Source organism: Schistocerca serialis, chromosome 3 (assembly GCF_023864345.2).
Source record: "Schistocerca serialis cubense isolate TAMUIC-IGC-003099 chromosome 3, iqSchSeri2.2, whole genome shotgun sequence".
NCBI classification, from domain to species: domain Eukaryota; kingdom Metazoa; phylum Arthropoda; class Insecta; order Orthoptera; family Acrididae; genus Schistocerca; species Schistocerca serialis.
In genome coordinates, this window is record NC_064640.1 from 539,336,374 (window position 1) to 539,589,131 (window position 252,758).

Here is a 252,758-nt window from a genome sequence, read left to right on the forward strand (position 1 = left end):
AGCACAAAGGTCTATAAATGGTACCAGAGATTCTTTTCTTCAGAGAAAGTGAGACTAACTAGGGACTGAGTAGGAAAGCCACTCAGGAACTCGGGTAAAAAGGAACACTGTAGAATAAGGTGCAAGTGGAAAAGGAAAGGTTTAAGAACAAAAAAGAAGACCAACCAGAAAAATTATGAACAGAAAGAAAAACACAGCAACAATAATTATCAGGAAGAGGACAAGTAGAACGAGATAGAGACAACAACAAGAACAACAAAGAAAAGCAGCAGTGCAACCACACCAGGACAAATAAAAACCACAGTGGATGAAACATCCTTAAGAAAGAAAAATAAAGTCAAATATAAACAATATAATACCTGTGTAACAAGCTTGGTTTTGATGTTCTTTCGACCAAAAGGTCCTCAGGAAACTAAAAAGCTAGCAGTGGGCATATTCACAAGCCAAAATTCACACAGTGAGTCACAAAATTTTCTCTTAAGTGTTCTGGCTATTTTTGTAAATCCTCTTTAACTGTCTCATTTCTTACAAACGGTTTGCTTTGTTTTTCCAGATGAGCACTCTTTTTCCTCTTAAAGCCTCATTTTACATTTATTTGGGTTACAGATAACATTTGAACCTGAAGTGCCACACTTACCAGTTGTTTTTGTGCACTGCACTGATTACATACGATAGTTGTCTATGTGGGACCATCGATGTCATCTGTGAAACTTGCCAGGCAATTCTGTATGTTACACCAAACACACCCTTACATAGGATAAGGCCAACTAGGAATAAAACAGTGTGGAAAAGCATCATCAGGGTAGCTTACGTGTGGTTTTTTTAAAGTTGCTCCCCCTTGACATCATGTTCAGAGTGTGTATAGCTGTTATTTTACCATCTATAATCATATGTATGATCTGAAGTTTTCCTGCAGCAATTTTATTATTAAAGCCAACTATGAACTATTGTGCAAAGATGTAAATAAAAAAGGCTACCATTGTTGTCATTCAGTGTGAGACAGCTGTGATAGATCATATAACCTCTGCAGCTATTACTATAGTGTACCCCTCTTGACATAGATATAGTATACTTGACATCTGTATAGTATAGGGAAGTGAGGAAAAAAAAACCAACCTTCACAAATGAACATGAGGGATTCATTCATAAAGCTTGTTGATGAAGAGGCAAAGAAATTGCCATTTAATAATCATTTTCTACTAAGTTTTGAGTATGAAGAACATTAAAAAAATTTAAGAAGATTTAAGTATAAAATATTGGAAAGATTAATAATGGACCTTTCAGGGAGGTAAATGGTTGGGGAATAAAACATAGTTAAATTTGTTACATCATGTGGTAGTGTATGATTTGAAAACCTCTTAGAACAAATGCTAAATACTGGTTTAGATATAAAAAAAGGAACTGTGAATGCAGAAGCCATTTTCAGACAGCTCAGCACATTCTTTGACCACCTGAACTCTCAATCAACAATAATTATCCGGTCGCCAAGGAGAGTGGTAACATTTCCATAAATTCTCTAAATCTCGACACTGGTACCAGTAAAAATGTATGTGTGCGTGTGCGCGCGCCCGCACGCACACTTTTGTGCATGTGCGCGCGCCCGCACGCACACATTTGTGCGTGTGCGCGCGCCCGCACGCACACTTTTGTGCGTGTGCGCGCGCCCGCACGCACACTTGTGTGCGTGTGCGTGCTTACTCAGCTTTCCTTGCTACAGTACAGTATTTCACATCTGTTCAAATGTGTACAGGGTACTTTCTAGTAGAATTAGATAATACAAAAGTTAAGACCTCTAGCATGTACTGGCAGAATTACATCAAATTAAGGAAAACTTAATATTAGAACCAATTCCTGTTTTCCTGCAGCAGTTGCCTCAATGATCCTCAAAGTTGTCAGCTATCCCAGACTCAGGAAAACAATTCATAGACTGTAATTAAATCACTGATATGACCAAACTATAAATTTTCACACTTGGGACAAGATTTGCTTCAACGGTTAGGATATCCTATAAGAAATTTTTGACTACTAGCTTCGTGTCACAGCAACTATGATTAACATAAAACATACCATGGGCTATCTTTGATTGGACTGTGGGCAGAAACTGGGAGGTAGACCTGTGGTTTAGGGGTAGCATCTTTGACGAATAATCAAAATGTCCTGAGTCCGAGGTTCGAACCTCACCACTACTTAAATTTTGATTAAAAATCATCAGCAATGACAGCCAAAGACTTCCAGTATAAGAAGTCACACTCGTTCAGCCAATGGCTTTGTCAAAGAGAGTGGAGGAGTGGACAGAGGTTCACAACACTCCCTAGCCCTTGAGGTGGGAAACTGGCACTGAAAGGTAGAAGAATCAGCAATGATCAATGGCATGAGGATGCAGAAGGTAATGCATCCATCGGACATGTAACAAAAGATTTTGTGCTAGACCCGTTCGGATCTCCAGGAGGGAACTGCCAATGAGGAGGTGACCATGAGAAAAACATTAAATAATCAACAAAAGGGTAATGTTCTACAAATCTAGGTATGGAATCTCAGAAATATGAATATGATACGGAAGCAAGAAAATTTGAAGAGGGAAATGCTAAGGCTCAGTCTAGATATAATTGGGGTCAGTGAAGTGAAAGGGAAAAAACACAAGGATTTCTGGGCAGACAAGTGTAGGATAATAGATACAGCAGCGAGATTCATTAGGAATAGGAAGAATGGGCAGAGAGTGAGTTACTGTGAATAGTTCAATGATTGGGTTGTTCTTATCAGAATTGACAGCAAACCAGTACTGGCAACAATAGTTCAGGTACACTTGCTAACGGCACAAGCAAAAGATGGAGAGAGAGGGGAAGTATGAGGACAGTGAATGGATAATTCAGCACATAAAGGGATATAAAAATCTAATAGTCATGTGGGATTGGAATGTGGTTGTAGGGGAGGAGTAGAAGAAAGAGTTACGGGAGAATATGGACTTGGTAGTAGGAATGAGAGAGGAGCAAGAATAATTGAGTTTTGCAATAAATTTCAGATAGTTATAGCGAATACTCTGTTCAAGAACGAATAGAGGAAGGTGTATACTTAGAAAGGCCAAAAATATGGGAAAATTCTAGTAAGATTACATCGTGGTCGGGCATAGATTCCAAAATCAGATATTTGATTGTAAGGCATACCCAAGAGCAGATACAGACTCGGATCACAATTTAGTAATGATGAAGAGTAGGCTGATGTTTAAGAGACTTGTCAGGAAGGATCAGTGTGCAAAGAAGTGTGAGACACAGAAGTTCTAAGGAATGAAGAGATACACTTGAAGTTCTCTGAGGCTACAGATACTGCAGTAATTAATAGGTCAATCAGTAGTTCATCTGAAGAGAAATGGATATTTCTAAAAAGGGCAGTTGCAGAGTTGGAGAGAAAACCATAGGCAAGGGAAAATCAGGAATACAGAAATGCAAGTCACTTAGGAATGAAATCAATGGGAAGTGCAGGGAAGCTAAGGCAAAATGGCTACATGAAAAATGTGAAGAACTTGAAAAAGAAATGATTGTCAGGAGGACTGATTCAGCTTGCAGAGAAGTCAAAACAACCTTTGGTGAAGTTAAAAGCAATGGCTGTAACATTAAGAGTACAATGGAAATTCCACTGTTAAATGCAGAGGAGAGAGATCAGGTAGATGGACAGTGTGTATTGAAGGCCTCTGGGAGGAAGAGGACTTGACTGATGGTGTGATGGGAAAGGAAATGGGACTTGACAGGGAAGAGAGATGGGATCCAGTATCGGAAGCAGAATTTATAAGTGCTTTGGACGATTTAAGATCAAATAAGGCAGAAGGTATAGATAACATTCCATTACAATTTCTAAAATCATTGGGGGAAGTGGCAACCAAATGACTATTCACATTGCTGTTTAGAATCTGTGAGACTGGTGACATACGGTCAGACTTTTGGGAAAACATCATCGTATTATATTGTATTGTATTTTTTATTGGTCCTGTTGTCTACATAGCAGCTTATGCATAAGACATTGGACAAGTCAAGATATAAATATACAGGCTGAAAGTCATTTCAAGGCATACATATTTAAGGTTACAATAATACACTTTACACGTAAGTATTTATATAACACATTTCATAAATTTAAATATTCTTCAATGGAGTAAAAGCAGTGATGCTGTAAATATGACTTTAGAGATTTTCCAAATGTATTGACCTCAGTGATAGCTTTTATGTTTTCAGGAAGTTTGTTATAAAGCTTAACTCCCATGTGAAAAGTACCTTTTTGGCACAGTGCTGTGCTGATTTGAGTCACATGTAAGTTTCTGTTTTGTCTGGTAAAGTGCTCATGTATATCACAGTTTTTTTGCAATCTCCGGTCCTTGCCTATTACATTTAATTTAAAGAACAAAAGAGTTTCCATAATGTATACACATGGTAATGGAGGAATAGCAGATTTCTTAAACAGGGGTTTACAAGAGTCTCTAGGCTTGCACCCAAACAAGATTCTAATGGCCCTTTTTTGTAGTTTAAAAGTGCATTTAGCTGTTTTAGAGTTTCCCCAGAAGGTGACACCATATCTAAAACGAGAATGAAAGTACGCATGATATGCATTCAAAACCGTTTCTCACTACAGCATGATTTTAATGAACAAAGAAGAAAACATGTTTTGCTCAGTTCTGCATTGAGATATTCAATATGCGTATTCCATCTGAAGTTTCTCTGCAGCCAAAGTCCTAAGAATTTGGTTTCAGTATTGTTACCAACTGGTTCGTCATTGATAGAGACTGATGGGATAAACATGTCCTTGTTAAGAACATTTTGGAATTTTAGAGCAATGGTTTTCTTACTGTTTATTACAAGCTGATTACTCTGTGCCCAGCTGCTAAGTTGTTTTGTGACCATGATTACTGTCTGCTGTAACTGTTCATCGCCGTCTCTGTGCATCAACATTTAAGCTTAAATCATTTATGTACAGAAGAAACAGAAGGGGTCCCAATACTGATCCTTGGGGTACACCACATTTAATTTGTTTATAGTCAGATAAGTGATTTGATACAGTTTTTAGTTCAATATTTGTGTGCTTGATGCATGCTGCCTGCATACGATTAGTCAGGAAGGAACTGATCCACTTGTTGGACAGACCTCGAATATCATATCTTTCTAGCTTTGATAGCAGAATTTTATGGTCCACCATGTCAAAAGCTTTTGACAAGTCAATAAAGACTCCTATTGTTTCCTGTTTTTTGTCCATCAGGTTTAGGATGGAATTTATGCACTCATAGACAGCAGTTGTCGTTGACCCCTTATTTCTGAATCCATGTTGTTCATTACATACGATGCTGTTTTTATTTATAAATTTCATAAGTTTCTCATACATAACTTTTTCCAGTACTGTAGAGATGCAGGAGGAAATTGTGACGGGTCTGTAGTTATTTACATTGTCTTTATCCCCTTTTTTATATACAGGAATAACTTTTGATGTTTTCAACACATCAGGGAAAGTGCCTGTCTGAGTGAGCAGTCGCATAAGTGTGTGAGTACTTGAATTACGTTTGATGCGCTCTTCTTCAACATTTTTGCAGGTACACCATCAATACTTGCCGATTTGGAATTTTTTAGTCCTTTTATTGCTTTAGCTACTTCCTCTTGTGAAACAGAACTGATGTACATTGATCCTCTACATGCACTTATTTTATATTCATTTGCCTGGGTGCTCTTTACGTTTGATTGTAACATATTATCAGCAACACCTGTGAAAAAGTTGTTAAATGTGTTGGCTACTTCTAAGGGGTTTGTTACCTTTTTATTTTTATGTGATAGTGTTATATTTTTGCAAGGTTGTCTGTATTGTCCACATTCTTTTTTTATAACACTCCACATAGCCTTTCATTTATTAGCTGAGTTGTAAATGATTTCATCATTATGCATTATTTTTGCTGCTTTTATTACTTTTCTTAATATTTTGGAGTATTTTTTATAGTATGCGCGTACTACAGGCGAGGAATTTTTTGAGTTACATATTTCATGAAGTAGTCTTTTCTTCTGGCATGAAACCCTTATTCCCTTTGTGATCCAGCTGTTTGTTCTAGAGTTCCCCTGTATGGTTAATGTTTTCAGTGGGAATGCAAGTTCAAAGAAATGGGTTAATGTATCAATGAAAGTGTTGAATTTTTCATTTATATCGTTCATTTTGTACACTCCTAGCCATTTTTCTTTCTGTAATAAGTTGTTGAAGTAGTTTACATTATGCTGATTATAACTTCGATATGCTGTTCTGAAAGACATGTTGTTAACAATACTGCCTTGTACTTTTATGCTTAATATTTGAGCAAGATGATCACTAAAACCTGCATTGAAGATTTTTAGTGAGGTGTTGTGTAAACTCTTCTTGACTAGAAACTGATCAAGAGCTGTTTGGCAAGTTTCTGATACTCGGGTAGCTGCTTTTACTTCAGCCTTTAAATTGTAGGACATTGCAAGGTTCAAAATGCTCTCCCTATTCCCACTATTAGTGAGGAAGTCAATATTGAAGTCACCACAGATTATCAATTCACAATCCATTTTATTTACTTTATTTAGCAATGACTCCATTTTGTTTAAGAAAAGTTCAAAATTACCGGATGGTGATCGGTAAACTGTAGCAATAACCAAGTTGAACTGAGTAATTTTTATAGCTGCAATTTCATGATCCTTTTTGACATTTGCCCTAGTTAAGTCAGGTAGTGTAATAAAATCTACATTATCCTTTGTGCAAATTGCTACCCCACCCTGCTTGATGTTTTTCCTGCAGTAGTAAGCAGCCAAGACAAATTTGTTTATTTTCGTATTCTGGATTAATTCTGGGTTAAGCCAGTGCTCAGAAATGCAGAACACTGAGATATCATTAAGTTCATGTGTTAATAGTACGTTAATTTCATCGATCTTATTATGCAGGGATTGCACATTATGGTGATAAATTTTTGGTTCGGGCGTATTCACGATTTGGTAATTGGGAATCATATTTACAGCATCACATACCTCTAGTTTAAATTAGGAACGTCAGCAGTGTTATATTTTCGTTTTTCTTTCTTGTTTATTTTGTTGTCCTCGCTGTTGTTGGAAGGATGTTCAGAAAGCTGATAGATTGTTATATCCCTTGCAAGTCTTTCTTTAATTATTTCACTAACACAATCGCAAACAAACCTTTTCCCTTAATAGTTCAAATGCATCCCATGCTTTGTGTGCAGATTTCGATGCAGCTTGCTTATATCTAGTACATCGCACTTAGTGTATTGAGAACACAGTTTCCTTATTTTAATGTTTGTTTTCCGAATTTCTTTGTTTACACACGAACTATAAATCAGATCATGCCTATGAGGAAGTGTGGCAACTATTGTGTTTCTGCATTTATTAGCTTGTAAAAAATTCTGCAGCGTTTTCTCGCAGACCTCTGCTTCATTTTTTGCCACATCGTTTGAACCCATTATACAGACGATAAAGTCATTTTCTTGCATTAATTTCGTCTGAGAGTTAATGTCTACAACATTTTTACATCCCGCTCCCTGTTTCACTACACTAGTCACTGCTATGTCGCGATTTTTCTCACGGAGCATGCTGGATAGATTTCTGCCATGACTGTCTGTTAGTAATAGTACATTACTCTTTTTCCCTGATGATCTTTGTTTGTTGTTGACATTATTTGAAAAAACGCTATTCATTTTCAGTTCACTGACTTTTTCAAGTTCACGATCATTTGGAGAATTGCTATCACAGTCACTTGTTTGCAAAACATGATATTTGTTTTTTTCCGAAAATGTGACAGTTTTAGCAGACTTTGTTGTTCTTTTTGTAGTTGGAACACTATTTTTGTGTGACACTTTTACCCACTCGGACGATATATTACTTTTCTCATGCATCACTTCACTTAGTGTTGGCTTCAATCGTAGATACCGATTTTCTTTCTTGAGTGAGTCAATATCGCTTTTTAAGGAACTGACTATGAATTGTAAGCTAGCAATTCGTTCTATTAGCGTTGTTATTTCAGTGTTACAATTCTTACAAACTCCCTTTTTAACAGCATAACTATAACTATTTCTCAAGTTAGAATCACACACTTCTACACTCGCGGCCATCTTGTTCTTCACTTGATCCACACAGTTTTGAAGATAGCAAGATCTGACAGTTGTGGGATTGTCGCACAATCAGCTTAACAGTTCATGCATCCAAGTTGCTGACAGGAATAATATACAGAAGAATGTAAAACAACATAGAGGATATGTTAGAAGATGATCAGTTTGGCTTTAGGAAAGGTAAAAGACACCAGAGAGGCAGTTCTGACATTGCAATTAATGGAAGAAACACAAGAAAGATCAAGACATTTCATAAAATTTGTCAATGTGGAAAAAAAATTCAACAGTTTCAAATGGTGCAACCTGTTCAAAATTCTGAGAAAAATAGGGATAAGTGAAAAGAAAAGATGGTTAATATACAATATGTACAAGAATCATGAGGGAACAATAAGACCGGAAGACCAAGAAAGAAGTACTTGGATTAAAAAGAGTATAAGACAGGGATATAGTTTCTCATTTCACCGCTACTGTTCTTCTTATACATCAAAGAAGCAATGATAGAAATAAAAAGAAAGGTTCAAGAGTGGGATTAAAATTCAAGGTGAATGGCTATCACTGACAAGATTCACTGATAACATTGCTATCCTCAGTGAAAATGAAGAAAACTTATGATCTGTGAATGGAATGAATGGTCTAATGCATGTCTGTCTCTATGGACTGAGAGTACCCTGAAGAAAGATGAACGTAATAAGAAGCAGCAAAAAATGAGAACAGTGAGAAACATAACATCAGAATTGAGGATCATGAAGCAAACAAAGTTCAGGAATTCTGCTGCCTTGGCAGTAAAATAACCCATGGTGGACACAGCAAGCAGGACACAAAAAGCAGACTAGCACTGGCAAGCAGTGCTTTCCTGGCCAGAAGTCTACTAGTATCAAAAGCAGATCTTAATTTGTGGAGGAAATTTTTGAGAATGTATGTTTTCAAGCACAGCATTGTTTGGTAGTAGAATATGGACTGTGTGAAAACCAGAACAGAAGAGAAGCAAAGCATTTGAGATATGGTGCTACAGTTGATCGTTAAAAATTAGGGATGCTTATAAGGTGAGGGATGAAGCAGTTCTCCGCAGAATTGCTAAGGAAACAATATATGGAAAACACTGACAAGAAGAAGGTACAGGATGATAGGATATCTGTTAAGACCTTAGGGAATAACTTCCATGGTACTAGAGGGTGTTGTAGAGGATAAAAACTGTAGAGGAAAACAGAGATTCAAATATATCCAGCAAATAATTGAGGATGTGGGTTGCAATTGCAACTCTTGAGATGGAAATGATGGCATAGGAGAGGAATCTGTGGCAGTCCGCATCAAACCAATCATAAGACTAAAAAAGAGAGAGAGAGAGAGAGAGAGAGAGAGAGAGAGAGAGAAGGGCCTGTTAGTTATGATCCATGGAACAAGCAACTTAACTAAACTATGGGTAACTTCTGTGTTATGTGCATAATGTAGATTTTCATTAATGATAAAAGGAAAATACAGATACAGTAAACTTAAAGGCTAATACACTTATTGTTCTCGTGTTGCAGGGTCTTAGTGCTTATTCTAAGAGTAATTTTTCCCACATTTTATTGATAGCCAGAATGGCAAAGGGAAAAGCGGATAATGGCATGAATTACCTTCAACTGCACACAGCAGTTCGTGGAGTATTTATGTTGATGGTAATCTGTATCTACTTGGAAGACTAACTGAAGTAGTCTGCTCTCTTAAAATCGTATAGGTTTAACTTGGTAGCCTACAATGAATACAACTGTTTGTAGTACAAAACTTACTTCTGAAATTGAGCTGAAAGTATCATTGCAGCCCAAGTTGTAGACTTCCACTATCACCTTAGGATGATGGATGCAGAGGTAAACATCAGAAACCAAGAAAAATGGCAGGGCCATCAGATCGTGCACTGTTCATCTGTAGAGTGTAATGACATTACTAGTTCAGAATAAAGAAGTAATGAAAATTTGCTTGCCAAATGAAATGTAGAAGTTCACATTTTTATATATGCAATTAGAACTGTAATTACTGGTACCTTAGAAACAAAGTAATGAACATAACTTGTTTCAGAATAATGTAGGAAAGTATAGGAATAGTGAATCATAAGAGAATACTTTCAGTTCAGAATCTAAAATTTGAGTCTGGTTCTTCTGTGTACACCATCTGATCAAAAATATCATAAAGCCCCTACATAATATGGTATTAACTGCTAGATGTCAAGAGATGTGGACTCACCAGTATTAGGGGAGGTGGAGAGTATTGTGTTGGCAGTAGAGAAGCAGTTAGAGCAGGCTGTGTTGCTCAGGAGAGCTCAGTGAATTTGAATGCAGAGCAGTTACTGGATGTCACCTCACTAACATATCCATCAGGGATATTTCAACCCTTCTAAAGCTGCCCAAGCTGATTGTTGGTCATGTGGCTGAGAAATGGAAATGGGAAGGAAGAAGCACAGCTAAACAAAGACAAGACCAGACGAGACCTCATGTACTGCTGGGCATTGTGTGTGTGTGTGTGTGTGTGTGTGTGTGTGTGTGTGTGTGTGTTTGGGAGGAGGAGGAGGGGGAGGGAGGGGACAAGGGGTTGTAAAGAATCACTTGATCACTTGAAATCAGCAGAAGGACTGGCCTGCATAGAGTCCTGACCTGAACCCAGTGACACACCTTCAGGATGAGTTTGAATGTTGACTTTGCTCCTGACCCCAGCATCCAAACATCATTGACTCCTTTGGTTTCAGATCTGGAAGAACAACAGGCTGCTGTTCGTCCACAGATATTCACATGCATAATTGAAAGGGCCCCTAGCAGAGTTTAGGCCATAATCAAGGTGAAGGGTGGACACATCCAATATTAATATCCATGAATGTGTATCCAAATGCTTTTGAACAGATACTGTTACTTCTTCTATATATTCCTTTCTTATGGGAACCAAATAAGGTGATGCAGTGACTCAGATTCAGGAGTACTAAGCTTAAATCCCCATCTGGCAATCCTGGGTTCATTAAATCACTTGAGACTAATGCTGAGATAAGTCTTTAAACAGGCCATAGCCATTCTTTAATCCCCCCCCCCCCCCCAATTTGTCCTAGTCTTCCATGTCTAATGATCTTGATAATATTTAACAATTCTTTAAAAAATTGTTAATGGAGCTAAGTGTGCAGTTTGTGGGTTCATCTTCCATAGTAAAAGTTAAGTGTCAAATGTTCGGATTACGTCCTGCTTCTATCAGAACAGAAATTCTCATTTCTGTGCCACTGCAAGGAGAGATGCAAGTGCTGCAGCCATTGCTTTGTTGTGTATGATGTGTGTTCAGTGGCTTAAGGGATGCTTATAAAGTACACTAGAAAGAGTTCCACAACATTAGCTTCAATATCATCTGCTCAAGTGCCCTCCACATAGGATTTAGTTTGCACTATGTCATTAATGAATCAGTTTTATTCACAGGATCCTAGGTGACACCTCATATTTTTATCATACATTGTGATACTCCTTTTAGTGATTAATAAGTAAATCACACTGCAGAATTCCATTTAATAGGCATTAGTGTAAGATAAATTAAAACAATCTGCTAAGAAAGAATTTTGCATCACCTGCCTATCTGTGACTGTGTGTTGTCTTGGACTCGAGGGAATGGGGAAAGAAATAATAAAACTTGTGGAACTAAAGAAATAACTTTCCTGTGAAATAAAAACTAAATAATAACTACAATAAGACACCCTATTTGAAACTGTATATTCATCAGCTACAATTGTTGACTATAGGTGACCACTACAAGGAATATCTTCTGTGGTCTATGACACATGAAAACACATGATTCTGGATGAAAATTTGTAGGTCATTGTTGTTTATGCCACTTAGACAGACAACTTCATTTAATAACAACTCTTCTTATATTAAAATAATAACACGCTCATGGTCTTAAACTTGATATGACCTCTTGAGGAATGTGGACAGACTGAAAAATGAATGTAAGCCCCATGTTCATGGTGGAAGAAACAGTACACACTATTGAATTGCACTGAGAATGCAGAATTACGTAGGTGGATAGATGAGTGGATATAGTAATTTCCTGTTACCAGAACAGTACTGAGAAAGAGATTTCCTGTCAAAAAAGCACACAACTCATGAGGGTGGTACAAAAACAGTTTGTAAATGCAAAAATCAAATTGGATATTTCATTGCTACTATTTGTTACAGACAAACTTGTATCAAATCATAAGTTCAGCAATTCATTCAGTTGCTGCACGCTGCACAACTGTTCACAAGCATCTTTAAACAGTCTTAATCAGGAGGAAAAAAAATATCTTTTATATGGTAACTTGGTATAAATTATGCTAACCTAATTTCTCAGGATTTATCATTCAGAGAAAGTGTTATTTTACTGTTAAAATGAATACAGTGTAAAGACTATAAAACACACACACACACACACACACAGACACACACACACACACACACACACACACACATATCTGGCCATTCAGATGTAGGTTTTACACGATTCCATGAATTACTTAAGGTTAAGGCCATGACGATCCCTTTTGAAGGGACATGACCAATATCTTTCCCCATTTTTATCCATTCAGGCGGCCGCAGTGGTCTAGCGGTTCTAGGCGCTCAGTCCGGAGCTGCGTGACTGCTACGGTCGCAGGTTCGAATCCTGCCTCAGGCTTGGATGTGTGTGATGTCCTTAGGTTAGTTAGGTTTAAGTAGTTCTAAGTTCTAGGGGACTGATGACCATAGACGTTAAGTCCCATAGTGCTCAGAGCCATTTTATCCATAACAGCTCATGTGCTTCATCTCAGATGACCTCCTCATTTACAGCAACTTAATCTTTGGTTATCCTTCTTTCTTTCTTCCCTGTGAAAACAATTCTTTCTCAACATATCTCAAAAACTTTTAGTAATAAAATGTTCATTTATGGCTATCTGAAAGCATATGGAGCCCCTAAACTGAGTTCTGGTGACATAAATGGTTTTACTAAAAATGGATAGCTTCTTGTAGGTATTGTTACAATGAAACTGTTAGAAAAACTATTATGTATTTAAAATGATGTTAATTTGATTTTTTGGTCTATTCACTGAAGGTAAAATGAACAAAATTCTTATTGTGTATTGCAGTAAGTGTTCTGAATAAGAATTAAAAAGTGCATTAACTTAATAATATTCTTATATGTGAAAATATAATCGATTAAAGTATATTTTCCCCAACAGTACACTTTGTGCTTAAAGGCTTGGCATTTTTGGGTGAAGGATAAGAATAAAGACTTGGAGATTGCTGCTGGAGCCAATTACAAACCACGATTTATCAAGCCTGATATTCTAGAACTTACAGCGGAAGAGCTGAATTATGCTCTTTGCCTCTTTGTCACAGAAGCGAAGAAGCCTAATGGAATTGATTATCCCCCAGATGTTGTGTTCTATTTCTGTTTGGGTGAGTACATGAAGTTACATTCTGTTGATGTATAACTTCTGTTATTTGTTTCAATTTTTAATGATGAACTTAGTTGTTTAAGTAATAATCTGCCTGCATTTTTCTCCACATTGGTATGTGAAACTGTAACTGTAGCACGCAATAAACAGTAACATCATTAGCATCCATTTCACGTATAACAATGACTTTCAGGCACCATGTTTCAGTCTTTTGTTGTTTAAAAAAGTAGGTTATCAGTCAGAATCATCTTCTCCTCCTCCTCCTCCTCCTCCTCCTCTCTCTCTCTCTCTCTCTCTCTCTCTCTCTCTCTCTCTCTCTCTCTCTCTCTCTCTCTCTCTGTGTAGTAGTATTTTGTCTGCATTCACTAAAAACATACAGGAATATTTAAAACTATGTACCTGCAAGTGAGAATATTTTATATAATTAATTGTAGTGTGGTATTGACAGGAGTATTGAGGGAGGGACAGGCAAACTTTGCAGTAGTAGCACCACCGCCTACTCTCCTTTCCTCTCCCACCCCCCTCATCCCCTTTTCTACCTGAACAAAATTTAAAGATTCAGGTTGTATTGATCTTGTTTCCAGGAGGTCACGCACATGCAAAATAATATTCAAAACATTGTTAAATTCCAGGTTACTTAACTGCACTTTAGTTATGCCATATAAAGTTCCTCTTTTGATTGTCTTTAATTTTTACTGTCACATTGGATTACCAGCATAACTGTTCATTCCACACTTGATGTTTTGAATCACATAGATGTTATAGAAATTAGTAAAATTGTTCAGGTGCACAACATCCTATTCAGTCCACTTCTCTCTCCTTCCTTTGCAACTTCACCAGTTTTTACTTAGGCATGCTCATTTCTTTTTATGGATGTCCATCCTATTGCATGAATGAGGGACTACAGCTGATGATATATGAGAGAGAAAAGGTACCTCCACAGCTGATCTCAGAATTTCTTTATTGTCTTACACAACTAGTTTCAGCAGCACATTATTGCCATCCTCAGGCCCCACAACTGCCAGAAGAGTATTAGAATTCCTTGGTGCATTTATTGTGGAGTCCTCATTACTACACACGTGGGCTAGCTTTCCTCAGGAGTCTCTGCTTATTTCTTTTAGTCGTGTATTCCCACTTATACTGGAGAAGACACAAAAATAACAGCAGTAAAAGCATTTTCTTTTTGTAAAAAGTACGTAGTAAATACTTCTCAACAAAGTGGAAGGTCTGTGTCAGTGTTCAGTGATGTACTACTTAGTTTTATAGATAGAAATGTACACTTGTGGAAAATCCAGGATGGAAGATAATATGTATTATGGGAATAGACCACTGCCTACCACTACACAAGGCCCTAAGCAACTAGGGGGGGGGGGGGGGGGGAGGAGAAAAAAAAATTCATAGCTTTTAATGTCATCCTTCATAGTGCTCTTGCTCTCTTGGTCTCACATGAGCATGCACTGTAATCTATAAATTCTCTTACCTTATTGGGCATATAATGTTTTTGAGTGGGTTATAGGGTAGCTGGTGGGGAAATTGAGGGGGCTAGGTGTGGGGAGAGGAAGTAGTAAAATGAAATGAGTTTGATAGTGATAGTGTCTATTCACAGGTATGGAACAGGATTGACAATTTTTTTACTAATAGAAACCAGTATGTTACACTGAGTATGGAATGTGCAGCAGAAATGTAACATTAGGTGCACCCCAAGGAACATTATTAGGACCTCTAATGTCCTCAGTACACATGTACAAGTTCAGCAGCACTGTGAGCTTGTTCAGCGACAATGCTGTTGGAGAGTATTGTTGTTGGATAGCCATGAGGAATTACAGAAAGACTTGAGCAGAATTTCTGTTTGATGTAATGAGTGTCAGCCCTCTTCAAAAATGGATACATGCAAGATAATATCCATAAAAAGATTAAAAAAACCTGATAGTACCAAATTACAAGGTTGTTAATTAACATCTACATCTACATGACTACTCTGAAGTTCATACTTAAGTGCCTGGCAGATGGTTCATCAAACCATCTCGGACTATTTCTCTATTGTTCCACTGTCAAACAGAGCATGGGAAAGACAAACACTTAAATTTTTCCATGCAAGCTCTGATTTGTCTTATTTTATTACAATGCTCATTTCTCCATATGCAGGGTGGTGTCAAGAAAACATTTTTCATTCAGGGGAAAGTTGATGATTGAAATTTCATGAATAGATCTTGCCTCAATGAAAAACACCTTTGTTTTAATGATTGTTGCCCAATGTACATATTGTATTCATGACACACTATTCTGTATTTTGCTACAATACAAAACGAGCTGCCTGTCTTTGAACTTTTTCAATGTCTTCTGTCAGTCCCATCTAGTGTGTCTTGAAAATAGTTGGTTGATATCTTGATTGTCACTACCTTTCAGCAACCAGCATTGATGCTTGATGGACTTGCATACAAACCATCTAAACAAGACTGCAGGAACATACTGAAGTCTTTTTTGGATTCCATGTCAAAATGTATGATTGCAACAAGTGGGGGCTTCACACTTACTAAATTCTCATAGTCGACATCATATGCAGTTGTGTACTCCTTACCATTTGCATATTATCATATACCAATTGTCATGCAAATGTTAATTCAGTCACATATCTTCGATGTTGAAGTTTCCAGAAATGTTCATGTACAATCGGCTACATATTGAGACACTTTTATATAGGAGATATGTTATTTATCTTAATTATTCCCTTTCTAAGAAAATGGAAGTTCATTCCTTGCAGCAAAAGAATACAACAAAACAGATAAGAGGTCCAAACTGAAGAGTAGCCACAAGTCCCATGTGACTTTCCTTTATGGCACGTTTCACTCTACAGACGTAGGCATCTTCAGAACTGTGGAAATAATATGTATTACACCACCATATAATAAAGAAAAAACACAGATCCACCGTATGTGTTAATTTCCATTAAGTAGCCAAGGGTCGCGTGTTAAATATATGTGGCTATGTATAGTGCCACTGTCATACATAAAATGCAGTAATTTGGTTGTGTGCAGTTAACATAAGCTCTCTGCTCAGTTACATTCTGAGATCAAATAGCAAGGCATATCATTTCTTGTTGAGTGTGTCGGAGCCCTATAGATTCACAGTTTGGTGGAAACTACCTGATTAAGCCTAGTGTAATAAAGAAAATAATATTATCATTAAACTGTGACAAATATTCACCTTTCTTATGGGTGTTAACAGGCACAAGTTCAATTTCTTAACTGGTTATGAATTTGACAAAGTAAAATTACAAATTGAAATTATAACTATTGCTCTTACAAGCATTAATATATGTATGCCATGTACACAAAAGGTTATCAGTGACATTAAAATTAACCTCTATTCTAAATAAGCAGTAGAGTAAATCAACCAGACAGACATGGTGACATGATTCCTCTTATGTCTATGTTTCATAAGAGTACAATATTAAATATACATATTTTCATGTACACATAGATGTAATAAATTTCAAATTCCTTGAAACCTTCATATTTAAGCAAGCCAACAAATACTAATACTGATTATGTTGGCACTATTGATACCATAAATGTGGTAAAGAATCACTGCATTTATACACACATACAAAAATTCACAATTGATTATAAAATACTGCTAAAATTACATAGTAAAAAACCAAACCAAATTAAAATTTTGATTGCTGTTGTTACAGGTGTTAACTTACATGTGTCAGACTTGAAACAGCTCATTAAGATCATTAGGAAACATGTGATGTGATGAAGTCATACCACACAGTAATAAAAATGTTAGGTGAGTGAAACATAGTAATTCAGACAATTGAGGTGAATGTAAACATTACATGATATCTACATGAAATGATAAAGGTTCTATAGTGGACCACATTGTGAGATTTGTCCCTAAGTGAAAAGTTAATATCATATTTCAGAAAAATAACACCCTTGGATGTGCTTGGAAACACAAGAAGAATGTGGCTAAGGGCAAATACAGTAGGTCAGGAGTATAAAAAATTGTCAAGTTATGTATGTTGGCCAGACTGGAATACAGTTTCAGATTTTATATATATATATATATATATATATATATATATATATATATATATATATATATATATATATATATATATATATATAAAGAAGAAAAACAGAAAAAAAAACATTGTAGTCTGCATTCCAACCATACAGCACTGGATGAGTGCTTGAAGGCAAATAACCATACTTCCCATGAGATTCAGGATAGTGTGAGAGTTATTCACACCACAGATAAAGACCAAAGGTTGAATGCATCGGAAGGATTAGATATCTTCATAGAAAAGAGGAGAAACCAATATGTTTTGTTAAATGAACAAATCTAATTTGAATGAATTCACCCAGTTGTTTGATGATGTATTGTAGAAAGGCTGTTTCTGGCCAGTGTATTATTGGGTCATACTTGAAATTGTTACACAATGTCCACAGGAATTAATGTTACCCATCAATCCACCATGAATAACTTTTAACTGCTTGCTGTTCTAACCATAAACATGTTTGATGTATATGATCTTAATCTGATATATGTCTATATCCACAAAGGTAAAGATTACGTACTGAGAGTGTCAGAATATATATCCACAACCTACTGTATATGGTGGGTGCCTTAGTACGTGCTGACTCTGTGGTACGTTTTGTTGTCATTGTGAGATTAAACAAAAATAGTTTCTAAGAAGTTTCAGTCTGAATTGTATAACTGTTCCCATACATTGATTCCTGGTACATTTAATCCATGCTTAGTTACAATATAGGTTAATTTTAATGAAACAGTGGAAAATGCAGGATGGAAGATATCAATATTATGAAAAGGACAGTTGACACACACACACACGACCACAGTCTCTGGCAGCTGAAGCCAGACTGCCATTTTAATGCTATTAATAACCATTGCATGTGTATATTAACGATCGTAAAATCAGTAGTTGTAATTTTACTATGTCATTTTAAATTTATTTTAATAACGAGTTACGACATTTAAACTTGTGTCTGTTAACACCTATGGAAGTGGTGGATATTTGCCACAGTTTAATGGTATTACTGTTTTTTGTATGACATTGACTTAATGGAGTAGGTTCCACCAAAGCTTGTATCTATAGAGCTGTGACTCACTCAACAAGAAATGATACACATGGTACAGGCATGTGTATCACTGAGGAGTGGTTTTGGAATTCCAACTTGCCCTGCAATTCCCTGCTTTTGGAGCTCCCTTTGTGTTGTTTTCGTGCTGACAGGGTTCACAGGTGCAACATCTAGTTCTGCAGTAGTTTTTGCAGCTGTCATTCACTTGTTTTTTGTCATAATCCTCTTCAGTGACCATCCGTCATGATCACACTTTGTCCAAATGGTGACTTAGTGGATGATGTATTTCCACTTTCCCTGCATGCAATATAAATCTTCCATCAGTGCCTCTTGAAACACAAAGACTTCTGTTTCCTTGCTTATGGAAGCACCTAACACATTTCCACATTCAAATTCACATAGCTCCAACATAACACACTCACAGATACACACAACACTGTTCTGACCATGACTGACACTTGCAACATATTGAGGACATTGCATATTTGCTGTTCATTCCCATATACAACAGCACAATCTGCAAGCTTGCTACCATCTGCATATATGTTCAAGCATGGATTTCTTGTGGTGTTATATTTTTGTTCAACCCCTGTATTTAACATGTGATCCTGGATATTTAATGTAAATTATCATTATGTAAGTTGAATCTGTGTTTTTGTTCCATTTTGTGGTGGTGTACCGCATTCTATGTCTATAGCTCTGAATATGCTTGTCTGTCGAGAGCAGTGTGTCATAAAGGCAAGTTACATGTGACATGTGCCTGCTCTATAATTTTAATTTATAACTGACACTGTTCTGCCAACAGATTATGCCTGCACTCATCAGATATGAGGTTGTATTTCGTTATAATAGACAAACTTGTGGGATAAATGATATATTCTAAGGACTCAAGTTTGTATATTACTGTACAGACAACAAGTTTTCATGTTGTTTGTATGTGGCAGTATAATTAGCAGTGCTTTAAAGAAAATTAAATAAATGTAAACAAAATAACTTCAATGAGTTTCTGTAAAGCTATGTTTGATTGTCAAATTTTTGCAGGATACAATGTTTCTCACAATATCACCAAAAAATAGTGCCTCAAATCAACATTTCTCTCAGTTACAAACAAAACTTGTGCCATCAGTTTTTTTTGGCATTTTCATTTTGTGGTTTTAATTGAAGAAATAATTAAAAGAAGTTATTCTCATGCTTCTTTCAGAAATCATGAGATTGCAAGTGGAGTATAAACATGTTATTTGAACTTCACTTTTGTTACTCCTGTTTGCAGGCATCCAGTATTATCTATATGAATGTGGAAGAGTGGATAACATTTTCACTGATCCATACTACATAAAATTTACAGACTGTCTGGACAAAATTGTGCAAAGTTTCATGGCTAAACAGATGGCATCAGGCAAGTATTGAGTATTTTAGTAAATACAAGTTTCAGTTCATATTTTTTGATCCATACAGCCATTTAAATCAAAAGCATAAAGATATCTTCAGTGCATGTGAATAATTAGGATTCAATTTTATCTTCTATATTTTGCATGTGTCAACAAAAATTCAGATTTATGGTGTTCCTTGTTAAGGACTTTGCATACTACAGACATTTAAGTGTTTATAATGTAGTGTCTCTTTTGTTCATGCTTCCATTACTTGAACAAAAAAGTTATTGTGACAGGGTACCATTTGTTTTCAGATGGAATGTTTGTTTGATCCAAAAGATTCTGTTCCAAGTTCAGTAAATGTTTACCAACAAGTACGATTTTGATCTTCCCCTTTATTTGTCTCTCTACCGATCTTTAGCCATCTAAAACACATAGAAATGATATGCAGTGACAATCTTAGATGGCAAATTATTTTCAGTTAGGTGGACGTTTTGCTGAACAGCCTGTTGTCTGCTACTGCACTGCACAAGACTATTTGAATATTAAGTGCCATGTTATAAGTTACTTCATTAACCGAAACACACTATATTGCTTGCGTTTATTTAGGTACAATGTGAATTGGCTGTACTCACTGACATAAGTTCAAGTAGATGGTAATTTGTTTTGTTGTGATTTCTTATGGTTTTCCATCTCGATGTATAGGCTGTTGAATTGCAAACAGCATACATATTTTAAATTTAATACGTATGGTTTTCCAGTTCAGTGTGGATGTTGTTGAATTGTGGGCAGCACACATATTGTAAATTTATTTCTGATATGTGTGGTGTTTGCAATTCAGTACCATATAACTCAACCTGGAGAACCATATGGATGTTCAGGACAGCCGGATTGGAAGGTGGTGGGTGTGAAAGAACCATTAGGAAGGTTTTAAGTAATAAGTCTTTTATTGGCCACTTTTGCCTCCTAAAGGGTCACATAGTCAGGTCTGGGGAGGCGAGAGTGAGCCAGAGCATTGTCAGGGATGAACCGTAGTTCGCATAGTTAAGGGAAAGCGGTGTCTGGAAAGACAAAGTGCACGGTGCCACAGCACCGGGATGGGCAGGAGGTGTTGACTCCTACAGGGTGCGCAATCGAGTGAGTGAGCCAGGTGGTAGGCAGCCAGGTACATCCAGCACAGCAACGCAGCTTCCTCAGCCCTGTTTGGTCAGAAACTGAGAATCCCGCGGGGCGGCATGGAAATTTCCAGAGCGTGGCCTGATCAGCATTGACGCCGGGGTGTTGTTACCTCATCAGCACACGAGGGAGGCGCATGATCGAGATGCTTGCCAACTTGCTGTTGCCAAACTATGGGATGGAAAAATTACAGGCAGCCGACTCTGCTGGCTAAGGCTTGAGAAGAAAGTGACCTTTGAAAGTGAATAAAAAGTAAAATAAAATCCCCTTCTATCGAGCTACTATCTGGCTCATCCTTACACTCCTCCCTCTTCCGTGGGAGTGGAGAACGAATGTGATTTCGCTCTGTCTGATGATCAATTTAGGCTCCCACAGAGGTTGGCAGGGGCCTTAACTTATGGGAGGGAATAGAGACTTTAAAGACCTCCTAGGGGTCACAAAGGGATTTACACATGTCAACAGTATTATGTGCATACAAGAATAAACATTACAAAACATCAGAACAAAATTACATTAGTTAACAAGCATAAGTAAAATGTGAAAATAGTTTGGATTAGGCATATACACCAAGTGTCTCCATTTTTTTAAAAAATGAATATACATATCACCATTGAAGTTGCACGCAGGACTGGGTGGTGTGAGGCGGCGTGTGGTGGTGTTCTCAGTGGGCAGTGTACAGGCTGCCGGTGGGAAGGGGGCATGGCTGTGGCCAAACCTGTGCACTGGAACTCAGCGCAGTGGGGTATGAGGGGAGGTTCACACGTTTCAAACACATTTAAAAAGGGAGTCAACACTAGGGGATCACTTCACTATACTGCACAAGTTTTCACATTTGTAGATAACACAATTGCACTCTTAAAACTAAGGGAAGGCACATGCTTGATAGGTCCTTTCTTCTAGTCATGGGCGATATTCGCCCTGAGGCTGGGGTTCTGGAACCATTGGAGGGCACAGTCTTAACCGTTTGCAAAATCCCTTTTTGCACAAGATCCATATCAGTACAATAATAAGAATAGTAGTGACGGGTTACTGTGGCGATGGGTATAATGGTTGTATGTAGTTTAGTTGCCATTCATTTAGGTGTGCTAACAGGTGACTGTAAGAAATTTGTCCTTGTTCATGTTTTAAAAGGTCATCAATTGACGTTAAGAGGTGATCATTTGATATATTAGATAAAGCAGGCAAATCAGTTGACAGAGGTACCACAAATGAACTTTCACGCAGAAAACATGTAGGTAAATGAGCGCAAATACTAAGTGAGTAAGTCATAGTGGCTATAAAGGTTATTAGTGGCATGATAACATCACAATAAGAACGGTTTGCTAGAAATCCACTGTTTGAGATTTCTATTTCATATGTCTGTGACTGGAAGTTGTGTTCATAGCAATGAAGCATTAATATCATGGTAGCACTAGTAATGTGGGCGGGAGTCAGCGTGGTGGCTACGTCAGAGTGGCGTGTGGCATGTGACAGGTGACTTCAAGGCTACACTACGTCAGAACGGCGCCCGTCAAAAGTGGGATTAAGTGTGACATCACGCTAGATGCATTGTTACAGCGGGTTCTGCTTAAAATTACATTATGCATTAGTAAATTGGTTCATAAGTGACAGATACGTCACAACAATTATGTAGTTAGGTTTTAAATGTAAAACATATTCAAGTAAATTCAATATCCTCAATAGTGCAGAAATGGTGGCTTGTTACTCGGAGCCTCCTATACAATAGGCTTTAGTCACTTAACAAAGATGACATGGTAAATGAGAAGGGTCTCAGCAAGAGAAACGTATGCATGTGGACAGAGGGAACGATAGCTTGGTACTCTGATGAGAAGTAAGAAATGAAATAGAAGATTCAGAGCGTTGGAGTCGAAGAAGGAAAAGGTGACAGACCCCAAAGACAGGAACCCCCCACCAATCCCCTACCCTGAATCCCCCACTGTTCCAGTACTTCACTGTGGCGCTGGAGGAAGAAGTGTGTTTGGCATTCCCTGCAGAACGGACTTACCACAGCTTCACCTTCCCAGTCCCCAAAAATGAACCCCAACACTCCCTATTAGCTGATCAATGAAGGATAACCAATTACCATTCTGCAAGACGAAGTAATTGAAATTTTTAACATAGTGTTAGTTACATCCAATATCAAAGTTCCTTGGGAATCCATTTTAACCCAAATATAACTGTTACATAAAAATGAAAATATAGAAATGAGGTACACAAGTATCATATTAAATTTACTACATATTCCATATCAGTAAGTAAACAAAGTTAAATGTCTCTTTGGGCTAACCATCTAAGTATGATAATGTTCACATTATGAGAAGAAGTTTCTCATGCATCATTATATTTGCTAAACACCATAAAGTCATATGTGAAAATGACAAAGAAAAATGACACCAGTTCGGTGCAGGTGGGGCATCTTGTTGCCCAGGACTATGTCGCATAGCCTCGACAGTAGAAAGTGTTATTGTGGAAGGACAGTGTCAGATATCTGGGGTTACTAGTGTGTGAATGTGTGTTTGTGTTGGTGAGTGAAAAACAACTATGCTTAACTCCGATGCCTGGGAAAAATGGGGGGGGGGGGGGGGGGAGGAACAGTTTTACAGCAGTTGTACGATTACCATTTGTAACTAGATGGTACAGTCAAGTGATACTCATTAAACCTCTGTGTACAATAGAGGAATAGCCTAAGGGTAGGCCGGATGCAGGATGAACACTGCTAGAGAGGCTCAGAAGGCTGAATATGAATGGTCCCCTGGCGACTAGGGAAGACGACAAGAGAGAAATTCTGATTATAATAACTGTGTAGAGATATAAGAGCAAGCTTCACATCAGCATTGAAATAGTATCATGAGGATGAATGCTGCGAGAGAGGTCAGAAGGCTGAACACTGTGACAATAGAGGAACTTCGACTGTAGTAGTCGTATTGGCCCCTGGAGGGAGGCAATGATGCACAGATGAAAGAGATAGGTAGGCGATCGGTTTATGAAACCGAAAACTGAAAGAATAAACTGATCAGCTGGGCACTCTGTGGACACTAACCGCTATGTGTAAGGTACACGGTCCTGGAGGAATTCAATGCTGTTGATAACTAGAGGAGAAAAACAAAACTCGACGAGAGCCTAGAGACTTCCACAGTGGGAATAGAAAGTGCAAGGAATTGAATTAGAAATGACTAAATTGAGCGTAATTTCTGAAAGACTTTTCCTTTATGAAAGTATAGTGCACAGCGCATTGTTGACGACGGTATCGCTTACTTAACCGTGTATATGACAAAGCTGCAATTCCAAGATAGGTGCTACATACTTCTTCTTAAAACTCGACATCTCTCACATAAATAAATAAATTAATTAATTAAAAAACTCCTTACTGTGTGACCTAATTCGCCATCTTCATCCTCTCACCATTTGCGACTAAACTTTCCGTCTCTATAACTCCGAGGTGCTGGCCTCATAAGGCCCAGCTAGTTACTTAAAACGCCATCTATACGTGGGTATATCACAGTGTCCTGGGACATGTCGTACAGTTAAATAAGACTTCAGCAGTCAGAGATCCTTCAGAAAATACAATGGAAGATTGATGTCAAAGAAGGCTCACATTCTGAACTGAGATTTCCGCTTACTGGCGGTTAGCTGGGGGCTATACGCAGTTTGCGTCTGATAGTGCCTGATCAGCGGTCGTCAGAGAGCACGGGACACTGTTCTCATGAACTCTTCTCCAACATGAAAGATTAGTCTAACTGTGTTAGTTCACCTGAAGTTGTTGTAGCTTACCTGCACTCCTATTTTTTTTATTCATTATTAAACCTACTCCTGCATTACCACTATTTGATTTTGTATTTATAACCCTGTCTTCACCTGACCAAAAGTCTTGTTCCTCCTGCCACCAAACTTCACTAATTCCCACTATATCTGACTTTAACCTATCCATTTCCCTTTTTAAATTTTCTAACCTACCTGCCCGATTAAGGGATCTGACATTCCACGCTCCTATCCGTAGAACACCAGTTTTCTTTCTCCTGATAATGACGTCCTCCTGAGTAGTCCCTGCCCGGAGATCCAAATGGGGGACTATTTTACCTCTGGAATATTTTACCCAAGAGGACGCCATCATCATTAACCATACAGTAGAGCTGCATGCCCTCGGGAAAAATTACGGCTGTAGTTTCCCCTTGCTTTCAGCCGTTCGCAGTACCAGCACAGCAAGGCTGTTTTGGTTAGTGTTGCAAGGCCAGATCAGTCAATCATTCAGACTGTTGCCCCTGCAACTACTGAAAAGGCTGCTGCCCCTCTTCAGGAACCACACGTTTGTCTGGCCTTTCAACAGATACCCCTCCGTTGTGGTCGCGCCTACAGTACGGCCATCTGTATCGCAGAGGCATGCAAGCCTCCCCACCAACGGCAAGGTCCATGGTTCATGGGGGGTTGAGTACATTACTACTTTGAATATTTTGGAAAAAATGCTAGTAAGGAAATCAGATGATAATTGTTTAAGTCCATATTTCCACCTTTCATATGAAATGGTTTAACTGCTGCTAATTTTAACCTGTCTGGAAAAATTCCCTGTGCCAGTGATGCACCACGTATATCACTAAGGAAATTACTTACTAAGTTATGATATATAAGCACACATTCTTCATTCAAGGCGTTATACTGCTTGCAACATTAATTTCTGTCCTTCAGTTACCTTCAGATACTCATTTTAAGATTCTCAACTGTTGGTTTAAATATGACACTTAAGATCTGAGACACTTAGTAAATGTGAAATACATCTGTATTACTGATGTGTTAAAGCTGATGTAGAAATATATTGAAATGAATAGTCATGGAATACTTTACATATGATATAACATGACCACAAAGTAGTAGTTAACAATTCTTTTTAGTGCAAAATGTAGACTTGACCTATCAGTGTAAATGACATATTGTAACACGTGGAGCTGCTAAGTAATCTATTTTTAGTTGTATCACCGTTTTCACTCAGAGATAATTTTCCAGTGCAGTTTTTGTTAGTAACAGGTGTCAGGTATATCTCATAAAACAGTTGTCAAAATGTAGCACGTATGCAAAGGTAGATGTTTGGAGTGTGTCCAACTGTGGAACACAACCAACAAAAACTATTTTAACCTATCATTGTTCATTTAACGATGAATGTCATTCTCATTTATGGGAACAATAACTTTTTATATTTGTTAATTAAATGAACAGTGAACTTATGCCATTGTAATTAATTGCAGATGAAATTGCCACTCGGGTGATGGAGGAACATCTGTGGGAAAGCAAGCAACTAGGTGCCCATTCACCTGATGTTCTACTTACCACCCTCATGTTTTTCAATACTAAATATTTCAATCTTGTGGTAAGTTGGAACAAATCTGTGTCAGAATATGATTGTTGTCCTTTACCATATGGAAAGTGGAGAGTTTCAAATAAAAATTTGGATTTCTCATCTTGAAAAAAATTATAACGAAATACTTCTGACATTATCTCTTATGTGTAGTGCCAAGCACGTTGAGCATATGAACCATAATGCCTTTTGGATTTTAACTTCCAAAGCTTCATTATTATTATCATCTGTGTTACCTGCATTCAAATGACATATATGTTGTAGTTATTTCTTATAATAAATTTATCATACAACCACTAATGTCGGGAATGTAATCCTCAGCTATGTACCACATTCAGGAGACAACAGTTCAAACCTGCATCCAGCCATCCTGATTTAGGTTTTCCTTGACTTCCCTAAACCACTTCAGGCAAATGCCAGAATGGTTCCTTTGTAAGGGCACGGCCGACTTCCTTCCCTAATCCGATGGAACCTATGACCTTGTTGTTTGGTCCCCCTCCCCAAATCAACCAACCACTCAACAATGTGTTTTGGGAGTAGAGCTTCCATCATCTGGCTGTCTGCATTAACTCTTACATAGTAGCACACACAGTCACAAAATGAAAACACACGAAGTTATTCAGACATAATAAGTCCTTGTGTTACTTTTACAAACGGTAACACTAGATTCTTTGTGCTCCTTATCCCAATTACTGCCAGTTCAGTTAATAGTAGTAACACCAGTCACATCAGCTGAAAGTCCATCAGGTGCCTTCTCATGCACTGGCTAGTTCGGTAAACACATGTACGGCTTCAACAGTTTGCATTGAGCCATCAGCTGTTCCATAGCTTTCCAGAGATGTTACAGGGGACGTGAAGAGAGAATATATCAGTGGTTATTTATACAACATACCTACATATACTGTGTTAATGCTAACCTTTAAAAAAAGGCTCCAAAGAACCATTGAAGAAAGCATTACCACTCTCACCTGTTTGTACATGAAGTACGTTATCGACTGTATCTCGGTGCATTGCTATTACAAGTCCTTCGTGTAGGTCAAGCTTCTCTCCTTTCTTTTTTACATGCATCACCTCTAAATCCTTTTCTATGCTATTTAGCAGGTGACCAGTTTCACATATATGTTCAGCAACCACTGATTTATGTTAACTGCCCAGTGCAGAAATGTCTGCATGCTCTCTATACCTTGTCGAAAATTTTCTCCCCATCTGTCCTATATATTTCATGCCACATGATGGACACTGCATTTTTAAACCACTGCCTTTGCTAATTCACTTTTCCTGGACCCAGATATTAATGACTCTGTGCACTAAGCTTCTAAATGCGACATTTGGTTAGGAATCACAACACCTGTTGGTGTTGGCTTTCTAAAGATGTTGGAGGTGTGCGATTTGCCTTGCCTCGTTACCACAAGATCTAAAAATTGGAATAAGATTGCTACTTTGGAGCTCTACAGTGAAGTCAATTTTTGTTGTTGAATGCTTTACATTTTTCCAACCACAGAGAAACCCCACTTTAACAATTTTCAAGGGACTTCAGAAAAATGCAGGAAAATGTAAAATGTAGGAAATAACGTTTTATGCTGTAAAAGCTACGTATGCATTTTTGCACTTTGTGTGATATATGTGCACAATAAGCATCAAACTACTTGTCAGGGACTTGTTTATTATCTAGTAAAATTTTATTATCTAATAAAAACCACTGATGTTACTGGAAGTGATGACTGCCTGGGAAGTAGAAACATTTGACTCAATTTCATGCATCATTATAGATGTTTTTCGAAAGCCTGCAGCTCTCATTTGTTATTTAAATAGTGAAACACTGCACCAGTTAAGTATTTTTTCATGCTGAACATGATGAATTTCGAGATTTTTTCCTCATTGTCAAGTGAAAATATTTAAATAAGTATTTTGAGTGATGTTTGCATGTGTGTGGTTCTGCATCTCTTGGACTGTTGTCATCTTTTTGAGTTTATCTGATACTGTGCCTCCTCAGTTGTGTAGAAAACCACATGTGTACAAACTATCATTCACGTAGCTTGTTTGTATAACGTCAAAAAGAATCCATACACAAATACTGCTGTTGACAACCAGAATAAATTCTTGAAACATATTTTGCTCAGCATGAAAAAATATGTAATGGGCACTGTATTTAAACCAAAAACATTTGAACAATGTAAAGTGAGTGAAGGTGTCCACTAGCACTTCAAGTGGCCAAGTGACAAAATACGCTAAATGTGCTTTGATGAAGGTGTCACGGTGATCTTAACAATCACAAAACTGCACATGTGCTATGGAGATGGTTTATTAAAGTTTGTGGTTGGTCATATCATCATTATTTGAATCCCCCTTGCAGCAGGACATAAGGCACAGATAGTTCCAACTTTTACCCATTTACTGGTTCAGATCTGCTGAGTAGAGAAAGTGTCAAGGAACTTAACCACTTAATGTTGCTAAACACTACTTGATGGCCAACGCCATGCCAGTGTCATTTTACATCAGTTTTTTCTCCACCAACATTTTTTCATAAAGTGTAAATTGTGGGAAAATTACAAATATGTTGTTGGAAAATTGGGTGCAAATTAACATTGTGGACTAGGAAATTTGACGGGAGTGATAAAAAAAGTCATAAACGGCAGGAAAACATTAATTCCAGGAATGTAAAAGTGGGGTTATACTGAGTTGTATCAGTGTCGTCCCGAGTTCCATCTACAAGCAACAACATGTTGACATAGCATTTATAATGTACTTTTTTGTCCATTAAATGTCCTTGATTTTAGAATTGTAAAGGAAGGGGAAGGCAACAGCATACCTAATGCAACAGGATCATGCCTTGTAAAGCACTGTGGTGTTCAAATCGATCTTTGGATTGATGAGAACTTTACTTTTTAAGGCATGAACAGAATGATGATGGATGTTTATTACTGATTAAAAGAAAATATGAATGCACGATCAGAGATAAACTGTGAATGTACTATTTCCTCCACCCAGAAAAGCTACATTGGAGAAATAATTTGACTAAAGAAAAGTGAAAATAGTGTATCCCTAATGTAGATGGGGTAGCTGAATAAACTGATATGTTAATAGTAAAAGATAAGGAAGGAATTATAGACAGAAAGTGGATGATGAATTAAATAAAGCAGCAATGTAGACATGAACAGAGGTATATGTTTGATAAGTATGAACAAGTCTCTTCATAGAAATGAACTGGTGTCAATCAAATGTACATCTATCTCTCTCCTACATCATTCTGCTGATTCTGTTCATCTGTCTTTCAATGTAAGTTTTCTTCTGTAACCAGCTATTGATTGCTTAAAAAATATATGGACTTTCTCTATTTCTCATTTCAGTTTCCTTCCCTTCTTGATGTATTGTTCTCTGTAAGAACCTTGAGCATTTCATAAATACCATTTGTATGTTACACTTGCAAGTAATAAGCACACTGGATAATAGAGGTCTACAAATCCTGACTCTTGAAATTTCTAATGCCTAGCACATACCTTCTTTATCCGCCATCCATAGCCCACAGTCTACATTCGGTTCCTCTGGAATGCTACCTAACTTCGTACTAATGTTACCATACACTAAGGATGCATTCATGCCGCCACCTTTCTGCTTGCTGCTGTGGCCTGGTGATGATGAAGTCCACTTTGTCATACCAGTTCACTTATTCTGCACCATCACTGTTCACTACAATCGTTGCCAAGTATTGGTATAAAGTTGGTTAGCGCTCCTCTGCAACCATCGATGCATGTCCTGAAACTTGACCCATGATTGGCTGCTTCAGGGTCACTCTAGCAGCCTCGTGGTTGGCTGTTCCTAGTTGCATAGTTTCTCACACAGTGTACATCTATTTCATCAGTATCTACATACACACTCTGAAAACTACTGTGAAGTGCATGGGAGAAGATATTTCCCAGTGTACCATTTATTAAGGTATATAACACGAGAAAAGTGGCTTCCGAAAAATCACTGTCCCACCTGTCATTAGGTTACCCTTATCTTCATGTAACTTTATTTTTGTGATCACTGCAAGACTGATCATTATGGAGCTATAATATATTCCTAGATTCGTCACTTAATACTGGTACCTGCAATGTTGTAAGTACTTTTTTGAGAGATAGTTTTGTATCCAGCTGTGAGCATCTTCCAGCTCAGGCTTTTCCTGCATTTCTGTGACAGTCTCTCATGCTCAACTAAACGTGTGGACACTGGTGCTGCCCTTCTTTCTAGGCTTTCAATGTCTGCAGATAGTCTTATTTGTCATGGATCCCACACACTTGAGCTATGTTCTAGGATGGGTCACATGAGCGTTTTGTAAGCAATCTCCTGTGTAGATTGACTTCATTTTCCCAATATCCTACCAATGATACCACCATACACAGACTGTAATGTTGTGAGGACTAGAAGTGATGATTTTTAAGCACGCACTTATTTCAGCCATTTTTGGACGCAAAGTTATCAGGGACAAGGGACAGAGAGATAATTGTGACCACCTCATGAGGGATAATACTAGGTGTAATAATTTTTGGAAATTAGTTCCTATGTTTCAGGTAATGTATTGTTTTCTTTTCTTTCATTAGAATAACTGCATAAAAATCTACATGTGGCAGTTGCAGTATATGAAGTAGATGTGGATAAAAATTGATGAAGTGTTACTTCAGAGTGAGGAGGCCCATGAATTACTCATCAGAAATTATTGTATAATTTTGGGTTGAATCTTCACATCTTACGCTATACTGGTTCAGTAATACTTAAAATTGGAAAATTTGTTACAACAGTCATAACTTTCTGAAAAAGTGCTCGGGATAATTTTTTAACTGTTTTTAGAGTTGGCACAAATATCTGCAGTACATTTACATTCAAAGTGTGCCTTCACACCTATTCTTCTTTCATATTGTCAATAACAAAATTTTTCATGTGAATGAACCACAATTATAGCTGTCAGATGATGCACGAATATTGTTTTGGCGTCACGCACTGCAAGTAGTCCTTTCAACTAGCAGTGTAAACAGCCGTGGGGTAAAAATTCCTGGCGAGAAAGGAGAAACCTGCACAACCAGCAATGTTGCAGCATAAATGTAACAAGGCTCCTGGTGAGCAGTGAGAGGCAATGCACCAACAGTGAGTCTGCAGCATAAATGTATCCTAATACAGTGGTGGTGCACCTAAAACAGGAGTGAGCACTAACTATGTTGCTTCTGCTTGGGACATTATATTAGGTGTATTCTCATTGACCATGTGCCGCTAAAGTGTCCTCATTGCTGCTCCCAGGTGTCTTCTTTATTCAAACTTAACTCCATGCTGCATGACTGATTCTGATATCCAAAAATTGTATCTGCTTGCATGTTACAAGTCCAGTAAGTTTATGTTTTGACACATCAGTAATGTAATGAAGTGAGGTGATGGGTAGGTAACCCATAAAGTTTAGAAAGTTTGTCACTTTTCATTCTTTTATTAATACTAGGAAAACTGGAACTCACATTCCTGTGGCACATTTTATACCTTCAGTATGACATTTAGCAACATTTGCCCCTTAGATAGGAAACTTCTGTGCTTTTACATAACTTTCATTTTGGCTTCACAATTTCATGTGGACTTCATGCCACATATGCAAATATCTGACTAAGAACTCAAAATAAGAGATCTAGCACAGCTGATTGTAATGTCTCTGTCGTAGCTCAGGTCCTATACGGTCCGGACACTTAGAAAATTCTTAATTGTGCCCAAGACACTTTTATGATGCACCTGCTTCAGAAGCTCCTACTAGATGAAATCACCCCCCCCCCCCCCCCCCCAAGTTGTTAGCTTTACTCCTTAAATGATTTACATTCAACCAGGACATTTCATCATTGTATTGAAGTGAAGAGAATTAAGAAAAATGTAAATACTATAGACTTGCATTGTTCATCGCGATTTCAGTGAATACAGAGTGGCATCATTGGTGTAATGTGGTGTAACGCAGCAGCAGCCTTGTTAGACAAAACCACTTCCAGGCAGACTAAAATTGTGTGCCGGACCGGGACTTGAACCCAGGACCTTTACCTTTCGTGGGCAGGTGCTCTAAGTTCATATCAGGGCACACTTCATTCCAATGTGAGAATGCATTCTGTATATTCAACCTTGTCTGCTTACCAGAAGAACTTACGTTTGCTCGTTGCTGATGGTCTATCATTTTATGGCATAGCTCAACAGTAGTGAATTTTCAGTATACGATTATCTGACAAATTTTGTTCAATAAAACATGTGCTGCCCGTCTGTTGTTGGTTATTAAAATATTTGTGCACTATTGTGCATTGTTCATTATAGTAATGTTCTCACATTTCCATGACAGAATGCTCGAAAACAAAGATTTGTGTTTTGCAGCTCATTAACAGTGAAAAAATGCAGACAGAGAACAAGCTTATATTGGAAAAGGGTGTAAAATATAATCGGTCATCGCATTTTTGAAGGAATGATCATGGAATTTACCTTAGTTGAATTAGAATAATCTGGATTATCAGACGGGGGATTTGATATAGTTCCAATCAGTGAATCACTGACCCTGTATTTGTAATGGTTCTGTGGCATTGACTACAGCAAATCCCCAGCAGCAATTGAGCTTTTAAGACAGTGAATATACAGTTGCTACACAACCTATGAATTACTTTTGTGTAGCACACTATGTGAAATTTTGCTTGTGGATTGAAAAATAGTTGTTTAAGAACATATTTTACATAGTTCCCTGTATAAGTCATTTATTTACTTGTAGTATAAATGTTTCTTTTCTTCCCCAATAGACTGTCAGTGACCATATGCAACTGTCCTTTGCTCATATAATGAAACATTGGAAAAGACCAGGCCAAGCAAGTGGAGGCACATCGTCTGCTCTTCTACGGTTTTATCCTCCACCATCAATGAGGGGTATGAATTATGATATGCCATCTTCTTTCAATCTTTCTTGCTTTTTTTTGTTACTGTTCAGCAATAATCTCACGATTTAACCAAAATTTCATCAGCTGAAGATGGAAGAACAAAGATGAAGAAAAAGAGAAAGTATGAGCAGCAAGAAAATGAAGAAAATCCACTAAGGTGTCCAGTGAAGTTATATGAATTTTACTTATCAAAATGGTATGTTGTTTATTGACTTACTTTCCAAATATCATCACTCTACTGTATAATAGGTATATTTTTTGTCTGTGGTAAAGTAGTGTATATACTTAGTATAATCCACAGGAGATAAATATGACAACATACTTACCACAGAATACAGCTCTTACTTAACACTTTTGATATTACGCTCCCAATGTGGCACTGAGTCAGTTCTAGTAATTTTTCAGTAAGAAAAAAGTTTTCTAAAAATCAGTAATTAAATGATAACAAGCTTAGTGTGAGATCAATAATAAATTGAAATACAGTAATGTTAGATACATTTACCTAAATAGAACACCATAGACAAATTTTTAATTTTATGATTTTTTTTTTTTTAATTTGAGGAAAAATTTGTACATGCTTTAGTCATACAGTTTGCCCCATTATGATAGATTTTGAAACAGTCAGGTATATATGGAGCAACACCTCAATCAGGGTGCCCCAACAAGTTATCTTTCTTGAATTTTTGCCAGTTTCTTTCTTGATGGTGTGTGCATGGGCTTTACAAACTTGACTCGGATTTGATTTTTTCTGTTCATTGTAATTTGTGTGGAAAACGCCTTTTACACTGTTTGCTTGTTTTAGTCCTAGGGAGTTATTTGTTTCTGTATGTTTGCCTCCGTGTAGAACAAAGTTGTTTGCCATCTATTAGCCTGCATTTTTTCTTTCATTTGACCTTCTTGTTTCCTGGTATAAAATGTAAGCATTTGAGACACTCAAATTAAAAGATGGAAAAATAACTTCTTCCACTAAGCATGTTGTTTTCTTTTGAATGGGTTTGTGTTGGTGACAGGACCTGCTGATAAGTGCACAGTGATGTCAGATTTACACTGTGATCAAAAGCATCCAGACACCTCCAAAAACATACGTTTTTCATGTTACATGCATTGTGCTGCCACCTACTGCCAGGTACTCCATATCAGCAACCTCAGTAGTCATTAGACATTGTGCAAGAGCAGAATGCAGCACTCCACAGAACTCATGGACTTCGAACGTGGTTAGTTGATTGGGTGTCACTTGTGTCACACATCTGTACGTGAGATTTCCACACTCCTAAACATCCCTAGATCCACTGTTTCTGATGTGATAGTGAAGTGGAAATGTGAAGGGACACGTACAGCACTAAGGTGTACAGGCCAACCTTGTCTGTTCACTGACAGAGACCGCCAACAGTTGAAGAGGTTCGTAATGTGTAATAGGCAGACATCTATCCAGACCATCACACAGGAATTCCAAACTGCATCAGGATCCACTGCAAGTACTATGACAGTTAGGTGGGAGGTGAGAAAACTTGGATTTCATGGTCGCGCAGCTGCTCACAAGCCACTCATCACACCAGTAAATGCCAAACGATGCCTTGCTTGGTGTAAGGAGTGTAAACATTGGATGATTGAACAATGGAAAAATGTTGTGTGGAGTGACGAATTGCAATACACAATGTTGCAATCTGACAGCAGGGTGTGGGTATAGTGAATGTCATAGTGTGTGTAGTGCCAACAGTAAAATTCATAGGCAGTGGTGTTATGGTGTGGTTGTGTTTTTCATGGAGGGGGCTTGCACTCCTTGTTGTTTTGCATGGCCTACATTGATGTTTTAGGCACCTTGTTGCTTCCCACTGCTGAAGAGCAATTCGAGAATGGCGATTGCATCTTTCAACACATTTGAGCACCTGTTCATAATGCACGGTCTGTGGTGGGGTGGTTAAAAGACAATAACATGCTTGTAAAGAACTGGCCTGCACGGAGTACTGACCTGGATCCTATAGAGCACCTTTGGGATGTTTCGGAATGCCAAGTTCATGCCAGGCCTCACCGACCAACATCGATACCTCTCCTCAGTGCAGCACTCTGTGAACAATGGGCTGCCATTCCCCAAAAACCTTCCAGCACCTAATTGAACATATGCCTGTGAGAGCGGAAGCTTTCATCAAGGCTAAAGGTGGGCCAACACCATATTAAGTTCCCGCATTACCGATGGAGGGCACCACGATCTTGTAAGTAATTTTCAGCCGTGTGTCTGGATACTTTTGATCACATAGTGTATATGCTGTATGGCATGTCAACAACATCAAAATGTCATTAGTCTCTCCCCACTTTATTTCTTCAGCACAGGCACAACAAATGTTCCCTCTTAGCAAAAAGTATTTCTCCTTTCTCAATTTGACATTTGAAAACAGTATTTTTTGGAAGTTCCATTCTGTTCAACATACACATGCCCAGTTATTTCATGATCTGATCCCACATTCAATCAAAAGTAAGTGAACTACAATAGTGATACACACAGTGAGTTTTTGTCAAAGGACTTCTGCTGAAGTCTCTTGAGAAGTGCAATAATGTCTGTTTCCTCTTCCCAGCATGCAGTACCATGTGTTGCACATAAGACACACTCCAAAAATAAGAAGCAACTTTATGCTGTATTTCTGAGATTTTTTCTTGAATTAGACATGACATTTTATGATTTCTCTAAATCCCCAATTATCTTAATCAGTATTACAGCATAGGAAGTAGGAACAACAGAAGTTAAGTAGTCAACAAATGTGCATATTTTGAGGAGAGGGTCAGTTTCTGATTGTTAATTATCCCTGTTGCAAAGATGAAGCTTTATTAGGAGTGCTTTGAAATGATAACTGCTCATTATGGAGGCAGCAAAAGCACTGTGAATAAATACATTTTTCAACTTGCTACTGCTTATCTATGACTGTTTTGTGATACAAATTTCAAAAACTAACAATAAAACAGGAAATGTTCCATTTTTTCATAATTTGCCATTTACCCCCAAATACTTTTCAAGTGGAACTCATTTCACCTTCTCAGTTTTATAAATGTAGAGCCAAAATACTCCTATCCCCTGCAGGTCCGGGAGCTAGAATAGGCCCAAGGTATTCCTGCCTGTCGTAAGAGGCGACTGAAAGGAGTTTCATACATTTAGGCCTTTATGTGATGGTCACCTGTAGGGTTTGACCACCATTTTTCAAAATTTACCCGAAGAGCGAGCCAATTGGGGAAGGGTGCCTTACATGGTGTATAGTGTCCATCGTGCGCCGAGACCTCTGGCATCCTTTGTCGGCATGGATCTACATTTCCCCTCATTCTCCAGCTGTTGGGCAAGGTCACACTCTTGGGTGCATTTTCCTTCATCCTCTGTGCAGTATCGCTTTTCTATGCTGTTTATGATAATGGACTTCTTAGCTCGTTTGCCCCTGATATCGAGCATAGTAGCCTGTCCGTTGTGGTGGGGCCGCCATGTACCCTGTTGGCTGTAGCCCCCTGACCCCACAGGGATTGCTCTGCTGCTGCCTGTGCTGTTAACTCCCCACACATGCTAAGGAGTAGATGCCTGTCACCCTGGGGCATCGGGACTCCTGGCAATGGCCATGCTGCCAGGTGGCCTTTGCTGCGGCTGGGTGGTGCCCACGGGGAGGGATCCTGGTCGGAATGGGTGGCATCAGGGCGGATGACACGCCACGAAACATAGTACATCGTCTCTTGCTGGCGGTCAAACACCAGCAGTCTCTAAGCGATCAAGGTCTAACTTCAATGCTAAGAAATAGGACCCCAAATCCCAAATCATTCCCCCCCCCCCCCCCCCCCACACTCATGGCCACACCATGGGAGGAATGCCAGGCTAAGGATGGCAGTGAAGCTCAGTCACCCTGGTACCTCATATGTACAAGAGTTGATGGGGAATCTTTCTTGAAACCTCAGTTTTTTGTGGAGCATTTAGAGGACAAGTTTGGGGAGGTACAGGGCTTGTCCAAAATGCGATCAGGGTCGGTCTTCATCAAAACAGCATCCTCTGCCCAGTCACAGGCACTACTCGCCTGTGTCAAGCTTGGGGATGTTTCTGTGTTCTTCACGCCCCATAAGAGCTTAAATATGTTTCGGGCTATCATATATCACAGGGACCTTCTTTTGCAGTGTGACAATGAGCTGCGCACCAATTTAGAGCAGCGAGGTGTCCATTTTGTCCAGCGTGTCCACCAGGTTACGAGGGATGATCAGGTTGCCACTGGTGCCTTCATCCTGGCCTTTGAGGGTGACACATTATCCAAGAAGGACAAGGTGATGGTCTACCACTGTGACATAAAGCCATATATCCCTCCCCCGATGCGGTGCTTTAAGTGTTGGAAGTTCGGCCATATGTCTTCCTGCCGTACTTCCAGCATCACGTGTTGAGATTGTGGACGTCCATCACATGCCAATACTCCATGTTCTCCGTCTCCCATCTGTGCAACTGCAGAGAGCACCATTCACCTTGCTCGCCACACTGCAGGATTCTCCAGAAAGAAAGAAAAATAATGGAATACAAGATCCTGGACCGATTGACCTACGCTGATATGATGTCAACCTACACTGCTACTATGACAACAGTTCCACCATCTTCTGTTCTGCTGCCTACAGTTGGCTCTCAGGGCCTTCAGACTCCACCTGCCTCTTGATGGTGGGGGGCACTTACCTCCCTGTTGCTCCTGCACAACCTACTTCAGGAGCAACCCCCCCCCCCCCCAACCATCGGGGACATTAGTCCCCGCTTCTCAGTCAGAGAAGCGTAAGTCTTCTTTGGCTCCTCTCGCCAGGAAAGGATCCCTTGGGTCACTCCCTTCCCAGGTTCCTACCAGTGGCACCTGCCAATGGCTGAAGCAACCACAGGTAACTAGTCGTAGGACTTCACGGTCTTCCTTAGTCCATGAGACTGAATCAGTGAAGACCTCCCAGCCAGACAAACCTAAGGATCAGTGAGAGAAACCTAAAAAGAAAAAGACCCCCAAGAACCAAGGCACTGCGGTGGCACCCACACCACCACTACCTGCAAGCTCTGTGTCCGAGGATACGGTGGAGATTCTGGCATCCCCTGAGGACCTAGATCGCACTGGGCCCTCAGACACAATGCATGTCAATTGCATAGGTACTCATCTGGCGGCAGCAGGTGACCCTGAGGCGTAGACTGCCTCATTGAGAATTTCATGCCTTCCCAGTCTCACGATCACGTAATCCTCCAGTGGAATTGCGGCGGTTTCTTCCACCACCTGGCTGAGCTATGGCAACCGTTAAGCTTTACACCTGCTTTCTGCATGGCCCTCCAGGAAACCTGGTTCCTGGCAATCCCCTGCCCTCCATGGCTATAAGGGATATTACAGGACCATAGAGACTATAATAGCGTGTCAGGTGGAGTTTGCGTTTATGTCCTGAACTCAGTACGTAGTGAACCTGTGCCCCTTCAAACCCCTCTTGAAGCTGTGGCTGTCAGAATGACAACGCAGGAAATAACTGTCTACAATTTATATCTTTCTCCAAATGGTGCAGTATCCCTGAACATATTGGCTGCACTGGTTGATCAGCTCCCTAAACCTTTCCTATTTCTGGGAGATTTTAACGCGCGTAACTCCTTGTGAGGTGGCGCCATGCTTACTGGCCAAGGTAGGGAGGTCAAAAATTTACTTTCACAACTCGACCTCTACCAGTTAAATACAGGTGCCCCACATACATCAATGTGACACATGGCACATATTCAGCCATTGATCTCTCGGTTTGCAGTCCTGGCCCTCTCCCACCTATCCACTGGAGAGCACACGATGACCTGTGTGATAGTGACCTCTTCCCCATCTTCCTGTCACTCCCCCGGCATCATGCCCATGGATGCCTACCCAGATGGCCTTTAAACAAAGCAGACTGGGACGCCTTCACCTCTGTTGTCACCGTTGAATCTCCCCCAAATGGTGCCATCGATGTTGTCATTGAGCAGGTCACTACAACGATTGTTTCTGTGGCAGAAAACGCGATCCCTCGTTCTTAGGGTGCCCCCAGCGAAAGACAGTCCCTTGGTGCTTGCCAGAAGTTGCTGAGGCAATTAAAGACCATCGGCAAACTCTACACCAACGTAAGCAGAACCCTCCCCTAGAGCACCTAATAGCCTTTAAGTGGCTCAGAGTCTGTGTTCACCAGCTTACAAAATGATGGAAACAGGAGTGTTGGGAGAGGTACGTGTCGACCATTGGGTGTCAGACATCACCTTCCCAAGTCTTGATGAAGAGCAGACGTCTTTTTGGGTACGAGACCCCAACGGGTGTCCCTGGCATTAACATCAATGGCGTGTTATCTTCCAACGCATACGCAATTGCCGAGCACTTTGCTGAGTACTATGCTCAAGCCTCTGTGTCGGAGAACTACCCCCCAGCCTTTCAGACCCTGAAACGGCAGATGCCCTATAATGTCCCATTTACAGAGTGGGAGCCCCTCAGCACCCCTGCACATTGCCCCGACACAGCTCGTGGGCCGTACCTGATCCACTGTCAGATGATTAAACATCTCTCGTCTGACTACAAGTGCCATCTCCTCGTCATCTTCAACCGCCGACACACTATATGTTCCAGCAGCTTATAAAGAATGTTGGTGAGGCTGATGGTCAGGCAGCTATCCACATCAACAGGGTTTTGACCGGATTTGAGCACAGGAATGATGACACAGTTTTGTTTTCATTTTGGTTAGTGGTCATTTCTACATAGCACAGATGAGAACTGATAGATTCTCTCTCTCTCTCTCTCTCTCTCTCTCTCTCTCTCTCTCTCTCTCTCTCTCTCTCTCTCTCTCTCTCTCTCTCCCTCCGCCCCCCCCTCCCCCTCTTGATAAGAGTGTTGCAGTTTTTTAAAAGAAAACTGAAAGATAAATTTGGTTTTTAGTATGTTCGCTGTTCTTCTGTTGATTAATTTGTTCTGTCTGTTTTGGAAAGTCTTTGTCTTATCTAGACAGGATTTGTCTGTTCTAGATGGGGTTCACCTTGGGTATATCTATAGTTTTTCCATTAATTCTTATGCCTTCCGTAAGGCAATTGGACACAATATCTATCTTGGTATGATTAATAAAAAAAGTTCTGTTTGGTTAGTCCATTCAGACATGGTATCAAAACTTGTTTGAAACTCCGCTAAGCTATCGGAAAAAGAAGATAATGTCATCAGAAAATTACAAATGAAACAGGTTTTGACAATTGTGACAATGCTATATTTCCCATCCCAATCTATTTCTGCAAAGATATCACAAACATGGACAACTTAGGAGAAATACACTTCTTCTAGTTCTAAATATCTACACCTGTTCCAGTTCTAAAGGTCATCACATTATCAAAATAGAGCAAGGATAAAAGGTCAGTAGGAAGTTAATTTATATAATAAGAAAAAAGAAAACAGTCCACTGCTGTGATAAGTTTCTGTATAGCCATTATAAATACACTTTACTGTCGAACACAAATCTGAAACAAACCGAGAAAAAATGTGGTTTGAAAGTAAACTGGCATCGAGATGAAGGAAGAGCACTTGATAGTAGGTCAAAATTTACACCAGCCTGAATATCTTCATAAGATTCCACTTACTAAGCAGACACACCTTTTTTTGCTGCAGATTTTGCACCCTGATTGCACTGACATGGCAAGCCATTTAGGTTTTCTGTGGTTTCACTAAATCAAATTAGGTGAAGTCCATGCTAGTTCCTTGAAATAGGCAATTTCTGGTTTTCTTCTCCATTCTCGTACATTTGTGCTCGATCTCGTAAAAGTAACTGTCAATAATTGTGTGTTAAACCGAAATATTCGACTCTGTGAAGATAAGTTTAATAAAATATTCATTTCTCTTAAGAATGTTATTTGATTTCTGTTTTTCATTACAAAATTATGTATTGTTAATGTGCATTCAGTTATTTAGAAAATCAAATTCATTAAAATTTAATATCATCATTAGTTTTATTTACTCTCATTGAAAGGTTCATTTATTCATGACAAGCAGTGTTACCAGATTAGCTTACATTAGATATACTTCATGTTCCATAGATCCAGTGGGAGGAGATCCTCAATGATGTAGAGCGTAGGGCATGTCGTGGAATAAGGTTGCATAATACATACTTAGAGAGAGAAAATCCTAATGTCTTTTCCACACATTGTAAGTAAAATTGTACTCATGGATCTGGAATAAGTCCAGAAATCTTAAACATATAAGGTCTGTTCAAAAAATTCTGAACATTCATAACTTTGCACCAGTGGTGTATTGGAGCAAAATGCAGTTGGCATCCCTGCACATGCCTGTGTTTAATTTACAACTGCCAGAAGTTTCATTGTATGTCTGTTAGTTATTGTTCAGTGGTGTACCGAGTAGGACATTGTCACATAGTTTACGAATTTTGGCCGAGTTAGAGGAGCAATGTGTTTGCATTAAATTCTGTGTGAAGCTCAAGAAGACACACCAAATGATGCAGGAAGCCTATGGTGATGAAGCCTTACTCGGTGTTATGAATGTTTCACATGGTTTAAAAATGGCCAGACAGACGTTAAAGATGACCCTCATTCTTGACGCCCCTCAACGTCTAACGACAGTGCATGTGTCAGGAACGCCAATAAAATTGTGCATGCCAGTAGAAGACTGACTGTCCAAGAGATTGTAGAAGACTGTAACATTTGAGCTGGATCATGTCATGAAATCCTGACACAGCATCTTGGAATGCATCATGTTGCCACCAAGTTCGTCCCACAGCTTAAGAGTCAAGACCAGAAAGGCCTTTGCCTCGCAATCTGTGAAGAGCTTTTGGATCTTGCAAATGAGAAAGAGATGTTCCTTAAGAGAACCATAACTTGTGATGATATGTGAGTCTACAGTTAAGGTGTTGAGACCAAGGTTTAGTCTTCACAGTGGATCAGAAAAGGTTCTCCAAGACCAGAAATGTCTCCTCATGTCAGGTCAAATGTCAAAGCCATGGTGATAGTTTTTGTCAACTTTGAAGGATTAGTTCATTGTGAATTTGTGCCACTGGGACAAACTGTTCATCAGTGGTAGTATCGGGACATGTTGCAGCACCTGCGAGAAAATGTGAGAAGGGTACAGCCTGAAATGTGACGAGACAATTCATGGCTCATGCATCATGATAATGCACCCGCACATTCATCCCTGTTGGTGTGAAACTATTGCACAAAAAATGCAATCACTGTGCTGCCTCTTTCTCTGTACTCTCCAGACCTGGCCGCTGTGGACATTTTTATCTCCAAATTTGAAAACCCTGTTGGAAGGATGAAGATTTGCAATGATAGACAAAAGACAAGAGAAAAGAAAATTCGCAGACAGTGAACGGTGTATCAATTGTGGAGGAGAGTATTTTGAAGGAGACCATGCACAATAAATAAAAGGCAAGTCTAAAAATAATTTGTGGATAAAGTTCTAGGATATTTTGCACAGACCTTGTATTTTCATTTAAGTGTCATTAAAATTATTTGCCAGAAAATATATCAGTGTGCAATGCACTGAGATGCATGTGATAATTCTCATCCAGATTTTGTATTACACTCAGATTATTTGAAATTATTAGCAATCATGCGTATCTCTACTAATAATTTTTTTAGTGGAATAAGAGTTGGCCTGCAATAAATTTTTTGGGCTCCTCTTAAACTGAACTTCATAAGCAGCTAAGCTTTTTATGGCTGCTGGCAAGTTACTGAAAATTATTTGCAGTAGTGATTCAGTGAACTGATGTAGCTATCTGAAAAAGATATGTTATTCAAGACAACTTTAATTAAGCAATAAATACACAGATCACCCAAAAAATTATGACCACTGCCCACTGCAGGGTTGGATGCCTCCTGGTAGCGTTGCAGGCACTTGATGCAGTAAGAAAAGTATGTAAGCCAAGCAAAGAAAGATGGGGAACTACTCTAGCGAAGATATGCACTGCAAATGGAGAAATCCACTGATATTAGTGACTTTGCAAAGGGCAGAGTATTACGAGGTGCATTCAAGTTCTAAGGCCTCCGATTTTTTTTCTAATTAACTACTCACCCGAAATTGATGAAACTGGCGTTACTTCTCAACGTAATCGCCCTGCAGACGTACACATTTTTCACAGTGCTGACGCCATGATTCCATGGCAGCGGCGAAGGCTTCTTTAGGAGTCTGTTTTGACCACTGGAAAATCGCTGAGGCAATCGCAGCACAGCTGGTGAATGTGCGGCCACGGAGAGTGTCTTTCATTGTTGGAAAAAGCCAAAAGTCACTAGGAGCCAGGTCAGGTGAGTAGGGAGCATGAGGAATCACTTCAAAGTTGTTATCGCGAAGAAACTGTTGCGTAATGTTAGCTCGATGTGCGGGTGCGTTGTCTTGGTGAAACAGCACACGCGCAGCTCTTCCCAGACGTTTTTGTTGCAGTGCAGGAAGGAATTTGTTCTTCAAAACATTTTCGTAGGATGCACCTGTTACTGTAGTGCCCTTTGGAATGCAATGGGTAAGGATTACACCCTCGCTGTCCCAGAACATGGACACCATCATTTTTTCAGCACTGGCGGTTACGCGAAATTTTTTTGGTGGCGGTGAATCTGTGTGCTTCCATTGAGCTGACTGGCGCTTTGTTTCTGGATTGAAAAATGGCATCCACGTCTCATCCATTGTCACAACCGATGAAAAGAAAGTCCCATTCATGCTGTCGTTGCGCGTCAACATTGCTTGGCAACATGCCACACGGGCAGCCATGTGGTTGTCCGTCAGCATTCGTGGCACCCACCTGGATGACACTTTTCGCATTTTCAGGTCGTCATACAGGATTGTGTGCACAGAACCCACAGAAATGCCAACTCTGGAGGCAATCTGTTCGACAGTCATTCGGCGATCCCCCAAAACAATTCTCTCCACTTTCTCAACCATGTCGTCAGACCGGCTTATGCGAGCCCGAGGTTGTTTGGGTTTGTTGTCACACGATGTTCTGCCTTCATTAAACTGTCGCACCCACGAACGCACTTTAGACACATCCATAACTCCATCACCACATGTCTCCTTCAACTGTCGATGAATTTCAATTGGTTTCACACCACGCAAATTGAGAAAACGAATGATTGCACGCTGTTCAAGTAAGGAAAACGTCGCCATTTTAAGTATTTAAAACAGTTCTCATTCTCGCTGCTGGCGGTAAAATTCCATCTGCTGAACGGTGCTGCCATCTCTGGGACGTATTGACAATGAACGCGGCCTCATTTTAAAACAATGCGCATGTTTCTATCTATTTCCAGTCCGGAGAAAAAAAATCGGAGGCCTTAGAACTTGAATGCACCTTGTATTGTGCAGAGCCCGTGAATGAATATCTTGAAAACGACAAAGTTGGTCAAATGTTCATGTGCTACTGTTGTGAGCAACTACGGAAAGTGGTAGAATGGCAGTGAAAGTACCACCAGGCACTAAGTGGCTGGACATCCATGACTCTTCACTGAATGTGGGGTTTGGAGGCTTGTCTGCTCTATAAAGTTCGATACATAGTGACTTAAGACATCTCTTGTGAAAGAGCACAATGTCAGTGGATGTACATGTATTTCAAACCACACAATTCAGTGCACATTGTTGAACAAGGAGCCCTGCAGCAGATGGCTCCGGTGTGTGCACATGTTGGTCCAACAACATTGTCAGTTGTGTAGTGGGCTCTGGATCATCGAGATTGGACCATGTATCGCTGGAAACGTGTCAGCTTGTCAGATGAATAATGTCTTTGCTATATCAGGTTAATGGTCATCTCCACAAACACTATTATCCAGGTGAATGGCTCCTCGTAACGTGCACTGTGCCATGGATGCAAGCTGGTGTGAGCAGTATTGTGCTATGCATTCTCCTACACTTGTAAGGAACTTGTGGGAGTAATCGAAGAGGCCATGATGATGATGATGTCATCTTTCAGCAGTATTATTGTCCATGTCTCCATGCCAGAATCGTGCTACAGTGGTTTCAGGAGCACGATATTAAAATCACGTTAATGTTTTGGCCTCCAAATTCGCATGATGTGAATCCGGTGGTTCCCATCTGTGTCGCTATCGAGCACCATCACCACGCACACAAATCAGCAGTCGGTTGTTTCTGAGAAAAAAATGACTTGTGTGTAGACACCTTTTGTAACATAGCTCCACAAATCTACCAACGAAGAGTAGAATTGATGATAAGCAGAACAGCGATATATTGCATCACAAAGATGATCCAACAAGTGGTTAAGCAGATGGTCATAATCTTTCGGCTTGTCGGTGTGTATTGGGAAGCAGTAGTTATTATCCTGAGTTCTTTTAACTGGCTCCTGCAGTACATTCTTAAGTTAACACCACAGATAATTTGTATTGCCCACTTTGGACTCTGAAAACTTTAGCTTGGCTTGATGAAATACCCAAAAAAGGTCTCATAACACATTATTGAATGAAAGTAAGTGAATTATGCTAATTTCTTTTTCTTTTTTTTTTTTTTTTATGTCACCTATGTCTGACAACATACCCATTGCAAATAAATGGCAGTTCTGTGGTATGCTCCTTAGAACTGAATTTGTTATCAAATCATAATCTATGAATTTATCACTGTCAACCTCTTCTAACTCCTTGTCATATATTTTAGACATATACCTCTTAAAAAGTTCTGAACTGCACATAGTGTCTTCTCAAAGTTCAAAAACAAAGAGTTGGCTAGGAAACATTTATTAAGGTACACGAAAATTTTCTTAACCAGTTTTTCTAAAACTATGCTTGATTTGCTATTTATGGCAATGTTTGTATCATCTACAAATAAAAGAAACTGGGCACTGAGTAATTTTACTGATGAAAGGTCATTAACATGATTACTATAAAGAAGTCTGTCAGACCTCCTTGTTCTTGTGTATATATAAAACCATTGTTTGGCGAATGTATATTTTTGTGACGTCCTGTTATTAATTATACTTCTTGAAAGCAGACGTTATGGAAATTTGAATATTTTTAACAGTGCAAGATTTAAAATACTTGGAAACTAAAACACAGCAAAATTTTCAGTATATCTTTATATTATGTGTTACTAAAATAACTGTAGGTAGTTCTCTCTGTAGGAGTCATAGATTATCATCAATTTTTCATTACACCTATGTGGAAAACACCTTTCAGTTTCGATAAATTGCATGTGAAATCAACATAGTGTAAATATTGCACTCCATAATGTTATGAACGAAGAAACTTTGCCACATTTTAATTTTACAATATGAAGTTGAAAGTAATTCTCCCTATTCTTTTGAAGCCCTAATTTATATTTCCATCACTTTCAGCCTGCATGCATTTCATGCAGATGTTCCTAGAACACCCCAAAATGTGACGTGGGTCTCTTGTTTTACTCTTGAAACAAGAATGGAAAAATACATTTGTTTTCCATTTTTACATCATTTTTTGTGTGTTTAAGGCTTATCTTGTATTTGTAGTATTGTTCTGACAGTGTCACTAAACTGCTGTGACCAACATCCAATAAAAAGTCTGGGTTTCATCTGAGGTTCCAATGAGGTCTTTTGTCACAGTCTTCATGAAGACCAGTCTCATCATTACTTCTGTCGTGAGAAAGCTTACAAGAATTCTCAGTGTAAGCAACATCCACTACTGTATAGAAAATGGCCACAGGCCATATTCGTGTTCAACAAATTTGTGTGTAAGTTGCACACATTTATTTGAGACAATTTCACACCACCTTTTTTTCATGGTATAAAAGATGATTAAAAATTGTGGGTTTTCCTTAGCCAGGATCATTGTTTACTGATTTATGCTTAGAATTTCAGCTGTGGACTTTTTGAGCACAAAGGAAACCAGTGTCATGTCTTCCATAAAACTGTAAACAGTTTTTGTCATATTTTGATTCTTATTCAGTGGAAATTGCCATGGAATCTCCTTATTGTTCCTTTTCAGTGTACTTATGTATGAGAGACCATCTTTGAAAGTTCATTGATTAGCTCTACCAATGCGTAACAATTGTTGTCTGTAATGTTTCTCCGCTTGTTTTCAGTGGGTTCCACCAACAGAAGAACAGTCTTTGTGGACAAAATATGACCTTTCTCATGCTTTAAAAGGATGTGGCCATTTATGCCTTTCTCAGGATAAATGTATGCATCATACAAGTAATTTGTACATTAGTCAATTAAGCTCTGAATTTTCAAGCCATATTTTGCCAGTTTCTTTAGTATGAACATTCTAGACTACACTTTCCACATAAAGGTACAAACATTGCATTGATACATTATATTGCACCTACCGAGTAGCTAAGCTGATTATTTTCAGTGAAATGCAGAAACATCTGTGAAATTGCTGCTGACTAGTCTACTTCTTTCTTTCTTTCCTCATGAACTCTCTTTCATGAACACCTGGGTTATCAAATAGTGTTGCAGATAGTGAAAACAAAAATGTTCATTTACTATCAGTGTATCTGAAAACATCTCTTGCTTGTTCTGTTAGTTGCAAATAGGTTGGGAACCGATTTTTTTAGCCTTATTTTAAAATGGCTGATAGCACTAATAGTGTCTTCAGTTCAATGACATCAACATCTTCAAGATAAAAAAATGATCATTAAGTGTTAATATTGTCATTGTTGTCCATAGAATGATTTTGTGTAGAATATCTTGCATAAATAGCAGATTCCATACCTTCAAAACAGAAGGATTTTCCCATAGAGTTCTCGCTCTCTCTCTCTCTGTCCAGGCAGCTGCAAAACACTGTTGTGTTAGCTTGATCTTACAGTAGTTCAGTTGTGTGCATTGATAACATCTATTCATACCAAAGAAAAAGCTTCTCCATTGTCGTCAGATGTAACATTGTTAATCACTGTGTTTCCTGTTCTGAATTAGTTTTGTTATCACTAAAAATCTCAAATTCACTTAGTCATTATTGGACACCCAAATCAATCTCATATACAACATGTTGCATAGAGGGCCCAACTTTCCATGCCACGGAGAAACACTCACATTCAACAAAAGCACAATGCACAAACACTCTGATACATCTGCGAGACCTCTCAAGATCCAAAAATAGGAAACAGAAGTGCAAAAACATGCAACAAGAGTTCTGGCATGTGTACCTAGCAACCCAAAAGGAAGGTACACTTTATGATTGTTGTGAAATATCATAGAACAAAAAACGTAGTGGTCTGAGAGACTGTCCATAGTACTTAAAGGATATAATATGTGCAAGAAAGAGTAAGGGCCCTAAGGTGGAATCTTGTGGATCATCACATGCAATATGTTCCCAGATGGATGATCGATGGCGTAACACAGGGCTTTTTCCTATTGACATCCTTAGTTCCTTGTCACAGAGATACAATGTGAACCATTTCGCAACATTGCTTGTTACACTATAACATTCTGATTTACTTAAAGGGGTATTGTGGTTTACACAGTCAAATGCCTTTGATATATTACAGAACATAACAGTAGCATGCAAGTTACTGTCTAATGAATTATGTACATTCTATATAATGAATGGAAGTAATATTAACCACAAGGCATCTGTAATTGGTGATTTTGCTGCTGCATTAAACAACATCCTGTGTCACATTAGTGCACCAAGATGCCCCTAAAGTTCATAGTCAAAAATCAAACCGATGAAGAGAGAGAAAAAAAAAAAACAGACTTTCAGGGCTAATAGTGCAGTGGCGCATCTGTAGTGGTTACAGGGGTACCCTTACAACCACCACAAGTGCACCATTGCACTATTCACCCTGAACTCCCGATTTATTTATTATGAAGTTCAACAGCTGTGTCTGCCCACATTACAAAGTTGCATGTGAGTACAGTCTCACTGCGTGTTAATAGCAAATCAATATCGAAACCCCCTAGGAATCCAAATGGAGATTTTGATGATGTATTATTTGTAGTTGATTGAGAAACCACTTGTCTGTTACCTATTCTAAAATTTTTGAGAATGCTGACAAAAGGGAAATTCGTTGGAATTAGATGGTATTTGTTTGTCTCCTTTGTTTGGGAAATGTTCCAGTGATAAACGGCTGGGTACACAAATAACTCGATATATTACTAAACTGAGGAGAACACTCTTCAACCAATTTTGTTGATAATTTATCTCGACTTTTAGCATTTTTTCTTGTATTTTAAAGATCTTACGGTAGATTTTACTACTTGCTGTCGTGAGGGTCATATTCATATTACTGAAGTTAGTTGTGTGTAATTTAACATAGCCTTTGATAACACAGGTTATTTTATTTTATAATCAGTTTCAGTCTACGTGATCTTCATCAGGTATGTTTAGAAAAGACAAAAAGAATTTGTATAATTATCATTGGGAGCAATACATTAATGCATAACAATATTGGATAGAAGTAGTACTTACGTAAGAGATGTGGTAAAACAGGTAACAGTCATCATAGAACAACATAATAATCATGCTAAAATAATATATAAAATATCATAAAGCATAACAAAACTCCATGTAAACAAACACAAATTACCAGTAGTGCATGGTCACCATCAGCAAAAGAAAATAATAAAAACAGAACTGTTACAATACAAGTACACTTGTGCTAATACAGTAGCTATAATTTTAAAATGCCTGCTCTCCTAGGCACATTTATGAAATGCATAGTGTAATGTTAAATATAATGGAAGCAGCATACCAAACGTCAAAAGAATACTTGGGAACAGTGAGCACACACACTCTGGCATCACTGATATCAGACAATGCTGCATGCTCCAGTAACTGGTGAGGATGTGGGTGGTGTGCAACTTGTAATGGTCTTGCATGAAATGTTCCATAACATCTACTGAACCTGGTAACCCCGCCTTTTCAGTAATAGTTATTAAATGCTTGCTTAAGTGTTGCAACATGAAAGCTATCTGTTTCTCCTCATCTCTGGTTCTACCAGTCTCCTCTTTCACTATATCCCATATGGTCTTTACTAGGTTATCTTGAATGTTTTGCAGTATGCTTTGTAATAATAGAATAATAATAATAATCATAAACTTATACACACATTTTAAAAATGATACAGGGAAGAGTGCAACATTATCAGTCTAGAGAAATTGACAGAAATTAATGGAAATAAGCAAGGTACCATGTTTTGTAATGTGTTTATAGCTCCTGAATATCTTCAACACTACACCTAAACTATGAACAATTATAGGACAATGGAAACACACAAAAATCACAACACACATACCAGGAAGACCTGTAAACCAGTATATAGAATAACTTTAGGTATCATAAACTGATCTGTCAGAAATTTTTGAATTCATAATGTATCATGGTTGACCGAGGCCTGCAGAATTCCAAGACCTTTTATAGACATATAACCCACTTCTGGTAGTATACACGTTGCATCACACATGTCAAGTGCAGTCTAAAATATTTTTAGAATAAATGATTAATTTGGTTTATTTCATAGCAGGTTGGTTGCTGGGTTGTTACAAAAGTAATGTTCCTTTATTTGTCTTTATTTTTAAAATATTTAACATTACATGTTTAAGCAATCCTTCGTATCTTCATATATTTACTTTCAAATTAAACTTGAGTATTCAAGTATTAGTATTCCAAAAGAAAAAGCAGAAAACACTAATTAGTAGATGAACTTGAGGTAAGGAATAGAATGTGTTCAACAGATTAGGAGATAATATAGTACAGAAATTAAACAGTTGCTCCTTAAAACTGAGATATATGTGAGATTGAATGCATGTTGTATCATGGTTTGTCACCATGGATGAGGATGTGTGTCACTTACATCATTCTCCAACATCAGTTTTTCTGACCTGAAAATTAAATTACTTTCCATTTGTGGTATGCAGTTCATTCATTTAGCATAGTTTAAAATTAAAACAGACAGGTGATGTATATTTCTTTCACATAAATGAATCCTATCATAAGTTTTACACATTTTATTTGTTTACTTGTATCTTTTTTGTGTTTACATTTTAAATAGGTTTGTGTAAATAATTGTTTCAATTCACTGAAATGGAATTGCCCTTTTAGCCCTGACAGTGTGAAGACACGCAGTGATGTGTTCTACCTACAGCCTGAGAGGTCCTGTGTACCAGACAGTCCTGTGTGGTATACAGCATCACCTTTGGGAAAAGATCTCCTTGCAAAAATGCTCAACAGGTTGAAAATAGTGAAAGAAATCAATGAAGCAATATATTGCTCTTAGGGACCAATCATAATGCACACACATTTGTACATGTGTGTGTGGGCGCATGCGCACATGTGTGTGTGTGTGTGTGTGTGTGTGTGTGTGTGTGTGTGTGTGTGTGTGAGAGAGAGAGAGAGAGAGAGAGAGAGAGAGAGAGAGAGAGAGAGAGAGAGAGAGAGAGAGAGAGCGCACATGCACATCTGTTGTCATATTCCATTACTTTGTGTCAGTGACCTGTGTACAAGCTCAGAACTTCATTGTAAAATGATATAAAACTGCTATCTTACAGACTTAATGAACTGAAATGAATGGAGTAGTAGTAATAAAGTGAAAGACCTATCTATTCAGAGGTTGATCTTAGCGCAATAAAATATAAAGCTAATGCTGCAGTGCAAGAATTCGTTTTATATTTTTTGTGGAGCGATGAATATTTAAAAATGTGATAATTGTACATTTTTGTTTTTGTAAATGAACAGTGGGTACTCAGCAAAGAACATTTGCTGAAATGAAACTGTGATCAAAACTGCCAATCCTGTTTCTGTTTCTTCCACCCCTCCCCTATTTTGACAGTAACTTACCTTTTCAGAAATTTCTTTCTTGAGCAACAAAATGATATTAAGATTTTGAAATAATTTATTTTTACTAATGTAACAGACATTTTTACATTGTGTATGAGGAGAAAGAGAGAAAATGAATATGAAAATCTGTGTGCAAATGGCACTGCTCAGTGTTTGTGTGTGCCAGCATTCCCTAGTTTAAACTGTGCTGGTTTGTGTATATTGTGTATAATAATTGTAAATTATACAGAAAAGCAGTTTAGTAATTTTTAAAACTGATTCTTGGTTTTTTATTAATTTGGTACCTCTATTTCAAACTATAAATAGTCAGAATTGCTCCACACAGAATCGTATTGTGTAAGGATTGCAATTTAGTGTAGCATTTTTCTCTGTTGTCGACTTTGTCTATCAAAAAATTTAATAAATTTCCGCAACAGTAATATTTTGTTCTAATGTTAACATTTTAGGTCTGCCTTGTACTCAGTATATTTGCAGGTAGCTGCTAGATGTGTTTGAAACTCATCATTAAAGGAAAACAATATCAGGAGTTGAACATTCACACATCTCAGCAAAACAAATTGCACAAAATTATAATGTCACTTATGTATAGGGATGGATCAGTAATCAAAAAAGGAAATGTTAAGTGCCAGATAGCCATGTAGAAGGGACAACTGCAAAAAGTATCTCAGCTCATGAACATAGTCCTTTAGAGAGAGAGAGAGAGAGAGAGAGAGAGAGAGAGAGAGAGAGAGAGAGAGAGTGTGTGTGTAATTTAAAAGTATGTTCATGTGTGTTTTACTGTTAGAACTTAGTATAGCAAATGTTGTTCTTTCATTTACTGATACAGAGTGGTGAGAAAAAGTCTGAAAAGCTTGTAATGGAGACCCACAGACCTGTGTGCACTACATCATCATAGCACAAGCAAGTGCTCGAACTTGCTTGCGCAGCAACCTGATTGGCTAACTTCATTGCTAAAAAATTGAGAAATGGCACAATGTATCAAATTTTTCTCTTAACAATTCTTTGTCAGCAAAATCTCTCCTACAATGCCCTTAAAAGTTTTTCAGACTCTTTCTGACTACCCTGTAGATCACAGCTCTAATGTCCATTTAATATACCACTTCATGTACTGGAAGAGTGAAAAGAATGGGAGTGGAGCTGCTTCTTTTACTTTTGCAAAACCTTTATTATTTGTAATGAAAAACTGAAATTGTTTACACAAGTGAATATAATATAGTAAGCAAAAAGGTGACAAAACATCAGTATTACCCCTTTCTAAATTTGTCATGTATTCTGGATTGTATAAAGTAATAACTTCACAATATTATTAGTATTCTGATATGTGTGAATACCTATAATATGATAAATATATTATCTCTTGAATGATTATGATTCCTCCACCCTGTGTAAGTAGAGAAAATGTTATTTTGTACTAGCTTCATAATCTAAGCAGCAGAATTTGATGTTTGCATGTGAAGTCACAATGATACAGCTGTTGATAAACTGTAGTATTGTATCTTGAACAGGATGTACCATGTAAGATAAATATTTAAAAAAAACATTGGAACAAAGAGGGGTGGTCTGTGATCAGGAAGTGGCATGCAATACCAAAAGGCATAACTGAGGTAAGACTCTGTCATTAGGTGGTGACGTTGGTGAATTATTCAATAGAATGACAGTTGATGAGATAGTAGCCATTGATATTGAGCACCATAAACAGTTTCACCATTTCTTGAGTTGTATGGGAGAAAATGAGAATGATATAAGGGGGAGATGAAAGGTGCTGTTCAACTGCAGTAATGTGCAGTAGTTATATGCAAACTATCCCAGGAGTCATGCTGAAGCATTTTGATAGAATTAAAATTTGAATGAAATAACTTTGTGCTTAACAGACGACAATGATTGGGGGCTGTGTTGCCAGTTCTGTGAAGTACGCCACAAGCTAATGCGACACACAGGTGCATATGGATTAAAAATTAAATAAAACTGTTTCTTCTGCCTTCGTCCTCTCCCCTCCCCCTTGGTAGTTGGTAGTGAAGAGGCTAGTAGTGGAGGTGGCAGTAGGGGTTGCAGTCAAAACAGCAGCAATGCAGACATCACTATTGTAATTACACATTTAAAAGCAAATAACTGTTATAAGAAGAGTTGCTGTCTCTCACAGCAAATGTTACAAAGCAACAAATCCCCTTATATATTTTTTGTTCACTGTGAATACAACAGAATTTTTAACACAACAGGCTATAACCCCTAACAAATGCATGCTAGTTGTGTTGTGAATCACCCTTCATTGTTGTTTTCCTGTTCAGTAGAGCTGCTGTCAGAATTTAACAACATAATATGTCACTCAGTGCTCTTTGTGCTACTTGTTTATGTTTCCGCATTTCCATTACTACTTTGTTTTTGTGTTCACAACATTGTACCTGCCTTGGAAAAGAAGCTTGGTTTAATAAGTCTCTTTCCAACTGTTCTACTTCTTCTAGAAACATTTTTTTTAAATTATTTTTATTCTTTGCTGCACAGCTCCTAATTTGAGCTCGTATAAGCTTTATTCAATTATAATGACAATGATGAAGTGTCACTCTCAAACCACTATTCTTATGTTTCTTTTAACCTGTTGATCTACAACACAGGGGAACAACCGGTGGCCCACGGGCTGGTGTGGTATATCAGAAAAGGAGTGCCATTCATATCAGTGTATTACCCCATAAACATTAACATCATAGGCACTATGGTTCTGAATTTGTGCGCTAGGAGCACTGCTGTTGTGTCATGTGATAAGCCAGCCCATGAGCTTAAAGAAGTATGTGAATCAGGCCCACTGGTCCCCAAAGGTTTCCCATGCCTGATCTACAGCATAAATATTCTGTGTAGTTTAGTCCATGCCACAAAATCCAATAATTTGCTGTTTACGCAGTTCGCTTGTAGAGGAGTGTTTTTCATTTCAACTGATCAATAATGAAGTCTATTTTGGAGGTAATTCTATATAATTCATCAACAATTATTGAATCATATGAGATCGTTGTCCTTTACAGTTATGAAAGGTTGGTTAGTTTAAGTTTTCAACTGCTTGTCTTCAGACCCCCACTTAAACATGTTTCTATTCACTTCGTCTTGGTAGTTGGTGGTTTCCTTCATATGAACTATAACTAAAATAAAATAACTTCGTGGCTGACAGATAGCAGTGGCAGAGGAAGTGTTACCTGTTGGCAGCCAGCAACACTCGATAAGAACTGCGTTTACTCACCAAATGGGCAACAATGTGCAATGTGTCAGTTGAAAGAGAACAATGATTGGCTGGCTCCTTCCAGTTGACTTGCTGAAAAGTCAATCACAAAGTCATATTATCTGATGTATTCACACAATTAGACTATAATCTAAAACACTATTGCCATTGCCCAATCTGAGACTTAATGCCATCAAGGTGGCGTTATGGGCACATGACAGGCTAAGAAAGAAAGCAGAGCAGAGATAAATGGGGAAATTCACAAGTTTGAAGAGGGGCAGATTGTAAATGAACCAGTACCTGGGAATGAGCATCTCGGAAATGGTGAAGCTGGTCAGTTGTTTGCATTCTACTGTCATATCTGTGGAAAGTGATTGAAGGATAGCAAAACCACTAGTAGGTGGTAAGGCATTGAACATTGATGCCTTGCCACAGAACGTGAAAATTCGAGACTTGTCCAGTCATTACAGCAGGACAGGCGCAACCAGTGGTAGATTTGATGACAGGGAACGATGCTAGCAGCAGACATGTTTGAGAGAAAAGCATTCAGCTCACATTGTTGAACATAAGACTCTGTAACAGATGACCCCTAATGGTTCTATATTGACTCAGCAACATCATTGGCTACAATTGCAGTGTGAATGGTATCATTCAGATTGAACTATGGATAAGTAGAAACATGTTACCTGGTCAGATGAATCACATTACTTGTTGCACCAGGCCGACTGTTGTGTCCAGATACGTCATCATACATCCAAACAACTGGAAGAAACACACACTGTGCCACAGATGCAGGAGGCGGGGGGGGGGTCATTATTACGCTGTGCAGGAAATTTACCAGGACTTCCAAGGTACTTCTGGTTGTAATCGAAGGCACCATGATAGCTGTGAAATATGTGAACATTTTGCATTCACCCGCATCCCTTCATTCTCGATGTCTTCCCCAACAACGATGATGATGGAGTCTTGTAGCTGGATAAATGTCGATGTTGTGAGGCCATAATTTTGCTACAGTGGTGTGAGGAGTAGGGTAGTGAAGTGATGTTGATGTGCTGGACACCAAATTCACCTGTGGTTTGTGTGCCAGCTTCGCGCACAAAACAAGTAGCCCATAATTTCCAGGAATTGTGCGACTTCTGCATAGACATCTGGTACCCCATGCCTCCCAGAGTCACTGATGATGTACTGCATTCCGAAATTAGACTAACATGCTATTAAGCTGGAGGCCATAATGCGTCAGCTCATCAACGTACCTATCAGTGTCACTGACATACCTGCATAAAGAACAACCTATTCCAGTAGGCAATGGTGTTTTTTTTTTTTTTTTTTTTTTTTAGGAAAAGAGTGAAAATGTATTTGGTGAACCCTCTCGTCTCAGCAAATTACAGATTGGTTCTATTTTAACTAAGAAGGAAAATTGTACACAGTCCCAGACATTACTTTCTTGTGAACAACTTCATGATTTATCTGTCACCATCACACCCTGTACAAACCTCAACATAGTATAAGGATTAATTTTTCACTGATCCCTAATGTGCATTTTCGTTGTGTATGTCAAGGTCTGCCTGACATCAAGGTAGACACTGACACATTCACTCTCATTTTAAAGGAAGATTCACTTCCAGAAAAGGTCAAAATCATGTGTTACCAGTCAGTGATATAGCATTACCTGTAGAAACATTTACTGGTGGAACAGAGTTTACAAGGGTATAACTGTCTTCAGAGGTCAGTGCTGTGCTGGTGATGGTAGCAGGGCAAGCTCGAAGACACCCCATCGTATGCTCAGGTGGAGACTGCCGACTGTGGTCCAGGATGCCAGTTGTCGTGAAGACTAGAGCCCAGTCACCCACCAGGGATCACTCGAGACTGCAGCAGTTGCTCGTGAGTCGGCCAGGGGACAGTGTGGATGTCCTCGCCTGGTTAGCTCAAAGATGGCACCTCGTACAACATCTGCAATGACCGAGTAGTTAAGGAGGGCTGGCTGCTCACCAGTCACCGCATATGTGCTGACTCAGTAGGCAGCAGTGGCAGACCGTGGCTGTGGTATGCATCAGGATGGCTTCCTCTCAGTGTTGAAGTCAGCAAGCAAGTAGTAGGCTGACCATCATCGATCAGTGTTTTGTGGTTTCGCTGAAACTCAATAAACCGTCATACTCTTTGGTTCTAGTGGCACGTACAGAATGGTAGCTCAACAGAATGTGTTTTCAGGTTCAAAAAGTCTGTGTATTTAATGGGTCGAGCCTGCATCTTATAACATAGTGGCTCTGGTTGTAGGAGCATGTTTGTCCCCATTTATCGGATCTATCAGCAGTCCTTGCATTGCTGTGGTAATTTCAGTAATGACTCTGGGTCACTGAGCCTGTTTAGTTTTGTAACGAGGCTTAGGCATTGAAATTAGATGGCGTTACCTCAGAGTGCCTTAAGTCTGCCCTGTTCTAAAGTCAGTTCCACCTACATCTACATCTACATAGATACTCTGCAAGCTACCATACAGTGCGTGATGGAGGTTACGCTACGCCACTACTAGTCATTTTCTTTCCTGTTCCACTCACAAACAGAGTGAGGAAAAAACAACTGTCTATATCCTATCTTTGTGGTCCTTACATGCAATGTATGTTGGTGGCAGTAGAATCATTCAGCACTCAGCTTCAAATGCCAGTTCTCTAAACTTTCTCAATACTATTCTTCGAAAAATGTTGCCCTCCTTCCAGGAATTCTCAGTCGAGTTATCAAAGAATCTCAATAACATGTACATGTTGTTTGAACCTACTGGTAACAAACCTAGCAGCATGCCTATGAATTTCTTCGATATCCTCCTTCAATCTGACCCCAAAACTCGAGCAGTATTTAGGACTAGGTCACATTAGTGCCCATATGCAACCTCCTATACAGATGAACCACATTTTCTCAAAATTCTCCCAATAAACTGAAGTCAACCATTCACCTTCCTATCACAGTCCTCACATGCTCATTCCATGTCATATTGCTTTGCAATGTTACATCCAGATATTTAAACGAAATGACTGTGTCAAACAGTACACTACTAATACTGTATCTGAACATTACAGGTTTGTTTTTCCTATTCATCCACATTAACTTAATTTTTCCCACATTTAGAGCTAGCTACCCTTCATCACACCAACTAGAAGTTTTGTCAAAGTCATCTTGTATCTTCCTACAGTCACTCAACCTCAACACCTTATCATACACCACAGCATCATTAGAAAACAACCACAGATTGCTGCACACCCTGTGCATGAAATCATTTATGTAAATAGAGAACAACAGCAGTCCCATCACATTTCCCTGGGGCACTCCTGACGATACCCCTGTCTCTGATGAACGCTCACCGTCAAGGACAACATTCTGTGTTCTATTGCTTAAGAAGTCTTCGAGCCATTCGTATATTTGTGAACTTATTCCATATGCTCATACATTCGGACAGCTTGCAGTGGGTCACCATGTCAAATGCTTTCCGGAAATCTAGAAATATGGAATGTGCCTGTTGTCATTGATTCATAGTTCGCAATATATCACGCGAGAAAAGGGAAAGCTGAGTTTCATAAGATTGATGCTTTCTAGAACCGTTTTGATTCATGGACATAAGCTTCTTTGTCTCAAGGAAGTTTATTGTATTCCATTTTAGAATATCTTCAAGAATTCATCAGCAGAGCAATGTTAAGGGTGTTGGTCTGCAATTTTGCGAGTCTGTTCTTTTACCCTGGTTATATAGAGGGGCCACTTGCACTTTTTTTCAGTCACTTGGACTTTGCATTAGGCAAAAGATTCATGATAAATGCAAGCTAAATAAGGGGCCAATGCCATAGAGTACTCTTTATAAAACCGAATTGGGACTCCTTCCGGACATGGTGACTAATTTTTTTTCAAATCTTTCAGTTGTTTGTCTACACCAGAGATGCGTATTACTATGTCTTCCATACAGGAGCCTGTCTCATGGTCAGATGACAGTATTTGTATGATTCTCCTGAATGAATGATCTCTTGAATGTGAAATGTTGTAAGCAGTGGGAGATGCTCCAACCCCAACTGCCCCAACGCCAGTCACCCCATGCCCACCCCGAAAGTAGTTTTAAATGTTATATTTGAGAATGAAACCACTTTCATGGAGAAAGCAGAGAACTAGTTCAACTTCCATTGAGTCTTCCACCAATATTAGAGGCATAGAATCTGGAAGACAATGCTTAGTATGTGGAGCTAGGAGGAGGGGGCATTCCATGAGGATGTGAGCTACAGTCTGTGAAGCTCCAAAACCACCATGTGGGAGTATCTTCAATGATGAATGGATGTAGTAGCCTGCACAGTAGTCCCCTTGATCGTGTGGAGTTTATTAGAGGGACAGTAGCCCACCAAATGTTCCATTTCTGAGTGACCAGAGGTCTTATATGCACCACAAATCAACACCTGGGACCATCAAAGCAATGTTAAGTGAGTGATAGTTTCTCTAGCCTAACAGATGGCCATTTCATTCCTTCGGTTACTGACATGACTTGGGACCAAGAGAAAGACAGTTGAATGGGCAGTATGACTAAGGTCAAAGGGAAAGTCATGGACAGCAGGAACCACAGAGTGGCAACAGTAATGTCTGTCAGTAGCCTGGAGACTGCTCATCAAGTCACTACAAATTAAAACTCAATCAAGGGAGACCAGAGGGCAGTGGCAGATTTGCTGACAGATCTGCCATCTATTTTAAGTGATGGTCAAATAAATGTGGTGAAAGTTTTAAGGTTTTGTGACACATCGAACTTGTTTGCTAAAATTTTAGTGGGATGTTCTTAATGTGTTAATATGGTGACTGGTTTACCAATGTTTTTTTGTAAGTGGTCAGCTAGTCACATTTCTCTCTAGATCTTTTGCAGTACGTGACATAGTGATTGTATGGGTTAACACGAATGAGGTGGAAGTGAGCGAGTGTCATTTCGTAGGTTTACTCCTCACAATGTTATAACCTTTTTAGCTATTTTATCCACATTTGTTTCTTTTCATATGTGTAAGGTTGAAGATGTAACAGCAAATCCCAACCTATCCATGGTCGTAGAGTCATCAGTGCAGATGACAATAGTACCCTTATACTACAGAACAACTAAGAGGAAATTATGCTGAAAGCTCATGGCAGTGACAAACTGTAGATCTATGAAACAGATTGGTCCTATTTTGTGGTCAGAGTCGTAACCAATGAGGATTGTGAGGGAAAACACATGGAGCACATTCTAAGGAGCCTAGGCGAGGATATCATGGCAGAGAGCCTCAAGGTGCATTCCAACTGTTAAGCCCACCCAAGGGTAGGTTTCAGAGGATCAATACCCTCATATGGAAATTGAATTCAAGAAGTTGGATGATTAGGAAATTGTCAGATGTTGACTGCATAAGTGAGCACGAGTTTGTGCCATCAGAATTGAAGAGGGAAGATCCCACTTCGACAAGGAGACTGTCTGCGTCCTGTCCTATGTCACCTGCCTCAGTCACTTCTCATTTTCTCTGTTCTAAATGCTTTTAAATGTCATTAGTCCTTTTTCTGTCACACCTTTTTTTTTTTTTTTAAGGGTAGCACTTGAAGGTAAGACGTTAAGGATACCGTACCCTCGATGCTGGCTGATGTCATATGAACAGTTGAACAGGTTTTTGGGCTTCCCCTGAGATAGTGTGTGGTGTTCGCATCTTTAAAGCTCTTGACTATAACGAATTGTGGATGGGTAGACTGTTGGAGGGCACCAGACCCCTTCCCTGTTCACATGCAGGGCCCTGGGGAACACTCACCTGGTCCTATTCACATACTGACATGATAGTTCCCCTCACCTTAATTAATTATTATTGGTCCAACTGTTGTCTGTTGTTTTTAGCCTGATCACTTTTATCATTATAAATCTCCCAACTAAAAGGCATTCTTTACTTCTTAACTGTCTTCATCATTAATTAGGGTAGTGGGATGTCAGATGCAGATGGGTCTTATCCCACCACAGATGAGCCCTGGCAACCCTTCATCTGCTCTGATCTATGTGCCAGCTGAACCTATATATTTTTACTTCTCCTTGAATCAATTCTCAGCTCTAGCATCAATATCACTTTCAGTGCCTCAATTTTACCACACTTACATACTTTAACAATTTGGTCAAATTTCTGGCACACGTCATTAACTCCAGATGAACTATCTCGTGGGCAAAGGACTGTTGATCTCACTGTTTAGTTCCTTAACTCAAACCGACCAACCAATGACCAGTCAATCCAGTAGGCAGTGAGATGATGTCAGCTACAAGCCTCTCTCCAAACCACACTCTTCTCCATCTCCCTCATCCTTCTGTCCAGTCGGGATGAAGTTTTATTTTATATATTGGTTTCTTCACATGAGTTTTGTTCTATAGAAAAGAAAGTAGTGTAGGTGTTTCTGTATCTAAGTCATAGTTAGTTAAAATTTGTACATATTAACCTATGGCATACTATTGTTTTCCAACAATCTTGTTTTGGTATCTCCAACAAATTACAAAATATTATGGGTATTATAAATTAAGTGACTTGTGCTGTACATAAATAGACCACTGGATCTGTAATAACCTGTCTCTAATTGACTCCAAAAGAAACTGAAAAAGCAATTGTTAATTCATTGTAAACATGTATTATGACTTTCATCATTGTAAACAGTTTATCAAGTCACACAACACAAAACACATACATGAATTTTGTATGGCACAGAATGGTCAGTTTCAGTGTTGCATTTCCGCCATTATATACAATATTTTTACTCCACATTAGAGTGAGGTATGTCTCTTATTTCCGCTTTAAAAACAATTTTGATATGTAAGAAACATGCAACATAAAGCTCAACAGAGTTCCCCGCAATCTTTTCCTTTCTTCCTGCAAAGTCTCCAAATTAACAGTGGTTTCTGATTTTTTTTTTTTTCAGATTCAGAAAGGAAATTTCCACAAAAAAATTAGTCAGTAATGTATATTACCAGTATTTCTTTGAATATTTCTTTTAGATGGATGCAGTATACACAAAGGCCTCAGTATGTGGCTCACCCCTATCTGTCCCTTGCAGCCAGTCAAATGTATCTACAAACCAGGCAACACAGTGAGTATATGGCAACTGAGAAAGAACTACAGTTGGCTGTGTGCTGGCCCCCTATATACTCATTGAAACATCAGCCATAATGTCACTATCAGGGTACACCTTCACTACCAACCAGGTTCCAAACGTACAGAGTTGAAGAGGAACACAAAATTCAGTTTCCCCAGGTTTTAAGCTCTCAGCTAATATATTTGTTTGTAATTTTCAACCATTCTTTTTTTCTAATTGTTAATTTTTCAAGGAGCAGAATGGTGAAATTTCTGGTCCTCGTTTTCCACCAGAGTTCTGCTACCAACTCTGGTGGCAGTTGATGGCAATTCTCTCAACATTTTTAAATGTTTCAAACTTAATTAGCTGACTGTGAATTTTTTGATGTCAGTTGTATTTGATACAGATCGACCGCCCAAAACTGACATGAAAATTTATGACAGACCAGAACTCCAACTCGGGTTTCCTGCTTATCGTGCAATATTGCGAGCATTACGTGATGGATTTAGTGGACTATGATACAAGGATGCAGACAGTGTGACATGTGGAAGTTTGAGTCAGTGTGGAGAGCATGCATGGCTAGCTGAAGTGGTTGAAGTGACCATTCAGGATAAGTGAGAAACCCAGGTTCGAGTCCCAGTCTGGCACAGATTTTCATATGTCGCTATTGGGTAGTAAATGTACAGAGTCCGTGTGAAGTGTCGGAAACTTTCTTTTCTTTTTCCTGACAGGATTGTACGACACAGTGCACTTGAACTGTGCTTACTCGATGATAGGGGATGTGACCTTAACAGGAATCAAGTGCCAGTTGCCATTGAGCATTTGTTCAGGTGAGACGTGTATGTATGGTCACAGATGCAATTGGCATTAATACTAAGATGACAGTGCACACCATTGTCACTGAAGATTTGGTGATGTGGAAGATCTGCACTAAACTCATATCGAAGGTCTTGATGGATTAGCAAAATCAGAGGTGAGTGTCTGCTTGCAAAGATCTTCTGGAACACATTGAAGAAGACACAAACTTTTTGGACAATGTAAACACATAAGACAAAGCTTGGATATTCAAATATGACCCAGAAACAAAGCAGCAAAGTTCCGAGTGGCACACTGCAGCATAACCTCATTTGGAAAAGGCTTGAATGAGCAAAACCAGGGTAAAAGCCATGCTCATTGTTTTCTTCGGCGCCAAGGGGACGGTCCACTACAAATTTGTGCTGACAGTGAATGGTGCTTTTCACGTAGAAGTGCTAAAAAGACTGAAGAGAAGGGTCAACCGAGTGAGACCAGCCATCACTGGAAATTGGAAATAGCTCCACAACAATGACCCAGCCATACCTGCTTAAGGTCACTGACTACCTGATGACAAATTCCCCAACCCCCTTACTGTACCCGCATGGCACCAGCAGACTTTTTCCTATTCCCGAAAGTGAATTCCTTCCACAAAGGACACCATCATGGAACCCTAAGTGCTGTGAAAGAAGCTTGCACGTCTACACTTAAGGTCATTCCGGACTCCACATGCCAGCCAGGCTTTGAGTAGTGGAAAAGCTGCTGGCGAAAGTGTATTGACACTCAAGGGCTGCACTTGAAAGAATTTTGAGCCATTGTAGCAATATGTCAAAGAAATCTATTTTTCCAAAAGTTTTCTGGATACATTTTGTACAAACCCTGTATACCTAATACAGCTGAGATCAACAAATTCACAGTCAGTGAATTAATTTTGAAGTATTGTGTACAGCTGTGGATTGTCAACAGTGTCTGTTCTTTCAAACATCCAGAAAAAAAATTAAATTTTTACCGACTGGTCATAAGGAACTGGGCAATTAAGTTTAGGCCATTTTTACAGACCTTGTCTTTGGCACCTTTGTTGTTGATGTGTTGTTTAGAAATTCCCTGCACACAATACATGAAATACTAAATGCAGTCCCTCAAGAGGAAATTATTCTAGTGATGCGAGTGTTTAGGACTCCTCAGTCTCTGTCTTTACACTGTTAAGCTTCCACTTACCAAGTGCCAACTTGTTATGGTGTGATAAATGTACAGTACATTTTGCATAACACACTGGTGTCCTCCCTTTCATGGAACAACATTTTCAATAAACATATGTCAGCATTGAGATTAATACAAGAAACAGTCTTTTAAAAGCAAATGTGGCGAATTTGTCACAAATATCTGTTTTCAAACTTCCAGGAAACAACTATGTGCACAACAGAAGTATTGATCAGTTAAATACTTTGTATTATTGAAACTGAGATTGCTGTTTGTATTGATTGACATGTCAAATAACTGTCTCACCACTCATTTTCAAAACAGTCTTAGTTAAAATAGCACAACAGTATTCACAACAGTGACAGCACAGCTCAGCAACAGCACAGCTCAGCAACAATGCAGTCAATACCAGTGAATAGTATGCTGTACAAGTGGCAACGAACATCTCCAAACCACTGTGGTGTGAAGCCTCCTGACTGCTACTGAGTACTGGAGTACATGCACCATGTTATAGTTATCAATTAGTTACGTGTTTGTAAAAAATGAGTGCAGCTAGACACAGCAAAACATACAATTTCCATCGTGAGTGGAAAGAACAGTTTGTTATTACAGTGCATAAAGATGTTCAATATGTAATGCTACTTTAGCCATACTGTGAACCGTGCATACTTTGACTGCTGTGGTTACTTTGGCCTATCATGTTCCAAAAGTTTTACAGCTCACTGCCAGCTCTCAGGTGGGGGTTTAGTATATACTGCTTGGTAGTAAAGTTCCGTCTATATGTGCTAAATGGCACCATGTAGTGTCAAGTTTTCTTGTGCAACAGTTGGTCAACCTGTTGTGACTTATTATTACATACAAAAAAAGTGTGTTAGAATCTGGTTGCACAAAATCCATCAATGTCATTTTACTGCAAATTGATGTGTATTTTCATCTATATCGTGTTTGTTACATGATTCTCTCAAAACAGACCACCGATTTGGGTCTGAGATGGACGAAATTGGAGGTATTATGCTCAGCTAAATTAGGAGCTGTATGTGTTGTATTTCATCCCAATACCTTTCATTATTTTCATAATTTTGTTATTGAGTCATACTGTTTGATTTATGTACCATACTAAATTTATTTGTTTATGGGTTTTAATAAAGCACTTAAGAAAACTTTAGATCATTGTATTTATTTCTGGGTGGCCAAAGTTTCATTGTGTTTTTGAAATATTCACAACAAATGGAATGGTAGCTGATAGTTGTAGTGGAAGTTTAGGCTGGTCACTGTATCACCAAATACCTGCTAATTTATTCCATAACTTCCTCTGCATTTTAGAAAGTGTATTGTGCTAACTAGTGCTTTCCGGCACCTAAAGAGTCTTTATTTTCCACATTTAAAAACATGTCAGAGATAATATCAGCCATCAGAGACATGACTCTGTGAAGACTGACTGAAAACAGAAACGTGGAATTAATGTTGGCAAATACAAAAAGTCAACAGTTTTTCAATCCTGCTTGTGTTTCTCTTTGGTGTTAGATGAATCAGTAGATTAAATCGATTCACATTAATTCATGATTTTTGCAAGATTGATATTTTTGGATTTCAGTGTAAAAGATGACTTGCTTACAATTTTGACATTGAGAGACACTACATGAATATGATCTGCCATTTCAGAAACTTGCATCCGTTTCCACAGATGGTGCACCTTGCATGCTAGGCAAACACAAACAATTTGTTGCCTTGTGTCAAATGATGACACTTCTGCGCCTTTGTTTATGATCAATTGTATCGTGCATCAGGAAGCACTTTGTGGACATATTTTGAAAATTGCACATATTATGAGTACTGTCACAAAAAATTGTGAATTCAGTTCGCTCACTATCAACAGAGAAGATAGTTAAAGAGACTGTTGAAAATAAAGGGAACTGGTATGGTAAAGAATGAGGATGTTCTCTGCAGAATCGGTGAGGGAAGGAATGTATGAGAAACACTGACAAGAAGAAGGGATAGGGTGGTAGGACATCTGGTAAGACATCAGGGAATATCTTCCGTGGTACCAGAGGGAACTGTGGAGGGTAGAGACTGTAGAGGAAGATAGAAATTGGAATACATCCAGCAAATAATTGAGGACATAGGTTGCAAGTGCTACTCAGAGATGACATGGTTGGCATTGGAGAGGAATTCATGATGGGCTGCAGTAAACCAATCAGAAAACTGATGATATTACGTAATATATAAGGTACTTAAACCTTTGACTACCTATCAAAAACATTTATATATGGTTTGTTTAATTACTATTTTAGTCAGAAGTTCCGATATTAAAAGAATGTTTTCCACCATTTTGTTTTCAAACGGGGTTGGAGGAAAAGCATGTAGGCAGCCCACTTAGCAAATATGGTAATTGAGTTGCTTATCTGCAGATCCAAACTAATTTGATGTGACTATATAGACATGAGGGTTGACAATGAAATTTGACAGCAGCACAACCTACAGATGTAATCTATAATGATAAGGCTTCTGCTAATCATTAGTAGGCCTCCATTTATCTGTGGGACATTGATACACAGCTAAAAGATGCAGCAGTTCTACGATAACATACTGTGTGACATACACGTCCCAATGGTAGTCAAAGGGTTAAGTTAAAACAATTGATGTAATACATAATAATTTACGAGTAAATATTTATACTCTACAATAAGTTTAATTAAGTTAATAAATTAAATCAATATACATAATTACATTGTCATAATTAATCTAGTTGATTATTTTTTAAATAATTATGTTAATTAAGTGACAGTATTATTCTCTATCAATGATAGGACCCTGTAATTCATTTGATAAATGTATGGATTAAAATAATCCACTAATATTAACTAAATAAAATTTATAATAATAAATTAATATTAATACATTAAAGATGTATTTATGTTAACCAAAAGAAAAGACAAAAGTGAGTAGTTTAAAGAAAATTATACTCCAACAAGTTCTGTATAAATGTCAAGTAGGAAAAAAGCCCATAATATTTGGTTTACATATGCTGCTGAGTAGACAATGGTGAATGGTGGATGCCATCAGGTGAATAAGCTCAATTTTAACATGCGAGAACAATTGAGATGTTATACTGGTTGATTTTCCATGTGGATGAGATTTGTCTTTCGTGACAAAGTCTAAATCACACATGTATTGGAGGTAATATCGTCTTCCTGGAACTGGTTTCTGTGTCTGCACAAAGCCAGACTTTTCATGACAGGCATTTTATGCAGCAAATGACAGTTTTTAAGGTGTAGTGCCAATTGTCCCTTGTGCCCTCGATCTCTTTGTGACATTATAAGTCAATCAGCCCTTTATTCTCAATGAGAGTTATCTCAAAATGTTTCCATTATGTGAATCACTTGCTACGATTTTTGCATTTTCCTGGTAGCTCATTTGTTTGTGTGCTTTAGATTGCACTATCTGGCAAGGGATACAATTTTATGAACTTAAGGCAATGTACACGAACCTGTGTCACTTCTTCATGACTACCATTGTCCATTTACCTCATGTACCAACATTTGCTCATTATTAGATTATTTGTTGGTGCAATGGTCCTTCACAATTTTGAAAGCAGCCTACTTTCATCTGTTATTCACTGCTTCATTCTTTGGTTCGTTAGAAAAAACTATTCTTCGGGTCACTTTGTTTATCCTCAAGAGTCCAAAATAATGCTGTGGAACCACATCTACATCTATTCTTCACAACCTACCTAATGGTATGTGCCAGTCTGGTACCACTATGTGATCCCCCCTTTCCTTGTTTCATTCTTGAATGATGTGAGGGAAGAATTATTATCAGTACATCTCTGTATTAGCTCTAATTTCTCGATTTTCTCATAGTGATCATTTTTCGAGATGTATGTAGGGGGAAGTAATATGTTGTCAGACTCTTCGTGAAACGTGCACCATCGGAATTTCAGTTGAAAACCTCTCGATGGTGTACAATGCCTCTCTTGTAGTGTCTGTCACTAGAGTTTGTTGAGCATATGCGTAATTCTGTTGTACCAACTAAACTATCCTATGACGAAATTTATCCTTACACTCTCATGCTGACTAAACAATCCTGTGACGAACTCACTGCTCTTTGTTGAATATTGTTTACATCTTCTACCATTTCAGCCTTGCCAGGGTCCCAAGTTGATGAGCAATAGTCAAGCATCGGTTGAATAAGAGTTCCAAAAACCATTTCTTTCGTGGATGAATTACATTTCCTTAAGTTTCTTCCTATGGATCTTAGTCTGGCATCTGCTTCCCTGTATGATGCAAACAGTAATAGTGCTGTCACACTTAGGATACCCCTGAAATTACCTTTACATCAGTCGATTTTCTTATGTTGAGAGTGACGTTTTGAATCCAGTTACAAATCTGGCCCGATACTCGGTAAGTTCGTACTTCTTCCACAAAATAACTGTGCGCAGTCGCATCAGATGGCATCCTGAAGACAGGGAACATGTCGTCAACATAAGAGCCAATTTCTATAGCACTCTGGATATCGTGGACAAATAGAGTGTACCGAGTGTCACAGGATGTCTCTTTCCGGAACCCATGTTGATTTATACAAAGAGGTTTATATTTATATGCATATTTCCTACAACCCATCTTGAAATTGGGAATAACCTTCAATTTTTTTTTCCATCCCATAGTTACCCTTTGTTGCTCCAGCGACCTACAATGAACTGCTGTTCGAAGGGCAACAAGTCTTTTTCTGTAATCTCTGTACAATCTTACAGATATAGTATCTGATCCAGATGACTTTCCACTACTAGGCGATTATAATTGCTTTTCTATTCCGCAGTCACGTGTCTCGATATCTGCAATTTCAGCATTCGTGCAATGATTGAAAGGAGGGACCATATATGATCTTCGGTGAAACAGTTTCAGAAGATCACATTTAGTATTTCGCCCTTATCTGTCGTCTTCCGTTTCTATGCCAGTATAATCACTGAGAGATTGAATAGATGATTTACAAAGGAGGCCTATATTTAATATGCATATTTCCTACGAACCATCTTGAAAACGGGAATGACCTGCATTTTTTTCAGTCCCTAGTTAACCTTTGAATTTTACTTTCCAAGTTCAAGATTCTTTCATTGCTCTCCGTACGTTCATTTTCACGTCGTTCAGCATTTGTATGTCATCTATGTTGTAACATCTCTTAAATATCTTTGCTTGTGTAGCACCTTACTAACACAGCCACAGTTCAACAGTCGCGACAGTTCGCCTCGAATTTGTTGTGGTCAGTAAGTAAATCTGTTGGGTTCGGTGCGATCGTGAAAGAGAAAGTGAATAGTAGTTATTTATTTTGGTTTGTACAATGGTTTTTGACAAATATCACCGTCTGAAACGCAAACAACAACAACACTAAGATACCACATCTGCCTTTTTGTTAGGTTACCTAAGGACCATGAGAGGTATACACCGTCATGTTACTAAAGTGTATCGTCAGGATTCGCTTGCAAATTACATGTGTATTAATGATTCCTTTTAGGAGCAGAAAATGACCAGTGAATAGCAGACAAGAAGGTCTTATGAAAAAGGATCCTGTTTACCTTTATTATAATGTTATGTTCGCTACACTTCGAACAAAACCAGTTCACTAATGCAGACAGTAATAAACTCGTGTGGAATATAGTACTCAGACAGTTTGACATCTTTAATAAGCTACCTCAACTGACGATGAAGAGGAAACTACCACAAAGGTTCGGCAATCCATCTAAAGCTAAAACACTTCTGTGGCATAGAAGCAGCCGGTTCAACTCTCCATATGTCAGTCCCAGGTTCATCTGAATCGTCAACAGAGACCTGCTTTGACGATGAAGGGGTGAGCCTCAGTGCAGTTGTCCGTCTTGCAAAAGCGTGTGTCAGAATGAGCAGATTGCTAGACTTCGTGCAAAACTATTACGGGACAAGGAAACTGCCTATTATATTAAGTACCGACAACAACAGAAACTGTATCACAAGGATCAAGTGAAGAAGAACAAACGAAATTTGAAGACTATAGGCCATTTTTTTTTAAATGCTCTTGACTTGTTGTTAAGCCAGATCAGCATGCCACTGAAGGAGAAACGTGCTGCAAGATGGAAAGACGAAAATAAGCTGTTCGCTCCTAATTTATTATATTACAGCATTCAGACATACAGGTTTTGTCAAAATGTTTTATGTTTCTGTTAGTGCGTACATTACAGAAGCATGTGGTAGGCATACAAATAATATGCGTGGTAAGTGACAACATATTGCAGAAGCAGAAGGTACAGCACTTCTCCGATACTGATAACCTAAAGAATATGTCATTGGATAAAAAAAAAACACTAATGGCACATTTAACATATGACAGCACTTCTGACGTTGTTATTGGCTTTGAGGAGATGCACAGCATATTTCTCCCATGATATCAACTTGGTAAGCTGCAGTTGGTTCCAACGTTATAAGTGTTTCTTCACGAATGTGTTGTAGCTTGCCATTGGATTCATGATTTTTATCCCTGCTTGTGCTTATTTTATAATCATTTTTAGGAACATCTGTCTTCTGATATTACACAAAGCTTGGAGGCAAAACAGTAATTCAAATATTTCATAAATTATGTAGGAAAGGGATGCGAAACAAACATTATGCGGAAGACTCATTTGACGTTCCCCTTTCTCGCCACTTGGAGCCAACTGTCAAGCGGGAACAACATTTACAGCAGTGAGTGTCGCGACTGCTATATTAGACTATGAACACAGATATTAAACAACAGTGTGTCTTTTCCATCCCTTAAAACTTTGCTTAAAACATATTTGTCTAAGGTGTACCGAATGATGCGTTTGAATTTTACCCATTTATGTTTCATTTTTCGTCCACAGCACTGCATATTTGCTGTTCAATAGTCATATACGAAGGGGCTGCCACAGGAGAGGCTTTCGTGGTGGGCTGCATCAAACCAGTCAGAAGATAGATGACAAAAAAAACTCATATACTCTGCAATTGGATTCCTGCCACTCTAGCTAAGCAAAAACATTTTCCTTCCTTTCTTAACAGCCCTTGCAATACCTGTAGTCATGTTAACTGATTCAAATAAATGACATCTGTTTGTTGCTAGGAGGTCTACGATGTTACCGTCACGAGTTGGTTCTCTTATCTACTCAAAGTAGTTTTCGGACAAGACATTCAGAGTAATGTTATACAAATTCTCTTTCTGGCACTAGGTTTGATCACATGACCCTTTCATTCTATAGCTGACAAATTGCAGTTTCCCCCTGTTACAGTAGCATGATCAGGAACTTAACGAAATTGTAATAAACTTCATCGTTTGGGTTGTGAGGTAGTCATGTCCAGTAGACCCCGATCTAATATGCATCGGGCCAGTTGTGCAATCTCTGGTTAGTAGCCGATTAAGCTCTATTCTCAGAATAGCGCGAGAAACATGTTGTGCGAACCCATAATACCGCCTAACTGGAAATTAAACTAGGGTTAACTTAACCGGCGATTTCTAGCTGGTTAGCGAGCTTAACTGGGGAATAAGTTTTCAAAATGGCAGGAACAGTGGCAGAGCGATTATGAGATTTTAGTTGACTTGTTCATGACAATGAGGGAAGAGAAGAAAGTGAAATGACGCTGATTCCGAATTTATATCCACATTTCACTTATCAAAGGAAGTTGTACTTTCTTTTCAATTTTGTACGTGAGAAAGTGGAGCATGAGACGGACAGGTGAGACTATTCTTCTGTTTTCTTAAATAATACTGTTTGTTTGTTTGTAGTAATATACATTTCATTTCAGTACTTCGTGAATTCTGTCGTGTTATTTATGTAAATCAGACACATCAAAATGATGATTCGTGCAAAAAGAGTTTCGTTTCTCTGGTGTGTGTTACAATTACTGCAGTAGTGGAAATGGCTGTTTCGTTTTATTTAGCAGGCAGTGCCATAATAGACTTAACCAGATCGAAAAACCACACCAGTTACGTGTACTGTTAGACGAAACATCGATTTTTCGTGTTGCAAAACGTTTTGGTAAAACAGTAGTTCCCAATTTCGCTCAGCCACTTTACATCAATAGCAGAAAATGTCATTCCATTGGTGAAAGTATGAGGATCATAGTCCCACTTAAGGCCAATTGACACTGGCCATCATATCACATCACCTCACGTCTCGTCCGTCGAAACATTCTGAAATGTATTTCAAATGGCGACATCCAGACTGGCTGTTCCGTCATGGCATCGTCGAGGTTTCTCTGGAATAAAGTTTTGGCATCTGACGTCATCCGTTCGTTGCTGCTCACGTGACCTACAAGCTCTGTCCTCCACATAATGGCCATGCGCTGATGTCTATATTTTATTCCATCGTGGTTTTCGTGGGTGATATCAGTTGTTTCCTTATAAGTCGTTTCATTTCGTTATTTCCTTTGTTAAAATTTGTAATAAATGATGACAGATTAATTGAAGCAATGAGACAGCAATCTGAACTGTACGACATAAGCATACTAAATTACTTGTCATCTACAACATTTATAAAGTGGGTTTTTATAGATACTGGTACCGCATTTAATATTTTACAATGAAATGGATAGCAATATGGCTGCAATCTGAAATGAAATAAAGTACTGTGGGTAGAGTCAGATTGAATCATTGGTGAATTTATTTGCATTTTGTCAGGCATTTGTATGCTACACAAAGAAACCTTTAGAAACTGCAAGTTGTTTGTGTCAGGCCTATTTATTGTTAAGTAGCTCTCTGAATTGTGTGTGAAACAGTTTTGTAAGCATCAATGGTCATATCTATGGGATTTCACTGGCTAACCCCAGTGCAAATGAGGTACTTTAACTATTGAAAGCCAAATACACCATGTAAAGAAAACGTATATATCTTGAAGGGAGGGGTATTGAGGCAGACATGACTGTTGCACAAAAATTTGGGCTGGACTAGCAACTAAAGTTAGCTTCAAAACAAAGCAAATTTTCACGGGATGTGATGGCAGCTCGTCACACTGCATTCCTTTTAGTAATTCTGTGTGTAGTTTGATGTAACAAATGAAAAAAAACTGATACTTCGACTCTCTGAAATATAAAATGCAGATTGCACTTTCTCACGATCTCTGTGTAGTGTGTGAAATTCCACTTCGGTACCACGTAATGACATTTTTTCGGACCCACGAACTTTCTTTGTGTTGCTTTGCACTCCTGCCTCCCTTCTCTAATACACAAGCTATTTCTGCAAGCTGCAAACCATTTGAGTCCAGTAAATGTCATTTTCATACAAATGTGGGCTCCAGCAACCATGTATATAAGCTACAGCGCTGTGTATGTGCACTTTGCGCATAACAACAGCTGAAAATCACCTTGTGGAGATCGCAATTCCCGCAAAAAGAACAGTTGAGGAGAGCACTGCGTGTTGGGATAGCGTGAGTTGCATTGTCGTGACTTGCCATGACGGGCAGTGTGAATACACCTTGACATGACAGTGTCATGATGGTCAGAGTGATTTGGCCTTAATGCTTCAGAGCAACAACATTGTCTCCCAGATATCATTATTCACTGAAGCCTGTGAACTATTTGTGCTTACTCAGGCTAAGTTTAACACACTAAAATCAATGGGAAAGTCTTTTTTTAATTTTTTTGGGAAAGCTATAGCAGATAGCTGTTGTATTTCTGAGTTATTAGTATTATCCACATAACCACGTCCATATTTATCAGAAAGTAATTGTTATCCTTAGATTATAAGAACATAGGTACTTATTATTCAGCTAATAGGAATCTTTAGTTGTTGAATTTACATAATAACAGTGGAAGGAGTGGCTGGCAAGTTATGTTTTTAAATTGCTTTTGAATTGTCTCATGTCATTCTTTTCTATCTTTCTTTCAGGGATAACTCTGTTCCACGAATGAACCAGCTACTACTGACAATATTTCATTGGTATTGGTAATGGAATAGCTAGCGAGATTACGAAAAGGACGTATATGACACTGGACAACATGCACAAGAGACAGTTTTTTTTAAATTATTTCAATTCTATGACATAATGAAATGAAAATCAAATAAACAGATGTATATGGATTAACGTAGTCTTATTCTGAAATCATTTGTTTAAATTTTTATTTTCTGATCCTAATTTTGAGCTTTGTATTTTTTTTTTAACCAGTACAGTTCTTCCTCCATTCTTTGGTTCTTTTGAAGCTACTTTTGAAATACCACCAGCTACAACTCTGTTAATTCCTGTACATTTGATAACAGGTAGTTTTATCCTGAAAACAAAACTGGAAGTTCTAATCTGTGATGACTGTAGAAAAGAAGGAATAAACAGTGAAGTTGTCATGCCTTTAGTTACTTCCCCTTCCCTTCCATATTACATATAATTGCTAGAGATGATTGCACAGGACAAAATTAGGTATGAAATAGTTGCAGTTCCCCAATAATTTAGGGTGAGATACGATAACAACAGCCTTCAGTTTAATATGTGCTCACTTATTGTTCATGTTGGCATTTTATTCTTCATCCATACCCTCAACATAATTAATAATTACATCATAGAAACAGGATTAATGTATGTCCAAGAATAAAAAAGTGGATGCACAAATAATGTTCAATAATTCAGCAAGGATACTTTCTGTAGAACACCCATCACTGCTGTAATGAATTATTCATTCTAAGACACACTACAAGCTAGTCAGTAACATCTCTCAGAATTTTCATTCAAATCAATCTCCATCATGTTGTCTGTGTTGTAACAGTATTTCACAAAGCAGACCGGATTTCACAGTTCCTTCTATATTATGTTTGTTTGGTTTGTGGGGCGCTCAACTGCGTGGTTATCAGCGCTCCTTCTATATTATGCTCCTACTTACAATTTACCATGTAGCTACATTTTATGGAATAGTATCGTGGGTAGCAATGTTGCATCTGAATCGAACTGACTGTGGCGTCCTTCCGCTGACAACTTCGTCAACCCGCGTATTTAATTGTATACAATTTCCAACTTACATTACATGTATGAGGCGCCACCAATATGTAGCCTCTGCTTCCTTTTCTGGGCAAAATATTTACGTGTTTGCTTCTTTAAAAAAATCGTACGTGTGTTGTAGCTGTTCTGTTGCTCCACGTGATGTCATTTGTGAGTGGAAACTGACGCCCTTTTTTTTTTTTCCTTTGTACTGTACTTGGAAGTCTAGAAAAGCCTCTTACTGATCAAATAACAAATACCTGCTCCTTTAACTAATTTTATGACTTATCATTATATTGTTATACATATAAATATCCTACCAATTTAGTTAGATGTTTTGCACTAATATTTTCATTGAATTAGACTGCAGCAGTTTTCTTGTTTTCTGCTACACTCTTTGTTCTGGCGTAACCACAAGCACTGGAACGAAGATGCAGAATGCCTGACCAGAGAAGGCGGTGAGGAAACGTCGCCCCCTGCAAGAAGTGAATATAAGCGCCGCTCCTGCCAGCCTCAAAATATAACCATGTAAATCATATCTTGTTGTTAATCCCTAATACTATATCCTTTGTTAAACCAAAATACAACCTTGTTACACTTACTACAACCTTGTTAATTATATAAAATTGTTAAACTTACTATAACCTTGTTAATCATATAAAATTGTTAATCATATATTATAAGGCTAAATGTTAATTGATTGTTAATGACCACATCAAAGTGCAAAAATTTGTAAAGCACCTTTCTGCAAGCACTTTAAATTATATCAAAAAAAGAAAATAAAATTGTAAACCTCGCCTAAGGCTAAAAAGTGCAATGCAAGCACTAGAATAGCCCACCCTCCCCCCTAAGGGAAGGGAATGAAATGTGCTAAAAAAAAAAAAAAAAAAAAAAAAAAAAAAAAAAAACAGCCTCAGCGCTCAGATCGGCTCAGTGTACTGACAGTAGAGGAATGTATTTGTGGAGCATGTTACAAGAACAACTAGTTGTGATCCGTATGAGTTACTAGTCTGGACTTTGTATATTGCGAAGACTATTACTGTTTGCATGTTACTTGCGACAAAGATGTAACTCCAAAGTTAAGTGTTGTCAACTGATTTATAGAAATAAAACTACTAATGTTATTTGTCTGAATTGTTGTATAGCATTCAGAAGAACACAGCATCCTTTAGGCACCCTATAAGCGACGAGTGGGCTAGATCCAAGGCTCTTGAACGCGTAATACGTTTGTTTGCGTGGACGTCTTCCTCAGCAACTGTTAAAATATGTTAATATTGGTTATCCGACTTGAGCTGACTACAGTTTAATTAAAAAGAATTACACCAGTCACGTTTCGCTTTTAGTTATAAAGCCTCTTCCATGCTGTTGGTGTTTCTTTGCATATTCTGCTCCACCCCTCCTTGCTAGCAGCAGTTTACGTTGAAAGACTTCGATTCACATTTGCACTTGGCAGTTTTTGCCATTCTGCAGTATTGCTCGCGCTGCATTATTTACACTTCAGTTTTGTAAACTGTTTCTCATTCCGCACAGTAACAGAAACACTAAAACCACGGAAGATGCTTTATAAATAAAAGCGAAATACGTCTGACGTAATTATTTACAGTCAGCTCAAGCTGGATAATCAATATTAAAATTCTTGACCTCATTTACAATATCTAGTAGCCTCGAAGTATCCTCAAGCAAACAGTTTTGCGGTATGGAATGCTTATCACTCATTTTTCACATGCTATTTCTGCAGACAACGACTACGTATGTACGAAATGACGTACGAGCAAATACCCAAAGTGCCTTTCAGTCATTTCCTACAAAACTGAACATGAATGCTATTCCAGGAATAACTAACCACTAACCACAGAATACAATGGCGTCGTACAACGCGCATTCCATCTTAATCTGCACTCTAAGTTAGTCTATTCTGCAAGTAGCTATCTCTGGATTTATCCCTCGATTGTGCAACCGGCTTTTTTTGGACATTATTGTGAGTAATATGCTTTAGACAGATTTTTTCGTGGCTACAGTCATCTATCTCCATGAAGTATTCAATGAGTCTCTGTTTCATTTGCAGTTCAATTGTGGTAGTGCCCGTAATGCAAACTACCAGTTTGGTTCTTAGACTGGGATATTGGTATCTGCTGCAGTTTATACTTTACCTATACTAGTTTATACTTTACCGATACTGGTTTATGCATAGGACATTTGGTCTATGTCTGTTGTCAGTTAATGTATCGTCATGCGTGAGTTTAGCATTTCTCATGACTTCACTAATTCTGTTCTGTGTCTGCTTGTATGCGATACGATTTTCAGGTGTAGGGTGTAGTTTGCATGCCCAGTGTCCGCACCTCAGTTGCAAGATCAGATAAATTAATGCATTTGAAGTCCCAGTATGTTGTCAGTTGTGGTTTCTTTTCTGGGACATTCTAGTGAATAAATCATGAAAATTACGTCATGTCCGACATGCCAGGCGTAGATGTTTTAGAGGCACGAATTACAATGTAAGGGAATTTCGCTCTGAATATATCTATGAGACTGTGACAACTGGTCATGTGATGGGTAGGCACGAGTTGAAGTAGCGTACCATTTGAAGAAGAAAGCACGCAATTAAATTTCACACTATAAGAATTACTGGGTAGAAAATTTATGTTAGGATCTCCAGCTATAAGTACATGCTTCTATGTTGATTCAAGACTTGAGAGAGCAGTTTTAAAGCAGACAAAACCGCCCACTTCAGGAGGATTGTAGAGGATGCATAGTAGTCGCTTTCTGTTAAGGGATTTGAACTCTGTGAACATATATTACACTTGATTATCTTCATTATTGTTGGATGTGTGTAGCACAGTGGGTGATAAATCAGCGCATATATGTGCCCCTACTCCATCTCCTCGTCTGTTACACCCGTCTTGTCTTAGAAATACGTAGCATCTAGATTTACCGACCTTGTGGAAATACTTGGTTTGAGCCAGGTCTCCAACTGAAGTAGGCCTATTACGTGGACGTACATGTCCTGAAATACAGGGTGTTACAAAAAGGTACAGCCAAACCTTCAGAAAACATTCCTCACACACAAATAAAGAAAAGATGTTATGTGGACATGTGTCCGGATACGCTTAATTTCCATGTTAGAGCTCATTTTAGTTTCGTCAGTATGTACTGTACTTCCTCGATTCACCGCCAGTTGGCCCAATTGAAGGAAAGTAATGTTGACTTCGGTGCTTGTGTTGACATGCGACTCATTGCTCTACAGTACTAGCATCAAGCACATCAGTAAGTAGCATCACCAGGTTAGTGTTCATCACGAACGTGGTTTTGCAGTCAGTGCAATGTTTACAAATGCGGAGTTGGCAGATGCCCATTTGATGTATGGATTAGCACGGGGCAATAGCCGTGGCGCGGCACGTTTGTATCGAGACAGATTTCCAGAACGAAGGTGTCCCGACAGGAAGACGTTCGAAGCACTTGATCGGCGTCTTAGGGAGCACGGAACATTCCAGCCTATGACTTGCGACTGGGGAAGACCTAGAACGACGAGGACACCTGCAATGGACGAGACAATTCTTCGTGCAGTTGACGATAACCCTAATGTCAGCGTCAGAGAAGTTGCTGCTGTACAAGGTAACGAGGTAACGTTGACCACGTAACTGTATGGAGAGTGCTACGGGAGAACCGGTTGTTTCCGTAGCATGTACAGCGTGTGCAGGCACTATCAGCAGCTGATTGGCCTCCACGGGTACACTTCTGCGAATGGTTCATCCAACGATGTGTCAATCCTCATTTCAGTGCAAATGTCCTCTTTACGGATAAGGCTTCATTCAACGTGATCAAATCGTAAATTTTCACAATCAACATGTGTGGGCTGACGAGAATCCGCACGCAATTGTGCAATCACGTCATCAACACAGATTTTCTGTGAACGTTTGGGCAGGCATTGTTGGTGATGTCTTGATTGGGCCCCATGTTCTTCCACATACGCTCAATGGAGCACGTTATCATGATTTCATACGGGATACTCTACCTGTGCTGCTAGAACATGTGCCTTTACAAGTGCGACACAACATGTGGTTCATGCACGATGGAGCTCCTGCACATTTCAGTCGAAGTGTTCGTACGCTTCTCAACAACAGATTCGGTGACCGATGGATTGGTAGAGACGGACCAATTCCATGGCCTCCACGCTCTCCTGACCTCAACCCTCTTGACTTTCATTTATGGGGGCATTTGAAAGCTCTTGTTTACGCAACCCCGGTACCAAATGTAGAGACTCTTTGTGCTCGTATTGTGGCCGGCTGTGATACAATACGCCATTCTCCAGGGCTGCATCAGCGCATCAGGGATTCCATGCGACGGAGGGTAGATGCATGTATCCTCGCTAACGGAGGACATTTTGAACATTTCCTGTAACAAAGTGTTTGAAGTCACGCTGGCACGTTTTGTTGCTGTATGTTTCCATTCCACGATTAATGTGATTTTAAGAGAACTAATAAAATGAGCTCTAACATGGAAAGTAGGTGTTTCCGGACACATGTCCACATAACATATTTTCTTTCTTTGTGTGTGAGGAATGTTTCCTGAAAGTTTGGCCGTACCTTTTTGTAACACCCTGTATATTACAGAACTTGTCTAGATGAGCAGACAGAGATTGGACATTTGCGTGTGCAGTGTGGAGCGTGGTGTGTTCGGGTGTAGAATTTTCAAGGATACTTCCGACTGTGGGCCAATGCTGGTGAGGGAACAATATATAAAGGCCAGTTCCACACATTGGGGCCAACGTGGGTGCCAATAATGTTCGTCAAACGTGTGGATCGATGAAATAGCATTGGAACCAGCAGTGGTGCCGATGTTGATTCGACTCAGTTGCTTGTCGGTATTTCAACCAAACATCAAAGGACATTGGGCCAGTATCGATACGCTGCCACACACCGGCACCAGCGCTGCTTGTTTTCTGTCTTTGTCGTCTGAGTTTGGGTGTTCGCTCATTCTTCGTTGGTAACTGAGTTTATTTGCTCGCTTGTTCTTTGTCATATTTCATCCATTTTTTTTCGAAATGGCTCAAATTGAACAGAGGAACAATGCTCAGGTACTTGAGTTTCTGAAACTGAATCAACAGATTCATTTGTGGAATGCAGCTTCAAGAAACCATTCAAATCGAAATACCAATACTGATGCATGGCAACACATTAAAAAAAATCAGCATGAATTGCTCCATTACGATTTGGAAAGGAAAAAAGAATGGTTAATGTTTGGTTTATCGTCGCTACCAAAACGAGACGAAACAATCACAGAGTGACATAGCACAGTGGTTAACACACTGGACTCACATTCGTGAGGACGACGGTTCGATTACACATCCAGCCATCCAGGATTAGGTATTCGATGACTTCCCTAAATTATTTCAGGTAAATGCCAGGACAGTTCCTTTGAAAAGGGCAGGTCTGATTTCCTTCCCCATTCTTCCATAATCTGAGCTTCTGCTCCATCTCTAATGACCTCACTATGGACGGGACGGTAAACTATAATCTCCCTCCCTCCCTCCCTCCACTAAACATTCTGACAGTTCAGTGACATTGACAGATGAAGTGTATAAAAGCACATTGTTTACTTACGAATTAATGAACAGTTTCCTTGGATAAGTTTGTAGCTAGAATGGAACTAACACACTAAATACAGAGGTAAGTGAATTGAAACGAAGCTACTTTATATTATTCTTTATTATCGTGTAAGCTCTTATACATACTTTCATATTTAAGATTGGACTGAATAAAAGTTACCTGCAATTCTTCAAGTATGTCCCTCGCATTTTGTGTTGCCACCTTGGTGTATTAGTAAGAGTAGCGAAGTTCGATTTTCCTGTAAGATACTTTGTATTATACTTTCCAGGCATGTACATACTATGTCAAGTTCTGCTCCCTTTTAGAAAAGTTGTGCAATACTACACATGTGAGTGTTACAAGTGGCGCCAACAATAATGGTGTTTGGAACATTCTAGAGACAGAAGTCATTGCAGTAGATGTACATTCAAGTACAATGATGGCAAGTGATAACTGCAAACTGAATTTTCTCTGTTGATTATCAGTGGATGGTACTTATGGATAGGGCTTCATAATTCTGTCCGATAATGCAAAGGCAGCACCTGCCAGAAAAACATAAAGAACTGGCAGATACCACTGTCCAGAAGTTTGCAGTGAATCAGGCTTTCATGGAAAACTCCATCACTCATCCAGCCATGGGTACCAATATCCGCAAATAGAAGGTTTTAGTCAACGAGAGCTAGAGCTAGTAGCATTATGCAGAAACTATTTTTATAATTAAAAAACTGTGATCCATTATCGATAGGAGCCTCTATTTTGACATGTTTTCCATCCAAAGCCTCCAGACAATGTTGGAATTGCCAAGTGTTTTCAAATCTTTGTGCTACAAGAAGCCATTCTACACTACTTGCAGGCAACTGAAACAGAAAAAAACAGAAACAAGTTGTTACTTTCATTAAAACAGTATAAAATGACTGTGGTACGCATTAATTATAGGGTACAGTTTCCATTAACTGACATCATATGTTTCTTTCAGACTTTTTCAATAAAAATGAGAGTGAAAACGTACATGCTAAATCTGTGGGACATGAGTTTACAGACATGCCTATCAAATACAAACTTGCAGACTGCCAGAACCAGAAAACAGAAATAGACAAATGGATCAGGCAATATCTATTTTAAAAACATTATCGGAAATGGAGGAAGCAGAGCCCAATTCTGTAGAATTGTATTGCCAACTGTTGGCAAAAAAAAATGGATGAAGGAAAATAGAGAGCAAATAATGCACACTGTAGACAGTTTTTTGTACGAAAAACGGCGAAAAACAATATGTAATACTCCATCCAAGTTCAGCAGTCAACCAGTATTTACAATACATGCAACAGCCACAAAGCAAATGACACAACAAGAAACAGGTTATGCCTGTGCTGACAGTCTTAATATAAAGGGCGTTTTTAATGTCTGAAGATAGTGACTAAGTCTTATTTTGTATTCTAAAATTTTATTTTGTAATAAAATGACCTTAAACTCTGTGATGGAATTTTATGGTATTAGAAATATTGGATTTGCAAACTTCATACACTATCAATGACATCACCTGAGTTAATATTTAAACAAGGCTTTTCAAGTGTAATGGTGCTTTTTATTACTGAATGTAATTTTGAAAGGAGACATTACCTTAACAAAGTCATTCAAAGTCTCACATATTGCTTTGCAGACTTCAGGGACTGTCAGTGACATCCCTTGAGAGGAAATTTAAAAAGGAAGTTAGTTTGTATGATGAATCCTAATGATGCGGAATGAGTCATATTACATTCACATCACAAATTAATCTTCAAACATGGCTACATGCTGAACATTTAAAAGTTTTTTTTTAAAATATACGGATGTGAGTTAGTAGCTCCTACCCACCACTTTTACTCATCATACAGAAATTCTTCTATGGAACAGAAGGAACAATCAATGAGAAACTTTTTTCGCTTTTTTTTCAAATTTTACTTAGCTGTTTGTCAGACATTTTGTATCACTTGGTAAGCAATCAAAAATTTCTGTACAGAATTGTGGACCCCTGTTTGTGCTAAAGACAACCTCGATATGGAGCAGTGAACGTCATTTTTCCTTCTGGTATTGTAATTATGTACATCATTGTTCCTTTTTAACCTCAGTGAATTATTTACAACAAACTTCATGAGGGAATAAATACACTGTGAAGTAGTAATCAGAATGCCCAGCTCCTTAAATACATTTCTACTGAATAATTATGAGTGAGCACCACATATTATTCTTACAGCACATTTTTGCAGCATAAAGACTTTCTTTCTTAAAGATGAGTTACCCTAGAACATTATACTGTATGACATTGTTAAATGAAAATACTTACTGATTTAATAAAATTTTTCTGGGTTTGAGGCCGCATTGTCAACCATAAAATTCCAACCTTTCGGCGACTGTTGCAAGGGGCCTTCCTCAGGATCAGCAATACACCCGGAGGAAGGCAACTTGCAACAGTCGCCGAAACGTCGGAATTTTATAGTTGACAGTGCGGCCTCAAACCAGAAGAATTTTATTGACTGTGACAACAGCCTACGTTTACATATACTTACTGATTTGTCTCTCTCCAACATTTGTAATGATTTGAAGTGGAAATGTAGCTCAGTAAGTTGTTTTAGGAGTTCCAAAATGTGCTTTTTCCAGTTTAAAATTTCATCAATATGGTCGGACACCTAAGAATTTTGAAGTTTCCACCCTATTTATTATTTCCTTGCCAAGTATTACACTTATTAATGGTGTAGTACCCCTAGATATGCAGAATTGAATATGTAGTGTCTTTTTAAAACTGAGGTCATTTGAAAATAAAAACACTCGATGATACTTTTAAGAATTTTGTTTACCATTTCTTCTGTTTCTGTATGTATTCTTGGATTGATTATAATACTTTCGTCATCTACAAACTAACTATTCTGTTTGTTGTATATTAAACGGAAGATCGTTTACATAAATATGAGGAGCAGTACTGGAATTAAGAATGAGCCTTGGGGAACCACATATACGAGACTGCTTCCCTGTCACTATCACACCTCTAGCCTATTTTGGTTGAACTGCTAAGTACAACTTTCTGCATTCTTTAAGTTAAAGATGACATTAGCCATTGTTTGGCTAAATCCTATAAAACTTGAATTTATCTTGAATACTGTGATTCACACAGACAAATACTTTAGCATATCTTACAGGAAATACCGACTGGTGCTATTTTGTTATTTAAAGATTGTAAAATCTGGTGAATGTAAATGGCATTCTAATTAGAACAACCCTTCTGTGATTTGCTGAGGTTATTATTGTTGCTAAGGTGAGATGATATTCTGGAATGCACCAAATCCTCGAAAGGTTTGGAAAATGATGTCAGCAGTGAAACCTTTTGGTAGTTATTAACATCTCCCATTTCACCTTTCCGAAAGAGGGGTTTGAAACTAGCATATTTTAGTCTGTCTGAAAAAATGCCTTATGTCAGTGATGCATTACATACTTGACATAGGACTGGGCTTATTATATTGGAAAAAATTTTTGGTAGTCTAATGGAAATACCATCCCAACCGCATGAGCTTTTATTTTTTTAGAGAATGCATAATTTTCTTAATTTCAGAGGAAGAAGTTGGTGATGCATTCATATGAATGAATTTTATTGATTTTGGCAGGCAATTCATCACTTATCCCAAGTGCAGCCCGAGAAAATGGGAGGGGTTGGGAGGAGAGGGGTGGGGAGGGGATAGGAGAGGAGTGCATGCCAAATGTTCTCTACCATCACAGTAGCTGCCTCCTTGTGTAGTGCACACCTGACCTACTGAGGGGAGCCCAACAATTATCCACACAGTAGTGGGGGTCGAGAAATTAGCATCCAGTATCATTGCGGAATTTTCAGTGCATTGGGTCAAACCTTCCACTCTGCTTCAAATGAGAGGACTGGAATCAGCTCTGGGAACTATCTACATGTTGTCAGTTTAACCTGCTGCCTCCATGCAATGCTAGCTGCTGTTAGATTACCCAACCGCTGCAAGGAACAAAGAATGGCCTCATAACCCATGTGGCAATTGTCATTCGTACTGTCGTGAGCCACAGTTTGCAGCTGGCTGCACCCAGTGCTTTTGATGGCCACTGACTGAGCCTCCTCTATGTCTTGGGTGAGTCCTCCGAGGAGGCATACTGAGTGCACACCACCATTCTTTCCTGATTTGCTTGCTATTTACTTGAGGGGCTCCACTACCCTTCTAATGTCGGAGCTCTCAATAACTCTACACTTGTTCAGGCTGGGCAGAAAAATCAGCCACTAGCCCAACGAGAGAGGCATCCCACGCTGGCTTAGATGTTTTAACATTTCTGGGTAGCACCTCGTACCTGCTGGTAAGATGTGAAGAGCGAGCTATGTGCCCAGTTTCCAATCTTGCCGTCCACCCAGAAATATGCAAACCCACCAATCTTCTCCACTCGCCCTTAAGTGAAGACAGATTGGTCATATGATGTGTTCTGGAAGATGCAGTGGCATCAAGGTTATCAGGGCTTTCCAAAACCACCAAAGGAATTGCGGGCTGCGTCACAGGTGCTTAGATCTTGATGCAGCTTTGAGCAATAGCCAACAGAGCTTCCTATTCTTTCCCGATTGCAGCCAATTCTCTTTCTGTCTGCACACAAAAAGCATAGTTCTATCCATAACGTACTATGTAAAAAACAGAATAAAATCTAAAACAAATACAAACGAAGCAATCAGGACTAATTGAGAAAGAACAAAGAGACCTCAGAAAAACCTAAAATTCCCCAACTGTGGCGCTACTAAAGTTGGATTGCACACAGAATATAAACAAGAAGAATAAAGAACCACTAAAATCTGCTCTGCAAAGTTTTTAGTACACACTAAGGTAGCAATATCTAAAAAATGGTTCAAATGGCTCTGAGCACTATGGGACTCAACTGCTGTGGTCATAAGTCCCCTAGAACTTAGAACTACTTAAACCTAACTAACCTAAGGACAGCACACAACTCCCAGCCATCACGAGGCAGAGAAAATCCCTGACCCCGCCGGGAATCGAACCCGGGAACCCGGGCGTGGTAGCAATATCTGGAAGCACTTACAACAAAAGTAAGTTAACAATACTTAAAGCAGATATACGAACAGTTACTTTTCAATGAAAAATCAGCTCACACAAAAGTTAATGCACGAATGAAATACCAGATTCTTAGATAATGTAAATAAGCACTAATCAGTCCAGATAAGCACACACATAATATTCCCTTTCTTGACAGATGATCGACTGTGAGAAAAGCACTGAACGAAATGCTGTGTACAAACACAAAACTGTTGCTGCTGGCTGGTGCTACCTGTTGGGTAATTGGATTCGGGAAGGGAATCGGTAGATGTGATCTGAACATACAGGCAAACAAACGATTGCAATTTCAGAAAAATTGGATGATATGTTCAAGAGAAAGAGTTTCACAAATTAAGCAAGTCAATAACACGATGATCCATCTCTGGTTCTTATGTTAGCAGTTATTCAGGTTGGCACTGATTGATACTGCTGTTGGGTGTCCTAGTGATGGATATTGTACCAAATTCTGTCCAACTGATGCTTTAGAGTGTCTAAATCCCGAGCTGGATGGAGGGCCCAGTCCATAATGCTCCAAACGTTCTCAGTTAAAAGTGAGACTCGTCACTGAAGGGAATTCTACTCCAGGCAATGAGATTTCAGGCCCCAATGAATGGTGATAACGTGTCTCAAGACATCCCAGACAGCGGTGGCATACCAACCTCATTGTCACTCGCCATAAGGCCCAACAACCAGGAGTGATTGTGTGGGGTACCATTTCTTTTCATAATTGGATCCCTGTGGTTGTCATCCACAGCACTCTTACAGCACAGCCTTACATTGGCAATATTCTCTGCCCCCTTTTATTGCCCTTCATGGCAAGCCATCCTGGGCTTACATTTCACGTGCTGTTCATTTTTGGAACAACCTACAACCAGCCTGAAGGCAGGAGAGATGACACTTTCAACAACACCTGACCATCATTTTGCAGGACAATGCTCAAGCACATACAGTGCAAGCTGTTACTGATTTGTTTGACTGGTGGGGCTACTAAGTGCTATACCACCTACTGCACTCCCCTGACTTAAGCCTTCGTAAGTTCAACTCGATTTTTAAACTGAAGTAAACACTTCACGGTATTCACTTCAGAACTGCTACTAATTCGTCGGGCAATAGACCGCGCCGCTCGAACTGTCAAAACAACTGGCACTGCTAAGAGTATCCTCCGACTTCCACATAGCTGGCAACGTGTTATATACAATACTGGTGACTACTTTGAAGGTCAGTAAAACTTTGAAACACGTATCTATTTTGTACGAGCTCTAAATAAATAGTTGTCACTATTAAAGTTCCAACCCCCATATACAGAGATAAAGGAATGAAATAGATCCCTTTTCTTCCGATCGTGAGAGGAATACCTCCACGAAATCAATGCCAACATAACTCACTGAACGTAATCTTCCAATCGTGTCTTTGCACTGACTGCAAGACAAATCTTCCAGGAGCTGCACCAGCCAGGCCACTGCACGCCTACGCGCAAGCCACCTTGTGAGCTAAAGGTACACCCATGAGTTTGAGAGAAATACATATGGAATTTAGTGCATACAAGAAACAGTTATTCAGGAAATACTGTAAAAAATGGATCAGTTCGGTTGTTGACGTATTGCAGCCTATATATCATTGATGTCATGTAAATTATATGTATAAGATAGCAAATCTGTTTTGTTTTTCTTATTTAACCACCATATCATAACATAATTTAAGGTGTAGCCATTTTAGTTTAGTCGGTAAGATGATTGCGCTATAGTGGCTCCATATATTATTATTATTACAAACATTTATTTTTCTATAAAAGCCCATTGCACACCAAAACCTGATGTAATCAGTATCATGGGCAAGTGGGTGAAGTGTCAGGACTTTGTTGTAAGTGGCTGGCCCTGTGACAGTGCAGAAGGAGACCGGAACAAGAAGAGGCAAAAGAATGGGGTACTCGTACCCGATAACATAAAAGTGATAACTGTAGGTCCATTCAACTGTGCCAAGACATATGCTCTCATTTCATTACAAACGCACTCGGGTGGATCTCTGTTTAGAGTATGTTTGTGTATTTTCAAAAACGCTGTTTCAGCCCAAATACCAGCTACTGCAAAAGATACTGCAAGGTGTTGATGATTCATTCAGTCAAAGCAGTCAAATTCTTCCACCAGAAAAAGAAAAGCCAAACATAGTCTTCATATTTGACAATGTTGCTGTGGAAAACCAAGATCAGATTCTACAGTATTTCTGTTTTGATCATCATATGGCTATTGAAATAGTTTATTCGAGTCAGGCATATTCCAGAAGCCCAAAACAGTTGGTGAGAGATAATGAAAACCTCATTACCAGCTTTCAGACAAAACAATCTGAATCTAAAACATATTTACCAGGCACATGTAGAAACCAACATGTCATTCAGTGGTTTTGTAAAGATGTGTGCCGATTGCTGGAATCACACATAGTGTGGGTTTCTTGTTTGTGAAAAGTCAAGAAAACTGAATGATAGTAGCTATACATGGAACCTCCAGAAGAAAAAAGTGATTAGTATGTTGGTATAAATCACACCATGGGCAAGTTTGCACGTATGTTAGGCAATCAGCCCGAGAGGGTAGGTGTGCTTAGACAGAGAATGAGTCTGTACATAGATGGAAAATTTCAGTCTCTCAAACGTAAAGTTAAGGAGCTAGAGATGTATGTACAGATCCTTCTGAGACTGATCAACGAAGTAGATGCTAGGGTTAAGGAATTACGGATGTACACCCGCATTATTCTGAGAAAGAAAGGAGATGACTTAGCTGTAAGAGTCGATGGAATTGAAAAGAAAGTGCATGACTTGACTGTAAAAGTTGAGCAAAATGTATATAAGGTGTAGCCTGCGAAGCAGCTCGCTTAGTATGTAGCAAGATGTCGACTAAATATAAGGTCATCGCTGCATTAAAGGCCATTCGAGAGAAATTACCGTTGCTAAGATTAGGACATTTGTATCGAGAGCAGACACTGCGAGAAACGTTTAAATGTTACTGAATCTCTCAATTAACTCCCAGAAAAATTACACGACGATGATGATGATGCTATTGCCAGTTTCATTAACTGTAACAGTGATCTAGGCCAGACAAAACATTCGGTGTCAGTGGTGAAAAACCATACATGCTGGGCATGCAGCCTATAACTTAAAATGGAAAAACAATGCAGTTAGGGGATATTGAATTTCAAAGAACGCCATGTCTACTAAATTTCATTTTCTTAAAACCCTCAAAAGTAGTAAAATTTTCACCCAAAGGTCTGGAGATGCGTGGTGAAATACTACAATTGACTGGTGTATACAGGAATACAGGAAACCAATGCAGTACGAAATACAGAGACATTATAAAATCATTATTTTTAGACGGTCGGTATAGCAGTGGTGATGGTATTGACATTCAGCATATGAAAGGGTCAGCAATCAGCCTCCTCAGTATATACAGGGTGTTACAAAAAGGTACGGCCAAACTTTCAGGAAACAGTCCTCACACACAAATAAAGAAAAGATGTTATGTGGACATGTGTCCGGAAACGCTTAATTTCCATGTTAGAGCTCATTTTAGTTTCGTCAGTATGTACTCTACTTCCTCGATTCACCGCCATGATTTCATACGGGATACCCTACCTGTGCTGCTAAAACATGTGCCTTTACAAGTACGACACAACATGTGGTTCATGCACGATGGAGCTCCTGCACATTTCAGTCGAAGTGTTCGTACGCTTCTCAACAACAGATTCGGTGACCGATGGATTGGTAGAGGCGGACCAATTCCATGGCCTCCACGCTCTCCTGACCTCAACCCTCTTGACTTTCATTTATGGGGGCATTTGAAAGCTCTTGTCTACGCAACCCCGGTACCAAATGTAGAGACTCTTCGTGTTCGTATTGTGGCCGGCTGTGATACAATACGCCATTCTCCAGGGCTGCACCAGCGCATCAGGGATTCCATGCGACGGAGGGTGGATGCATGTATCCTCGCTAACGCAGGACATTTTGAACATTTCCTTTAACGAAGTGTTTGAGGTCACGCTGGTACGTTCTGTTGCTGTGTGTTTCCATTCCATGATTAATGTGATTTGAAGAGAAGTAATAAAATGAGCTCTAACATGGAAAGTAAGCGTTTCTGGACACATGTCCACATAGCATATTTTCTTTCTTTGTGTGTGAGGAATGTTTCCTGAAAGTTTGGCCGTACCTTTTTGTAACACCCTGTATACTACAACGACCCCAATGAGATGATAGATCGACTACAACTGCTCATGGTATCAACTGCTGTGGGCAACACCGTTCATTTCAATGAAGGTGTCTCAATGATTTCAGAGCTTAGGGAGATAGGTATAATCAAATGAGTATGAAGACAGTAGTTTGAGAATTGCACAAATACGCATGCAAAACATACCCTTGTAGGCATGTTATGATTAAAGGTTTGGATGACTTATTGCAGGCTGATCTTGTAAATATGAGAGAATATTCACATGAGAATAATGGATTCAAATATATTTTAATGGTTACTGATACCAAATCTGCCTGGGCATTACCTGCTTAAACAAAAATGGAGAGAAATTCCATGGTTGTGTTTGAACGTTTATTGCAGACAGGTATGAATCAATGCCTGGATGACCTCCAAACCAATCATGGTGGAGAGTTTTACAATGGGTATTTCAAGACGTGATGTAGCGGTATGGAGTACATCACTGCTCAACATTCACCAACCTGAAGGCGAGTATTGTGGAATGTCTCAATAGAACATTAAAAGGTCAAATGTGGTTGCATTTTCATCTTCGCAGTTCATACAAATGGACACATATCCTCCCAGAAATAATTACATAGTATAATCAAACCAAACGTAGCACCACGTCCCTAGGCATGGTACAGAAATTTGCTCAATGGATGTTTAACCCTGACGTAGTATCTGGCACAATTGATGCTGAATCTTCCAGGGAGGGGGCATCCAGCCACAACCAAATATGTTGTAACTCGTCGACTGCTCTATAATGTCTATATGGAATACTCAGGCAAAAGAGTCTTAACTCGTAGACACCTAAACACTCACCAGAGGAAATCGTGGACTCATTTGCGGATAACTGCTGCTAACAGTTTAAGCGCCAGGCACCTCTCTCCCCACCACCCTTTCTTTCTGGACCAACCACAAACATGTTCCCCTTCTCCTCCCTCCAGCCGTCATGCTTTTGAAACTGACGTGGAAAACTGGAAATTTGTGGTAAGGACTATGGGACCAAACTGCTGAGGTCATCAGTCTTAGGCTTGCGCACTACTTAATCTAACTTAAACTAACTTACGCTAAGGACAACGCGCACACACCCATACCCGAGGGAGGACTCGAACCTCCGACGGGGAGGAGCCGCGCGAACCGTGCAAGACGCCTAAGACCGCACGGCTAACCCGCGCGGCAAACTGACGTGAGTGACTCCATTTTCAGCTAGGTGGTCTCCCAGGTGGAATGAAGACTCGTAACAAAATAAACCCTGCAAGTATGTGCGACATTACTAACCACGGTAATATCCGAGTATGGTATGTAATCTAGATTAGGACCACGTCGATGGTTGGCTACATCTGCCAGACATGTGACTATCGTAGTAGTACAGCGTGGCATAACTACAGGATTCACAAATAGATGCCGAAATAATCATATACGACACTGCCACACGTAAACGAGACACAGAAATGGTCAGAGTGCAGCAGAAAAAATTAACTCTTCCAACATTCGAAGTCATAGACTCACACAGGTCACGATACTATAAAATGCGGCCTTAGGGATCGGGCACCATATACCGATAAGCGTATCCTCCAAAGACCAGTTACCAAGACGATTAAAAAACGTGAACAACACAAGCACAATGATTGCTGGAAAAGAGAGTTACACGTCGGAAGTTCCATGCGGCTTTTTGCAGATGATGCTGTAGTATGCAGAGAAGTTGCATCAATAGAAAATTGCAGCGAAATGCAGGAAGATCTGCAGCGGATAGGCTCTTGGTGCAGGGAGTGGCAACTGACCCTTAACATAGACAAATGTAATGTATTGCGAATACATAGGAAGAAGGATCCTTTATTGTATGATTATATGATAGCGGAACAAACACTGGTAGCAGTTACTTCCGTAAAATATCTGGGATTATGCATACGGAACGATCTGACGTGGAATGATCATATAAAATTAGCCGGCCGCGGTGGTCTCGCGGTTCTAGGCGTGCAGTCCGGAACCGCGTGAATGGTATGGTCGCAGGTTCGAATCCTGCCTCGGGCATGGATGTGTGTGATGTCCTTAGGTTAGTTAGGTTTAAGTAGTTCTAAGTTCTAGGGGACTGATGACCACAGATGTTAAGTCCCATAGTGCTCAGAGCCATTTGAGCCATATAAAATTAATTGTTGGTAAGGCGGGTGCCAGGTTAAGATTCATCGGGAGAGTCCTTAGAAAATGTAGTCCATCAATAAAGGAGATGGCGTACAAAACACTCGTTCGACCTATACTTGAGTACTGCTCATCAGTGTGGGATCCGTACCAGGTTGGGTTGACAGAGGAGATAGAGAAGATCGAAAGAAGAGCGGCGCGTTTCGTCACAGGGTTATTTGGTAAGCGTGATAGCGTTACGGAGATGTTTAGCAAACTCAAGTGGCAGACTCTGCAAGAGAGGCGCTCTGCATCGCGGTGTAGCTTGCTGTCCAGGTTTCGAGAGGGTGCGTTTCAGGATGAGGTATCGAATATATTGCTTCCCCCTACTTATACCTCACGAGGAGATCACGAATGTAAAATTAGAGAGATTCGAGCGCGCACGGAGGCTTTCCGGCAATCGCTCTTCCCGCGAACCATAGGCGACTGGAACAGGAAAGGGAGGTAATGACAGTGGCACGTAAAGTGCCCTCCGCCACACATCGTTGGGTGGCTTGCGGAGTATAAATGTAGATGTAGATGTAGATACCTGATAAGAGTGCAATCAGATCAAGGAATTGTGAGCACCATCATTGCCAGTGCGAACCTGCAGGCAGCCCTGGGAATACGGCGGCATTCAACACCTCTCTCGCTCCTCCCGAATGCAGATATTGGTTGATGGAAAACGTGGAAGCAGTCCGCACAAAGCTGATAAATGGAGGGGAATCACCAACCTGTGCCCGACTAGGAGTAATGGACCAGAATTATTTTCCAACAGCTTCTGTCTGTAACTAGCGCCACCTTGGTCACAATGCAGCAGTTGAGCCGAGGATCACCCACGCGCTGTCGCTAATCTCCAGAGACCTGCTTGGTAAAGCTACCAGCGTATCGCTTGTCGAACGCGAAGTAGACAGCAGAGACTGTCAGAATAATAATGTTGTAAAATTAAATTATATTACACGTCTGTGCGCTGCTGTATATAACCTTATTAACAAAAAAAGCATCGTTTAATAGCAAAAACAACCCGTACTTCTACTGGTTACAATAATATCAGCAGATGTTGGACGTTGATATTCTACCACGAATATGTCTCTCACATATCATTAGAGCTCCGAAAAGACACTGTTGTCCATGATGACGCATAAAATGGGTAATATCGGAGCCTAATACTTCTGAGAGGAATGGTAGCAGAGTCTACCTGCACAGTGGTATTTTACTAAATCGAATGAGCTAGGAAAAAATCTTCTGAGACAAATATGCCATGATGGGTAACTTTGACGATGCGTTCTGACAACGTATGTATTATTAAATTACAATCGATGTATCACAAGTCAGTCTCACACACTGTTTCCTACAAAGAAGAAGAAAAGGGGTCTGATGAGCCAATGTGTTTTATAAGGTTGCTGACCAGTGTTATAGCAGTAACTCTTGTAGCTGTAAGGCACTCCTTACTAAGCGGATGACTTCTCCTATTTCTAATATTTGTTCGGAATTATACGTATGTAAGCACTGGATTGTCAGTAAAAAATAGACTTCTATGGAGGTAGCTCTCGCGATAATTGTAGCCTGTAGCCATTAGTCGAACCTGGTAAGAGTCTCAGACTATTGCTGAAATTTCGTATTTTGTTGTAACACACCACGATAATCCTAAACATGTTATCTAAGTGATAAATTATTGATTCAGAGACCAGTCGTAGCTACCACCATACTGACATTGTCACTGTGTAGTGAAACCGTGACGTGTGGAAAGACGGCGCTTCTATCAGCCAGAGCTACAAGAGCATAAGAGAGCTCGTTTCACATTCTTGATTCTGTAGGATGTTATGTGCAAGACTAAATTACTTCCAGTCATCCAGCAGAGTAGCTCCGAATCCCGCTGTTAGTTCAGCTGCCAGTATAGCCGTTTTGTGTGACTGATTTTCACATTAAAACTATAGGCATACAGCACTTTTTTTATAATCCATTATAGGTCCTGATTGTCATGTTTTAAGTAGAGTATCAAGGTGTTTCATCCTATCACTATGGAATAAGCCATTAAAAATACAGTCTTCCACAACATGTACACATCCAGCTAAAGACGCTGTCTGCAAGTACTTACTGCACACTGACATCGAACATAGGGGGTATCACATTATTGTGACTGGATCACGTGTTAACCACTCTTTGGAAATGAATGGAAGTGCGGAGGCATGTTGCCTGAGGTCTTACAACCGTGCACAGAAAGCGGCACATCATATGTGGGTCAGCGTGCCTATAGCACCAAATGGAGCTGGCTCCACAACACCAGGAAGTTGAAGGAGTGGGAAAAGACAGTGTGTGTCGAACAGTGGGCCAACAGCCTTGCCACAGAGGTAACGCCGGTCCCTGTCAGATCACAGAAATTAAGCACTATCTGGCTGGGTTAGCACTAGGCTGGGTGACCATCCAGTCTGCCGAGCTCTGTTGGCAAGTGGGGTGTACTCAGCCCATGTGGGGCAAGCTGAGGAGCTACTTGATTGAGAAGTAGCAGCTCCGGTCTCGTAAACTGACATACGCCTGTGAGCTGAGGGTGACATGGTGGCTTGTTGGTATCGTTGGGCCTTCATGGCCTGTTCAGGCAGAGTTTAGTTTATAGTTTTAGTAAAACAGTGGACACAGCTGGCTGTCCTCCAAGGGCTCCAGTCTTACGTTCCACAGTCGTAGGGCGACTATGTAGTGGGGTTGGTCTCTTTGCCTGATCATTAGTATGCTGTATTCCATTGACGATCACACATCAGAGTCATTGTTTGAAATGGTGTCGAGAGTATAGGGACAGCACCAATGGGGAGAGGGGTTGCTCCATGCTCTTCTCAAATGAGAGTGGATCCAGCATGATTAGTGATTCTGGATGTATTATCATACAGCGAGATGTTGGAACACTTAATGCACCCAGTAATATTATCGAACATGATCGTTGATCATTTTGGTGGTCCATGTGTTACGCTCTGGTGATCCTTAACATTGCATAGTTGTCCTGACAGCCAAATCTTTGAGCACGGTACATTCACCAATTAACATTGAAAAAAATTGAAATTTGTGGTAAGGTTTTATGGGACCACACTGCTGAGGTCATCGGTCCCTAAGCTTACACGCTACTTAATCTAACTTAAACTAACTTACGCTGAGGACAACTCACACACCCATGCCCAAGGGAGGACTCGAACCTCCGACGGAGGGAGCCGCACGGACCATGACAAGGCGCCTCAGACCGTGTGGCTACCCCGCGCGGCTGAACATTGTTATGACATAGTACCCCTTTGCAATGCGTGTCTTTTTCAGAGGTGCTTTCAGGCCTAACTTAAGTTTTATGGATTACAATGCGCAACTGCGCCGAACAGCAGAGGTGGAGGAGCTCTTGGAACGAGATATTTGGGGAAATGACTGGATTGCCCACTTGCCCAACTTAAATCCCATCGAGCATATATATTATGTGTTGGGATGACACACAGCAGCACTTCCATATGCACCAGCAACCATCCATCAGTTGTCAACAGTGCCGTTAGAGGAATGGAACGCCTTACCACAAACCGAGTGGGATCGCGCAATGGTTAGTATAATAGACTCGCATTCGGGAGGACAACAGTTGAAACCCATGTCTGGTCATCCTGATTTAGGTTTTCCGTGATTTTCCCAAATCACTTACGCAAATGGCACAGCCGTTTCCTTCTCCATCCTTCCATTATCCGAGCTTGTGCTCCATCTCTAATGACCTCATTGTCGGCAGGGCGTTAAACACTAATCTCCCTCCTCCTCCTCCGCTTTACCACAATAATTTCTTACCACACTTGTGGCCAGCACATTGCAGAGTATGTATCGCCCTGTCGGTCTGCAATAGTGTCCATAAAAATGTAGGACAGACACTGGATTGCGTCATAGCATGGCAACATAACCACCAACAGGAAATGCTTTTTACTGACGCTGCTTATTCTCTGTAGTAGTAAAAAACTACTGGGTAGCTATCGTTATCGACGACACTTCCATTCACATGATCTTCTAAATGTGATAGAACTAACACTATATCTTGTGCGCCATGACTTGGATACTCTAGAGTCATGAGGTCGGGGCCAGCAACTACGATCTACATGAACATTGCTACTCAGCGCACCGAAAACGCATATTTGGTGGTGTATTTTAATTAAAGTATCAGCCCAGATGTCTATAAAAATGAGGGATACAGTTCCCAAGACCGACAACAATATGTAAGAACATGATAATGCTACCCACCTATCGTTATAAAATATGGATGGCTTTGATATCATTTTAAGTGGAACTAAGACTTGTGTTTTGATAAAATCATACGCATAATCCTATGCGCCAGCTGTAGTATTAGTAAACAGCTCAGAATACGCTTTCTTTTGTAAGAGCACACACCAGCAGCACGATTCTGAGTAATCTATATCCACTTTAAATAATTGAAAATTATAGAGAGATAGACAAACACAGTTAGCAGATAAATCGTATAAAACATCTGGGTAAAGGCATAAAATCCTTTCAGTCATACCTTGTAAGTGCGGTTGTAATTACTCTTTTATACGCATACTCCAGGGCCATCGGGAATGATGGATGCGATTTTATTTTTTATATGCAAAACGGCATATTATTGGATGAAATTCACTTTGAAGACACCCAGGCACCTTATAGCAAGAGAGTAGTTGTTTATTTAAATTATAATACCATATGACGGTAAAACACATAACAGCAAATTGCTACAGAAGACTGCAGGCTGTCTTGTCGACAGTGTTAATTCAGCTGTGTGATTAATATGACCTACTGTACAGATCGTACCCGCAGGTAGGCGTGCAATCGCGACTGACAACATCTCAGGAGTCCTCTTTACTCTCCAGCGATCGTCGCTTCTTCTCCAAAACACTATATTGTATATGTGTCGAAAGCAGTAACGCCGCACAAATGATATCACCGGAGAGAATAGTTCAAAACATGTTATATGTACGAAAAATCGGATTTTTTGCAAGTACTCAAAATCCATACTCCATGACATCTACGACGAGCTTGCGGTCTCAACCTTTAGCACAGATGTCAGTCAGTTAGGTGGCATATTGCTCAATGATACTAACAGATCACTCATCCTCATAGCTTACTACGACAGCATCCAAGAGCTCTTCCCCAGACGATTTGACCTAGAGTTTATGTCATGTTCCAATTACACTCTAAGTATAAATGAAGATATCCTGTATGACTGTATCGTAATTTTTATCGAATTTTTTGACATTTCCAACATTTTCGATATTTATCGATTTTTTCCATATGTAAGCATATAAGTATAAATACGCTCTTACCGCCTAAACGACCAGATGGGGCTTGCTTTTTTTTTGTGCCATCATACATTGATACGAAGTCCCAACCCAGCCAGGGTATATATTTGTTCCTCCAAATGACAATACTAAGTTCCAAATCCAACGCTAAAACACACACATGTACATGGATTGCTTTTGGAGGTAGTGTCTCGACGTCATTTAAGGATTGGTTGAAGATATCTGTAATAGTGAATCAGTAATAAACTTCATCATTTGGGCTGTGATGCCATCATTTCCAGTAGTTGCTGATCTAATACCCATTATGGCTTATTTGACAGTAATGCAAGTAATATGCTGTAGTTAGAATTTTATGTGGTTGCAGTCAACTATCCCCATAAGGTAATCAATAAATCTCTCTTTCGTTTTCGGTTTGGTTGTGGTTGTAAGTAATGTAAAGTATCTGATCAGTTATTCGGCTGAGACATGGGATCAGCTGCAACTTTTACTTTACCTGTCTGAAGATCACACAGGTTTCTCCATGGGACATCTCGTCTATGTTTGTTGTCATTTAATATACTAGCATGTCTGAGTTTAGCATTTCTCATGGCTTCACTGACTGTTCCGCTTCTGCTTGCAAGTAATACGATTTTCAGGTTAGGTCATAGTTTGTATGCTCGATGTAGGTTGATTGTTGATTTGGGCGGAGGGGACCAAACAGTGAGGCCATCAGTCCCATTGGATTAGGGAAGGATGGAGAAGGAAGTCGGCCGTGAGCCTTCAAAGAAAGCATCCCAGCATTTGCCTGAAGCGATTTACACAAATCATGGAAAACCTAAATCAGGAGGGCTGGACATGTGTTTGAACAGTCGTCCTCCCGACTGCGAGTTCAGCAAGCTAACAACTCCGCCACCTCACTCGGTATACGCCTGATGTGCACTGTATCTGAGTTTCATGAGCTGTTTCAGTTCTTCAGTTAACCTAGGTACAGGTTTTCCTCAATTTTGCGGTCTTTAGAGGAGCATATTTGTCATAAGGTTGAGTAAATTTGTTAGTGAATCCTTCGAGATTTTTTTTATGTCCGAGAAGAGAACAGGAGCCGTCCCCCCAGTTATTTCTTGTGCCTCAGTTGTAAGGTCAGATAAATTAATGCATTTCAAGTCTTGATGTGTTGTCAGTTGTGGTTTCTTTCTGGGACATTGCAATGAGTAAATTATGAAAATCATGTCATGGGCTGGCATTCCAGGTGCATATATTTGAGAGGTACGAATTACTCTGCCTGGGGATTTCGTTCCGAATATATCTATGAGAGTGTGACTATTGGTCGTGTGATAGGTGGAGACGAGTTGAAGTAGCATCACATCTGAAGAACAAAGCATCCACTTAAATTTCATATTAGTAGGACTACTGTATAAAAAATTTATTTTAGTTTCTCCAGCTATAATTACATGCTCATACATTGATTCAAGACTTGAGAGACCAGCTCCAAAGCAGGCAAGCCCACCTGCTTTGATTGGTTTGCAGAGGACACATATTAGTCACTTTCTGTTAAAGGATTTGAACTCTGTGAACATATATTCTACTTGCTCATTGTTGGATGTGTGTTGCACAGTAGGTGATAAATCAGAGCATATGTACGCCCTCATTCCAGCCCCCTGACTGTTATAGTCCACACAGAATGCTTTGGGCAGTAGATGTGTAGACGGCAGGACATGCGTGGGGAGAGTGGTAGTGGCAGGGGTTATGGGCAGGCATTGTAGGGGAAATGCCGAGCGCTGGAGGGGAAGTGCTATTCTAAACTGAAGACTACACTCACATTTTTTGTAAATATTAAGTGGGGCCCCTCCATGCGCACATTTGCACGGTGACCATTCAAAAAGATCTACTGTCACATCTGCTTTGGTTAGTATCTAAAAAGAATTCCGCCAAAAATACAGCGATTTATTTTCGCCTGGCTTGTTAACCATTTGTAACTTTCAGAGAAGCGTCATGAGTGGTGAATTTTGAGTAAAACTTACACATTTCTCTGGCTTTCATGTTAAAATTTGCTTCTTTTGCCAAAACACAGCAGAGTTTAGACAGTTCACCTCACTAACATTTTGTGCAGACACAATTACGAGAGAATTCTGAAACAATGGTTTATTAAGTTTGTTAAGTAAGGCGCTGAGGAAAAGTAAGGTCAGCAGCTTGCGAAAAAGAAAATCCTTGGTACAAAAAAAAGAGTAATATCCTCACTTATGATGTTTGAAAACCCATAGCATTTCACCAGCTATCTATCGCCCTTATAAATTACATTCTTTCATCGAAAAAGTCTGTTTTTCGTGGAATAACATGATAGATAACGAAGTTTTACATAACAACGGTGTGGCAACATACTCTCCTCTTTCTGTGCTATCATTTACAAAAATCTCATTTCGATATCCAAAACCGTTTATGAAATATGAAGAATGTTATGGATATTTCACGTTGACTTTATCGCTGGTGTGGCGCTATCGGAAATGTGTGTGCTATGGCAGATCAGTTTTCTCTAGATTGGTGACAGATAGGTACCTCTACACAAGTGCAACGAAAAATTCAGTATGTTACCAGAATTTCATACGTAACAACATACACTGAAGGGCCAAAGAAACAGATGTAGGCAAGCGTATACAAACACAGAGCCATGCAAACAGGCACAATACGGCGCTGCGGTTGGCAACGCCTATATAAGACAAGTGTCTGCAGCAGTTGTCAGATCGGTTGCTGCTGCTACAATGACTTGTTATCAAGATGTAAGCGAGTTTGAACGTGCGAGCAATGGGACAAGCATCGCCAAGGTAGCGATGAAGTGGGGATTTTTCCGTGCGACCATTTCACGAGTGTACCGCGAATATCAGGAATCCGGTAAAACATCAAATCTCCGACATCGCTGCGGCCGGACAAAGATCCCGCAAGAATGGGACCGACGACGACTGAAAAGAATCGTTCAACTTGACAGAAGTGCAACCCTTCCGCAAATCACCGCAGATTTCAATGCTGGTCCATCAACAAGTGTCTTGTGTGAACCATTCAACGAAACATCATCCATATGGACTTTCGGAGCCGAAGATCCACTCGTGTACCCTTGATGACTGCATGGCACAAAGCTTTACGCCTCACCTGGGCCCGTCAACACTGATATTGGATTGTTGATGAGTGGAAACATGTTGCCTGGACGGACGAGTCTCGTTTCAAATTGTATTGAGTGAATGAACGTGTACGGGTACGAAAACAACCTCATGAATCCATGGACCCTGCGTATCAGCAGAGGACTCTTCAAGTTTGTGGAGGCTCTGTAATGGTGTGGGGTGTGGAGTGATATGGGACCCCTGATGAAGTGTACAAAAGTACATGGACGGTTTTCTTGGGCAAGATTATAGCAAGGATGATACACAATAAATAAAGAGATAGGTAAATTGAAACAAGGCTGTTTTATATTCTTTTTATTATCATGAAAGTTCTTGTATATGTTATATTTAACATCAGGATTTTGTGTTGGTCACCTAGGTGTATTAGTGGTAGTATTGAAGTTTGATTTTCCTATAAGGTATGTTGTATTGCACTTTAAGGCATGTATAAAGTTTGTGAAATTCTGCTTTTCTTTAAAAAGTTGTGTAATATTGCGTCAGCGAGTGTTGCAAGTGTTGCTTTTTGTTGTACAAACAACAATGGTTTTTGAATCACTCTAAAAACAGGAATCATTATACTAAATGTACATTCAATTACAACTCTGGCTGACTGAATATTCAGCCGGCCGGAGTGGCCGAGCGGTTCTAGGCGCTACAGTCTGGAACCACGCGATCGCTACAGTCGCAGGTTCGAATCCTGCCTCGGGCATGGATGTGTGTGATGTCCCTAGGTTAGTTAGGTTTAAGTAGTTCTAAGCTCTAGGGGACTGATGACCTCAGAAGTTAAGTCCCATAGTGCTCAGAGCCATTTGAACCATTTGACTGAATATTCCTTGTTCACTATCGGTGGATGGTATTCCTGGATGGGCTTCATAATTCTTCTGATAATGCAAAGGCAGCCTCTGCAAGGAAACATAAAGAACTGGCAGATACGAGTGTCCTGAAGCTTGCAATAACTTAAGCTGTCTCAGAAAACTCCTTGATCACTAATCTAGCGATAGGTACCAATATCTGCAAGTAGAAAGTTATGGTCTCCAACAGCTATACCTAGTAGTATTATACTGAAACAACTTTTATAATTAAAAAACTCTGCTCCACTATTGATAGGAGCCTCTATTTTAACATGTTTGCCATATAAACCCCCTAAACAATGTGGGAATCGACAAGCATTTTCAAATCTTTGTGCTACAAGAAGCCATTCTTCACTATTTTCAGGCAACTGAAACGGAAGGCGAGGAACTTTCATCATTGTTTTGATTGGATATGACATTATCCATTGGTCTGCTGTGCCATAAGTCCCACAAAACTTCAATTAATTAGGAGAATAGTATGATTCACAAAGATAGGTTGCAGAAAACACCAGCTGACACTCTTTTATTATTTAATGATAGTAAAATCTGGGGAGTGAACATGTAAATGGCTTTCTCAGTTGAGCAACCCTTCTGAAACCCGAACTGTCATTTTTTGAGGATATTATTGTTGCTAACGTTAGATACATCACCTTCTCAAAAATTTTGGAAAATGATGCCAGCAATGAAACAGGTTGGTAGTTATTGACATCTCACTTACCACCTTTCTTAGAGTGGTTTAACAACGGCATATTTCAGTCTCTTTGTAAAAAAGGATTGAGTTAGTGATGCATTACATATTTCAGATAAGACAGGGCTTATTACATGGGAAAAATCTTCAGTGCTCTATTGGAAACAACATTATGGGAAACGGGAATACGGATAACTGTATACGCAACAAACTGTTCCCATAAATGTCTATACATACATCTATTTCAGCACAAAGAAATATACATGTGTACACTGTACAAGGTACAAAGGCTGACTGGAACATTAACATGGTGGCTTGTCAGAGCAGTTACAGTTCAAAGCTCATGCTTTACGTGGTCGATGATGTGACCTATCGACACCACACAGCCCTGCCCCCCCCCCCCCCCCCTCCTCCCGCAGTACGGAGTACGGCCTGTGAGGCCTGAGGGGAAGTCGTGTGGGCGTCGGCGTCGGCGTCGGAGTGAGTAGTGAAGTAGTGAGAGGCGGCAGGCGCATGACTGGAAGCTCCATCTCAGTCAGGGCGGTGTGCGAAGGCACAATGACGGACTGCAGGTCCACATCGTAATCAGACAGCCAGCGGGGGCGAACGATGCGTCTGCCGGCTCCGGAGTACAGGTGTGTGGCGGGGTGCGGCATGCGAGCGTGCATGCCCCTAATGCAGATCGAGCCGGCCGAGGAGATGAATGCACTAACTATTGATGGATCGCACTCTCGGGGGAGGGACAGGCTATGCACTATCTTGACATCTAGTTCCTCGTTGAGTGTCGAGTCTGCAGTGTCTGTAAGGAGCACGGGTACACAGTCATCGAAAGCGACAATCGACACATCGTCGACGCAGTTAGGTGGTACACTGCAGCGCAAGTTAAAAGTTGGGGAGCAAGTCTCTCCAGTAGATGAAACGTCATCAGAACCTGCACATGGGGTTGATGACGACATGCTTGAGAAACCCGCGAACTGTGGTGACAAATCATCAGAAGGAGAAGATCCTACCATGGGATGAGCTAATTCATCATCGGGCTCGGCAATGGGAAATTGTCCGGGTGGTCCGACTGGGATGGCAGAGGGGCGTCGGGGTCCACAAAAGTAGGCTTGAGCCTGCGTAGCGAAATGGACTGCGGGCGATCTTTAACCAAAATGTCGAACGTCGTCTCGCCCCTTCGGAGTACTTCAAAGGGGCCGAGGTATGGGGATTGCAGGGGTAGTCTAACGGAATCGTCCCTGAGCATAACGTGAGAGCATGTGTTGAGTGTGGTTGACACAGAAGTATCTGGTGGGGAATGACTGACAGACGGGTGCAGCCGTGCGTGTCTAAAGTGGGTGTGCATTCTAATAATAAAGTCTGGGGAGGTGGGGAAATCCTCGGGTGCTTGAGGCAGGATAAGTTCCCCAGGTAGAACCGGCTTGTCGCCCTGTAAGTAAGGTTCAAGGGTCAAACGGAGACTGAGTAAAACCTAAGGAAGTGCCTCAGACCAGAGGCAGTCATGGCACCTGAGTGCTGTTTAAGGGTGCGGTGCCATCATTCGACAAAACCGTTGCTTTGTGGGTAGTAGACTGTTGTATGAATGTTTTTAATACTGCAAACGTTACATAGAATCGTGAAAAGTGCATACTCGAACTGTCGACCCTGGTCGGTGGTGATGGTGGATGGGCAAATGAACCTAGCAATTCATGATGAGATGAATCAAAATGGTTCAAATGGCTCTGAGCACTATGGGAGTTAACTTCTGAGGTCATCAGTCGCCTAGAACTTAGAACTACTTAAACCTAACTAACCTAAGGACATCACACACATCCATGCCCGAGGCAGGATTCGAACCTGCGACCGTAGCGGTCGCTCGGTTCCGGACTGAAGCGCCTAGAACCGCTCGGCCACCCCAGCTGGCTGGGATGAATCCCTTGGCCACGGTTTCTGCTGTGATGTTGAGTAAAGGAACAGCTTCCACCCAACGAGACATGCGGTCGATTGTGGAGAGGATATATCTGTGGCCCTGTGATGGTGGCAGAGGGCCGATAAGGTCGATATGTACATGAAGAAAACGTCCTTGAGCAATGTCAAACTTGCGAAGGTGGGGAGAGGTGTGGCATTCGATTTTGTTGCGTTGGCAGAGAATGCAGCTGCGTGCCCAGGTTTGACAGTCCTGCTTAACATTTTTCCAAATAAAACGCTCAGTGATGAGGCATATGGTGGCGCGGACGCCAGAGTGGGTAAGGTTATGCAAGGCGTCGAAGGCTTGTTGGCGCAACGTGGGAGGGAGCTACGACCGCAAAGTGCCGGTAGAAGAGTCGCATCACACCTAGTCCGAAACGCCGGGGAACTTGGCTTTGGTAAAAACAAGCGTTGTCAGACGATCCGTGAGGAGAGCTTGAGATTCCTCGTCAGAGGCCTGGAGGGCGGTTAGGTCGGATAAACGGACGATGCTTGAGACAGTATTGATCTGCGAAAAGAAATCAGCGGGAATGTTTTCTGTGCCTTTCCTGTAGCGTACGTCCGTAGTAAATTGAGAGACCAGGTCGAAGTGGCGGAAACGCCGAGGGGTTGGGTCCTTGGGAGGGTTGCAGAAGGCGTCCGCCAGTGGTTTGTGGTCGGTAAAGATGAAGAAAGAACGGCTCTCAATGTCAGGGCGAAAGTGTTTGAAGGCTTCATAAACCGGCAGAAGTTCTCTATCAAAAGTGGAATATTTCTTCTGTGCTGTAGACAGTTTTTTAGAAAAGAAATGAAGGGGTGAAACCATGTCGCCTTTGCGTTGCTGTAATATTGCCCTGACCGCGATGTCGCTGGCGTCTCTAGTGATGAACAATTCGGCAGACGGAGTGGGGTGGGCGACTACGATGGCGTGAGCTAACGGTGTCTTTAGAGCCCTGAAGGCCTCTAGCATAGGTTCAGTCCAACGGACTGGCTTAAGGCCCGAAGTCTGTTTGCCGGACAGCAAGTCCGTCAGAGGAGCCTGCACGGCGGTGGCAGAAGGTAGATGTCGGCGATAGTAATTTATAATGCCCAGGAAACGTCGGAGTTCTTTGTACGTAGCTGGGGGTGGTGATGACGTGATAGCCTGCATGCACGATTTGGGAGGCTGTATTCCGTCTGCGGAGATGGTGTAACCCAAAAATGTCACAGAAGTCTGGCACAATTGGAATTTATCATTGTTGACCTCGACACCACTGGAGTTCAAGGTCTGGAGGACCTGGGATAAGTGATTTTTGTGGTACTCAGTCGGCTTGCTGAAAATGAGGATGTCATCCAGGTATGCAAAGCAGAACTCGAACTGTCATAAGAGTGAGTCAATGAAATGTTGCCACATTTGTGCTGCATTCTTTAAACCGAATGGCATGAAACTGTATTGGAACAAACCGAGCAGTGTGATGATAGCAATCTTTGGAATGTCTTCTAGCGTTACAGGAATCTGGTGATAGGCACGTTTACAGTCAATCACACTGAAGAATGTGGCACACGATAACATATGGGTGAAATCGTTTATGTTCAGCACTGGGTAATTGTCCATGATGGTACGAGCGTTTAAGCGTCTGTAATCACCACACATTCGAAAAGAACCGCCATGTTAGGTGATGAGGTGAATCGGTGAAGACCAATTGCTGTCCGATGGCTGTAGAATACCTGCCTCCAGAAGTTCGTTAATTTGCTGCTGGTCCTCGCAACTTAATGGGGTTGAGGCGTCTAACCTTGTGCCTAATAGGAGGGCCGGCAGTGGTAATTATCTTGTGTGTCATTTCATCAGTGACAGAAGAGACTGAGAACTGCACACGAGGCTGAGTAATATCCTGATGTGAAGTTTTGGAACGAGAGGGCCGTGATGAGGCATAGCCGTTAGTGCGAGTGGGAAATGGCAACACGAAAGTCACATGCCTATTACGTGAGTGCGGCGTGCGCTTCTTTGGAGAGGTTGGCTGCGCACGCATCATGGAGCGAATCGGGGCGTGCACCGACTGTCTGTTGTTAGCCTTTGCCTTGAGTAACCGACCGGTGTGGGCGAGAGAGGCGTTGGCGTCGCATGGGGAACGGCGATGGCCACCGAATCAAGTGGTTGGCGCGTGAGAGAGGGGAATGTTTACCAACATGTGGGGCGGCTGCTTGCGCAGTGGGCATGTTCACATTGTGCACACAACTGTCATTAGAAGCACTGTTTGAACACATGGCACTGCACGTAGTGGGCGTGTGGCGGATGCAGAGATCACTGAACGTGAATTGTCACATGCAATGAATGTTTTTGAACTAACCCGATGAGTGTTTGTGCTGGTGTCTGCTGATGAAGGTCGATCAGGTGAAGGAACTGTGGATCACAGTTGCAACAGCAAGGTTCAAAAAAATGTTCAAATTTGTGTGAAATCTTATGGGACTTAACTGCTAAGGTCATCAGTCCCTAAGCTTACACACTATGTGCTCCCTGCCGCCGTTGGATAAGCAGCTGCAGCAGCAAGTCGTATACTCCTAGCTCACTCATTTGTTACATAGTTTAATTCTTAATTTCTTTGCGTGTTTTTGGTACTTGCATTGTTTAATTCATAAATTTCGGGCGTATTATAGTATTTGAGAGTTTTAGCATCGCGTTTTAGTACCTGAATAGTGTAAATTCGCGTAGTCGTTTGTCTACTGTTTTGTTTTGAACGGCCAGTGTCGGTTGGTCGCAGTCAGTGTGCTCCCTGCCGCCATTGGATAAGCAGCTGCAGCAGCAAGTCGTATACTCCTAGCTCACTCATTTGTTACATGGTTTAATTCTTAATTTCTTTGCGTGTTTTTGGTACTTGCATTGTTTAATTCATAAATTTCGGGCGTATTATAGTATTTGAGAGTTGTAGCATCGCGTTTTAGTACCTGAATAGTGTAAATTCGCGTAGTCTCCTTCCGCTGCCGAGCAGTGTCAGCAGTGCGCAAGTAGCAGCATTACTGCATTTACTAGGCAATCTTGTATTTTAATAACCGTTTAAATTTTGTCGATTTGTTTGCGCTCTCTGTAGATTAGTTCAGACGTTCTTTGCAAAACAGTTTTTAGCATGGATAGGGACTGCAACTGCTGTGTTCGGATGCAGGCTGAGTTGGCATCCCTTCGCTCCCAGCTTCAGGCAGTGTTGGCTTCGGTCACACAGCTTGAGGCTGTTGCCAATGGGCATCACTGTGGGGGTCCGGATGGGGGTTTGTCGGGGACAGCCAGCTCGTCCCACGCATCCCCTGATCGGACTACGACTGTGGTTGCCCGGGATACTGCCCGCATTGAGGCTGATCCCTCACCTGTGGTAGAGTGGGAGGTCGTTTCAAGGTGTGGCAGGGGGCGAAAGACATTCCGGAGGGCTGAACGGAAAGCCTCTCCGGTTTGTCTGACGAACCGGTTTCAGGCTCTGTCTCAGGCTGATACTGATCTTCGGCCTGACATGGCTGCTTGTCCTGTTCCAGAGGTTGCCCCTCAGTCTGCAAGATCCGGGCAGTCGCAGAGGGTGGGCTTACTGGTAGTTGGGAGCTCCAACGTCAGGCACGTAATGGGGCCCCTTAGGGAAATGGCAGCAAGAGAGGGGAAGAAAACCAATGTGCACTCCGTGTGCATACCGGGGGGAGTCATTCCAGATGTGGAAAGGGTCCTTCCGGATGCCATGAAGGGTACAGGGTGCACCCATCTGCAGGTGGTCGCTCATGTCGGCACCAATGATGTGTGTCGCTATGGATCGGAGGAAATCCTCTCTGGCTTCCGGCGGCTATCTGATTTGGTGAAGACTGCCAGTCTCGCTAGTGGGATGAAAGCAGAGCTCACCATCTGCAGCATCGTCGACAGGACTGACTGCGGACCTTTGGTACAGAGCCGAGTGGAGGGTCTGAATCAGAGGCTGAGACGGTTCTGCGACCGTGTGGGCTGCAGATTCCTCGACTTGCGCCATAGGGTGGTGGGGTTTCGGGTTCCGCTGGATAGGTCAGGAGTCCACTACACGCAACAAGCGGCTACACGGGTAGCAGGGGTTGTGTGGCGTGGGCTGGGCGGTTTTTTAGGTTAGATGGCCTTGGGCAAGTACAGAAAGGGCAACAGCCTCAACGGGTGTGGGGCAAAGTCAGGACATGCGGGGACCAAGCAGCAATCGGTATTGTAATTGTCAACTGTCGAAGCTGCGTTGGCAAAGTACTGGAACTTCAAGCGCTGATAGAAAGCACCGAAGCTGAAATCGTTATAGGTACAGAAAGCTGGCTTAAGCCAGAGATAAATTCTGCCGAAATTTTTACAAAGGTACAGACGGTGTTTAGAAAGGATAGATTGCATGCAACCGGTGGTGGAGTGTTCGTCGCTGTTAGTAGTAGTTTATCCTGTAGTGAAGTAGAAGTGGATAGTTCCTGTGAATTATTATGGGTGGAGGTTACACTAAACAACCGAACTAGGTTAATAATTGGCTCCTTTTACCGACCTCCCGACTCAGCAGCATTAGTGGCAGAACAACTGAGAGAAAATTTGGAATACATTTCACATAAATTTTCTCAGCATGTTATAGTCTTAGGTGGAGATTTCAATTTACCAGATATAGACTGGGACACTCAGATGTTTAGGACGGGTGGTAGGGACAGAGCATCAAGTGACATTATACTGAGTGCACTATCCGAAAATTACCTCGAGCAATTAAACAGAGAACCGACTCGTGGAGATAACATCTTGGACCTACTGATAACAAACAGACCCGAACTTTTCGACTCTGTATGTACAGAACAGGGAATCAGTGATCATAAGGCCGTTGCAGCATCCCTGAATATGGAAGTTAATAGGAATATAAAAAAAGGGAGGAAGGTTTATCTGTTTAGCAAGAGTAATAGAAGGCAGATTTCAGACTACCTAACAGATCAAAACGAAAATTTCTGTTCCGACACTGACAATGTTGAGTGTTTATGGAAAAAGTTCAAGGCAATCGTAAAATGCGTTTTAGACAGGTACGTGCCGAGTAAAACTGTGAGGGACGGGAAAAATCCACCGTGGTACAACAACAAAGTTAGGAAACTACTGCGAAAGCAAAGAGAGCTCCACTCCAAGTTTAAACGCAGCCAAAACCTCTCAGACAAACAGAAGCTAAACGATGTCAAAGTTAGCGTAAGGAGGGCTATGCGTGAAGCGTTCATTGAATTCGAAAGTAAAATTCTATGTACCGACTTGACAGAAAATCCTAGGAAGTTCTGGTCTTACGTCAAATCAGTAAGTGGCTCGAAACAGCATATCCAGACACTCCGGGATGATGATGGCATTGAAACAGAGGATGACACGCGTAAAGCTGAAATACTAAACACCTTTTTCCAAAGCTGTTTCACAGAGGAAGACCGCACTGCAGTTCCTTCTCTAAATCCTCGCACAAACGAAAAAATGGCTGACATCGAAATAAGTGTCCAAGGAATAGAAAAGCAACTGGAATCACTCAATAGAGGAAAGTCCACTGGACCTGACGGGATACCAAGTCGATTCTACACAGAGTACGCGAAAGAACTTGCCCCCCTTCTAACAGTCGTGTACCGCAAGTCTCTAGAGGAACAGAGGGTTCCAAATGATTGGAAAAGAGCACAGATAGTCCCAGTCTTCAAGAAGGGTCGTCGAGCAGATGCGCAAAACTATAGACCTATATCTCTTACGTCGATCTCTTGTAGAATTTTAGAACATGTTTTTTGCTCGCGTATCATGTCATTTCTGGAAACCCAGAATCTACTCTGTAGGAATCAACATGGATTCCGGAAACAGCGATCGTGTGAGACCCAACTCGCCTTATTTGTTCATGAGACCCAGAAAATATTAGATACAGGCTCCCAGGTAGATGCTATTTTTCTTGACTTCCGGAAGGCGTTCGATACAGTTCCGCACTGTCGCCTGATAAACAAAGTAAGAGCCTACGGAATATCAGACCAGCTGTGTGGCTGGATTGAAGAGTTTTTAGCAAACAGAACACAGCATGTTGTTATCAATGGAGAGACGTCTACAGACGTTAAAGTAACCTCTGGCGTGCCACAGGGGAGTGTTATGGGACCATTGCTTTTCACAATATATATAAATGACCTAGTAGATAGTGTCGGAAGTTCCATGCGGCTTTTTGCGGATGATGCTGTAGTATACAGAGAAGTTGCTGCATTAGAAAACTGTAGCGAAATACAGGAAGATCTGCAGCGGATAGGCACTTGGTGCAGGGAGTGGCAACTGACCCTTAACATAGACAAATGTAATGTATTGCGAATACATAGAAAGAAGGATCCTTTATTGTATGATTATATGATAGCGGGACAAACACTGGTAGCAGTTACTTCTGTAAAATATCTGGGAGTGTGCGTACGGAACGATTTGAAGTGGAATGATCATATAAAATTAATTGTTGGTAAGGCGGGTACCAGGTTGAGATTCATTGGGAGAGTGCTTAGAAAATGTAGTCCATCAACAAAGGAGGTGGCTTACAAAACACTCGTTCGACCTATACTTGAGTATTGCTCATCAGTGTGGGATCCGTACCAGGTCGGGTTGACGGAGGAGATAGAGAAGATCCAAAGAAGAGCGGCGCGTTTTGTCACCGGGTTATTTGGTAACCGTGATAGCGTTACGGAGATGTTTAATAAACTCAAGTGGCAGACTCTGCAAGAGAGGCGCTCTGCATCGCGGTGTAGCTTGCTCGCCAGGTTTCGAGAGGGTGCGTTTCTGGATGAGGTATCGAATATATTGCTTCCCCCTACTTATACCTCCCGAGGAGATCACGAATGTAAAATTAGAGAGATTAGAGCGCGCACGGAGGCTTTCAGACAGTCGTTCTTCCCACGAACCATACGCGACTGGAACAGGAAACGGAGGTAATGACAGTGGCACGTAAAGTGCCCTCCGCCACACACCGTTGGGTGGCTTGCGGAGTATCAATGTAGATGTAGATGTAGATGTATTTAGCCTAAATTATCCTAAGGACAAACACACACACTCATGGCTGAGGCAGGACTCGAACCTCGGCCGGGACCAGCCGCACACACAGACAACGAGGTATCAGCCGCGGTGAGCTCGTCGGAAGTGTGTGCGATACTTTGTTTCAACTCGTCGTTTTGCCGATGTAGTTGCGCTGCTGCATCATACTCTGACAGTAGATTAGTGATGCAGGTAACAATTTTGCCCGTGAGGGTGGAGCACTCGCGAACCAAATCACATGTCGCGACGTAAACAGAACGACGAGCATAAGTGCCTGTGCATGGTATCTGAGTGTCAGAAGGGTGGTGTAGCACTGAACCTTGGACTATATTAGGGGAGAGTTTGTAATGGGACAATAAATCCATACCGAGAAATGGTTCGTCAACGTCGGCGATGTAAAAAGTCCACAGGAAACGTAGGGAAGGAGACAGATGCACCATAACTTTAGCAGAGCCGATAGTTTGTAATGTTGATTCGTTGACAGCGCGTAGAAGCGGCTTCGATCGGTGAAAAACCGGGAGGAGCCAACGATGTAGGTATGATGGACATGTCAGCGCTTGTGTCGACTAAGAAAACAAGCCCCGATGAATTGTCGGCCACGTATAAACGACCACTCGCCTAAGAGGACGAGTGGACGGAGTGCAATGTTTGAGGATGCCTATGAAGGACTTGGCATCTTTTAGATCCTGCGTTTGGCGTTTGGGTGCTGGTAAGGTAATCTGCACTTCTTGGCCTCATACCCGAAAATCTTGTGGTACCAACAGTATGGATGAGCCGGATGTGGCGGTGGCAGTGATTGTGGCAGTGGAGGAGGTCTGTCCCCGCTGATCTGTTCCGGAATGTAAACCGGGATGTTAGGTGTGTATACGAATCTTGAGTGCTCGGAAAGAGGAGGGGATGAACGAGTACTGCCCAGTGGTGTAGGTGGCATGGAGGCGGAACTAGCCCTGCCTCTGCCCGCAGACGGCCGGTAAACAGGCGGCATAGTGCCAACCAGCGGTGAGAGGTGTGCTGGTTGTTTTTGTTGCTGTAGTGCATACAGCTGATCTGCAATGCGAAGGCGAGAGCCGATAGACTCGAAGGAGTGCAGAAGCAGGTGTATCTGCAGGTTGGTAGGTAACTTGGCAGACCATACCGCTCACAGGGTAACATCTGGCATCGTGTGTTCACTCACAAGTAGCCAAAGGCAGCACCAGATTTGTGACGGAGTGCGGTCCTCCAGGTGTTCATCGTACAGGATCTTGATTATTAATTCCTGTGGCGAGCAGGCGAGTCGGTCCAATATTGTCTTCTTGGCGAATTCGGATTTTGGTGGCGGCAGTGGTGAAAGGAGGAGGTCACAAATTAAATCTGAATGGTCACGGAGGTGCGTGATGAGACATAGAAATTTAAAGTTGTCATTGGTCACCTCATGTAACTCAAAAAGGTGCTCCACAAGTGCGAACCATGAAACGGGGTTGTCCTCTTATAAAGGAGGTGGCTTCACGGCTGGGGGGGGGGGGGGGGGGGGGCGATGGTGGCTTCAGCGTATCTTGGAAGGTGTGCTGTCCCATGGTCGGATAGGCTGTCCTGTAACCCGCCACTACTGGCGTCGGTGTGTTACTAGCAAACACATCCTGAAACAATGGCTGGTTGCAATGTCCCTGAAGAGTCACAGTAGCACAACACGGCAGGCATGGTCGGTATCGTGGGAACGATTGGATGAGCGGCGCGTGAGGTAAGCCCGTAAACTGGACCACAGGTTAAAGGCGCAGTACATAAATTGTCCATCTTGGAAATGACAGGGAATGCTGGCGCGGCAGGTGCAGACGGTACTGCAGAAGGAGGGAGCGGCTGTATGGTCGGAATTGGGTCCCCCGTGAGTGAGGTAGGGGGTAGGGGGGGTGGTTTTTGTACTTGGTGTGGCAACAGCGAGAGTTTCCTGTGCACATTGGAAACGCACCCCGTGTGGTAGGACCATAAATCACTGGTGAAACCTGCTGAAGGTCACATTGTCATGGTACAACGTTCCTGGATGGTGAAACACCGTCAGGTGTTCTCGAACCAACGTGGCTGAGAAACTGGGCGACAGATCTGGTGGTTGAGCCTGGCGAATTTGATATATAAAAATGTCCGTTACTAAGTTGTGAGGAAGGCAAAACTGGCATAACTTGAGAGCAAATGGTTCAAATGACTCTGAACACTATGCGACTTAACTTCTGAGGTCATCAGTCGCCTAGAACTTAGAACTAATTAAACCTAACTAACCTAAGGACATCACACACATCCATGCCCGAGGCAGGACTCGAACCTGCGACCGTAGCGGTCGCTCGGTTCCAGACTGTAGCGCCTAGAACCGCACGGCCACTCCGGCTGGCGCTTGATAGCAGCTGACCGCGTGTGCGTTTTGCACGAATGGCGGCGTTGCACATGGCACTACTGTAACCGACGTTGCGGCGCATAGAGGATCAAAGCACATGTGCGAATTGGATCCCTTTGAACGCAACACGAGTGATCGATCGTTACACGATTCTAGAAATCGTACACTTCACCTTTCACATGGTGGTGTGCACAGTCCGGCGACATGAAACCTGAGTCCATTGTTTGAGGTAACGGCTTAACACTCGGTCATTGTAGAGCTGCAAAGTTCGACTTTAACTTCGTTGGAGATCGCGAATCACTGTCCGTTAGCGGCGAAACAACCGTTGGCAGGGGATTGGAGTGGCCTGGTAGTAGCAGCTGAGCCTCCAAGTAAAACGTTGGGTGAGGCAGCCATGGCGTCGAACGTAAAACCTTTTAATTCCCACGCCAGCCGGAGTGGCCGTGCAGTTCTGGGCGCTGCAGTCTGGAGCCGAGCGACCGCTACGGTCGCAGGTTCGAATCCTGCCTCGGGCATGGATGTGTGTGACGTCCTTAGGTTAGTTAGGTTTAATTAGTTCTACGTTCTAGGCGACTGATGACCTCAGAAGTTAAGTCGCATAGTGCTCAGAGCCATTTTGTTAATTCCACACAGCCGGTGTGCAACAGACTGTTCCCATAAATGTCTATAGATACATATATTTCAGCACAAAGAAAGATAGACGTGTACACTGTACAAGGTATAAAGGCTGACAGGAACATTAACATGGCGGCTCGTCAGAGCAGTTAGAGTTCAAAGATCATGCTTTACGTGGTCGATGTGACCAATCGACGCCACACCATCAGAAACAAATGAGCTCTTATTTTTGAGAGAATGTATGATTTTCTTAATTTAAGAAGGAGAAGTTGTTGATACGTTTATATAATTAAATTTTATGAGAGTAACTTTTGCAAAATACTACTGTGATTTTTCTCTTGAACTGCTTGTCCCTGAGCTTTCTACTATATTTAAGAAATGACTGTTAAGTATATTTATACCTGTGACTCATCATTTACAGCCTCGCATTTAGTTCAGTAGTGATATTACCCTGCTCTGTTGTTGGTTGTCCTGTTTCTTGTTTCACTACATTCCATATACCTTAAGTCTGTTGTTGGAATTATTGATTTCTGACATTATCTGCATGTTGCCTGATGTTTTAATCACTTTCTTGGTAATCTTGAGTGGCTTTTGTGCTGTGCAACTGTTACAGGATCCCTACTCGTTCTTGCCAAATTTCCCTTTTCCTTTCACAGTATACTCTAATCCCTCTAGTGATACATGGTTTTCCTCATAGCGGTTTAGTGTCTGTTCTGATAAGCTTATGTGGAAGCTATTTTTCCTGTTAGCATATGTTTCATCATAAATTCCATTCTGGGTCACCTACTGTATACTATTCTTAAAAACATCTGTAGTGGAGTCATTAATTATTCTAACTGATTTCCACTGAGTAGTATCCATACTGTAAGACACAGAGTTATTTACCCTTCTTCTTAGGCTTTTCAAACCGAATCGTATTTCAAACCGAATCGTATTTCCTGAACGTTGTTTTAATAGTGGACACCGCCGTAGCATAGTCATTCAACGCCTCATGTACTGTTCTGCAAACTTTGTGCACTATCAGTGACATCACATGAGTGGATGTTAAAAAGGAAAGGCAGACTTCTCAGACTTAGTGGCGTTTTCGGTTATTAAATGTAGTTTTAAAAATGGACATTACATCAAAATAATAACTCAAGGCCACACTTAACTACTTTGCAAACTTCAGACACTATCATTGTTATCACTTGAGTGGATCTTTCGAAAAAGAGATGTAGGCTTTTGAACTGTCTCTCTTAGCACGAAATGGAAGCGTCACTGCCGAGCGAACGCTAGGCAGGTATAGCTTCCCTCCAAAACTTATCATTCTTTTCCTGGAGTTCACTCATTTGAAGAAGCAGCTCAAAATCAGTTGTTGACATATGAGAAAAGTTATCAAATCGTTCTGAGGGTTCATACATGAACTGGCCTAATAATAATTGGCGTCTGTCATACCTGCAAGAATAAGTAGAAATAAAATCAGGTTGGAGAAATTTTAATACAGTAACTGATGATTTATAGCATTTTTAAAACTTACTGATTTCGAAATGTATGAAGTGATGTAGCCCGCCATCTTCTTTTACGTGTTTTCCTTTCTTTTGCAATGACAAAATATAATTATTCACACTCAAAACCGCAAATGCACCGTCAACAGTCTGTGTGTTAGCCATGTTTAAGGTGGCTCTAAACAAATTCAACTGAATGTTGGCTTCAAGGTGTGATCACAGTCGCATAAATATTGGCCAGCGTTAGCGCCAACGTTGGAACCAACATGTGGACGAAAGGTAAGAAATGCACAAGGGTGGAGCAGCGCAAGTTCCAGGAAGTGAAAGCACTGGTAGCTTCAGGAAATAGGGTGGTTTTGTGGCCAAGTCCAGCGGGATCTGCAGCAGCCATCGAATAGCTGAGTGGTGAGAGGAAAAGAATCTCACTAAGCAGAGCTAGAATAATCTGTGCACAACAGAATTGGAAACAAGATATGCGAAATAAAAACAGTGTGCACTATTAATGGCACTAATGATGAGTACTGTTATAACAATAATGTGATAATAAATTGTTAAATAAAAATGGAATTAATATAAAGCAAGTAAAGTAACTGACAAAGTAAATTAGAAACAATGGAAAAGCAAGATTTAGTGATGAATCGAAACACAACAATTAATACTTTAGTTAACTTATGGCTAACTATAGTCTACAATAAAAATATAAACACACAAAATGGAAGCGGCAAGCCTTAAATGTTCTTAACTCCTAAACCACAGGCTTCCCAATTCATTTGCATTGCAAACTGATCTTTTTCCATTTTTGGTCTTGACCATTATGCTGCCATCATTTGCTCATACTATTTGTAGCCCAAATCTCGAAAGCGCGTTATTCCAAATGTTAAATCTTTCAGAGGTGAGATCCTCTCGTATTGTCAGCGTTTCTTCATAGCTCTGAAGATTTCAGACTTTTCCTGTACGACACTAACTTCATTATTATCGGTCTAGGTTTCGTAGATCCTGAAGTCCTACGTCCCGCTCTGTTAGTTCTGTCTAGCTTCTCGTGGGCAAGATCCATACTTAATTCGTCTGTGTTCTCATCTACTGTTCCCTGGAATACCAAACAGCCTGCGATAATTGCGTCTCTGATACTGATCAAGCTCGTCATATTTCTCGACCGGTTTCTGTCCGAGTAATTGCGCTCTTTCTTCAGTTTCTTTTAATGATTTTTTTCAGAGCACGGACGTATTCGTCTCATGTTGAATACAGCCCTGTATTGTTCGAATTCAGCATTGGTAATGTGTTGCTTGATATAGTCACGTCGATTAAATATCGCCGGCTGGTGTGGCCGTGCGGTTATAGTCGCTTCAGTCTGGAACCGCGTGACTGCTACGGTCGCAGGTTCGAATCCTGCCTCGGGCATGGATGTGTGTGATGTTCTTAGATTAGTTAGGTTTAAGTACTTCTAAGTTCTCGGGTACTGATGACCACAGATGTTAAGTCCCATAGTGCTCAGAGCCATTTGAACCATTTTGAATTTGATTAAATATCTAGGCGTAACGTTGCAAAGCGATTTGAAATGAAACGAGCACGTAAGAGTGTTAGGAGGGAAGGAGAATGTTTGACTTCGATTTATTGGGAGAATTTTAGGAAACTGTGGCTCATCTATGAAGGAGACTGCTTATAGAACACAAGCACAACCCACTCTTGACTACTGCTCTTTGGGAGCCCCACAAAATCAGAATAAGGAAAGACATCGAAACAATTCAGATGCGAGTCACTAGGTTTGTTACCGATATGTTCAATCAGTACTCGAGTATTACGGAGATACTTCGTGAACTCAAATGGGAATATCTGGAGGGAAGATGATGTTATTTTCGCGATACACTGTTGAGAAGATTTACGGAACCGGCATCTGAAGCTGACTACAAAAAGATTCTGCCACCGTCAACGTAGGCCTGAGTAAGGACTACTAAGATAAGAGAAATTAGGGCACGTACGGAGGCATTTAAATAGTCATATTTTCCTCCATTATTTGCGGCGTACCGGGAAAGGAGTTGACTAATAGTGCTACAAGATTCCCTCCGCCCTGCATCATACAGGGGCTTGCGGAATATGTATGTGGATGTAGATGAAATAACGTGAAAAACAACTGTTTTTGTCTCAATCAATAGACGTGACTTTTTTGCTGTTAAAACAAAATTGTAGAAGAACACGCATGGCGCATCGTACCTCTACGGTATGTTGACTGCTGATGCTGGTGTTAACAGATGTCCCCCTTCCGCCTACTGCTCCGCCCATTAGCACAAAGCAAATCAATATGTTTCCCATAAATGATCCTTTTTCATACAGTTTCTTTGACGGTTTGTGTGAATGCCGCCAATCGGTCGAAATGTTTTCGCGTTTCGTTCCATTCCGTGACGTCCAGTGTTAATCGACTTTTGCATGTTTAGTCGATGCTATATGAAATAAATTACGATTATATGTAGAGCATTAAAGAATGAACAGGAGTTTTAATTTTTAATGCAACTTACCTCTCTAATATTTCTGTTCTCCTCTAAGCCACTGAAAACATTGTCTGTTTTGATTCCATGAGCTCGTATCAACAGTCGTTCAAAGATCTTCCTTTCGGAAGCTGACGGCTGCGATATTGCATCTCTATGTTTATGTTACAGCTAGTCTGTTGTGCGTTACGGTTATGTTTAGTTGTAGATTAGTTAGTTGTGTGTAGCATTACTGTTGCAAATGGCGAATGATAGAGAAATACTGAGAGAGATTTGGAATGGGCGGATACCGACGTGTTTTCATTTAAATTCAGAAGAAGTGCATGACGTTCAGGTTCCTGATCCAGTGTACCTGATGATTCCTAGGTTAAGCTATTTCCCATTAGTGACAGATAAGGTGAGTTTCGACATACATTCTGAAAAACAAAAAACTCCTGAAACTGATTTGATTCTCGTTTTCTTATGTAAGATTTTATTTAAAGTACTGATCATGAACAGTTCAATTTTGTGGGAAGTTTTATATTCATACTGTATAGCATTCATGTTCACACCATAGTGTCAGGAGATGGTTTTCTACCCAAACTTTTGAGTGAATATTTTTAACATTATCTGGGTCGTACCAGAAGACAAAATGATTTACATTGTAGCACTGTCAGTACATCTCGTATAGTACGATAGAGCGAGAGGGAGAGAGAGTACTGACTGATATATCGTTCTCCGTACGCCTCTGGCCACAGGAAATAGTTACCATCCACCTGTGTTATGGAGATAAAAATAAAATTTAGTTTTCAGGGCAGTTCAGTCGAGCGCCCTGTCTCTATAGTCATGAACGTGGCTTGAGTACACGTCTCGAACGTTTATTTCAAGCTTACATTGTGTGCATATTGCCACTATTGCGGCAAAAAAGCTTGTCAGCTAGGAAAAGTGCATGTGGAATGGGCATACAACACAGCGATAACATTCGATCTTTCAGCTAATAAAACAAGGTACAAAACATTGAAAATATGCCCTTTCTGTGGTTATTAACACTTAATCCTGTCACCTGATGGTTACTGCTTACAGATTATTGTATGAAGCTAACTTGAGAAGAATGTAATTTGTGCAGCTGTCCAATACCTCTTATTGATATCAAGATAAATGTTGTTCATAGGTTTGTGTTGCAATATGATGATGCACAAGCATAATCAACAAAATGGAATGGCCTAAGGTATATGCTGTCATGAAATTGATTGTGTACATGCAGGGACAATTAAGCTTGCTGTGTTTAGTTTTGAAAACCCTCCTCACACCCTTGAAGATCTCAGGATGGCCGACATACCAAAGAAGACCCAAATGTTTTAAAATGCATGGGGGGGGGGGGGGGGGGGGGGGAAGGAGAGGAACACAATATTATTACCCACCAGCATATAATGAGTTCACAGGTATGAAAAACAGACAACTTTCAAATAGGATGCTTTTAGTTTGGTTAATGTTTTGATTTATTTAACAGTAAAGTTCCTTTTAATTTCTCAAGATCTATTATTTCATTCCTTACTCCAAATGTGTCTAAGTTTGCATGTTTGTAGGTGTGGAGATTGTGCAAAACAATTTTTGAGCAGTTGATTTCATCCTGTAATGTAATGATGATTGGTGTGTAACATCACACATGTCGAGAAAGGACAGAACACTGGCAATACTTCCCTTGCATCTATATTGGTTTTTTTGGGTGTAGTTTGTGTTGTCTCAGACCGACCTGTCCCATAGTCTCAGAGGTCTCATTTAAGTTGAAGGCTAACAGTTAGGATGTCAGTTGGTGAAGCCAATGAATGTGAATATGAAATCTTAGATGTGGTGACATACTGATCTGTAATATGCCTGAGGACTAAGTTAGTGGAAGGTGGCAATTTGGTTGTGAGGTGCTGAAGTCGTATCGAACGCTTCGGCTAATCTGCTCAGTTTGCCATAATAGGTGACATGAATTGGAGGGAGTGAAGCAGATGTTCATGGGCTAAAGACCAAGATGTTAGTCAAACCAGTAGTCCTGTAACACTTCCTGTTCATCATTTGCTCTGATGATCTCACAGGTTTCCTTAGTTAATGGTCCTGTGAAGCTTAAGTTATAATGTGCACAGTAGACGTTGGATGGAGCAATATTGCTTGTGTGCGCTATGTAAATACTTTATGTGCAATGACTCTAGACTCCTTTATAACAGACTTAGTGCAGACTTGTGGAAGTTAAATGTTTTTGCACAGTAATACTCTTATCATTAATTGATAAATTGAATGCTTAAAATGTGTAGTTGTGAAGGATAGATGAGTTAATACTGACTGCCAGCTTTATGAGTGATATAGTGATTTTGGCAACGTTTTTTTAAATGAAAAGAGTGACAGGCTGATATTATGTCTTGCCTGAGGCCTAGAAAAATATATTAAATTTGTGGTTTACTACTGGAAGTTTATAATTCCACAACATGGAAGTTGATTACTTTTAGTAACTGGTGAATTTGAACTTTTATTCAGTGAAGAGATATTAGTGAAAAATGTGCTATGTAAATTCATGTTTGCTGTTGTAAATCTATGAAGAACAAAGAATTTTTAGTCACCTCTGACAGCAGAGGTGAACATAACTGAGTCACATGACAACCAAAACTTTTGCAGTCTGATGCTCCTTTATTTGATTTCCCACTTCTTCAGGTTCAAGCCAAGGAAACTACACAATGTCATGCAAAAGTCTTACACTTCTTTCCATATTTTGTAATCATGCTCCAGTTGTGCCTGGCCCCAAGCATTTGTATTTTTTATTTTGCTCTGTGTATCCATCTCATCCTTTGTCTCCCCATGAGTCTTTCACAGTTTTGTGTGTCCCTAGTAATCTTTTGCTGTCATTTTTCATTCCAAGCTTTCCTTGGATTATTTTTATGGACAACTCTACACTCTTGGACTGCTTTTACAGGCCCTCTAGCTCTGAATTGTGAAGAACTCTCCAATCCTTGAAATTAGCTTTCATAGTCCATGGATTTTTCCAAGAACCATCCTCACAAAAAAGAGAAGATGCTTCAGTTTTCACACTGTTATGCTCAGTCTGAAATTTTAAAAAAAAACAAAGAACGTTAATACCTTGTGTGCTCCTTGATGCAGTCAGTGTGTTCAGTGGTGTTTTGAGAGTATAGAAGTGTCTATTACCCAGCTGCAGTATGACTTCTATATCTTTCACATGGTGTAGTTTATGTTGTTCTGAAATATTTGAATTCCTTGACCCACATATATTTGTTAACATCCACTTGTAACCTTTTGTTCTCTACTCTTGGCTTTCTGTCACAATGTGAAAGGCATTTATTTTCAACCCAGATTTCATTGCTACTGTTTGTACAGTTTCCATAATATTTTCCAGTTCTTTTGTGTGTGTGACACAAACATAATATTGTCTGCAAAAAATTAATGTGGAGGGTTTTTCCTTCAAATTGACACCAATATAGTTTTGCTTGTAATTTCTCATGTGATTTTTCTCAAGTGCTAGATGAAAACAGACTGCTGCTAGCCCTGTGTCCTGTCTCAAGCTTTTTACAACTTTTAAGTTAGTGGTAACTTTATAAATGTTTGTTTCCTCCTTAGTATTTGATCACCTCCCCCATGCTAAAAAAAAGTGCTTGAGTTTAACAGGAATGCCAAACTTAGTGTTTTGATTAATGTTGTCTTGTGGGTACTAAAGTATAATAAATCTTCTTGAAGTCCACAAAACTATATTGTTTTCTCAGTTGTTTTAGTGTATTATTTCCCCAGTGCTTTTTCAGGACAAAGGTGATGTCTGTTGTGAACTTAGATTACTGGAATCCCCCTTGCTATTCACCTAATGTCTGTTGCAGAAGGTTTTATACAAGCTGATAGGTATACACAAAAGACTTTGTCTATAACTTTTGTTTAATAGTGTTAAACCTCCACAGTTATTTACTACCATCTTGTCCTTCTTTGTAGGCAAAGCATGGGCAAAAGTGACTTTCCACTCTTCTGACAGTGTCTGCTCTTTCGACATCTGATCTAAAAGTCTGTGGGTCTTTGAGACAGGTATTTTCCCTCAATCTTAAGCAGATTGGCTAATATTCCTTCTTCCTCATCACTTATTTTTCCTTAACAGCATTATTGATTTTCTCATTTAGATAAGACTGGAAATGTGACAGTCAGGATCAACACTTGTGAGCCCATGAAAGATTGATAAGGTTTTTCATTATATTTGGACCATCTTATTGCTATCTCTGATTTGCTAGTCAGCATTGTTCTATTTATGTATAGCAGAAATTGATTTTACTTGGTCTGTCTTCAAACAATTCAGTTTCTGCTTGCAGAATGTAATTGCTGTTTCTGTGAAAGTCTTCTAGTAACTCTTTACCAAAGCTATAATGTACCTTTTTCATACTGTTATTGAGAATCCAACAGTTTCAAGTAAGGAACTTTAGACCTATGCAGATGTCTTTGAATAAAGGTGTTACTGTTTTTCAGATACTTCATTTTTATTACTGTAGTAGGGAAGTTGTGATAGAATGTAAATACTTTAGGAGTAAAGGAGACCACTCAGGGAAAGGCCCAATATGAGAGTCCTGGTACTTGCCCCCACAGTATTTCTTTTCATATAGTAAGTAATATGTGTATCAAGTTTGGTTGAAATCAGTGTAGTGCTTTAGAAGGAGCTTTTTACCCCTGGATTTGCCTGCACATGCATATGTCACACACATTTGTATCTCTGGTGAATTTTGGCTTCTGGTTTCATTTTCCCGCAGTTCAATATTGAAGACAACACATCTCCTGAATTGTGTGTCGTACAATGATATATAATTTTACATATACATCCAGTGGTATATGTGGGGACTGCCTTGAAATGTGTTACGAATTCAGTTATTACTGAAGAAGTAATAAATTAAAAAGTCGTGTGTAATGTAGCAGTTTTACCACATGAACAATGGAAATGTTGTAAATGACAAACTTTTTTCCCCCTTCATCAAATTACTGGGGACATGATTGAGTATAAGTCTTGTGAAGTTTGTTGCCAGTTACTAAGTTCTGTCATTCTCAAATAGTGAATGAATGTAGTCTGGCTGTTTGTGCTTTGTGAGCTACACTCCTTTTTCATCCCTGCTACTTTGAGAAGTAGATGGTTCTTACCCCCACAGTAATTCATTCCAGACAGTAAGTCATATTTGTACCAAGTGTGGGTGGAACTGATCCAGTGTTTTAGGAGGAGATGTGGAACACACATTAATAAATACATCTGCTTTTATTATATGTATGGATTCACATTTATTTTTCCCCCAGAATGGTTTTGTCTTATTTCTTTGTAGTGCAGATGTGGGGAATTGGCAAAATCCATCTAGTCTCCTCAGAGAATGTTATTAACAAAAGCTCTCGTGTTTCAATGATACTATGGCTGTATTGATGGAGACAAAGTTTGTCTTCTGGATGAATGTCACAGATCCCTAAGAAAATGAAGGTTACTGAAACAATGGTTGTGCTCATGTTGTTCTTTAGTCTTCATTCTGAATATTATTTTTCAGTAATATTTATTTTCTGTTCTCTAATTTCGTGCCTTATTCCTTTTAATTCATTATACTTTGTTCTAGATCTTCATTGTGATTTGTGGCTACTGTCTGTAATAGACCACCATGTCAAAGTGTACAGCCTACACATCAGTTGTACAGTGTGTTAATGGCAAGTGCTCCATTTTCTGAAGGACCTGTATGTGTTTTGTCTCTTTGCCTATCCACAGTATCTTTAAACATTTGATGATTATGCATTGTAAAAAGTGTCATTTTTTTTTTGTGTCTGTCTCCCCCCCCCCCCCCCCCCCAAGATTCAGATGTCCATGTTTAACATTTGTAAAAGAAAAAAAATCTCTTTTTCTCATGTTGATCTTATTTGAGGTGAAGAGGAATGTCTTGGTCTTAAGAGCTTTTAAGACTTGTCTGTTGTTACCATGCTTCTGAGAGGGGCAAAATCTCTACATAGGCCAGATGATGATGGTCGGAAACTATATCAACTCTTTTACCATGTCTGTTCTCTGTGTGAAACATTTTTTACATCTAGTGTGTCATGCATGGAATTGGCCCATTATTTATTATATATTTTTGGGTGTGTTTGGTCTCTCAGCAGAGCATTGCACATCATTGTGTGACCACCATCATAGTTTTTCCATTGCCTGCCCCAAATGGTGACATGTGTTTCAGACTTTAATTAATTAATTTACTTGAACATGTGTGGGGCTGTGTCGAACCCTTATTGCTGTTACTGAACTGCATTTGCATTGTTAAATTTGCAGCACTACTGCAAAATAGTTCTCTTATTCTGGAAACTTGTTTTGTCTGTGTCCAGGTGGCAGTAACAACTTTGCAGTTGTTGACATAGTTATAGACTGCACACTTAGTTTGGATTTAAAAAATGATGATGGGTGAGTGCAGTTTAATGGCACAATAGCACAGTATTCCCCATCAGATTTTTGTTTTGCAGCTTTATGTTTTTCTTTTGCTGTATTTCTTTTTATTGTAATTGTGTTTTCGACACTTTTCTATGGGAGTTAATATTACAAACAGTTCCCAAAGAACTGTGTGTCGATGTTCTAATGTATAACAACTCACTATGGCTACATTGGCAAAAGTTCAGTGCCATTTATAGTTGGTGATGATCATCACGGCTATCTATTTGGTGCATTCCATTCAAATGTGAGTTCAAACATCTCCTCAGGGATTACAGAAGCGTTCGATTCCACCCATCTGCTTTGACCCATGACGTCATCAATGTGGCAGTTATGACCATTCTCCAATATGACTCCTATGACGTCACTAGATAAACATGACAACAAACATGAAAATAAATATAAATACGACAGTAACATCTACCTCCAAAAATATAATCATAGTTACGGGACAACTTCAGGAAATTGGAGTTTTAGGGGACAAGCTAAATATAAACATAAAAAAATGCATGTCATGATCTCAAACAATGCCGAAAAAAAAGAAAAAACACAAAATTACTACATTCCGCTGCACCTACAAAAATCCACAGGAATCGGACACTTCCCTTGACCTATATAGCTCAACTGGAACTATTGATACCGGAAAACCAACACATAAAGCAATAAAAACTGGAATCGGACACTTGCCTTAACCTATATAGGTCAACCACAGCTGACAATACCAGAACACAGCTACAACAAAAATTGGAATTTAACATTTCCTTCGATCTATATAGGTCAACCACAGCTGAAGATACCAGAATACACACACATAGCTATAATGACAAAAACTGGAATTGAGCATTTCTTTTGACTTATATAGGTCAACCACAGCTGACGATACCAAAACACACACACACCTACAATGACAAAAATTTGAATTCAACATTTGCCTTGACCTATATAGGTCAACCACAGTTGATGATACCAAAAAACAAACACCTACAAACTTCAAAAACACAAAAAACATTACAACTTGTGAACAATAGACCCAAAAAAATTACTAGGTACTAGCAATAAATTCCAGTGCTACACACTAGGTTGGCCAGCCCAATCTCTCTCTCTCTCTCTCTCTCTCTCTCTCTCTCTCTCTCTCTCTCTCTCTCTCTCTCTCTCTCTCTCTCACACACACACACACACACACACACACACACACAAGAAAAAACTCCCAAACCACCCACAACCTACCAACACCAACCCCCTCCCCACTTCACCCCCACGCCAAAAGATCAAAACACCGCCAACAAATAAAAAACACACAACAAATGAAACACAGTCACCCATTACAACTCAAAAACAGCTGCAACAGAAAAGGCCCTCTCCAACATAATCATAAAACAACCACGCCGCCCCCCCCCCCCCAACCCACCCACCTAAACCCACAACGCTCCCCCTCCCTTCTTCCCCCCTGCCCCTCCCCCCCCCCCCCCCCCCCCACACACACACACATACGAAACCCACTCAACAAAGCACCCTCGGCCTGCACATCTTACTCGCCGCCCTCAGAAAAATGCAATAATGCCCAGGGACGCTCTTCCGCCAACAATGCTCATGTAAGTGAGAGTGCAGGTTAAAAGAGCGCCTCTTCCCCCTCCCTATGACTGATTTAACTGCCCCCCCCCCCCCCAAAAAAACCCCTGTATTGTATTACTACATGCCCCTGTTTCGTAATTTTTAAACTCTAAACTACGGCTTACAACAACATAGCCCATCTTCCCCAAATCCTTGTATGACGAAAAAGAATCTGCAACTACAGTAGTCCTTTCTTCAATATATTCTTCAATCAACCCCACCAATTCTCTCTTAGTATACCCCTCCAAAACACTGAAAACACAGTCAGCATACCCACCTCCGGAAGTAACAGGCCCACCACTTGCTGCTCCCATACTTCCTCTTCCAAAACTGTGGCTGGTCTATCTCAACCACCTCCCCCAACCCACCCAACTTACCGCTGTACCTCACATACTCAGAACACACCTCCTTACAAAACGAAAACCAATCTAACGCCATCCTCTCACTCACTCCAATCTTATGTGCACAAAAACTAATAGACGATCTATCAAAAAAATAGTAAGTAATCAGAACACTCTCTGTCATGGTGAACCTAGATTTCTCGAACCAGGTACTGTGTCTAATGGAACACCAAAGGTTGTCCTTCAGACACCGCCACATGTATCCGTCCCTGGTCTGAGATGTCGGAACTCTTGCCAACCTCATATTCTCTCGGCAGACGCTATACCTCACAACTTCTGCTATTAACCCAAACATCTGCAGGCACTTAATCATGGACATCATGTTCTCCCCCATCTCTGCCCGCAACATCGCGCTGTTGAACTTGATTGTCATATCCATACCTAGCAAGAGAAGCCTCAGAATAAATTATACATCTTACCACACCACAAACAGAAAACCAATAACACCTATGGAAAACACAAACACACAAACAAAAAAGTTAATTGATAACTCACTGAAAACAATTTCAATCCTTAAGTCGCATGCGCCACATAACACTCGGAAAACACACACACACACACACACACACACGGGGTCCACAACTCTTTTTTGGATACGTGCTTAGCGACTCTTTTTCCTTACCTCTTCTCTTCTTTCCTTTCCTTTCCTTTGTTCCTCCCTTTCTCTTTTTTTCCTCCCTGTGCGTGTCTGAAGGCTGACCCACTCATTCCCATGTGTAGCCGGTGATGGGGTAATGCGTAATTCCCTGCCCCGAGTAGACAGGTAGGACACGTACGTACCCCCTGGTAACAGCCAGGCCCAGGGAGGGGTGATTACCCGAGCTGATACCTTCGGAAAGTGCCGATTGGTCCCTCTGTCCATTTCTTGGGAGGTGTGACCTGAGGTATGAAAAATCACCTAAGGCGGGAGTGCCCTCAGAGAGGGCCCCCACAAGGAAGGAGCGCGCCATTAGAGATGCCAGTAATCATGGGGGATATTTCCGCAATGGTTTCCTCATCATCTACTATGTCTGCTCGCAACCGAAAGTTAAATGAGTCTCAGCCACGGACAATTCTTCCATCGTTGCCACAGTTCCTTGTTTCTCAGTCGGACGAAGGTCAAGACTTCTCCACAGTCATCGCTTTCATTATTCAGAAAGGTGTCGACGCCATTGCAGGTCCTGCAAAGTCTTATTCCCAATTACGAAATGGCACCTTGGTGTTAGAAACAGTCAGTGCCCTCCAGGCACAAAAATTGCTGCATACTTCACTGCTACACACCTTCCCTGTCTGGGTGGAAGCGCACCGCACTTTAAATTCGTTATGTGGAGTCGCTTATACACGCTCCCTCAACGGATTGTCCAACGAGGAAATTCAAACCTACCTGTCTGACCAGGGCATAACGGCTGTTCATAGAGTCATGAAAAGGGTTGACAAGACCATCATTCCAACCCGTACTGTCTTCTTGACATTTGACAGAGTTCAACTTCCTTCAAACATAAAAGCGGGCTATGAGATAATTTCCGTTCGCCCTTACGTCCCAAACCCTACACGTTGCTATCGGTGTCAGCAGTTCAATCATACCAGCCAGTCATGTTCCAATCCGGCCAAATGTGTTACGTGTGGCAAGGATGCCCATGAGGGTGCTTGTCCACCTCCATCCCCTCATTGCATCAACTGTATGGGTGACCACGCTGCTTCCGCTAGAGATTGCCCCATTTTAAAAAATGAACGGCTCATTCAGGAAATAAGAGTGAAGGAAAAGGTGTCGACCTTTGCTGCTCAAAAGTTATTCACCAGTCGAAAGCCCACTGTGCCTCATGCAGATAAATACAGCACTGTCCTTGCCTCTCCTCGGCCAACAAAGTGATCTCACCTTTAGTGCCACAGTCGTCAGATCGGCCAGCGCAAAAATCGCCCGTTCAACCTCCCCACTCTCCATACTCACTCTATGGCTCACCCTTCATCGGGTTCTGCTAAATCCCGAGCTCCAAAATGAGACACCCAGACTTCCATAAAAGAGCCTACTCGTGATGATTTTTTACATATCCTGAATTCACAACCATCGATTCCTCCTCCATCTCAACGTCCTGTTTCCAAGAAGGCTAATAAGAAACCTAGTTCCTCTCCTTCTCCGCCACGGCGTGTCTCATCTACAGCACCACCTGGCGGTAACCACCCTCAGCCGTCTTCTGTGACGCCGAGGTGCACTGCTGGTGGCCGATCAACCAGCCGATCGCTGGTGGCAGGAGCTGCTCCCGAACAACCTATGGATCAGGATCTTCTGCCTTCGGCTGAATGCCGTTCCACACTGTCGGTCGCCTGCTCTGAGCAGTCGTTGAGTTGAGGGCAACCTTGGTCGCATTCTTCCCTTTTCTGTCCACCCTATGTCCATTATCCATTGGAATAACTGCGGCATTCGAGCCAATCGGGATGAATTGTCGATCCTCTTATGGTCCTACTCACCGGTCATCTTCTATCTTCAGGAAACAAAGCTGCGTTTCCAAGATCGCTTTGGTTTCCTCCATTTTCAGTCAGTCCGATTTGATCTCCCCTCTGTTGAAGGCACTCCAGCACATGCAGGACTCAATGATTCTTCTCCATGATACTCTCCATTATCACCCAATCCCCTTAAACAGTTCCTTCCAAGCTCTCGCTGTCTGTCTTTCCTTTTCTGGATACACATTCTCTCTTTGTACTGTATACATTCCTTCGTCCACATCAATGGCAAGAGCTGATCTCCTTCATCTTCTTGGTCAGCTTCCAGCCCCCTATTTGCTTGGTGGGGACTTCAATGCCCACCACCCGCTTTGGGAATCTCTGTGTCCTTGTCAGCTCCGGCTCACTATTGATAGAAGTCTCCCACCAAGTGGATCTTGTTTGCCTCACTGGGGACCCTACATTTTTGTCTGCCTCCACGACAAATTTCTCTCATTTGGACCTTTCGGTCGGTACTGTTCCGCTAGCTCGGCGCTTCGAATGGTTCGCTCTTGCTGATACACTCTCAAGTGACCACTTTCCATGTATCCTTAGATTGCAGCCACAACTGCCATATATGCGCCCGAGACGCTGGAAGTTTACCCAAGTTGATTGGACACTTTTTTCGTCTCTAGCAACATTCGATGACCGTCACTTTCCTAGTGTCGACGATGAGGTCACTTATATTACAGAAGTTATTCTTACAGCTGCGGAACGTTCAATACCTCACACCTCCGATTTGCCCCGGCGCTCTCCATTTCCTTGGTGGAACGAGGCATGCCGTGGCGCAATACGTGAGCGGCGATGTGCTCTTCGCGTTTTCCGGCACCATCTTACTTTGGCCAACTGTATCCGCTATAAGCAGTTCAGTGCGCGATGCCGTCGCGTCATCTGCTATAGCAAGAAGGCAAGCTGGGACTTCTTTACTAGCTCATTTAACACCTTCACTCCCTCCTCGGAAGTTTGGAGTCGAATTAGACGATTATCTGGCGCACCAAGTTTCTCCCCGGTCTCTGGGCCCACTGTCGTGCATGATACATTAGTGGACCCCGTTGCAATTTCTAACTCATTGGGTCAACACTTTGCTGAGATTTCGAGCTCTTCAAATAACCCGACGTGCAGCGGAAGTGCAATCTCTTGATTTCTCCTCTCAAAATCGCAAAAGCTATAATACTGTTTTCTCCATGCGCGAAGTCCAACACGCACTTTCTTCTTCTCACTCTTCCGCCCCAGGACCGGATGGTATCCACATCCAAATGTTGCTGCATTTATCATACCATAGTCTGCGTTACCTCCTTCGCCTTCATAATCAAATTTTGACCGACAATACTTTTCCCAGAAAATGGCAGGAAGCTATCGTTGTCCCTGTTCCAAAACCTGGAAAGGACAAACATCTCCCCTCTAGCTATCGCCTCATTTCTCTCACGAGTAGTGTATGTAAGGTTTTGGAGCGTGTGGTGAATTGCCGTTTAGCCTGGTGGCTGGAGTCCCGAAGTCTTTTTAACACCTGCCCAATGCGGTTTCCGAAAGCATCGTTCTGCAATTGACCATCTTGTTGCTCTCTCCACTTATATCATGAACAATTTTCTCAGGAAATGCCAAACAGTAGCAATATTTTTTGATCTGGAGAGAGTATACGATACCTGTTGGAGGACAGGCATCCTCCGCACACTGTTCTCTTAGGGGCTTTCGAGGTCGGCTGCCCCTTTTTCTTCGTGAATTTATGGCAGAGCGCACATTTAGAGTGCGGGTGAACACCACTCTCTCCCGTACTTTTTCCCAAGAAAACGGGGTACCCCACGGCTCCGTGCTAAGTGTTGTACTGATTGCCATTGCCATAAATCCGATTATGGATTTTCTCCTTCCTGATGTCTCGGGCTCCCTCTTTGTGGACGATTTTGCGATCTACTACAGCTCTCAACGGACCAGCCTTCTTGAACGATGTCTTCAAGGATGTCTCGATCACCTCCACTCTTGCAGCATCGAAACCGGCATCCGCTTTTCTCCCAGTAAGACCGTTTGTGTTAATTTTTGGTGTCGTACAGAGTTTCTTCCACCTTCCCTACATCTAGGCCCTGTCAACCTCCCGTTCGCGGATGTCGCTAAATTCTTGGGTCTTATGTTTGACAGAAAACTGTGCTGGTCCTCCCATGTTTCCTGTCTCTTAGCTTGCTGTCTGCGATCCTTCAACACCCTCCGTGTCCTGAATGGTACCTCCTGGGGAGCGGACCGAGTGGTACGTTTAGTGTCTGGAGCTTTTTATACCAGCCCTGTGGAAAGCCTGTATGCTGAGACTGCTGAACCTCCACTGTCCAATCGGCGAGCTGTCCTTCTGAGTCGTTATGCAAGCCATCTGTCTTCCATGCCTGCTAATCCGGCCTATGACATTTTTTTTGACGGCTCCTCGGATTTAGGGTATGCAGGCCGCCCTTCCTCCCTACTACCACCGGGAGTCCACTTCCGTCCACTGCTACATTCTCTTTCCTTCCACTTTGCTAAGACTTTCTTGACAACTTGGGGTACAGCACCGCCTTGGCTCCGGTCATGGACCTGCCTGCTCCGTGATCTTTGTCAGTTTCCCAAGGATGGTACCCCTTCTCTTGTTTATGGTCAGTCATTTGCTGCTCTATGGGCACAAATGAAGGATGCTACATTTATTTACACTGATGGCTCAGAAACATTGTTTGGTGTTGGGAGTGCCTATATTGTTGGCGACACCCCAAATCGATTTCGGCTTCCTGACCAGTGTTCGGTTTTTACTGCGGAGTTTTACGCTGCTCTCCAGGCTGTCAAATACATCCGCCGCCATCAGTGGATACAGTATGTTATCTGTGCAGATTCGCTCAGCTCTCTCCTCAGTCTCCAAGCTCTCTACCCTGTCCACCCTCTGGTCCACTGGATTCAGGACCGCCTCCACTTGCTTCACTTGGGGGGCATCTCTGTGGTGTCCCTCTGGATCCCATGACATGTTGGTATCTGTGTAAATGAGGGCCGATATAGCGGCCAAGGCTGCAGTCTCTCTTCAGCCTGCTATTCCCATGATTCCCTTTGCCGATCTACAGAGTGTTCTATGTCATCGTGTTGCTCTTTTATGGCACGCACATTGGTCGACGCTTCCCAATAATAAATTGCGGGACGTGAAAGCTCTTCCCTGTGCTTGGACCTCTTCCTCCCGAACTCGTCGTCGGGAGGAGGTAATTTTAACTAGACTCCGGATAGGGCACTGTCTTTTTAACCATCGACATCTTTTATGTGGCGATCCTCCCCCACTCTGTCCCCACTGCTCTCAACTGTGGACGGTGAGACACCTTTTACTTGAGTGCCCCTATTTTACTCTCATTACGTGCCCGCCTACAGCTGTCGCCTGATATATTTTCCATTTTAGCAGATGACACGCGCTCAACCTTTCGCGTTCTCGAGTTTATTAGCGCCAGTGAGATGACGTCAGTCATTTGAAGCTCTTTTTGGGGACAAACAACCCCCCTTCTATAGTGGTTTTTAAAGCTTTCCTTCTGTTTTTAGTTTCGTCACTTTTTTGAGTTTTGCTCCCATTTCTGCTGGTTTCCAGTTTCGTTTTTTTTACCTTTTCCTAAGTCACAGACCGGGTGGTAATGACCGTAGCAGTTTTGTGCCAAAAAAAAAAAAAATAAATAAATAAAAATAAACAACCCAACCAGAGGGCACCATCAAACACAACAAGATGACATATACAAACACAACCACCTCATAAACTAAACTCCTTGCCATAATGACATCACACGCCCTTACATCATGGGTCAGATCAGACATTTCCATTGACCCGAACATATCACTAACAAGTTGGTTTGTAGAATGAAGCCTTTTTCACAGACATACTATCTTCCTGCTGTCTTCATTTATATTGAGTATCTTTCATTCCTGTCTGATATTTTGCAGCCATCCTGATCAAGAATTTCATTACAACTCTTTTGATAGCTCTTTGGTTAATTGTGTTTAGAGGAACAGAATAGGCACTGAATCTCCATTCTTGTTTTGTCATAAGTGTTGTGTTTATGGGCAATGCACAAGTCAAAATTTAAGTAATTTCTCGGTTTTTCATATTGATCGTGGGTTATCAAAAATCTCAAATAATTAAATGCGCTAACCTGTTCAGCAAAGACTGAAGATTGTAGTTTGATTGTGAGTTGTTGAAGCCAACAATAACAGTCGGTTTTTTAACACTTTGTGCATTGTGTGATAGTGTCTATGTTCCTTCTCAAAATCACTACTTTCTCAGTATGGATGGTATTTACAATTTTTTATATGATTACAGGAATTAAAAACAAGAACATTCCTGCCATAAAAACTCATAATTTTGCAGGATTCCTGAACTTTCATAATTAAAATATGTGTGATTGCATGAGATCAGTCACCATACTTATTGATAGCATTGTTAGTCAAAACTGACTGTATTGTGTTTCATTACTTCCCTCTTGAATGTGATAACAGCAGTTAAATACAAAAATTTGAAAAGGTACATGAGCTGTGTGAGGGGAATGGGAATGCATATCTATCACAAAAAAACATTGATTATTCCATTTTAGTTGCTGCTATAGTTGCTGTATCTGTCACAAGATGATTTACTGTGAGTACCAGCATTTACAATGGAAGCACAGTATTTGGTGCAGGCACACAAGATTGAAGGACATTATAAGAAAAAAGAATTTGCAATTTTTATTGAATTAATGAATTTGCCCATATTAATGAAAAATATCTGGTTTGCTTTGCCTACATACATTGCCTACATACATTTTTCTCCAGCTTTTGGAACTCAGCAGGTTAACTTACTTCCACCTGCTAGCACTATTTACCACTGGTCAATAATGGGTCTTGAGGTGGTGAGGACAAGGTGGCAGGAACTCATATTGTGGCAGCTACAAAGGACCTGTCCACACCAGACTTTTTCACTATAGTGTCCAGAATAGAAATTTTGTACAGAATCTTCCCATCAGAAATGCCAGAGAAAATTTCCTGGGCAATGTCTAAAGGTAAAGTCTTGAGTGTGTTAAAGAAGTGCTGTATAATCATTTCCATCATGTCCAGCACATCTCTCTCGCTGATGTATTATACAATGATTAACAAACTTCCAACAGTGACTACAGAAATTTTTGTTTTAAAGAATTTCCAAATGACTCTTTCGGTGGCATTTGGTTAAAGTTAACATGTTTTCTTCATCGAAGTTTGGTTTCCTATTCACCATTTTGGAAATAGCTCAAAGGCTCACAAATTATTGCTTTAATTTTATCCACCATTTGAAGGAAGAGAGGTCATAATTGAAAATTTGGCTAACTAAAATATGAATTAATCTCTCTCTCTCTCTCTCTCTCTCTCTCTCTCTCTCTCTCTCTCTCCGCTTTTGCACTATCAGTGTTGTAATATCATTAATGATTTTGTCTTAAAGGTGGACTCTGTGCTTTGGTGACAGTTTTCATTATGCTTTTGTTGCAGAAATTCTAAGATGCCGCAAAAGCGTAATGAGAACTATGTTAAATTATTTATTGCATTTGTCTTTATTTTCTCTTGCAAATGAAGCGTTTCTCTGAAAATAATGTTACTTACACTGCAGCACCCATTGTTTTAAGGTTCTTGGTACAATAAGTACTTTGTATTACTCTCGCAATTGGAACAAAAACCTCATTACTTCATTATCTAAGTGAATCAGGCAATACCAAGATGCACTTGGAAGTTGGAGCACGGACAACCCCTTGTAAAGTTTTACATGCTGTCACAACCACACTTACAATGTTAAACAAAATACATAAGGGTCATTCCATGTCAAGGGGGGGGGGGGGGGGCAGGGGTTCCCATTCGACCATCTCCAAATCTAATGAAATTTTGTTTGAAGATTCTGTATTGCCTTTGATAGTTATGTACCAAATTTCAGTTCAGTATCTTAAGTAGTTGAATTTTTAGGGAAGAGAGGCTACTCACCTTTGCATCATGTACAAAGTGCAAATGTGCCAAGTCTGCTAGGCTTTTTTAAAAGTTCTAGCAAACATTTGGTCATTTGCTTTAATATACATAGGCAACTTTTTATGCTGAGTTACACCGTGGCAAAAATTAGGAATTTAGCCACACCTAAATATAGATACAGCTCTCTAAAGTGGCTAAAAAATTCATCGTGCTATTCTGAGAACCAAAGTTTGACCAACCAGTACTAGTTTTCATATGAACCCATCACACCAAAACTTCAGGGGGTTATTCCTACCATATGATGTCTTTATATGGATCAAATTTAATTAACATTGGATGCCTAGATGAAAAGATATGCATCTGCACAGTTGGCCAAAATTTTCTATGAACAAATTTTAGGGTATTTTTGGGGAGTAATATGTCAACTGTCATGTTCAATTCTGTTTTGTAGCCATAACTGGAAAGAGCACACTGAAAGCTTTCAAAGTTGTATTGTTTAATTTCTGAATCTTGCATTTTGATGTGGAAGAATATGTTTCAAAAGTTATTACTTTAGCACTTAGAGAAGATTGAAAAATGAAATATTCTTTACATTAAGTTCCATAATTAATTTTTTTGTTCATTTGTATGATCAGTTTCAAACATTAATTTAACACATGCCATAAACACAACTGTAATACACAACACAGCAAATTTCCAAAACAAAAATGCTAAAAAGTCAGTTTCATTTTTGGTTAAACAGTTCTATGATTTTATCAAGGACATATTGTGGATAACTATTGTCTTCCTGATGATCACGTTGATGGTGCTTCTGAAGTCATGAAAATATGTTGCTCAGGAATTTAGCAGGTGTTTTTAGCAGGTGGCCAATGGAAGGAATGAGCAGAACCATGTGAGTGCATAAAACTGCTGAGGACATTTCGTTGTTCATGTGTAACTTCACACACATTTCCAACCCACCAAAAATTGTCATACACACATGCAACATTGTAAACATTCAATTGAGATTTTTGGAATTTCTTTATCTGTGTTGAAGGCATTAACTGGGAATGCTGTAACATCATTGGAAACTCTCATTTACTGTGAGCTGATTGCAACTAATTGGCTTAAATTGATGATTTTCTCTTGATCCAGAAATTGTCTCTCCCCTGGCAAACCTTGTTTCTAGATCAGGCTGAGTTTTTTCCGTTTCTTCTTTTGGCACATAAAAAACTTTATGCCTGGAATGCTAGCATCACAGAATTTAAACAAATCATATGGGGTCAATAGTTGGTTATCTAGGTGTCTCTGCAGACTAACTTGGGCAGTTAGTGTTCTTGCTGTTCCCCCAAAACCATCACAGGGCAATTTATTGTGGCTTGTTCCAAAAATTTCCATTCGGCAAGTGATGCCAAAATCCTTTTTGTGCAGACATAAATTGATGAAATTTTTAAGATTTTTAAATTGAGCAGCTGAACCACCACTAAAGCAATAAATGTTCATAATGTTTTCAGTCTTTGTCTTTAAATATGCTATTAACTTTATTTGAAAGGCATTGATAGCAATGGTATCGTGATGGAGATAGTTGCTGATAATACAAATGCTAACACTGACATTCTTTGCCACTAAAATAGACAACAAATAGATGTAATGTGGCATGATAATTCACCCAATGAAATTCTTGCACAGCACCTTGAACAACAAAGGAATAATTCTATAATTCTCAGCAGAATCCATCAGTATAACTAATTCATTTTCTGCAAGATTTCCTTTTAGCTGTTTAAGGTATGAACTTCAGTGTTGTGACACAAAGGGATGGCTCCTTACAATGGTAATTTTCAGAATCAGTGCCTCCATGACATCTTCAATAGTTCTGATGTGTCTCCAATTTGTGGCTATCAGTATGGATCAAATGCTTTTATTTCATTGTTTCTTCAGAGTCATAGTCAAGAGAAGCCTCTAGTTGCATTTTTCGTGGGCATTCCTCACAATGTTTCAGCCTACAGTCTTTTGATTCCAAACTGTATACCCCCCCAGGGGGTCCACAACTCTTTCGTGGATACGTGCGTGGCGAGCACGGGGCCCCGAGCCATTGCAGCCTTCTTTCTCTCCCGGGCTGCATTTCCTTTCCTTTCCCTTCCCCTCCTTTCCCCTCCATACCCCTTTCCCTTCGCCCTCTCCTCTCTCTCTATTGGTGTCCTTGCTTATGTTGGCCCCCGCTATCCTCCTGGTTCTGTTGGTTCTACACTCCGGCTTTTTTTGCGTAATCATCTCCTCCTTTTGGCGTTCCTTGGTCCCCCTCTGGGGTTTGACCTCCATTCCAAAATTTCTCTTCCGTAGTGTGAGCCATTTGAGGAAGAGCACCTTACCTAGTGTCTCCGACGTGTGCCCTCATAGTACATTCCACCTTTTCTTTTACGTCGTTGTCTGATGCTAGGGTGCATAGCCGGCACGGTAGCCAGCCCGTGTGGTGGGGTCGCTATGTACCCTTTTGGTTGAGCCCCCTGAACACACAGGGATCACACTTCTGATACCTGAGCTGTGACCTCCTCATGCTTGCCTTGGAGTGGTTGCTCGTCATCCTGGAGCATCGGAACTCCCGGCAATGGCCACCGTGCCAGACGGCCCTTGCTGTGGCTGGGTGGCGCCCGTGAGGAGAGCCCCTGATCGGAGTGGGTGGTATCAGGGCGGACGCTATGCAGATGAAACGCATACGGGTCCAAAACTCTGGCCGCTCTTCTGCGGCCGTCTCTCTGCGTGGTACTGATTCCTCAAGTGCTGCTTCTCTTGCCCCTTCGGCCTTCCCTTCCGTGGCTACCCCCTGGGAGGAGGGTCAGGCGCGTCGTCTAGGGGCAAAACCTTTCCCCCGTTATCTAGTTTGCACCAGGACTGATGGAGATACTTTCACCAGTGTCAAACCTTTATTCTTTGTGGAACACATTGAAGACAAGTTCGGTGAAGTGGACTCCCTGAGCAAGATGCGGTCGGGTTCGTTACTGATAAAAACTGCTTCGGCTGCCCAATCTGCGGCCCTTCGTGCCTGTACCCATCTTGGCACAATTTCCGTGTCCATTACCCCTCACCAGTCTCTAAATATGGTACAAGGTGTGATTTTTCACAGAGACCTCATCCTTCAAACTGATGAGGAACTTCGGGACAATCTCGGACGGCGGGGTGTTCACTTTGTTCGGCGTGTTCAGAAGGGTCCTAAAGATAATCGTATTGATACTGGTGCCTTTATCCTGGCCTTTGAAGGGGATACCCTTCCTGAGAAAGTTAAGATTATGGTCTATCGCTGTGATGTGAAGCCGTACATCCCACCTCCTATGCGGTGTTTTAAGTGCTTGCGTTTTGGCCACATGTCTTCTCGCTGTACCCAGGACCCTCTCTGTGGTGACTGTGGACGTCCACTCCATGAGGGGAGTCCCTGTGTTCCCCCTCCTGTATGTGTAAATTGTCGTGGTAGTCATTCTCCTCGTTCAGCAGATTGCCCCGTCTATAAGAAAGAAAAAAAGATACAGGAGTATAAGTCTCTTGATCGTTTAAGCTACACAGAGGCCCGTAAGAAATACGCACGATTGCACCCTGTGTCCATGACATCTAGTTACGCCTTGGTTACATCTTCATCCCTTCCTCCCCCTTCCTTACCCCCATCCCGGACCCCTCTCCTTCCCCCCTCCCCTGCGGCTCCCACACCTTCTCCTCTGGGCGCTGCTCCCCCTCCCCAGCCGGAGAAGTGTCCCACTCCTTCGGCGTCTGCCGGTCAAGGGCGCCTCTCCCGGGATGCCCCTTCCCGGCACCTTCCAGGTCAAAGGTCTGCTGCAGCGCGGCGACCGCGAGAGCCGCGGTCTATCGGCCCCCCGGTCGCCCGGTCTCTTTCTGTTCCTGATCTTGCTGCAGCTGGCTCCATTATGCCACACAGCCCTCCTCGATCTCAGCCTGAAAAGAAGAAGAAACATAAGTCCCGGGACAAAGAGCCTCTGGTGTCACCAGAGGTCCCTTCCCCGGCTTCACAACCGGATTCTGACCTGTCGTTTATGGATGTCGCCCCCTCCTTGTCGGTGACGGGTGGGGACCCGGCGGTATGACTGGATTTAGCGTGTTCAGCCCTCATTTAAACCATCGTTCTGTGGTTCTCCAGTGGAATTGTAATGGCTACTATCGTCACCTTCCGGAATTGAAATCCCTTCTTTCGTCCTACTCAGCAGCTTGTGTGGTTCTCCAGGAATCTCATTTTACTGATGCTCACTCACCGACCCTCCGTGGGTTCTGTGTTTTCTGTCGAAATCGGGTCGGACCCTTGCGGGCTTCTGGTGGCGTTTGTACGTTGGTCCGTACATACATTGCTAGCACGTGGATTCCCTCCACACTACATTGGAAGCGGTTGCTGTTAGGGTCCACTTAGACTCTGCAGTCACAGTATGCAATCTTTATCTCCCTCCTGACAGGACTCTTACACCTGCTGCCTTAACCACCCTTCTTCAGCAACTTCCTCCTCCCTTCCTCCTCCTTGGGGATTTTAATGCTCATCATCCTTTGTGGGGCAGTGCCTTTCCATCTAGACGAGGTCTTCTTATAGACCAATTTATTGCAGACCACGACCTATGCCTTCTTAATGATGGCTCCCCTACTCATTTCAGTGCTGGTCATGGTACCTTTTCTGCCATTGATCTTTCTCTTTCTTCTCCCTCTCTCCTCCCTTCATTACACTGGTCGCCACACGACGACCTTTGTGATAGTGACCATTTCCCGTTGATTATCACGCTCCCTTCCCGCTCCCCGATGGACAGGTTACCTCGTTGGTCTTTCCACCGCGCCGATTGGCCTCTATATACTGCACAGGTCGAGTTTTCTCCCTCTTTGTTGGGTTGTATTGATGACGTCCTACGTGACGTGTCTGCCGCGATTGTTCGCGCTGCTAACCTTGCTGTCCCGCGCTCATCTGGACAATTTCGTCGTCGGCAAGTCCCGTGGTGGAGTACGGCCATTGCCATTGCCATCCGTGATCGCCGTCGAGCTTTGCAACACTTTAAGAGGCACCCATCTGTAGCCAGCCTTTCTACCTTTAAGCGCCTTCGCGCTAAAGCCCGTTATTTAATTAAACAGAGCAAACGGATATGTTGGGAACGATTCGTTTCTTCCCTTGGTTCCACTGTCCCTCTGTCACGGGTATGGGCTACACTTCGCTCTCTCCAAGGTTGCCATCGGCAGTCCACCCTCCCAGGCCTTCACCTCCCAGATGGCATTTGTACGGACCCATTAGTTCTCGCAGAACATCTTGCGACCCATTTTGCAGTGGCATCAGCGTCGGCCTCCTATCCAGCTGCTTTCCTTCATCAAAAACAGCAGGCTGAAGCTGTCACCTTATGTTTCACCACTTGTGAGTCAGAATCTTACAACGAACCTTTCACTGAATGGGAATTTCTTTCTGCTCTATCTTCTTCTCATGATACGGCCCCTGGCCCAGATTCCATTCATAACCAGCTGCTTCAACATCTCAGTGCTCCACAACGGCACCATCTTCTTCGGGTGTTTAACCGTATCTGGCTCCAGGGTGACTTCCCTTCTCAGTGGAGGGATAGCATTGTGGTTCCTGTCCTTAAGCCTGGTCAGAACCCCCTATCTGTTGACAGCTATCGGCCAATTAGTTTGACCAATGTTGGTTGTAAGTTACTTGAACGGCTGGTAGCCCGTCGGCTCACTTGGGTCCTCGAATCTCGGGATCTATTGTCCCCTTACCAGTGTGGCTTTCGAGAGGGACGATCTCCAATCGATCATTTGCTTCGCTTGGAATCCGCAGTTCGGCAGGCTTTTTCCCAGCGCCGCCATTTGGTTGCAGTGTTTTTTGACCTTCGCAAGGCCTATGACACGGCCTGGCGCCATCACATCTTACTAACCCTTCATCAGTGGGGTCTTCGGGGCCCACTCCCGATTTTTATCCGCCAGTTCCTGATCCATCGGTCATTCAGAGTTCGAGTTGGTACTGCTTTTAGTTCTCCACGGACCCAGGAGACGGGCATCCCACAGGGTTCTGTCTTGAGTGTCCTTCTTTTCCTCATTGCTATCGATGGACTTGTGGCCTCTGTCGGTCCCTTGGTCGCCCCTGCCCTGTATGTGGATGATTTCTGCATTTGGGTTAGTTCCTCCTCGATGCCATCTGCAGAACGGCAGCTCCAGGTGGCTATACGGCGTGCCTCTGCATGGACCCTCTCACACGGGTTTCAATTCTCTCCTTTAAAATCGCGGGTGGTCCACTTCTGTCGCCGTACTACGGTCCACCCTGATCCAGAGCTCTATCTCGCTGCACAAAGATTGCCTGTGGTTCCACAGTTTCGTTTCCTAGGTCTTCTTTTCGACAACAAGCTCACTTGGCTGCCCCATATCAGACTCCTGAAGGTAGGATGTTTCCGAAAACTCAATGTCCTTCGCTTCCTTGCCCACTCCTCTTGGGGTGCGGACCGTTCCCTCCTCCTCCGTCTTTATCGTGCTCTAGTTCTGTCACGTTTGGACTATGGTTGTCAAGTTTATGGTTCAGCTGCTCCTTCCACGCTGCATGTGCTGGATCCAGTCCACCATCGTGGTATCCGTTTGGCCACCGGTGCATTCCCTACGAGCCCTGTTGATAGTCTCTTGGTTGAAGCTGGGATCCCCCCCCTTTCTGTTCGGCGGTCCCAGCTTCTGGTGTCTTATGCCCTTACTATCCGTTCTTCTCCCGCTCATCCTTCCTATTCTATCCTATTCCCAGACCATGGACGTCGCCCGCCTGACTCCCGCCCTCGGGCGGGTTTACCGGTTGGGCTGCGCCTTGCGTCTCTTACCCGTGATTTTCGGCTTCCTTCTGTGTCCTGTCTTCCTCGCTCCCTCCCCTCCACCCCTCCTTGGTTAGTTCCTCGGCCTCGAATTCAGATGGATCTCCGCCGCGGTCCGAAAGATTCCATCCCCCCGGTGGTGTTCCGTTCCTTTTTCCGCCAAATTTTATGGGAGTTTCGGGATGCTGTTGTTTTTTACACTGATGGCTCTAAATCTGCTGATCATGTTGGGTATGCCTTCACGTCCTTTGTTGGAACGGAAAATCATCTACTGCCACCCTCATGTGGGGTGTTTACTGCGGAATTGATGGCAATTTCCCGGGCCCTTACCTTTATTAAACAATCCCAACACAACCGCGTTTTGTTATGTACGGACTCGTTGAGTGGCCTTGTTGCTATTGACCGGTGTTTTTCGCGCCATCCCTTGGTCTCTGCCATCCATGACCATCTCGCTGATCTTCACCGTGCTGCTTGTTCCATTGATTTCCTATGGGTCCCGGGCCATGTGGGTATCCTGGGTAATGAGCTCGCTGATCGTTTGGCTGGGGGAGCAGTTACTTACCCCCCGTTTTCTGTAACCCCTCCTGCAGCGGATTTACGGCTTCACATCAAATCCCACTTTGCACAGTCATGGGCCAATTCTTGGGAGGCTACTCCACTGTCTAATAAACTTCGTGCCATTAAGGTGAATCCAGGCCCATGGCGTTCTTCCTTTAGCCTCTCCCGCAAGGACTCGACCACACTGTGTCGTCTCCGCATTGGCCATACCAGGCTGACCCATGGTTTCCTTTTGCATGATGAGCCACCCCCGCTATGTGGTTGTGGAGCCTTCCAGTCAGTGGCCCACATTTTGGTTGAATGCCCCCTTCTTTTGGCTCTGCGTGCTAAGTACAGACTCCCCCACACTTTACCTTTGATGTTGGCTGACGATTCCCGGATGGTCTCTCTGGTTCTAGGTTTCCTCCGGGAGAGTGGTTTTTATTCTCAGTTTTAAAGTTTTTAATCTCCCTCTGGTGTTGGGGCGGGGCGGTGAGTGTTTGGGTGTCTCCCACTGTAGGCAGTGTTCAGAGATTCCCGATTCACCTCCCTGACCGGAATCCTCTTTTCTTTCCCTTTTACTCTGTTTTTACCCCTTCTTTTTAAGGCTTGGTTAGTTTTTCTATTCCCATCCGTACTTTCTGCATTATAGCAGTTGTACCTTTTAAGACACAGGTGGTCTTGCCTATGCTGCTTCAGCATAGTGTTGGGTCCGTTCTCTTGCCATCTTCCTTCATTTGTTTTTACTAATGACAACGTGACTGCCCTTTTACGTTTCCCCTTTTTCTGTTTTATTTTTCTGACTATACTGAGATGTCCCGTTAGCAGAATGGAGTCTATTTGAAACAAGGGACTGATGACCTTGCTGTTTGGTCCCTTTAACCTCAAACAACCAACCAACCAACCAACCAAACTGTATACAGGTTTTTCATCAAATCCTTGTAATCGTCTTGGATTGATGTTGCTGAAGCCAACATTAATTTGACATTTTGATGAATTGCACAAACAGATACTGAATGTGATCCACAAGTACCAACTGTAGTACACCATTTTGGCCTAAGCTCAAACAACTTTGAGAAGCTCAATTGATTTCCATATTACTTGCAATAAGCAATGAACATTTCTTTCAGATTAAAGAGAAGCAGACATTTCTGCTTGTGAATCTTTCCCTATTTATTCTTACTGCAACACAATCCTTTTTGCCCGGGCATAAATGAGAAAAATCTTCAAAAAAATTTAGGAAATTTTGTTTTACTTCATCATTGAGCTTTTTCTCTTTTTGGTTTGCAAGATTTTGCCAAAATCCCATCTTCCATCTTTAGTTTCCTAGTCTTCTTCACCATTTTAGTTGAAACAGCAAATTCTTTAGCCATATTTTCAATAGTTTAGCTATTTAGGGCCAGGGCCAAAATTTGAACTTTACAGTAATTGCTTGAAATCTGAAACTTAATTAAGTTATTCAATTAAGAGGTCCATATCTTTACATTTTTGGCACTCTTCCATTTGTATTTGGCTCACACCAGCTGCCATGGCAATTATCTTAGTAATGCTGTTTTGGGCTTTCAGAACTTTGTGCTTTTGTATCCCATTGAATCCCTTTTGCTGATCCATTGATGCTTTAATGGTGACTCTTCAAGTTATGATAATGAAGTATTAGCACTAAAGTTAGCATCATCATCATCATCTTTGTCTTCAGTGGATGGTGATTCTTATTTATCCTGGTGGGGTGATTCCTTTTGGCTCACTTCGTATCTACATTTGGTACAAATTTTCTGACCAGGTTTAAAAACTTCATTAGTAACTTCAACCTGTCAGACATTGCAATGGGTACTGGTATTAAAGCCTTCTTGGTTATGTGTTTTCTTCTACCAAATGAGTTGCAGCTAGTCCTCTGCAGTAATTGAAATTTTGTCAGCAACAGGGCATTATGGTATGAACAAATTTGAGCATCTTCAATAAAATCAACTCAGACCTACATTGTAGATGCTCCTTGTCCATTGGTGACATTTCATTGACTGGTTGTAGTTTACTTTTTAACATAATAGAATGGTGATTACTTATGACAATCAGCTCCATCTGATCCACTAAAGTAGCAGGTTGTAAGGGTCTCTTGGTTCATTTTATACAATAGTTTATTAACCTATAACAAGCAATTTTGAAAGCTCATGATTATTGTGGTTTGAAGCACAATGTAGGATGCTGTTACACACGGTAAAATCTCGCAGTTTTTGTAAATTACTTGTGACTGATTCAGTCTTGTTTGTGTATAAAATATACAAATTAGGCTATCAAAACATATTGTTTTAGTATTTACCTTCAGCTACAACAATGATTACTGATTATTCAAACACTCAGAACTCAAACACTAAGATTGTACAATGTCAACACCAAAGATAACACTGCACAGAAGACTGCCACTGGGAAAACTGCCAATAATGAAAGCAACAGGTGATTCGGCACTGTATCACTGCTGTGAGGATAGAGCCTTGAAAAACTATTGCTGCTTTATAATGCCTGTGGAAACTGAGTCACTATGCAGATATGCGCCACCATGCATTGTAGAGTTAAAACGTTCTGACGTAACATAGCTTTCCATTACCATCTTCTAGATTTTATAGTCTTAAGAGCATTTTCTGAGGTTTTATTATATTTGTATTCTATACAATAAATAATGTAAACACTTCTTATTAGCACAGTTACATTCCCTAAACCACAGGCATATCTTATACTGTTAAGACACTACAATCATGCATATTTTGATTTACAAGTTCAAATTTTATTAACTTTTGTATCCATTGATAATCCATTTTCTTTACTTTTGATAGGCATTTTTATTCATCAAGATGCAAGATCCAGAAATTAAGCAATATACCTCTGAAAGCTTAAAGCGTGCTCTTTCCAGCTGTGGCTAGAAAAAGAGGATTGAGCATGACACAGTTAAGATATTGTCCCCCCAAAAATACCCTAAAATTTGTTCATAGAAAATTTTGGCCAGCTGTGCAGATGCATATCTTTTCATCTAGGCATCCAATGTTAATTAAATTTGATCCATTTATAGGCATCGAAGGTAGGAATAGCCCCCCCCCCCCCTTAAGTTTTGGTGTGATTGGTTCATATGAAAAATAGTACTGGTTGGTCAAACCTCGGCTCTCAGAATAGTGCGATGAATTGTTTAGCCACTTTAGAGAGCTGTATCTATATTTAGGTGTGGCTAAATCCTTAATTTTTTCCATGGTGTGTTTCAGCATAAAAAATTGTCTACGTATATTAAAGCAAATGACCAAATGTTTGCTAGAATTTTTAAAAAAGCCTAGCAGACTTGACACATTTGCACTTTGTACATGATGTGAAGGCGAGTAGCCTCTTTTTAAAAGCCCCTAAAAATTCACCCACTGAAGATACTGAACTGGAATTTGATATACAACCATCAAAGGCAATATAGAACGTTCATATAAAATTTTATTAGATTTGGAGAGGGTCAAGTGGGGACACTTTTTAATATTGGTCCCTTTGATGTGAAATGTCCCATAATTGACATTATAGGTTTGATGGAGTTGAAATTTTCTCTTGAAATGAACATTTACAATGAGTTCTTTCCTTAAAATATTTCCTTTTATGTCCTGCTGATCTGCTGTCAGTTTGTGACAGGCAGTTACCAGTGACCTTCTGCATTTATTTTTAAGAGGCATGCGGATCTAGTGGTTTTCACTTTCCATATAGTAACTGAATACTTTTTCAAAAAATTTACACTTTGTTACAGCAAGATTGTTTTTTTCGTTGACTGGTAAGATGGAAGTAAAAAATGCCATTAGGTCCTATTTCCGGTGAAGTGATATGCCATGACACTCCTCATCATGGCTAGGGGTGTGAATCCCCAAAGGCGACCAGTATAAGCATGGACTGAAAAAAGGCCAGTGTAAACTATCTCCTCCTTCATGACACTGTGAGGAAGTTATGGCAGTATCTTGTTCTGTTGTTGAGAAACTGGAAGTTGGATGAATCTCACTGACGATCAGTGGCAGGAGAATGCTGAAGGCAAATACAAACTGCCACATTAAAGGTCCTTAAGGATATCTCAAACTCTGTGGCCAGAATGGAAAGGGAGAAGGGAATAAATCACACCACTGATAATTGGAATCGGAGCCCATGACTCAGCAGGGAAGACACTACTGCAAGGCTACACAAGTTATCAGGCACTAAAATCCTCACAATACTAAATGTAATAAAAAAAATTGAAAATCACGACATTCAATGTGAAACTCTGTTCAGAAGTTGTAAAAGTGAAGAATTGGAAGAAATCATGAAACATACTGAACTAGATGTGCTTAGGTGTATTGGAAACTGGGTGGTAATATGTGGTCTCTAGTGGTGGAGCAAATGTTCTCAGGGGTAAATGGAAGAACAAATGTGATTAATACCTACCATATTGATGATTGACTACTGATGGTAAAGCCAAAGGCTTCTTCTATGGATAACAAGTTTACTTCCCAATGGCAGAACAATTTCTATGAGTAACAAAGAAAAATGATGTTATAATAATGGGAGACTTTTAATTCCTTTGTGGGCAGCCACAACAATCCAAAAAGGGTTGGCAAATTTGGTTTGGAAAACATGAATAGCAGAGGTGAAAGACTATTAGAATTCTGTTAGTACTATGAAATGGTCCAAACAAACACGTGGCTCAGAATTTGAAATAGAAAAAGCACCTAGCAAGCACTAGGATATAATGCTAGACACAAAATAAACTCTATTCTAGTCGAACAAAGATAAGAAACCAAATAAAATCCAATCATTGTCACCATGCTTTTGACTTAGATAGTGATCACGTAATAGTTACAGTAAAGTGCAGTATTATGTTTAAAAAACCATCAAAGTACAAATGAGACTAAGTCAAGTAAGTAATTGCGAAGTATTAAGACACCACTGAGAAATTTCAAGTGGAGACAGACTAGATAAATTAGGAAATTCTAAGCTGTGAGGAAATAAGGCAATAGCGTCACAGGAGTGCAGAATATACTAAGTAATGAAAAGCAGAAGACAAGGAAACCGTGGGTGATACAAGAAATACTGAATTACAGAAAAGAATGAAAAAGCTTAAAAAATTAATGAAACAGAAAAATTAAAAACTAAATAACTCTATTCATCATACAAAAAGATAAATGGGTGAGACAAATAAGTAAGAAGATAAAAGACTTAATGAAAGTTGTAGCAAAATAGTTAAGGGTGGAAAAAGGTTGCATGCTATTTGAAGTAACAGATAGGTGGAAAAATGCATCAGAATATCAGATATTAAATAATCTCAATGGATGAAGTGGAAATGAAGTCACAGGCTCACCAGTTACTGGATCATAACAATGTTTTAAACAACTTGAAAAATGTCAAAGTGCCTGCAACAGGTAATATCCATGCTGGGTTGTTAAAGAATGCTGGAGATAGGTGAAATGCCAGTGACTGTTCAAGTTACAGGACCATGGCATAAGTAAGCCATACTAAAGAATTCTACCAAGTATTGTTAAAGAGAGCTTAAAAGCTAATAGTAACCAACATTCAAGAGAAGACCAATTTGAATTTAAGAGAAGAGCCGTGGAAGCTCTAGTGGTACTACAGATGATTTTAAAAACAATAATTGAGATAAAAAGGAAAATGTGTGCTATGTTTGTTGAGTTAGATAAGCTTTTTGATAGGATGGACAGAAAACTGAATAATACTGAAATAGACCAAAGAGATGAAAGATTGATTCAATATATACAAAAAGTGGACTAGAGAAATAGGTATCAGTTGCTTTAAGAAAGTGTCGTCAATAAGAAGATTTGTGAGGCAAGGCTATCCTTCGTCTCCATCTTTATTAATTTAATTTATTTATAGAAAGTGAAATACATACAATGAAAAGGGGCATCAATGGGATAAAAATGAGATTTAAGCACATAACAATGCATTTGATTTGCTGTTGATGTACCTAGTAGTAACAGTGGTTCCTGAAAATCATGAGCTGTATATTAAATATTCTTCTGGTACCTTAAACACCCACAAATTGAAAATAAATAGAAAACTTCTAAAATGATGCTATATAAACCAAACAGGGAAGGAAATAAACGACTAATGCAAGTAAATGAATTTTGCTGTTTCGAAAGTACAGTAACAGATGACAATAGTAGTACAGTGGATTAAAAGCGATAGAATGTGGAAGTGGAGAAGAGCCACAAAAACATACTTGACTGAAAGAAAATCCAGTGAACAAATATTAAAAGAAATTAAAGGGAGAATGAGAATCATTAACATGATGAACTGCAGCAACTGCAACTGAATAGTGAGAGATGGAGGACAACTGCATCAACAAGGCATTGCTTTTAGTGTCCTTTGATACTTGAATAAGTCATCTGTTGTTATATTTAGTGCTGGTTCGCTACTCTTCTTCACCTGAACAGGGCTCCGAAGGTCCAACAGTACCGACTGATCACTGTGTCATCCTCAGCCAGTAGCTGTCATTGGGTTCAGATATGGAAGGGCATGTGGTCAGCACACTGCTCTCCTGGCTGCTGTCAGTTTTTGTGACCAGAGCTGCTATTTTACAGGCAAGCAGCTCTAGCTCCTCAATTGGCCTCACAAGGGCTGAGCCCATACTGCTTGACAACAGCGCTCAACAGATCTGGGAGGTCACCCATTGAAGTGCCAGCCATGCCCAAGAGTGCTCACCTTTGGTGATCTGACCACAACCAGTGTTACCACTGTGGCAAGGCTGTTGGCTGATTTTGAAATATTGGGCTACTTTGTGTGGTATACCAAACGCATCCTAGTTTCTGTGTCATTTAATCAGATATACAGTGTGATAAAATCAGCATAGACTGTATCCACCTAAAGAGAAATTAAAAATCTGGATACTGGACATTGGATTCTCTGTAAGTGGTCCACAATATTCTGTTACTGGGAATGGAAATGAGGGACTTGCCTTAAAATAAACCAGGATAAGCACTATCAGTGATTGTTTAAAAATTTTACCTGTTTTATTGGTGTTCTGTGAATTAATGATTTGTCTGTGACTAAGTAGCTTTGGCTCACGTGGTCTCATGGGAAGTGAGTAAAAAAGTCCATAATTTAATTAAATAATTGTGTGGAAAGGAAGTGGGAAGTGAAATTTTGTTGTGCATTATTGTACCCACAGGCCGTATGAAGAATTTCAAAGTAATTTACATTATGTCAATCTACATTTTCTATTAGTTAAAGGTCATTACTTCTGATTTCCCAATTTATAAATAAAATAAGTGCATACTTACCAATTCATAACAGCTGATGTAACTAAAGCAGGGATCCCAAAAATCAAAAGAATACATGATGCACTGTTGTTTTCTAAACTGCCATAACGAGATATATGCTGTAGAAAGAGGGATGAGACCTTACCACTTGCCGTCTTTTCATTCATTTTTACACCATATGTTTGTGTCAGCCATGCTTCACGTTCAAGTGGTGGTCATCAATAAGTTGATCTCTCTTGTGTCTTCATTTTTGACCTCTGTATATTGAAATTGACATTACATCTTGTTTACATTTACTGTTACAGATACGTAAACATTTCATTCGTCATATACACCCAGATAAACAGAATGCAGAAATGTGGCTGGACTACAGTGGTCAAGCTCTTAAATGGTATGAACTATTTGGTTGTTTTCTGCATATAGCTGTGATTAGTTTTTAAGATTTGGTATGTAGTTATTTCTTTCATGTAAGTAAAACATTGTAAATCAATCAAATTTCAATGTGGATCTATTACTTCAGACACTATTGAGTAATGGTTCCACTGCTATGCAATGCCATTTAATGAATTTGCATGCATGATCTCTTGGGTATGGTGGGGTGGATTTCTACGCAAAGCTGAATATTTATGTCCTCATTTACTTGAAAAATAAATATATTTTGAAGTTTTTACCTCTAGAAAGACAAAATTTCCCATTCGTTTTTAGTGATCAGTTCATTGACTTTCTCTTTATTTTGCGGTAAAACATAACTGAGTATAGTCAGTAGGTTAGCCAAACTTTTTCTCTAAAAACATATAGCTGAACCCCTTAGAGATTACTCAAATCTTCTGAGAGTACATGCATGGGAAGCATAGGGCTCCAGCCATTGTAATACTTTTTCCTTTCCTGTGTTGCAGTCTTACTCCTAATTGTATATTTTCTCAGGCTTGGTCTGTAGAACAGATTCCCTGTTGACAATCTGACTTGTTTTTAGGATGTAGAAAATGGTGTTTTTACTTTATTTATTTTACAACACTTCTCTTAGTTGGCTACATGTGGATTTTACCTCCAGTTTCTCAAAAATTTTGTAACAGCAGTGGGAGGAAGGTCATCTGATACACAACTTTATAGCCAGCCCAATGGGAGGGTTTTCCAGGTACCTGTGTGGTAGTAGACTCCCAACTATGCTGAGAATACACTATTGATGCCTGATCAGTTACCTCTCTGCATGTGCCAAGGAGCAGGTACCTGTCCATCTGGGGTGCTCAAAGACTGTTGCCAGTAGCTCTAAGGCCTGGTGGTCATTGCTCTGGCTCGGTAATGTCCATGGGGAGAGCCTTCAACTGAAATAGGCAGCATCGCAGATATCACACAGAGTGAAAAGAACAAAGTTATCAGCTGTTGACTGTGAGGCTCGAGAAGCCTCTTCAGATAGACCTGAGTTCTTTAGTGCAGATCATTGCAATCCTAAGAACTTTCACTCTTTGCCATGCCATGAGGGGAAAGAAAAACCGAGGAAACTGCAGTACTTGCTCCTGTCAGTTCCTGATTTGTGCTCAGATTGATGGAGAGCCTTTTCTGTCTACTATGACAATGTTCTTTGATGAGAATATTGAAAATGTATTTGGAGAACTCTATTTTCTCAGTCAATTATGAATAGGCACTGTCTTTAATTAAAGCATCAAATCTTGTCCAGTCCTGAGCATTCCTCTCTTAAAAACAATCTCCTTTTTACTGTAAATCCCATACGAACATAGACATAACACAGTGTTTCATTTTTCACTAAGACTCAATGCTACAGATGGAAACTTGGAGAAGCGAGGGGCGCACTTCATACACTGAGGCTCGCCAAACAACAAGGCCGATACCAAAGCATTAATCATCACTTTTGAAGGGTATTTGCTTCCTGAAAAAGGCAGAATCATGTGGTCTACCATTGTATGTGAAGTTGTATTGTCGGTGTGTGAAGAATGTCAGATGTATTTGCAATAATTGGCGCCACTGGAACTGCTGTCATCTTTTCTATGGGCTTCCTCCACCCTCCACAGGCACCCTGTTGGACCAAAGACCTTGCAACAGCTATTCATGACTGTCTCAAGTCGACATCCTTCGCATACTGCTCTCATAACTTTTAAGTGGCTCCCTATCTGACTAAACACAGTAAGAAGGAATGCAAGAGGTACTTAAGTCTTCTTCTGGGAAATGTTTACCTCTGTATCCCAAGTGTGTGCCAATCCCCTTACTCTGCTGGGCTGCCAAAGATTAACAACTGTTTCATCAGTAATATTTCTACTGATGTATTGGTTCGTACTGAGCACTTCCTCAGCATTGTCTTTTTACCCAGCTATCTTAAAAATGCATAAAAGTATAAAAGACAAGACATCCTTCTATTCTTTACCACCCCCGCCTCCTCTCCCAGTAACCCTGAATTTATATAATGAACTTTTCATTGAGTAGGGTTTGCTTCAGTCTCTTGACTCATCACCCAATATGGCACCAGGCCCTGATTGATTCATGATCTGATGATCCAACATCTGAATGCAACTCACAGAATCAATCTACTCAGCAGGATCTTCAACATTATTTCACAATGGAGATGTAGTTTCATCATTTCAACCGTTAAATCAGTGTCTGTCAACAACTGCTGACTGATTAGTCTCACCAACGTGCTCTACAAACCTCTTGAAAGGATGGTAGCCAAAAATTATACTGGAGTCTTTCGTCAACATACTGGGATTCTTTCTGGAAGGGGCAATCCACAACCAACCATATGTTTACTCTGACAGGCATTTTCTAATGCTAAAGTGTCATTGTAGTACTTTTTTTATGTATTTAAGACATACAACACTGACTGCTGCAACACATTTTAGTTACCCTCCGTGAGTGGGGCTTTAGATGCACTCCACTGATTTTTATTGGTCAGTTTTTATTCCTCTGATAATTTCAGGTTAGAGTTGATATTTTGCTCAGCTACCCACAGGTCCAAGTGTGTCGCATCCCTTGAGGCTCTGTGCTGAGTGTTGCACTCTTCCATGTGACCATCAATGGGCTAATTAACTCTGTCAAACTAGTGGTTACTCCTGTGCTGTATGTTGACAACTTTTACATTTGGTATAACTCCTAATTTGTAGTCTCAGCTCAACCCCAGCTCCAGGGAGGCCTCTCAAGGACTTCTACTTGGACACACTACCATGGCTTCCAATTTTCTCCCATGAAAATGCAGGCCATGCATTTCTGTTGTCATACAATAGTTCAGAACTCTGGGTACTCAGCAATAGGACAATGCAATGCAGTCCCAATTTTTAGGACTAGATGCATGCGACAACTTAATCTCATATTCTTCCTCTTCCACACATTTTGGGGTGTGGAACACAATACTTCACTTCATATTTACTACACTATGGTCTTGTCTCAGCTGAACTATAGTTGCCAGATTTATGGATCAGCGGCATCATTGTATCGTCCCTCTTCAGTTTCAACAGTACCAACTCTTTCTCACTTAGGCAATCATCATCCGACAATTTCAAAATTGTGCAACTTATCAAATTTGTGATGGGTTTCTGAGTTGGAATACACCTTGAGACCCTCTGCCGTAATCTGGTACTACCCTTAGTGTGCTCCCCATTTATTCTTGTGAACCTTTTGTTAGTTAGTACCCGGACCACAGATTAGGAGTTATCTATTATTTCAAGAACCTAAAGTTTGGCACCCCATGACGTTTTGGTGTCTTTTCCTGTCTGTTCTTCATGAGTAGGAGAGTGCTACCATCATGTACACCTATAAAACCATAGATAGTATGAGTTTGCTTTTACGTTTTCTGCTAGTTAGGATCAACATTCATTGCAAGGAACACAGTATTTTTATTTTTATTTATTTATTTTTTTTTTTTTTTTGGAGCTGATAGCCAGTAACAGAGCCCTACCCATTATTGACCAGACCTCTCGTGACCGTGTTTTAACGTGTAGTGACACAGTGAACAGTCTCTAGGCTATTCATCGATGTTATTCTTGTCACCCTGTGATGGCTGCTATTTATAACCTTTTTTCTGACCTTAGTCGTACTCCCTGCTCATTTGTCTTTCTCTTGGTCCTAACTCATAAGTACCTGTGGGAACAAACGGGCTGACTGTCTAGTGAAGCAGTTACTATCCTAAAATTTGCTTCGACGATCCTGTGCACAGATTTGCGTGTGCAGGTAAGATATTGACGCACTCGGAGATGGAACATGATGGGCTTGTGTTCCTTCTAGTAAACTCTGCACTATCAAGGAAACCACAGCATTATGGCATTCCTTCTTCCATTCTTCCCAGAAGGAATCCACTGCCCTGAATTGTCTCTGCATCGGTCATTCCATATTAACCCATAGTTTTATCTTATATAATCAGCCACCGTACGTTGTGGTTGACACATCCTGCATCTGCTGTTGGCAGATGGTGTATGGACAGTTGAATTTGTCTTTTGTTTCCTCAGAGTCACTGATTTTTCTCAGACCTAATGTTTTAAACTGCTTTTGGTATGGTTAGGTTAGGGGTGTCTCTTGTTGCATAGTAGGTCCGAGGACCTATCAGCCATATCTCCTCCATCAGCCACCTTGTTCATCCCTTTTTTTACTCTGTTTTTAGTTCTTTTAGATGTGGTTAGCCCTTTTCTCTGCTCCACCATATTTTATGTATTTCTAAGAGGGCTCCTTCATACAGCACTCAGATGAAGCATTCCTTATCTTTGATACTGGTCAATCATGACAGGACAGTTGAACAGATTTTATGCTTGCTCTGGAGAGAGTTCTATTCCCATCTTTTTACACTTTGTATCAGATGGGGTGGGATGTTTGTGGGAGGCGCACTGCCCTTAACGTCCTGAGTTGTGAGGAACATTGGACAGCACACACCTGCCAGACTAGTGGAGAAGGTGTCTCTTGCCTCAGCTGAGCTGTGGGGGTTCCTGGTCTGTTTTATGGCTTGCAAGGCGACCTGACCTATATTATTTTATCTCAGAAGCAATTATTTCCCATCTCTGGCATCTATATTGCTTTTAATGCCTTGATTTTACTACTCTTACATACTATCATAATTCAGTCAGATTTCTGGCTGATGGAGCTTACTCCAAATGGACTGTCCAGTGAATGAAGGACTGATGATGGGACTGTTTAGTCCCATAACCCTTCAACCAACCAACCATACTGCTTAACATCACATTTCATGATTCATTTTGTGTTGTATTGTTCAGTACATACAAAATTTTTATACAGTTCGTCAGCTGCAACACACTTTTTCCCAGTGTTTGTTCTGTCACACAGTATCTGGTGTTTTTCTGGATTTGGTAATTTTATTTTAATGTTGTGGCTGGATGCCCTTCATGTTGCCACTGTTATTGCTTAATTTAAGTGTTGGAAGCTGTGTTAGCCGTCTGTCTCTGAATAGTGTGAACTTTTTTCCTGTGCGTTTAGAGTAGCCAGTATTTTAAATCGGTGGTCATTAGTCGACTATGTGGATTGGTTCTGAATTTGGCTGACCTTCGTGTTGTGCAAACCAGTATGCTTCATGTTTAATTATATGAGCAGACGAGTTTATCAGCTGCAAATAATTAGAATTTTTTTTTTTTTTTTTTTTTTTTTTTTTTTTTTTTTTTTTTTTTTTTTAACTGTACTTTCTGTGGAACGAAAACATGTCAAAAATGGATCTACTAATTTTTTAGTGATTTTTGTGACAGGTTTAGACATATGTTTTCATGTCATAGTAAGTATAGTTGCAGATAAAATAACTGTTTACACTCATTATTTGACTGCTCAAGACAGACAGTAACACTAACAACAAAAGTACTGTTAAGGCTTTTGTTGAACTAATTTTATAAAGCTGCTGACTGTTATCTCAACCTTACATTTAGATACAATGTGAGTTATGTTTTACTATTAAATGAAGAGAAACTCACTGGTGATGTTGTAACAGCACTGGAACATTTAGTTTTAACATCTCATCATAATGAGGCCATTAGAGGCAAATAGTTTACAATAATAAATTTGGTTTTATTTGTGGGCACCAATATGGCACTGCTTTGATTTCATTGCCTTTATCTTTCTAATTTTCTGCAGCTGCTACATCATCTACATCTACATTTATACTCCGCAAGCCACCCAACGGTGTGTGGCGGAGGGCACTTTACGTGCCACTGTCATTACCTCCCTTTCCTGTTCCAGTCGCGTATGGTTCGCGGGAAGAACGACTGTCTGAAAGCCTCCGTGCGCACTCTAATCTCTCTAATTTTACATACCCTATGTTAAGCATAAAACATTAAGAATCTGTGGAAACATTTTGCCTGCTTTAAATCAAATTCAGGGATATATTATAATGTTTTTATAGGACTTCACTCATAGCTTTCAGTTTTCTTTAATGTGAAAGCCAATCAGTAAATGGAATCCTTTTCATGTTTATCTCATGTTTCAATTTGGACGTACTTCAGCTTCCTATTCAACTTCGTGATAATGTTGCCTAATTGCACCATACAACCATGCACAACAAGTAATGCCATCTGGATCACTTGACTTTTTTTTTTTTTTTTTTTATTTTAAAAAAAAATTTTTTATTATACAGTTTCCATGAAATATAATAAAAACTCGGTTCAAGTGCACTTAAGGTTCCCACAGCTCTTCCGTTGCATGCTACTGTTAGCGGTTCATCATCATTGGCCATAGTCAATTGGGTGATAGTATATGGTAGCCATTGAGGAGAACCACACAGTCTTATAGTCTTGGTTGTCCTGTCCCCCCCCCTCCCCCCCCCCCCCCCCCCCCGCCCCTCTGAATACGTCACTGTTTCCTAGGTTTTGGTTAGGTTGGTATCTAATAGCAAAGCTTAAATTACTACAAATGAAACAAAATACTAGCTAACTTCATTTACGAATCCTAGGAAATTACGAACATGCAGTGTGATTGGCTGTCCACTTCAGACTCTCAATTCTTCCTGTTCACTTCCTATCATTCATTGTGCAAAGTGCACTTATATCGAACATGATTAACCTCTCAGTCCCAGTGATAAAATAAAGAAAGAAAAATGTTTTCATCATTTGTCTTATTGTTGTTACAGAGTTACATTCTAAAATACATTTTTTAAATTTTCATTTTTTGTATTTTCTAAAATACTTAAGGTACACATGTGTACTTCAGGTCTCAATCAGTAGAAGAAAAAAATTTTGTAACACATTTTAAGATTTTGGTTCATTTAATTTTAAAAAGCAGTTATTTTTAAGTACACACAGATATAAATTACACTTCTTGCAAATCGTCTTGTTCATAGTGACATTTAGATGCATTCTTTGTCTCTACATATTGGGGAAGATGTGCAACCTGGTCATATCGACATAGGTTTCTTGGCTGGGGGACAATGATTCTTCTCTTGGGTGTATTGATCAGCTTCATAACTGTCAGTGCTCTTCCACCCATTCTCATATTTCTCTGGAGAACTGAGAGAAATTTTTCACATGAGAGGACTTTTATTAGCTCATTGCCCAAATTCAGTCTAAAATTTAATACAGACAAATAGTTAAATTTTGGTACTCCTTCTTTTGCACAAGACTTTTTGTACAAAATCAAATGATTAACAATAGTGAAATCATAAAAATGAATAAACAGTATAACTGGTCACATTTTTGTCCTGGTGTTTGCACTTAAAACACAGGAGGAATAAGACTTACCTTTTCATTTAAGGGCACACACCTTTTTGTCTTGCCTTACATATTTGTCCTAATCCCCTGTATTCAAATCACCATCAACTCTTTCAATTCTGAAACCACCTCAGAAATTCTGTTTTTCATGACAGTTTCTGTTTGAGACCTATTGTTATCTAACAGAAGCTCAGTTGACTTAATGCCTGTAAAAAAATCTGTCACTGTGTATTACACGCTGTCCATATTTTTTTTTTTTTTTTTTAGTTTTTTTTTTTTTTGGAACTGTCACAGTTGAAAGTGTAAATAAACCTGCTCATAAATCTATTTCTTTTAATTATATTCAGGCAATGTTCCTCTCTGAATATAAATAGTGAAGTCAAGAACTAGACCACATGTGGAACCCGAAATAAAGTTCTTTAACCGAAGTGGATTAGGCTTGTGTGGAACATGCGTTCTCATGCCACATGTCCCAGAGAAAGGGACCACCTGAGCATCATAAATTAAGAAATGTTTAGATTGTGGCTACGTGATTCACTTCTTCTTCAAAGAATTAATTATAGGCCTTACTACCCAGAGTTGTTAGTCCTGTTATGGTCATCTACATTACTTACAAAATTTAAATTGTTTCGCATGCCTATCCTGTGTCATAATATTAGTGATAAGAGGCATATCAGGTGACGTACTCTGGTACATCCTGGCTTGTGACAACATGAGTGTGCCCATAAGGATCCCAAGGCCAATAAAGGAAAGATTTTCATTAATGTTTGTGCTCAGATTTGCGGAATTATTTTGCACATGATAGATATTTGTTTGTTCTGCAACAATGTTCCAAAAATCGAAGGAAATTGATGGAGATCCGAAATGTGAGATAATTTGGGTGAAGGTCATGGTTAAAGCAGGCTCAAACATGGTAATTGGATGTCTCTGTAGGCCCCCTGGCTCAGCAGCTGTTGTGGCAGAACACCTGAAGGAAAATTTGGAAAATATTTCGAGTAGATTTCCCAACCATGTTATAGTTTTGGGTGGAGAATTTAATTTACCAGATATAGACTGGGAGACTCAAACATTTATTATGGGTGGCAGGGACAAAGAATCCAGTGAAATTTTTTTAAGTGCATTATCTGAAAACTACCTTGAGCAGTTAAACAGAGAACCGACTCGTGGCGATAACACATTAGACCTTCTGGTGACAAAAGACCCGAACTATTTGAAATAGTTTATGCAGAACAGGGAATCAGCAGTCATAAAGTGGTTACAGCATCGGTGATTTCAGCTGTAAGTAGAAATATTAAAAAAGGTAGGAAGATTTTTCTGTTCAGCAAAAGTGACAAAAAGCAGATTTCAGAGTACTTGATGGCTCAACACACAAGTTTTATCTCAAGTAAAGATAGTGTTGAGGATCAGTGGACAAAGTTCAAAACCAACGTACAATATGCATTAGATGAGTATGTGCCAAGCACGATCGTAAGAGATGGAAGAGAGTCACCGTGGTACAACAACCGAGTTAGAAAACTGCTACGGAAGCAAAAGGAACTTCACAGCAAACCTAAACATAGCCAAAGCCTTGCAGACAAACAAAAATGACATGAAGCAAAATTTAGTGTGAGGAGGGCTATGCAAGAGGCGTTCAACAAGTTTGAAAGTAAAGTTCTATGTACTGAGTTGGCAGAAAATCCTAAGAAATTTTGGTCTTACGTCAAAGCGGTTGGTGGATCAAAACAAAATGTCAAGACACTCTGTGAACAAAATGATACTGAAACAGAGGATGACAGACTAAAGGCCGAAATACTAAATGTGTTTTTCCAAAGCTGTTTCACAGAGGAAGACAGCACTGTAGTTCCTTCTCTAGATTGCCGCACAGATGACAAAATGGTAGATATCGAAATAGATGACAGAGGGATAGAAAAACAATTAAAATTGCTCAAAAGAGGAAAGGCCGCTGGACCTGATGGGATACCAGTTCGATTTTACACAGAGTACGAGAAGGAACTTGCCCCCCTTCTTGCGGATGTGTACCGTAGGTCTCTACAAAAGCATAGCGTTCCAAAAGATTGGAAAAGGTCACAGGTCATCCCCGTTTTCAAGAAGGGATGTTGAACAGATGTCCAGAACTATAGACCTATATCTCTAACGTTGATCAGTTGTAGAATTTTATAACATGTATTATGTTAGGGTATAATGACTTCTGGAGACTAGAAATCTACTCTGTTGGAATCAGCATGGGTTTCGAAAAAGTCGATCGTGTGAAACCCAGCTCGCGCTATTCGTCCACGAGACTTGGAAGGCCATAGACACGGGTTCCCAGGTAGATGCCCTGTTTCTTGACTCCTGCAAGGTGTTTGATACAGTTCCCATCAGTCGTTTAATGGACAAAGTAAGAGCATGTGGACTATCAGACCAATTGTGTGACTGGATTGAAGAGTTCCTAGACAACAGAACACAGCATGTCATTCTCAATGGAGAGAAGTCTTCCAAAGTAAGAGTGATTTCAGGTGTGCTGCAGGGGAGTGTCATAGGACTGTTGCTATTCACAATATGTGTAAATGACCTTGTGGATAACATTGGAAGTTCACTGAGGCTTTTTGTGGATGATGCTATAGTATATCGAGAGGTTGTAACAATGGAAAATTGCACTGAAATGCAGGAGGATCTGCAACGAATTGACGCATGGTGCAGGGAATGGCAATTGAATCTCAATGCAGACAAGTGTAATGTGCTGTGAATACATAGAAAGAAATATACTTTATCATTTAGCTACAAAATAGCAGGTCAGCAACTGAAAGCAGTTAATTCCGTAAATTGTCTGGGAGTAGGCATTAGGCTTGATTTAAAATGGAATGACCTTATAAAATTAATTGTTGGTAAAGCTGATGCCAGACTGAGATTCATTGGAAGAATCCTAAGAAAATGCAGTCCAAAAACAAAGGAAGTAGGTTACAATACACTGCTTGAATACTGCTCACCGGTGTGGGATCTGTAGCAGATAGGGTTGATAGAACAGATAGAGAAGATCCAACGGAGAGCAGCGCGCTTCATTACAGGATCATTTAGTAATCGCGACAGCGTTACGGAGATGATAGATAAACTCCACCATCAGGTGGCTTGCGGAGTATGAATGTAGATGTAGATCCTTATCATAATATTCAAAGAATACCCTGAACGCACTATGGGCCAGTTTTCATAACTGTCTTCTCCTGGTTGCTTGTTTGCCATTTTTGATTGAGTCCACTTTAACTTATAGCCGTGTACTTTGTTCTTCGATGTGTTAGATTGTGTGTCTTCAACTTTGATTTGTGTAGGCTTTGGTAGCCACTGCAGATTTGACAATGTCTCCTCATCTGAGTTTGTTTAAAACTCATTGTCTGAGGCTAAACTGAAATCGCTGTCCTCCAGTGTGCGAAGTATTTCTTCATCTTCGATAACTGAAAATAACAACATAAATTTATTCTTGATTTTATAATAATCTGTTTCCTAACAATCAAGTTAAATATGCCTAAACATTAGATAGTTGGAGAATTTTCCTCACGCAATGCCATAACAACTAAAACTTGAAATGAGAAACAATTTTCACTGACTAGGAAATACAGGTTGTGACCTGAAGTACTTGTATATGTACTTAGAATTTCGTCATCTGCTGTGCTCAGCATAAGAAATAATTGTAAAAACATGTGATATATGACTTATGACTTTTTCATGTGTTGATAAAGTAAATGTAAGGTGTACAATAATGGACTATTTCAAACAACCTTCAGAGCATGCACTGTGGGCAGCCACTCTGCTGAGTCATATCTTCAAAATAACATAAGTGGCACTAGGATGGAGGGTGGTGAGGTCTAGTGGCAAAAAGTAAAACTACGCAACCTACACAAATGTGTAATATAGGTCCTGAATTGGTAAAAAGAGTTCATTAATTTTGCAAAGTGAATACTTGAAGTCCACACATCTGTACCCATGGCTTGAAGAGCCTAAACAATATTGTCATTATAGTCTCTATTATTCATATAGTTCATAATGATCTCAGACTGATACCAGGATATTTTTTCCTTTATTGACAACTATGCCAGTGTGTTCACAATTATTTACTTTTTATACTCCTTTTTCCCATTCAAATTTTTGCATGCTTAATTTTTGATAATATTAAAGACGCCTCAAAAACATCTTCTCTAATTTCCTTTGAGGCATTATTTGCCTTTTGCTTCTTCGTAAGCATGTGTTGTTGATGTGCCATATTCATCTGGCTGGCAGTTATGTGTACTAGAAAAGATACTCTTCTATATCAGAAGATCAAAAATAGAAATAACTGAATCCTCATTGTTTCTGTAAACTAACATTTTTAAGCACTGTTAAACTAATTTTGGTGTGCTACTGTACAGATTTCAGTGTGTTTGCATGATATGTTGTCTCTGATAAACTGAACTGATTTCTTCTCTACAGAAGTGTCTCTCAACTTTATGATTGTGTCATACATTCAAGTGATTTATATTATTTTTCATCTATTATTTATATTATAATTTTCTAACTGCCTGTAATTTATATTGTGTTGTAACTTAGAATTTGAAACTTCCTGAAAGATGAAATCTGTGTGCCGGATTGAGACTTGAACTTGGGACCTTTGCCTTTCGCAGGCAAGTTCTCTACCAACTGAACTACCCAATCTTGAGTAGCTCAAATGGTAGCAGACTTGCCCACAAAAGGCGCTGATCATCAGAGTCTCCTTCCAGTACCCAGTTTTAATCTGACAGGCAGTTTCATATCAGCCCTTACTATGCTGCAGTGTGTAAATTTCATTCAAGTTAGAATTTGTTTTTAAAATTTATACATTGAATAGAAACACTTTGTGTTAGAAATGCTGTGTGTTTGTTAACTTAATTATGCTATGTGATCAAAAGTATCCAGACACCACCCAAGCAGTGTGGCATAGATGTGATGCATCACTTCCCATGTGGAATGTATGGACAGCGTCCAAATAAGGAACAAAACAGCAAATGAAAATACTGTGCACCTCACGGAACATTAAAGCGCTTGCATGAGGGGGTAACGAATCAAGAGAGCTGAAATCTCGCAGAATACAACCATGTCAATTATGCGGATACTATAAAAACTGTGCATAGCCAAAGAAGAATATCCTATTTTCTAATCTGGATATTGAACAATTTAAGGAACCAGATGAAGTGTGATCAGACACTCCCTGTGGGGTGATTAAAGTGCTCGATTGACAGTTGTTGCCAGCCCTGGGAAAGAGAGCAGGAAGAATCCTTATCCAGTTTTTTTGCATGTTCTGCAGATAGACCTTGTTATTCACATGCCATAAAATAGGAGTTTAGAAGGTGATTGTGGTGTCACCGCCAGACACCACACTTGCTAGGTGGTAGCTTTAAATCGGCCGCGGTCCATTAGTACATGTCGGACCCGCGTGTCGCCACTGTCAGTGATCGCAGACCGAGCGCCACCACACGGCAGGTCTCGAGAGACTTACTAGCACTCGCTCCAGTTGTACGGACGACTTAGCTAGCGATGCAACACTGACGAAGCCTCGTTTATTTGCAGAGAAGATAGTTAGAATAGCCTTCAGCTAAGTCAATGGCTACGACCTAGCAAGGCGCCATAGCAAGTGATAGTTATCGTATGAAGCATGTCTCATCAAGAACGATGTATACAAATGATGGATTAAAGTTAAGTATTCCAGAAGCTACGTACTTTTCTTTATAGCATTCATTACGTATCCTGTTTCAGACCTCACGCCATCCTGCGTGAGCTTATAGCGTGCATTTCGGCCTTCGCTAGCAATATAACAGTGATCATGGCCAAATTTTAACATAACATAGTCTGCCAACACGTGGTGCTGCTTCATGCAATTTTGTGGACTGTAAGTGAATAAGTGTTTCATAATACTTTAATCACATTGTAATTATTGTTGCAGATATCTGCAGATGCAGACGCAGGTACTCACATTAGTGCATGTTCTACATGCAAAGTAATTATGGCTACAATTATTCACAGTTGTGTATTCCTCTTTCTATATGATTCAGACAGGGACACATCTCGATAGTCCTCCTTTTCATATATTCATCTGTTGGAAATATATCCCTCAGATAAGCTCACTGGCGATTGATGATGTCATGGAGCAACTGTACATTTGGGGGGGGGGGGGGGGGGGAAACCCATGTGGTTGTGTTCCCTTGTCTTTGTAGTGTCATGCAACATGGTGTCTTCCCACACTAACGCCGATGACACCACCACCTCCACCTCCACCCAACTGGCCTCTCTGCACAGTGGTCCAATGGTTTTACCAGTTGTAACTTCCTCTTGAAGTAAGTATCGTTTTGCAAAGTGGAATGGAATTCATCTGTGAGAGCACAGGTCCAGTCTCAATTTTGACAAATTTGTAGTAAGTGAATGCATCTGTGCACTGCCATAAGCAGAAGATACACTGTTGGACATCTTGTATACATACTAACTGCTCTGCGTTCTGTGACTTGAGCCAGCTGTGTGTTACATCAACAGTTTTCAGCAAACATCAGTAGGTTTTGTCAACAATTTTTCTTCTTTAGGGCAAGCAGCACAGTATATGTTAGATAATGACATGATTATTAGAAAGATGCACCAGCATAGCTGCTCACAGTAATGAATCTTTGTTAATGGCGGACTGTTTTGGCATTTATCACCATTGTCAGTTACCTGTGAATACAGTTTTGGTGAGAATGCGTATAAATATGAATGTCATTCACATTAAAGTGACTGTATTGTATTCACATTTAGAATGATGTGACTTCCATATTATGTCATTAGTGAACTGTCTTGTAACTTCTGTGTTTTAATTATATGGTAGCTGACATAAATATATTGAAAATAATATATTGATTATGGTTTGACAGTAGTGTGACATGTCTACCGTTATGACATTATATTTTTACAAAGATTATACAGATGAACCAGCAATATTATTTTGTTAACTAAATTTTCTCACGTTTATCTTTGGTTGTTGCATTTGTTATTTCCGATTTATCAATTTAGACACAAATACTACCTCAAATACTGTACTGAACTTTCATAACACGAAAATGGCTAAAGCAGATGCAATGACAAAAGATAATGGTGACAAAATGTAGGTAATAAAGTGATGTCATTGTTCGTCTGTGTAATCTCTGTAAACATATAATGTCATAAGAGTAGAACTGCCAAACCATAATTAACATATTATTTTCGATATATTTACATCAGTTACCATCTAAGCAAAACATTGACAGCTATAAGACAGTTCACTAATGACGTAATATGGAAGTCGCATCAATCTAGTCATGAATACTGTATAGTTGCTATAATGTAAGTTATATTCACATTTATACACATTCTCACCAAAACTGTATTCACAGGTTCTTGACAATGGCGAAAAATGCCGAAAAGTCTGCTTTTAATAAAAGATTAATTTTCATAATCAGTTATTCTGGTGCATCTTTCTAATAATCACTGGGTTGCTTCATGAAGTTAAGATGTCCTCTTACATGATATGAAAAATATACGTGAACAAGGATCTGGTGATGTTGCAGCTTAGAATTCTACATTCCACTACATAATGAAGTGTGAAATAGAGTCTGTCTTGTCAGATTTTTGCCTTGTGGAGAGGAACATGGCCAATGAAATGCAGCATTGGTTTTACATCACAAGCAGAACATATGAGCTGCCATATTATATGGAGTTAAGTTCTGTATTTGGTTTTTTCCTCATTGTAGAGTAGTTAGTATGCGTGTAACCTGTTTCAAGGCATCAGCACATTGAGGATCACCTGAAAAAATGTTGTTTTAGGTAAGATGTGTTAAAATAAAATGACGGGAGACTACATGTCAGTAGTTCAGGCTTTCCATATTTGCTGTTTTTAGTGTTGTAACTTGTGTGCTGTCAAAGTATGCCAATTCAGTCCTGTGACACAATGATGATATATCAAAAGCATATCATTTTGGATATAATTTGTCATTGTTGAATATCAAATGATATCTGTAGATGCAACCATTACACTGTGTACACCATATGACTAAGGCAATGCAGCCATGCCGAAACTGTAGTGTAGTTTGTAGCATCGTGATCTTAAAGAGGTTGGTGTCTAACTGCTTCAAACGTTTTTGTCACCTTTTGCTTTCTAAAAGATTCTAGGCCTTTCTTACTAATTCAGTAGAAGTATTATCTGTAGTAGTCAATGTTCTTTATTTTAAATAATGCATTTGCTGCAATTATTGTTGCATAGCCCAGTGACTGGAATATTACCCCAGTGGCCAGAAATCTAAACGTGACTGCCAGCTTGTGTTGGAAAGTAAACACAAGTTATACGCAGGAAGTTTTTTGATACTCTGCAAGTTTGTGTAAAGTGTCTATACCTATCTTTTGGTTTTATATACAGCCTCATGCTTGTAATTAAATACCTTTTTCAGTGATGGTGAGCAGCTTCGGAAAATCTCCTCTTTCATTGGAATGAAATTACAAAATTAATACCAGTCTTGAAACGTATGTGAAGTACGTTATTTCTGAGTGATGATAGTCAGTAGAACATTGAGAATATTGATATTATACATGCACTAACTGACATTAGACACTTTAAATATATCACTGGCCAACAAAAAACAATTTTTGAATGTTTCCCGCACTTCATGAGAGTCAATTCTTAGCAATTTCTGTGATACACATTAGATGTAAGTATCTTGTATTAATGGATTAAGAGAAAAAGACACATTTTAATTACATATGCTAACAACATTGAAAATTTATTTGAATTTTTTAAATGGTAGCTACATTTTAAGAGTTCTAAATTGCTGGAAGAAATCCTCGCAGATGGCTGGGTCTGAAGAGATTCGTGGTGGCTGCATGAGATCATTGTCTTTTAGCTTTGCTCTTGTAATGAAGTTCTGGGGCATCCCTACACAAAGACCAACAATAATCCGCAAGCATTTCTTCATTCCAAGAGCCCTGATATCTTTGTTCCATAACAGAAATGTCCTGATGGAATCTTTCTCCATGCTCATCACTGTCACCAATGGAGTGTAGTTATCATCTCTTTTGTTGCCTAAAAATCCATGAACAACTCCCTTGAAAGCTTCCCAAGCGTCCTTTTTTCCCCCTTCAAAACTTGGTCAAATGCAGGATACTTTACAAGTTATGGAATTTGTGATCCGATAAAAAACCTTCCTTAACTTCTGCATCATTTAATTTCAGAAATTTCTCTCTTAGGTACTTGAAGGCCCATCCTTCTTGGTTCATACATTAGACAAAATTTTGCATCAAACCCAGCTTGATATCCAGGGGTTGAAGAACAAAGTGTTTTGGGTCCACGAGATGCTCGGCAACAACGTTTTTCTCACTAGGTTAAAATTTCTTTCAGGCCAGTCTGCTTTAATATAATGTGGTTTCCTATCCATATTGTCCCACATACATAAGAAGCAGCAATGTTTTGTCTACCGCAATTGTAGTCCTAAGAGTGTGGAAATGACTTTTAGAATACCATAGATTGTCCATTTGTGTTCATGATATGTGACTGAGTCCAAGAGGGCTGTCATTTATATATGTCATCTTTATGTGAACTGCATGACCAATAGGAATGGAAGGAAGACAGTTGCAGTTGTGAAGTAATACAGCTTTCAAATTAAGTTTGGAAGAGTGTATGAATAGCTTCCATTCAGTTGGATCATGGTTCAAATTCAAAGATTTCATTAAGCCATTAATGTCACAACAAACAACAAGATTGTTTTTCTTCTCCAAAAAGGGAAGCAGTTCCATGTGATGTTTTCTGTACTGTGAGACAGTGACATCACTTTACAGAAGATTCCATTGCTGTAGGTGAGACCCAAGAATTTCTGCCTTCTCCTTTGACAGGTCAAGATCACTAATGAGATCACTCAATTGCACTTGAGTCAGTCTGTGCAGTTTATCATCTTTTCCCTCAAAATCAGGGTCACGGGATGTGGAAGGCTTGTTTGGTTCTTCTTCTTCTTCTTCTTCTTCTTCTTCTTCTTCTTCTTATTCCACAGTGTCTTCATTTTCTACTTAAAACACACAATTTTCAGGTGGAGTAGGAACTGATAAACTATCTGAATGCAGAATGGGTCGATTAGCAAATCGAAGATTAGGGTACTACACTGTTCTTCTTTTCTTCATAGACAATCCTGCCTATATGCATGGAGTTCAGCAGAAATAGCAGTCATCTGTATGGTTTGTAGGCTCCTGCAAACCATAGGCACAGCAAAAGTCGTAGACCATTTCTTATTTTTCAGCCATTCTCGCAGTGTAACTGAACAAGTGTTGCAACATATATGTGGAGCCCAAGACTTATCCCGGTGCCCTACTTTCATATCAAAATAATACTGATAGGCAGACTTCACAAGAGGCATCAGTTTGCGTACATGAGAATTAACTATTTTTGAGCCTAAAACATTTTCATTGTTAGCCAGTGTATTCAATTTAAAACTGATAGAGATTTAATTGAGTTGATGAATAACTTCTACTAGTACATGTCTCAGATCTTTGTACAGCATTGTTTAGTATTCCTCAACCAGCAATTTGCTGTTCAAGCCATTGGTGAGCCAAGAATCTTCTTGGTAATTTTCTCCACTCCTCTTCAACAATCATTAACAGAATTAAAACAGCTGTTTTACTCACATCCATTCTTGTAAAGAAAGTTTGTTAATTTATGTGCCCAGTTGCAGACTAGAAGTGCTGCTGAGAGCACTGTTATTGCATATCACCATGAGGAGCACATTCTGTGGGATGTAGCAAGTAGTTTCAGAGCATCCGGCAACCATGATGGACACCTCACCTGGCATACTTTGCAATACGTCCCATGTCATGACAGCTTTAGGTCAGATATCAGTCCTCTTGTGGAGTGATAACTCTTGTTTGTCTGTTGTACTGGCATGTGATGAAGGGTTTTTTTTTTTTTTTTTTCAATATTGGCACCAAAGCCTCAAGATGACACTTAGTGACACATCACATTCAGTGTTGGTAAGACTGTTGTGGTTTGTGTGTGATCTGCTTGAAGCTGTGGGAGCATTCACCAGCAGACACAACTGGGACATTATGGCTCAGATGCAGTGCTTTTTGTTGTTCTTGAATTGTAAACCTGTTTGGAAAAGGTGTGCTACTTTCCTCTAGAGACAAAAAAATTCTGGTTTGTGGATTGATTTCATGTCATTTACAGTAACTGCATACCTTCCTTTCTTCATTTAATTGCCCTCCCCCTCTCCCCCCTGTCCTCTACCCACCATTTATGCTTAACTTTCGGGCACTAGTGTGTTCTTGTTATCTCAGTGAAATGATCTGAACTTCTAAAGGAACAGAGACTGCTGCATAATAGGTGTTAAGCAAAGCGTAGGACTATAGCAGAAATGCTGAATGAGACGCATTTGGCTGTCAAGATGGCACTGCATGAAGTCTTCAGTGTCTACCATACCTGAATATTGTCAATGATCTTTTGTAAATCCCAAAGAAATTTCCTATATATATATATATATATATATATATATATATATATATATATATATTCCTGTCTCTTTTGCTGGGGACTGGACACTAACGTTGGTGCCACTAACAGTATATATATATATATATATATATATATATATATATATATATATATATACTGTTAGTGGCACCAACGTTAGTGTCCAGTCCCCAGCAAAAGAGACAGGAATATATATATATATATATATATATATATATATATATATATATATAGGAAATTTCTTTGGGATTTACAAAAGATCATTGACAATATTCAGGTATGGTAGACACTGAAGACTTCATGCAGTGCCATCTTGACAGCCAAATGCGTGTATATATATATATATATATATATATATATATACTGTTAGTGGCACCAACGTTAGTGTCCAGTCCCCAGCAAAAGAGACAGGAATATATATATATATATATATATATATATATATATATATATATATATATATAGGAAATTTCTTTGGGATTTACAAAAGATCATTGACAATATTCAGGTATGGTAGACACTGAAGACTTCATGCAGTGCCATCTTGACAGCCAAATGCGTATATATATATATATATATATATATATATATATATATATATATATATATATATATATACTGTTAGTGGCACCAACGTTAGTGTCCAGTCCCCAGCAAAAGAGACAGGAACTGAAATTGAGGGTAGGAAAGCAAAAGCTGGAATTCTTAGCTCTGTTTTGAAATGTTTGTTTACGAGGAAAAATCCAGTAGTATTACCCCAAGTTAACCCACAAACCACTGAAAAGATGAGTGAGGTTGAGAGGTGTTGAGAAACAGCTCAAATCGTTAAAACTGAACAAAGCTCCAGGACCTGATGGAATCCCTATCAGATTCCATCCTGAACTTGCAGCTGATTTAGCCCATCTTCTAAGTGTAATCTATCATAGATCCTGTGAACGAAACACTGTGCCCAGTAGTTGGTAGGAAGCACAGGTAAAACCTGTCTACAAGAAGATTAGTAGAAGTGATCCACAACACTGTCATCCAATATCCTTGACATTGATTTGTTGTAGAACCTTAGACCATATTCTGATTTCAAACATAATAAGGAATTTTGAAAAGAATGACCTCCTCCATGCCAGCCAGCCAGCCAGATTCCGAAAACATTGATCATGTGAAACCCAACTCGCACTTTTCTCACAGGAAATACTGAAAACTTCAGATCAATGCAGTCAGTAGATGCAGTGTTTCTTGATGTCCAAAAAGCATTTGACTCGGTACTACACCTACAATTATTGTCAAAAGTATGCTCGTATGGGGGTTTCAAGTGAAATTTGTGACTGGACTGAGAATTTCTTGGTAGGGAGCACACAGCATGTTATCTGGGAAGGAGAGTCGTCGTCAGATGCAGAAGTAACTTCGGGTGTGCCCCAGGGAAGTCTATTGGGACCATTGCTGTTCATGGTGTATATTAATGACTTTGCAGACAATAGTAACCTCAGAGTTTTTCCAGGCAATGCAGTTATCTGTAATGAAGTATTGTCTGAAAGAAGCTTCATAAATATTCAGTTAGATCTTGATAAGGTTTCAAATGGCCCTGAGCATTATGGGACTTAACATCTGAGGTCATCAGTTACTTAGAACTACTTAAACCTAACTAGCCTAAGGACATCACACACATCCATGCCCGAGGCAGGATTCAAACCTGCAACCGCAGCAATCGTGCTGTTCCAGACTTGAAGCGCCTAGAATCGCTAGGCCACACCGGCCAGCAATAAGGTTTCAAAGTGGTACAAAGATTGCAACTTGCTTTAAATGTTCAGAAATGTAAAATTGTGTGCTTCACAAAATGAAAAAAATGTAGTAGCCTATGACTATAATATCAGTGAGTCACGGTTAGAATCAGCCAAGAAATACCTGGGCGTAACACTGAGTAGGCATATGAAATGGAATGATCAGATAGACTCAGTTGTGGGTAAAGCAGGTGGTGGACTTAAGTTAGTTGGTAGAACACTGAGGAAATGCAATCAATCTACAAAGGAGATTGCTTACAAATCGCTTGAGTGATCCATTCTAAGATATTGCTCAAGTGTGTGGGAACAATACCAAATAGGACTAAAAGGGATATTGAATGTATACAGGGAAGGGCAGCATGAATGGTCATGGGTTTGTTTGACCCATGGGAGAGTGTTACAGAGATGCTGAAGAAACTGAACTGCCAGGCTCTTGAAGATAGACATAAACTATCTCCCAGGAAAATCTACTAACAAAGTTTCAAGAACTGGCTTTAAATGTTGACTCCAGGAACATACTATGACCCCCTTCGTATCCCTTACAGAGGGATGGTGAGCATAAGATATGAATAATTACAGCATGCACAGAGACATTCAGTCATTCATTCTTCCTGCACTCTGTACGTGAATAGAATGGGAAGAAACCCTAATAACTGGTACAACGGGGCATACCCTATGCCATGCGCTTTGCGAAGTGTGGATATAGCTGTAGATGTAGAATGAAGAATGGATATGTAAATTTGTGGCTGTTATAGTGACTGACATTGATTACCACTATGGAGAAATTTGGAAGTGGAGTAATTACAGTGTGGTCTTGTTTCTTATCTGAAGGGCTTAGGAATTTTGTTGTTCTACATTGAGTATCAGTGAAGAGATTTACTTGAACGTTGTTCGTACTTAATTGCTCTCTGCCGGTGAACAAGTTGGAGCAATATGGCAGGGCACCCATTCAAATTGGGTAGATGGGAGGTGAGGGGTACACCAGTGGGATATTTTTCAATGCAGGCGCACACCATATCAGAGCCACCCACCACACGTTGATACTTTCCCGTGTTGCAGCTCTCCAAGAAGAATTGTCTGCCATTCCCCAGGAAATGTTCCATCACCTTATTAAATTAATGATGTCAAGAGTGGAAGCTATTTTAAAGGAAAGGTAGGGCCAAACACAGTACAGACACTGCCACCCGAGATGGACTCGTGGCCAGACAGCTGAACTGGTTCTCAGATGCCATTAGTCTCCTGTTCTGTGAGACCACGTTTTCTATTTTATAGGTATCACTATGTTGAATAATGGGTGCTCTTTAACACCTTGACTACACCGGAGCAGGGGTGGGAAGGCTGTGGTGGGGCAACTCCCATTGCATCCAGAGTCCCGGGGACACCCACCTGCTGCTTTACCTATTTCTCTCATCTACTTTTTATTATTGACGCTCCAGTTGATGTCCATTACATTTTTTACCTTCTCACTTCTACTGTTCTCAATCTGTCATCTTGAATGTTGTTTGCTGTGTAACTATCTTCACCCTTCATCGCGTTGGTGGGGGTCGGATGCAGGGTGGGGTTTTTCTCAGCATTTCCCCATTTCTGTTCCATTTGAAAATGGTGTGCAAGAAGAAGACTACAAGTAGGCCTCTACATAAGCTTGAAATCGGCTGATTTTTTCCATCATGATCATTTTGTAAGGAGGAAGTGATATATTTCCTGACTTCTTATAACATGCACTCTAGGAATTTTAACAGCATGTCTCTCCGTTATGCTCACCACCTCTCCTGTACCACCCACAGCTGTAGTTTGATCAACCTCTGTGGGATTCTGTCATGTTTACGAAATAAACTCATGACTAAAAATGGGTCTTTGGATCTTTTTTATCACCTGTATTATTACTACTCAGTATTGATCCCGGGCTGATGAACAATACTCGTAAATTGCTCAAATGAAGATTCTAGTTGGTTTCATTGAGGATGAATTATATTTCCTTATGATTCGTTCAGTGAATCATAGTCCAGAATCTGCTTTTCATACAACTAACTTCATGTAATCATGTCATTTTGCATCGCTCCTTACAGTTACTCGGTAACGGCCCTACGATACGCATTCAGATACCACCAGAATTACTATTATTTTTGAAGCTTTCATCCCAGCTAGAATAATGCGTAGAGTTCTGTCCATTAGAATGTCCTGAAGCCAATCACAGTGCCTGTCTGACATTCTGTAGGCTCGTAGTGACTAAGCAGAACTATGTCAAACACATCCCAGAAGATGAGGAATATGACCTCAAACTGATCACCATCCTCTGTTGTTTTTTGCAACTTGAGAAAGAAGAGGGAGCACTTTGTTTCATAAGATTAATGTTAGTGGATTCTGTGTTTATATCTGTAGAGGAAATTGTCATTGACCATAGAAGTTCATGATCATGAGCATAAAATGCATTCCATAATTCTGTAACAACAATATAGGCCTATAATTATGTGTATCTATTTGACAGCCATGGGTTTTTGCAAATGTGAATAACCTATTTATTTTTCCTATTGCTTGAAGTACAGGGTGTATCAAAAAGAATCATCTGATTTGGCACATCTATATATATCTGAAACTAATAAACATACATAATGAATTTTGTGTTTTTATGAACGGGAAACTCAAATAGTTTTTTTTTCCCATGCTTTTTCATAGGTTTTCAATATGCCTCCCTTTAGATGCATGGCATTTATCAATGTGGTATTCAGATTTTTCCCACACTGCAGCAAGCATGTCTTGAGTTACAGCTTCCACAGTGATGTCATAGTTCATTCATTGTTGTTGGTAACAGAGGCACATAAACAGTCTTTCATAAATCTCCACAAGAAATAATCACATACAGTCAGATCCAGTGACCTTGGAGACCAGTAATGTAAGGCTGAATCATTTGACCCATTGCAACCGATCCATTGTTCAGTAATCCTTTGATTTACAAATTCCTGCACTTCCAGATGCCTGGGTGATTGTTGGTAAATGAAGTCATTCAAATCAGTCTCCAACTGTGGAAAAAGAGAGTTCTCAAACATGTCGAGATTGTGCTTCCTCTAATAGTGTTATTGGCAAAAAAGGGACCATCCACATCCACCATTTCCTGTGAAACTGCATAAAACACATTAAATCTTGGAGAGTCCCTCTCGTGCTATCATCTAATGCCCTGTGCTGTAGGAGGAGCCACACCATACCTAGTACGAAAGTCACACTGAACAGTTATTAATGACACACATGGCGCAAAATGTAGAACACAAAACACTTTCGGTTGTCCTGACCTCATTTTTACTAGAACTGAAGTGGGCGCCACTCTTGCTACCCAGCGGGAACCATATAAAGCTTGAGAGTTTGCTCTTTCCAACAGTATGTTGTTACGCACGTATCTCAAATAACATAATAGTTACAATTTTTTTTAAAAATTGATGATTTTTATACACCCTGTACTTTGGTTCTCCAGCAACATGTGATAAGCTGCTCCTACAAGGGAAGAAAATTCTTTCCTATAATCTATAGTTAATTTAGTCACTTAGTTATCATACATGTACCCCTTCTGGTCCTGTTACATTTCCTCTCTTCAGCTATTGTAGTTGATTTTCTGTTCCATATCTCAGTTACTGTCATTCCAGCTTTTGCTGGATGATTGAAAGGAGGGACTGAACTTCAGAATATGAAATTCAGCACTTCAGCTTTCTTCACCGACTGTTCTGTTTTGGTGCCAATATGAACTCTCAATGACTGTACAGATGACTTTGATCTGTTTACTGACTTTATGCATGACTAAAGCTTGTAGAGATATTTTAGCAGGTTGATAACCAAGATTTTGCTTTATAGTTCATCAAATGCACTGATTTTCCTCTCCTGTGTTTGGTTTTGCCTCTTTCAGCTTATATTTATAAACATGATTTTCAACTCATTTAAATCTTTTATGAAGCACTCTTTTCTTTTGTAGCAGTTTTATAATACACTTACTTGCTAACCCTTCTGGGTACACACGTTTGTCATAGCCTGGCACTAAACTAGGCATGTCACTTCCACAAAACTATGTAGAAAGTGGAAACCAAGCACAATGCCGATAGCAGAAAAAGCAGTAGAAAGTGAATGTTACAACAACAAGTAACACGAGCCCAAATTAGTACCGGTGAATGAAAGCTGGAACTGTCATCACACAACTCCTTGGCAACACCCTCGTCTTCAACATTGTACCAAGTCTGGTGGCACAGTGGTTAGCGCATTGAACTCATATTCGGGAGAACAATGGTTCAAACCCACATCTGACAATCCGGATTTAGGTTTTTCATGATTTCTGTTAGTCCTTTCAAGCAAATGCTGGGATGGTTCCTATGTAAGGGCACGGCCGACTTCCTTCCGCATCGTTCCCTAATCTGATGTGACCGATGATCTCTGTTTGGTCCCTTCTCCCAAATCAACCAAAACCTCAACATTGTGCAGTGTGCCTCGTGTAGTAGTTTGAAGATGAGGCCTGAGTGTAGTCGCCATCATCACGTGGCACATGGATACTCGTGTGTTCATCTGGATGACACCTGATGATCTTGGAATCTGTGATACGTAGAGAAATAGTCCTATAGTTCCAGTTCTGTAGCTTTTGGCAGGTACTCAAGGCAACTGAGATGTGCATAATGTGCTACATCGCTGGGTGTCTGGTGGTGATATGAATGAGTGTTTGGTGAGCATGGAGCTCAAGCCCGTGCAGTTTTACTTCATTTCCTGTGCCACAGGCTTTTATCTTCCTATTCTTCCTAGAATAATTCTTTCTTTCTTTTCTTGTCCGCTGACTTCTTGCATTCTTCATCCACTGCGGCATTTGAAGTCTTCCTTTCAGCTCCTCTTTTTCTTCCTGTGTGTTCCCGGAGGCTGGCTGGCATATTTGACATCTAAAGTGTGACTTAGTAATGCTAATTACCAGAACATGGGTCAACAGGTAGGGCTCGCATGTACCTGCTGATAAAGGGCAGTCCCAGGTAGGGGTGACTGTGCTGGTGTCTTCTCAATGGTCAGTTGGTCCCTGTGTGTGGAGTTTTAAATGTGTGAATGATAACCCAAGACAGGTTAGTACCCTTTCATGGGGAAGCCTGAGCAGGAATGAGTATGCCATTGGAGACATGGCAATCAAATCACAATGTGCACACCAAACCAATCCTTTCAACCTCCATCTCACAAAGAGAACTGGGAAGAAACCAAAGGACTAATGAACTTTCCAGCTGCACGTCACTACTTAGTAGTTGTGACACACAGAAGAAGATTAGAGTTCTGTTAATGCAAACCCATTCATCACTCACCAAGAAGTAGACACAGCTGCAAACCCATGCTCTAACTTATATGACGGAAACCTTCTATCAAGACCATGTGAGGTGGCACAGTGGTTAGCACACTGGACTTACATTCGGGAGGACAACGGTTCAAACCCATGTCTGGCTATCCTGAGTTAGGTTTTTTATGATTTCTTTAAATCGCTTCAGGCAGATGCTGGGATGGTTCCTTTGAAAGGGTATGGCAGACTTACTTCCCTGATCTGATGGGACCGATGACCTCACTGTTTCCGCAGATCAGTCAATTGGCCAACCAGCCTGCTGATCACAACAGATAGGGCATACCAGGCACAAAAAGTGTTGAAAAGCTACACACCTCCATGGATATGTCTTTCGTGTAGACCCCCTGTGGGTCTGGGGGTTAGAATAGGCCCGAGGTATTCCTGCCTGTCGTAAGAGGCAACTAAAAGGAGTCTCACACATTTCAGCCTTTATGTGATGGTCCTCTGTAGGGTTTGACCTCTGTTTTTCAAAATTTTCCTGAAGAGCGAGCCAATTGGGGAAGGGCGCCTTACATGGTGCATCGTGTCCATCATGCGCTGAGACCTATTGCATCCTTCATCAATGTGGATCTGCACTTTTGTTCATTCTTCAACTGTTGGGCGAGGTCACCCTCCTGGTTGCGTATTTTTCCATCAGCTGTGCAGTATCATTTTCTACGCTGACTTTTTTACTTGGTTCCACTTGATATGTAGTGCAGTAGCCAGTCCATTGTAGTGCGACCGCCGTGTACCCTGTTGGTTTTAGCCCCCTGACAACACGGGGATCGATCTGGTGATGCCTGCGCTGTTAACTCCCCATGTATGCCAAGGAGTAGATTTCCGTCATCCTGGGGCATCGGGACTCCTGGCAATGGCCATACTGCAAGGTGGGTGGCATCAGGGCGGATGACACATGATGAAGCATAGTACATTATCTCTTGCTGGTGGTCAAACACCAGCAGTCTGTAAGTGTTCATAGGCTCAATTCCATGCACAGAAGTATGACCCCAAATCGTTCCCTCCCTGGCCACACCGTGGGAGGAACATTAGGCTAAGGATGTCAGTGGCTCTTATTCAACCCGTTACCTTGTATGTTCGAGGGCTGATGGGGAATCATTCATGACGATGAAGCCTCAGTTTTTTGTTGAGCATTTAGAGGAAAAGTATGCAGAGGTGGAGGGCTTCTCCAAAATGAGATCTGGATCAGTCTTGATCAAAACAACATCCTCTGCCCAGTCACGGGCGTTACTCACTTGTGACAAGCTGGGGGATGTTTCTGTAACCATCACGCCCCATAAGAGCTTAAATATGGTCCTCAGTATCATATTTCACAGGGACCTTCTTTTGCAGTCTGACTATGAGCTGTGTGCCAATTTAGAACGGTGAGGTGTAAATTTTGTTTGGCGTGTCCACCAGGGTCCGAGGGATAATCAGGTTGCCACTGGTGCCTTCATCTTGGCCTTCGAGGGTGATACATTACCTGAGAAGGCCAAGGTGATGGTCTATGGCTGTGATGTAATACCAAAAATGTTGGAAGTTCTGCCATATGTCTTCCCGCTGTACTTCCAGCATCACATGTCATGATTGCAGACATCCATCGCATACTCGATGTGCCCCGCCTCCCATCTGTGTGTCAACTGCAGAGAGCACTATTCACCTTGTTCACCTGACTACAGGATTTCCCCAGAAAGAAAGGAAAATCATGGAGTACAATACCCTGGACCGACTGATCTACACTGAGGCTAAGAGGAAATTTGAATGCCTACATCCTGTACATATGACATCATCTTACACCAATGGTACAACAGTTCTAGCCCCATCAGCTCCGCCAACCCCAGTCACCTCTCAGAGCCAGAAGACTACACCTGCCCCTTGATGGTGGGAGGTCACTTCCCTCCCTGTTGCTCCTGCACCACCTACTTCGGGAGGAACACCTCCCCATCCTCCCCCCCCCCCCCCCCCCCCAACCATCAGGGATATCAGTCCCCGCTTCTGCACTGGAGAAGCATAAGTCTTCTTCAGCTCCTCTCACTTGGAAGGGGTCCCTTGGGTCACAACCTTCCCAGGTTTCTGCTAGTAGGAAAGATGATACCCGCCACTGGCTGAAGAGCTCAAAAGCAGCTGGTCGTAGGGCTTCACGCTCATCCTCAGTCCCGGAGACTGAATCAGTGAAGTCCTCCCAGCCAGGAAAACCCAACGAGCAGCGAGAGAAATCCAAAAAGAAGATCCCCAAGACCAAGGGAATTGCGGTGGCTCCCACATCACTGCTACCTACGGGCTCTGTGTCTGCGGATGAGGTGGAGATTCTGGCGTCCGCTGAGGACCTAGAGCTCGCCGGACCTTCAGGCGCAATGGATATAGACTGCTCGGGCAATAAGTCAGTGGCAGCAGATGATGCTGTGGCATAAACTGCTTCATTGAATATTCCATGTCATCCTTGTCTCATGATCACGTCAGGGATGGGAACATCAATGTGATGGTTAAGCAGGGGACTACAGCAATCCTTTCTGCAGCAGAAAACATGATCCCTTGCTCTTTTGGCTTCCCCGGCAAATGGCAGTCCCTTGGTGGTCGCCGGAAGTCACTGAAGCAATTAAGGAGTGTCAGCAAGCTCTACAGTGGCATAAGCAGCACCCTTCCATGGAGCACCTCATAGCCTTTAAATGGCTCCGTGCTCGCATTCGTCAACTTATCAGAGGATGGAAGCGGGAGCGTTGGGAGAGATACATGTCGACCGTTGGGTGCCGTAAATCACCTTCCCAAGTCTGGGCAGAGATTGAATGAGTTTTTGGGTACCAGACCGCAACACGTGTTCCCAGTGTTAACATAAATGGCATGTTATCTATTGACTGACGCAATCGCGGATGCCACGCACTTTGCTGAGCACTATGCTTGAGTCTCTGTGTTGGAGAATTACCCCCCAGCCTTTCGCACTCTCAAACGGCAGCTGGAATGGAAAGTCTTCTGGTTCACTACACGCCACAGTGAATCCTATAACACCCCATTTACAGAGTGAGAGCTCCTCAGTGCCCTTGCACAATGCTCCGACACTGCTCCTGGGCCAGATCGGATCCACAGTCAGATGATTAAACATCTCTCATCTGACTACAAGTGACATCACCTCGTCATCTTCAACCAGATCTGATGTGATGGCGTCTTTCCGTCGCAATGGCAGTAGAGCACCATTATTCCGATGCTAAAACCCAGTAAAAATCCACTTGATGTGGATAGCTATCGGCCCACCAGCTTCACCAATGTTCTCTGTAAGCTGCTGGAACGTATGGTGTGTCAGCGGTTAGGTTGGGTCCTCGAGTCACGTGCCCTACTGGCGCCATGTCAGGGTAGATTCCACCAGGGTCGCTCTACCACTGATAATCTTTTGTCCCTCAAGTCTGCCATCCAAACAGCCTTTTCCAGAGTCCAACACCTGGTTGCCATCTTTTTTGATACACGAAAAGTGTACGACACGGCCTCGTGACATCTTATCCTTGACACATTATACGAGTGGGGTCTTCGAGGCCCGATCCCGATTTTTACCGAAAATTTCCTGTTGCTTCATACTTTCTGTGTCCATACTGGTGCCTTCCATAGTTCCCCACATATCCAGAAGAATGGGGTCCCGCAGGGCTCTGTATTGAGTGTATCTCTATTTTTAGTGGCCATTAATGGTCTAGCAGCAGCTGTAGGGCAGTCTGTCTCACCTTCTCTGTATGCAGACGACGTCTACATTTCGTACTGCTCCCCCTTTACTGGTGTTCCTGAGCGGCGCCTACAGGGAGCCATCCACAAGGCACAGTCATGGGTTGTAGCCCATGGTTTCCAGTTTTTGGCTGCAAAGCCGTGTGTTATGCACTTCTGCTGGTGTCATACCATTCATCCAGAACCAGAACTTTACCTTAATGACAATCCACTCACTATAGTGGAGACATATCAATTCTTAGGACTGGTTTTCGATGCCCAATTGACTTGGCTTCCTCACCTTCGTCAGCTTAAGTGGAAGTGCTGGCAGCACCTCAGTGCCCTCTGCTACCTGAGCAACACCAACTGGGGTGCAGATCGCTCTACGCTGCTGCAGCTCTACAGAGCCCTTGTTCAATCCCGCCTTGACTATGGGAGTCTGGTTTATGGTTCGAAGTCACCCTCAGTGTTGTGTTTAATTGACCCAGTGCACCACTGTGGTGTCGCTTAGTGACAGGAGCTTTTAGAACGAGTCCAGTGACCAGTGTCCTGGTGGAGGCCGGAGTCCCTCCATCGCAGGTTAGGCGTGCACAACTGCTGGCCAGTTACATTGCATGCGTTCGTAATTCTCCTGTGCATCCGAATTACCATCTCCTTTTCCCACCTGCGGCGGTTCATCTCTCGCATCAGCAGCCCAGGTCAGGGCTTCCAACTGCAGTTTGTGTCCGATCTCTTCTTTCCAAACTGGAGTCCTTGCCCTTACCACCTATACTTGAGGTCCATTCACATACACCTGCATGATGTACACCTAGGTCGCAGCTTCGCCTGGACCTTTCACATGGCTCTAAGGACTCACTTAACCCCGCGGCTCTCCGCTGCCACTTCCTCTCAATTCTTGATATGTACCGAGGCTGTGAAGTAGTTTATACTGATGCTTCGATGGCTGATAATCATGTCGGCTTCGCATGTGTCCTTGGAGGACATATTGAACAGCATTCCTTGCCTGATGGCTGCAGTGGTTTCACTGCCGAGCTGTTGGCTATATCTCGTGCTCTTGAGCACATCTGTTCATGCCTTGGGGAGTTGTTTCTTCTGTGTGCTGATTGCTTGAGCAGCCTACAAGCTATCGACCAGTGCTGCCCTCATCACCCTTTGGTGGCGACCATCCAGGAGTCCATCTACACCCTGTAACGGTCCAGTCGTTCAGTGGTGTTTGTCTGGACCCCAGGTCACTTCGGAATCCCAGGCAGCGAACATGCCGACAGGCTGGCCAAACACGCTATGCAGAAACCGCTTGTGGAAATCAGCTTCTCTGCAACTGACCTGCGTTCACTAGTACGCCGCAAGGTTTTGCGGCTTTGGGAGACACAATGGCATAACTTCAGTATGCACAACAAACTGCGTGACATTAAGAAAACTATGAATGTGGGGAAGATCTCCATGCCGGCTTCTCGTAGGGATTCTGTGGTTCTCTGTCGGCTCCGCATTGGCCACGTTGGGGTGGCACACAGCTACCTGGTGAGTCATGATGACCCATCTCAGTGTCAGTGCAGCATCTGGCTGACAGTGGCCCATATCTTGATGAGCTGTCCTCTTTTGGCTGCCCTGCGACGGACTCTTCAGTTACCGGACTTGTTGCGATTAATTTTAGCTGATAACACCTTGTCGGCTAATTTAGTTTTATGTTTTATATGTGATGGTGGGTTTTATCATTCTATATATGTCTTCGTGCATGTCCTTTGTCCCTTTGTGTTCTCCAGTCTAATGCTTTTAGGCTGAGTGTTTTAATGTGTCGCAGAGTGGCTGGCGTTTCCTTTTTATTCTCGTGGTTGGCAAGCCACAGTCATCTGCTCTCTCGTTTTTATCCCTTCTGCTATTTTCTTGCCTCCCTCTGTGGTTTTCTTTTCCTTTTTTGTCCATAATAGTGTTGGTTGTCCTTCTGTCGTTCTTCCATTCTCCTTTTATTGTGCTGTTTGTCTCCTTTCTTTTCTTTTCTTCTTTCCCGTGTGTAATTATTTTACTGGGAATAAGAGAGCAATGACCTCACAGTTTGGTCCCTTCGCCCCCCCCCCCCCCTCCCCCCTCGTTTAAACCAACCAACCAACCATCTTTCGTGTAGAGGCCCATTGAACTCCAAATTGCTCATGGGGAGTTGTTACTACCAGGCTGCTTGATGGTCTGGGTGAGGGAGAAATACAAGGTTACCATTTCCAATCAGGATATGGAAGCAGTCTGTTGAGTTACAAAGAAGATAGACATTGAATTAGTGTCTGCCTGTACGTATTCCTTATATTTGATTGAAGATTAAGATAGACTACAAGGCAATCAATGTAAATCCTGTATATCAAACACAATATGTTGCTACCAGTGTCAACATTTCAGTCATATTGTATGTCTTGTAAAAATTTAGCAAAATATGCAGATTGTAGCAGAGATGTACATGAGAGAGGTTGCACACACCCTTTCCCCCCATTGCATCAACTGCAGGGGAGACCATGTTGCTTCATCCTGTGAATGCTCTGTATACCTCACCGAGTAGGGTGTACAGGAGACTGAGGCGAGGGAAAATGTTTCACTTACGGTTGCTCGGAAAAAATTTGCTACCCGGCATCTGGCAGCTACAGCACTATCGTGGCTACACCGTGACCAAAACTGGATACGGCCATGCAGACCTATGACTTACAATTTGGCTCAGCTCCACAATTGTGAAATGCCCAAGCACTGAAGTAGTATCCACTACTTTACCTGCACAACATATTATCAAACATTCACCCTCAAAAGAAGTCTCTTGTGACTCCACAAAAAGTGGGAAATTTAAGAGGAAATACCCCAAGAAAATTTCCTGCTTAATTCTGGTCAGTGAAAATTCAGATCCTTGTCTGACAAATGCAAAATAACTAAGAAGATAAAGATAAACATTCTTCCCCTTCCCCAGCTCGGAGATCCTCCTCGGTGGCAAAACTGTGAAAAAACATTACTTGGCCAACCAGCACTTCATCGGCACGAATTGTCAATCGACCATCTACTTTAGAGATAACTTATCGACACAGGGAGGAAACCTGTACTGCTGAAGAAATAATGGAGCAGGATCTTCCTGGTTCTGAACATTGTAGTCCAGTGCATACAAAACCAGGCACTCCAAAGCTGCCAGGGTTATGGCTACTAATACAAGTGCCATCTCTCATTGTTAGTTGTAGCTGTCCTTCAATGAAATAGGCGCAACATTAGATTGAATAGGGCAGAACTGCAGCTGCTACTGTGTTCACTATCCCCAGCAGTTACATACCAGCAAGAAATGAAAATACAGCCTCAAGACAATTTTGATATTTCACTCTTCACCCCAATACTTAATGGCCTTCCTCCTGAGGCTGCAGCTCGAGCTCAGAGGGGCGTATTGACGCTCACCTGAAACAGTGTATCATTCCACTAAACACCCAGTTGCTGTTTGTATTTCCCTTTGTGAAATTACATTTTCTGTTTGCAACATTTACGTATCCATCTCACTTGTTCTTGCCAGGGCAGACATACTACTATTTATCATCCAGTTCCCAACACCTGTCTTGCTGCTTGGTGACTGCAGTGCTCACCATTCTATTTGAGGGCTCTCCCAGAGTCAGTGCAAGGGATGCACTCCTGGCAGATATTATGCACCAGCTGAATATTGTTGCTCTCAATGCAGGTGAACCTATATTTCTTACAGATTCAACACATTTATCATCACTCCTGGATCTCTCATTTTGTAGCACTCAGCTTGCTCACTGTCTAGAGTAGTCCATCTTCTCGGACACACTCGAGCACCCATTTCCCGTGTGTAATTCCCTTGCTGAACTGCTAACAGTCCAGGCATAAGACAACTTGACAGCTTTCTAAAGCTGAGTGCAAGCTTTATGCCTTAGGTTTGCCAAACCTTGACAAACAAAATTCGGCAGCAGTGATGACTAGGTAAACATCTACATCTACACTTATACTCTGCAAGCCACCCAACGGTGTGTGGCGGAGGGCACTTTACATGCCACTGTCATTACCTCCCTTTCCTGTTCCAGTCGCGTACGGTTTGCGGGAAGAACGACTGCCAGAAAGCCTTTGTGCATGCTCGAATCTCTCTAATTTTACACTCGTGATCTCCTCGGGAGGTATAAGTAGGGGGAAGCTTGTAACAAGCTGGGTGTCGGTCTGGTGACTGTCGTTACCAATGATAGTCTAAATATGGTTCAGGGCATCATTTTCCACCGAGACCTGCTCTTGCAATCCGATGATGAGCTATGCGCCAACAGGGAGCGATGGGCTATACACGATGGACAGAGAGTACGTAAGGGCCAAAGGACAACAGCGCCGCTAACAGTGCCTTCAGCTTAGCTTTTGAGGATGATTCATTGCCTGAAAAGGTGAAGGGGATGGTGATGTGAAACTGTATATCCCCCCTCCCGTGCAATGCTTAAAGTGTTTGAAATTTTGACATATGTCTTAGCATTGCAATGTTAGCGCAACCTGTAGAGATTGTGGGTGAGCGCTGCATGTGAATGCTCCTTGTGCACTTCTACCCATCTGTGTCAATTGTGGAAAGTGCCATTCTCTCTGCTCGCCAGATTGCACTATTTTCCAGAGAGAGATGGAAATACAAGAATATTGGGCAAACTAACTTACCAAGAGGCCAAGAAGTAGTATAAGCAGTTGCATCCAATCACATAAAACTTTCATATGATACATCTACTATGATGTCACCCACATTGGCAACTGTATTCCCACCGATTACATCTCCTACAGTGGGCCCTCAGGGCTGCTCAACCATGCCTGCCCCCCCCCCCCACCCCCCTCCCCCCTGATGGTTGGGGGCTCTGCTCTTGCTGCTTCCCCCCTCAGGGGCTCAGCATTCATTTGCTGAGTACGGGCTTGATGACCCTGGGGTTCCTGAGCTGAGGACTGGTAAGCGCCGCCATCCCTCTGTCACTGTAAACTCTGGGCATGCTGCTTCAGTGACCACCATGTTCTGCAGTGGTGGAATGTTGTGTGTTTTGGAGAACGGGGTCTTGGCTTCACTGCCTGGACCATGAGGAAGGTACACACCTCTTTAAAAAAATCCCTTAACCTCAAGGTATGCCATATGCTGATGAGGTGAATGGCTGTCGAGGTAAAACAGTCTCTAGCGGGCCCCTCGCCCAGTTGTATAAGGCTTGCTCAGGCATGCAGGGCTTTGCCTGAGTCAACAGTTGTTTTCCTAGTGTATTGTGGATCATTATGGAATGGCCTCATCAAACTACTACTCCTGATGGGACAGATTTACCATCAGTTAGTACCTACACCCACTCATCAAAGAGCTCGGTTGGTTAGCCCTCCTGAAAAGAAGTCTCAGAACCATAGTAACAGGGCATTAGTGTGCCACAACACTTTCATTGTAATCAAGTGAACAAGGAGAACCTTTGAGAAGGTCTCCCCTTTCTATATTCCCAAGGCATTGGAAGGTATTGCTGGGTCTCTAAAAAGTGTCAAACAACTTAGTAATATAACAGTTGTAGTTGAAACTGCTAATTCAAACCAAATATCTAAGCTTCTGGGCTGTAAGGCCTTAGATGACTACCCAGTTGAGGCTGAGTTGCATAACACCCTGGTTAACTGCTCCAATATAATGGAGGTGGACAGTGCGGAGTTACATGAAGAACGGAAAAATATGGGCATCATGGAAGTGCAGAACTATATGAGGAGAGTCAATGGCAAATTGGAAAAATCTGCTACATTTATTTGTACTCCAGAATTGCCTGAAAATATCCTTGTGGGCTATATCTGTCTTAAGGTTCGCCCATTTGTTCCTAACCAAATGCGATGCTAAAGATGTCAAATATTTGGCCGTACCACTATGGGATGTAATGGGAGGGCTATGTGTGGCAATTTTGGAGACTCAGCTCACGAATCGGGCAATCCTTGTACACTTTCTCTGAAATGTGTGAACTGCTCCAGAAATCACCCAGTGTGGAGCAAAAAAGTGTGAGGTTTACAACATTGAAAGGAAAATTCAGGAGTTGAATGTCAAGAGACGCATACCCTATGGGTGAAGCTAAAAAAATTTCACAGCTGTGGAACTTCTGGTTGTTGCTACTTCTTTTGCATCAGCCCTTAAGACGCCAATCGCTAAGTGTGAAGCCTCCACACAAACTTGGACCACAGATTCAAGTATAAGCTCATGCAAGGAAACACTCCACTTGAAACAGAAGTCATTTGGAAGCCGTCAGCAATGGGCTTACCACCTAAGCCACATACCACTACCCACTATCAGAAGCCAGCTAAGCTGTCTCCACAACCCAAGTAACCACCTCCTCCCATAAGTAAAGAAAAGTTAAACCTTTGGATTGGCGAGCTCTCTCACTCTCTGATGGGGACTATGCTCTTGAGGATATTGACTTCCAGTCGGAGGAACTGGAGAGCCGGGAACTGGCTAATGTTCCCCCTGACTTCCCTGGTAAATCTCCACCTTTGAGGGAGAAAGACAAGAATAACCTTCTTTAAACAATGGCTTCCACTGGGACTTCGGTATTGCAGTGGAATATAAATGGATATCACTCACATTTGGAAGAATTACAGCTCCTGGTCTAGGAGAAACCGTTCTGCATGTGGTTACAAGAAACCCATCTTAAAGTCACCGACACACCTGCAGTATGGAGTTATCACCCATACAGGAAGGATGATACTGCTGGAGACAGGGCTAAATGTAGAGTGGCTGTTTTCATTGGTGACAGATGCCACTCCTCTCCTGTTCCTCTTATCACGACCATACAAGCAATTCCCGTGAAAGTTATAGCACCTTTTAATATCACGGTGTGTTCTTTTTACCTTCCACGTAACAATGCTTTGGATGCAGATGCACTGGCAGAACTCTTCCGGGCATTCCCACTCCCATTCCTGCTTGTGACAAACTTCAATGCACACAATGTGCTGTGGGGACTCTGCTACCACTTGCTCCAGAGGTCGGATGATCAAGTGACTCATCCATTCTGAGAATATCTGCCTTCTGAACACAGGTCAGATGACACACGTTTCCACAGCTACAGGGGTTTTATCAGTCATTGACCTTTTTTTGTTCCCCAGCTATTGCAGGCTCATTTCAGTGGGAAGTGGCTACTGATTTACATTCTAGTGACCACCTGCCAACTGGGATGGTGGCTGACAGGAGACCACGCAGATGGATGATGCCAAGGGCAAATTGGTTGCAGTACAGTTGACATGCTGTTTTTGAACAAAAGGTTTGTGAACAGGAGATGGTGGCCCAGATCACTTGTGAGATCAAACAGGTTGCCGCAGAGTCCATCTCCAGGTTTAATAACTGCTTCAGACAATGGCCTGTTCCTTGCTGGAATGACGACTGTTGATTGGCAATTGGGGCCAGATGAACAGCTCTGCAGATCTTCAAACACTGTCCAACTATAGAAAACCTTCATGCCTTCAGATCTGGGAGAGCACATGCTAGGTGAGTGATAAAAGATTGGAAGAGGGCTTCCTGGAAGGAATTCACAACTTCCATTAATTGGTCCACTTCTACTGTGCAAATTTCGGACTCAATATGACAGATTTACGGCAAGGGCAGTACACACCCCATTGTGGCCTTGTCAAGTAATGGGGTCCTGGTGGACATGCCAGAAGACATGGCTCAGGTTTTAGCTGAACACTTCTTTACTGTCACAACCTCATCCAGACAAGCTCCTGCTTTTAGGGTGTTCTGTAGGACTGCGGAAATGAGGAAGCTCAATTTCTTCTCATATAATGAGGAAGTCCACAACATTCCATTCTCCATGTGGGAACTGGAATCAGTTTTGTCTGTATCCAGACATTGCTCCAGGGCCTGATGATATCCATTATGGCATTCTTTGTCATCTGTGCCCTGAAGTGAAAGGACAGCTCCTCTCTTGTATCAGTCAGATCTGGTTTGATAGACAGTACTCCACGACTTCGAAGGAAGAAATATTAATTCCATTCTGGAAGCAAGGCAAGGACCATAGTGCCCCTAACAGTTACTGGAGTGTAGCTCTTACCAGTTCTATGAGTTAGACTCTTGAATGTACGGTCAACCTCCGCCTTGTCTGGCTGCTCAAATCCCGAGGTCACCTGAGACGCTTCCAGTGCAGTTTCAGGCACTACTGTTCCATCCTTGACAACATTATTCTACTGGAGACAGTGATACAGGAGTCCTTCTTCTACCGAAACAGTTTAGTTTGTGTGTTTTCTGACCTCAAGAAAGCATGTGACTCTACTTGGAGGTACAACAATCTTCGCCAACTTCATGACTGGGGATTACGTGGACACCTTCCTCTTCTTATCCAATCCTTTCTCAAGGACCAGCATTTTTGACATCACGTTGGAGATGCCTTGTCTGACTGCTGTGTTCAAGAGAATTGGGTCCACCACGGCAGTGTCCTCATTGTCACATTGTTTGCCATTGTTATCAATGGGATTTCCTCCGCACTCAGGAGCCCTGTCAAATGCTCTTTGTTTGAGGATGACTTTGCAGTCTTCTGCTGTTCCTCTGATCTCACGACGACGATGACGAGGATGCAGCTACTGCTGACCATTAGAAGGCTGGAAACGTGGGCCAGGACAACTGGTTTTTTGTTCTCACCAGAGAAACCTACATGTGCAGTTTTAACTGTTCTCATTGAAGTTATAAGCAACCAATGCTCACAGTAAACTCTGTCCGAACAGGCCTTGGAAGGCCCAGTGGTATCAACTGGCTGTCATGTCATCCTTAGCCCACAGGCATCACTGGATGTGGAAATGGAGGGGCATGAAGTCAGCACACCGCTCTCCTGATCGTATGTCAGTTTATGAGACCAGAGCTGCTATTTCTCAATCAAGTAGCTCCTCAGTTTGCCTCACAAGGGCTGAGTGCACCCCACTTGCCAGCAGCACTCGGCACACCGGATGGTCACCTGTCCAAGTGCTAGCCCAGCCCGACAGCGCTTAACTTCAGTGATCTGACAGGAACAGTTGGTACCACTGCGGCAAGGCCATTGGCGGTGCCCACAATGGGGGACAATATTTTACGTTTTCAAGAAACTGCACTTTTTGGGTTCAATATTTGATTTGGAATTAACTTGGCTTGTACACCTGAAAGACCTACAAACAAAGGACTTCCAGTCATCGAATATTTTGAAATACCTTAGCGGAAAAACACGGGGAGCTGACAGGTCCCACCTCCTGCAGTTTTGTAGGGCACTTTTTCAATCGTGTTCGATTATAGCAGCATTGTCTACAGATCAGTCCATACTTCCTATCTCAAGATGTTAGACGCTGTCCACCGTGAGGACATTCGGATATCGACTGGAGCCTTTCAGACTAGCCCAGTTCTGAGTCTGTGTGCAGAGGCTGGTGAACCACCACTCTGGATTCGGTGATGTATCCTTTTGGCTCAACAGGCACTGAAAATCTCTGTGTCACTTCAGTCATTAGCATTTAGTGCAGTAGTCCAACCCTCCTTTGAATGGCTGCTCAGGAATCAGTCCCATGCGACCAAGCCATTTGGGATACATGCTACAGACTGTCTCAAGGATCTGGATCTATCAGATATCAAAATACACACCGAGGGGTGAAACACATTGCTGCCTTGGCGTCTTCAGAGGCCCAAAGTGATTTTTAAGCTTGACACAATGCAAGAAAACTTGTTCTCGAGATTATGTTTTTAAAACTTTGTTTTCATCCATTTTAAGTAGGTACCACAGTTTTATTGTTGTTTATACAGATGGATCACTGCAAGCGAATATCCTCAGTTGTTCTGCTGTTTTCCCTAATAGGGTTTTTAAAGTGTGTCTTCCAGAGCAATTTACGAATTATATGGCATTCTGATGGCACTGGAGAAGATTCACATATGTCACCATACAAGGTTTCTTGTCTATTCCGACTCACTTAGTGCACTGCATGCTCTTCACCGAAGTTATCCTGATTAAGCTCATCGATGATGCCTTACAGTGGCTTCAACACTGTGGCAAGGTGGTGATCTTTTGCTGGGTACCTGGGGCGACATTGGGATACAGGGAAACAACATGGCCGACAAAGCTGCCGGAAGCGTGTCGGGATGGTGCTATCCATCAATGTCCCGTCTTGTTACACGCCATCATCTCATTTTCTGACGGATGCATAATGTGTCAGTGGGAGACTGAATGGTTGCACGTGACAGGAAACAAACTGCGGTCGCTCAAATTGACCACACGGGCGTGGCGGATTTAATGTCAGCCTCACCGCTGGAAGGATGTTCTGCTTACCAAACTGCGCATTGGACATAGTCCTTTAACACGTGGCTTCCTCCTCTGGCCGGAGGATCCGCCACTCTGCGGAGGGATTGGCAGAACGCACTGTTGCCACCTCTGCACAGACCAGACTTGGTGGTTCAACCCAGCCCTAACCCTACCAGCTATTTCGCTCTTCCCTCTTGCGAGGTATGTTAGATTTGTCTATCTTTTGTCTCCCTGTGCTCCCCTTGCCCTGTCCGTGTTGCTACACTAAATCAATTTGAGTGAAGTACCTCTGCTTTCATGAGCTTCCAGATGCTCCGTAGAAGGGGCACCTTGCATGCCTTTCTTGCTGTCTCTCCCTTTCTTCTTTTTATCTGTTACCTCTCTTTCATTGACATTTCGTACACCTTGGGTTTCTCTTCCCACGGGTTTTGTGCAGTAGACTCTCTCTGATCTGCAGTCATGTAGACCTGTCTAGTAGACTGGTCCCTTTAATCAACCAACCAACCGGTCTTATGGCACAAGGAATTCTCCCACTGCCCTTACTTTTCAGTCACACTGCTCTTTCGTGTGTACGAACCATGAAATTCTTGGCAAAACCTGTACACAAAGTCAGAAAAAGCTAGTAAATCAGAAATATTTCCTCCAATCTGTAAATATCATGGGACGTTCAAAAGTAAGTGCACATTGTTATGGCAGGCCAAGTAACTTTTATTGAATGCTACATTACACTTCAAAGTTACACCGAAACTATCAGCATTGTCACTAAGTCATTGTAAACAGTGGTCGGAACATTCTACCAATCGGTCAGTTCCTCGACAACAGAAACCTGTTCCTTGCTCACGGAGCCATTTGAGAACCACTGTGTGAACATCCTCATTATTGAAAAGTCTGTGGTCAGTGTAGATTGCCTTCCTTCCTGGTCAGCATCAACTCTTGGCTGTGTGGCCTTGGTCAAATTGTTGGTATCATTTCACTTCAGCTGGATGCAACATTGCATTTTCCCCTTATACTGCTTGAATTTCATGATGAATCTGTGTACAGTTACCCACAGAAATCGTACTGTCCTCCATACCTCAACTTTGGAGTAAATTTCCAGTTGCCGCGCCATTTTGCTCCCACTCTGTGATATAACTGTTCACTTTAATGCAGCAGAAATCTCTCTGTAGTCAACCCAAACTCTCTTGGCTGACATTGCGCCACTCTTATTAGCCCAGTCGACAAAGACCAAAGAAGGGTTGTGTAGGGGAAAAGTTCCTGTAGCCACCAATTTTTGTACAGGAGTAGGAGGGGACCCATGGACAACATACTAAAATGCTGACTGGTGGTCTGTGCGCATCGGTATAGGAGGTGTATGAAGGTTACCTTCTGTGTTTTTCCTGAATAATTCAAAAACTGCAGCTTCAAGGAAAAATGTTTCCTGATACAGAATTAAACTCCATTAAATTTCTTACAAAAAAGGTTCTATTCGTTTTTCTGTGGGATAGATAGTTTCTGCTTTGCAGGGGATTGAAAAATGACATGATTAGTGTGTTACTGGTATAAAATTTATGGTCAATTGTAAATGAAGTGGGTTCATGAGTAGTGGATTGCAGTGTGAGACTTGTTCGAAATATTTTCACTGGGGGGGAATGCAGTGGGGAAGCCAGTGGGCATTCTGGTGAGATCCTCTCCTGAAACTGCAGGTTATGTAGCAAGAGTAAGTCGATAGAGGAGCAGGAGCGTAAGATCTGTGCCCTTCAGGTGTAGTTGAAAAACGCACAGGAGGAGCTAGATCGGATGAGGAGGGAAAAGGGGGTTGGGGAATGGGAGCTGGCTATTGGCAAGAGATCTGCTAGGAGAAGGAGATTTTTAGATAGTTTTACTATTGGTGTTTGTAATAGATTTGACCAACTGTCAGAGTCTAGTGGAGAGGAATCTCTAGTAGCTGTAGATGTAGGAAGTATGCAGCAGACCTCAGCAGTTACGGTGGCTAGGACAGTTGCAAAGTCTAAGAGAAAGAAGGAGGTTCTGCTGTTAGGTAGTTCTCATGGTAGAGGTGTAGGCCAGCAGTTGCAGGAAGTTTTGGGGAGTGAGTACCAGGTCACCAGTATTGTGAAGCCTAATGCATGATTGGCTCAGGTGACTTTTAACATAGGGGGGTTATGTAGGGATTTTACAAAAGAGGATCAGGTAGTGATTGTGGGTGAGGCTGGTAATAGTATTGATAGGGATGGGGAATATGACATAGATGGTGACCTGGAAAAGATAGCCACTCAGACTGGCAACACGAATGTGCATTTCGTGGAACTGTTTCAGCGTCACGATCGGCCTCATCTTAATACAGCCGTCAGGCGTAATAACATGAGACTTGGGGGTGCACTAATGACAGAAGGCATGAGTCACATTTCAGTGGTGTCGATGGAGTCTATCAGCAGGACGGGTTTCACTAGACATGGCCTGCACCTCAACAGGTATGGAAAGGGGAGATTGGCAAAGCTTATAGGTGACAGCATAGGTGGGGGTGGTGGGATCACTCATGGGAAAATTCCGGTAGTTGTGGGTGTTAGAGCTGTACCTTTTTTAGATCGAAGTCAGCTGACAGGTATTCCTGCTTAAGGGAAGTATCTCTAACAAAGAAACCACTTTCGACAAAGCTTAGGTATCCGATTAATGAGGGAATTAGTATATTTCATCAAAACATACAAGGCATTAGAGATAAAGTTAGTGAACTACTTATAGATGTTGACTCTGAAATTATTGGTATATCTGAACACTTCTTAAATAAGGAGATAATTCAGAGGCTTCCTTTACCAGGATACAGGTTGGCTGGCAGCTTTTCTAGGAGCTCTTTGCGGTGTGGGGGAGTAGCCATGTATGTGAAAAACGGTATCCCATTTGAGTCAATTGATGTTTCAAAGTACTGCACTGAAAAGGTGTTTGAATGTTGTGCAGGTGTGGTTAAATTTAGTGGAGCTAAACTTCTTACTGTTGTTATTTATAGATCCCCAGACTCCGATTTCACAACATTTTTGCTAAAGCTAGAGGAGGTCCTTGGTTCACTTTATAGGAAATACAAAAAGTTAGTTATATTTTGTGACTTCAGTATAAATTGTATAAGTGATTGTGCAAGGAAAAGGATGCTGGTAGACCTCCTTAATTCATATAATCTTATGCAAACCATATTCTTTCCAACGAGAGTGCAAGGGAACAGTAGAACAACCATAGACAATATTTTTGTTCATTCGTCATTACTAGAAGGGCATTCTGTTAGCAAAATGATGAATGGCCTTTCAGATCATGATGCACAAATTTTAAGTCTAAAAGATTTTTGTGCTGCAACACAGGTTAAATATAGTTACCAACTTTTTAGGAAAGCTGATCCAGTTGCTGTAGAGACTTTTGTATACCTTATCAAGGAACAAGAGTGGCAAGATGTTTATAGTGCTGATACAGTAGACGATAAATATAATGCTTTCCTCAAGACTTTTCTCGTGTTCTTTGAAAGTTGTTTTCCGTTACCACATTCAAAACAGGGTACTAGCACAAACAGGCAGCCTGGGTGGCTGACTAAAGGTATAAGAATATCGTGTAGAACAAAGTGGCAATTATATCAAAACATTAGAAACAATCACAATCTAATTGCAGCAGCCCATTACAAACAGTATTGTAAGGTGCTTAAAATGTTATTAGGAAGGCAAAAAGTATGTGGTATGCAGATAGAATAGCTAAGTCTCAGGATAAAATTAAAACCATATGGTCAGTCGTAAAGGAAGTGGCTGGTCTGCAGAGACAGGTCGAGGATATAGAATCAGTGCGTAGTGGGAATGTCCGTGTTACTGATAAGTCGCATATATGTACAGTATTTAATAATCTCTTTCTGAATATAGCAGGTGAAGTAAATAGAAACCTAGTCCCAACAGGGAATCATATAGCGCTCATAGAAAAAAGTGTTCCGAGACTTTTACCTGAAATGCTCCTCCATGATACAGACAAGAGGGGGACTGACTTAATTATTAAATCACTAAAGACCAAGAACTCTCATGGATATGACGGGGTATCTAGCAGAATACTGAAGTATTGTTCCATGTATGTTAGCCCAGTACTTAGCCACATCTGTAACTTTTCCTTTAGGAGTGGTCGGTTTCCTGACCGATTAAAGTACTCGGTAGTGAAGCCACTTTGTAAAAAGGGAGACAGGGATAATGTTGATAATTATAGACCTATTTCTATGCCATCGGTGTTTGCTAAAGTTATCGAGAGGGTTGTATATACAAGGTTACTGCAGCATTTAAATTCACATAATTTGCTGTCAAATGTACAGTTTGGTTTTAGAAATGGCTTAACAACTGAAAATGCTATAGTCTCTTTTCTCTGTGAGGTTTTGGATGGATTAAATAAAAGGTTGTGAATGTTAGTGATTTAACAAAGGCTTTTGACTGTTTTGACCACAAAATATTACTGCAGAAGTTGGAACATTATGGAGTAAGGGGAGTAGCTTACAATTGGTTCGCCTCTTACTTTAAGAACAGAAAGCAGAAGGTAATTCTCCGCAATATTGAGAGTGGTAATGATGTTCAGTCCCATTACAGGTGATTCAAAAATATTTCTGTTTGCTGATGACACCAGCTTGGTAGTGAAGGATCTTGTGTGTAATATTGAAACATTATCAAATTATGTAGTTCATGAAATAAGTTCGTGGCTTGTGGAAAATAATTTGATGCTAAATCACAGTAAGACTCAGTTTTTACAGTTTCTAACTCACAATTCAACAAGAACTGATATTTTAATCAGACAGAATGGGCATGTTATAAGTGAGACGGAACAGTTCAAGTTCCTAGGCGTACGGATAGATAGTAAGCTGTTGTGGAAAGCCCATGTTCAGGATTTTGTTCAGAAACTAAATGCCGCTTTATTTACCATTAGAACAGTATCTGAAATAAGTGACATTTCAACATGAAAAGTAGTCTACTTCGCATATTTTCATATGCTTATGTCATATGGTATTATTTTTTGGGGTAATTCTTCTGATTCAAAAAGGGTATTTTTGACTCAAAAACGGGCTGTTCGAGCTATGTGTGGTGTAAGTTCGAGAACCTCTTGTCGACCCCTATTCAATAGTCTGGGAATTCTGACATTGCCCTCACAGTATATATTTTCTTTAATGTCGTTTGCTGTTAGCAATATTAGCTTATTCCCAAGAGTTAGCAGCTTTCACTCAGTTAATACTAGGCAGAAATCAAATCTGCATGTGGAATGCACTTCCTTGACTCTTGTGCAGAAAGGAGTGCAGTATTCTGCTGCATCCATTTTCAATAAGCTACCACAAGAACTCAAAAATCTTAGCAGTAGCCCAAACGCTTTTAAGTCTAAACTGAAGAGTTTCCTCATGGCTCACTCCTTCTATTCTGCCGAGGAGCTCCTGGAAGAGCTAAAAAATTAAGCAAATTCCAGTGTTACATTCTTGATTTTCTTTATTTAAACTAACGACGTGTCACCTGAATATGTTTCTTATATTTCATTTTATCTGTTTCTACAATCGTGTTGTAATTTCATGTATTGACTCGTTCCATGACCATGGAGACTTTTCCTTAATGTGGTCCCATGGAACAATAAATAAATAAATAAAAATAAAAAGAACAAATATTAAATGTGTGTACCACATCTAAATGCAGTAAGGTATAAATTGTGTTATGTGGGTGGAGGGAGGTGCATGAGGGAAGGCAGGTGACCAGGCTGTGATCAAGGTTTGCAAGTTGAAGAGTGAGCAGGCGAGTCCCCAGTCGACCCCACCACATCAAAAGAAGCAACTACAGTGTGTTTTATAAACGGATACCAACTTTTCTGTTGCTTCCCTTATAAATCACTGGTGACCCAATCCACAGAAATGTCTGGGGTTTTTTATCTTCCACAAAGTGCATTAACTGGAATAGAGGTATGAGTTACTGATAATACTTATACATATGGACAGATTCTATGAAAATCTCTGCACACTGTTCTACACTGCTAGAGGGGAAATTGATTCTTAGCCATCCTGTAGAGCGGGTGTGGTATTCTTCTGGGAAAGGTGACTTCCCCCACCATAATGACAGCTTGCATTTCAGTTTACAGAGAGACAGAACCTTCCCAGCATTTCCTGTCCAGTTCTCATATGTGGGTAGAAGAAACTTCACTGAGCTGGTGTTTATATACTAGTCATTTTGAGTTCATTAACTGAATACTTAATTGCTGCTGTTAAGTGAGTTTTTGTGTAAAATAAGTTTCTGTAAACAGTGGCTGAGAAGTAATTAGTTAGTAAGTGTATTGATGTCAGTAACCTATGTAGTGCTGGTGGGGAAGGGATTGGATTGGTAAGTGTGGTGTTGTAGTCAGTTGATAGCGGATTAATTAATGATAAGAAAGTTTCTTCACTTCTCTCACCAGTAACTGTTACTGGGAGACTGCATAAATCTCTTCCATTCAGGGATTGCTGGCACTTGGAGAGTGGGCTGCACTGAGTGGAGCCAGTTACCACACATCCCCACCACATCTAGTAAGGTGAATGTGAATATGACTAATGGAATGGGACTGATGATGTTCAGTCTAGAATACTAATCTGGTGTAACGCATTACTGACCTGTGTTGAAATATCTGAAGTTCTGTAACACATAAGTGCCCTACTTGTGTTGCAGAGGGAGCCAATTCAAGCCTGTTGGCATCTTCATAAGTTGTGAGAGCTGTGGCTAGGGTGATGCATTTGGTACACCTCATACTGAGAAAAGTATTGCTGCCAGTAATAGTGGCACAGTAAAACTGACTTTGTCCAAAACATACTGACAGCGTGTTATACTTGAGGCAGGCTCGTCAACATAGTAGAGTTGACAGCTACAGCTGATGAGCCTTATTATATAATAGCTCACTTAACAACTGCAAATAACTACCAACTTAAAAACTGAATATAACTCCACTATATAGACAAGAGCTCAGTGAGGTTCTTTTGTCTACTCCCATAAGATAATTGGACAGGAAATGTTGGGAAAATATAGTATCTGTAAACTGAAAGTGATGGGTGAAGTTGCCTCTTCCAGAATGCTATAACTGCCCAATAGGGTCAGTGTAGACTAGTGTGCTGAGATTTATATAGATTCTATCGATATACATTTCTTCCATTAGTATTATTAGTTATTCACATCTGCATTCCACATCATGTTAGCACACATTGTGGAAAATAAACACCCCCTGGTCACATCTGTAAACTGTATTGCCAGTGATTTGTAAGATAAGATGCCCAAGGGTCAGTACAACTTTGTGAAATACCGTGTAGTTGCTTATTGTGATGTAGAATCATAGAGAGAATGGGGAATAACCTGCTCGCTCTTCAGTTTGCAATTTTATGAAGGAGGAAAATGCATGACCACTCTATCATGACCTGCCTTCCCTCACATGACCACCCAACACCCCCATCCCGATCCTGATACACCTCTGTAACACAATTTATGCCTTCATATGCACTTAGATGTGATACACACATTTAATATTTGTTCTTAACCCACTTCATAGAAAACTGAACATTAATTTTATACCATTGAAAGACTACTTTTAATAATTTGCAGTTTATTTTCATCACCTGCAATGTGGAAACCATTGATCCTAGAGAAAAAATGAAATAGTCTTTTTGCAGTTAATTGAATCTAGTTTTATTTTGTATTGGGTAACATTTTCACTAGAAGACACAGGTTTTGAGCTATTCAAGGAAAACTTAAAAAAAGTGACCTTTACACCCCCCCTCCCATTCCCCGCACCCCCACCACAATGCCCACTCCCCACTGGTCAGAAATTTTAGTATGTTGTACATGGCACACCCTCCTACCACTGTACAAACATTTGTGATCACACGACTCTTTGCTAATTTTCATTTGTTGACTGGACTATATTGCACAATAGTCTTAGCATAGAACTTGGGATTAACTGTTTTAAGTTCCTCCATAGAATACATCTGCCTGCCAGATAACAGAGCATATTAGAATTCAGGTGGATAAAGTGACCAAAATTCTGCGAAGAAGACATTTGCATTTTTATACTGTCACAATATTTTCTCCAAAACATTTTCATAGCTGTTGAATATGGTGGCATGCATTTAGCAGATGCTGTTGTTGTTGTTGTTGTTGTTGTTGTTGTTGTTGTGGTTGTGGTGTGGTGTGTTGTGGTGTGGTCTTCAGTCCAGAGACTGGTTTGATGCAGCTCTCCAAGCTACTCTATCTGTGCAAGCTTCTTCATCTTCAAGCACCTACTGCAACCTACATCCTTCTGAATCTGCTTAGTGTATTCATCTCTTGGTCTCCCTCTATGATATTTACCCTCCATGCTGCCCTCCAATACTAAATGGGTGATCCCTTGATGCCTCAGAACATGTCCTACCAACCAATCCCTTCTTCTAATAAAGTTGTGCAACAAATTTCCCTTCTCCCCAATTCTATTCAGTACCTCCTCATTAGTTATGTGATCTACCCATCTAATCTTCAGCATTCTTCTGTAGCACCACATTTTGAAAGCGTCTATTCTCTTCTTTTGTAAACTGTTTAGCATCCATATTTCACTTCCATACTTGGCTACACTCCATACAAATAGTTTCAGGAAAGACTTCCTGACACTTAAATCTATACTTGATGTTAACAAATTTCTCTTCTTTAGAAACACTTCCCTTGCGATTGCCAGTCTATATTTTATATCCTCCCTACTTCGAACATCATCAGTAATTTTGCTCCCCAAATAGCAAAACTCATCCACTACTTTAAGCATCTCATTTCCTAATCTAATTCTCTCAGCATCGCCTGATTTAATTAGACTACATTCCATTATCCTTGTTTTCCTTTTGTTGATGTTCATCATAAATCCTCCTTTCAAGACACTGTCCATTCTGTTCAACTGCTCTTCCAGGTCGTTTGCTGTCCATAACAGAATTACAATGTCATTGGCAAACCTCAAAGTTCTTATCCATGGATATTAATTCCTACTCCAAATTTTTCTTTTGTTTCCTTTACTGCTTGCTCAATATATAGATTTAATAACATCGGGGATAGGCTACAACCCTATCTCACTCCTTTCCCAACCACTGCTTCCCTTTTATCACCTCGACTCTTATAACTGCCATCTGGTTTCTGTACAAATTGTAAATAGCCTTTCACTCCCTGTGTTTGACCCCTTCCACCTTCAGAATTTGAAAGAGACAGTTCCAGTCAACATTATCAACGGCTACAAATGCTAGAAAAGTAAGTTTAAGTTTACCTGTCCTTAATCTACCTTCTAAGATAAGTCGTAGGGTCAGTATTGCCTCACATGTTCCAAAATTTCTACAGAATGCAAACTGATCTTCCCTGAGGTCAGCGTCTACCAGTTTTTCCACGTGTCTGTAAAGAATTCGTGTTAGTATTTTGCATCTGTGACTTATTCAACTGATAGTTCAGTAATTTTCACACCTGTCAACACCTGCTTTATTTGGGATTCTTCTTGAAGTAGGGCATTTTGTGTGTCTCATACATCTTGCTCACAGATGGTAGAGTTTTGTCAGGACTGGCTCTCCCAAGGCTGTCACTAGTGGTACTGGAATGTTGTCTACTCTGGGGGCCTTATTTCGACTTAGGTCTTTCAGTGCTCTGTCAAACTCTCCACACAGTATCATATCTCCCATTTCATCTTCAGCTATGACCTCTTCCATTTCAGTAATATTGTCCTCGAGTACATCGCCATTGTATAGACCCTCTGTATACTCCTTCCACATTTCTCCTTTCCCATCTTTGCTTAGAACTGGTTTTCCATATGACCTCTTGATATTCATACAAGTGCTTATCTTTTCTCCAAAGGTCTCTTTGATTTTCGTGTAGTCAGTATATATCTTACCCCTAGTGATATATGCCTCTACATCCTTACATTTGTCCTCTACTCATTCCTGCTTAGCCATTTTGCACTTTCTGTCGATCTCATTTTTGAGATGTTTGTATTCCTTTTTGCCTGCTTCATTTACTGCATTTTTATATTTTCTCCTTTCATCAATTAAATTCAATATCTCTTCTGTTATCCAAGAATTTCTACACGCCATCGTATTTTTACCTACTTGATCCTCTGCTGCCTTCACTATTTCATCTCTCAAAGCTACCCATTCTTCTTCTATTTTATTTCTTTCCCCTGTTCTTGTCAATCGTTCCCTAATGCTCTATCTGAAACTGTCTACAACCTCTGGTTCTTTCAGTTTATCCAGTTCTCATCTCCTTAAAAATTCCCCCTTTTTTGCTGTTTCTTCAGTTTTAATCTACAGTTCATAACAAATAGACTGTGGTCAGAGTACACATCTCCCTCTGGAAATGTCTTACAATTTAAAACCTGGTTCCTTAATCTCTGTCTTACCATTATATAATCTATCTGGAACCTTCCAGTGTCTCCAGGTCTCTTCCATGAATACAACCTTCCTTCATGATTCTTGAACCAAGTGTTAGCTATGATTAAGTTATGCTCTGTGCAAAATTCTACCAGGTGGCTTCCTCTTTCATTCCTTACCCCCATTCCATATTCACCTACTACTTTTCCTTCTCTTCCTTTTCCTACTATTGAATTCCAGTCATCCATGACTATTAAATTTTCGTCTCGCTTCACTATCTGAGTAATTTCTTTTATCTCATCATATATTTCACTAATCTCTTCGTCATCTGCAGAGCTAGTTAGCATATAAACTTGTACTACTGTGGTAGCCGTGGGCTTCGTGTCTATCTTTGCTGCAATAATGCGTTCATTATGCTGTTTGTAGTAGCGTACCTGCGCTCCTTTTTTTTTTTAATTTTTTTATTCATTATTAAACATACCCCTGCAGTGCCCCTATTTGATTTTGTATTTATAATCCTGTATTCAACTGACCAGAAGTTGTGTTCCTCCTGCCACCAAACTTCACTAATTCCCACTGTAACTAACTGTAACCTATCTATTTCCCATTTTATATTTGCTAACCTGCCTGCCCGATAAAGCGCTCTGACATTCCACGCTCTGATACGTAGAACATGAGTTTTCTTTCTCCTGATAACAACGTCGTCCTGGGTAGTCTCCGCCCGGAGATCCAAATGGGGGCTATTTTACCTCCGGAATATTTTACCCAAGAGGACACCATCATCATTTAACCATACAGTAAAGCTGCATGCCCTCAGGAAATATTACGTCTGTAGTTTCCCCTTGCTTTCAGCCGTTTGCCGTACCAACACAGCAAGGGCCCACACATTAGTCTGGCCTCTCAACAGACAGCCCTCCATTGTGGTTGCACCTACGGTATGGCTCTGTATCGCTGAGGCACGCAAGCCTCCCCACCAACGGCAAGGTCCATGGTCCATGGTTCGTCAGCATTAAAACAATCTATTCTGAAGATAAACGTTATCACTCAGACATCAAGTTCTGAAAGCTAAACACCTACTCTTGTACATGCAGCTGTAGGTTTTCATCCCAAATAAACATGAAAGTATGTCAAGAATACTGAGTAGTTCACTTATTTCCCAGTAGGCAGATAAGATAAGGCAAAGGATATTACATCAAATAACAATATGCCCCTTCATTCTCCAAAAGCAAATAATGTGATTTAGAGCAGGGACAAGAGTATTAGAAATAAGAATCTAGCAATCTGTGCAGTTCTACTGTAAAAATAAATATGAAGTGTAAACTAGATTGAATCACAAAAATCCATGTCAGTATTTTTAGGCCAGACAGATACAGAATGGCAACGACAAGTTGAGGAGCTTTATATCTCAGACTGTACAGCCTAAGATGTAAAATTTATGTTGGTTTGGAGTTTTAAAACTTATGAATAATGATTTGGAGTTTTCTCTTCTACAGTTTTTAAATACCAGTTTGCCATTGTAAGTTGAATATTGATTACATTTGTTTCTACTTTCTGTAATATCACTTGCAAGTCAAAAAGGATTTTAATATCAGCCTATTGTAAAGCAGCATGCATTTTTGCCATTTGCCCCTTCTGATAATTTTTTTCTTTCCAGGCATTATCCAATTGGTGTCCTTTATGATTTGTACGCATCTGAAAGTAACTTACCTTGGAATATAACTGTACATTTTGAAAAATTTCCTGAAACAGAATTACTTCACTGCCCTGGTAGGTAAGTCCATGTTATTGTTTTAGTTACATAAATAATTAGTGTCATATTTGTCATTAAACTAGTCAAACTATGAACAATATGTTGTCTTTTAGAGAAGCTGTGGAATCACACTTCATGGCCTGTGTGAAAGAGGCGGATGTTCTAAAACACAGAAGTCAAGTTGTATCAAACATGCAAAAGAAGGACCATATGCAGTTGTGGCTTGGCCTGCAGAATGGTGAGTGATACATATATCTCATTACAATAATGAAATTCCTCTCAATAAATTGAAATAATGATGTTTATTTGCTTTGTTGTGTATGTAATGTTGACATCAATCTACAGATGAAACACTTAAAGATAAGTAATTTAAAATTGAGCTGTTCTCGTGCTATTTCATGTGGGGTATAATCTCCTGTTTCATTAATGAAGTACTTATGTATTTATTTATTTATTTATTTAATTTTAGAGGTGCTAAGTGTGCTTTACTACAAATGTCTTCTCCAGCATTCATCATCATATTTCACTTTTGTATCAGCTTTCATTTATTTTTGTTGAGGTGCATCATTGAAACACTTTGTAGTCATGCTCTCCTAGAACAAAAAGGGTAATAAAACAGAAACAGTGTTCATGCTTGGAAAGACTTACCCCATGAGCTCGGGGTTTTTGTTGGACCTTCAGCCATCACCTGCCTCTTTGCTATCACTGTTTTAGGAGAAGTGGATAGTTACTAGTTCTGAGAGTCCCTAGATTTTGTTGTGGTTGTTGAACAAGAAAAAGGTATGAATATTCACTTTTAGCACGAGAATTGACAACTTCCATGAATATTGGGATGGGTAAGCACGAGGTGGCTGGGAGCAAAGTGGCATTGAGTTATGTGAATTGCAGGACATTGTTTGTCTGTGGTCATACTAATTTTATTTGTTCCTTGAAATCAAGGACCATTCTTTGGCATATGTGGTCACAACAACTAGCTGTACTCGAGGGATATCAGAACAGCTTTCTATCTGTAGTATCATTTCTGGTGTGTCCTGGGGATATCTGGTCTGGATCTGAGTGAAGAGCCTAAACCAGCAGCTTCATTGGTTCTGTAACATTGTTAGTTACAAATTTCTCAACTTACACTGTACTGTGGAGGCTTTTAAGGCTACCCTGGGTTTTTTAAATCCAGAATGCACTTAGTTATTTTTAATGATGGCTGAAATTCCTAAAATCACAAGTGAGAGCTAAGCTTAAGAAATTGAAACATATAGTTGATGTGGGAATTTGGAACATAAAAGCATGTCATAGATGAATTTCTGTGAAGTATATTATTAACAAATGTTGAAGATCAATCAGTTTAGTAGTGGTTAATAGTAAGTGTAGGTTTTTTGGTTGTTAAAAGAATTAATACTTTACTTCCTTTTATTAGTTCCTCTTGTAATGTCAGAATTATCTTTTAAATGAGTATCTATATATGTATTTTTGTTATTTTCAGATAAGTTTGATCCATTTTGGGCAACCAATAGAAAACTCATGGAAGTTACTGGTGATGAGACATTTAAGTACATACCATTCCGCTGTTATAATAGTGAGGAGCCATTCCTGCAGAAACTGGTGAAACCTGTGACAGAAGAGGGGCAGCGCAAAACCCTTCAGCATTTGCTACAAGAAGTCTACCCAAATTTACCCAACGGTATGGGCATTCACTCTATGTAAACTAGAATTTTAATGTGATTATTCAGTTTCTCCCGGCGTATTTGTGATCAAAGAGTCCACGGGTATACCACCAGTTCATAGTGTGAAACAGGGGCAGTACTTCATAGTGCTTCTTCCCAAGCCATCCTGAGACTGTAGCCATAGTTTCGGTTGATAAGATGGTCCCTGGTGCGAATTTCGATGGCCTCTCCAACGATGCTGTCCCAGTATTTCAAAGTCGATGTTAAAGTCCTGGTATATTTGTATTCTATCACATGACTCTCAGATATATTGTCCTCTGTGACCACCAACTTACGATACATTAGTCAAGTGTGCTGCTGGTGTTCTCAGCATTGATCTTCAATTGTGGGCCTGTTCTCCGATATATGTCTTGCCACAATGGCACACAGTCTGATATAGAGCAGCCTCCTGCAACCTAGGTCATCTTCGATACTTGCCAATATTGCCCATGTTTTATTGGGCATGCAAAAGAATGTTTTTACTCAGTGCTTTTTCAGTATGTGTGCAATTTGTCTTGATAATGTGCCAGTATGTGATATTATAGACAGTGGCTACCTCTTCCTCCATGGCTTCTCCACAGGTTGGATGAAAGTTGGGTGGGCACGCCTTGGAGCTCAATTCATAAGAGCACCTGACATTTGCGGCATGTCTAATTGCTGAAATACTGTGTCCGTGGGACCCTATGAAATAGTAGAATTTTAATATTGGTGTGTTCTGTTTTCTTGGATTTTTTATAGTTAAGTTCTTGGTGATGTCTTTATATTTAAATGTAACATGCAGTTTTGGGTCTCTTACAACGTGTTATTAAAAGTGTGACTTGGTAAATGTACATACAGTAATCAGTGTTGAGTGTTGTTGTTTCTGAATTTGTACGAAAGAAAAAAAAATGTTTGTGAAATTAATTGTGACACTAATGATGTGTGTTTCCTAAACCACCACCTCTCAACTTAGACTGCAATAATTCTGAGAGTACCTTATCAGTCCCGATGGTCTTATTTCATTATTGTGTTTAAAATCAGTTTGGTATAAAAGTTGCTTAGTACATTTTTAGCAATTGATTGACTCAGAACTTAAGCATACCTGTGGCTCTTTGACTAGATCAGCCTCTATCTGGTAAACTTTGTGGGGACTGTATGTAACTAAATTAACTGTTTCTGAAGAAGAAAATGAAATAATGTAGAAGAAAATAGGGTAAAATTCGATCTGCTGGTATATGAATTAGAAGAGTCTTGAAAATTGCTATAACTCTGTACTTAATACACTCCTGGAAATGGAAAAAAGAACACATTGACACCGGTGTGTCAGACCCACCATACTTGCTCCGGACACTGAGAGAGGGCTGTACAAGCAATGATCACACGCACGGCACAGCGGACACACCAGGAACCGCGGTGTTGGCCGTCGAATGGCGCTAGCTGCGCAGCATTTGTGCACCGCCGCTGTCAGTGTCAGCCAGTTTGCCGTGGCATACGGAGCTCCATCGCAGTCTCTAACACTGGTAGCATGCCGCGACAGCGTGGACGTGAACCGTATGTGCAGTTGACGGACTTTGAGCGAGGGCGTATAGTGGGCATGCGGGAGGCCGGGTGGACGTACCGCCGAATTGCTCAACACTTGGGGCGTGAGGTCTCCACAGTACATCGATGTTGTCGCCAGTGGTCGGCGGAAGGTGCACGTGCCCGTCGACCTGGGACCGGACCGAAGCGACGCAAGGATGCACGCCAAGACCGTAGGATCCTACGCAGTGCCGTAGGGGACCGCACCACCACTTCCCGGCAAATTAGGGACACTGTTGCTCCTGGGGTATCGGCGAGGACCATTCGCAACCGTCTCCATGAAGCTGGGCTATGGTCCCGCACACCGTTAGGCCGTCTTCCGCTCACGCCCCAACATCGTGCAGCCCGCCTCCAGTGGTGTCGCGACAGGCGTGAATGGAGGGACGAATGGAGACGTGTCGTCTTCAGCGATGAGAGTCGCTTCTGCCTTGGTGCCAATGATGGTCGTATGCGTGTTTGGCGCCGTGCAGGTGAGCGCCACAATCAGGACTGCATACGACCGAGGCACACAGGGCCAACACCCGGCATCATGGTGTGGGGAGCGATCTCCTACACTGGCCGTACACCACTGGTGATCGTCGAGGGGACACTGAATATTGCACGGTACATCCAAACCGTCATCGAACCCATCGTTCTACCATTCCTAGACCGGCAAGGGAACTTACTGTTCCAACAGGACAATGCACGTCCGCATGTATCCCGTGCCACCCAACGTGCTCTAGAAGGTGTAAGTCAACTACCCTGGCCAGCAAGATCTCCAGATCTGTCCCCCATTGAGCATGTTTGGGACTGGATGAAGCGTCGTCTCACGCGGTCTGCACGTCCAGCACGAACGCTGGTCCAACTGAGGCGCCAGGTGGAAATGGCATGGCAAGCCGTTCCACAGGACTACATCCAGCATCTCTACGATCATCTCCATGGGAGAATAGCAGCCTGCATTGCTGCGAAAGGTGGATATACACTGTACTAGTGCTGACATTGTGCATGCTCTGTTGCCTGTGTCTATGTGCCTGTGGTTCTGTCAGTGTGATCATGTGATGTATCTGACCCCAGGAATGTGTCAATAAAGTTTCCCCTTCCTGGGACAATGAATTCACGGTGTTCTTATTTCAATTTCCAGGAGTGTACTTGGATACCTGCCATGGCAACAGGCCGCTGGCATTCTACATTTTGAATATTCTGCCACTGGCTTCTGCAGAGGCCGGCCACCACAGGCCACATGTGATGGGCAAAATGACGTGTGCACACAACACGGCATCCACTGCGCTTGCTGCCAGAGCCCCCCTCTTCATAAGTGCAGTGCTGCAGATGTTTGCACTCATATTGTGTTCATACATATTGTCAGCAACTGCTTGAAACAGTACTTGCTGCTTGAAACAGTACTCAGGTTGCCTATAAGTTTGTGTCTATGTTCTCAACTATTGTTTGCTTGTGACTGGAGAAATAATAAACTGTGGTTCATTGTGGCCATGTTGTTGGTGTTCTACGGTACATTACAGTTGGCGATGAGTGTGGCTTTCACTTGGTTGTTCTGTCGGTTCTTCTGGACATGGAGGTAGTGCTCCAATCTCTCATCATCCTATCCCCCTTGAGACGATGCGGCCGAAGACTGGGAGGCTTATGAGAAGCGGCTGCAGCAACACTTCCTCACTTCTGGTGTCACTGATGAAAACATGTGTAAGGTTTTATTCCTTTCTTGGATTTCTCCTTGGGCCTATTAGTTGCTGTACCCATTAGTACTGATCCAGGAACCCAGATCACTTTTGTTCGACATGTGCACGTTGTCAGACTATCATAATAAATGCAAGCATGTCTTTGCAGGCTGTGAAGAGTTCTGTCATTGTCATAAACAGCCCCACCAGTCATATCAGGCTAGGGTGACCTAACTCCATGGCCTCAATTGCAAAAATCAGTTGGCTAGCAACACTCATCATGGTTACATACTATGATCCGTGATGCCATCATTTGATTGGCTTTTGCGAGGAGGTCTATCAGTGTGCACTGCAGTATGAAATTCCATGTCTGGCCAAAGTATTAAATATCGTTCAACATTTTAGGTGCTGCTGGTGATGAGATTGAGACTTGGTGTCACATCATTGGGTGGCTTCTGTTCCTGGCTGTTGGCGTCAGTCAGTTGTCTGGGGAGGACTATGGAAGTGTGAGTGATGGACAAAGTACTCAGTCTGCAAGTAGACACAGATGAAGCCATGCTTTATTGAACTCGTGAACTGATGTGGATTTGTTATCTCCGGCATTGTCTCTGGGTACTCGACGTTTAGTGAGTTACAACAAGCAGCATATTCCAGTATTGAGGCAATTTACAGCTCCCACTATGTATAAATCTATGCTTCATTCCTTGACTGTTTTGGTAGCGGATGGTGCTGGTACTGCAAATTTGTTCAGTCTGGATGTTTACAATGCTTTTTGTTTTCCCATTTCAGATACGGTTCACTTTGTTCCTGACCAAGTCCCTTACCAGCAGTTTGATTCTTCATGTTCCGAGTTCTTGTCTCTCTCCTCAGATAAGTTATGTTGTGCCACTAATTTTACAGCCCACATTACCCTGAAACCTATGGTGCAGCCATATTTGTTCGTGCACACGCTATTCCAGTGGCTTTGTGTGATAAAGTGAAATCGGAATTGGGTCGAGTGAGAGGCCTACACCCTCTTGTGATTTTTAAAAAACCTACTGGTCTGCTTCACCTCTGCGGCAACTTCAGAGTTTTGGTTAATGCTCAATCTATCATTGGCCCCTACCTTCTATCTCGTATGGGTGAATTATTGACTAAACTCATAGGGGGCCAGTTTTTCTCCAAAACTGATTTATGTGAAGCCTATTTACAGTTTTGTTGGATGAGGATTGTAAACAGCTCCTTAGGATTAACATGTCCTTGGGGTTGTACAAATATTAGTGCCTTCCAACAATTTTTCAGTATTTTTTGGAACAATTGACAATGTCCTTTCTAGGGTGCGTAAACTACCTCAATGACATCATTGTGACGTGCACGTCCATGGAAGAGCATTTATGTAACTTACGCAACTTATTCATAGTCTTATGTACTGCAGGGTTGAAATGCAGCCATGTGTCGTGTATGTGGGTTCTGAAGTTTCTAAGGATGGTGTTAAACCTTTATGTCATCATGTCGCCATTTTCACAGTTCCACCTCGCCCTACAAATGTCAAAGAACTCAGTGATTTTAGGTAACATTGCTTACTGTAACAAATTTATTTCAGGTCCGGCCGCATTCGCTCATCCCCTCCACGAGTTATTCCACAAGAACATTCCTTTTCAAGGGACTCCAGCCTGCAAGCCCACATTCACATTTTTTAAATCTAAATTACATTCTGCTTCGTGTTAGGCTACTTTCCACGCTGGCCACCACCTTGTTCTGTCTACGGACAGCTCTCAGTACGGACTTGGGGAAATTGATGCACATCAATATGAGGATGGTTCTGAATGCCTCTAATCCTTCTGCTTCATTACTCAACAAAAACAGCATTGCCTCAAGTGTTGGGCATCGTTTCTGTCATGCTACAAATGTGAAATACATTTTAAGCCTACATCGCAACATGCCAACATCAATGTGCTTTCCCAGCTTCTTCCCAACACTGCCAGTCCAGTTTTACATGCTTTTGATCCTCTGTACAATTGTTTTGCCCATAATCCCCACCTTCTGGTATTAGGTGGTGTTCTTAGTTATGGACGAGCTGTCATGTAGGCATGTGATCCTGGCCACCTACAGTGGAACGACTTCAGCTCCTACAACAGGGACTTTGGGGGAAAGGGGGGGGGGGGGGGTAGTATTTTACGTGCCAAGTTATTGGCCTGTCAGGACATGTTTTGGCCCAGTATCAACGGTGACAATGTACATCTCCTCACTGCCTGCTCTCATTGTGCTACCCAACAGGCGGTGCTCTCTCCGTGGACAACACCACAGCGTCAACGGGAATGCATCCATGTTAATTTCGTTGGACCCATCCTAAATTATTCTTCCAGGTTTCTGATAGTCAATGCTTTCTCCAAATTTCCATATGTTATTTGCTGTCCTTGGACATCAACCGTGGCTATGATTCAGGCCCTTTCCACCATTTTTTTTTTCTATTGAAGGATTGCGTTATAAGCATGTGATGGATAACAATCCACAGCTTGTGTCCCAGGTCTTCTACTATTTTTGCAGTCATTAAAGCATTTGCCACATGACTGCTTGTCCTTTTCATCCTGAATCTAATGTGAAGGCAGAAAAATCTTGTTCGTATGTTGAAGTTTCAGATGAAATAGTATGTCACAAACCACTCCATAGATGACACCTGAGTTCATTCAGATTTACGCTGGTGTGGGAGGATCGGAAGCTAACAAAGATGCTCCATGGTAGCACCCTTCCTGTACCTGCGCATGCCACCCCACCAACATCCATCAGCATGACCATCGTCACTGTTCACTACGGGCTCTGCGATATGAGCTCAGGGGTTTGGTTGCTGACTGAAGTGGAGTCCAGCCACAATCCACAGCTGCCGAGGCTGCCACCTCTGTATGGTACACACCATGACCAGCTGCGTCCTCACTGCCACTACCACCTCATCCCTCAGCATCTGTCCCATCCTGGTGGGGCATCATTGCTGCAGGGGCAGACCTGCGCTCCTTGTGGGTGTTGCCACCTCCTGCTTTTCCTCCAGGTCCAGTTGTCTGGCACCTGCTGCTGGGCCTTCCCATGGTGCTTTGCTGTCACCTATGATTGAGGTTTCTCTCTGTTCCTTCTTCCTCCCTTTGTGCTCCTGAAGGCTGGCCCATGTGTTTGATGCCTAACCAGTGACTACGTTATGCATAATTCCCAGCCCCGGGTCAACAGGTGTGTTTTGCACGTACCCCCTGGTACAGGCCAGGCCAAGGGAGGCATGATTGCCTTAGCTGTTACCTTCCCACTTGCCAGTTAGTCCCTCTGTTAAGAGTTCGTGAGATCTGCCTGAGGTATGAACAGTCACCTAAGGCGGATGAGACCCCCTCTAATGGGAGCCCCCAGTTGGAAGAAGCATGCCATTGGAGACCTTGGAAATCATAGGGTTTTTTTTTTTTTTTTCGCAATGAGCCAATCACCATCTCAGACTATATCCACTAAACGTCAGAGGAATGAGGCTAAAGATTTCATGACTCTCCCATCTGCACCTTGGTTCCTCATGGTGTCATTTTCTGAAGGAGGTCAGTCATTTGCTACAGTTAATGAGTTTATAATTTAGAGAGATGTTATTGTAATTGCTGGCCTTGTGAAATCCTGCTCTCATTTGTGTAATGACACATAGCTTTTGGATACCAATTGTGATTCTTAAGGTCAGCAACTGCTTGCAGCTTCACTCCTTCACAGCTATCCTGTTCGTGTTGGGGCTCATCAAACACTGAATTCTTCGCGTGGTGTTATTTACACTTGGCTGCTTGATGGTCTCACTGAGGGAGAAATCCAAACTTACCTCTCTGATCAGAGCGTCACTGTGGTCCTTGGGTAATGAAAAAGGTTGATGGAACCTTAGTGCCAACACACACTCTTTTTCCCATGTTTGATGGAATAGTGCTTCCATCGAAAATTAGAGCAGGCAGTGAAGTCATCATGGTCTGACCATACATTCCAAACTCAGTGCGTTGCTACCAGTGTCGATGTTACAACCACACTTGCATGTCCTGTCAAAACACAGCCAAATCTGTTACTTGTGGAAGGGATGCTCACAAGGGCGACTGCTCGCTTTCTTTTCCCCTCTATTTCAGTTGTAATGGTGACCGAGCCACCTCATCCCCTGTGTATTCCGCGTGTCTCAATGAGGGTGCCATCCAGGAGATCCAGGTGAAGGAAAAATCACCTTACCCTGTCACTTGCAAGTTCTTGGCTAGTTGAAAGCCCTGCATTTTACCATCTGGCTCTTACTGTACTGTTCTTGCTATGCCTTCCTCCACGAAGGATATGGCCACGTAGACTTGCGACCTCCATTTCAGTACTGCTGTTGTAAAATTGCTCAGTATCATGGTAGCAACCCATCTCCTTCTCCTACAGCTACCCAAGAGGCCACCAAATCTTTGTCCCAGTCAGCGAAATCACCTGCTACACAACCAGCAGGACAGAAAGGATAAAAAGAATACTTCTGTGAAGACTTTTTATGTCCCTCCAACCAACAATAGTGTGAATCTTCATCTGCCAACTATAAAGGCCCTAAGAAATAGAATAAAGGCTAACTGTCTTCTCTTTCCCTGACTTGGAGATCCTCTTCAACTGTTTCGCCGTGTGATACCCTCACCTGGCTGACCTCCATTTTGCCAGTGCGTATCACCTACTGTTTTTCTGCCCTGGAATCCACATGTCAATCCTGGGCCGGTGTCACTGTAGATCTCGAGGAACAGGATCCTCCAGCCTCTGTACCAAGCAGCAGAGAGTTTTTGAAGGCTGGCACTCGACAGCTGCTGAGGTGACTACCATACATTTGTTCCCCCCTCCTCATTCCCTATTATGACTCTTCTCTGCTGGAATATTTATGGCATTAGAGCCAACAAGGAAGAATTGCAACTGCTTTTGGAAGCACCGTGTGAGGTTGTTATCTGCTTCCAGGAAACAAAATTGTGTACTCATGACTGCTTTGACCTCCCACGTATCCTTCCAGACTGCCTAGACTTTCCTTCTGAAGATGGCATTCCATATTGTGGGGGAGTTTTGCTGCTCATTTGGGATGATATCTATAGCCAAATGATCTCGCTGAACACCTGGCTGTAAGCTATTGCAGTCCGCATTTTCCTTCCTCTCTCCACCTTTCCTGCCCTCAGGGGCTCAGCATTTTTTTTGCTGAGTACGGGCTTGGTGATCCCGGGGTTCCTGAACTGGGGACCGGTAAGTGCTGCCAATTTCCTGTTAACGTAAGATCTGGGCATGCTTCAATGACCACTGTGTGGTGTGGCAGTCGAGCATTGTGTGTCGCAGGAAATGGGGATCTTGACTTGACCGCCCGGATTGCGAAGATGTTAAAAACCTCTATAAGAAACTCCTGAATCTCAAGGTGTGCTGCATGCTGAGGAGATGCAGGGCTATTGATGTGGAACAGTCATTAGTGGTAACCTGTGAGGAACCTGCCGCACTTCAGTTGTATTAGGCTTACTCAGGCATGTGCAGGCTTCTGTCTGAGTCGACCCGTGTTTCTCTAGCTGCTCTTGGGACTGAGATGGAACCCTCTAAATCATCTTCTTCTCCTCCCAGTGGTAAGGGTGTACCGCCTGCGAATATTCACACCCAATCCTCCAAACAAATGAGGTAATCTGCATCAGTTGAATTATAGTAACAGGGCTCAAGGGGTCATAAATCAAAATGTGTTTTTGGTCTTTAAGAGGAAAGAGGGGACATTTAAAGTGTCCCCACCTTCTACATCCATAAAGGCTTGGAAAGATTTTCTGGAAGCCTGAACTCTATTAATTGGCTGAGCAATGGATCCCTACTGGTCAAGACTAACATGGCAAACTACTTACAAAGACCAAAAAATTGGGTGAATATGATGTATCTGTTGAACTGCATAACTGCCTTCGCTCTCGCAAGAGTGTGGTCACATGCTGTGACATTATAGATATCGACATAGCCAAACTTACACAGGAATGGGAGTTACAGGGGATAATGGACATAGAGCAAAGGATGCGTAGGAATAATGGAGAAATTGAGAAGACTGGCACTTTCATTGTGACCTTTAGTTCTCCAATGTTGCCTAATCACGTCATGGCAGGTTTCCTCCGACTTGGGGTTAGGCCTTATGCAGTCCGCATCATTTTGGTCACACAATGCTGAGTTGCGGGGGTGAAGCGACCTATGGGAAATGGGGAAAGGAAGCCCATGAAGCCATGAAGCTGGGATAGACTGTCCATCTCCAGCAGTCTGCGGTAACTGATCTGGGAGCCCCCCCGTCTGGAGCTGCGCTGCCCTGTTTTTGCAGAGGAGCAAAAAATTCAGGACTCCCCCCAAAACATACATTTTTCGTATTAGGTGCATTGTGGTGCCGCCTACTGCCAGGCACTCCATATCAGTGACCTCAGTAGTCATTGGACATCGTGAGAGAGCAGAATGGGGTGCTCCGCAGAACTTATGGACTTTAAACATTGTCAGGTGTTTGGGTGTCACTTGTGCCATACATTTGTACGTGAGATTTCCACACTCCTAAACATCCCTAGGTCTACTGTTTCTGATGTGATAGTGAAGTGGAAACATGGAGGGACACGTACAGCACAAAAGTGTACAGGCCGACCTCGTTTGTTGACTGGCAGAGACCGTCGACAGTTGAAGAGGGTCATACTGTGTGATAGGCAGACATATATCCAGACCATCACACAGGAATTCCAAACTGCATAAGGATACACTGCAAGTACTATGACAGTTAGGTGGGAGGTGAGAAAACTTCTATTTAATGGTCCAGTGGCTGCTCACAAGCCACACATCACGCCGGTAAATGCCAAACGACGTCTTGCTTGGTGTAAGGAGCATAAACGTTAGACGATTGAACAGTGGAAAAGCGTGTGTGAAATGACGCATCACAGAATAAAATGTGGCAGGTTGTGGGTATGGTGAATGCCCGTTGAACATCATCTGCTAATGTGTGTAGTGCCAACAGTAAAAAATTCGGAGGCGGTGGTGTTATGGTTTGGTCGTGTTTTTCATGGAGGGGGCTTGCACCCCTTGTTGTTTTATGTGGTGCAATTACAGCACAGTCATACATTGATGTTTGAAGTACCTCCCTGCTCCCCACTGTTGAAGAGCAATTCAGGGATGGCAATTGCATAATTCAACACGATCAAGTCTCTGTACGTAATGCACTGCCTGTGGTGGAGTGGTTACATGACTATAACATCCCTGTAATCGACTGACCTGCACAGAGTCCTGACCAGAATCCTACAGAACAGCTTTGGGATGTTTTGGAATGTCGACTTTGTGCCAGGCCTCACCGACAGACATCAATACCTCTCCTCAATGCAGCACTCCGTGAAGAATGGGCTGCCATTCCCCAACAAACCTTCCAGCACCTGATGCCTGCTTGAGTGGAAGCTGTCATCAAGGCTAAGGGTGGGCCAACACCATATTGAATTCCAGCATTACCAATAGAGTGTGCCACAAACTTGTAAGTCATTTTCAGCCAAGTGTACGGATACTTTTGATCACACAGTGTAAAAACCACCAAGCAGATCCCCTATGCTGAAACCAAAAAAGAATGTAAGGCAACAAACCCTTTTGTCTTCACCACTTCTTATGATTCCATGTCACAGAAACCTTTTCCTAAGGCAAGGCCTTGATGCAGATGTCATCCGGTTACAACCATCCATCATCAGCACCTGTACTTGCATGTGTACATGCCAAGGCAAAACAAGTAAGGATAAAGCAGTACAAGCAGTCACCACAGAAAAGACCAGCAACAGTTCTGTAGTGAGTGTCAAGAAGGCACACAACAAACAGAGTGCCCCTAAATGCCCTCTTTCTCCCTCATGTCGAAGGGACAGGATGCAGGAAAAGATGCACGGCTAAAGCTGTCTCGAGCGCCGTCAGACGTCATTCTTTCAGGTCTGACTGATGATGGGGACATCATGGAGTTAGATGCCTTGGATCCAGGCAACTCCTCCACTCTCCCTCGTTCTACAAGTGCTTCACCTCCATGGTCCAAAGATAGGGTTAAATTAAAACTAAGACGACGAAATGGCTGCCATCCTACAGTGGAACTTGCAGGGGTTCAGGACACATATGGAGGAACTCTGTCTCTTATCTCAGATTACACCACTGTGTCTGTCTCTCCAGGAGACTCATTTCCATCAGTCGTACATCCTTGAGCTACGAGGCTATGTAATTCACAAAAATGATGACCTGAGTGGAGAGAGATCATTACCGACTACCTCTCCTCACCTCTTTCTCTTACGATGTCTTTACAAGCAGTTGCTATATTTGTGCAGATGCATCATCCGTTGACAATATGTTCCCATTACTTGCCCCCACATGATGCGCTTGATAAAGAGTCCGTAACGACCTGATTAACAGCTCCCCTACCCCTTCGTCCTCTGTGGTGATTTTAATGCACACAATGTACTTTGGGGCTCTGCACCTACCCGCCCCAGGTGTAGAGCAATTGAGGCACTTCTTGTGTCATGCACATACAAGCTAAATGCGGTCTTAGTGCCTTACAATCGTTACAGAACTTGCACTTTTTTTAGTACGTAAAACTTTATTTAATTCAAAGATATATAGTAGATACAAGTTAAGTTTTAAAATTCATTACATTTTGTTTACAGTTTTCTATTTTTATAGTTATTGTTTTTATTGCATTACTGTGTTAAATTAGTTTATTTCATTTTTAAAACCTTTTCCGTTTATATTTAAATTTTTTGTCGAATTTGAGTCGTTCTGTGTCATGATAATGGACTTGACTGTTTTAATTATAAGTTTTTGGTAGCGATTAATGTGGACAATATGTTTCTAATGTATTAGAAAACACAAAAACATAGAATTGGCAATTGAATATTTGCTTATTATTGATTTGGTGTAAGAAGGGTGATTTTGCTTTTGCTTTCACTTTTATTCCCAGCGAGGGCATTGGTCTAGCACTGAACAAAAACAAACACTGCACTCGATACTGAAAGAGAACTTCACAGAAGCCCTTTGATGATTTTTCTGGGATGGCTGGTAGGTGTGTGCAGCCTGGAGCGGTGGGCTGGAGCGGCGGTGGGTGTTGCCGTGGGCCGCTGCCCTCCCTCAGCTGGGCTCCGTCCGCGGCGGTCGGCCTGGCGGTGATGGCAGGGGGGGCTGGCACGGCTCTCTTGAAGGCTGCTTCTATGACGATTCTGAGGAAGTTTGAGAATTCTGTTTTGTACCCTTTTGATCTCATGGCTTTTTGTTTTCCTCCCATAAGTACGAGAGGTATTCCATGAACATCTCCTTGTTTTTGTTCTTTTGCTGCATACACTGTTTGACCTAAAATCCAAGTGGTGGTTTGTTTCTTTGCTCTGGGGAATGGTTTTATGTCCGGGATGGTTAATAGTTCGATGTTTATCCTTTCATGTGTACTTCTGTTTATCAGTGCCAGCATAGTTTTATCTCCCATATTTGTTTCGTTTCTCGACATTGGAAACGATGTTCCAAGGTATCGTTTTCATTACAGGTCTGACATTTTCTTGATGGTCTGAGGTGAATTGCTGGTAACCTTTCATTTGTGGGTACAGTGTTGTTTATTGCTTTGTACCACGTCGCTTTGACGTTCGTATTGAGTGTGCTTTCGTGCAGGTTGAGCCACACTTGTCTCAAATTGTGCACGGGTTTCTTTGATTCAGTCTTGTTCCGTTTCACTTCTCCTCTCAGTTCCACGTAGAGCTGTTTGGTCGTCCTCGTTCTTGTGTCTTCTGCTGTGTCTAGTACGTAACCTTTTTGGATGAAGTGTTCTCTGAGGTATTTTAATTTGTATGCATTTACCCAGCTGAGGAGTTGGTCCAGCTGATATATGAGCAACTGTACTTGCTCCAACGGCAGGGTAAGCAGGTATTATTCTGCTGGGGGCCAGGTCATGTAGGGTCATTGGGAAATGAACAGGCTGATCGGGCTGCCAAGGAGGCCTGCAGAGGACAGGATGTGGCACAGTGTCCTATTCCCTTGCAGGCTGTCATTTCTACACTACACAGGAAGTTCATGCAGTTGTGGGATGAGGAATCGCTGTCAGTGACGGCCAATGAGCTGTGCTTGGTGAAATCAACAACCCAGCCGTGGTGTTGCTCCTGCCAGTTGCTCAGGCAGGATGAAGTGATCCTCACACATCTTAGAATTGGGCACTGCCCTCTCACACACAGATTCTTACTACAGCAAGAGGATCCCCCATTTTGTGATGCTTGTGGCGTGTACATCTCTATCCACCATGTTCTAACAAAGAGCATTTTATATTGTGATGTAAGGGCAGAAGCTGATATTGGTGGGGATCTGCCCTCTAGCCATGCAGAGTGGCCGCGCAGTCTAGGGCACCATGCCACGGATTGCGCGGCCCCTCCCGCCGGAGGTTAGAGTCCTCCCTCGGGTGTGGGTGTATGTGGTGTTCTTAGTATAAGTTAGTTTAAGGGGGACGTTGATGAAAAACACACACTATTTCAAAAATGCACCAAATCCACAGTTTTGGAGATATGGCAATTAAATTTTGTACCATGCTTTACATGAAAGTAACACATTTACATATAACATGCTTTGATTATATATATTCAACTTTTTTTTGAATGAATCTTGAAGTTTTATTTTCAAAAAATAATGTATGTTCCTTTTTCTCAGAAAGTATTCAAGAGACTTCTACAAAAATTTCTATTTCATCTGTTTAGATGTTGTAAGCTTCTCTCATGAGGTTTTTGGAATATGTCAAATAGGAGAATTATCTTATTTTTTAATTGTAATTCCACAAGTAAAATTTTAAATTCATGCAAAATTCCAAGCATTTTGCCGCATATCTCAGCTTGCAATCAGAATTTCAAAATTTGCCCTTGAGACAACGTTTATTAAGTTTACTGAAATATGTGTACAACATTTCATAATTCTAGCATTTATAGAATCTGAGGAAAAGGTACATAAACTTTTCAGGAGAAACAATTTAAAGTTCAACCTGACTTTTTTCCTTGTGTCACTTCTTCAGAAGGCACCACATTTGTACTCTGGGTCATCTTTCCCTTCAAGGCTTCTCTTCTGGTTTCTTGTTGTCTGTCTTCTTTCCTTTACGAGGTCTTCAACTGACTTTTCAGCTGCAGAGACGCACTGTAAATCTATTTTTCTAAGGATATCTTGAGTAAAATTTCCTATCTTGTAGCTCATTCTTTCTAATACCTTCATCCTTCCGACGTTCCCATCATTAAATAAAATAACTGCATCATAAGTTGCAATTCTGACAACTGTAGCAGATGCAAATGTGTTTTTAGGGCATCGTTTCCATATGAGTGAATTTAGAGACTCATTTGGATTTTGGGTTTTGCCATGAACACACTTTTTGAGAAGTGCAGGATCAGCCAGAAACCTGTAAGTGGGCTTGACAAGATCCAGGATACAATTTGGAAGCCTCTCCTTGTGAATGTAGGGGTTGTTATTGAAGTGGTATTGAAGTGCTGCTTCAAAACGTGGGCGTGGCCACGAGGTCACATCACACTTTCAATTAATTTTCAGGCACTTCAGATGCAATTTCAACATTGAAACTTTGGGAACTTATTGTCCCGAGTTGTACTAACAAATAAAAAATTGACATTTTTGGTCAATTTTATCAACGTCGTCCCCCCTTAAGTAGTGTGTAAGTCTAGGGACCGATAACATTAGCAGTTTGGTTCCTTAGGAATTCACACACATTTGAACATTTTTGTTCTGCCCACTATTTTAACTGATGATGAGACTAGTGTGACTAAGGTTTTAAAGTTTTGTGATGTGTCTGGACTCTGGCCTAAACTTTTAGGCTGGAGGTGTTAGTGTGTTGTGGAGTGGCTGGCTCCTCCTTTTTTTATTCTTGTGGTTAGCCAGCCATGTCCATCTGCTATATTGTTTTAGCTCCTTTTACCACTTTCTTCCTGTGTCGTTAATGTTTTACTACTATCGCAATACTTCGTTCTGTGGTTCTGTGTGGGTATGCACATAGTTTTCCAGCTTTTGTTTGCTGTGTTTTACGTGCTGTGTTGTCTTCCTGTTTAGTGTATTTTACTGACACTCATCTCAAACTGTCTTTGTGCGGGCGCTAAAGACCTTGCTGTCGTGCACCCATACAAACATGTCCATGTCCGCCTTTTTTTGTTTGTAACGTCTGTATCCCTCCGTCATTTGCTGTCACCAGGGCAGACTTCTTCCAGCTTATTGGTCAACTCCCTCACCCCTTTTTGCTGCTCAGTGACTTTAACGCGCACAATTTATTTGAGGCTCTTCAAGAATTTGTCAGAGAGGTGCCCCCTTAACTGACCTCAGTCAACTCAACTTCATCTGCCTTAATACTGGGATGCTCACATTTATTTCAGACTTCATGCACACCTATTCCCATTTGGAGCTCTTGTTCTGCACTGCCCAACTTGCCTGTCATCTTGAATGGTCCGTTCACTCCGACAAATACAAGGTCGACTGGAGGCTTGACTCTTCCCTGGCAGTGTTCGATGAACATCATTTCCCCAGTTGTGATGACCAGGTAGAGAATGTGACAAACGTTATCCTTGCTGATCCAGAACATTGCATACCTTGCACTGTATCATTAGTGTGCCGTGTCACAGTCCCCTGGTGGACTGAGGAATGCCGTGATGCGTTTCGCTTGCAGAGGCATACTCTCCCCATTTTTAACCATCATCCTACAATGGCGAACTGCCTTTGTTATAAGCAGTTGCATGTACAGGGTCATTGCATTCTTCGGGATAACAAAACAGCCAACTAGATTTCATTTACTAGCTCTTGTGACAGTTTCATTCCCTCTTCCGTCATGTGGGGCAACCAACGTCAGCTCTGTGGGACCAAGGTCCATTTCCTGATTTCTGGCCTGACCATAGCATATGTGGACCCTATTGCTATTTCCAAACTTTAGGCCACTATTTTGTGGGGATTTTGTGATCCACCCACTGTCACCCCTCCTTCCTCCCTCGGAACCAAGTTGAGGAAGCTCGTGTGCTGATCTTGTCCTCTCAGAACCATGAATGCTACAATGCTGCTTTTACTATGAAGGAGCTAGACAATGCTCTCACTTAATCATGATATTTCGCCCCAGGGCTGGACGATGCTCACATTCAGATGTTGCAGCGCATTTCTCTTGTGGGCAAGCATTTTCTCCTTCATACATATAATCGCACTTGGACAGGTAGCATGTTTCCCAGTTGCTGGTGTGAAGCCACCGTCACACCCATACCTAAGGCTGGTAAGGCCAAATGCCTTCCTTCTAGGTACTGTCCCATTTCTCTCACTGGCTGTGTTTGGTCAATTCCTGCGATCTACTAACCACGGCTCAATGTGGATTTTGAACGTGCCATTGTGCAGTTGACCGCAAATGGTTTTCTGCAAAAACACCAGACTGCAGCTGTGTTTTTTAATTTGGAAAAAGCATACAACACCTGCTAGAGGACTGGTACCCTCCATACTCTATACACATGGGACTTCCGAGGCCGCCTGCCTCATTCCCTTCAGAAGTTTTTAAAAGACAAAAGTTTTCAAGGTACATGTGGGTTCGGACTTTATCGACATTTTACTGTAGCCATTAACCCGACTATGGCCTGTCTCCTGCCAGTTATATCTGGCTCCCTTTTTGTTGAGGAATTTGTGATGTATCACAGTTTTCCACAGACTTCTCTCCGTGAACGGTGTCTTCAGAAATCGTGGAACATCGACTGTGGCTTCCACTTCTCCTCTGACAAAACCGTTCGTATGAATTTCTAGCAGTGCAATTGGTTTCTTTCACCGTCCTTACATCTTGGGCCCATTGCTCACGCATTTACTGAAACCACAATGTTCCTGGGACTCATGCTTGATAGGAAACTGTCTTGCTTGTGACGCGTGTCTCATGTGGCCGCCCGCTGTATGCAGTCCATCAGTGTCTTGTGTATCTTAAGCAGTACTTCCTAGGGAGCGGATCAGACCACTCACCTCCAATGGTGCCAATGCCCTCTTTTTCGATGACTCCCTTGACTGCCAGTATGGGACTTGCCCTTCTTTTCTGTTACCTCCTGGTACTGCTCCGGTGCTTAACTTCATGTTACCTAACATGTTATCAATGAATGTGAATCTTTCATCACCTTGTCTTCATGTGGCAGCCTGTGTTCATCTTGAACTTAATTCGTTTCCCAAGGAAACTACTCCAGATTTGATCTATTGCTAATAGTTTCTCGACCTTCGCATACAACTTAGCGATAGCAACTTCATGTACTTTGGTGGTTCTAAGACTGACCGTGGTATTGGGTGTGCCTTCGTCACTTGCACCAAGCATTTTTGGTATCGACTTCCAGAACACTGCTAAATATATACTGCAGAGCTCTTCCTCCTGTATCAGGCCACCCAGTACACCCGGCGACACAGGCTTTTTAATTGTCATTTGCTCTGGTTCTCTGTGTCCTTAGGAGCCTCTGTGTGCTGTACAAAGTTCATCCCTTTGTGAAACAAGTTCAAGAGAGCTTCCACTTGCTTGCAGCTGAGGGAGTCACTGTGATGTTCATGTAGATACCTGGTCACACCAGTCTGATGGGAAATGAGGCTGTTGATGCTACTGCCAAGGCTGCAATCCTTGTAACTCGGTCAGTTTGTTCTTCCATTCCCTCCGTATTTAAACCTCTCCCAACAACTTGGCCAACCTCCTCTCAGCCCTCTCGTCGCAAGGAGATCATTTTAACTAGGTTGTGCATTGGGCACCACCTTTTTAGCCATTGCCATTTGTTAAGTGGTGGTCCCAAACTACTTTGTGCTCATTGTTGTCAACCCTTGATGGTTCAACATTTCCTAACTGAATGCCCTTTTTTTAACTGCTTATGTTATATTGTATGTTTGCCACCTGAGTAATTGGCCATTTTAATCAATGATGTGTGGGCTGTCAACCGTGTTTAACGTTTTATCTGTTCAAGCAATATGGCAGAGAACATTTAATTAAATCTTTGGCGCAGGTTGTCTGCTTTCTCTACAGCATATTTTGTGGACCTTTCTCCAAAAGGAAGTCCTCGTCTTGAGTTCTCTTTACTTCCATCAATTGAGCTTAATGTGTAGGCATTTTGAACTTCTTTTTCTTATTAGTGTTAAAAGATTATGACATTGGCACCCTAAAAACAAAACCTCCATTCGAGTGGGTGGCACCTTCACTGCTGGCATAGTTCCACTATGCTGAGGAACAGGGAACTGGATGTTGATATGCCACCATTGCCCTTGCCACCGGGCGTCTCATATGGTACTTCATGGGGGAGTGACTGCTGAGCGTGTCCACGGCCACACCACTTCCGCCCCTACTCACCGGTTCTTGCCTCATATATCCTTCCTCCTGCTGCAGAGACTGTGCTCGTTTAAACAGTTGCCCTGACCCCGACATTGGCAGAGCTCTCATTCCGCAGGGGAAAAGGGGGAGGAGGGAGGGGGGGCGCACGCTATAACCCTGTAGTTGGCTACACACTGTGGCACAAGGCCACTGGCATGCTACATTTCAAATATTCCTGAATTGTTTCTATGTTCGTGTGTGTTTTATCAACTGTTGTTTGCTTATATGTGGAAGAAGATTAAACTTGGGTTCGGTGTAGCTGTGCTTTTGTTTGTCTCTTTTGGTTGATACAAAAGTTATCTGAGAAACGAAATTCTGCAGAAATATCTGTGCATTGTTTGCAGTGGTGTAGGAATCATAAGTATCGACTGGCAAAGTACTAGAAACAGGTCCAATTCCCGCCTCCTGCAATTGTGCCCTTTCACTGGATTAGAATTGACCTGTTGGTGAGTTTTTCCAGGTTGACTGCCTCATACACTTACTGGTCAAATTGTTACATGGCCTGTATCGACTGCTGAAGCTCCAGAAACCACCTGGTTTCTTGTGGGAGAGAGAATTTTGAAACTTGGGACACCATGTGTAATGCCTTCTGATCATGGAACTGTGCTTTGGTCAAGACTGATGTCAGAATTGAGTCATTTCAGTGTAGTTTTGTAACATTTATCATCAGTGGTGATCGGAAACGAAATCTGGTCAAAATTGTAACTTGTAGAATGATTGTATTGGCAAGGATAGGTGTTATCACCAACACAGTTTTCAAGCAAATCTCGAAACAAAACCGGCATTGCGAATTGAGCATTGCAATCTATAAAGATAGAAGGGAAGACATCTGTGCTGTATATTTTATTTGACCACCCAAAATATCTGCGTAGCCCTTGGCTGTCATTCCTTTTTCAAACTAGGTGGTCATGGTTGAAAAAAAACTGTAGTCTGCACCATGTAGACTGACCTCCTTGTTAAATTTTAAAATACAGGCAATCCAACTCCACTTGCTATAAACATATGCTGTGCATAAGTACCACTATGGATGTGAATGTGTGGGAAAGCTCAGAAAAGAATGAATGAATGTGGCCAGATTGTGTACATCATACATTAAATGTAATCACATTTGTGAATGTGGACTTCCATCAGCTATATAATGAAATGGCGAGAATGAACATTTGTGCTGGAACTGGACTTGAACCAGGCTTTCTCGTTTTTTTTTTTTTTTTTTTTTTGCCAGCGTTCACCTCACCATGAGGCTATCCGAGCACGATTCACAGCCAGACCCAGACTTACATTTGTTGTCAACCATGTGTCTACAACCTGCACTCATACAGTCAAATGTGTATTCCCACACAGGATAAACATTTTAATCGAAAGTTGCTTGCCTGCATGTCTGGAGGAACATTGTGTGGTATTTCTGAATAACACAGGCACTCCAATATCGTATTTATCTGCCGACACCTGGCAAGTGACTTTCAATTAAAATGTCTCCGTTATGCAGGTGTAGACATTAGAACATGCACGTGCAGGCTGTAGACAAATGCTTAATGAAATGTGGAAGTTTGGGTCTGGCTGTGAGCCATGGTTGGATAGCCAACAGGTAAGGCAACTATTTGCAATAAGCGGGAAATCCTGATTAGAGTCCTGGTCTGGCACAAATTTTCATTGGCATCATTCCATTATACTGCTGTGAATAACACAGCACAGGCACTGCAATATTGTACGCATTCACTATTGTCATATGGACCCAGCACTTGGTGTAATGATAGTGGGTGCCATTGGGTACATAATATGGTCTCCCATGGTTTGTGTAGATGGCAATTTTCACAGCAGCCATTACGTTTTGAACGTGTCTAGGCCTGTGGCTGTAACGTCTCTTCAAGGTCTCTGTGATGTTATCTTTTTACAAGATAGTGCGAGACCAAATGTTGCCTATTCTCTCTCGCCCTACTTAATGTACAGAGGTTATTAGGAGTGTTCCCTAACCATACATGTCACCCACAGAAAACATCTGGTCATGGACTGTGGAGACTCACACACTGACACTGACCAATCATTGGTGAACTCTGGATAGAGTTGAAGCAGCATGGAATGGCATAACTGTATCTGCCATCTACACTCGGTCTGTCTTGATGTTCACCACTAATCTTGTAATCGGATACTGTATTACTCTTCCTCTTTGTTAGAGGCATTATTTTGCATTTTTTCCACATTTAAAGAGAGCTGCCTTTCATTACACTCAGTGGAAATTTTGTCCAAGTATTTCTAGAATTCCTTACGATCGTCCAAAAATGATACTTTCTTGTACACAGCAGTATCGTTAACGTATGATCTTGTAGTGTGTCTGAATCTACATGGTAAATTGTTTATGTATACTAAAAATATTAGGGACCCTATTACATATCCTTGTAAATAACTACAGGCATGTTTGTAGATTCTATGAATCTAGATTTCTAAAAGGCATTAGGTATTTATCACATTGCCATTTGGCAACAAGAACAGGATAATACAAACATTTTCCCAATTATCTGATTGGCTCTAAAAATTGATAGAACTGCACTGGAAGCCCAATCTTCAGTTCAAACAAGAGTAACATCAGGTATACTTCTGGGACCTGTAATGGGAGCACAAATGTTCTCTGTGTACATAGAGTAGTCAGCAGTGCTGGTTTGCTCTGATCATGTCTGTAGGATAATAACACTGCTGGATGATGTAAGGAAATGCAGAGAGACTTGGACAGTATTTCTATTTGATGTTACGCTTAAATGCACACAAAAACAAGATTAACACCCTAAACATGAAATAGCTCTGTAGTATCATATTACTGCTTGCAGCTTCACTCCTCCACAGCTATCCTGTTCATGTCAAGGCCCATCAAACACGGAATTCTTCCCATTGTGTTATTTACACTAGGCTGCTCGATGGTCTGACCAAGGCAGAAATCGAAGCGTACCTCTGATCAGGGTGTCATTGCAGTCCATTGAGTGATGAAAAATGAAGATGCATCCTTAGTAGTGCCCACACACACTCTTTTTCTCACTTTTGATAAAGCAGGCTGTGAAATTATCACACTCAGATGGTACATTCCAAACCCGATGTGCTGCTACCAGTGTCATCGTTACCACCACACTTGAATGTTCTGTTGACACCCAGCCAAGTGTGTAACCTGTTGTAGGGATGCTCACGAGCGTGATTGTCTGCCTTCTTCGCCCCGATGTATCAGTAGCGATGGTGACTGTGCAACCCCCTCCCGAGATTGTCCCGTGTACCTCAATGAGCGGGCTGTCCAGGAGATCCGGGTGAAGGAAATTGTGCCTTACCCGGTCGCTCGCAAGTTATTGGTTAGTCAGAAACCATGCGTTCTACCATATGGCATTTACAGTACTGTTCTTGCTACAACTTTCCCCATTAAGGACACGATCACACAGACGTGCGACTTCAAATTTAGCAATACAGTTGTAAAATCACCCAGTGTCACAGTAGCATCCCCGTCTCCACCTCCAGCTGTGCAGTCACCAAACTTCTGCCCCGAACAAATGCTCCCATGAAGACTCTTTACGTCCTTCCAGACAACAAGTATCTGAGTCTTCCTCTGACAACCAGAAAGACTCCAAGAAGTCAAACAAAGGCAAATAGTCTTCTCCTTCGCTGACTTGGAGATCCTCTTCGACGGTGTCGCCACGTAATAATCTCACCCAGCTGACCTCATTGTCGCTGTTGTGCACCGCCACGAGTTTTTCTGCCCTATACTCCACACACTGACAAAGGGAGAATGCCGATCCCTCTGTAGACCTCATGGAGCTGGATCCTCCAGCCTCTGTGCTCTGTACCAGTGAGTCTTTGAAGGCTGGCACTTGGCAGCTGCTGAGATGGTAGCCCTTCATTTGTGCCTTACTCACCTTTCCTCCTCATGACTCTCCTCCAATTACAGCCTTAGAGCCAACAAGAGAACTTAGGCTGCTCTTGGAATCGCAATGTCCACTTGTTCTCTGCCTCCAGGAATCAAAATTGCATCCTCATGACGACTTTGAGCTCTCGCATTTCTTTCTGATTCACTTTGACCTTCCCACAGAGGATGGCATTCCATCTCACAGGCAAGTCATGCTGCTCATCCGGGATGATGTTCATAGTCAAACTGTCTCCCTGAGTACCTGCCTTCGAGATGTTGCAATCTGCATTTTCCTTCCTCACTTCCTTTGTACTGTTTACATCCTCCCATCATTCGATTTCACCAGGGCAGACTTCCTCCAGCTTATTGGGCAACTCCCTCACCCCTTTGTGCTGCATGGTGATTTTAATGCGCGCTATCCCCTTTGGTGCTCTCCCAGGACCTGTCGGAGGGGTGCCCTCATTGCTGACCTTTTCAATCAACTTGACCACATCTGCCTTAACACAGGAGCAGCGACGTTCCTTTCAGACTCCGTGCACACCTCTGCTTCTGCACTGCCCAGCTTTCCCATGGTCTCTAGTGGTCCGTTCCCCTGACATGTACTCGAGCGACTATTTCCCATGTGCTATCCGTTTGCTGACTCCTGCCCCACCTACATGCACACCCAAATGGCAGCTTTCTAAGGCTGACAGGAGGCTTTACCCTCCCTGGTGACCTTTGATGAACATTATTTCCCCAGTTGTGATGACCAGGTAGAGTACCTTACAAACGTTATCCTTACTGTCGCAGAACGTTTCATTCCTCAGACTTTCTCTTTACTGCTCCGTGTCCCGGTCCCTCGGTGGACTGAGGCATGCCACAATGCAATTTGTGCGTGGAGACGTGCTGTCCGCATTCCCCATCGTCCTATGATGGCAAGCTGCATTTGTTATAAACAGTTGCATGCACAGTGTTGTCGCGTTCTTGCAGGTAGCTGACTAGGTCTTCTGTCAGTTCCAGTCCCTCTTCCGTCGTGTGGGCCAACCTCCGATGACTCTCTGGGACCGAGGTCCATCCCCCACTTTCCAGCTTGACCATAGCAGATGATATCGTGAACCCTATTGCTATCTCCAACAACTTGGGTGACTGTTTCACAGAGATTTCAAGTTCCACCAACCATCACTCTACCTTCCTCCATCTGAAACGAGTGGAGGAGTCTCGACAATATCCTTCGCTTCTCAGAATCGTGAGTGCTACAATGCACTTCATCCTGATCCTCTGCCACAGGGCCAGACAATGTTCACATTCAGATGTTGCAGAACATTTCTCTTGCGGGCAAGCACTTTCTCCCTCGTATGTACAATTGCATCTGGGCAGGTGGCACACTTCCCAGATGCTGACATGAAACCAGTGTCATACACATACCTAAACCAGTTAAGGATAAACACCTTCCTTCTAGTTATTGCCCCATGTCTCTCACCAGCTATTATTGCACGGGGATGGAATGTATGGTTCATGCCTGGCTGGTATAGTGGCTCGAGTCTTCAATTTACTAACCACTGCACAACGTGGATTTCGAGCACACCGCACCGTTCTGCAGTTGACCATCTCGTCACTTTGTCCACCCATTTCATGAATGGTTTTCTGCGGAAGTACCAGTCTGTGGCCATGTTTTTCGATTTGGAGAAAGCCTATGATACCTGTTGGGGGACTGGTATCCTCCATACACAATACACCAGGGCTCTCATGGCTGCATGCCCCGTTATCTTCAGGGATTTTTAAAAGACCAAGTTTTCAATGTGTGTGGGTTCTGTCTTGTTGGCAGACATTTGCGCTGCCTGATACGCTTCCTGCTTTTTTTTATCAGATGACGCTGCATTGGCCAATTTAGTTTTGAGTTTTATTCGTGCAGGGGGTTTTTATCGCTTGATCTGAGTGTTTGTCCTTTTTTTGTGTTGAGTCTGGCCTTTGGCCTATGATTTTAGACTGGGGTTTTTAGTGTGTTTCTTGGTGGTATTCTCTTCCTTTGTTTTGTGTCTATGGTTGGCCAACCACTGTCACACTTGTGATTTTAATTCCTTTTGTCTGGTCTGTCTGTGTCTTTCTTGCCTTGTGTCGTCTCTTGTCATCTCCATTGTTTGTTTTTATTCCTTGTGGGTGTTTAAAGTACATGGAAAAAGGGACCAATGGCCCTAGTAATCTGGTCCCTTCAATCCCACAAACCAGCCAACCAACCGATAATGACCTGTCTCCCGCCATGCATCTCCGACTCCCTTTTCATTGATATGATTTTGCTATCCATTGCAGTTCTCCACCAACTTGTCTCCTTCAGTGTTGTCTTTAGCATTGTCCCGATCATCTTTACTCATGGGGCATTGACAATGGCTTTCTCTTTTCCACTGACAAAACCGTTTGTATGAATATCTGACGGCACAATTGGCTTCTTCCACTGTCTTTACATCTTGGGCCAGTTGTCTTCTGTTCATTGAAACTACAAAATTCCTGGGGCTCATGCTCAATAGGAAGCTTTCTTGGTCCTCCCACGTGTCTTATCTGGGCGGCTGCTGTATGTGGTCCCTCAATGCCCTGTATGTCCTCAGTGGTACTTTCTGGGGCACAGATCGGACCACCCCCTGCCATTTGTACTGGTCCCTTGTCTGTTTAGTTTATGCACATGCACATGCACGTCCGTTCCTCTTATGGCATCTCAATACTATCCACCATCATGGCATGTGTTTGGCCACTGGCACCTTTTACACTAGCCCGGTTGAGAGTCTGTATGCAGAAGGTACCGAACTACCACTGTCGTACTGCCGTGATTTTCTCCTTGGCAGATACACATGCTATTTGTCTGCCGTGCCTGGCCACCCATCCTGTGCCGCCTCCTCTGATGACTCCTTTGATAAGCAGTAAGGGGCGTGTCCCTCTTCTCTGTTGCCTTGTGGAGTTTACTTTTGGCTGTTGCTCCAGTAGCTTAACTTCACACTACCTGCCACTTTCCCAATGGGTGTGTACCCTTCACCACCTTGGCTTCGTGCAGCGGCCCATGTTCATCTTGGCTTTCATTCCGTTCCTAAGGACACTACTCCAGCCTTGCTCTATCGTCTTAAGTTTCTCGATGTACACATGGAACTTCACGATGGTACCTTTGTGTACACTGGTGGCTCTCTGACTGATTGTGGTGTTGGGTGTGCCTTCGTCGTTAGCACAGACGTTTTTCGGTGCAGGCTTCTGGAACACTGCTCAGTATTAAGCAGAGCTTTTCGCCCTGTATCAGGCTGCACAGTACATCCGGCAGCACAGGCTTTTCAATTGTGTCATCTGCTCCGACTCTTCAGTGCCCTTCAGATCACCTGTGTGCTGTAAACCATCTATCCTTTGGTGCAACAGGTCCAGGACAGCTGTCACTTACTCACTTTTGATGGAGTCAATGTGATGTTTATCTGGGTCCCTGGTCACATCAGTCTTACAGGAAACAAGGCCGCTGATGCTGTTGCCCAGGCTGCAGTCCTCGTGCCTCGGCCCATTAGTTCTTCCATTCCCTTTGATTATCTCTGTTCATGGGAACAAGCTCTAGCGAATTAAACTTCTCCCAGTGGCTTGGACATTCTCCTCCTGGCCCTCTCACTGTGGTGAGATCATTTTAGCAAGGTTGCATATTGGGCACAGTCTTCTTAGCCATCACCATTTGTTGAGTGGTGCTCCCCCACCACTTTTTGCTCAGTGCCCTCAATCTTTGATGGTTCACCATTTCCTGAGAGAATGCCCTTTTTTTAACCACTTAGATTATGAAATGAGACACACGAAGTAGTAGATGAGTTTTTCTATTTGGGGAGCAAAATAGCTGATGATGGTCGAAGTAGAGAGGATATAAAATATAGACTGGCAATTGCAAGGAAAGCATTTCTGAAGAAGAGAAATTTGTTATCATCGAGTATAGATTTAAGTGTCAGGAAGTCTTTCCTGAAAGTATTTGTATGGAGTGTAGCCATGCATGGAAGTGAAACATGGATGATAAGTAGTTCAGACAAGAAGAGAATAGAAGCTTTCGAAATGTGGTGCTACAGAAGAATGCTGAAGATTAAATGGGTAGATCATATAACTAATGAGGAGGTACTGAATAGAATTAGGTAGAAGAGAAATTTGTGGCACAAATTGACTAGAAGAAGTGATCGGTTGATAGGACATGTTCTGAGGCATCAAGGGATCATCAATTTAGTATTGGAGGAAAGTGCAGCTGGTAAAATTTGTAGAGGGAGACCAAGGCATGAATACACTAAACAGATTCAGAAGGATGTAGGTTGCAGTATTTACTGGGTTGTGAAGCAGCTGAATGGGTTGAAAATAAATAAATCACCGTGTCCTGATGGCATTCCAATTCGGTTTTACAGAGAGTACTCCACTGCATTGGCTCCTTACTTAGCTTGCATATATCGCGAATCTCTTGCCCAGTGTAAAGACCCAAGTAACTGGAAAAAAGCGCAGGTGGCGCCTGTATATAAGAAGGGTAGAAGGACAGATCCTCAACATTAGAGACCAATATCCTTAACATCAGTTTGTTGCAGGATTCTCGAACACATTCTCAGTTCGAATATAATGAATTTCCTTGATACAGAGAAGTTGCTGTCCATGCATCAGCACCACTTTAGAAAGCATCGCTCCTGCGAAACGCAACTCGCCCTTTTTTCTCATGATACCTTGCAAACCATGGATGAAGGGTATCAGACGGATGCCATATTCCTTGACTTCCGGAAAGCGTTTGACTCGGTGCCCCACTGCAGACTCCTAACTAAGGAACGAGCATATGGGATTGGTTCCCAAGTATGTGAGTGGCTCGAAGACTTCTTAAGTAATAGAACCTAGTACGTTGTCCTCGATGGTGGTGTTCATTGGAGGTGAGGGTGTCATCTGGAGTGCCCCAGGGAAGTGTGGTAGGTCCACTGTTGTTTTCTATCTACATAAATGATCTTTTGGATAGGGTGGATAACAGTGTGCGGCTGTTTGCTGATGATGCTGTGGTGTACGGGAAGGTGTCGTCGTTGAGTGTCTGTAGGAGGATACAAGATGACTTGGACAGGATTTGTGATTGGTGTAAAGAATGGCAGCTAACTCTAAATATAGATAAATGTAAATTAATGCAGATGAATAGGAAAAAGAATCCTGTAATGTTTGAATACTCCATTAGTAGTGTAGCGCTTGACACAGTCACGTCGATTAAATATTTGGGCGTAACATTGCATAGTGATATGAAGTGGGACAAGCATGTAATGGCAGTTGTGGGGACGGCGGATAGTCATCTTCGGTCCATTGGTAGAATTTTGGGAAGATGTGGTTCAGCTGTAAAGGAGACCGCTTATAAAACACTAATACGACCTATTCTTGAGTACTGCTCGAGCGTTTGGGATCCCTATCAGGTCGGATTGAGGGAGGACATACAAGCAATTCAGAGGTGGGCTGCTAGATTTGTTACTGGTAGGTTTGATCATCACGCAAGTGTTACGGAAATGCTTCAGGAACTCGGGTGGGAGTCTCTGGAGGAAAGGAGGCATTCTTTTCGTGAAATGTTACTGAGGAAATTTAGAGAACCAGCATTTGAGGCTGACTGCAGTACAATTTTACTACCGCCAACTTACATTTTGTGGAAAGACCACAAAGATAAGAGAGATTAGGGCTCGTACAGAGGCATATAGGCAGTCATTTTTCCCTCGTTCTGTTTGGGAGTGGAACAGGGAGAGAAGATGATAGTTGTGGTACGAGGTACCCTCTGCCACGCACCGTATAGTGGATTGCGGAGTATGTATGTAGATGTAGATGTACTCAGAGATGAAGAAGCTTGCACAAGATAGAGTAGCATGGAGAGCTGCATCAAACCAGTCTCTGGACTGAAGACGACAACAACAACAACAACTACTACTACTACTACTACTACTACTACTACTACTACTTTCTCATTTATATTTGCCTTTTGATTTATTGGCTGTTTCAGTGAACAACGTGCAGGCTGTTGACCACGTTTCACGTTTTGTCGGTCGTAGCAATATGGCAAAGGACACTTAAGATTAAGTTCAGGACCTCTATTTCTCATGGTGTATTTTATCGACCTTTCTCAAAGTCCCTGTTTTTAGTTGTCTTTCCTTCTGTCAGTTGGGCTTAACATGTAATCCTTTTAACACCTTTTTTGTCTTTGTGTCCTACATCTCTGACATGGTCATGTATGACCCTAGTTGTTGTTGCACCCTAAAACAAAACAAAACAAAACTGTATCATATTACTGTATTAGTTGTAAACTTCTAAACTGCCAAAGGTTAAAGGAATGTGTAATGAAACTATAACACCATAGTGGGGAAGGCAAATGGAAGACATTTGCTTAGGTGCACTATACGTTTTTATAGGAATGATGCATAAGACTCTAATGTAAGCATTTGTAAAGTATTTCTCAAGCTTTTGATGTCCATATTAAGTTGAAGTTAAGGAAGGCATTTAAAGTATTGTGAGAATTGTTACAGATCAGAATAGATAACACAGAAGTATAAACGATTCTCAGCAAAAATAAATAGGAATCCCTGAAAGAAATGTTTTCTCAAAGAAGTTTGTCGGGAAAATTTAGAGGAGTGATGTTAGAGGTTGATTGCACTACCATTTTGCTGAATTTGTGAAAATCTCGTGTAGGGACCATGAGAATGAAATAAGAGAGGTAAATCACCGAATAGCAGAAATGGTGTCATCGACAGGCACACAAAGAAAGAGAATGGATGAAAACTTCGTTAGCTTATGGAAGAAATCAGTTGATGCTCAACATTGAAAACCTAGGAAATGGCTTTCTATGTGTATAATTGTGATAAGCTTAGATATTTTAATTCTGTTTACTTTGCACAGTTGTTCTAAACAAATTTTAATAATATTTAAATGTATTTAAAAATGTGGACATATGATAATAGTGACGGTATTTAATGTTTATGGTAAGAATAGTATTTTTTTGTTTTGAAACAGATGTATGGTTTCAGATTTTCATTGGCATAAAAAAGCTTGTCTTTATTTTCCAGTACGAGTGGTAACCCACGGAATTGAACCTCCATTAGACACTCCTCTGCAGTGGATGAGTGAACATCTCAGTTACCCAGACAACTTCCTGCATTTGTGTGTTCACACATAATATTTAAGCATATAGCTTTATTTTCTTATTAATTTATGGACTTTATAAATTTCATGTTATTTTCTCTTTGAGACTAGTTGTTTTTGTTTTGCTGTTTATTTTATGTATTATTTTATATTTTTATATTTTGTCTTATTTAAGATACCTGCCTAGTCCACTATCATGTATACATTTTGTGGTCAATGGAACAGTTTTGTGTTCTTTTGTCCATTGTTGTGCAAAATTGTATTAGCTCATAATGTGTTAGGTTTGGTTATAATTATCGAGTACACAGGTGGGAATTCTTAACATGTACTTTTTGAGTGTAATTGTATTAAATGTATTGGAATGAAAGTATGCTCTTTGAAATGCTTTACTAGATTATATTGCTTTGTAACTGGGTGTGGAAATTTGTGTTATGAATCTCATTTAAAATTCTTCAATTTTATTCTCCATGATATAAGTGAGGCATGTTTTCTGGATTGTTGAGTAAACTTGTGTACATTTTTGTGCACAGTTGTACATTGTCACTTAGTCTTAACAGATAACCTTATACATCGGATCAAAATACCTGTTCAGAATTTCTTATTTTAGAAAACTAGAATTTCCAGATGTGGATGATTGTTCTGTACCCACCTTATTAGATCACACAAGTAGTTTCCAAATCTATATATGGTTGCTTGTGCATAGCTGCTTGTGCATAGCAGTATTTTCCGTAATGATAGACTGTGGAAATTTGTAATTCATCCAGAATTTGATTAACAGTTACATTCTAAAAAGTGAGTTATTTGAGATATAGTTTTCAGTCATAATGTGCTTCTCTTCACATTGCTGTTTTTCTACTGAAAACAAAGAAAAAAACTTGTCTGACATTCTCTGTAGAAGTTTATGAAGACACCTGCTCCAAATCAGGAATACCAAGTTGCTATTTGTTTTCTTAACATCAAAATCCACCCAGTAATTCATGCATTTTTGATATCCCAGTTGTACTACACTCTTATGTACCGTGTTTTATGTATACCAGTTTATTTCTGTGATAAGTATATTTTAAAGTTAGCATTATTGCAAACAGTAAACAGTGACACAGCAGTTTATAATGTGTGTGTGTGTGTGTGTGTGTGTGTGTGTGTGTGTGTGTGTGTGTGTGTTTTGTGCATGCACGCTCTTGTAAAAAGTTGCAGAAATTTGAACTTAATGCACTCCTCAGTATTGGTACAAGTGGAGTGCTGTGACACACAGTTTGGATAAATAATCTCTCAATTGAGTCCCAAGTTGCTTCAAGAAAACAGGAACAATTTGCCACCTTCATTGAAAGATATTTCAGCAGAAGATGCATAAAATACTGTTTTGTAAGGCCTGAAGGTGAACCTCGCATTATTTCCAAGATTCGGAGTTATTTGCTGGATTTTAGTCTAGACTGCTGTCAGATATGCTTAAAACATTTATCTTGCAAAAGGCTGTGTATGCTAAAACATAAGAAGCCACAATTAAATGTTGATCAGCAATATCTTTTGGTATTAGAAATGCACATTGTCATGTGGCCATCACTTATTCATTACTTGATGTGGAATTTATAAGGAAAAAGCTGTACGCTTTCATCAGGGTTGATGTTCCTTGAATGAATTTTTTACCCTGCAGTGTGTGTGTGTGTGTGTGTGTGTGTGTGTGTGTTCGTTCTTGTTTTGTTTTGAAACTTCCTGGTTGATTAAAAGTATGTGTCACCAACTGGGACTCAAACCCAAAATCTTGCCTATTTCTTACCAACTGTGGTAGCCAGTGCCCTAGCAGCTTCTATTCTGCCAGTATCTCTCTCCTAGTTTCTAAACTTCACACAAATTCTCCCGCATAACTTGCTAGACTAGCACTCCTGGTAGAAATATAAAGTTGGTGCTTGTTTTCACTATTAACAGTACAGAGACACAGCTGCTTCGTAGCACATTTATGTAAATTGTGCATAGAATTATTGAGTTATGCACTTTTCATTTTGTTCTTCCTCTCTGTGGAAGGCACTGAAATTACTCTCGTAACTACTCGATATTTCGTATGCTGTATTTTATAGCTGTCTTACCTTAGCATCTCATTGCCTTTTAGTGTTACTTTGTTGTTCCTTTTTCTGCTCATCAATTAACTCAGTATCATTAAAATCGAACATTCATGCCTGTCGACAAACGCATTTTCTTATATTTCTTGATATGCTTATATCACAAAAATACAATGCACCCGACTTTGTTCTTTCACCTTATGATACCTTATTGTGTGGCAAAGTTTAGTTGCAGCGATAGGTGGGACTAGATTCTGATTTGTCAAGTTACACCATTTTACAATTAGTTAACAGTCTACTCATTGGTGTGTTTCTTCTGTTCCATACTTCTGAGTGCAACAGGGTAGGTTACTGTAGAAATTTCTTCTCTTCAGCCAAATATCCCAATGGGCTGAGGGTGGAGCAGAGGGATTCCAAATTGGAAATATTTGGGAGGGGGCTTCCAGTTCCAGCATTTGCCTAATCACCTAGGGTAGATCACATGAAAACCAGATTGCGCATTTTATGCGCTGATACTTTATGATATTTCATATGCAGCTGTGCTTTGTAAAGTAACTGAAGAATGGAACAAATACTAATGGAGTAAATAAAATAGTTGTTTCATGTGATGGAAATTTTCAGTTTAAATATTTAGCTATTTTGCTTTATCCACATCTGTCTTCCACTCTCAGGTTGATGTACGCTATCTTTAGGAGACGAGTATATACTGCCGTACAAGATTGTTCATTGATACAAATTTTGAGCATGATTAGAGGTTTCATTTCTGTTATCTTTGCATAAACATGATAAAAGTTATGCTGACACACACATTCTTCATTCTTCTAGTAGGCAGTCAATGAGCTATCTGCAACTGGGAGACACCACTGTATGTGAATCAGAATTACATGACATTAACTGTTCCCATAGAGCCAGCAATAATGTGTTGTAATCTTTGCAAACTCATGTACAATTGATGTAGTTCACCAAATTACAAAGAATAATGAAACAATAGCCTGGCACAGTGAGTCTTGACACCAGTTATGCCGAAAAAGCCAGACATCTCCGAAGACAGCCTTTGTTACACTTTACATTCCAAACTGCTTTAGATCTTATTTTTAACAGCTTTGTGATTCATATTTCATCTGTGTTTAACAATCTGAAATTTTGGGTATGATGATAATCATACCCCAAACTGTTTTACTGAACATTTTTTGCAAGAAATACTGCGAGTAAGTTATCTTTTTTATATGCTTCAGAGGATAGGTAACTGTATTCATCCAGACAAGAACTTGATGAATTTCTCCAGTAATCAAACTCTACACTGTAGAAATTGTGTTCAGCATTTTCCTACTTAGATTTCTTTTGTGTCAGATAGTTTGAGTGCTTTAACTCTTCATTGTGCTTATTGCATTCTGTGGAAGCCTTATAACATATTGTGCTGTAATTACAGTAGTGCTCAGGACATGGCAATTCTGCCGATATGGCACACACACATAGAGAGAGAGAGAGAGAGAGAGAGAGAGAGAGAGAGAGAGAGAGAGAGAGAACTGTGAACTTTACTGGTGTATTGTCATCTTCAATGACACTTTCCTGGGTATGTGTCTGTGTAGTCATGTTTTATAGATCATATCATGATGTTACCATTGTTGGGTTTCTAAGAGACAAACTTGTTTTACAACTCTTCGTGCAAAGCTTCAGTACATTTACTGTTTGTTTCTATAGCAATGAGCATGCTCAAATAAACATGTTGTCATTATTTGGTGACAATCATAAAGCAAATTACTCTATGATGATGATATACCACAATGTTATTTTTATGAAAACACACTGGTTTCAACAGGTATCACATGTCAGATTTTTCTGAAATATGGTCCAACATTAAAATAAAACATGCTGATAATGCTGCAGTAAAAGTTGAAAACTCATTTGTTACATATATCAGTTTTTTAAGATTACTTACATTTGAATACATTGATGTTCAAGCTAGAATTTTTTTAATCGATCAAAGTATAAAAAATTTAAATTATGGCTTATATTTTTAATAGTATAAATATCAGTATTTCTATGTGTTTTTGGTATATTGTAAATTAAAAAGTAGGAGCAACTGACATTATAGTCCCCATTGTGAGTCTGTCCAGAAAGCTTGTATAATAATTTGAACATTCTGTAATTTTGATTGGAATTATTAAATGCTTTCAGTTGACTGTTGAATAAATGTTCATTTGCGGCCAATAATTTTGAGATGTTGGAGAGTATCTTACGGGGGCTGTAGAAAAATTTAAAACATATGATAACTTGCCCCTGTCCTATGTCATTCATAAAGGCACTTAAACATTCAGGAATGTAATGTTGCCACACTATATTAGTGTAGCTATTATACCTTACAGCTTTATTATACATGATTACCATTGATTTGTTAGGATTTTTTGCTTTGTCTGACAAAGTAGAGTACAATTTTCTTCCAGTTCTGTACTTAAGTGAATGGTAAAGCTCTAAAGCCTAGGAAGCAGGCTCTCATTTCTGTGACTGTAAGGAGAGATGTAGATTTTACATATTGTTCTCGAATCAGTGTTATTGCTGTGTGTACTGAATGAGCCAAACAGTCTGGAGTATCTAACATCTTGATAGATTTGGTAATGAGTGTATTAAGTTTCCAGTGCAATGTGGAAACATAATTAACTGAAATGAGCTGACAAGAAAACAAGGAGGTCAGAGTGACCTCTTCTGGCACCCTTACATTTAGTGCATCATTGGACGTTAGTCATGTGGTACATACATTTTGTTGTTGTATTAACTGCCTGAAGGGCTAAGATGTCTTCCTGAAAATGCCTTTAGTTAAATTGCATGAGTAACTCTAGGTTTTGTAATATATTACATGAGAATGCTGGTTGATTGCAGTTTCATCTCTGAGTATTTGTTGCCAGTAATTTCAGCAGTCAAGCAGTTTTAAAATTGCACATGTATGTTATGAAATAATTAGTTTTGTACATTGGTCTGCATACTTAGTTACATGACTTTACCTTTGTAAAGTGGAGGTTGCAGCCCCTTAAAGATGTTTTATTTCGAAGTAGACTAACTGCCACTGAAATAACTACATAACAAAATAGGCTAAGTGTCTCATGCATTGTTAAATGAAGAATGTGCCTTAAAACTCCATAGTCTGCTGTGTCATTTCTGCCCTTCTGTGCTAGGATGTAGATAGAGGAAGAAATATAAGGAAATGTCTTTAAATTAGTAATTGTTTCTCAGTGCAGAAATGTCAAATAGTTTAATTATGCATGTCATTTATATTAGATTAAAAATACAACAGTTTTGGCCTCGGGATAATCAATGGATGTCTCCCATGTATGGATTATTATTCACGCTTTCATATGTTGTTATAAAAATTGTGTAAAGCAGCAGAAGTCATATTATTGCTTCTTTTAACTATGTTTATTGCACAGAATGAAAGGAATACATTCAAGTACAGATGTAAATACTGTATGCCAATAAAGTAAATTTGTTTCATTTTTGTCTAGAGTATTTGGGCCTAATCGTATTTTACATTTAACTTGGTATCCTAAATGATTCCACAGTTATTAAACAAAATATCATTCCTAAGCTGAAGTTCAATTTCACTGTTGTGATTTATGTGATCTCATATTTGAAAAAGAGAAACCGTCTAAAGATGTCCAGTGTAGCTGTATTTTCAAGGAACTTTGTGTTAATATCTGTAGTAATTTATTTTAAAAAGTCTTAAGTATTTCATTCTGTACTGTGAATCTGATTCCATGAGGTACTTAATGTTGTACGTAGTATTCATGTGCTTCATTAGTCACAGTGATGGAAAATGTATTTCACATTTTAGTAAGTACTTATTATACATTATGTCAACACTACCAACTGTGAATATTTGTTTTCAATGGTATCTGAAGTTGTGGGCTGCATTTGGGCTGCTGTTGTATGTTTTGTTGTATTTTCAGTGTGACAAATAAATGTGTTTCAAAATAAATTTTGTGTCTGTAATTTTGTAATAGTAAGTGTATGATTAGAGGTTTATTTCGTATCTACTGTTACATTTCTACATGGAACAGTAGTTAAATTTAAGGGCGTTACAAACTGGTGTTGTGAAGGTTTCATGTTCCTTTCTTTCCAGCAGATGTTGGTAGTTATGTTTCCTTGTACAAAATATTGTTGTTATCAGATCAAAAATAAAGAATTAGCTTTGATTTATGAAAAGTGTGTGGGGATCCCGAGAAACACTGGATTACTCAGAATGGAATGCATTTCTGGAACTCTGACAACTCATTTATTCATTAAGATAATGTCAGTGGTTTTGCAGTAAAATAAAGTACTTTGGTTTTCAAAACAGGTTCTTAAATGCCAGACCCTAGGTTGTAATAAATGAAAATTACTGCATGATTATTTAGTTACTCTATAAGTTACTGCACAGTGTGTGGCAGAGGGTTCCTTGTATCAGTGTTCCTTGTCATTGTGTCATTCTGTGGTTTCGTTAAATCAGTTAAGGCAAATACAGGATGGTTGGTTTCAGCTTGAGATCTGTTGCCGACAGTGTAATTCTTTGAGAGATGTTAAATTCTAAACTCACTTCCTTCCTTTATATTTCCATTCATGGTTGCTGTTGGGATGAAGCATGATAATGGCTGTAGACTTCAGTCCATATCACAATGTCTTGCTTTTATCGAGATAGCAATTGGAAAAAATATGTACTATCTGCACACTTTTGGTTGCAATGAAATACAGAAGATTCCAACTTAGCAAATGACAGGCATGCAAAGATAATTAATGTTCATATGCTGCTTATAATCAAAACTGAAATTGACTCATACGATAAATCAGATGTGAGAGGCGACAACTATGATAGACCAAGAAGTACTTAATCACTCATCTTCAAGAAAACTGCTTACTGCAGCATACAACAGCTCTCATATGCTGCAGATGCACAAGTTAACAAACATGTTGTTCATCATAAATCTTCTGGTTCTTGATATGGGTCCAACAAGCAGAAAAAAATAGTGCGAGTGGAGGGGGGGTGGGGGGATGAGAGAGTTTTTAAAATAGTGTGTGGCTGGTAATAGTCTCACAGTTTTAAAAATTGACACTTCATATGACATGCAGTATAATAGAGAAACCTGTCACAAATCGTGCCATTTTTGTTTATATTTTCTTCCTTAATTTGATACATTGTAAGACAGATGCATTGTGCCAGAAGATGATCCTCATGATCATCTTGTAAGCTACTTCCTTCATAAAGAAGTTACACTGCAAATGAATTTCAGTTGGTGTTTACATGTACCATTTTTAAGATTCACATGTTTGTGTTATTTTTATCATACAGAGGTATATAAATGATGACACTGATTCAAGTGATTCATCATTGGCTATGCTTATATACATTAGTTTTCTTTTGGGTATATTTACAATATTGTCATCACTCCAGCTGTTGATCAGCTGAGAGATCAGACTATTAACATTTCTCATAAGAGATCACATTTTTGGTAACAACAGCATAGTTTATTATTGATCTATACATAGAGCTTTATGTAGATAATAATATTCACAGTAATAAAAATTCTGTGGGTAAAAGTGTACACAGTTGGGGGGGGGGGGGGGGGTTACATGCAGGTACATCTGTGGATACATATATAAAATATACACAGAAATAAGTATCATTTGTATAGTAGATGCTAATCTCTGCATGATTGAATAAAGCATCATCATATGTAATCAGGCTATGTTATATTAAAATTTGGGTATGATCTATTTCTTACTACCTATTCTACAGAATTTGCAAATTTGGGTATGAGACTTCTTCACATCAAGTTGTGTGAAGGAGATAGCAATAAGCTTAACTTTGATGCAGCTGACATTTAGATATTTCCAACAGTCATTCATAGAAAGACATCTAGGCCAGACATATGGGCTTCAGCAGGAAAAAGTAGTTCAAGTCAAATACAAGGATATCATCAGAGCTGCAGCATACCAAATGACTGATATTCTTTGTTAACTCTGTAGACAAAATTGTTATTTTTGCATTTGATGAAGACTTCTCACTTAGCCTTCTTTATGGTCTGTTTAAACACAACCATCCTGTGTGTGACACATTAAGTTCAATAAAAGAATAACTTGTGATAATTTTTTTAAAAAACTAAGTATTCTTTATTCAGAGCAAATTTCTGTAAAATCACTTCTTTCCGGCCACTAATAATGTAAGTTTGTTCCCATAATGTGGTACTGCAGTATAAGTAGTAAGTTTTTCATGATAATTTTCCCGATGTTGTGTACGACTTCTTAGACACTGAGGTGACCAGTAATAATGCAGTTGCTTTGTACACCCTAAATAAGTAATACTTCATTAATTGCAACAAAACTTACCTTTGCTCACCAGGCTTGGCTGTAACTATGAAACTGCACGTGTTGATGAGCAGTTCAGAACACACTAAATGAGCCATGATTACTTTGTGGCAAACTGATACAAGTTCAGAAGGGCTGTACTGCAGCTTCACTACAGTCACTAGAAAACACAAGTTCATAGACACTTGTTGACACTTCTGATAGCGTTGGTGTTTAGGCACAGTTTACAGGAGACGTAAGTCTCTTCACTCCCTAATGGTTGACATGGGCTATGTCATGGCGAGAAGGCAGCGTGATGACATTACTCCGACAGGAACTTCATGGAAGTGGGCAGGATCTGACCTCAAACAGAACTGCCCTCCTGGCCTCTGGCAATGCTATTCCAGGGCAGAGGTGCCTCAGAACTACGGGAGACCCGGCTTCTTCGTAGCATCTCATTGGCATCTCATGATACCAGTTTACTGTGCAGTATCTCTGTGGCGGTCATTACTTCTTGCACTGCTCTCGATATTCGACCACACCGCATCAGTAATACGTGTAGAAAAATTTTGGATGATTCGTATTGACCCTATTGCTTCATAGTGAATCCATAACTTTCTTAGTCAATTGCAGACAAATTAAACTACTCCTGTTTACTATCACATAATCAGGAAAATTGCACACAATGTTTTTAAATGTTCTCACTATGTACTTATATAATGACACAAGATTGTAAAGGAAACACCTGGAATCAATTTTTAACTGACATTTGATACTTCATTTATAAAGCAACAAGAATAAGATCCTTCACAAGACAGTTTTTAGGTAAACAGCAGGTACAGTATTTTGGGATAAATACCAAGAGCATGAGTTCTCTCTTGTGCAATACAGGTTCAGAAAAAAGTCATTGTCCAACCAAATTTTAAAGCAACACAAAGGAACTTACAAATTAATTTTTGGATAAGAAGCACATAATATGGTGTAAAATCTTTTACTTTTGGTGAAATTAATGAAATATCCATTGTGTTAAATGTACATAAAAATTAAAACTGGCCAAAATTCCAGCCCAGAAGTCTCTTTTGCAAGCAGTGCTTTTCCAGTTGACTAACCTGGAGACATACAGGCAATCCTACAACTCTCTCTCTCTCTCTCTCTCTCTCTCTCTCTCTCTCTCCAAACAGGCATCAGAAGATCCAAGAGCTCTGACTGACTGCCATGTCATCCTGAGCTGGTAGGCATCACTGGATGCAGATATGGAAGGGGCATATGGTCAGCACACAGCTTCCCTGGCTGTCATCAGTTTTCGTGACCAGAGTTGCTGTTTCTTAATTAATCAAACAGTTCCTCAATTTGCCTCACAAGGGCCGAGTGCACCCCACTTGCCAACAATGCTCGGCAGACCTTGACGGTCACCTATCCAAGTGCTAGCCAAGCCCGACAGTGCTTAATTTCAGTGAACTGATGGAAACCAATGTTGCCACTGCTGCAATGTCATTGGTATCCCACAGCTTTAACCTGTTATTAACTTTTCCCTTCCATTCAAACCACACACACAGCACAGTGATTAGATGCTGGATCCATATTTGGGAGTGCCAGAATTAAAATTTGGCCAGTTTTCTGTGATTCCCTTAAATTGCTTGAAGAAAATGCTGAGATCGTTCTTCTGAAAAGGACACACTCAGTTTCCTTCCCCAACAACAGCTTATGCTCTATCTCTATGAAGCTTTTCATCCACATATAAATTCCTAATCATCCTTTCCCTTCCTTTTGCCCTAGCACTAGGGCTAGTCAGCAGTTTTGGGTAACTTGGAAGTAAGAGTTCCAAATTGTTATTCACTCACTGTAGTTGTCACTGTCTGACAATCCGTCCAGCTGGAGCAAACGGAGAGGGCAGTCATTTGAGTGGAGTATAGCTAGTTAGTGGATCTGGTTAATCAGAGCTTCTGACAAGTTCACTACCTCAGCTTTCTACTGTGCTATCACAGGAAATTATGAGAATCTGGGTGAGTTGGTCTTTTGACAAAAGTCAGCACACTAATGTTGACATCGTGCGTTGTGCTGTCAGTGCACCAGACAAAAAATTAGGCACCCTCAAGAAGCATCACACTAATACTGTATGACTTGTGTCTAGCCTCAATAATGGCGAGGAAGTGAGCCCAAAAGTATCTCCTGCCGTATCTATCCAGATGAAGCCACTCATTGATGATTAGATCCCATTGTTGTCATCTTCAGTCCAAAGACTGGTCTAGTGCAAGTCTCAATGTTAGCCTGTCTTAGTGTCTCTCTCCATCTCTACATAACTTCTGTAACCTATATCCAGTTGAACCTGCTTACCATATCCAAGCCATGGCTTTCCACTTTTTTTCCCCATTTCAGTTCAGTACGTCATTAATATTTGATCTACCCATCTAATATTCAACATTCTCATGTAGCGCTATATTTCAAAAGCTCACATTCTATTCTTGTTTGAACTGTATATCTTCTACATTTCACTTCTGCACAAGGCTAAATTCTAGACAAATATCTTCAGAAAACAAATCTATAACATTTAAAGTCATATTTAATGTTAACAAATTCCTCTCTGTCAGAAATGCTTTTCTTCATATTACCAGTCTACAGTTTAGACCTCCTCTACTTTGACCGACATCAGCTACTTTGCTGCTCAAACAGCAAAAATCGTATACTACTTTTAGTGCACCCAGGGGGATCACAACTCACTTTGTTAGGCAAGATGGGGTTCAAACTATAGTAGTACCTCTTCTTTTTTACTCTCTGAATCTGTCTTCTCGCAGACCTGTTCCCTAGAATAGTTCCCTGCTAACCACCTAGCTTGCTCATACGACATCGGTTATGGCTTTTCCCACTTTGAAAAGTGTTATGATTACCACTGAGTTGCTGATAAAATCTTTATTTACACAACCAGTTTTGGTCAACTAACCATCAGGTCTTTAAAAGCATTTACAGTATCATATTAGCAAACATAAAATCATTGAAGTCAGACAATAAACCATGAATTAGTTATCATTGTCACATCATAATGCAAATTACATCACCAATAAATAAACTGTGTTATGTAGTGCACTATCAACAATCAGTGTTCACTTCCACACACCAGTCATAATGGCGTACCACATTATCGTGAGGTCCACTTCCGACCACCAGTCATAACATGGTCAACCACTTCTGATGCCAGTTGTAAAGGTCAACCCCTGAGGTCAGGCAGTCAGTGGGCATCAAAGGTGGACAGGTGAGACGGTGATGTTACTAGTGTTGGAGACTGAGCTCCAAGGGCTGGTGAGTGTTACAGTTTTATGCCAGAAGTTGTCAGTGAAACAGCAGTATCTGTAATAACATTTTGTTAACGTGATTGCTGCAATGAATATTGTCTTCCCTGGCACTCAGCAAATGGGCCAAGCTGCTTGCTCAAGTGTCGGTGAGGAATGCTAGATGCAGCACCCTGAGGGCTCAATGTAGTTTTGCGGCAGGTCTGACACACTGCGTGGGAGTGGGTTGTGGTAGTGATGCGTGCGGCCGCAACTCTGTGGACATGATGGCTTCTGTGCTCCCAAAGAGGGACATATGCTTGAATCTGCATCCTTGGTGTCTTCCAGCATCCAGGTCACCCCCAGCACACATAGCCTACAGCCAAGAATGTGATACATGTACAGCCTGGGAGGCAGCAATTGGGCACCCATCCAGCTAGTAGAAGATGGCAGCTTGAAGTAAGTCATTTTTGCCCTTTACCAAGGGAAGGCCTAGTTGGTATGTATCTCCTATCAGTCATGGTTGCGACCCATCAGAAGTGATGGCATGGAATGATTAAGTTCAACCACAGCCAATAAGCTGCAGTCTCATAGTTGAAGTCTTCAAACAGATGGAAAGGAGCACATCACAGTTTGCCTGCAGAATTAACCTGTAACTAGTAAGACGGTTATTCCGTCGGGATCAGTGAAGCAGATGGAATGATCAGACATTGAGGACAAGATGTCCAAAATGGGTATTTAAAGCCAGACATCATGTCATTATAGCAGGTTAGGTGGCCAATTGCCCTCATTTAACCTGAGGTGTCAGTGATCCTGTCCATGCCATGGTTTCTCAAGTATGGATGTTTCAACTACTAGCATAACCATGTTTCTCATAGCAACTTGTGTACTCCGACTATGCATTTCTTATCAGCATTAGAACGCTTGGAGCAGAGCTCGCACGTTGCCTGTTATTCCGTGTTGTAGAGTTTGCAGAACAATGTTGTGGGTATGTCATACCGCACCATTTGCACTCCTTGCTGTAGCTCTGCTCACTGAGTTATGAGTGTTACCTACCTTTTGCAGTACTGACACTCTTTGCATGCTCTAGATTTTGATTGTGACACACTGTCTGAATCAGACTTGGGTCTCTTACTGTCTGTGTTGAGCAATAGTTTCAACAATTTATTGGTGCGCCAGAACAGGGTTGCTGGGCAACAGTCCTCCTTTCGTCAAGAAATTCTACCCAAATTTTGGGTTAGTGTCACACTAGAACAACTCCATATCATAGGTTATATTTACAAAGTACTGTATTTAGCAATTATTGTTTAACAACTGACAAGAGTGGGTTTTACTGCTCATTACCACTTTGTTCCTTAAAATCTACACTCATGCTCATAAATTAAGCATAATGCTGAATCATGGTGAAACAACACTCTGGTGGGTGGTTTGCAGGTTTAAATCACCTCAAGGTATGACCATGCAGTGCATTTGATCTGCAGATTAGGGTGACTGGAGGCTGGTCAAACACAGCAGGTCATAGCACGGGCCCTCCGTGTGCCACCTAGTGTGATCTCAATCTAATGACAATGATTCCAGCTGACAGGAAATGTGTCCAGGCACTACAGTACGGGACATCCACAGTGTACAACACCACAAGAAGACCGATATCTCACCATCAGAGCCTGCAGATGGCCATGGAGTACTGCAGGTAGCCTTGCTCGGGACCTTACTGCAGCCACTGGAACAGTTGTCTCCAGACACGCAGTCTACGGACGACTGAACAGACATGGTTTATTCGTCTGGAGACCTGCAAGGTGCATTCCACTGACCCCTGGTCACAGGAGAGCCTGTAAAGCCTGGTGTCAAGAACACAGTACATGGTCATTGGAACAGTGGACCCAGGTTATGTTCACGGAAGAGTCGAGGTATAGTCTGAATACTGATTCTCACTGGGTTTTCATCTGGTGTGAACCAGGAACCTGATACCAACCCCTCAATGTCCTTGAAAGGGACCTTTATGGAAGTCATGGTTTGATGGTGTGGGGTGGGGTTATGAGTGGTGCACATACACCCCTGCATGTCTTTGACAGAGGAACTGTAACAGGTCAGGTGTATCAGGACATCATTTTGCACCCGTATGTCTGCCTTTTCAGGGGTGCAGTGGGTCCCACCTTCCTCCTGATGGATAGTAACGCACGGCCCCACCGAGCTGCCATCGTGGAGGAGTACCTTGAAACAGAAGATATCAGGCAAATGGAGTGGCCTGCCTGTTCTCCAGACCTAAACCCCATCGAGCACGTCTGGGATGCTCTCGGTCGACGTATCGCTGCACGTCTTCAAACCCCAAGGACACTTCAGGAGCTTCGACAGGCACTGGTGTAAGAATGGGAGGCTATACCCGAGCAGCTGCTCGACCATCTGATCCAAAATATGCCAACCCATTGTGCGGCCTGTGTATGTGTGCATGGTGATCATATCCCATATTGATGTCGATGTACATGTGCAGGAAACAGTGGCATTTTGTAGCACATGTGTTTCAGGACGGTTTTCTCATCTTATTGCCAATACCGTGGACTTAGAGATCTGTGTTGTGTGTGTTCCCTACGTGCCTATGCTATTAGCGCCAGTTTTGTGTAGTGCCACATTGTATGGCACCACATTCTGCAATTATCTTTAATTTATGAGCATGAGTGTAGTTTTGATCTCAAATTATTAAAATATGATGATAAGTATTACAGCAAGTAAGTCTAGTTTTTATTGTTTACATATGGTGTCAAGCCATTCCACAGGTATCTGATGCAATGGTAGGTCTGAGGTACTGACAGCTTTCCACCTGGAGCATAGGTAGAGCTTACAAGTTGCTATGAGAAACGTGGTTATGCTAGTAGTTCAAACACTTACAATAATGACATTTCTGTGATACTGTTCTCAAAAATTTTCAATATGCCTGAACATTTGTTCCATAAGAAATTGCCCTTTTTCAGCACTAGTGTTGACAACTTAATCAAGGTTGTACCAGTAATGGCTGCAGGTAAATGATGGTTTCACTTGCTATATCACAAGTCATGCCATTGATCTATATTCCACTGTTTCATCCTTTACCTGCCACTAGGTTTTCCATCCTCAAAACAGTTGATTATTACTGTTTCTGGTGAACAGACTGAGTAAATCATGTGGGTTTTTCTGAAAATGTGATTCAGGTTTCAACACTTCTCTGTGACACTGCATGGTGTCATGTTCACCACTGAACAGTTGTACCTCACAGAATGTGTATCCATTTGTACTATCCGAGTTGTACAAATAGTACTACACCCTGTTTTACATTCCTGCAGATCCTTTATTTATAAAATAGTGCTAAATTCCTTTGTGTCAACTTGATTACATGCTGAAGTTCTGGCAGAAAATCTCTCCATGCTTTATGTAAGCCTTCCAAAATTAATTGCTCGCATGATGTATGGCTTCTTGCACCCCTGCAACTTGAAGTCTTGCATCAGTAACACTGTTGGTCAGCACCCGTAACATTTTAGCAATAGTCGTCTTCTCACCTAAGGTACTCATTCATTGCCATGGGTTGCACACACATTCCCTGAGTTCTTTAGCTACCTCCAGTATCACTCCAATACTGCTCAGTAAATTATGTTCCAGGTTCATTAGTTGACTGAATTACCACTCTACTGTGGTTTGTACACATTCTACTGTACCTTGCACCTGCTTATCACTGTATTAAGTTCTTACACATCTACTTCATTTGCTGTACCAAATAATGTCTCACCTGTGTTGATCCATCCCCTCTTCCTACTTATAGCTGCTTGTGGCACTACATCCAACACTTGCATTATCTTCCCTTAACATGTCATATGGAGGTTGCAGCTCTTGGTATTCGTCTTTAATCGCCGATACAATGGCTTCTTTCTGTGCCCCCTTGTGTAATTCCATGAATATCTCTTGTAGCCTCCAAATCTCAGTTCTAACTTTCCATACCTCAAAATGTAGCCTCAGTGTCCAGTGATGACTAGTCAGTAATACATCTGGCTGTGTTCGGAAAACAACACTCCAGAGTTTAGTGATTAGTTCAGGATTGCACTTCCCACTTCACCATAAATACAGTTATTCTTTGGTGTGTTCTTGCTGTTATGCCAACTAGGGGAAAGGAATGCACGTCAATTCCCATCCCTTCTTCAAAAGTATGCCCACCTGATAATAATAATAATAACAATAATGAATGACTTATGTTAATATCTGATTAAACCCTAACATTCTCTACCAATATAATACCTAAAAAAAGTGAAAAAGTACATTGTTAATTAGTCCCTTGATCTAATTTTTTACAGTTCCCTGTGCATGGCAAGAATATTTGGTAGCACATTCTTCTTAAGGAGACTTGTATATGAACAACTGTCAAAAGATCGATTTTTTCATTTTCCTCTTAAAAAATTATTTGTAATTTACTGAATGAGAAAAAGTTTACTTCAGGAGAATGGACTACAGAAAGTACCAAAACTAGAGGAATTCGAAAGTGGCTGCATGCACCACGACGTCCTCATGGCACAGAGTCAGCTCTGTTAAAAATAAAGTTTTGCTCTTATTTGTTTCATTTTTATGACTTTATAGTCCCTTAAGTTGGTTAAACTGCAAAAGCTTTACAGTTGCTTATCTTTTGTTTATACAGATAGTTTAGTCATTGTTTGCTGTTGTTTTGGTGTGAATATTTTGTTTGTAGTGAAGTAATTGTGTGTGCGAGTTTGTTATTTTGCTTGAAATCAATGGAAAGAATTAAGAATTTCGGTTTAAACAATGCAAATTTTATGGAAATCGGTTCACCAAATGGATTAACTCTGACAATACCGAAATGCAATGTGATGCAATGCTTGAATCAGCTTCAATTAGTCCAAGTGCTCCGAAGCTAAAACTGAAATATATGGACAATGGGCTTGACAGTATTACTGCTGATAATACAGACACTAACTATTGATTCGGGTTGTGTTATTGTTGAACTCTATGCTCCAGCTGAACCAATAAATAAAGCTTTGTAGTGTAAGGGATGTGGCAACAGTGGTGTGAAGGTAGTTGAGGAGACACGTGCTAGATGAGGTTGTGCATCAAAATTAAGAATTGGTTGTAATTTTTGTGATTTAAGTGAATGTGGCTATATTTGTGGCATAAATAAACAGAGAGTGCATAACACAAATATTAAACTTGCTTATGCTATGAGGTGTATAGGCAAAGGGTACCGAAGTGCACAAATATTTTCTCTGTTCTTATGAACGTACCTTCCCCCACAAGGTTTGACAGGTACAATAAAATTATTCTACAGACTTTAGATGAAGTAGCAAATGATAGTATGAAAAATGCTGTTCAGGAATACATGTATGTCTGCAGTCCTGGATGCATCCTGGCAATGAAGAGGCTATAGTTCCCTAAATGGTGTAGTGACAGCTACCTCCTCGGACAATGGTAAAGTCATTGATGTGGAATGTATTACAAAGTACTGTCATGGCTGTACTAGTGGAACTGAAAATAATAAATTTTTGATTAATTTTAGAGGTTATAGTAGAGGGATCAAATCTGAACATGTTGTGAAGATATTTCCCAGGTCAGTGGGGAAATGTGGTGTGATGTATAAATCTTACATGGGAGATGTGGACTCAAAAGGGTACCAAAAAGTATGTGAATCCAAACCTTATGCTGACACTAAAATTGAAAAAAATGGAATTTGTTGAACATGTCCAGAAAAGGTTAGGTACAAGATTGAGGCACATGAAGAGGAATTTGAAGGGAAAGAAATTAGCTGATGGTAAGTGCATTAGTGGATGTGGTTGGCTTACAGACGAAGAAATAGGCAGGTTGCAGTATTATTATGGACAAGCAATAAGACAAAATAAAAATGACCTTGAGGGAATGAAAAACGCAGTATGGACTACATTCTGTCATAAATCCTCCACAGATGACAACCCATTTCATGCACTCTGCCCACCTGGCAGTGATTCGTGGTGTGGCTAGCAGAGGGCTGTTACTCAAGCTGAGACCTACGACCATAAACATTCTTTGCTATTTGCTACAATGGAAGTTATAAAACCTATATATAAGGATCTTAGTGACACAAGATTATTAGAGAAATGTTTACATGGTAGGACTCAAAATCCAAATGAAAATTTCAACACTTGTATATGGGAACAGTACCATAAACTGTTCTAGTACAACTAAATACTTTGAAAATAGGTGTGCTTGATGCTGTTTTGTGTATCAGTGATGGTGCAGTGTCAAGGCTTAATGTTATGGAACTGATGGGAGTGCCTGGTGGACTAAATATGTATAGAGCTCTAATGGCCATTGACGCCCTTTGAGGCAGAAAAATCGGTGTTGGAAGCCACAAAAGAAGCAAAAATAAGAAGAAGAAGAGTGAGAAAGAGAAGGGAGGAAGAGCAACGCAGGAAACAAGATGAATTTGCATCTGAGATGCATTAGCACCATGCAAGTTTAATAGAGGAAGCAAGTTTTAACTTTAACTTAAATTTTAGTATTAGTTGAAAACAGTCTTGGTTGCAATTTTAGTTTTTTTATTTATCAACTACATGTTTCACCTTATTTAGGCATCTTCAGGCTGATCTACATAGAACACAGAGAACAAATACATCTATTTAAGGATCGCAATCATGATCGCGTTTTTAGTGGCAATGTATATCCAGTTTACGATCTCTCATTCTTACCGGCAGCTGCATGACATTGCCATCTAATGAGGTGATTCTGTATTAGGCATCAATACTAGCATATGACGCTGTGGTGAATTATGCTAACTACTTAAGCCCCATCTTATTCTATCATTTGCTCCTGTGAACATGTACGCATTATGTAGGTCTTGGAGTCACTCACGTCCATCTAGAAAGGTAAGGCCTTATCATAAGACTTCGGCAATATGATTGCATTCTGAGTGTTTGATCATTGGTCAATTCTGTTATCCATTTTTACTATTTTATATTTCTAGTATTTACTGAGGTTAACAAAGACGATGTTGGCCTGATGTACTCAACGATGCCCTTTGACTACACTGTCTAAAGGATCGTCCTAAGAAATACCAAATTAAGGTATTTGCTCTTTTGGTATTTGATCTGTTTATACATGCTTTTAGGTTATCCAAGAATGCACAACGTGATCACAATCCTTAAATAGATGTATTTGTTCTCTGTTTTCTATGCAGATCAGCCTGAAGATGACAAAATAAGGTGAAACACATAATTGATAAATAAAAAAACTAAAATTGAAACCAAGATTGTTTTCAACTAATACTAATAAACAATGGTTTGCTGATTCATGCCACAGATGGATTGGAGGAATTTTTAACTCGAATTTCCCAAAAGTTAAATTATTTCATGTTCTGGTACATTTTGGCTAAAAACTATTAAAGATAGAGAGCTGAAATTTTGTATACTGTCTTAAAACATGCTTAACTAAAAAGTAGACTACTCTTGTGACTTAACTTTGAAAATAAAATGCTTTTTTGAAGAAAAACCCTGAATTCATTTCTAAAATTTTTGATAATCTTACTTAAAATTTTTTGTACCACAATTTATGAATGGTTCAAATGGCTCTGAGCACTATGGGACTTACCATCTGAGGTCATCAGTCCCCTAGAATGTAGACTTACTTAAACCTAACTAACCTAAGGACATCGCACACATCCATGCCCGAGGCAGGATTCGAACCTGCAACTGTAACGGTTGCGCGGTTCCAGACTGAAGCGCCTAGAATCACTCGGCCACTGCGGCCGGCACAATTTATGACAGTAGCATCTTTTCAAGAGTCTGCTTTAAAGAACTTAGAGGAAAAAAATAAACCTTCCACTTTGTTTGTATTTTGAATAACTATGATTTATATAAATAATTAGCATGATTTATTTCATTTGCAACAAAAAAATACAATTAAAAATAAGTGTGAGAGCTAAAGCTGTTGTTCATACATAAAAATGTTCCCAAAAGATGTCTTAAAAGCTGGTAAGCATTATATGGGCTTATAAATCTTATTCTTTGTGTTACACTGTTTAGAAAACTGACATTTTTTTCAAGGTCTCCCCTGGTATTCACAGACCAGTCCCCATAACATTCCTTGGTTTGTTGCTTTGTTGTGGTACTGTTACCAGAATTTGTGGTAAAGCATCTATCACACCATCAAGTGGCTTTACTCTGCTAATATGTACAATAGAATTTTTGGTAGGTAATTGGATCTTTGCACTGAC

The 252,758-nt window shown here is 41.0% G+C and overlaps 2 protein-coding genes across 2 annotated transcripts in view; both read left to right on the forward strand.

The window, feature by feature from the left end:
* Window positions 1–52,521, forward strand: part of LOC126470412 (zinc finger MYM-type protein 2-like) — a 444,979-nt gene extending 392,458 nt beyond the window's left edge. Inside the window, exons 18-23 of the mRNA XM_050098266.1 lie at window positions 13,287–13,506; window positions 19,884–20,009; window positions 26,394–26,515; window positions 33,280–33,403; window positions 33,499–33,610; window positions 51,368–52,521. Of these exons, the coding sequence (XP_049954223.1) occupies window positions 13,287–13,506; window positions 19,884–20,009; window positions 26,394–26,515; window positions 33,280–33,403; window positions 33,499–33,610; window positions 51,368–51,542 (879 nt within the window). The 3' untranslated portion in view covers window positions 51,543–52,521. The remainder of the gene's footprint in view (window positions 1–13,286; window positions 13,507–19,883; window positions 20,010–26,393; window positions 26,516–33,279; window positions 33,404–33,498; window positions 33,611–51,367) is intronic.
* Window positions 52,522–118,310: 65,789 nt separating this feature from the next.
* On the forward strand, window positions 118,311–238,941 carry LOC126470414 (autophagy protein 5). Its single transcript, XM_050098268.1, has 6 exons — window positions 118,311–118,541; window positions 149,861–149,946; window positions 201,634–201,750; window positions 201,843–201,967; window positions 203,207–203,404; window positions 232,842–238,941. The coding sequence occupies exons 1-6, from the start codon at window positions 118,386–118,388 to the stop codon at window positions 232,949–232,951; spliced, it is 792 nt and encodes a 263-aa protein (XP_049954225.1). The 5' UTR covers window positions 118,311–118,385; the 3' UTR covers window positions 232,952–238,941.
* The last annotated feature ends 13,817 nt before the right edge of the window (window positions 238,942–252,758 follow it).

What these genes read in the sequence shown, in the direction of transcription:
- LOC126470414 (XM_050098268.1), top strand. Translation starts at nt 118,386, where the DNA reads ATGGCGAATGATAGAGAAATACTGAGAGAGATTTGGAATGGGCGGATA. An exon ending in GTGGCTTGGCCTGCAGAATG is followed by an intron (nt 201,968 to 203,206) that starts GTGAGTGATACA and finishes TGTTATTTTCAG; the next exon opens with ATAAGTTTGATCCATTTTGG. An exon ending in CTACCCAAATTTACCCAACG is followed by an intron (nt 203,405 to 232,841) that starts GTATGGGCATTC and finishes TTTATTTTCCAG; the next exon opens with TACGAGTGGTAACCCACGGA.